This window comes from Phlebotomus papatasi, chromosome 1 (assembly GCF_024763615.1).
Source record: "Phlebotomus papatasi isolate M1 chromosome 1, Ppap_2.1, whole genome shotgun sequence".
NCBI classification, from domain to species: Eukaryota; Metazoa; Arthropoda; class Insecta; order Diptera; family Psychodidae; genus Phlebotomus; species Phlebotomus papatasi.
This window is the reverse complement of record NC_077222.1, coordinates 7,962,777-8,215,912: the sequence shown is the minus strand read 5'-3', so window position 1 is coordinate 8,215,912 and position 253,136 is coordinate 7,962,777. Positions and strand designations below refer to the sequence as shown.

Here is a 253,136-nt window from a genome sequence, read left to right as displayed (position 1 = left end):
ATACAATATAAGTTGAAAATACAGAAGCACATGAGAACAGTCATTTTTTCCTTTTTCAAGATTTTCTCTTTTCATTTTTCATTTATTCCCCCTTTGGCTCTTCCAATGAAAACTGAAGGGGAAATCTTTCTCCTAAACATTTTTTAGTACATGACTGTTCTCATGCATTTCTGCGTTATTGACTTTTCTTTGAATTGGTTCCTGTCATAAATGTTTTCTCCATTCCTTGTTGTGTGCTAAAACTATCAAATAGTCGTAACAAGAACCAATACAAAGATAAGTGCTAAAAAAATATGTTTAAGGAAAACTGAAAAGGGGAAATCTTTCTCCTAATCATTTTTTAGTACATGCAGTGGCCCTTCAAGCCTCATAAAAAGTGAAGATATTTTTCACTTTTCCTTCTAAAAATTTTGCAGATATTGCACCGCGACTTAAACAAATTTGCTTATTGTTCTTGTATTATTTTGGCAAACATTGTGAAATATGTGTATTTAGATAGCTTTTAATGTAAGAATTCGAAATATATCAGACTGATAAGTCAGTTCTCTTTAGGAAAAAACTTGCCAATACTCTTCAGTGCCTCTATTCAAAAACGTATGGAAAAATGAAATGTCGAGAGGTCCCGGAGTACATGATTGTTCTCATGTGCTTCTGCGTTATCGACTTTTCTTGTATTGGTTCCTATAATGACTGTTTCCCCAGTCCTGGACGTGTTCTAAAACCACCAAATAGTCGTGACGGGAACCAACCTAAGACCGTCTTCAAACTAGAGGTTTAGCCCAGTTCCCGAGGGTCTCAAAACCTTAAACAGCAACCGATTTTATTGATTTTTCAAAATCTAAATAGTAATTTGAGTTTAATAATCCAATTCTAAGTTAAATTTTCCAAAAAATCTTGACTGATAAGATATTAGAGAAGTTAAGCCATATGGCTAAGCCTTAGTAAACTATGAAAACTAAATTACGCAGAAGCGTTTGAGAACAGTCATGTACTAAAAAAAATGTTCATGAGAAAGATTTTCCCTTTTCAGTTTTCATTAGAATAACATCATTATCTAACTGCTCCACTCTTATGGTGCTATTCCAATGAAAAAGTGATCATGTTCTTTTAGCACATTACTGTTCTCAAGTACTAAAAAAGACCATGTCTGTTCCCATACGTCATTACAAGGAAAATAATGAGTAGAGAATATTAATGCTGCTCGCCGACTTTTCACCACTGAGCATTCACGGGAAAACTCATGAAAAAATCTGGGAAAACCCGCGGTTGAGGCTAAAGTTGCCAACTCTCGACCATCCAACTGTATCACGCCACCAAACTGACATGACAGGTTACTCCCACACTGACTGAATGTCAGATGGCATTGTGATCGGGTGAAAGCTTGCTTGGAGGGAATATTCGAATTCGGATTTCGGTTGAACTTTTCCTTTGTGTCGGTTCTTTTCATGACTATTTGGTGATTTTGAAACACAACGAGGACTGGGGAAAATATGAAGTTTTTGAGTAGAGAGAAGAACGTTACATCCTGTCTGTCTGTCGATTTCCCAACCGAAATTCGAATTCGAAAATTCCCGCCGAGTAAGCTTTCACCCGATCACAATGCCATCTGACAGTAATTGAAATAACATGTGGGAACAGTCATGGTCTTTTTAGTACTTGAGAACAGTAATGTACTAAAAACAATATGCTCATTTTTTCATTGGAATAGCACCATTAATCCAATTTATACTTATATTGAAGACGTCTACTGAAAAATTATTAACCTGACCACTCCCCTGGAATAAGGAAGGTGCGGTTTGTAATTTCCCAACAATATCCATAATGCATTTGAAGATTTTCCATAGAAGAAAAATGAAAATATGAAAATGTAAACATGACAATATGCATTATGCATAATTTTTGTGCATCTAAATGAAAAAAAAAATTGAGGAATTGTAGTCTAAAAATACATAAAATGACAATCAATTTATGTGTTCTTAACATGCAATTTTAGAGGAAACATTGCTAAAGAATGCAGGTAGAAGACACAAACCTCAGTTTTATATTTATGATGGACTATAAAAATTTTAAATTAATGCCCTGTCTTGGTAGAGGACAACATTATGTTTTCCACTTCATTATCCTTTAATTTACAATCCATTCCAAGAAATGGTTAAGATTTCATCATAAGTTCATCACAAGTAAAACTTTGAAGATTTACTATCTAAATTGTTATTTGCTTTTTCTTTAAATTTATTTATTTATTTAAATGGCATGAAGTAGTTTGAATTTACTTGAATTATCTTATTATTCTATCACACTGCACATCTATTTAGCAAAGGGGAAATAAGATGGAAAAAAAGGTTGAAAGAGAGTTAATTTCCGTTTTCCTTAGGTCCTTTTCCTCATCTTGTCACCAGAAGAAGAAGTGTCTGTTGAATTTTCTCACTACAACAGTTGAAATTAGACTGACGAAAAGAAATGCCACAGAACGAAAGAAGAGACTAACAATAAAGGCAGTGGAAGGCTTTTGCGCTGGCTTGGCTTTGTGGGGTCATTGGGCGAAATTGTGGGTGGTATTTCTTAAGCTCCCATACCTCAAAAATATTCTTATTGCGAAACTTCCTGAACTCGTGCAGCATGAGTAATTTATTTAAGTCATACAGAAGGAGTTTTCTTCCTGGGACACTTGGTTGTGGAAGGATGGTAAGACCATCCTAAATAAAATTAGTAACTCATAAAAAATAAAAAAAAAACTCCATTGGCAGTTAAAATCGTTTTTCTCAATTCCCTAATTATAAAGTTATACCAATTTGTAACATTTAGTATGTTGCTGTATCATGATTCTGAAAATCTCGCATTATCCTTGTTCTATTCAACTTTAAATGTAATGTTATATATAGTATTTGAAATTCAAACAAAAGGCAAAGGAACTTTGTAGTATGGTGTGTGGAAAATAATCTTAGGGGTTGAGTATGACATTTTCCATATTAATTTACCTCCCCAAAATGTGAGATTATATAAGTTCACAATGTGACATGACTTTGGAGCTTTTTGTTATAAAAGAATACACCACCGTCAAACTTATTATAATAACTCCCTACCTCAACTATGATGCATTGTAGTCCCACTATAAAACACGAATACCCCTCTATATATCCTTTCAGCAGGAAATAACCAAGGAATGTTCACTAGTGGATGAGAGAAAAGCCGAGACAGTGGGAAGTTAAAGGCGCATGTAAACGAGCTTCCGTTAATTTTTCCTGCTTCATCATTACATACATAATTTGTTGGAAGCGCGTGTTACACAATTTTATTGCTATATAGAACATCTCTCTACAGGTTCCTGTGACAGTACTGTAAGCCACTATAATTAATGTAATTTGTGCATTTTGCTGCGGTCTAGTTATGCGAAGGAAATGTTCCTCACATAAAACTAAACCTTATGTTGGGGATATTTTCATTACATTGCAAAGTTAATAATTAGAAAATGGGTAGTGATCTCTGATCTTTATCTGGAAATCGGCATAAAGATGTTAGAAGTGAATTACTACCGGTGTTCGCTGAGCTTTCGATTTAGTGAATTTGTGGCTCTGGTATACCTTTTAGATCAGGTTTTGCATACCGGAGATACAAGTGCATTTACATCCCTGCTTTTCCCTCGGTGGCAGCCAAAATCCCGAAAGCTAAAATCCCGAATGTTCAAAATCGTGAAAAGGATGAAATTATATGGAGGAAAATGTTTAAAATAATTTCCCAAGACATGGAAGATTTCCCTTTGCCTCCAGCAAGCGCAGGTGCAATCGTGAGAGTAGCTATGACATTTTTAAGAATTCGGGATTTTGGCTTTCGGGATTTTGGCCCATTCGGGATTTTGGCTTTCGGGATTTTGACCGGGACCCGTTTATATCACTCTTTCTCACTATTTTTCTTCTATTGTACATGATACTAAATTCAATTTAGATCGATTTAATTTTGATTGCTGTAAAACAAAGTAGCCAAACGTAAAAACGCCAAAGTATGTCAAACGGTTAAGAACTAGCCCCCGGCAAAGTGTTTCTTTTTTAAATGGAGCTGTTTGAAGCCAGTTCACAAATTGTTCAGAAACTCAGCTTACATTTCTCAGAACAAGACCGCATTTACACATATATTTAGTACATTTTTTATCTCTCTTAACAAGGCCCAGAGTATTATACACAAGACCCACATAAATTTTGACATATATCGTGTAACGGTCACGAGTGCAGAAAAATTCCCATACGCATTTGTATGTGAAAGTAAGAAATAGGCTTCAACTTTCAAGGCCACTCGCCGGGGACTAGTTTAAGAAGGCTTTCTTTAGCTTTCTTACTGGTTATAAATGTTGGTTATATAAAATTTTATTGACTTAAGAGGACTTTTAAGCATAACCGCACTTAAAAGTATCGCTAATATTTAATAGATTAATTTTGCGAAGTTTCGCTTTAGTTTAGTATTTATTTCTATTTTAAATTCTTTCGGATTTTATGTTGGAGTTAGACTAAAACTAGTTTAAAATTAATTAAGAAAGCGTGTGTCTTTTTGGAATAAATCTAAATCTAGCCAATAATATATTAAATTTTATTACAATTTAATTTTTGTGTTTTAAATAAAGAGGATTTTGGGTGCCATATGTTCTAACAGACGCTCTAATAAAATTTGCATTCAAATCTAAATTGAATTTGTCTCAAAAATGGAATGAAAATATGCAAAGACAGAATCGAAATTTCTATGAGAAATTAGATTGTAGCCATTTTGATTTAAGAAGAACTGTTAAAACCTTCATATGGCAACCCAAACGCTGAACTCATGTTTGAAAAATAATTAATTTTAGATCGATGTTAAAAATCTATTATATTATAAAAAGCTTCAAATAATTATTTAATTTAAATTTATTTAAATAAATAATTAAAATTTTTGATAATTTGCTTCATCAACATTGAATTAATAGTTCATATTGGATATCTGTGATTTGCTTTTAGACCGCCGTCTTGGCGCTAGTGCCCAATCTCCAGAGCAAAACGGTCTAAAAGCTCCTTCGCAAGTGTATCTATCTACAGGGGAATATAGGCTTGGTTCGTACACAGTGAACCTTTAAACTTTAAACGATGCAAATTTCCTTTTTGGTTGCAAAGAGCTAGTTTGTCATTTCTTAGCTATAAGGTAATCAGCTCTTTGAAAACAAAAAGTAAATTCGCATCGTTTGAAGGTTCACTGTGTACGAACCATGCCTACATCCCCTATGCCGCAGGAAATATAAATCACAGCATCACATGTATGAAAAGTAAAACGTTTAATAAATATCTCTTCACATAAAATCGTACACTGAGAAAAAAAGAGGCTACGATTAACTTTTCTCGTCATAACTTTAATACTTTTCGGGTGTAAAAATATATCAACATTTTTTAATGTTAATTTTACACCTTTTGAGCGTAAAATCAACATGAAAAAGGGTAATTTTAACCCATAATATACCTAAAAAGGGTAATATTTACACCGATTTCGGATCAATACTGCAAGGTAAAATTAACATTTCCGGAATATTATTTTGACTTTTTCGGATTTTTCTCAGTGTATGACAAAGAAATATAAAAAACCATTGAGTAAGTAAATAACAGCGAGTGAACCGTGAGTGGAAGATCGGCAAATTGCGCTAATCGCATCAATCAGCTTCTATGATCGCGTTGATCGGCACCTAAAGTGAAACGTGAGTGGCAGACCTGGTTACCTCTGCGAAAAATACCGATCTGTTCACTTTGTACGGTTTTAAGCATTATGAGTGTAAAAGCAATTAACTAGCTCTAACTAAACTGCAAGCCATTCGAGCATACGCCTAATAATTTTTGCATTTCTGGGAAATATTTTTTGAAAAAATAATGAGACTGTTAGTGAAATAAAAAAGTTTTAAAGTTTTTCGAATTTAGTTTATTACAGCCATGTTCTAAATATATATTAGCTGAGATTCTTTACAATCTCAGCTTTTGTGGTCACAGGTGAAATCCGATTTTGGAAAGCTCACGTTGAGTACTACAACCCCTATGACACCCCAATTTCATCCGATTTATTCGAAGGTCTGATTGATCGAAAAATCGATTTTTAGAATTTCGATTTAGAATATTTTGAAAACTAGATGATGCTTTATCTTTAAATTTTAGTATGTTGTAGCTGAGGTCGAGACCTTTTTAACAGTGAGTCGCACTCCTCCTTCGATATTCCCTGACCAGAGCTATAATCGAAAATATTATATCATTAAAATATTATTATTGTTATTATAAAATATTATTTAAGAAGCGAATTCGATGAAATTTTAGTATATATTGTATCTGAGATCGAGACCTTTCTGACGATGGGTGGTACGACATAAGTCGCCACCTATCGTAAATTCTCATTTTTATAGAAACATTATAGATGTCAACAGACAACACCACCGGAAGTCAGTTTATGTCAAAAAGGAAAAAAAACATTGTCAGTCATAATTCAGCCAGCGCAGGTTAATTCAGAAAATATCTTATCAATCAGTGCATTTATTTTGAATAAGTTGTTAAATAAATCTAGTTGAATTTATTTATAGTGTGTTTTGCCATCGAGAATCGGCAAGGTGCGAGAAGGCGGTCCTTTTTCGCCAGGATTGAGATATTATCTCCCTTTTCAAGTACTATAGAAGAATCATGGAAATCTCTATTTGACATTTATCTGGAAACTCATGCGCAATGTACTATACTTTTAGGTATATCAGGAACCTCCGGATATTATCTACAGGAATGGTTTTAGGATTTCATGCGTGATATTCTATACTTTTAGGTAAGAGATTCTCTTGACCAATGGGTCCCATCCGTCTCTACACCAACCCACTGTACCCTGACCCTTACTATATCCAAATAGACCGGACTCTATCTCTAATGTTTATTAAGCGATTTCAATAGACTTTTTTTCTTTTGTTGGCCTTCCGCACTCAGATTATTAAAAAAAAATGACTAGGACTCAAGGACTTTCAAGGACTGAAACGTCGGCCAATAAAAACATGAAGAAGAGCAAAAAAGTTTTAGAGCGATATTCCAACTTTGACTTGCATCATATTCTAACGGTCGACTCTAAACAATGAATTTAGGGAAAGGTTTCTGGATTCTAACGCACTCTGGTTTCGAACACTTCATATTATTCTCAAATTCCTTTAACAAATCTGAACTATCTATCGCTGTATATTGTAATAGCTAATCTTAAGTCATATATCCTGAGGAAAATAGGTAAGATTAATTGAAGGAATGTGGGAAAATATTAATCGTTCGAAGCTAGAGTGTGTGCGAAGCTTGAAACCCTTCCCCTAATTGTTTTGGATTTTATGTTTGGTTTGGTTTGGAAATTTTAAAATTTAAATGAGAAGTACTCTATACGGTAAAGTGCCCTCGAGTCGACCGGATCCTCGACTCGACCAGTGGTCAATATTTGAATATTTTAATGGTGAATTTCTATTAAATTGTCACTGATTCGTATTTATTTATGGAATAATTGACCTATTAATGTTAGATCATAATGCTAAATATTAGTGCAAATATAAATAAATTGAATAAATAACTCTACCGGTCGAATTGAGGAACCGGTCGACTTGAGGGTACTTTATCTTATTCTACTTAAAGTGAATCTCTTGATATCCTTCTCAGTAACAAGATTTTTTTTCTATTCGAGTATTGAAGAACCTCATTCCGGAAAATTGACCTCTCTTGATTGTTTTGTCCAAGTGCACTGCAGTAGCAAATCTTCCCGTCTGGTACGTGATTTTTCCTCCAAATTCGAAACCTGATGAAGAGGACATCCATCCTCAAAACGTCGTGAAGAATTAAAGAGGAAAAATCAAGAGAAGTCTATTTTTTTCCGATCACTATCTGCTACATTCCATCAGACCGAAAATTCATTTGAAGTTCATTCCTGTCACAAGCATCCTGCAAAGTGCCATACATTTCCCACATCTACTACCCCCCTCAATAAAAAGCACATGAATAAAGGGTTGTATGGCGCAATGAAATCGAAAAAGGGTGTGAGATGCGTATAAGGAGTACCTTTTGAATGTGAAAATGGGTGACCCACTTTACACCTCATGAAGATACATAGCCTTTTATTGAACACGGAAAATCGAAGGGGGGCTGCTGTGGCAGAGGAAATAACCTCAAGCGGCCTCTAATTCGATTTTATGGGGTTTTCTTTATCAGTCCGCAACATTTATTGCTCCAATTAAAGAAACTTAACCGCGGTAAGTTTGAAACCAAAATTCCTGTATCTGATTGCAAATGCACGCCAGATAATTTTGTGCAACCGCGGTATATTTTACCCATTTTACCAAATCAATCATTTCCGTTGTTGATTCAGTATTATTCGATATAGTATTCGTTTGATCCAGTTTGCACGATAATTAGGGGTGATTGGGATGGATTAAGTTTGGGAGGGAAATTAAGAGAAAATTGAGCACAACCGTTCGGAATTTGTAGTATTTTCCCAATTTAAGTTTATCCTATATGCCTTTAATTTTCTCACAAATAGGCATCCCAGCGGTTTGATTAATTCACCCTTGTCACCCCCTATCAATCCCTTTCCCCCATGTGCAAGGCATTAATTTCAAACAATGTTTAATCCTATTTTTAACACAAAATTAGATAAGTTTGTGGGGTGGTCAAAAGCCTCGGTTTTTGTTTTTTTTTAAGGGGAGAATTTCCCCAGAAAAGCCATCAAGCGCGGAAAATTTAATATCCTCTTTTTCTCTGTGCTTCCCAAATGCAAAACTTTTAATGCGAATCCCAGAGTTAACATTCAGCATATTTTTGCTTAATAAAAAAAAACCGCAGTGAAAATGTCATTTCATGTTTATGGAAACTCCCTAATTTATTTATTGATTAAATTTTCTTTTCACGTATTAACCCTAAGAAAGTCAAAATGATAACACGACAAAACATTCTCTCTAATCAACATTCAAATGAGCAATTTGATTTAATTCTTATTATGAAGTTGATGGAGAATGTTATGTTGCGGTTCCTTTTTATGCCTTTTCTGCACGCTATATTTGCTCATATCCTCCTGACAACTTTTTTTTCCCAGTAGAAGAATGCCAATGAAGAATCTCAACCCTCTCTCATTCCATGATTTTTCTCTTTTTGCAAACTTCAAGCTTTGTGTACATGACATTAAAGCATATTTTCAAACGACATGGAAAGGATAGAGAAAGAGAGAAAAAAGTTCAAAATTTTCCTGAGGATGGCTAGACATCAGAGATTGTCAGAATTTTTTTTTCCTAAGCATATATTTGCTTACGTTGCTGCACAACATGACTTTTATATGATAGCCTTATTTATTTTCGATCACATTCTGTATTTCAGAAAGTGTTGCTGTTAAATTGAAATGTGTCGCGTCACCAAGGGGAACATATCTAGAAATTCCTCTTCAGCAATTTTAGAATCACTTCTATCAAAGCTTTTTGAAGTCTCTGAGGAAGATTGAAAAGATTAAAGGGGATGTTGAATTATTAAAGATGGTTCAAAATTTAATAAGATTAAATCATTGCGGGTAATTAGAGACAATTATAGCTTGTTTAGAGACTATTAAATTAGTCTAGCCACAAATAATTAACTTATCACCTAAAGTCCATCACATGTTAACTATTACAGTTACATCAAGATGGGGAATGGTTTATTTAGCATCAGTGACAATAATAGGAACATCAAATATACTGCGGCCATTTGTCCAATGGAACTTGGCCGGATTTCCCGGTTTCTTGTGGCCAGGTTGCCTATAATTAGAATTTTTCTTGTAGGAGGGCGGCTGATTTGAGGTGACGTGGAAGTAATCTCACGAATAGTGAAACCAATATTTCAATAATTGCCTACACACTGAACAAATTGATTTCAATATTAAAACTTCAGTATTAAAAACATCAGTCTAGTCAGGGATTCACAGATCTTCTGAGATTTTCTTCCGTATTTTGTCAAGAACACACAAAAATAACCAAGTTGGTCAGAAGATTTCTCCAGCTTCCTCCAGGAAATCCCAGATCTTCTGGGATTTTGTTTTTCATTATGCCCAAAGCACTTCAGATACATTCTGTGGTCAGAGGATTCCTGGAGCTTCCTCCAGGAAATCCCAGATCTTCTGGGATTTTCTTTTTCATTATGCCCAAATCACTTCAGACACATTTTGTTGGTCAGAGGATCCCTGGAGCTTTCTCCAGGAAATTCAAGATCTTCTGGGATTTTCTTGTATATTATGTCAAAAACACTTCAGATTGGAAACAAAAGCCAAATTGAATTAATAACTTGAATTCTCACAGACTTTCAGGATCATGCTTTGTATCATACCGTGTGGCTACAACCACAAGCCTTCGATCACTCTGTAGGATTCCAATTCGTATCATAAAATTATACTTATATGTAGTGAGATTTCCTGAAAGAAGCTCCAGGAATCCTCTGACCATAGAATGTATCTGAAGTGCTTTGGGCATAATGAGCAAGAAAATCCCAGAAGATATGGGATTCCTGGAGGAAGCTCCAGAAATCCTCTGACCACAAAAGGTATCTGAAGTGTTTTGGGCATAATATTCAAGAAAATCCCAGAAGTTCTGAGATGTTCTGGAGGAAGCAGGTGATTAGTGCTGACCAAGTTGGGTTCTTGAGGAGATTGAACAAAATATATAACCAAATTCCAAGAATCTGGGATTTTCTGGAGAAAGCAGGAGAGATGTGTCTTGACTTGGATTTTGATCTTGGATGTGTTTTCATTCATGAACAAGGAAAGTCCAGCAGTTCTGTGATGTTCTGAAGGACGAAGATTCCTGACGATTATAAAATATTGAAGGAAATATCAAATCAACTTGATATTTAGAATTTCTTTGAAATTTTATTTCAATGTAACTTTGAAATTTTTTATTGAAATGATTTTGCCTAGTTTGTAGCCATTCAAAATAATGAAATAAAATATTGAATAAAATGTTCTATATTGAAACAAATATTTCAATATTTGACTACACACTGGACAATTTTCTTCAATATTGAAACATTTATGTCAATAAATCTTTGCAATGTGGAGGCAATCCTTGTCAATATTTGACATTGAAAAGAAATATTTCAATAAATTATTTCTAATGTATAGCCAGCTTTAAGGACGATTGGGTCATATTCATATATGAACCATAGTTTTCCAGGACTCCTAGGGATGGGAAAATTTCGTTTTAACCGTAAATCTCTTATTTATTTATTTTCATTTTGCCAAAATTCTTTTAAAAATGTCACCACTTTTAAAGTTTGAACTTCCGTCATTTCTTTAATTATTTTTTTTTTCCTAAATTAAATACTATGGTAATTTATTCACAGTAGTAAGAAATTCCAAAACTTAGAAAAGGAGCTAAATATTTAGGACATGTCTGAACTAAATTATCCATTTTAATTGTGAGTTTGAAACTACAATTAATTGATGAGAAGCATTAATTTTTTGAGACAAGGAACATGCCCGATCGTAAATTTATTTCTATATATTGTTAATATTCTTATACCAACTAAATGCAAATAAATTAAATTTCAATATTTAATGGCCTTTTGCACATTGTAAGAAATTTGTATGTGTACAAGCAATTTCCTTCAAAATTTTCATTTTTAATAAAAAAATCTGACAATGTAAACAGAACTTCGCACTTTTGACCACTTTAAGCTTTCATAAACTTGAAAATGTTCTAAATTTTTCTCAGATTGAAAATGAGTTTTGTATAGGGATACTTTGAAGTAGTATCTCTCTTTATATCTTGGTGGGTTCTATAAAAAAGCTATTTTTGCAATTGTAATTTTAAAGAGAATTTTAATTATATTTAATTACTCGTTAGAATTGAAGCACCGGAAGCACACTAAATAATACTCATTTCGAAATTTTACGAACTCATAAATGTCTTGAAAAAGTGATTTTAATTTATGTGGCTAACAAGGATTACACCAGCACCCACTACCAGAAACATTTACATAATTTTGATCTTATTTTTGATGTTAGAATATAGAGATAAGCCTAAAAAATCAATCAGAAATTAGAAAATTTATTTCCCATCTTTTATTAGCAATATAAATTACATTTATTGTTCACTAACATTTTTATCTATTATTTTATTATTAGTAATGTTTGGTAATACCTAACAACCTAACATGTTTATTCACTTTATTATACAATACCTCTTAAGTTGTTTCAGAATGTAAGATCAACGACTTTAACTAGTTTTCTTCAGCTTATTCATCAAAATGTGAAATTGAGCAAATAATTTCAGACAGAACAACAATAAACATTCATTCACTCTTTTAGTATCTTTTTTTTGCTGTTGACTGAGGATAAGAAGAATTAACAAGAATAGACGCTAAATATTTGCCAATTTCATTAGAATATCGACATGAAACTGCACTAAAAGAGAGAATGAAATAAAATATTTGCTGTTCAGTGGAAGAGAAAAACAAAGGTCACATGGAAATGGACTATAAATCATACTTAAATATTTAAATTGTTTTACAATAAAGAGTAGTATGATTGCAAATGCGACGCAAAAATTAATAATAAAAAATAACAATGGTTGAGGAAAATTTGCGGAGTGCTCGAACTCAAGATTTTACTCTGTACTACACAGATTTTTCTGTTTAGGGGGAGGTGGGGCTACTAGGTCTCTACCATATTGTAAAACTTAAAATGCAAATTTGTAACATCAAATGTTTGAAAGATTACACAGCCAGTGAAAAAGTATTTCTACCGTTTGGCTTCAGAGGGTGGTTATCAACGCTAAGACGGCGGCAGACACATGGGAAGGGTGGAAAATGTAGAGTTTGAATAAATTATTATTATCATTATAAGAGTTAAGCTTTTGATCTATTGGATTGAAGGGACTGAAAGCTCCACAGATTGTGTTGTCAGGTCTATACGGAGATTTTTTCTAGCAATTCCATATGCAATATCTTTAGCCATCCGCACAATTTATATCAAAATATAAAAATAAAATAAAATAAACTGTGATTAAATTGGTTTTCGAAATTCTCGTCATAATTAAATTACCTGCAGATAAATCAAAATATAATATGTTAATGAGTTCAATTATATCCTATTAAGAACAGAGATCCGATTAAGATGAGAGTGACTTTGCAATCCGGGATTGACTTGTACCCTTGCTTTTTATAAGTATCCTATCTACTACGTCCGATGGTTGAATACTATCTTTAAGTTCCAGAACTAAAGAAAAGCTTACAAAAAGCTAAGGTACAGATACTCGCATCTACGTTAATTCACTTTTCTTTTTTGAAAATATTTAACAATCTTAAGTCGTGTTGTACTTTTTAAAAACTTACCTTTTTCTCTCGTGTTCAGAGTTAATTTTATTTTTTTTGTGATTTTCTTTTGTTTGGACTACTACAAACAAGCCTTTCTATTTAAAAAATATTATTAAACTTCAACATTACAGGAACGTGGTTTTAGAAAATAATGAGAAGCATAGGGGTAAAAAAAAGTTGAGACTGTAAAGAATCTCAGCTATAAATAAAATGGGGGGGTCATCGAAGACTAATAGTTAAAATGTCTTACCTTTTTGCCTCAATGTCAGCAACAAACAGATGGCAAAACCGAAAGACAGGTGCAGAACATTAAATTATTATTATTTTCAATTCCTAAGTTAAAGCTCCCAGTGAAGTTTAAATACTTCTCCGATGAAAGAAAATTTGTTGAAAATTTTTCAACATACTAGGTTCTCAACTAATTTACGAATTTTTGCAAATATATGGCAGTGGCAACATACGTTTGTGACCGGTGGCAGCCAAAATCCCGAACGCCAAAATCCCGAATTTTTAAAATTCTGAAAGGGATGAAATTATATGGAGGAAAATGTTTAGAATAATTTTCCAAGACACTGAAAATTTCCCTTTGCCTCCAGCAAGTGCGGGTGCAATCGTTGACACTTTTAAGAATTCGGGATTTTGGCGTTTAGGATTTTGACCGGGACCCATTTGTGACATATGAGTAAAGTTATGTTTATTTTGGAAGATGATCATCTGTCAACAATATTCAGCTACAATACCGACAGATATCGCAAATCAAAAAATTTTTTACTAACAACAAAGATGTTAAGTTGTGTGCCAAAAAAGTATCATTTGCGGGGAGTGCTACTTTAGGGCTTTAAAGTGAGAAAAAAATAAAGTAAAGCACGTCATTGGGCTAAAGAGACCTACAGGGAATATGCAGTATCGAAAACCACTTGTGAAAATCGATTTAAATGTTTCAGAACTACTGATTTCGATACAGAGAACAAAAAGACCGAAGCATAACTGGATGAAGATGATCAGATTGGTTTTCGGGGGCTTTAAACATGACTCGAAAAGGTATTTTCAAGCATTTTTATAGGCATAAGAAAAAATCAAAATATAGGAAAATTGGTGCTGCATGACTTGACCAAAATTCAAAAATCTACTTTCGAAATTTTGCATTTTTGATATGAAAGAAATTTGGCATTTTTGGCTTTCAGCATCGAATTAGTACAAGCAGTTAGCAATGGTTGTGCTCTGAATATAGGGGAAAGTACTCTGCCTTCGAATGTTCATGCCTTCGAATAATGTGAATTTTCTTTAAGTTTTCCTAAGATACTTACACATTTCTATTAAATATTAGTTAGTTTATTTTTATCAAAGGGCACTCAATGGGTTAAGTGGTAGAGCACTCGATCTATGATGCAAGTGGTCCGGGTTCGAATCCCGAGAAATCTAGAAAAGAATGTCTAGAAATCCCCTTGCGGTATGGCCTTGTTCCTTCATGGAATGTTGTGCCAGCATTATTATTACTATATTATTTTTATCAATTATTGATAATTATGTGATAATCATGTATAAATCTCTTAAGAAAAGTGGAAAAGGTTCACATCATTCGAAGGCATAAACATTCGAAGGGAGAGTACTTTCCCCTACCAAATATAAAGTATCGTAGCTTTTACCTGATGAAGCATTACAATTGGCAAGAGAGCCAACACTGAGAGAAATCCGAAAAAGTTAAAATAATATTCCGGAAATGTTAATATTACCCAGCAGTATTGATCCAAAATCGGTGTAAATATTACCCTTTTTAGGTGTATTAGGGGTTAAAGTTACCCTTCATCATGTTAATTTTACCCTTAATAAGGTGTAAAATTAACATTAAAAAATGTTGATATATTTTTACACCTAAAAAGTGTTAAAGTTATGAGGAAAAAATGTTAATCGCACCCTCTTTTTTTTCTCAGTGAACTATATTGAGCAAGACGAAAATTCTCTGCATTTGTTATAGGAGAAAAATGTATCATACAATATAAACTGCTGAAATTGTCAATGTATATTTTTTGACGATAACGACTAATAAATTTCAAGCATGAATTGCCTAGAAAAACGGTTGGTATGGGTCAAGAGAGATGAACGAGTAATGTTGCAGTCGTTGCAATATAAAAGCGCCTTGTAGCAATTATACTCCTACGGCTTCGATCACATTAAAACGCAGAATTGGGGTATGCTACCACTCCCGTTGTTTTCTCAAGACCTAGCTTCTTCTGATTATCACTTGTTCCGATCGATAGTGCATAGGACCCTTGAGCTTTTTTCAAGTTTTTTTTCTCACTTAGTTTTTCTTACTTAGCCAATTTCGAACAAGTGCGAAATTGATATGATAATCGGTTTCGGTCCAAAGGGTCCAAAGACACCTTCACTGAGAAAAAAATAGGCTGCGATTAACATTTTTTCGTCATTACTTTAACACTCTTTAGGTGTAAAAATATATCAACATTTTTAATGTTAATTTTACACCTTTTAAGGGTAAAATCAACATGAAAGAAGGGTAACTTTAACCCATAATACACCTAAAAAGGGTAATATTTACACCGATTTTGGATCAATACTGCAGGGTAAAATTAACATTTTCGGAATGTTATTTTAACTTTTTCGGATTTCTCTCACAGTGCTGTCATATCCAAGTATTGCCAGAGATATGACAAAAATGTGTGGCTAGCGAAGGCCGATGGTTTGAATTTAACCATTTTTTTGTATTTCTCTAGAAATTTTCCGCTTTTAACTGAGTAAAAATAAATCATAAATTAGTTGAAGGTCTAATAATTTGAATAGGGGAAGCGCGCTACCTTCAGACGACTCAAACTTCGAACAACTCAATCTTTTCTCTATTTTTCTGATGGATTTGATCCATTTGATCCATGGTTCTTTTCAGGAAATTTGAAGCATCAGATTAGTTATTAAAATATAATATTAAAATGGAACAAATTAATTAAAAAACATATTGAAAACAATGAGTTGTTCGAAGCTTGAGTCGTCCGAAGACAAGGCGCTTTCCCCATCAAGGAAAATATTTCTAATGTCTCTTTTCATTGCTCAAACTCAAAAAAGGAGAACAATATTTCTCTATATTCCACATTCGATATTTAGGGTAGTGTGCCAAATTTCGGCAAAGTTGCATGCAAGCGAAAAAGTTTTAAGTTTGAAATGTAATATTTTTAAAACAATTTGAATATTTTTTGTTACTTCTTTTATAAGGAGTGTTTCTTGGAACCTTGTAGACTGTTCATCGTCTTCATTTTCTCTAAAATCATTTTGAATACAATATAAAATGAATAAAAATGTAGACATAGCTTTGGTGGCCTATTTTGGCCACCTTCATTCTCATAGTTCCTTGCCCTTCTAGAATTCTTTCAGAGTCTTTTTCACATCATTTCCTTCGTCTAAGTGACATGTTTTTGTTATTTTTTGCATTGTATAATCAGTAGAATATGCAAAAATCAAAAATTCGTAGAAATTTGAAGAACAAAAAAAGTGGCCAGAATTGCAAGCTGGTCGGAATTTGGTACACTTACCCTACACAATTTTTAAATAAATATCTTTCATCTTTATATAGGTCCTGTACAGGAACTGTTTAATTTTTTCTTCTTTTTCCTTCATTCTGGAATTTAGAATCTGTTTTAGAGGTTAAAGTGCTTAAAGTTATGCTTCTGTAATGTTGACTAAGTGATATATTGTTCTCTTTTTGAGTTTGAGCAATAAAATGTATTACAATTCGCCCAATTGATGAAGTGAATTCCCTGAGGCAGCACAATTGCATTAAATCCTCTCTCGCATTCGTGTTTAATAACTTAACTTCAAGTACAATTATCAATACCAATGATATGCATAATGTCATTGCAATGTCACATTAAATGCCAATAGCATCAAAATAACAAATAGCCAGCGTGCATAAATGATGGGATTGGCATCAGACTTGGTCTGCTGATAAATGCTGCTGTCTCCGTGAGCTATCGCCTTCTGTAATGGAATAGCGTCCGGCCAAGGAGGTCTCCACAGTGGCCTTTCCTTTGGGATTATATCGTGGTCCATCGCCAATTGGTTCAATTTCCTCTCTTTTTATTCCGGTGAAGGGAGAGGGCAGGGAAGGGTAATAGAGGAAGATAAGACGTGATTGTCGATGTTAGTTAGATGAAGAAAAAAAGAATTTGTCAAAAGAAGAAGTCTTACTTAATAACTCGATATCCATTCTCATCAGCTTCATAGTGGACTGTTCTCTTGAAGAAGCCATCACTGTAGGAATAGAGTCCTTTGAGCTTTAATCCATCCCGTTCTTCAACTCTCTCAATAGCATGGTCATTTATAGTATCTTGGACAGATTCACTGAAGGCATAGTGGGCACTTTTAGCCTCTTCCAGTTTTTCATTCGCATTCAATTCTCTATAAATGGGTTCATCACCCTCAACACTGATCACAGGAACTGGTATAAATCCTGATTGTTGTCGCGATGAAAGAAATTCTTGGTATTTTTCTGCCTCATCCACAAGAGTGCTCGATTGCAAATCACGCAAAAAGACTTCATCCAATTCCTCCTGGATTCACAACAGAAATTTAATTAACTATCAATGCAACATTAATAATCCCTCCTAAATATCGAAACTATTTATCTTTCCTCTGACCTCCCCTAATTGGACTGACCCCGATACTCATTCTAACTACAATCCCATTGAGAAACTCCCCCCAATGCTCCCTATTGTGTTATCATAGGTGTTTGAAAGGAAATCATATGGAAATAAATAGGAAAACTCCAATCAATCATTTTGGAGGTATTTTGGGTCACATAATTTACATAAATAGAGCACTGCCATAATTTTCCCCAATATATCCTATTATTGAGTAGCTCTTCCATATCCTGAATCATTGAATTCATATTTATGATCTTTCTATTAGTTGGTATTAGTAATGACTTTATCATAAATAAATCTAATTTATGTAATTTCGATTATAATGCAATCTCTCTTCACTCTCCTTGGAGTGTTTTCGTCTAGATAATTTGGGCCGAGGTGTGAAATTATTCATGAGAAATTTTCTGAGACATGAAATCGACCGGAGTCGTTAAGATATTGAGTCCATAGAGGTCTTTTCACTGGATTGGTATTTTCCATGAAACGTACAAACTTGATAACTAAACGATATTTTAGTTGGATTGCGTCGTTTTAACTCAATAACTGAAATTGATTTATCAAGGGGATTTTAAAAAAATATACATAGATAATTTTTTTGTCAAATTTATAGTGTGCTCTTTTTGTCTTAGTTTGCTTCAGAAAGATTTTTTTTTCAATTGATGCAGATTACTTATACAACCTCAGAAAGAGCATTTCCACCGTTTGGATCTGGAGGTTGGACACCAATGGTAAGACGGCGATGGACGCAAGCATTGCTTTCTGACAATTTTTTATATCTTAATACATGTATCTTTTTTTGCTTTCAAGAGCGCCAGCTCAAAAGCATTGTTAATATTAATAATAAATAGTTTCTTTGTAGGCAATATTCTGCAAAATTTAACTCTAGTTTGGAAAATCAAAATCAAAAGAGAACATCTTTTTCCTGAACATTTTTTAGCACTTCATTGTTTTTAAGTGCTTCTACATTATCGACTTTTTTCTGTTGCTTCTTGTCACGATTGTTTGGTCGTTTTAGAAGACGGCAAGGACTGGAAAGAACAGGAACCAACACAAAGAAAAGTCGATAATTCAGAAGCACTTGAGAACAGTTAAGTGCTAAAAGAAATGTTCAAGAGAAAGACTTCCTCTTTTAATTTTTCATTGTAATATGTAGCACCATCATGCCCTTATCATACAATTCGCATGAAAATTTAACAACATGTTTTTTTTAGCACTTTTTAGCACTGTCTCGACTGTTTCCCGGTCCTTGCTATGTTCTAAAACCACTAAATAGTCGTGACAGAAACCAGAAAAGTAAATAAAGCAGAAAAAGATAAGAACAGTGAAGTCCTAAAAAATGCATGTTCATGAACATATTCATTAGCACTTCATTGTTTTTATGTTTTTCTGTTTTATTTACTTTTCTGGTCTGTGTCACGACTGTTCAGTTCAGTGATTTTAGAACACTGCGAGGACTGGGAAACAGTCGAGAGAGTACTAAAAAACATGTTCATTTTTCATTATGAATAGCATCATTATTCTGGAAACATATGCCAATTACTTGTAATTTTCAGCAGCATAATTTTACTTATTTACAAAAAAAAAATTAAAGTGAAAAAAAGTTTAATTTTTATTATAAAGCACTAATGAACTGGCAGGGTAAATTGGGGTAATTTCGAATACGGTCTAAATTTCAATTTCTTGCAAGACTAAATTTTAACAGAGAATTTAATTTTAATAACAGTCTTATCATTTAGGCTTTTTTGTGTTTAAGACAAAAAATGTATTCACATTGATTATAAAAAAAAATCCACAACAACTGAGAGTGTAACTTTTTTCAGTAGAATAATTTCATTAATCGCGATTATATTTTTCCATTGGAAAATACAAGTAGTTAGGGTATGTGCCAAATTTCGGCCGGCTTGCAATTTCGGCAACTTTTTTTGTTGATCAAAATTATAGAATTTTGAGAAACACGAAAAACTGGCTAAAATTTGTTACAGTCCTATTAAGAACTCTTCAAGCTACATTTTAAAAATATGCACAAAATGCTAAATTTTGGAAGTATCAATGAGAAAATTAATGTTGTGTTCTTGAGAGAAAAAAATTAATATTTTGAATCTTCCCATTATGCGTGATAAGATAAATATTTAAGCGTTATGGTTTCAACACAGTAGAGCAATTTAAGTCCATATTGTAGCGTAGGGAATTTTTCTTGAATATGAACATAAATCTCTAATGTGTAGAGGCCGTTAAAAGTATTTAAAACGGTTTTAAGGTTTCCTTCCTTTGTATTTTCTGATAAAAAATTTTAAGTAGAAAGTGACAAGTTTCTTGATTGTTTTAAGCTAACATGTATCATTCTTCACAGTAACATAGTTAAAATGGAAATGACAATCGTTTCAAAGTTTTCTTTAATTTTAAAGTCGATTGCGAAAACGTTTTGAATTCAAAAACCATAACAGAGCATTTGTGAAGCGTTATGCCCTAGACACACTTACGACTAAAGTCCAGAAGCGATTAAGCTAGTTCATAGCCAAGTCACTTCCTGACACACCATAAATAAGGCTTAGCATTCACTGGTATCCACAAAACATAACTTTCCTGGTTTTTTATGCAGATATTTCTACTAAAATGCACAAATACTGACTAAATGTGACTAAAATGACTAGATGTGACTAAAATATTATAGGGTAAATGTGTCAAATTTCGGCATAGTTGCATGCAAGCGCCAAAGTCTCAAGTTTGAATTGTAATGTCTTTAACTGTGTTATCACACTTGCACATTAAAATTTTAATGTGATTCACATTAATTGTCGCTGGTGAGAGTCCAAATGTGTAATTTGTGTATTTGTATAATTTTATATTCAAAATTTTATCTATTTGTTGATAAAAAGGTAGACTTGGCCCGCAAAATTTGATATAAATTGATTTATAGCATTAATGCGAAAAATTAATGCGATTTTTTCTTTAATTTTTTAATGTGAAAAATATTTATGCTTTGGGAAAATTTAAACTTATTTTTGCACGCCAAGTCCACTTCTTTATCAATAAATAGAAAAACCCCAAATATTAAGTGACTCAAAGACACAAATAACATATCGACCACTCAGAATATAAGTCGAACAACTCGATTTTTTACAAAAATCGCTTTATTCGCTTTTTGGATAATTCTTTATAATTTCTACCTTCCCTGTGAATATTATTTTTGAAAGATATTTATTTTCAAAGTTATAGAGATTTTAAATCTCAAAAATCCTATACTCTGCATGTAAAATCTCAGCTTCAAATCGCTTTCCTGTAAAATTTGCCTACTGCAAGTTGTTCGTTTCTTATTCTGAGTGGTCGATATTTGGACGCTCACAAGCGACAATTAATGTGAATCACATTAAAATTTTAATGTGCAAGTGTGATAACGCCATAATAGAAATTGATTTTTTTCATTTCTTCTACTTTAGGAGTGTTGCTTAGAACCTTGTAGACAGTTTATCGTCTTTATTTACTTTAAAATCGTTCTTAATATATTTTAAAATGAATAAAAATGTGGACATAGCTTTGGTGCCCTATTTCGGCCACCTTCATTCTCATAGTTCCTTGCCCTTCGGGAATTTTTCCAATGTCTTTTTCACGTCATCTCGTTTGTCAAAGCTACATTTTTTGTTATTCTTTTGCATTGTATAATCTCTAGAGTATGTAAAAACTAAAAAAATCATGGAAATTCGAGGAACAAAAAACGTGGCCGAAATTGCACGCTGGCCGGAATTTGGCACACTTACCCTATAGGATTAACAGTTTAATTAAATGTGGATTATGATTAAGTTGGAAAATTTAACAAGATGAAATGAAGAGTAAAATGCTTCTTTAGGCAATGTATAGTGAACTTATGTTGCTTAATCCCGACTTGATTTAGTATTCTGCAACAGTCTCTCCATCTCCATGATTTGTGATCTCAATGGCTGAGTCATTATGCAAAGTACAAGAGAGCATTTAACGACAATTAATGGCAAAAACTCGTTTGAATAACTATTTCACAAGTAGCTTTTTCAGTTGACCATCGCACGAGGTAACAATGTGTGAGAGATTGTGGCATTCATCCCATCCACATTCACAACTTTTTCTTCCTGACCCCATCCAAGCTTCAAGTTGTAAATTCAAAAAGACGCACTCCACTGCTCTCAGTTCCATTTCAGATTTCAGTGCAAGAGGAATTCCCAGCATTTGCCATTTTAGCACAATAATTGCTGGGCTATAACATAGAACATTTTTGGGTGAAAAGTTGACTTGTGCAATTTTCACGCCTTTCCTCCAACTCCCCCCCTCCATTCATCTCCTTTTTAACAAAGTACGACATCCGAGAAAGAGGTTCATTACAATAGGAGCAATAAGAGCTGAAAATTTTCGGGTAAGTTAATCACAAGCTGGTTACACTCTTACAACCGAATTGAGGGGGAGACAAGAGAGAGTACATTTGCTGGAGTGATTTTCACAAATGTAATCTACCCACAATTCTGCAGAAAATTGATGGGGAGGGAGGGAGCTATGTGGGGCGCATCTCCTGTGCAAAGTGGAACTTTATTTATGAAGATTATTTATCGTAGGCAAAATGGAAATTAAAATAATTTGCTTGTGTCTGGTGCTTCTGATGTTGGTGTCTGGCGGTTCAGCAGGAGGTAAGAGTGATAAATTTCATTGTTATAACCCCCCCCCCCATAGAGTTTCTTGTTCTAAACACTGCAGAATTTAATTAAGTCCTCCCCGTTAATTGACTTCTCAACTTTCATTCCTGCGGACTTGGTGAATAGTCAGCAACGATTGCCCACTCTCATCCCAAATGTCCTCATGCAGTCCCAAATGCAAGGATGATTCCGAATGTTCAACATTGGGTGGTAAATGTTGCCCAAATTTGTGCAATACTCGCTCATGTGTCCTACCAGGATCAGCTGGTTCACGTGGTTCCTCCAGCGGAGGATACAAGGGCGGCAGCAGTGGAGCCACCGGAACATATTGTGGCAATGTTAAGTGCAATTCCGGAGAGAAATGTAGCTTCGATAAATCTTCCAAGCGCGAAAAATGTGTCCGTGGATAAATTCACACAAAGCCACCAATGGCAAAGAGCAAATGAGCAGTAAAAATTAAATTTGGTCAGTGAAACGTTGAAATTTGATCAATAAATCGTTCTGGTAAATCTCTTTTCTTTCTCTCTCTCTCTTTCTCAAACATTTTGCGTATGTCTATCTCATTCCTTTACATGCTTCTTCTTCTTCTCTTGAACATCAAAACAAATTGAATTTAGTTCAGTCCAATTTCGAGTGCGATTTTGGTTTCAGTAAATTTTCTTGATCTTAAAGGTATGCCGAAACTACCGGAGTCATGAAATTCGAACGGTAATGACCTCGGTACACGATTCTGATCAGGAAAATTCCTTGAAATCAAAATTCACATATTTTTTATCATCCTTTCGAACACTTCTTCTTCTCCTTTTGAAGATCAAAACAAATTGAATTTCGTTCAGTCCAATTTCAGGCGCGAAAGAGTATGATAGACAAGTAAAAAGCGTTTTGGAAGAAAGAAGATGTGAATTTTGGTTTCAGGAAATTTTCTTGATTTTAAAGGCATGCCGGAACTACCGGAATCATGAATCGGTAATGACCTCGGTGCACCATTCTGACCAGGAAAATTCCTTGCAATTAACATTCACCTATTTTCTATCATTCATTCGAACACTTCTTCTTTTTCTCTTGAACATCAAAACAAATCGAATTTAGTTCAGAAGAATTTCGAGTGCGAAAGAGTATGATAGACAAGTAAAAAGCGTTTCGGAAGGAAGAAGATGTGAATTTTGGTTTCAGGATATTTTATTGATCTTAATGGCGATGGCACACCTTTTAGATCAGGAAATTTTCTAGTCGAAATTCACGTTCCTTTCTTTTTCAAGCATTTTGCATATGACTATCAGACTCTTTCGGACTCTTCTTCTTTTAAACATCGCACCAAATTCAAATTTAGTTCAATCGAATTTTGAGTACGAAAGAAGATAGACATACGCAAAACATTCGAGAGGGAAAAGTATGATAATTTTAATTTCATGAAATTTTCCCGATCTAAAAGGTGTGCCGGAGACTTAAAGGTATTCCAAAACTGCCGGAGTTATTGAAATTCGATCGGTAATGACCTCGGTACAGCATTCTGATCAGGAAAATTCCTTGAAATCAAAATTCAAATATTTTTTTTTATCATTCTTTCCAACACTTCTTCTTCTTCTCTTGAATATCAAAGCAAATTGAATTTAGTTCAGTCCAATTTCAGTTGCGATAGGCATATAGATAGTGTGATACACATATGAAAAACGTTTGGGAAACAAATGTGAATTTTGGCTTCAAGAAATTTTCTTGATCTTAAAAGTATGCCGAAACTGCCAGAGGAGTCATTGAAATTCGATCAGTAATATCCCTAGTACACCATTTATATCAGAAAAATGTTTTGAAAACAAAATCCACATCCTTTATTTCCAAAACCTTTTGTAAGTGTCTGTCCTGGTCTTCACTCTACTTTCTTTTCTAATTATCAAAACAAATTGAATTTAGTTCAGTCCAAATTTGAGTGCAGAAGAATGTGATAGACATATGCAAAACGTTTGAGAAAAAAGGGATTTCAATTTTGATTTCATGAAATTTCCCTGATCCAAATGACGTACCGGGTTGGTGAACTTCCTAACATCAAAATTTACATTCATTTTTTTCTCGAACGTTTTGCAAATGTCTGTCTTAGTCTTTCATATTTTGCTTCTTCTTCTTATAAATATCAAAACAAATTTAATTTAGTTTAATCAATATTTCAGTGCTGAAGACTATGACAGACAAGAGAAAAAGGTTTGAGAAGGAAGCAGATATAAATTTTAATTTCAGGAAATTTTTCTGATCTAAAAGGTATGCTTGAGCTGCCGGAACTGTTGGAATTTGGTCAGTAATGGCCTCGGTTCGTCATTTTGGTCAAGAAAATTTCCTGAATTGAAATGAATTGAACTGAAATTTAAATGTTTCGCAAATGTCCGTTCTACTCTTTCGTACTTCTTGTCTCCTTTTGATCAGCAAAACAAATTCAATTTAGTTCACTCAAAATTTAAGTGTCAAAGTATGTGATAGACATGTGAAAAACTTTGCAGAAGGAAATATATCTGAATTTTGATATCATGACATTTTCTTCATTCAAAAAGGTAGGTTGGAGTCATTAAAATTCGGCCAGTAAATATGTTTAATTTGGCTAGAAAGGGCTCCGGTATGCCATGTACGTCAGAAAATTTCTTTAAATCAAAATTCACATCCTTGTTTCTTTTATAGCTCTTGCACACCTTTTAGATCAGGAAAATTTCATGTAATCGAAATTGACAGTGCTTTTTTTCTCAAACGTTTTGCATCTCACTGTCTTACTCTTTTGGACTCTTCTTCTTCCTTTAAACATCACAACAAATTGAATTTAGCCCAGTCGAATTTCGAATGTGAAAGAATGAGATAGTCATACGCAAAACGTGAGAAAGTAAGGGATGTGAATTTTGATTTCACGAAATTTTCCTGATCTAAAAGGTGTGCCAAAGCCATTGGTATTTGCTTTTTTCTTTCGTACACTTCTTCTTCTTTTGGACATCGCAGCACAACAAATTCAATTTAATTCAATCCAAATTTGAGGTTGAAAGGGTGTGATAGACATGTGAAAAATATTTGAAGAGAAAGTAAATCTGAATTTTGATTTCGTAAAATTTTCCTGATCTCAAAAAGTGGGTTGGAGCCACTTAAATTTGGATGGTAAAAAGTTGAAAATTGACCGGTAGTGGACTCAGTGTATAATTTAGATCAAGAAAATTTCGTAACATCAAAATTTGTATTCTTTAGTTTCTAAAACGTTTTGCAAGTGTTTCTTTTGCTCTTTCGTACTGTTCCTCTTCTTTTCAATATTACAACAAATCCAATTTAGTTCAGTCGAATTTTAGTGTCAAAAAGTGGGATAGAGATATGCAAAACTTTGAGAAACAGATTTGAATTTTGATTTAATGAATTTTTTATGATCTAAACGATATGCCGGACCTTCCGGAGACAACTAAAATATAGCCAAAAATGAGTTTGGTATACCATTTAGATCAGAAAAATTTCGTGGAATCAAAATTCTAGTCCTTTTCTTTCTAAAACTTTTTACAAGTCTCTGTCTCACTCTTTCTTCTTCTTCTTCTTCTTCGTTTGAACATCACAACAAATTCAATTTAGTTCAATTTAGCGAAACATTTAAGAGAGCGGTTTACGAATTTTTAAAAATACATTGAAGAAATAAAATATTGAATTTTGATAAATAAAAATTTTAAATAAATTATTTTTCACAAATATAAAAACCTCTTACAAATGTGAAAATTTCCATGGTTTCTAAATTCTAATTTAAATTCTGCTTTAAATTTAATTTTTGCCGACCAAATTTGATTTTTTACTGTTCATTTGTACAGTGCCACCGAAGATATTCTATACTGATTGTGTGACTCTACCTTTGTATACAAGAACAATTTAAAATAATAATCCCATGAAATTATACCATTTAAAGCGTTTCCGGTGACTTTTTCTTTCCACTTTTTGTTTAATGAATTTTGTTTGACCAAAAAGCAGGTAATTGGAATTAAAAGAGTATCACGTACAATAGATGAGTCAATTTATCAACCAATAATCACAGATGAAACAGGAAACTTTTTTTTGGTAATGTACACCACATAATCATTATATTTATTATTGCTCAATATTTGTTACCGTCTACCTTGTAGCCCTTATCTCCTTAGAGATTTCTTGGAATTTTGATATAGTAATCCCTTTTGTCGTATAACTCTTTCCATTTAATGATTTAAAATAAGCTCATCGACAACTGAAATTACTCATTAGGGACAAATGGAACAAAAATATCTGGTTTAATGACAGCTAAATGGTTGAAAATTTTATATTAATTAATTATTTTTTTGATGGTTTATCATTTATATTTAATTATGGTGTAAATGCGAATATGATTCACCGGATTTACCAAATGACCATCCACAGAAAACGTGAATGGCTTTTAAAATAAACTAAATAATATATGTACACGTCAATGATCCCGTGAATATTATTACTGCGGCACAGTTGTAGGGTTCAGTAACTTCTAGGCTTTTATAAAAAAAAATTTAATCAGGCCAACGTAAAATATAGCAGGAAAATGCTTGGAAACAAAAGACTTTAAATATTTATGAGAATTACCTACCAAAATACTGCTCAATCTCTTGCAGCTTTTTATAGATTACCTATTATTGATCAAGTCTCTGAATATTTTGTTTTTTTTTTATTTTTCATTATTCTTCGACATTTTCTACACGACAGAAAGCACAATTGTTAATACTAAACAGAAAGGAATTTTTGTTATTTTGTGTTTTAGACTAACATAATATTTTAGAAGAAACTTACAATAAAATTATGACATTTAATTAGGGCAAAGTACTCTCTCTGCGAACGTTCATACCTTCGAATAACGTGAATTTTCTTTTAGTTTTCCTAAGAGACTTACACATTTCTATTAAATATTATTTGGCTTATCAACAAATTGTTGATAATTCCGTGATAATTTAGTGTAAATCTCTTACGAAAAACAAAAGAAATTCTCGAAGGCATGAACGTTCGAAGGGACAGCACTTTCCCATACACTTAACAAAATTTTAAATTGAAACGTAAAGAAGATATCTCATGCATAAGTAAAACAGCATTGTTATTTGAATTGTTCTTTGTTCCATCACGTCCAGCAAATTAAATGCATTTTTTTAATTAGAGAAAAAATAAGAGACATCTAATTGCTTTCATTAGTCTTTAGTTTAGAGAGAATGCTCCCGAGGGAGCAATAAATTATTAAATTGTTTTGTTCATTTGTTGCATTTTTATGTTGTTCATTTCTTGAATTACTAAACTGACGTGATTATGTTATTGCGTTAACGAGTCACACTTTCCAAGGGGTGATTCATTTAGAGAAACCTGTGGCATTTACCTGAGGAATATGTTTCGTGAAATCTCAGAATCAAACCATGGTACCGAAGAAGCATTTTTTCACATTATTGTCTTGTGTAGTTCTCCAAATGAGGCATTATATTATATAGGCATTATATAGAACCAAAATACTCATAGTCTGCTTATAGCCTTCTTAGTACTGTGACTTAGTACTGTGACTACTAAAAGTAAATTGACTCGCTCTTAAGTTGTTTAAGAGTTTCTACAGGAATATAAACACAAAATTTTCATTATAAGCTTTTTAAAAATGTATTAAGAGGCTTGCCAAAGTCTTGGTTCCGTTCCATAAGATTATATAAGATTATATAAGATTCTAAGATTAATTAGGTTTATTTCTGATTAATTAATGTTCTAGCTTCTAACGGGATGTTGGGTAATTTCTCTTTGACATACCTTCGAATCGGTACAGTATAAACCTCAACCGAAGAGGCCTTTTAAATCAGGAAAGTTATTACTGAACCTAAGGAATGGGTAACAGTTTTTAGTGTGATATTTCATTAACTTTTACAACTTTGCGCTAAAAAACGACAATTTGTGCAAATAGAAAGCGATTTACCTTTTGCTTTAAGACAGTTTTGGAGAATCAAACTCCGTTTGTGAGCACACAGGTTCGCGAATATTTTGTTTAATGTTTTGTTTTTGCGAACATTCGCTTGGTATTCATAAACGGTTTTTAGATTCGTCAGCGAGTCTGAAAGCGTAGAGCTCTTAAGGCAATCACGTAAATGAGCACCTTGGCCTCCAGAGGTTTCTCCTGAACATCCTGAACCTTCAGCGTTCTTTCTAACGATTTATTTCCCTATCGACGATTCAACATAAACTAATTCTCAATACTAATCTCGAAGGGATAACTCATAGGCCAACACTGGGAACGCTCTTAGGAGAAAAGAGCACCACTCTGAGAGACATCTATGATGTAAAATACCTACGGGGGCTTAACCGTTAGGGAAAAGCTAATGCTAACACAGTCATCAGACCTAAGGTTTATCCAAACGGCTTAACTTTTATGATTTGTTATCATTCAAGATTTTTGGGATAATTGTGTCTTAGGATTGAGCATTAAGGGCAAATGATCCAGGACCCAGGATATTCTAAAGAAACAAAAAAATCTGGCTAAACCTTTAATCTTCAGACCTCTTTAACCCATTCCTTACCATGGTATTATACATCATACACAAATTAAGTGACTTTAGATGATTTATTCCTGGGCAAATTTTATCATAATTGCTGTCGGGAATGGATTTTTAGTAACTTTAGTCCTTCAATTACTTGAGAAAAGTAGTCCGACAGAGATGAAAATAGAGTTTGTTATTGTTTTCTTGCTTCGCGGAAGGTCATGCAAAATTTTGACTCAAAATGGCAAACGGAAAATACGATATCCCGTCGAATTTGTTGAAATTTACCTCCATCCTCTTTCCTGATTTGAATTCTAGTTGCCAATTTGTTTTCTTGGATAGTTACACTATCTAAATCAATAGAGTTTGTAATGAATTAATGTACAGAATTTAAATTTATTGACCGTTAGAAGTGTGTTTGACAGGGGCTTATACCGTCCCCAAAATAGATAAAAATTCTTTTTTTTTTTTAAATCATCTATTAATCTGTATGAATCTAATTCTAAAATATGAACATTCTATCTCAAGTAGGGTGGAATCACCAGTTCTCGCCAGTGCCCCACTTCTCGCCACTTACATTGAAATCGCTATTTTTCGCAATTTATGAAATAAATGAGTCGCAATTTTTTTGTATTGTTTCTGCTTCTACGCATAGAATCGAAAAATAATAATTATTCGTTTTGGATTCACGATTTTGATCACTTTTTAGAGCAATATTTTAAGCAAGTGCATCGAATCCAACATCTCTTACCAAATGTACTAAGTGTCGTCAAATTTTCATCAGGCCAAAAATACCTATTTGGGTAAATAATTTGTCTATTGAATATTTAATTGCACTTGTGGAATACATAAAATTTGTATTTAGTCAATTAATATTTCATTTTATATTATTTTTGAATAAAAATGAGGCATGGCGAGAAGTGGTAATATTCTGGAATTGATTTTACCACCTGTCGCCATATCTTTTCAATAGGCGACGCTAACTTCACTTCGTACATTCTCAGTTGTCAAATCTGCATTGTTTACTTTCTGCATAAGCCCCATAATTTGATTTCTCAAATAAAAGTGAAGAAAAATCATTTAAAGAGAGTAATAATAAAGTGATCACAAGGAAAGAGAAATGGTGAATGTATTCTTTTCATAGCATTGCCTAAAATAACCGAGTGTGGTTCTTTTCAAGTGGGTGGCGAGAAGTGGTTACAAATTTTACAAAACTGGCGAAAAGTGGTAAAAAGTGGCGACGAAATGGTTATTTTTGCATTATTAATAAAAATCAGTTTTTTAAGTAGTCCAAAGTTATGTTCTAGGATTATTGTTTTCACGTATCTAGAGCCAATACATCTAAGTAACTTTGTGTCAAATTTGACTTATTTTGTAACAAGGATTCAAAAGTTATGATTAAATTAATTTAATGTTTTCCTAAACATGGCGATAGCCGATTATTCCACCCTATTTCTAGTACATTGACTGAATGGGTTAAACGGGCTTCAGACTTAAGGCTTTGCCCTAATTTCTTATCAATCACGATTTTTTTGGAAAAAAATTAACTTAGGATTGGATTATTAAAGATAAATTACGTATATTAGGTTCTCGAAAAGCAGTCAAATTACTCGCTATTTAATTTAAGGTTTAGAGATCTTCGGGAAATGGACTAGTCTGAATACCGCCTTAGGATTGGATGTTAAAAGCAAATAATTCATCGAATATTGAAAAATCACTAAATTGCCTTTGCTTAGAATTTCAAGATAGGAACAGGGCTAAACTTTTGGTCTGAAGCCGGTGTTACATGAGCTTCAGACTCAACGTCTATATATACGGCTTACCTTCTCCGACTTCTGATCAAGTAAGATTTTTGGAAAATTTTTGATTTAGGATTGTATATCCATTCGATTTTGAAAAAGCCAGTTTAGGATTTCACGATAATCAAGAAATATCCTATCCCTTTAGTCCGTATCACGAATAGCTTTATGAAGTAATTTTAAAGTTTGTGAATCTTTTTTTTTGTAGGTATTCTCGGGAGTACTTTTCAACTATTCTAAAGTGGTTTTCGGACTAGAGGATTAGCGCAGTTCCCGAAGTTATCGAAGGTCTCGCGATCCTAAATAGTGAGCAATTTTATTGCTTTTTGAGAACCTAGCAGGTCAATCATCTTTAATAATCCAATTCTAAGTTAAATTTATCCAAAAAAAAATCGTGATTGATAAAAAATTAGAGCAGTTGAGCCATATGACTAAGCTTTAGGTTCGAAGCTCGTATAAGGTCCCTAAATGATTTATCGAACAATTGCCAAGACATTTTCCATATGAGTCACCCCTTACACTGAGAAAAAAAAGAGGATGCAATTAACTTTTTTTCGTCATAACTTTTTGGGTGTAAAAATATATTAACATTTTTTAATGTTAATTTTACACCCTTTAAGGATAAAATCAACATGAAAGAAGGGTAACTTTAACCCATAATACACATAAAAGGGTAATATTTACACATTTTTTGGATCAATACTGCAGGGTAAAATTAACATTTCCGGAATGTTATTTTAACTTTTTCGGATTTCTCTCACTCTGAATGTAGCGAAATGTAAGAAACCTTTATAGGGTTTCGCGTAATCCTTGTCAATGAGGGATATGAATGAGCTACCCCTTCGACACTTTCAATAAAACATCAAGCCCCATTTATGCTTTTTTTCTTCTCAAAGCTTCATTTTGTGTTTGGAAGTAAAAAAAAGAAACACAAAATCCGCTTCAACGAGCAATCAATTACACGCTTTGACATTGTTATTGAAGTATGAATGACAAAAATAATAGCACAAAAAAATATATAAAATGATGTTATCACTCACCGGATAATTCTCCCGGATTGTCTGGCCAAATCCCCGATGGACACGCAGAAGGATTGATATGGCAAAAAGATAGAAAATGTGCATTTTTTTCACAACTTTGTACACTTTTTCCTCTGAAATATCCAAAATAAACAGGGTTATAGTTTTCTTAAAACACTTTTTTCCCGCATTTATGTCTCTTCACACGCTTTGCCCTTATTTATATTCATACGGATGAAGTGGAGAGAGAGTAAATGGGTGGGAGGTGATAAGAGAAAATTGAACTTGAGGGAATAATGGGGGGTTGAAGGGGGTTTTATTGTGAAATGTAAAATGCAAAATCATCACTTTCTCACCGGATATTCAAATTGCCAAACATTTACTCAATTTTCCATTTGATTTCCCAACTCCAAGACCCTTTTCTTAGCTCTCACTTGAACATTTCTGCATCTCTTGTAAACATTTTGGAGCACCCGAAAAAAGTAACAATTTCGCTTTCATTTTAACAATTTTATATTGTAAAAAAATATTATACATGTGTTAATTAAAAATTAATTTTTGGCCGAATTGTCGTTGCAACAAATAAATGTCAAGTATCGTAAAATTAAATGAGTAGTTTTTTGTCTATTTTTTTTTTAATCTTTTTCTTTTAAAAAACTACTGAAAAATTCATGATTAATACGAATAGAAAAAACTCATAGAAAAAATTATTTACACATTCACTCGAGTAAAATATGCCTATATAATTTCATTATTTTTCTTTTTTACTATTTTAGTCTTTCATTTCTTTTGTTTTGACTTGAAAGAATTCTCTCTACGAAACGCTTCAGCACTATTGTTATTCATCTCTTTTTCTGCCTAAATTACATTCTTTGGGCATTTGGAAATGTTTACACTTATTACTTATTTACTGGTTTTATTTACTGAGAAAATATTCAATTATTCGACATCTTGTTCTCGAACTTTCTTCTAAATTAATTTAATTAATAGTATACACAGAAAGAAAACGTTGGAGGTATTTTCTACAAAATAGTTCTTTTTTTTCTATCTGATAAATCATAAAAATCTCATTTTTTAAAGCAGAGTTGTTTGTTAAAAGTTTGTCAAAAGATTGTTCTTCCGAAAATATGACATAAGTTTTGTCAAATCAGCAAAAATCTATTCTTTTGACAATCTATTTATTACATAGCGTTGTGAACCTATTTTTCAGAGTTAATACCCTGAAGGGAAAAGTTTGTAATAATGTTTGTTAAAAGTTTGATAATTGAAGTTCCTTTAATATACAAATTAATTAAGTTTTGTCAAAGGAGAATGATCAAAAGTATATGGGCGCTGGTCCCGGAATCGCCACAAACGAGAGTAGGCGCATTTTGTAGGTACTGATATAAGATTGAAAAATTGCCGGGACCCAGGACCATAAACGCCGGGAGTCCTTGTAAAAATGCCTTTATCCTTTCGATAAATCGCTGTTTTGACAACGAATTACGCAAGAACGGCTAAAGTGATCTTGATGAAATTCGGTATAGGGTCACTGTATGACTTAAAGTTTTTGTCCATGCATATCACCCCCTCCCCCCACCCTCCATTCTGATAGCCCCCATACAAAATGGGGGCGCTTTACCTTATAACTCCTTTCTAAGAGGAGGTAGAAAGCTGAAATTCGACAAGGGAACAAAGCTTAGGGAAGACTTTTCAACCATGTATAATATCTCCCTCCTCTGTCACCCTATCTGGTAGAAATCATATAAAATGAGAGCATTTCACTTTATAACTCCTTTCCGACAAAAGATAGGAAGTTGAAATACAGCATGGGAACAAGGCTTAAAGAAGACTTTTTAACCATACTGACCAAACTCTTTCTCCATCACCCCTTCTGGTAGCCCCCATACAAAATAAGATTATTTTACCTTATAACTCCTTTCTAAGAGGAGGCAGAAAGCTGTAATTCGACTAGATGTCTATAAATGCATATAAAATCTAGAAAATTATTGTTAACTTTATTAGGTATTCATTTTTTTTCATTCTTTTACAAACCAACTACTTCTTCTCAGAAAGGAGGTCAAAATGCTCTCATTTTGTATAGGATTACTAGAAGGGGTGGTGGAGGAGCGGGTTAATATGCATGGTTGAAAAGTCTTCCATAAGTTTTGTTCCCTTGTTGAATATCAGCTTTCTACATCGTCTTAGAAAGGAGTTATAAGGTAAAGTGCCCCCATTTTGTATAAGGGCTACCAGAACGGAGGGTGGAGGGAGGGGGTGGTATGCATAAATATAAAGTTTAAAACATACAGTGACCCTATACCGAATTTCATCAAGATCACTTTAGCAGTTCTTGTATAATTCGTAGTCAGAACAACGATTTTTCGGAAGGATAAAGGTATTTTTTACAAGGACTCCCAGCGTTTATCGTCCTGCGTCCCGGCATTTTTTTAACCTTATATTAGTATTTTCAAAATGCGCCTACTCTAATGTTTGTATGAGGATGGACCAGCGCCCATATACTTTTGATCATTCTTCATCATTGTAAAAATAGTTTTTATGCTCTAGAACTGTTCCTCCATGGTTTAGAACATTGATCCCAGAACAAAAGTTGTTACCTATACTAATGTCTATCCAATGACATAGGTCCCGTTCGTGGCGATTCCGGGACCGGATTTGACCATTCTCCTTTGTGACCAATAAAACTTTTCGGCTTTAGATTAGATAAAACTTATTCTAAATTGTTATTTGTAAAGCTCCTAAAATTCTATTAGATAAATTTGTAACAAATATGCTCAAAACCTGAAAACAAAGTGTGTAATTTCAAATTTTGAACTAGAGGTTGATTAAATAAATCTATCATTGTATTGTTTCTTGTAACCTTACCATTTACTCTTGAAATGTAGATCAAATAATAAGAAAGATAATTTCTATTACTTTTTTTTAAGTAAAATGTACTAAATCGAGCACTTTAAACTTTTGAATTTAACCTGAAACGGTCTGGTAATCCGAATATGCCAGCCATTGAGGATCTAGCATGCAAGGGAATGGAGTTGAATAGGATAACCTCGTCGACAAAAATAGTTCGCGATAGCTGCATAGACTAAGCTCTCGGCACCTACACAGTAAAAAATAATTACTACGATTATCGCGTGTAATGGGAGAGCATCGATAATTGTAGTAAATTTGCAACGATTATCGTAGTTAGCAAAGTTGAAAAGCAAACAAGTTGAATTTTCGAAGTTGAAAAGCAAACTACACTGGTAAAAATAAAAGGGTCAAATTGACCCTTTTCAAAAGAATGGATCGTATTTGACCCTTTGAAAGGTTCACTTTTGTATCTCTTGAAATTTCGTATGCACATTTATCACGAATAATCATGTTTTATTGTAAACTTATTACTGATATCATATTTCTTTCATCTGAGCGAACACCAAAGATCACTTTTTCATTGTTTTTTTATTCGTTTATTCCGGAATTAAATAGATGTCAAAACCGTGACCCTTTCGAAGGGTACCTGGTGACCCTTTCAAAGAGTCAAATATGATCCATCCTTTGGAAAAGGGTCAATTTGACCCTTTTATTTTTACCAGTGTAAGTTGAATTGTCCTTCAACAATTGTACTGAAATTACACAAAATATAAAAAGAAGAAGAATGAGTTCAAACGAAATTAGTTGAAAGTTGAACTTTTTGCTGCGATAATCGATTGAAAAATTACTACGAAAATCGAATTGATTCCATTACACGCGATAATCGTAGCAATATTCAATCAGACGTTGAATGAAGTTTATGCCATTTTGTTGCTTCATTTTATTACTATTATAGTAATTATTACTACTATTTATTGCATTTGGGCCATTATCGAGGGTTGAATTTTACTAGTTCTGCAATTTAATTGATTCCTTTTCAATTGAAAGTTGATTTTTTCAATGGTTGTTATTCGAAATTTCAACCAGTTCAATTCAACTAATAGAATTCAACTAGCCAATTTCATCTCTTTTTTACTGTGTAGATTACCCTCACCTTAGCCGATATCCTGGGAATCAGAAGTGAGGCTAAGTAACGCTCCCCCCTTACACGAAAAAGAAATGGAACCGTTCCCTGACGGAGGACTTATGGGAGATTATAACTCACCAGGAATAGAATGTTTCGGTGCCCAGAGATATGGTCCAAGGGCGCAGCTTGTAAACATACCTAACACAATTGTTGAAGGTCATCGTCAAGCGCGTTAGTGTTCCACAGTGGCTCTGTTCAGAAACAACCTTTCGAAGAGAAAATACCTCTCCCAAGCCAAGCCAAACCTATTCGAAAATCTATCGGAAGCCCAAAGTGCAAGTTCACGTATTCGCCGTTTTAGCGTTGATTATTCTGCTATTTCAAATTTCGGTAATCATGACACTTCAATTGTCAATAATGTCAACAACTCTAGAGGGGCAATTCACGAAATACAGTGCCCGCTTTGTAATCCGGATGGATTTTTTTGAATTTTTTCAACGTCTCGAAAATATAATACAAGATCTTTTTTGTAGAATTAGAATAAAACTTTTAAAAAAGATTAAAAAGACATAATTGGAGAAGTCTATTCTATTATACTTCATTTATTAAACAAAAACATCACAGAATAGTTCATTTTCATTGCTGAACACGCATGAATACATAACCTCAGAAGTATTTTAAATGTAACCGTCGAGAACTTGTTCGGATTAAGGCGATCCGGATTAGAAAGCGGGCACTGTGTCCAGGAAAAATTGACGGGACGGCGAATATGGCGGAGACATATTTGTTGCGGAGAAAAGCGAAATAACCCTCAATCAGGGGTATGACGTTTCCTATGTTTTCCATATGTTTCTAGTGTGCCGAAAAAGTTTTGAGTTTAGTAGTTGTTTTCTATCATTGTAGAATAAATTAGCAAATAATATTATACAAAATAAAAGTCAATTTAATATTGAATAGGCAACCAAAAACCCCAAATTTGCAAGCTACGTAGTTTTGAAGATATATCGTGAAATGTGTTCGAAAACAGGGAAAATTTACACTTAAAACCGGTCGCATTTTTCAGAGCTAATATCACCAACCTGTCCTAAATAATGCATTTTTCAGTCCGTTTTTATTCGCCGAAAAGCAGGCAAAACGCATTTGACAGGTTATTTATTAAGAAGCGTATTTAAAATTGGCAAATATGAACTGCCTCAACTTACCCAAAACATATTTTTTCAGAACGCAGGGACTATTTAAACTTTAAAAAAAATTTAAAACCCACTAATTTCTTACAATTTTTATGCCTGGGCATCTTTATTTAAATTAAATAATGAAAATAAATAATATTTTTATAAGATTTTGGTAAAGAAATCGTACCCTCCGGTCTCGAGTTGGAGGGTGAAATTATCTGGATACATTCCGAAATTCCAGCAGGTACAAGACCTGAAACCTTGTATACCCTCCATTTTTAGCAAGGAGATTCACCTTTAAAGGGATGCTGAAATTCGCTTCACAGAAAACAGACAGTAACCAGTCAAAATTTTGTCTGGATACTTTCGTGAATTGCCCCTCAGAAGTCTAAGGTGCGAGTTCACATATTCGCCGCTTTCTTAGATTTCGAATTTTTGCTATTCTCGACATTTCAATCATCAACAACGGTGCGTACACCTTTGTCGCAAAAAGTGAATTTTTACATAGTTTTTGTGAAATTTCAGGATGGCAGAACGTTTTAATTGCAATATCCATCAAATAAATGTCCTTTTTATAATCTTGCTCAATTTTGTGAAATTTAGCAGTTTAATAATTCGAACTTCGAACGGTTTTTTAGGTAAGTTCTGTCTGATATATAATTGAATCGGCACAGAAAAAACCTCAACCGGAGAGTGCTCTCAAATCGGGAAGGTTATTACTGAACGAGAGGAATTAGGACCAAGCGTGTATTCAACGGCATGATCTCGCGAAAAGCGCTGGAACATACGGAGAGTATGTTCTCTCTGTGATTTCTATAAGAACCATGAACCCTGATCGGAGAAGGTGAACGATAAATTAGGGTTGCTTTATTTCCTGATATATTTTTTGGAGAAAATTCATTGCGCATTTCTCCGATAAATATAACCCATTACTGAACAAATTTCGACATCGAATTTTCGAAGTCAAAGCCAAATCGCTCCAGAGGCTCCAGAGTGCTTATTTCTTTATCAATTTGATTGAATTTAGAGTTTTTGGAAAGGTTTTAAAATTTCTAACCGGACTATACCGGACTCAATAGATAGTGAATCGATAAAACATCTGCAAATGATTTTTTTTTCAATTTTTTGGTTTATTTTGAAAATTATTCCAACGATTTTTTGTTATTTTCGAATACGATTTACCCGGTCAAATTGACTAGTTTAAAATTAACACATATTTAAACGGTACAATGTCACTATCAAACTTTATCAAACTTTAACGCGGTTTGTCATTTGACCGAAAAACGATCAAAAAACCGTTGATAGGTTTAGTGTTAAAGTGTCACAGGGAAGATTTGGTTTCTATACGCCAATGGCCTCAGTGGAATCCGTCTATCTTCATCTTTCTCCTTCAATGTCAATTAAACAAGGGCTCTCCGAAATTTGGGTGATTGGAACGTAAAAAATGAAATATAATGCCTCCAACACACCTTTTGGATCAGGAAAATTTCATAAAGTCAAAATTCACATATCTTTCTTCCTCTAAATATTTGCATATGTATATCTTACTCTTTCGTACTCTACTTCTTCTTTTGAACATCAGACTAAATTAAATTTGGTTCTGTCCAATTTTGAGACCAAAAGAGTGGGATAGGCTTATGCAAATCTTCTGAGAGAGAAAGAGTTACGAATTTAATTTCATGAAATTTTACCGATCTAAAAAGTGTGCCGAATGCAGAAAAAACTATGCAAGGGTGATTTTGTGGTTTTCTCGTGTGTTTGACAGTTGTCACCCGGATATCAGATAATCATATTAAGGTTACTTAGATGTAATAGGTCCGGCACACATTTTAGATCAGGAAAATTTCATGAAGTCGAAATTCGAATCCCTTTCTTTCTTACATGCTTTGCATATGTCTACTTCGTTCTCTTGCACTCTTCTTCTTCTTTTAATTATCACACCAACTTCAATTTAGCTCAATCGAATTTGGTATGCGAAAGAATGAGACAGTCATATGCAAAACATGTGAAAAAGAAAGGGATGTGAATTTCGACTTCATGAAATTTTCCTGATCTAAAAGGTGTGTCAGAGCCATAAAGAATGCTATTCTTAGCCAATTTTCGATTCGAATTTATATGATTAATTTCAGATAGTAAAATAAAAAAATGCCATTTTGTTGAAAATACTATCAACGCATTTTTTCTGTGTTTTACCGAAAATAACAAGCCTATAACGCAGAAATCACAATAAACGATTTTGTGTCTTAAATTCTTTTGTGTTTAATAATAATAATAAGAAACGGCCTCATTTTCTTTCAGTATTTTTAAATATTTTATAATTAGTTATTCCCCCGCCCTTAATATTTCATTTATTCTTCGTATGTTTTTTTCTGGTAATCGAAGTTTTAATGTTTGATTTGCCTTTGCTTATGATGACACGACTAGTATTTTTGTTCAATAAAGACGTGATGTCAATGTCAAAGTTTGTTTATTTTCTAATATTTTTAATAAATATCAAAAAATAAATAAATTTTGCTAATTTTTTTTGCAAGTTTTCAACTGGAGAGTGTAAAGTTTATACCGGCAGTATTCACAATTAAAGGTTATGTTATTTTGAGGTTTTTGTTTGACATAACCTAACATTTCAAAGCATCCTAACCTCTTTTTTTATTTGTAAATCCTGCAGAAATAACAAAATTCCGCGTGGTTATTGAACAAAATATTAGTCCTCAGTTGTCATCAATTTTACTTTTTATTAATCCATTCACATAGATTTACTTTAGTGATATGTTGATCATTTTACTTAATTTGCTTTCTTGTTTCAATTGTGATAATTTTTCTATTACTTCATAGAATAGTTTCTTATTCATGTTTTTTTCTCACCGTTGCCACCTTTTAAAGATTATATCGTTATATACTTAGTTACTGGGTTTAGAATTACAATAAAATTCGCTCAAAATCGGTATTTAATTTTTCACATGAAATACACAAAAAATTTCCCCTTTTTTTTACTGTGTAGCAGAATATTTTTTTATTAGGTATGCAGATTTGTTATTCTATTACTATTTCATTCAATTATTTACTATGTTCTGTTGGAATTTGAGTCAATCCTTTCCATCTCCTCTATATTGCTCATTTTACGTGTTAGTCCACTTCAATCCTTTTCCCTCCTTTTTTTTCATTAGTTATATTGAGAAAGTATAAATCATAAAATCAATCTCAATACACACATACATCTATAGATTTATTGAAGTTTAGTTAGCTGAGATTTTTTTTTTCATTTAATATTTATGTCCATTATTCACATTCAGATTAATCTCTCAAAATTTTAGTCTTCACTTTTCTGTCACATATAAATTATTCTACAAAATTATAATATTCTACTTCTGCTCTGAATTATCTACTTTTCAAAGTTTGATTACTTCCAACTTCATTTTTTTTATCCCAATAAAAACCTACTCCGCAATTCTACTTAAAAAAGAATTTTTGTTTTTTTAAATTTTTTTTGCTAAAAAATACATGAATACAAAATTGTTTGCTTCCACAATATTAATTTTTTTTACGAAATATCAATAATTTTATACAATTGTAAAAAATCTCACTAATTGATAATTTACTTCTTCCACTAATTGTATCAATTTACAGTGATATTTTTTTCATCCAAAAAAATTGACTGGTTTATTATTGTTTTGTTGTTTACAGATTATCTCTTTCCAAACATTTTTATAACAATATTTTGTGTAAAAAAATGATTTAAATACGAATAATTGTAAATTAATTCTTTGGATTACATTTGACTACTGTTGATAATATTAGGATAGTAGCACCATTTAATGCTATGCTCTATGCAAACATTGGGGGCAACTTTCAATTGGGCAGCTTTGAAATTAAGCTTCTCCTATTTTTAAATGAAGCTGGACCATATGCTCAGCGCACATTAATTTTTGTTTGTAAACATGTTTTAAAAATTTTCTATGAGAGTGAGAGAGATGACTAGATTTAGTTCTCTTTCACTCTCACTGAAATATCAAAAACATATTTACGAAACAAAAGGCATTGTGCGTTGGGCATTATCCTGATACAGTTTATATCCACAAATCAATCAATTTAAAAAGTAGGAGAAAAAAATTTAAATCTGCCCCAATTCAAACGTGCCCCACTTCCCTTTTTTAAGTAGTGGTACTATCCTAGATTTTCACATATTTTTTTCAATTTCATATTTAATGGGAAAGTTTCACTAAAATTTTTGAATAAGTTTTTCCAGAAACGCATTCTTGTTTTGAGAATAACTTGGCATAGGGTGGCGACATTACTTGTGGCCCCTGTCTTTACTTATGACCTCCACGCAAAAAACTTTATGTGTTTAAATAGTATATTGCATGTTTTTTGGTTTTTGGAATCGTTTTCTGACAAAAAATGCGACGTGGCCATAAGTAGAGACAGGCCACAAGTAATGCCGTCACCCTAACTCAAGAACGCTCATTAATGACCAGCGCACAATAACTTTTGTTTGTAAATATGTTTTCAAACATGTGAGCGAGATGACTAGATATAGATCTCACTCACTCTCATTGAAATGTCAAAAATATGTTTACAAAACAAAAGTTATTGTGCGCCGGGCATAATTATTGAAATAATTACTAACAATGTCTTAAAGAATTTATTAACAAAATAGGTTATATTGTTAAGAATAGCACTATAATAGACCACGCTGCTTTTGTAGTTTCTTAAAAAAAAATAGAAAGATGTAGGGGAAAGTACTCTACCTTCGAACGTTCATGCCTTAGGGTAAGTGTGCCAAATTTCGGCATAGTTGCATATAAGCACCGAAATGCAATATTTTTAATTCATATTGATATTTTTTGTTACTTCCTTTTCGGGACAGTTGGGTGGAACCTTGAAAACTAGTTTGTCATCTTTGTTTTTTTTAAATCACTTCATAAAATATTGAAAAATTAATAGTAATATAAACATTGCTTTGGGTAGTATTCCGGCCACTTTGAGTGAAATTCCGGCCACCTTGTTTGTGACCATCTTTTGTGGCGCAACAGATAGAAAATTTCAAAACGTCATGAAACGATTTCAATATTTAGTTTAATACGTTTATATGACCCACAAGCCCTGAGATCATTCATATAATTTGTCCTGAAGAGTAGCATCTCAAATTTACGCGCAGATTCACGTAGAATTTTGCCTTTCCTGAACTCTTCCAAGGCCTTTTCCACATCATCTCTTTCATAGAACCGACGGTTTTTTTCTCTGGACATTGTAAAACTCAGAAATTGAAAAAAAAAAACACAAAATGAATAAGAAATTGAGGAAAGCAAAAGATGTTGCCGGAATAAGCAACACTACATCACCAAAGAAACGCTCACGAAGTACATACTTTTTTACGCGAAATACAGACTCCAGCTGAGAAATTCTACCCGAAATTTTAAGATTGATTCATTATTAACATAACCAGAAACAATCTTTAATGAAAACTAATCAATTTTCATGAAAGACACCGAAGACCTTTGACCTTTGACCTTTTGCACTTCACCACAAATTGTATGCTAGAAACACAATCGATCTGTCACATTTTTTGTAGACTCTTTCCACACTGAGTTTTTACACAACGCAATTTAAATTCAAATTATATCTAAAATTTAACGGTCTTTGTGTTAATACATCCTAAAATGAATAAATATTTGAAAGCAAAATGAATTCATTGACCATTCGAAGATTACATATATAATTTTAATTAATTTATTTCCATGGCCCAAATTACACTCAAAGTGGCCGAAATTACAAGCTGGCCGAAATTTGGCACACTTCCGCTATATTTCTTTTACTTACACATTTCTAATAAATATTAGTTAGCTTATCATCATTTATTGACAATTACGTGATAATTATTTGTAAATCTCTTAGGAAAGCTAAAAGAAATTTACATTATTCTAAGGCATGAACGTTCAAAGGACGAGTACTTTCCCTACTCCTTTTAGTTGCATCAGGGATCTTTAGTCTTTTTTGGACGGGAAAACGAGAATATTTTTGCCAAAGCTTTCGACGCTATAATTCGCCTTCCTCAGTGGTGAAACCGTGATACTGTCCTGAATTTTGTCTCTTTTAACTTTTCTGCTCTTGATGAGGACGCACCGGGGAAACTTTTGATTTTTTTTTTGTAAAACACCTCTTTGGACATCAATTAAAGTCCAACAAAATTCCTAGTATCCCTGGTACATCCTAATTAAAAGTGTAGTTAGAAGAGACAAAATTCAAAAACAGAATCTTGGTTTTCACTATTGAGGAAGGTGTGTTGTAGTGTCGAAAACTTTGGAAGAAATCGTGTTTTCCTGTCCTGAAAGAATAGAGAGATCATCTTATTTCTTGTGATATTTTTCACGTTATGCCTTCTTCAGTTTTATATTTCATAATAACACTATGCAACACGGTTTTGCTAACGGAGATCTCACATGATACGTTTGATAGAGTCAAGTCCCCTGATTAAGAATAGCATTGAATAAACGAGCAGTAAAAAGTCAAATTTGGTCAGCAAAAAATTCGAAATGATCAGTAAAAAATAAAAAAAATGGTCAGTAAAAAATAAACAAATGGCAGCAAAAAGTTTAAAAAGATCAGTAAAAAATTAAAAAAGAGCAGTACTTTATTAAAAGCGGTCAGTAAAAAATGAAAAGTGGTAAGCAAAAAATTAAACATGATCAGTAAAAAGTAAAAAGTGATCAGTGAAAAATAAAACATGATCAGTAAAAAGTAAAAGATGATCAGTAAAAAACAATTTTATTTTTTACTGACCACTTTTAATTTTTTACTGACCCCTTTTAATTTTTTGCTGACCACTTTTTATTTTTTACTGCTCCTTTTTAATTTTTTGCTGACCACTTTTTATTTTTTACTGCTCATTTTTAATTTTTTACTGCTTTTTTTAAATTTTTTTTGCTGCACATTTTTAATTTTTTTGCTGATGCAGTCGAATATTTTTACTGCTCATTTTTAATTTTTTACTGACCATATTTTCTTTATGCAGACCATTTTTAATTTTTTGCTAATTAATTTTTAATTTTTTACTGATCAACTCGAATATATCTACTGATCAATTCGAAGTTTTTACTGACCAAATTTAACTTTTTACTGACAAAATTTTACTTTTTACTGACAAAATTGAAAATTTTTGCTGATTATTTCGAATTATTTGCTGATCAAATTTGATTTTCTGCTGACCACTTTTGACTTTTTACTGACCATTTGTTTTTTTGCCATTAAGAATCCGACCTTGGTTTTGTTCCATCACGTCACAATGATTTTTTATTAATACTTTTATATTTTTCCTATTTTGCCTTACATTATCCCATATATCTCAGGTTCTAGTTAACAGAACATAAAAAATGTGGGGGTCGTTAGAAAGCTCATTAGCTGTGCTTTAATTTTAATGATTACAAAAAACTTTGTAAAACCACTCCTTCAGGGTGTAAAATTGGAGTTTCTCTAATAATTACCAAAAAATGCTCTTAAAGTGAGGTTTTAAAAATTTGTATAAAATAAACTAAACAAAATATTAAAAATTAATTGATACCAGGCGATAGGCACCACTTAGGACTACAATTTTGCTCATCCAAGACATCGCGCTCCGATCACTCTAAATGCCTCATTTGTTGGTTTTTGCCATTTTCCAAAAATATGACGTACCTATTTTAGAGCAAATTTCCTAAAGATTTCTGAAAAAATATCTTTTAAAACTTATGTGAAACATATATAAATGTTGAGATTCTTCTTTAAATCGATCGGGGGACCATCAACATGATTTTCATTAACATCACTAATCATCATTCAGCTGCGAGAAGAAACCCCTAAACATTTCGTAAATACATTTCAATGACTTTAGATCATAGTTTCATTTAAAATTAACCTCTACTAAAAATAGTATTAGATGGATGGATGGAAATAAATAGAAACAAAAATTGAATACTTAAAGGAAAATTGGGAGCTTTTAACGAGGGTTGATTTAAATCGGAACTTTAAATCGGAATTTGGAAAATTCGCTAATTGGCTCTAAGAAATGGGCGTGGCCTAATTTATTTATGGGCGGGGTCTAAAGACAATTATTATAAGAATATCTTTTCCCTGCGAAACATGAAATTGAAAAAATATTGCAAAGTGTAACATTATCTTCGGTTTTTACTATTTTCTCGGTAGAATAAAAGATATTATGCGTATTTAATTTTTTTTTCGTATTTTGTGTATGAGTGTAAAGTCATCAGTGTAAATTTGTTTTAAAATCGACTGCGATATATTTATTTTCTTTTTATTCGGGTTGCAATGTATTTGAATGGTTTGATATTTTTTCCTGTAAATATTTGTTTCAGTTCCCTTTCTAGCTATTATCTTTATATCCCTTTTACAATAATGTACATCTTTTTCTTTACGTCATTACTTCTCTACTCCGAGTAATCATCCCATATAAAATATGTGTCATAAGTTTCCATTAGATTTTGGTAGACATTCTCCTGTGCAAAAGTCAAAATAGAAGTTATTCCGTTTTTTTATAAAAATAAAAAATAAAAAAAATCAAAATCTCTTTTTTCATTAAAAGCTCATAAAAATTTTATGTGGAACAGTTTCTTTTTTCTTTACTTTTCTATTTATAGAATTCGTCAAATAATCTCTATATACTGACTTTTTCTTTCACCTCTTCCCCCTACAATCATAGCTATTTACACTAAATACGTATAAAATTATGTAATACACTGTTGTCAGACACGATAACGAAAAAAATAAAAACATCTCTACAATTGTTTATCAACTAGCTTATGGCATTTTTCACATTTGAATTTTGGTTAGTAACAAGTCAGAGAATTTATCGCAATATTCTAAGCGAAAATTCTACTATTCACAGTTGTTACGATCCTTATTCAATTTTATAATTATTTTTGCTCAATAATTTTCTCAAGCACGTCACAAAATGAACTATATTTTCTCATAGCAGCACTCATTTATCATCCTATTTTCACTTTTTAAAATTGTAAATGTATCGCTAGCTACCAACTAATTCTATTTGATGATATTTTTTCCTCAAATTTGATACAGGATCACGATATAAAACAGGATCGAGCCGTAAATTGGATCGCAAAAGTGGCATATATCTGCAAAAATTTATTATAAAGAACATCTCATGCAAAATTATGAACATATTTCTAAAGTGGATTAACAATTATTCACCAGTGATTCATTTCCATTATTGTAATTTAAATTAATATTGTGATATTTGTGCGTCGCCACAAGAAAACCATTTTTTCGCCTTTAGGCTATAATTCTTGTGAGCAACGCATATGCAATTGCAACTAGGGTTAATTAAGCAGCTTGAAATAGAGAGAATTTATGCTCTGATTTTGGCATTTTGAGAATCTGCTCTGGTTCGTCTGAGGGTCATTTTGTGACGGAAACCTCCCTTTCAACGATTTCTAAATAGCCCCATCTATCTGGCCCTCAGACAGACCAGAAGTCCAGCGTTTAAAGTGTTCTATTTGTAGCCCAGAAAGGAAGAACTAAACCACGACAAGGATGCGAAGAAGCAGTTGAAAGCCCTTAAGGAGTACTGGAGACGCAGAGTAGCAAGAAACATTAGCAGTTTATTAAAGCCCACGGGCGCTTTAATGAACTCCTCCCTCCCTTTCTGGAGAATTTTAAAGAACAAAATAAAAGTCTACAAAAAGATTTACGGTGTTTTCCTGGGCCTATTCGTTCATGTGATCTTCCCTTCCATTGCAAGTCAATGGAGGGTGCTTAGGCTTACAATGCATCAGAAGGTTCTGCTGTCTCATCAGAATCGTAACAATATCTACTCAAAAGTCGAAGACATTACCCTCAGAATTTTTCATATATTTTGTCCTTAATAGTATTGTTTTAAAAACCTATTGATTTGTTTTTTTATAAAGAGAAATAAGCAATGGCCAAAAGAGGTAATTGCTCAGAAGCATTTCCCCACATATGGCCACTTAAGCAAAATTCCTGAAATTAATGTAGTTGGATAAAAAATTCAACTATCAGAATTTCAATATATTCGCTTTAAAACTGAACAATTTATCCTCTAACATTTGTTTTATATTCTTTAAAATTTTAGTTTCGAAAGTCAATTAGTTTACATTTTCAAATGAAATTTACCAATGGCAAAAAAGGCATTTTTTAGAAGAAGTTCTCTACTTGTGGACACTTTTTTGCAACACGAAGAACTTTTTTTCGTTTTGTGGAGTTTTTCGAAAAGATGTTGACTAAACAAAATTAATTGTACGCACCCCATAACGTTTGACAAGTACCTCCCATGATTAACTTTAATTGTCACTCAATTTGCGCACTGTTGAAGAAATGGAAATAATTCTAGTTTAAAACAGATTTTACTACTGTTTCATTACGTGCCAAAGTGCTATTTCTCATGTTTTTCTACGCCCATTGCAAATGGCCATAAATTTACCGTGAAAATGAATTTTGAATGGGTTTTAACTAGCAGAAAGCAGATATTTATCCTGTATTTTTTGCCAATTAAATTCAATTTTACAACACAATAGTAATAGTTCTATAACAAATTGGAATGGCCTGTAGCAATAAAGAGTGTAGTATTCTTAAAGAAATGATTTATAAACTTATTTATTACAAATTTGTCAAAAGATGTTCCTTCACATCAAATGAGGAAACTCAGGTATGAAAGAGCATCCTTTTGACAATTCTTCATTGAAAAGGTTACAAAGCTCTTGGCGAAAAAACTTTAATTGAAACTACGAATTATCAAAATTAGTTTCTGCAAGTAAAATCTAGTAGGGGACAGTGGGGTACCTTTGATGATTCAAGCTTTGAACAACTCAATTTTTCCTACACTTCCTTATATTTGGACTATTAATAAATAATTTTATTTTAGAAGCTTTGTAGTTATTTTACACTGAAGGTACCCTAAATAAATACTAAGATGGCAGTGGACATTGAATCAAAAATTTTCACCAATCAGCGAACAGAAAAAGATAATAAAATGTTTTTTTTAGCTTATTTTTGCTTAATGTTCAATAATAATAACATCAGAAATTATTAGCATTCAGAATAAGGTACATTTTAAACTAAATATAAGCACTTTTTTGTGCTCTTATTTGTACACTTCCTACTCTTCAATGGTTATAACTTTTTAAAAAATAGTGAAGAATATTTGTTTTTATGTTTCAAAATTTAATTTAAATAAAATTTCGATAAACCTAGAATAGTTCGTAAGCTGAAAGCTTGCTAAAACTCACAAAAAAAGACTTTTCTATGAAGAAAATCCTGGGAAAATGATGAGAAATTGTATGAAAAAGCTCTTAAGAGTCTCAAAAGGTTTACTTTCCGCAGTTTTTTTTTCTCAAAATTTACCAAAACTTTATCATTAAACCGATTTTGATTATTTTAGGCAGATGCAAAGAGAAAGTTTGATTATAAGACAACATTGTTTTTTTAAAAATAGTTTTTGTAAAGTTTCTTTGAAAAACTCCTCACTATAATGGTGCTATCCCAATGAAAAATTAAAATGTTATTTTTAACATTTTATTTTTCTCAAGTGCCTCTGCATTATCGACTTTTTTTTATATTAGTTCCTGTCTCGACTATTTCGCTAGTCCTTGCTGTGTTCTAAAACCACAAAACCGTCGTGACAGGAACGAACCACTACAAATAAAAGTCGATTAGGTTAGAAGTACTTGAGAACAGTAAAGTTCTTTAAAAAAAAAACATGTAGAGGAAAGCGCGTTACATTCGGACATCCAAAGCTTCGAACATACTCATTTTTTCAATATGTTTTTAATGAATTTATTGTTCATTATGATATTATATTACCTGAGATTCTTTACAATCTCAGTTGTGTTTAATACCTAGTCCAATGCCTCAAATTTCCTGAGTAGAACCATGTGTCAAATCCATTAGCGACATAGAAAAAATTTGAGGTGTTTGAAGATTGAGTCCGTACGTAGGCCTTCAGGCTACGCATATATTCTAGTTTCGAACACTTCATGTTTTTCCCATATTCCTTTAATATAAGATTGACATTTTTCCGGGAAATGTGTGACTTAAGGGGTTACATGGGTCTCTCAGGTAAAAAAATCTTTATTTTTTATTTTTTTACCTTATAGTTTAGCACTCGAAAAATATTTTCTGAAAATTTCAAGTCAATCGGAGCAAAACTCTCGGAGGTAGAGCAGTTTTAGTTATGCATTCCGCTCGCGCGCGCATATTGTTGTAAAACTTTAAACGCGTTTTTCTCAAAACACCGTTTTACAATGCCGTAGTCAAGATTACTTAAGAGTCTACTGAACCGATCTTTCTGAAATTTTGCATCCTTGTTTTGAGAAGTATTATCTACTGTTTGAACGAAGGATTTGCACTTTCTTTAATCAGAACCATTTCTACAATACAAAATGTGTTGAAAAATAGGGTAAAATTGATGCTTTTTTACAAAAACTTTTGCCAAAAATCTAAATTTTGTTTTTTTGAAAAAATCCTTCGTTCATCCAGGGGTCCAACTAATCCTTTAACAGAGTATATTTGGTTTTTCTTTTTATTTCAGATGAACCTACTGGGAGAAATCCTGTCTACCCCAAGGTCTGTTTTTTGAGGAATGGTTCCGAAAATCAGCTATCAACGGTCGAATTTTCAATTTTTTTTTTTTAATTTTGTTCTAAAGTTACTCTTTCATATCCCAAAAGTTGGAATTTCTGAATTACTTTCGACACAATAAATTATTATCAGAAAAAAATTTCTATTTTTTGACCTGAGAGACCCATGTAACCCCTTAAAAAGACTAGCTATTGATTAAAATATATTACCGTCAGATTAATTAAAGGAATATGGGAAAAATATAAAGTGTTCGAAGCTAGAGTATGTCTGAGGTCTGAAAGCCCTCCTCTACATTTTTCATTGGATTTGAATTAAAAATAGAATAAATCCATTTTAAATTCAAATTAAATGATTTTAAAGGCCCTTTTTTGTGAATATGGCCTTAGGGAGAGATAAATCTTAAAGTTTATTTTTACTAATAATAATAATAATAATAATATATTTCTGATTCTTGTCCTTGTACATAGATTAGTCCAATAATGGGGCTGTACATAAAGTAATATTGTGATAATTGTATGTATTTGAACTTAAGATTATGAGTTTTAATGTAATTTATTGTATGTTATTTATTTATAGTAATGTTTTGTAATTTATAGAAAATCGTGTACGAAGCGAGTAACGGTCTCTCCCGTACTACGCCCTTGTACCATATGAATTTTGTCAAACGAAAATCATTTCAAGTGAAGTATATTCTTAAATATAACAACATTTAAGCATATAATTCAGTCGAGATGAAATTTTACATTAAAAATTGTAATTCTTACGTTGATAATCAGTCGAGTTACTTAATATCGACCGTGTAGTTCTGCAAAATCATTGAACGAAATTACAGGGAGAGGAGATACATAATCTGCAGAAACCTTTAGGAAAATTAATTTACTTCCCCAATTTTTTTTTCGTTAGAAGTGCTACACAAAGTTAAAGCCCCGAAGACAATGGAAATTGGAAAATGTCGCATTGCATTGGCGGTATTTCTGTTTTATCGAGAAGACAGCAAAGGGAGCAAGAGATAAGTCTCTTTCTTTTTTTCCATTGTTCATTGTTATGAATATTAAGAAAGATTTTATTTGAGGAAAAGTCATAAAGATTTTTCAAGGTACATTTCATGAAAAATAATTGAATGACTTTTACTGTAAACTTCTTAATTTCAGCTTTTAAAACTTGTCAAAAACAATACTGGAACAGAAAAGTCATTGAAAAATTTATTTTTGCTTGCGAAGAATTGTTAATCCACCTTTTAAAATAATTTAAATAAAAAAGAACTTACCCAAAAACCGCAGCAAATGTATTTAAGCAGCTTTGTCGTTGAATAAAATGATCAGGATCATTCCATGGTGATCTGAAAACAATTTTCAAATTGAATATCTCATTTTTACAATAATAGATAAATTGATTAAATTGGCAAAATAATTTAATTAAAAAAAATATTTTGTGAAATCTCAAATTCCATTTAATTTGGAGATTTTGGTGAGATTGCAATTAAAATGTGATTATCAGTTAAATCGCTTGAATATGGATAAATGTTTATTAAAGTTAAGTACACAGCAATTTTATCGTATAATCGATTTCATTAAAACACTAATGAATACATTTTATGCCTCACACGAGTAGCGTACATAATATATTCGTTATATATATTGTGTATCCTCATCTGTTTGAAATGTCGAAATTAGAAATGGAAATATACAAAGATAACAGACACTATTCTCCACTGGGACATAAATCATGTTGCTGAATATTATTATTTCATACAGCACCCAGGTAGTTACCCTATATGTGCCTCTATGGATAATGCAGACGAAATTAATTAACACAACATATTGACAAGTGCTTAATATTTTTTTCCAATGCAGGCAAAAAGCTAAGAGCTTTTTTTTCATTAAAACAAAATTTAATATGAAATTTTCCCATGAGGAAAATCTCAGAGAATATAGTCACTTAATACATAACAGTGCTTCAGCACATCATAATTTTGATTATTAATCCGCAAAAACTTATCGTAAAAGTTTATTGTTGAAATAATTTCGCTATTGCTGTGTTTTTTTTTTTGCTAGAATTTAGAACATTTTAAGCACACAATAAAATGGCACAGCTCTCTGTTTTATGATATTTTTCATTTTATAATTATTTTGTGCAATGCTCCTTCATACTCTTTATTCTAAAATGGCATTGAATATAACAAAGTCATTAAATTTATTTTATTTATGAAATTTTTAAAATCTGTTGACTTATTGTCAATATTAATAAGCTGAATATTGTTATTCATATCAACTTATTTTCACTGAAAAAAACTAAATTTCTTTTTTACGGGAGAAAAATATTGTATTGCAGAATTTTAGCGATTTTAACAACCAAACAATGACATTTATTTTATTTAAGGATTTAAAGATAAAAAAAGAGGTCTGTATTGGGGCGAGATTCTTAACAATATCACCTACAGGGAGTTCCGGCTTAAGTGACAACGGATTGAAAGAAATTGATATAAATTTTCCTACTAGGGTAAATTAAGCTAATTCAAAACCTGCTCCAAATGGAAATTGTTCGCTACTCCAAATGAAAACTGTTTTCACGATAAATACAGTACTAAATTACTTTATTTATATATTTTCTATACCACAGTTTCAATATTTAGTTAATTTTGCTCTAAATAAAGCGAAAATCTATTCATATTCACAAATTTTAAGTTATTAATTTCTCAGAAAAATTAAAAGTGTACCTTTTCACCATCGAATTTTTTATCGATCGACACAATAACATTTATGTCATATTTCTGGCTAAATTTAGTTAAATTAAGTGCTAATCTTTATTGTTAACGGTACGTGAAGTTTTCAAATGAAATAATTACCTATTTCGTGAACAAAAAGGGTTTTTCTGAAGTGTCTGCAAATGCTTCAATAGGAAACCCCAGAAATATAATTTTTTTTGAAGAGATTTTCCTATTGTTTTAGATGGGAAAGGAAAAAAGACCAAGAATAAGAACAAATCCTGCACTCAAGAGCAACTCAACAAGGTTTTGGAAGCCTTTCGTCGCGCTTTCACTTACACTGTTTGTCTCCAATTAGAAACTTTCCCTTGTCTCCATTTGGATTAATTTGTTTCCAATAGAAGCATTTTACATTCGCGTATTTTCTTGTATTTAAAAAGTTTTCAAATTATATTTAAAGAATTTGCACTAAACAGTAACATTCTGGAAGAGTCAAGGAGCAAATTTATGTAATTCTCTTCAGAAAAAATATGAACTTAATGTGTTGAATCTTCTGTCAAAGTTAAAGCGTCTGGAAATGGTTTTGAATTAGGACATTTACCCTATTGGGAGTTTATTTATAAAATAATTTTTGAAATGCCCCTAAATGTATGCAAATATTTTTACGCGGCAAATCTGAAATACATTTCTTATGTCTTCAGCATACCTTTTAGACCGGTAGAATTTCATGAAAGCCAAATTTATGTCCCTTTTTTCTAAAAAGATTTGCATGAGCCCACTCTTTTGGACTCAAAATTGGGCTGAACCAAATTTAATTTGTTGTGATGTTCAAAAGAAGAAGAAGAAGAGTACGAAAAAGGAGGGTAGACATAAGCAAAACTTTCAAGTGAATTTCGATTTTATGATTTTTTTTTGATCTACAAGATGTGCAGAAGCCATTTTGAACCGTTGACGCTGAAAATAGGCTAAAAAATAGGCGCTAAAAAATGTTTTGCATACATCGCGGCGTTTCCGTAACTTATTCCAAAGATCTCTCCTGTAAGTATGCAATTTTTTTGTCACTGAAGTGAATTCGCGGGCTTTTTTACGGTCCTGAAATCGCAACTCGCTGTACTACAATCCTAAAAAAAATTCATATCCTCCGATCGGCTCTAAATTTTGCCAAAGTGTGCTTCGTCCTCTTTTGATTACGAATGCACGGAGTTCAGGGATGATTATGCACACAAAATTATGCATGTTTGCCTACCATTGGGAGCAAATTTGTGAAATAATTTTTGAAAGATCTCTAAATGTATGCAATATTTTACAGTAGACTCTCGCTCAATCGGCTCTTTTTCAATCGGGTGCTAAATTTTGTTGACGATTTTGTTCAAATTTGTTCAAATTCGCTGTATTTCCCTATTTCCCCTTGTTTTATCGTGATTCTTAAAATTTGAGCGCTTTTTGTGGAATTTATAATGATTTTGATGTCCAAATCTCTTGATAATTTGGATGACATTTTGCCCCATATGCCCGATTAAGACAGTCTACTGTACATGGTAAATTTGGAATGCACTTAATATGAACCGCTGGCGCTAAAAATAGCCCGAGAAATTGGCGCCAACAATATACATACATCGAGGCGTTCCTGTAACTTATTCGAGAGGAATCTCCTGAGCTTATGCAAATTTTCTAGGTACGTAAAGCCATTTCGCGCGGTTTTCTACGGTCCCGAAAATGTGCATAATCCCTGGACCTCGTTTATAGGGAGTTCCGGCTTAAGAAAAAACGGATTAAAAAAATCTGATATGAATTGCCAACTATTAGGAGCTAATTATAAAATTATTTTTATAATTCCCCTAAATGTATGCAATTTTTTATACGGTTTTTTAATGCGGAACCGTTGGAGCTGATAAATAGGCTGAAAACTTGGGGCCAAAAATGTTTTGCATACATCGAGGCGTTTCTGTAACTTATTCCATAGATATCTCCTGCGAATATGCAATTTTTCTGTGTCACTGGAGTTAACTCACGGGCTCTTTTCGGTCCCGAAAAATTCTTTTGAAACGGAACTCCCCATACATATACACTGAGAAAAAAATGGAAGTGCGATTAATTTTTCTTCCTTATAATTTTAAAACACTTTTTAGGTAAAAAAATTATCAACATTTTTTAATGTTAATTTTATACTTTTTTAAGGTTAACATTAACATGAAAAAGGGTAACTTTAACCCCCAATACAACTAATAAGGGTATTATTCACACCGATTTTGGATCAATATTGCAGAGTAAAATTAACATTTCCGAAATGTTATTTTAAGTTTTTCGGATTTCTTTCAGTGTAGAGGCCAAACGGTTAAGGATAGAGGCTTGGTACCTTCAGGGGACTCCTTCTTTCCCATAAGTCGATCCTGGGACCATTAACATGCCCCACATTTTCCCCTATTTTTTTTCAATTTTTGGATATGTTTGAGAGATTTCCAAGGCGGACATTTCGTCTTTACACGAAAATCCCATTGGCTCCGTTCAGTAAAATCCTTTCGAAGAGACAAAGCCACTCCAAAACCAAGCCAAACCCATTTGAAAATCTACCGGAAGCCAAAATGCAAGTTCACGTACTCGCCGCTTTAGCGCTATTATTCTACCATGTCGAATTTCGATATTCTTGACGCTTCAATCGTCAACAATGTCAACAAGAGTGTGCAAACATTTGCTGCAAAAAGTGATTTTTTGAGTAGTTTTGTGAAATTTCAGGATGACAGAAAGTTTGAATCTCAATTTTTTTAAGATAAATGTCCTTTTCATGAACTTGTTTAGTTTTGTGTAACTCGTCGGTTTAAACGTTCCAACTTCCAACGGGTTTTTAGGTAAGTTCTCTCTAATTTACCTTCGAATCGGTAAAGAAAAAACCTCAACCGGAGAGAGTACTCAAATCGGGAAGGTTATTACTGAACGAGAGGATTGAATCCTTTTGTTCAGTAATAACCTTCCCGATTTGAGAACTCTCTCCAGTTTTTCCTTTACCGATTCGAAGAAGGTATATCAGAGAGAAGTTACCTAAAACCCGTTGGAAGTTCGATCGTTTAAACCGACGAGTTACACAAAAATGAGCAACCCCGAGCAAAGATCCTAAAATGGACATCTCATTGAGTGAAAGTGCAATTAAGACGTTCTGCCATCCTGAATTTCCACAAAACTACACAAAAATTCACTTTTTGCAGCAAACTTTGCACACTGTTGTTAATATTGTTGACGATTGAAGAGTCAAGAATATCGAAATTCGAAATGGCAGAACTCAGCACTCAAGCGGCGAGTACGTGAACTTGCACTTTAGGCTTCCGGTAAATTTTCGAATAGGCTTGGCTTGGCTTTGGAGTGGCTTTGCCTCTTCGAAAGGTTATTACTTGTAAACCTTCAGAGGGACACTCTCGGGATGCACCTCTGGTCCTCTTGAAAACCTTTTACAGACTACTCTCTCAAGCGCCTCACCGAGCCTACCCAACCTGTTCTCTTCTCTCCTGATAGCGCCATCTATCGCATTCACCGAGTCAAAATAACGATAATTCCGTATTACGTTTACATACTGAACGGAGCCAATCATTCCAAATAATGGTTTTTCAAGGTCAAAGCTTAAAAAGGCTCTGGAGAGCGTATTTCTCAATCGAATGGTATCATATTTACCCTCGTTGGAAAGGTCTTGGAATTCTTGACAAGACTAAACCGATTCGAATCGGTTTTGAACCGGTAATTAACCGATTCACAACCGATAAGTAATTTTTATCAGAAAGTCAATTACATTACACCTAAACTATTTTGGGGCGATATTTTTACAAGTTCGAGCACTACGGAAATCAAGAAACATTTTGCCTGCTCTTTTTCTTTCCCTTTACAAATTTTGTCTATCAATTTGCATGAAGCGTCGCTGGAATAAAAAACCTTCAATTTTAACAATAAATATTTAATTTAATTTTTCATGCATTCTTTGTGCCACAAGTGAGAAGAATATTTGAAAGAATTTCTCTCAAAAGTTATTCATTAATTATAAAGTTATGTGTAGGGAAATTGGAGCACTGCAAGAATCCTGGGGTTTTTTTTTTAATAGATAAAGTTACTTCACTGAAATATTTCAATATTACATGTAATTGAATATTTTGCAACTGTACAAATTCCATGTTAAATTTCTAATAGTATAGTATTTGCTGTGTGATGTCAGAAGTTGCTGCAAAGTTTCGTATAAACACCTTAGAAATATTATCTTGTGGTTTTTTGAAATTTAGAATCCTGTGAAATTACTTAAGCCAAAGTATTTTGTTAAATTAACTAAACTCACCTGCCACTCTCTCTATCTTTGTATCCTTTTCTCTGTGTCACCTTAATTGGTGGTTTCCTCGTCACGTGCGATATCAAGAAATTCATCAAGATATCCTCACAATTGGACGATTGCTGAACAGTTTTCAGCAGTAACAGCGAAAGCCAATTAGTATAGAGATAATTGTAGTATCGATGATAAAATGCAGCTCCAGTCAGGACAATGGAATAGTAATTGGTCCATTTTGATGTGTAGCCCCATGCATTCTGTTATACGAAAGAAATAAGATATTTAAGCTCTTTTTTTCTGTCCCTGTTGTTGGCATTTTTTATCTGTTTTTTTTTTTTTGCTGAATTTTCCCTTGTGTATATATCTACCTTTCCATCATCCCAGTAATGCGCACGAGCTGGATAGCCAACAATTCGATCGGGAAAATCCCTCCAAACCCGATATGCAAAATCCAATTCTTCTGTATTGAGTATAGCATCTTCATCGAGGGACAATATTGCATCAGTTCGAATCAACTGATGAGGATAAAATCTTTGGGATATACTCGTACGATCTTCATTAGTATTGCTTTGTATTACATTGAGGGGAATATGACCAGTTGGTGGCCATCTCTTGCGTGATGGAATAGGACGATCAGACGCCCACAGAATTATTATCTACAAGAGAAATACAATGCCCAAATTTTAGCAAAAAAACTAGGCACTTTGCCACCTTTTAAATTCTCTCACCCTATCCACAAATTGACTTCGTGTTATACTTTTGACTAGTCGATAGAGTGCTGTATTTGGTGTCAGTGATGTTCCAATTTGTACAAATATAATAGCAGTGTAGTTATGACCAGGTTGATAATCCTGTATGTCCATATGAAATGGCATATGCCACAGGCTATCAGAATATGTTGGTAATGTAAGCAGAGCTCCCGGAGCTGAATTCCATGCCAGTCCGTTACGTTGGGGATAGTCGGGAATACGCTCACGAATAATCTGCAATATTATTTGAGGCTGGGCTATTAAAATTGCACCCCCATCGCTTGTTTCGAAAAAAAAACTGTGCCTCAATAAAAAAAACTACCCTTATTACGCTAATTATTCACTAAAAAAAAAACAAAAAAATGTTGTAGAGTTGCAGGGCATAATTTAAATTCAATTCCATTTATCTCTTGCACATTTACAAGCGAGTATCTTATTCTAAAGCTGATGTATTGCAAAATATTCCGTAACGTATATGGCTTAAATTCTCAATAATCTCACCAATTTATCAATTTTCGCTGATGAAAGTTCAGTATCAAACTATTTTTCGTAGAAATATTTAGCTTGAATTTGGAAACCAGTGAGTTGTTTTGCCTTTCTCCACTTGAATTCTAATCCTAGCAGAGAAATACGAGCATAACCACACAGAATTGACAACATTGCTATTTGGAATGTGTCTCGGATGGTGTAGAGTCCGTGCTAAAATTGCGTCTACACTATTGCTTGAAAGTCAAGTTGATCAGAAAATCGACAAATTCGTCAGTAAAGACACCAAATTGCCCATATTAGTCAGCAAAAAACTAAAAAGTGATCATAAATCCGTTCTGATCGGACCGATAATGTCAAGAAGATTCACAACTTCTTTTAAAAAAAGGGACAATAAAGCGTCCGAGGCTTTGCGGATATCTCGAACTCCCGAGAAACACTTCCGTGTAAATATATAGAGTGCATATTAAGGTAAATTAAGCTAATTCAAAACCTGCTCCAAATGGAAATTTTTCGCTACTCCAAATGGAAACATAATTGTTTTCACGATAAATACAGTAATAAATTATTATATTTATATATTTTCTATACCACACACAGTAAAAATTTTTTGGCTGCTTTACCATGATTTTCATTGTAAATTTTACATTAAACATGTGATCGTGTGTACTAATACACATTTGTGTAATTTGTACACATTTTGTCTGAAAACTGTGTAATTTGTACACCTTTTATTTGAAAAATGTGTAATTTTACACTAAATATGTAAGAAAATATACAAAACTGTGTAATCATTCCCAGTTGATAACACGGTTTACAATGACATGAAATTTAAATTATACATTTTCAGATTACACGTTTTGTTGAAATACTTAATTTGTGTCACTTTACAAGAATAATCGTGGTAAAAAAGCAACGATTATCCTTGTAAATTTTTTTTACTGTGCAGTTTCATTATTTAGTTAATTTTGCTCCAAATAAAGTGAAAATCCATTCATATTCACAAATTTTAATTTGTTAATATCACAGAAAAATTAAAAGTGTACCTTTTCACCATCGTTTTCTTCATCGATCGACCATATTTTCCAATGAAAAACACAATAAGGTGACTGTTATTTATTCGTTTTGTTTAACATTTATGTGTCATATTTTTGGATAATTTTAGTTAAGTGCTAATCTTTACTGTTAATGGTACGTGAAGTTTTCAAATTAAATAATTACCTATTTCGTGTACAAAAAGGGTTTTTCTAAAGTGTCTGCAAATGCTTCAATAGGAAACCCCGGAAATGTGATTTTTTTAGAGAGATTTTCTTATTGTTTTAGATGGGAAAGGAGAAAAGACCAAGAATAAGAACAAATCCTGCACTCAAGAGCAACTCAACAAGGTTTTAGAAGCCTTTCGTCGCGATTTCACTTTCGTTCACGCTCTTTGTCTCCAATTAGAAACTTTCCCTTGTCTCCATTTGGATTAATTTGTTTCCAATAGAAGCATTTTGCACTCGCATATTTGTCTTGTATTTAAGAAGTTTTCAAATTATATCTAAAGAATTTTCACTAAACAGTAACATTCTAGAAAAGTCAAGGAGCAAATCTATGTAATTCTCTTCAGAAAAAATATGAACTTAATGTGTTGAATTTTCTGTCGAGTCAGAGATGTCACCAATATCAATTGTAAATGTCCATAAATACTTAAATGTTCTTGGATAATCGAAAATTAAGAAGTTGTGAATCATATTGTTATTATCGGTTTGATTTTGATTAAATAGCTTCTTGATCACCTTTTTATTGACAAGAATGACTCCGGCACACATTTTAGATTAGGAAAATTTCATGAAATCAAAACTCACATCCATTTCTTTTTCAAAAGTTTAGCATATGTCTATCCTACTCTTTCGTACTCTTCTTCTTCTTTTGGACATCACATTTAATTAAATTTACAGTAGAGTTCCTCAAATTTGAACGTTTGGGGTGTATAGATAACATTTCCAACTCCTCAAATTTGAACAATATTTTCAAAAACGTAACGAAATTGATGTGAAATGCACTTTCCCTAAATTAAGAAAAATGACTTTAGAAAATATATCAATGTAATTTGTTGTAAAATAAATGAAGTTTGTTACAGAAGTTAATGTAATACGATAATATTGAGGAAACAGGAGAGAAAAAGGGTTCTACTTCAGACTCTACACAAAACTTTCTTTACATAAAGTTCAAATTTGAGGAACTATACTGTAGTTCAGTTCAATTTTGAACTCGAAAGAGTAGGACAGACTTATGCAAATCTTTTGAGAAAGAAAGGGACGCGAATTTTGTTTTCATGAAATTTTATTGATGTCAAAGTTGTACCAGAGGCATAAAAAAGGAATTTCAACTGATCAAAATTGATTTTTACTGACCATTTTGAATAATTTATGCCTTCAGCACACTTTGATCAGGAAAATTTCGTGAAATCAAAATTTCTATTCGTGTCTTTCACAAATTAACTGTGAATGTCTATCTTGCTTTTCGCACCTGAATTTAAATTGAATTTGTTTTGATGTTTACGAAAAGAAAAAGAAAGAATAGTTTGGGATAGAAACATCAAACGTGTCTGAAAAAGGTATGAACTTTTATTGATTTAAAAGTCCTGAAAGCATTTCTAATGCCTCTGGCACACATTTTAGATTACGAAAATTTAATAAAATCAAAATTCACATCTTGTTCTTTCTCAAACATTTTGAATATATTTGTCCCAGTCTTCTGCACTTAAAATTCGAATAAACTGATTTGTAATTTCAGTGACGTTTAAAAGAAGAAGAAGAAAAGTGCGAAACAGTGAGATAGGTACATGAACAGCGTTAGAGAAAGGAGATTTGGGTTTTGACTTCACGAAATTTTCCTGGCCTAAAAGGTGTGCCAGAGCCATAACTCATTTGATTGATTTCTTATCAATTCAGTCATGAACCACGAATCGTCATTTTTTCTCGTATTTTCTGGATAAAAATATGGTAGAAGATTGATAGTTTTATCCCAGAGGAACCCTGAAATTTTAGTCCACGATATTGATAAATAAGTTTTATTATGTAAAATTCGATACAAAATATAAGAAAGCCGACTGAAAGCAGAAGGTAAAGGTAACAACCAGAACCTGAAGACTATATTAAGTTCTTGACCGATTTTAATGCTCAAGAATTTAATAAATTACCCGGAACTTTGGTCCTTAGAAAAATTCCGTTTAAACTAGATTAAAATCAGGAATTTGGAAGTAGTTTATAAATTATGTTCTTAATGTCGGTATACTGGAACAGAATTGAGACACTTGATCTTTTAAATCCTTTGTAAATTTAGAAACATAGAAGTAATATAATAACAATGTTATGAATTAACTGAAGGAGCTGGAAAATTTGCAGGAAAATCTTGACAAAGTCAAAGAGTTTCTACTCAAAACACTTAATTTAACTTTACAAGAGCAGATGTTTGGAGAATCTCTTACGCCTTAATAGTGCATAGAGAAGGTACTTCAGCTTTATAGAAAAGGATGAATTTAAAATATAATAATGCTGTCATAAGTTCCCATAGAGGAACTATGCTTTTTCACAAGTGAGATTTTCGTGCCATTTATTTTTTTTCGACAGGGATGGGATCGACAGTCCCATGTCCAGTGGAATTAAGTGTAGTGATGCTTACTGGATGCAATTCGAACACCTTTAATGCCAGAAAAATTCCTGGTGACCTAAAGAGGATTCGAACTCGAGTACAGTAGAGTCTCTCAAATCTGAATCTCTCAAATTCGAACGCCGTTTGGATTCAAAATGTCAATTGTGAGGTTATGTTAGAAAGTTCGTATTCTTGGTGAATGAAAATTATATTATGTGCTTCTTCCTGAATGTTTACATATATTATGGTCGTGTAAAATGAAAAGGAAGTATGTTACCACTAAGACTTGCGAGAAAGTACGGGAATTTGATTCAAAGTACAATTTAATCTTACATAAATTTCGTTAGTTTTGAAAAAATCGTTCGAATTTGGGAGGTGAGAAATGTCAAAAATACCCCCCGAGCGTTCGAATTTAGGAGACTCTACTGTACTTGCATCATAGAGAGAGTACTCTACCACTTGATTTACTTCATGACGTATAAGTGTTGCTAGCATGAAGTATACGAATAAATGTAAAATTCTTCAAGACATAGTTTTCACACCGTACTGAACGCTGTGCAATACCCCCTAGGTCCAGAATATTCCTAAAAACAGGTCCGCAATAATATCATTAAACAATAATACTGCAGGCTCAACATTCCATGTATCTCCTCACAGATAACGATAACACTTTAAGATATAGCATAAGGTATTCCAAGAGAACAATTCAGTATAATGGTATTATCCTTATTGGGAATATTCAAATGAATTGTAGAAAGATCGCCAATATTGGTTTCAGTATTTCTTTGATAAGTGAATTAATTGAGGTCAGATGAAGTAAAGAAAATATCTTTGCAAATTACATTGTTTATTTTAACAGTGAAAATATGGAAATAAGCTAATCTATATAGCTACAATTTCTTGAAAATCGTCTCTCCAATAGTCCTTTATATAGTGAAGGAGAAGAAGCAACAAAAGCACCCCTACAATGAATTGGGAAGTTTATTTTCCATGGCAAACAGAACATTGGTGAGGAAAATAGAATATTCCCATCATCTGGTACACATCCTTTTTTCTCTGTAAACTCCAAATCGCTTAAAGTGCAACCCCTGAGGAGCAATAGGTGGTCGATAGTGGTGAAAATAGCTAGAATTGAGCACGCTACAGTACTATTCAAATATTTCCCATTGTTTTTTTTACCCTATTCCAACACATCCTCTATTTGAAAATGGAATACTAATTAAACTGAATGATTTACGTTTCATCCATATATAACTATGGATTTTCATGTCTGCACCTCATTTCACACTATAATCTTTCTTCTAAACAAAACTTTTTGTTGCTTTACTCAGAGAACTATTCAAACATTAGAATTAAGCACCATTTTTCAAGTTACCCAGCATATCCTTTTCTATTCTATGGATTGAAGTAGTTGTACAAAGTTTGTTTACACTCTTAGAAAAATTTAGTCCCAACTACCTCATATACAGTTATGGAAACTATAAAATATAGTAATCATAGTCCCATCCATATATTTAGCTAGGGTAACTAATGAAATACTTGACCAATATTAGTTACAGTATCTTTTTCATTTAGTTATCATAACTAAATTAGATTAGTAACGGGTACTATAACATATTAGTTCCAATAACTATATAAATGGAGTTGATACCCATCTTATTGGCTGTAATAACTATATCATATTAGTTGTGGTTACTATATAGCTCGAGAAAGCTTCAACACATAAGTATAAAACCACTCTTTACTATTGAAAAAGTTGTCAGAACTTTATGAAAATATAGGCGCATTAATTTGCATTAGTTGTGAGAACTAAAAGCAATTAGTGACCAATATTAGTTGGGATATCGATTTCATTTAATTAACAAAAGCAAATATAATTGTATGAAACCATTATGAAATAATTGCCGCAACTTATCCACGTAAATATTGCCCTATGTTCTCACTACTAATAAAATTATTATGAGAAAAATGTTTTAAGATTATGAGAACTATTTTAAATAGATTTGATAATAATCAGCCGACCAACTAATTTTCAATAGTAATGATGTCGAAACTTTTCTAAGAGTGTAGTTTCAGCAATTTTTATAGGGTACGCACAATTACCTTTGTTCACGAAACAGTCAAGATGTTTATAAAGGAAATTGTAACTTTTGTTTTGTAAACATGTCTTCGGAGGTGCGGACGAGAATGAGCAAGACAATTTGACATAGATTTCGCTCATATAGCTCGATCTGTGAATGACGTTTATAGGTTTACTTAACCCTCTAACGGGTAAGACCGCCTCCAGGCGGTCATTCTATAAATCGTATTTACTGCGGTAATATTACTTATTTGAAGTTAAAACATCTACAGTGTCCTCAGTCATAGTCTTGCTAACATATTTTCTGAAGATATGAACTCATTTTGACCTTTCGTTTGATTAGCATCTTCACTTTTGTGTGACAGGTCAGAGAAAAAACAACAAAATGTCGTTCGCGACATTTTTCGTTTTCAAGTGCAAAAAAGATTGTTTTAAAGTAATCTAACTGTAATAAGAATATTATTTTCTGAAAGATATGCTGTTCTAGTTTGTATATTTCGATTGATAAATGTGAAAAAACTTGAAGTTTGAGTGTAAGAATACAAAAAGGAAGACCGCCTGTGGGCGGTCTTATCGGTTCAAGGGTAAAATTTTCAAAAATTACCGATATTTTTATTTAATTGTTTTAGTTGTTCTAGTAAAATATATTATTATTATGCAATATATTATCATAAAAAACAATTGAGATTACACGAAGACTGTCCAGAATGAGTAAAATGGTCGATTTCTGCGAATTAACCGAAATTGATAAAGAAGCAGACTTCAACAGTGATAATGAATTCCCTAATTCGTCCTTAAATTCCCCAGATCGTGAAATAAAACCCGAAAATGAGCAATGTATTTCAAAGGACCTTCAAATTATACAAGAAGATGACGTTTTCTTACTTAGCCTGTGACTTATTCATTTAAAATCGGTCTTATTGCCATACCTTGAGCTTCATTAACGTCTAATTATACAAATTATAAACGTTTTTTTCCTAAAAATTATCATTTCTTAGATAATAATACAACATTCATCCATAAAAAACGTTTAAAATTCATTTATTTCACTATTTGTTCACTATTTTTCAATAAAAAATATTTCAGTCTTTTTATGCCTTAAACCGATATGACCGCCTCCAGGCGGTCTTTACCTTTTCTCACCTGGCGCCCGAACGAAATGAGATAATGAAGAACGGATGGTTTTTTTGAGTTCAGTGGACCATTAATTACCCTAGACAAAATTATTTAACTACTATTTTTGCATATTATAGAAAACACTGTTAGAGGGTTAACAATAAAGAAAGTCTTGTTGTGGTCTTGCTTTTAGCCATAGATTTCCTGGCGAATGCTATCCATAGCTCAGTACTCAGTACAGGGTAAAGGCTGCGCTCCAAGCCATTTTACATTTAAGCATATACTTCATGTGAGCAACACATAAGTGCCATGAAGTTAGCAAATTGAGTTCCTGGGGGTGGATTAACCATGACAAAAATGCACCATGACAAAAATGCAGGTTTTACTCTTTTTCCTGTGTTTAACACAAATTATTTTTAACTTTTAAAAGATCAGCAAAGACAGATACAGTGCTTCTAGCACGTCATTTTAAAATGTACAACGAAGGTTCCACAAAGGGTACCTAGTACTCATAAATTAAACCATGTTAGCTTTTAAGGTAGAATTATAACCAATAGGAGAAAATATAGACTTTTGAAATCGAAATCGGGGGTGGATTATGTAAAAATCGTGAACGTTCACTGGTGAAGCGTTCACAAGTGAACGATTCACCGCTCGCGTTCACAACTGCTAAAAAAGTGATTATGAATGAGTGAGTGAATCAGTTGTGGTGAAAGACTGCTAGAGTGAATTCGAAGACGTCAAAATTCATTATTTTTGTTCAGTGGTCATGTAATTTTTCACAAATTTTCTAAGTTTTCCGCGATATTTTAACAAAAATGGAGTGAAATTGGTGTTAAAATAATACAAAATGTGTGTGTTATCATTCACCGGGTTCACTTACTTACGTAATCCACCCCCAGGTAAGTTCGTTTAATCAGTGGACGAATTCGAGACTGATACGGTTGTAATGTGCAAGTAGAGTAGAGGCGTGCATGAACCGTTGAAAAATCGAATAAACGTCAAATAAAGCATGTACGTCAATGGTCAAAACGCTACCAAAACAAACTTATTTTGACGTTTATTCGGTTTCAACGTTTCTTGCACACCTCTAAAGTAGAGGGTTAATATTATAATTGCTGACTGCTAACGCTCTAGATTCAGGCTGGACAATGTCCAAAGTCCGAGCCGTACCCTCAATTGTAAAATATTCTTTTAGTCTATGCAATTGGTGTAAAACTGTCATTATTATATTGGAAGCCGACCTGTGAAGAAATAAACCAAGTTACTTAGAGAAAGTTGAGGTGTTTTCTTAAGGCGCATCAGAACATCTCACGGCAGTTCTCGAGTATTGAACCCAAGACCTCACAGTCATAGAAATAGTATTTTCTATCAACTGATCCACTGAGGCTCGCAAGACAGGCTAGTCTTTGAAGCCGCTTTGAAGTGACCACACCGAATTTTTAAATTCGACTTTCGTGCATCAAAGCACAGCTGCCTAAGGAATTAGCGGTCTTACGACGGTTTTCTAAATCCACAACACAAGTTTAGTCTCCTTTCGTCTTAAGCCGAAGGTCTGCCGAAAACTTCTTCGGCTTATTCAAAACATTTTCGGGTGGCAAAATTTTGTTAAAGTGTACAAATTAGGTCATGAAAACGTTATTCAAACGTCACTGAAATGACTTGAGGTATTCCAGCACTTTATCCACTCTTTTACCTCAATATTACGTTATTTTTACCTGAAAAAAAAACTACATCCGAAGTTCGGATTTTGAAAAACCCAAAAGATAGTGTCGACTAACATAATTTCTAATTGGATTTACAAAATAAAGAAATATTTTCGTTTCTGTAAAAAAATATTGATTGGACTAATTTTAGGTCAAAAATGAGCACTTACCTCAAAAGTTGTGAATACAATCTTCTCGATGGAACTGAAATACCTATCCCAGAGTACCTGGGTTTGTTGCCGCAGTGCCAGGATGCGACTGGCTGAGATGGATCTTATAACATCCGGCACCTGCAGCAGAAGACGTTCATCAGCCCAAATAGCTGCCTGTGTCCAGTCAATTTTGGACTGAAATGGAAGCACCCAGGAATTTGATAGCAGCACTGGAATGCATCCAGCCTGAAGAGCTTCAAGAAATCGAAATGACCCCAAACGACGTCCCCGTGGAACAAGGCAAAACGTTGAATTCTGCAGTAGCATTTCATAGTCATATCTGTGAAAGTCAGGAAGCAATACTAATTAATTTCTAGTCCGTGAGTGTTGTTCCCAAGAATACCCGAGAATAATTAATGTCGAAAGTTTTTCTACCCAAGAATAATAGCAACATCCCCATTCTCGAAACTCATTCGAGATGCGAGACCAAGTAACAATGATAGACGCATTTATGAGGCATTTGAAAGTTTTGTATGTGTGGAAATAGCGTAATCAAATATAACAAGAACTTTCCATCATATTTCATGTTCCTCCCTCACAGTTCTACGCGATATTCCTCCTTAAGAATATCTCCTGTGAGGCAAACACCGTTTTTCCCTCTTTGAATATATATATAAACATAGCATATGCACCTGCATTGTTGCATATGGAAGAACGATGTCTGATGTAGCGCAAAGAAAAATGGGAGACATTGCTTTTCACAGAGATTCAACCATAAAAGTGCTTCTCGTATGTTTCTTTTCCTTTGCATCAGACACTTCAACCCCCAACTGGAACGTTTTGTTACATTGCAGCGCAAAGAGATTATCAAAAATTTATTTATGAGACTGATCTTATGGCAGCTGAACTGAAAAAGAAAAATACTTCTTGCAATCTACAACCGGAAATTTCGCTAATAAATTTGTGACTAAATAAAGTGGAATCTTTATCGTGCCGAAACCTCGCTTTGCAATGCATTGAGCATTTTCCAAAAAGTCTATCGTTGTTTTTTTTGCATATTCATTCATTCATTCATTTTCAACCGCTTATCCCTATTGGGGTCGCGGGCCCATGACATCCAATCTAGCAGCCCACGCCTGTCGGTCCTCCGCCACTTCAGGAAGATGTTCGAGTTCGATCCCGAGGCGTTCCAAGGCAAGATTCTGAATTTGATTCAGCCACCTTGTCCTAGGTCTGCCTCGAGGCCGAGGTCTCCTCACAATGGCTTGCATAGCTTTTCTGGGGAATCTTTCTTCATTCATGCGTTGAACATGTCCATACCATCGAAGTTGTGATCTCTCAACCCGAAGAAGCAGCTCCTCGACTCTTAGTTCCTCACGAACGGCCACATTCCTCACTCGATCTCTACGAGTGATTCCCTTTACCGCTCGAAGGTACCTCATCTCGGCAGCTTGTACTCGCGATCTTACCCTTTCGGTCATTACCCAAATCTCATGACCATAGGTGAGAATAGGAATGAACACAGCTTTGAAAACCGATAATTTAGCCGATCGACTAAGCTCGACCTTCCTCAACACGCTTCTGCCAAGCTCCCTCATTACTGCAGAAGCCTGACCGATTCGCGACGAGAGTTCTGCCTCCATCCTACCATCACTCGTGAATAACACCCCGAGATACTTGAACTTCTTCACCTGTGTCAATGAGGCTCCACTAACATGTAGAGTGCATCCCACAGATTCTCGGGAAATCACCATTACCTCCGACTTTTTGTCGTTCTGAAGTGCCGTTGTCGTCGTGGTAGGCTTGTCAAACCTGATGTCACTCCAGAGCCTCTTCCGTTACTCTGGTGCCCTCCGACCCCGGGACCAGCGGTTGAAGCAACAGCTTGTCCATTGTCTCGCGTAGGTCGTTTCCGGTGCAATCCGTCCGACATCCGAGGCTCTTTGTTGTGTTTTTTTGCTGACAGGTTACTGTGACAACAGGGTGCAAACCTGATGCACAGGCCTCCTTACCCAGGAGACACGGGTTTTGGGGTGGTCCGCGGTTTAGTATTCACTAAGGACTTCTCGTAGACGCAAAGATGCCGATACGTGCCTATAGCTATTTCCAAACAAACTATAGCCAGTTCTAAAACCAACTACAGCCATTCCCTATCCGCCACCTGGGACGCGCCCGATGGGTACCCCAACCACACGGGTTTTTTTGCATATTTATACATTTTATTAATAGCGAAGACATGTAACAGTTTAGCAAAGACACAAACTTCTTTAACTGTTCAACACACTTTTACCAGTAAATATTGTGAATTCGTATGGAAATCGTTGTAAGAATTCATAAATTTTAGGAAAATAGATTAGTTTTGATGGTTATGTTGATACTGTCTTGTAATTCGTATTTACTTTTAGAAATTGAAAGTTTGAGTGACATGCTCGAAAGTTTATATACAGCACAGACACATCTTTCCATAAGCAAATTATGCATCAATGGCAAGGATTCTTTTTAGAATTTCCTAGCGGTTGGATTGAAAACTCTTTGGACAAGGTTTTTTTTACCCTTGCGCCATCTATACGACAATCAAAAATCTTTGGTGTCAAGGAAAATCAAGTTTTTCGATAATTAACTGGTTTGTGTCTTGGCTTCATCGCTTTGTACTTCGAGTCTAAACAATCATCAAAAATAGCGAAAGATTCTTATCATCCACAAGTAGATCTTGAAAAATTCAATTCGAAAATCTGTTTGAAGATCCAAAAAGAGACTCTTACTTCTTTATACTTTCGCAAGGTGGCTTAAGGTACATCATGTTCGAATTTCGAAGTGCTCAAGTGTCAAAATGTGTCGGTCTTCACATTGTTGTGAGGAAAAATACAGAACAACGACGTTTACTGTCCCAGTATTTAATCACTCCATAATCACTGAGCAATTCTAGTGTGATATTTGATAAATTTTCCCCACCTTGTTCGAAAATTTAGTATGAAAATTCCAAATTGAATTTGAATTCTTCGAACTTCAACGATTTTTTGTGCAAATAGAGTTCCATTTACCTTTTATCCAAGACACTATTGGTTATTAGATTATTCAAAATCTACTTCTGTTTGGGCTCATTAAATCTTAAATTTGTGTATCACAAGAATAGTGTCTTTACAGGAGTCTCTCAAATCTGCATCTCTAAAATTCGGACGACCGACGGTAGAATTCGAAATGTCAATTTTGGGGTTATGTTAAAAAATCATGTTGTGGATGATAGAAAATAATTTGTCTGTGCTGCTTCTTGAATATTTAATTATGAGTGAATAAAATGAAGAGAAAGTTCGCCACTACGAAGATTTCTGAGGAAGTACGGGCATTTGATTCAAAGTACAATTTAACCTCACATAAATTCCGTTAGTTTTGAAAATATCGTTCGAATTTGGGAGGTGAGAAATGTCAAAAATACCCCGCGAGCGTTCGAATTTGCATGACTTATTTGCACAAAAAGTCGTTGATGTTCGAAAAATTCAAACTCCCTTTCGAATTTCCAAATTCTTTTCGCACAAGGTGGGGAAATTTATGAAAAAAACACACTTAAGAAGCTGTTAAACAATTACTCAGTGATTCTGAGTGAAATTATAATAAGTGGCTTTAATTTTCAATAAAGATTTTCCTTCGAAACACTTCGAAATTCGAACAAGAAGTACTTGGGCTACTATATAGAAGAAACGAAAAGTAAAAATCTCTTTTCTTTTGTCTTTCAAAGTCGATCTTCGATTTTTTTTAACATCGACTGTTAATGAAGCAAGCCACTCCAAAGTGAAGCCAAAGTTCACATAATCGCCACTTTAGCGCTGGGTGTTCTTTGATTTCGAACTTTCGGTATTCTTGACACTTTCAATCGTCAACAACAGTGCGATTGGTTGAGAGAATTGGTGTAATATCTCATTAAGAAGCTCTTGAAAGATTACTCAATGACTTAAGAAACATTAGGAATATTATGAACATCATTACTTTGTTTTTCCGCACAATAAAGTGAAGAGTGACACTCGAGACACTTCGAAATTCGAACAGGAAGTATTTCAGTTACAACGCGGACGAAATGAGCAGGTTTTCGAAACCGATCATCGGTTTTTCTAAACTCCATTTGCAAATGAAGCAATTGCATGCGCTTACAGGTGGAATTTGATTCTCCAAAAGTGTCTCTGCTAATAGGTATAGGTAACTGTATTTGGTACGAAAAATTCAAACTCAATTTTGAATTAATGGACAAAATTTTCGCACAAGGTTGTAATTATGAGGGCAATTATAATTATCCAGGAATACTGGGAGGCATTGCTTTGTTTTATTCTTAGCAAATCGAAGGCTGACACATCTGAGACACTTAGAAATTCGAACGGAAATACTTTAGCCCCCACGCGGTTAAAATGTGAAGTAAAACTGCTTTTTTTTGGCTTTCGAAACCGATCTTCGAATGCTTTTGCTCTTGGGGAAACCCTGTCTCTTTAACGCTCTGATTTAAATTTATACAGATCTATGAAGTGATCTCAACTATTTAAGATTTTTTTTATGGATAATTGGTTTGAGTATTGGGTTTATCACTTTTTAGTTCTTATATAATCAATAGTTGATAAGTGTTCTTAACGAATTGATAACTAAAATTGAAAACTATTATTAGAAATAAGAAATAAAATATAGATATGTCATATCACAAATAAAGGCTATTGAAAGCTTTTTACAACACTCTGGTATGTGTCTCGACTCGACTAATTTTCTGATTCGAACAATTTCCTCAAAAATACTGTAAATATTTTTTTTTGTATTTTGAAAAATTCTATTAGATTTGCATTGAAAAAATTGTTTCAACAAAGTTTTCACTGTGAACCAATAAAAGTGATAAAAGTGAAACTTATTGAAAAGAAAGTTGAGAGATTTTCATTTAAAAATAATTGGGTTTTTCCTCTAAATCTCCCACACTGGAAAAAAAGTTCTTTTAGTTCAGAGAATTACGAGAAAACGTTTTTTTTATCTCTAATTTCGTTTTATATTTAACAATCTGAGTTGAGCTATGATAGCATCAAAAAAGAAAACATTACTGTTACATTTTCTATTTGGATTTGTGCTAGCTGGGTTTTTTTTCTATTATGCAAACTATTTTTTCCTATTTCCACAGATGATACATGGTTATAATTCTGTGAAATATGCCAAGTCAGTTCATGGAAAGTGACATAAAATTGAAGAGTGTGGAATGACACCACAATCCTAGCATTATTTCTTGAGTGAATCAGTCGTGGAATGTCACATCCCTAATTCTATCTTTCACTCCATATGCGTGAATGGCATACCATGAAAAAAAAGGTCGCTACATCATTCATATGGTATCCATTTATTACACTTCCGTGCAAATCCTTCCATTGCGAACACCTCAATATAACAATTTCTAACCACAGGTGGCAAATGGAATATTCCTCTACAGTCTTTTACAATTTTTCCCACTGTATACCACGATAAAATTGTTGAAAATTTCAATTTGATTCTCCCACTGCAAGGACATAAATTCATTCACTTATATATTTGACATGTATCATTGTGTGCAATTGGAAATAGGAAACCTCTCATTCTCCACCTCAAACCACATAACATTTAGAAACACACAGAAAGTAAAGAAAAATTCTATTGCGCCCGAGGCTATATCGTAATTTCCGGTAATGCTCTTCCTGTATATAATCTATATATATAAAGGCAATATATGACTTAGCAGAAGCAATATTGAATGTATTTTTATATATATTTCTAAAAAAGAAAAATGTTGACATCGTTCCATTTTGCGCGATGTGAAGTTTCCCATCTTTTCCCTATAGTTGCTTTAATAGCAGAAAAGGTCAATATTTGCTTTAAAAGGAAATGATTTGAAAGAAATTCTGAATATATAAGCAAAACAGTTTTGCATTTACTGGATGGATTGTCAGGAACTCCGCTTGAGGTGCATTAGGCAAACCCATATTTACATTCATGTTTATCTTGCATTTATTACTGATAGTTTATGTATAATGTGAAAATGATTCAGGATTAAATACATTTTTTGATAAAATTTGAAAGAAAATAATGTTTAGCCAAGACACACACCATCTAGCTGTTAAAATCAGATTGGAAGACCATAGTTAACAAAATTGCCTATAGTTCAGAATCAAGTGAACTAGTAAATACAACAACTAACAACTTAGTTAGAAAACTTCAGAAATATAAGAATCAGAAGCATTGAAATTATTTAAATCATACTGTATTCTTATTAAATAAAAGTAGCGTAAAATAGAAGAAATGTGAGAAAACGGTGGAAAAAGACGGACAATAGTTGTATAGTTTAGCCAAGACACAAAATTTACTCATCCTTTATTCCAATTTCATTTGATTATTTTTATCTAGTATGAGAAAACTCATTTAACCCATTCAGTCAATGTACCAGAACGGTCACTGAATTTAAATTCTGTACATTAATTAATTACAAACTCTTTTGATTTAGATAGAGTATGGGAGACTGGAGCAAACAGTCACAAATCGAAAATTTTAAAATTCAATATCTTCCATTATAAATAAGATAGCGGCTTAAAATTTTTGCCATAGATAACCTCCATAGGTCTTCTTCAATGTCGTAAGTTTGTTAGAATTTGAACAAGGAATTTAGAAAATAAAAAATACGAAATTTTTAGCCCTATTTTTGAAATATTTTCAGTGCAGAAGATATCAATTGTTAGTTACTTATTTTAAATTTGATGCACTGGTGAATATTTCCCAAATTATCTGGATAATCTTTGAATACGAATCCGCTATCTATTTTAGAATTTTACAAAGATTTCGTTCTCCAGAAATCCTTTTATTAAAAACGACCACTTGGGGTAAAAAGTAACAAAAGCTATGGAGCAAAAAGTAACAAAAACCGAAACAATTTCTGATGTTCCACGGTGAAAACGATTTGCAGTCTTTTGTGTGTTTTTTGTAAAATAGCTTAAAATGCGTTTTTCTCGCTCAGATAGAGAAAACGGTGTTTTACAAAGGTGTAGAAGAATAAATTTGCTATAAAAATATGTAATCTAGATATTTTACTTAAATTTACGGAATCCCGTAATAAAGCGAATCAAAATGTGATAGTATCTTATGCCTGATACTATTTGCCCCAGCATTTTTGAGAATGATCACAAAATTACCTTTTAGAAAACAGCTCGATAAATATATTTCCTTACAAAATAGAAGAAAATGACTTTCACAGAGTTGTAGAGCGGTAAATTTCCTATAAAACTGTGCTAATTAGAAATTTTGGAAGTGTACGGGTAGGGTAAATGTCCTAATTCAAAATCATTTCCAGACGATTTAACTTTGACAGAAGATTCAACACATTAGTTCATATTTTTTCTGAAGAGAATTACATAAATTTGCTCCTTGACTCTTCTAGAATGTTATTGTTTAGTGAAAATTCTTTAAATATAATTTGAAAACTTCTTAAATACAAGAAAAATACACGACTGCAAAATGCTTCTATTGGAAACAAGTTAATCCAAATGGAGACAAGGGAAAGTTTCTAATTGGAGACAAACAGTGTAACTGAAACCACGACGAAAGGCTTCCAAAACCTTGTTGAGTTGTTCTTGAGTGCAGGATTTGTTCTTTTTCCTGGTCTTTTCTCCTTTCCTATTTGAGACAATAAGAAAATATCTCTGAAAAAAATCACATTTCCGCTGTTTCCTATTGAAGCATTTTGCAGACATTTCAGAGAAGCCATTTTTGTTCATGAAATAGAAAATTTATTTCATTTGAAAACTTCACGTATCGTTAACAATAAAGATTAACACTTAATTTCACATAATTTTGTCAGAAATATTACATAAATGTAAGAAAAACGAATAAAGAATAATCACCCTATTGTGTTTTTCATTAGAAAACTTTGTTGATCGATGAAAAATTCGATGGTGAAAAGGTACACTTTTAATTTTTCTGAGAAATTAACTAATTAAAATTTGTGAATATGAATGGATTTTCGCTTTATTTGGAGCAAAATTAACTAAATAATGAAACTGAAGTGTAGAAAATATATAAATAAAAATTTAATACTGCATTTATCATGGATAAAATTGTTGTTTCCATTTGGAGTAGCGAAAAGTTTTCATTTGGAACAGGTTTTGAATTAGCTTAATTTACCCTAGCTTGTAAAAAATAAAATATCCGTTTTGTGACTTTTTGCCCCAGTCTCCCCTAACCTTTTCTTTCCAGTAAGAAAATATGTTGAGTTTTATCCGTTCTATCTCTTTCAAAATGTTTTTTCTTGTATATTCATACATACATTCATACATTTCCTTAATTATTAATAAAAATATTTTAGATTCAGATAATGAATAAAAATGAAAATGGTAGGTACTGAAATTCAAGTAGTCAGTGTAACAAAAGCATTTCTTGCGTCCAATGACGTATAAATTTTGATGAACTGTAGCAAGAGATACTAGATAAAAGCAACATAAAAATTTAGACTTAAGTAGCGTTAATAGGATACGATAAATAAATTATAAAATGGATAATGTAATAATGCGTTTAGCGAAGACACGAACCATAATAGTCACTATCACAATCATAACTGCTTTTTCTTTCAATAATTTGCACAAACCCAAAAATGTTTTTTGTTGTTCTTTTTGTTTTATTGTAAGGAGATTCGTATAGAAATTTGTTTGACTATTTTTACTGACGATGTGCTTTTATCTTTACATAAAATATTTTCAAATATCATTTCTGTTTTATAGAACTTTGCTGATTTATCAAATTTGGCTATCTAATAACAATTGTAAAGTTTTTAAAGGTTTTTAATATCCTACTCTTAAAGAGTGTCAGCTTAAAGATACACAAGATAATAAAATTGAAAATTATTAAATTATTTTACTTATTCATCCATTAATTAAAACCTTACAATCGAATATTTTCCTACAACTTAAATTCAATTTGAATTGTCTTTTAGTTATCTCTATATTATCATGGGGTTTTGTTTTTCTCCTTGAGTTCGAAAGAGAAATGCAATGGTTAACACAGGACTATATAGGACTTTTGTATTGCTCTAGAATCATGTGGTTTGTGGTTTTCTCTGTGGTTAAATTGCAAGAGAATATAGCTTTTTATTTAAAGTTGGTAAACAAAGATTGTTGTTTTCACTTCTATAGCAAAATCTAATTTGTGCCAAACTGAATTATTCAGTCATAAAAGAAATGTCTTGTGACAAAACCATTTTTCATCGGACAAAAGATTTAACAACATTTAAAATTCCATAAAATGTTGCGAGAAAAAACATGGTTTTCAATGCTCTTATGAAAATTAAATTTTAAAGATACTTGTGTGCTTTTTTTTCTTTTAAGTGTAAAAAAGGGTACTGTAGGGCTAATTGTAAACCGAATCTAATCCTGAACTTGGTGATTTCTTCATTGTCTTACATAGTCAGAAGAAAAAGACCACGAGGAAGTACTCTAGAACGTAGACTGGTTCACAATTAACCTATTGTATTCGTTGTCAAGACTTTTTCATGTTAATTTTACAACTTTTTAAGAGTAATTTCATCTTTAAGAGTAATTTCTTACCGATTTCGGATCATCACCGTGGGTAAAATTGCCATTACCGAGATGTTATATTAACATTATTGGGTTTTTCGTTTATTGGTTTCATCGTTTTGATCCGGTAAACACAAAAAGATATGACAAAGTGGAGAAGTAATCGTATAATTCGTTTCGGGTATCTCGCGAAAAGCAGTTCACTTTATCATAGCTGTAGTAACTATATAACCATGATGTTTCTTATTGCATTTCTTTCCCAAATAAAATGTGATTCAACAATGAGTTACTCCCTCAACTATCATTAACCCTTTAAGGACGACTGGGTCACCCGTGACCTATAGAGAAAATAATTTTTCCTGACTACCTGAAGTTATTTCTTTCTAATGTTTGTACCTAATCACAAAGTAGAAAGATGTAGGAATCTAGGATATTTTTTGAAAATCTCCAGCTATTTGCTATATACGAAATATTTGAGCTCAAAAATTACGAATTTTCAAATTTTCACGTTGGTGCTTGAATTTTAATATTATTAATAATATTTAATATTATTTTTTTATTATTACAAATATATTCATGTTACTTATCTTTCAAAAATAACAGAGCAAACGAGTAAACTAGTCGTCTGGAAAATTTTGTGTTTTTTTATCTTTAAGGACGATTGGGTCATATATGACCCATAGTTTTCCAGGACTCCTAGAGATGGGAAAATTTCTTTTTAACCATAAATCTCTTATTTAGGCTAAAATATCGAGGGAAACATGATTTTGTTGAATTTCGCTCAGCGGAAAGCTTCTCGTCCTTAAAGGCTTAACTCTTTCGCGTCCCACTTTTATTCAGCAGATGAATTCATGCAAAATTGAGTTTTTCCTAATGCTTTATGATCAAATATAATAGTTCAGAGAGGAAAAAAAATTTCCATTGTGTGAAAACTCGGAAAAACCCCGGGTCAAATATGACCCTGTTGTCCTCAAGGGAAGTGTATTTACCATTTTCAAAATCTATATCACGGGCTTTTTAAGAGTTTTTTTGCTTGAAGTTATTAATTTGGCCAAAACCATGGCAAACTGGATTGTCTCGATGAACACTGTACTCCTGGTGTTCAAGGAATCTTCCTGGTAATCCCTTGAACAGTCACTGTTACAATATTTTGAGTGGTATTTGGCAAAAATAAACTTATCCACATATTTATTCACACACAATACAATTGCACAACATGAGACGCTTGCACAATACTCTAAAATATTGCAAAATATGTTATAATTCATCAGATATAAGATGAAATGTCCAGGAGCAAGATGTCCCACCTGCATTTCACAAAGAAAAACAATGTCCCAACTACATTTCGCTATAGCTTTGGGACGAAAACACTGTTACTCTTGGGGACCACAGGGTCATATATGACCCGGTAAAATCTACACGCTTTTCTGGAAAATTGAGAGTAGTTTATTATATCAAAATATACAATATACAATCTTTGGATATTCTATCTTGTGTTTCTAAAGAACTTTTTGCTGAAAAAAATAAATTAATATAAAAAAATTTGAAAAAGAAAAGTCATTTCACAAAGTTTGAAATTCGTGATTTTTGATCTCAAATATTTTCTTTTCTTGAATACCTGGAGTCTTGAGAAAATTAGCCAAGAATCTTACAACCTTCTATTATGATGTCGTGCACAAACCGATAGATTTCAATTAATGTAAATAGTCAAAAGAAATTGTTTTTTCCCCGGGTCATATATGACCCTAATGACGCGAAAGAGTTAAAACCATTCTTTCCAAAAATTTAAAGTTTCAAATAGACAGAAATTCCCCAGATGAACTCTTGTTATCTCTCGACTACTGCATTATTAATTTTCCTGACTCAATAGACTCTAACAAATACCAATGAATTTGTGTTTATTAATGCAAAACATCCAGTAAATAAATGTATTCCAAATATTTGAAACGCTAAATTGATTTTATTACTCTCGACTTCTAACAAATTTGAAACAATCAATTACAGCATGAGTTTTAGAATTCTCTCTTGGATGGGGATTTCACAGGAAATAGAAAAAAGCCTGCGGCAGTAAAAGCCATTGAACATAGAGGATTTCATTTAGCTGAAGATATAGCATTTGGAGGATATTGTGCGATGGAGCTTTTCTTAAAGAAAAATGAGAAAGGCGTGGCACTTTTGTGACATCAACCTTAAAGTCGTTGCTTCCTCTTAAATCTGATTATGCAAATTACTTTCATTTCACATTTAAGTTAAATATTATTAGCTGGTACTTTAGCTATATATACATGTATATTGCACAGAAGCTTTCATAAGAACTATGAACTCAAGCATGTTTTCCTAATTAAATAACTTTGTAAAGAATTTTTGTTACATTATTATCCACACACTGTAAAGTTACAAACTCTGTTTGTATAGGGAAAATTCTTTCGCTGGAAAATCAATGGTATATCGCATAAAGATTACTCTTGTCGTTCAGGATATCAATATACCTAACTCTTTCCCATGTATGGTTTAACTTTTGATTTATTAACATTTAATAGAACATGACAAGCAATATAATACTTGTATAACGTGGTCTAACATATAAATTTTTCATATAAGTTATAACGATAAAAATATTATGTATACGTATTTATATTGAAAGTTGATACTTAAAGAAAAATTAAGGGTTTTGTGAGTTGAAGTTTCCTTCGAGTTGACTTTGCAGTTTTTCTCACGTAGTTGATTCCTATTTTATTGGTACACGAATTTAGGATCAAAACAAATCGATCTTTAAATACTTGCTACTACTGTAAAATTGTGAAATCATTGCTCTTTTTTTCAAGATATTAGGGTTTTAAATATTGATTTATTAAGTAAAATGTCAATGTATTTGTAGGCTCACAAAGTAAAAATGTATACAAACACATAAAGTTTATTGTACATTGTACATAGATGAAATAAGTTTAGGTTATCCTAAAAAACAAAATAGAAAATGAAGTAAAGGAGCATTATATCGGACAGCTTGCAATATCGGTCACTTTGTATAATCAGTTAAGTAAATTTTATAAGTTATTTTCTCTTTAATGAAAAATTGTTTTTCCTAATTTCTTTTTTTTATTGTACAGAAAGAATTATCAAACTATTGCTCTATAACAAGAAACACTACTTCTGTTATTCTTTTATTTAAATATGTTACACGCTCGAAATAGCAGAATGGAGCAGTATTTTGGACAGATTGAAATATCGGACAATTTGAGTGAAACATTCTAGCGAACACCAAATGCTAACCGATTTCAATTCATCAGCATTCATCAGTATTTTCAGCAAAATTATGCTAACCTTAAAACTACAGCTTTGATTAGTACCTTTTGTTCGAGAACTGTTAACCGGTCCGTATATTTTTGCTGATCGACTCAGAAAAAATACGCTGAATACGCTGCCATTTTCAGCAAACTGTGATCACTGGGATAAGTTAATAATTTCAATTGAAAACATTTCATTGCAACTTAAGCATCAAAATAGTTTTATGAAAAATATTATGCCCTAGACACACTTACGACTTAAGCCGAGAGATGACTTAGTGGAAAATGATGGAAATGCAGTTTAACCATTATTTCGAATATAATTACGCTAAGCCGCCTCTCGGCTAATTCTCAGGTCTGTCAAGGCCCTTACAGACTGCCTTGTGATGTTTGCAAGCTTGATTAGCTGAGACACTGCATCAATAACATTCAACGTATTTAAATAATATTGTTAAATATACAATAAACATTGCCTTATTTGTGATAACAGTGATTGATGCTTTAGATCTTGAATGAAATTTCCCAGGTGGATTAGGGTAGAATAGCCTAATTTAGGACTTTCAACAAATGGATTTTTAAAAAATTAAAATTTACCACTAGGGTAAGATAGGTTAATTTGGAATCATGTTTAATTTGGAACCTTGAAATTTCCTAACAGTTTTAGATGGCAGAAGGAAAAAAAACAACTGTTGAAGGACAAGTCCAGGGACAGTCTTGATTTGCAGCCAACTTCATTCTTTTGCTTTTTGTCAAATCAGAAGAAATCGAGTCACCTTTGCTCATCCTAAAATCTCTCTAAAAATCCTTTAAATTTCGCATTGTTAGTCATTGTATCCTTACTATTTTTTGAAGTTAAATATATTTTGTTTGAGTTGAGATCATGAGTTTTACGCTGCAGTGGAATAGGACGCAGGTGGAAAGATCGAAAATTGACCTTCGGAGCCGAATGATTAGATCTTTACGTCTTTCAGGTAAAAGTCAGGGAAGATTGTCCAGCCAGGATGTAGATCAGCAGCTCATTACGTTTTGTATAATTCTACAGGTAAATTCACAACAACAACTAAGAACTCTCGACTCTAAAGTGATGTACATACTTCTTCATGGTTTTCTTTTTCTTTTTGACAATCTGAGACAGTGAGAAAATGTCAAAATTCCAAATTAGACATGATTCCAAATTACCCCATCTTACCCTATGCATGAATCTTTGTTTTTTTTTTATCTTGTAAAAAATAGTCATTTTGTCAGCGATTCTCTTGAAAACCTATGTTTCTAATACCGTCCACTTCTTTTGCTTATCAAAATTCTGTAAATTTTTAGTTTTTTTAAAGTCATTTTCTGGAGGTGGACAATGCCAAAGGAACGTCATCTCTAGGAATGAGATCCTGCGGAAAAAGCTTTAGAAGACTCCTGGAAGGGCAAGGGACTTTGAGAAACTTACTGTCCGATATTGCACACAAGTGATTTTTTCTATGACAAGATGTACGCATACAGTATACAAATGATTTCTTTTATTTTTTAATAATTTCAGAGAAAACAGAGTTGACAAAATGCTTTTCAGGGTTGGAAATAACACACTAAAAACTAATTAAAAAATCAATTTGTTTTAAATATATGACGCATCAAATTCATAATAATAATAATGGTGCTTATTATGTAACCTGTCGGAAATAAGCCCCCGTTGACCTTCACTTAAAAGTAATATCAATATCAACTAATTATCGGCTCTTCACAGCTTTGTAATTTCATTGCCCATGGCGATTTTATTTCCCCAAATGAATCATTAAATGAATCAAGGGTTGTCCGTTTGGAAAAATTAATGATACACGATGAAAGTATGATTCTTCAAGACTTCATTGATACCAAAAGTACAAACAAGGAACTTATAATTTATTCAAAATAAATATTTAATTGATTAAAAAAAAGCGAAAATTTGCTTTAAAATTACTAAACACTATTCGGAGATATTGCGAAAAAAATGTGTCTTCAAGTTTTATGAAAATAGAAGCTTACACAGAAAAAAGATGTCCTAGAATTGTTCGTAAATTATACGTAAATGACCTAAAAACTTCGTAAAAGTTTGTATTTTTTCCAAACATTGCTCGTAACACGATTACCTGAGAAGCATATTTTCTTCTTTTACAATACATTTCGTAAATTTTTGTTTGCCTGGAAAAAAATTTACGAACGTTTTTCTGTGTGTTTACAAACATTAACCAACAAATCTTTATAAAAGTTACAAACAATGTTCGTTAATTAATCATATTATGAACAAGGTTTAAAAAAAATACAAATTTTTATGAACTTTTTAGTGGGTTATACTATTTAAGAGTATTTTCAGAAGTCCCGGATAAGAATTTACAAACATTTACGAACAATTTTACGAAATTTTTTTCTATAGCGTTCTGTTACGATCTTATCATTTAAATTTTTCTTCTAGCCAAGACACAAAAAAAAAACGATTACATAATTCCCCTCTCTTTGATTTCTAGCAGTGAAATTCATGTTTTTAATTAATTTAAATAATCTGCCTTCTTGCATTAATAAACAATTTTTTGAGTGCAATATCTTAATGAAAATTAAATGAAAAATTAACACAAAACCCGAGAAGTATCAAATAAAAAAAAATTAAACAAAAAAATGTAATGGCTTTTAGCCGAGACACAAACCATAACAGTTAAATATTAGCTTGGACTTTGATTTGGGGTTCTTTATGAAAGATTATACGCAAAGCTGTATAACAAATCAAAAAATTGGAAGCTTTTGATAACTGAGCTAGGTTTTTCAGGACAATCTGTCTTTCTGGTGAGCGTCGGAATTTGTTGATAAAATCCTATGAATCAAACACACAATTTCACCAGAGCTTTCGACACTTATCGTGCCTTCTTCAGTGGTTCGTGGTTGGTCTTTTCTTTAAGATTTTTGTCACTAATTCCTCTACTTTCTTATGCATCAATTTTGAATTTGGTTACGAGCTAATTTTCTTCGTTCTTTTTTACACAGCGAACGGACTGGTTCGCTTTAAGTAATTCTGTAAGTATTCTGTAAGAAAGTAGAGTAACTAATGACAAAAATCCTAAATAAAAGACCAAAAAAGAACCACTGAGGAAGACACGACAAGTGTCGAAAGCTCTGGTGAAATTGTGTGTTTGATTCATAGGATTTGATTAACAAATTCCGACGCTCCCCGGAAGGACAGATTGTCCTGAAAAACCTAGCTCAGTTACACCACCGTCGGCTCTCCCTTTATACAACTTTTGATAACTGTTAACAATTTATCAAGGGCTATCACGTATCCGATCACTAACAGCCGGAGTTTTCCCAAAAGAAATTACATTCGAAGATCGATTTCGTAGGCCAAAAAAAACTGAATTATTTTCTTTTCGAATTTTGAAGTGTCTCGAGCATTAACACGTGTTAATGTTCAATTTATTGGACGGAAAATCAAGGTAATGAGGCTCATAACATTCCTGTCTCATTATTAAATCCTTTCTGAATCACCGAGCAACTCATTTAACTGCTTCTTAGTGTAGTTTTTCTAATGTCTCAACAATTTTTATAACTTTGCCCAAGTTTTCAGTGTGACAATTCGAAATTCTGTTCGAATTTTTCGAAAATCAACGACATTTTGTGCAAATAGAAAGCTTTTTACATTTTGGCCCCTAAACACTAAATAATTTTATGCTTATATTGATGCAAATTGCCTACGATTGCCTATGAAAAACTGTCAAATATGAACATTTCTAGTGTGTAGAGGCCATTTTAGTCGAGACACTTTTAGTGAATCAAACTCTATGAATGCACCGAATGTGTCTTGACTTAACTTTCTCTAGTTTTCACAGTCAATGAATTTTAATCTTTACAGAACAAGGATTATTCATATTAATTAAAAATGTGTTTGATCATATAAAATATTTGTGAAAAAGTTTGGAAAATTTTAAACATCTGACGAAATTCGATAAATCTCTTGAAGAGTGCATTTCAAAGTTTAATACCAAGTTGTACACTTTCGTCTTTTGCCACTGCGCGAATATTCAACTTAAACTTGTAATTCCTCAAGTGTGCTGTTTACAAACACATTGTCTACATCGAAGAGCACAGAACTGCGATGCAATATATGAAATATATATGTACATATAATGTGAAACGTGGAAAACTTTTGTGGAAACTCCTCTTTAAAACTTTCCAAATTGGGCTAATATGGACGCCACTCTGTCACGCCTCTAAACTTTAGGTAAATCCAATATTTTTCTAACTTCCTCTATTCTCACCATCTTTAGTAAAACCAAATTGCATTTTCTGTATCCCTCTTCAATAACACGTTAAACGTGTCGACCATGACATCAATAAACTAATTTCTTGGGAACTCTTCCACTTTAGAGAAAATCTTTTATTATTTGGCAGATAATACTTTCAATCAAAATTTCACAGACAGTATAGCATAAAAGTATTCTTGAATCACTGATATTGTTCTGTTATTTATCTTGTTCCCTTTTCCTTACAATTTTCCTTCATGCCTCATTTTATTCCAATTCTCATCCCTTTTCCTCGTACTTTAACTCCCAAATGAATAAGTGAGAAAAGGCAGTTTCACATCGTCAGCATAATTTTCTGAGAATGTGAACTCAAATGTTTCCCCATGTTCAGTCTTCGCGCCAATTTCTTATCCTATGCTATATATACATGGAGCTGCCATATATAGCAGATCCCGCCTCTCAATCTGACTTCACCCTCTTGAAATTTCCCTATTTCTCTCCATATAACTAACGCATAATATACCATTGGCAGTGTCTAAAAATGTTTCTGTTTTGCCTGTTCTGTTCTTCTATTTTTTTTTGCTCTACTTATAAATCTGTCAAGTACAGCGGTCAAATGAGGAAGAATTGTAACTCGAGATAAAATGATAACTTATATTGTCTTTTCAGCCTTGCCAGACTCAGACTATACATCCACAGTGTTTATGGTATGTATACAGTAAATCCTATAGAATCTGAGAAAATTAATCAAGTGAACTTTTTCTGTTGCAGGCATATTTGGCAGAATTACAATAAAATTGAAGACTTGCCAAAATTTGAAAAACAGAATGGCAATGCCAGAACTGGAGTATACCATACACTGGCGACGCTGGTGACCATATTTTGGCATAAATTTTCAAATAAAAATATTAGTATACACCGTAGTGATAGGGGTAGTATAACATTGTAATACCCTCACGGTTTTCTTTTGGAATATGAAGCATTTTTGTCCCAGTGCTCATTCAAAACATATAGGAAGGAATATAAGGAATATAGCAAAATTGTAGTAATAAACAGTGGAATAGGTTTGTGTCTTGGATGTTAGAATAAAGAATCTCAGCTAATTATGTGTAAGGGACAACTTTGACCGTTGTGTCACATATAAGATTAATACTAAGAGTAAGAAAAAACGGAAAGAGAGGTGTGAGGTGGAGCTATGGGGGCTCCGGAAGTGAGCACCCATAGCTCCATTCCAAGAGAGCCACGAAACCGGCGTCTTCCTTGCTTCACTGGAGATGATCGACTGAAGAGCCGATTCGATTGTGGCTTCGGAATAACTTGTCGAGCACTCACAACCCCATCTAGCGTAATTATAGCGATATTGGAACATGAAATGAGCCGCCGTTATAGCACCCCTCAAAGTTACCACCTCAGCTGAACGGACTTCAGACCTAAGGCTTAGCCATAAGGCTTAACTTCTCTAATTCCTTATCAGTCGAACATTTTTAGAAAATTTTGACTTAGAAATGGACGATTAAAGGGAATTAATCTATTTGATTCAGAAGAATAAATGAAACACGGATATGACCTTTGGTTTCTTCTCCTTTACTTTCTCAAAAACCGACGTTTCGGAGGGGTTTTCCCCCTTCCTCAGGTATGGAAATGATTGGGAAAGAACTTGACACAAAGGATTTTGTTACACTTTTAGTGCTTTTTGGACTTTTCTCAGCGGACACTTTTCTCATTGGATTCTCACCAAAGACTCAAAAAGATATTAAAATGAAAAACAAAGACGGAGCCAGCCAGGGATCGAACCCGCGGCACTCCCGTTGAATGTCCTGCGCTGTACCGCTGAGCCACCGCTGCATGCAGTCTCATTCGAATTTTCTTTATTATGTGCTGCATATTTTCAAATTTGGGGAATTTAAAAAAAAAATAACCAATTTCGCACTTTTTGAATATACCACGTTTAATTTGATGCCTTTCTGCGTAGTTGAGCAAAGCCCCAGATTTATATGAATTTGATGACTCGAGTACTTCCCTTGTTAGATAAAAACCAAGATTGTAAGATTTTGCACGCTTAACAAAACGCCACTTCTGAAAAACATCTTTATTTTCCTTCATATTTTTGGTTAATTTACGTTACAAAAATGAATGGCAAAGGGTCCAGGTTTTGTGAAGTACTCAAAAGAGTAGTCTTCTTGAGTTCAAGGATTTCGCGAACTTTTTCCAGCTAGTCAATTTCTACTAAGCTTACCGGTTCACAACCGATTTGAACCAATTTATAAATTAAACAAAAAATCATCCAAAAAAACTTAGGAGTAAAGTAATTGAATTTCCGGTAAAAATTAGTTTTCGGTTATGAACCTTTTCATTATTGGTTCTTAACCGATTGGAATCGGTTCAGGCTTGTCAGGAATTTTTGTCTCTTTAGAGTTCGAGCAGTAAAATTGGAAAAATTAATATTACACCATTTTAAGTGCGAATGAGAGGTCATAATCATCAATACAGAAAGCAAAAAGGAAAATGTTTGACCCATGAAAAGCCTGAAAATGTTTATACGATAGGCATAATTCTTTCGCAGGTACCCTCACGTTGTTTTACCTCGATACGCACATCTAAAAAGGGACAGATAATCCTAACCGGCTTATGTAGGTGAGATTCTTAACGTGAGCTAACTCGGAGTGCATGCAAATTCGACTTAGAGCTGAAGTTGAGAGACGCCATTCAGTTATCTTGAATCAAATTCGTGAAATTATGCAAATTTTGTATTTAAACCAAAATATCAAGGATTTGGATGAACTGATAGAAAAGTGATATATGGGTGAAATGTAGACCAGAATGTTCTCTATAATTTTGCCGTAGAACTTGAACTCATCGATTACTCAGAAGCCAAGATAAGCGAGGTTTTTTGTTTCTTAACTCGTTTTTTCATCCAGAGTGCCCCAAGTAGTCATTTGTTGAGCTTCAACTATTTCAAAGAATTGTTGTATTTTGTGGGACTTTCCATTTAAAACCCTAGTTTAAGTGTCTTTGTGGAGTAGAGGCAGTCAAAATGGCATCTGAGTGATTTCAAAGCGTTATTATGGGAAAAATCAATTTTTTCACACTTAAACGGCAAAATCGGAGTGATAGCGTAGTCTGAGTGGAAAATGATGTATGGACGAAATGTAGAGACAAATGTGCTCTACAATTATGTTGAAGTAATCATCAAAATCGGTTCAGCGACAGTCGAGATAATTGAGGTTATGTGATATTGAAATTGGTTTTTCGACTGTGGCGCCCCTGGTGTTGGTCCCACGAAGTTCAAATATTCTAGAAAGTTGTAGCATTTGGTGAGATCTTTCGTTTAAGCCCTCATTCATCAAAATCGGTCACATAGAACCGGAGATATGATTTTTTAAATTTTGTGAAATTTGACCCCTCATATCTCCGGTTCTATTGAAACCACAGCGCGCATACGCACCATTTTGGAAACGTCCTAGACTGGACTACAACATACTAAAATTTCATTAACTTGCACAATGCCGTTTTTGAGAAAAGTGACTTTGAATTTCGATGAATTTTGACGCTATCACAGCGCCACCTGTGGTGACTTTTTGAACTTCCATCTGAAAATGCTCATCGAGACGAAACCAAAAAGGTAAAATTTAGGTCGCTATGTTAATTAGAACCGGAAATAGAGGCCGGTCAATGTTCGAACTTTGACCCCTTATAGCTCGGGTCAGGGTTTTTAGATCGACTTAAGGTTTTTTTTTGTTTGATAGGTATAATCAACGGCTACAACATACTAAAATTTCAGCCCGATGCACAATGGAATTTTTGAGTTATTTAACTTTTAAGATTTAAAAATTTTCTTTTTAAAAAAAGCGCCCCTAGCGGTGGTTTTATGAACTTGCGATGTTAGAAGGGGAAGTGGCATTTCACGAAAGCTTTCCAAAAAGCCCTCACTTTTTAAAGTCTGATAATTAGAACCGGAGTTATGGCCATTTTAAGAAATTTTTTTTGGACCCTTATAGCTCGGGTCAGGGGGGTCGGGGGACCTTAAGTTTGGTATTGATGGAAAGCTCTAAGGCCCAGTTATAACATACTAAAATTTGAGTCCGCTGAATGCCATAGGGGCGGAGCTATTGAGAAAACAAAAAAAGGGGGGTCTTCAAAATGGCGGAAGGAGGGGTGGGGGGTGGGGGGTCTATGCACCAAGTTGCAATTTTCACCCGATATATAACCTTTGCCGAAAACCGCAAGTCGATATCTTTTTTAGTTTAGGAGCTATTAAGCTCCAAAGAGCGGCCGGCCGGCCGGCCGGCCGGCCGGGAACGTAACTTAGCCACATATATATTCGGAATCAGGAAGTGGCGAAACACATTTTGGCCAAATTTGAGGTCGATCGGACGACATGAAATTTTGTTAGGATTATAGTAGGTGAGATTGTTAAGAATTTCACCTAATATACACCATTTTGACTAAGTTAGAAAATCAAATGTTGTATTTTTAAACTTGTAACCTTTTTTTTAAGCCTGATTTCCAAAAATATTCCTCATTTAGAGTAGTTTTATTTAGAAAAACTCTTCAAAGTGATAGTATCTTAATAATTCCAAGCCCCTCCAAAAGCTCTTTGATATTATTTCAAGAAAACCAGAAATTTGACGTCTTGAAATCTTAAATATTGGATCCAGTAATCCACTATTGTAAATCTTGAAATCCACACGGTTTGTGTCTTGAATTTCAAGATTCCAAAATCTTGAAATCTTCTTGATTTTGGTTTAAGAATTGAAGCCATTATTGATATATTTATCGATAAATACTTCAGGAGTACAGCATTCCATATAAGAACTTTTTGCTTATTGCGTCCACCGCCGTCTTAGCATTTGTAGTCAACCTCTAGGCTCTAAAGCAATACAATCAAGACAAAAGCAATCTATAAGATATCCACAATTTTTGTTTGTTTGTTTTTTCTTATAATTTAATTATTTTATTATTAAAAGAAAAAAAGGTATTATTAAAATTAAAGTAAGTGGATAAAGTCAAAGGCAATAATGTTAATGATCAGGACAATCTTACCAAAAATCGAACATTAGGTAATGTGCTGCACAGACTTACGACTTAAGCCGAGAGACGACTTAACGTAATTATAATCAACACAATGATCAGATTATATTTCCAACAGTTTTTGACTAATTCGTCTCGGATTAAGTCGAGAAATTGCTTAGTTAGTGAGAAACTCATGGGAATTTATTCAAATCATTATTTTATTTATAATTAAGTTAAACCGTCTCTCGGTTTTGGGCACTCAATGTGTCAAGTGGTAGAGCACTCATTCTATGATGCAAATGTCCCGGGTTCGAATCCCCTTTAGGTCACCAGAAATTTTTCTGCCGTTAAAGGAGTTCGGATTGCATCCAGTGAGCTTATCACTGCATTTGATTCCACGGGGCATGGGACTGATAACCCCATCTCGTATAAGAAAAAATAATAATAGATGTCCTGAACTCCCCTTGTGGGAAGGCCTAGTTCCTCTATGGAACGTTGTGCCACCATTATTATCATTTATTATTACAAAACACAGCCCATTATATTTATTATTAATGTTTATTTTTTATTGAGAAAATATGGAAAGTTCCGGAAGCAAAAGAAAATAAACACCTTGTTTAAATGTGTTTGCAAATAAGTTTCGTGGAAGGTGACTTAATACTCATAAAAAATCTATATTGTCTCTTTGATAAGTGTCTCGGCTAAATGTGTGTCATAGATTTGAATTCTTTAATCAGTTCAAATTGATTATAAATTAGTATATACCCTTAGTAAAGAATATGATATCACGTACCACTTGGAGCAATTTACGAATTTTCTTTCATTCAATTCAGCACACAATATAGAATTGTACTAGCGTTCACATAATATTCGGAGAGTGAACTGGACTAATTTTTAATTACTTATTCGTGCTGATGATAATTTATTCATGAGTCTCTGCTTTACATCGCGCACAGGGACACAACTGAAAAGATGGGACGCGAATGAGATAAAAAGTTTTCCACTTTTGAACATTACATTTAAACTTGTTGCACTGATAATGAGAAAGAAGGTTGGCAAGAGCGTATTTGTCATAATTTAAAACTACTCTTTCCTTATGATTTTAATCACACGGTATTCCCTCTTTCTGCCTTCATGAGCATTTTTTTTTATGATATCGCTATAACTTGGAAAGTTAATTTATTTCTCTGCGCTCGTTGCAGGATTTTGAAGAAAGGTTATTCTTTTTTTTTTAGTATGAATTTTAAATGCAGTTTTTGACTTGCCACCCCCGCCCCCAAAAAAAGAACACTCGTACTCATATTCTGATAGAACCCTTACATATTTTATGTCAGTCGTAAAATGACTAACAGAGTACATAGGCATATATTTTTATGCTGGCAAGTATATAGTGTGTATTCTTGAAATAAGAATCCAGAATCCAGATAATGAATATACCAGCAGATTCTCACAATTCACAATGACTACCCTGCTTTATTTTATTGTACTTTTCTTTCTCTCTGCATCCCAGAAAATATATATATCTAACCATTCCTGTCCGAAAAACTCACATGTCTTCTTCACCAAACCTCACATAAATATTTTGACAAGCGTCACAGAGAGAAGGACGTGATTTGATGATAAGCATAATCATATTACAAAATCTCGGTAACAAAAAAGCTGCCACTGGAGCTTTTTCTTCCCCATTCGTCATGAAAATAACCAAGTCAATATTACTATGAATATTTTCGTTGAGGACGTGTTATTATTTTTTTGTATAATATCTTGGTGTAATCCCAAGTGGTAAGAGCTACACTATATCCCGATCACGTTCTACCATTGTGACCTATCATCCCAATAAGAACGACGAAATATGCTTTAGAAATATTATGCATTCCACTGAAATACTTCTATCAACAAATAAATATTTGACTTCTTCAGCTATTTCTTTACCAGGATTTAGTGCCTTGAAAAATTGCATTTAATCCCTTCTAAAGACAATTTAGAAAATTTGTGGAAGATTTATTTTAATTTTATTAACTTCATAAACTAATCTTTTTAGGGAATGATAAAATTCAAAGATTTTATGGGATAATTCAGAGAACCTGCCAGGGGTTAGATACTAATCTTGTAATGCCCTAGACACACTTACGACTAAAGTCCAGAGACGACTAAGCTCGTTCATAGCCAAGTCAATTCCTAAATCCTAAAATAAATATTTCTCGTAAGCAATTGCTAACACTGAATTTTCAGTAAAGCAATTTTAACTTAAAACTTATTCAAAATATAACGTTTTTAGTATTAAAATCTTCTAAATGAACAAATAATTTAGATATAATTCATTGTTTATCAAATATTGGAATAAAAATCCATAATTTTTATCAATTTATTTTTAGTGTCCAATTGTACCCTCAAAGTGTCCAAATTTAGAAACTGTCCAAAATTATGAGCCTTTCCCCTATTAGTTTTTTTCTTTAAATTCTCTGTTTAACTTGTACTTTCTGAATTTGGTTGTCTCAGACGGCTTATACAACCTGCGAAAGAGCTTTTCTACCGTTTTTCTCTGGAGGTTGGTCACCAACGCTAAGACGGCGGTGGACGCTAACTATGTCTTCAATTGCTTAAACCGTTTCTGTGCTTTCAAGGGATTTAATCTCAATAAATAAAATAAATAAATAAAATGAAATAAAAAAAAAACAGGAGGGCGGCAGGCATTGACGGCCAGTACACTGAACATATAAAGAACTTTGAACCCGTCACTGTTGCCTGGTTCCTCAAATTCTTTAACCATGGCTTGTATCATCGCAAAGTACCGAAGGAATGGCAAAAAGATCATGTGGTGGCTATTCCAAAGCTCAGAGAAGATGTCAACGATCCAAGGAGCTATCGCCCGGTTTCTCTTTTATGCCATCTCTTCAAAATGTTTGATTACATCTGCCGTACAGGACAAGCTCATCGTAAAGCAAGCTGGGTACCGTTCGGGGAAATGCAGGTCTGATCAAGTTTTGAACCTCATTCAATTTATTGAGGATGGTTCCGAGGAAGGCACTATTACGGAGTTATCACACTAGAAAATTTTACATTAAAGTCAAAGTGAAAAGTTGCTCATTAAAACTTCTAGAACCACTCGAAATCGCTGATTTAGTCAGGACATATTGCTAGAATTGCTCAATGTCACGATAGCACACGGGTTGTTAGATGAGTGTTTTTGTTTTTGAAGCATTTCAGTCGTTTGAGCGAAAATGTCCGATTTTAGTGAAGAAGAGGAAGTTCTCCTGTACACTACTTTTATGTCGTGCAAAAGGACCCGCTAAGCGAGAAGAAGGAGGTTGTGGGCGAGAGATTAGCTCCTAACGCCACCTTCATATGGTGTAGTTAAAATTTTCTGCGCGATTTTTTTGAACAATAATTTTCTCCGCATAACTTCGAAGGAATTTAAAGAACTGCTTCAAATCGTAGGGTTTTATTTTCAAAAGAAGACTACGAAAATGAGGGAGCCAATATATCACCCAAATCCCAACTTATGTGTGAGTTCCGGCGATTGGTGACTCAATTTATCGCAAACGGCCTGAAAACCATTAGATCGGCTGCCTCTATTTTTGTATTCTCGGCTGTTGTGGTCCCAAATGACGGATTCCTGATGCACAGCCTCAATTAATTCGGTCACCATCTCATTTGACCACGAAATCCTAGAAGTTTATGAAGGAATATAAAATGTAGATCGAACACATTTTTGTTTAGCTTTTTTCTTACTTATCCTCAACACCGATCTTTTTCAAGGTCTTTTGTCCTTTCTCCATCTCGTGCGCGATAAACAGCAAGTATTAGCACTACTTTTTATCACAATTTAATCACGAATAAATTGGTGAGAAAATTGTGGCGCAGACACTATCCGAATGACTGCAATAAAGTAGTACCTGATGAAAATTTAATGAGCAAATTTTGCTCATAAATTTGCTCAATTCTCATTAATTTGCTCATTAATTATCAATCGTATTTATGCTATTTTAATCAATTTAAACCAATTTTTGTGACTCAAGTCCACTTTTTTATCACTAAATGAATCGATTTCTAAAAGCTCTTGACGAAAATTGCACATTAGAACACATATCAGCAACAATTAATGTTAATCACATTAAAATTTTAATGTGAAATTCTCTAGTGTGATACCACAGTTACAGGTGTTGCCTTCGTTGACTTCTGTGAAATTTTAGTATGTTGTAGCTGACCAAGGATAGATCGCACTTAACTCACGATCTTCTCTAAGCTAAATTATAAGCGATAATAATTTCATAATCGAATTTTATTAACCGCAAACCAGAAAAAAAACCCAACGCAGCTCAGATTCTCCTCGGAGTGTTCAAAAGTTTGATTTTGAAGATTTTTTAAGTATCTCTAACTGCATTTTATTAGCAATAAAAATAATTATTAAAACTTTTAAATTAAAGCAAATTTTTTATCAAATTAATTATCCCGGTATCCAAAGTTTTCTGAAGTATTTCAACGTACAAAGTTGAAACTCTGCAAGGGAGCCGTTGAATGTGTGTCAACTAAAGTAAATATTGTGGCTTTTAAACCATTTTAAAGTACAGCATTTAGTTGAATGTCCTTTTCGCAACATTCAGGTTTCTCTCCTTTTGAGCTATTTGTAAAAACACATCTTTTTAGCTCTTTAAGCATATCTCACATAAGTTTAAATGCACAGTAAAAAATCGTGTAAAAAAAAATAACGTGTAATTTCCAAATTACCACTAAAAAAATTGTAAATTTTGATTTTTACCACTATTAAAATGGTAAATTTTGTGTAAAAAAAAATTCGTGTAAAACTTTTCCGCGTGTAATTTAAAAATGTAATTTTTACCATTATTTAAGTGTAATAGTGTCACTAAAAAAGTGGAAAATATTACACAGCGTGTAATAATTTGAAACATGTAATGAAAATGTGTAAAAATGGCAGCCATTTTCTTTTTTGGATGCAGAGAGCAGGGAGCGTACAGAAATAGGTGAGTACAATTTTTGATTTTTCTTCCCTTTTTCGATGATAATGTTATCAATATTTGGCAAATATCTCTAGATACCATTAATATGTCTTCAAGAAATGCTGAATTTCAAGAAACATATGATGTGGAAACCGATAAAAACCAAAAATAAGAATTGCCATAACCTAATTTTGCTTCTTGTTTCTTTTGGCAATTTTCTTCAGTTCCTTTGTCTTTAGGGCATTTCCTGTACTCTGAGGGCCTCTATGCCAATCCCTGTAGCCATCTCTAAAAGATTTTATAAGATCCCAAAATAATTTTGACAAAAAAATCCCGTTCAAAAAGTCAGTCTGCTAACTCGCGTCTATTTGATTGTCATGATCATATTACTTGATTTACTTGTACATGGGGTGCTCCTCGGTCTTCAGAGGCCCTAATATGCAACCCTCAACGTGATCCTCAGAAAATTTAGGAAGATTTCGAAGTAACCTTGTGTAAAATTTTCATATTTGTTTCGCAAGTGCAAATCTTTAGACGCGTGGATGTTTCACTCCCGGAATGTGCGAATACTCTTCAGTGTCTGGCCCATGGGGCGCTTCTCGGTCTTCAGAGGCCCTAATATTCAACCCTCAACGTGATCCTCAGAAAATTTAGGAAGATTTCGAAGTAACCTTGTGTAAAATTTTCATATTTGTTTCGCAAGTGCAAATCTTTAGACGCGTGGATGTTTCACTCCCGGAATGTGCGAATACTCTTCAGTGTCTGGCCCATGGGGCGCTTCTCGGTCTTCAGAGGCCCTAATATTCAACCCTCAACGTGATCATCTAAAGATTCAGGAAGATTTCAAAGTAACCTTGTGTAAAATTTTCATATTTGTTTCGCAAGTGCAAATCTTTAGACGTGTGAATGTTTCACTCCCGGAATGTGCGAATACTCTTCAGTGTCTGGCCCATGGGGCGCTCCTTGGTGTTCAGTGGTTCTAATAAGCAACCCTCAACGTGATCCTCTAAAGATTCAGGAAGATTTCAAAGTAACCTTGTGTAAAATTTTCATATTTGTTTCGCAAGTGCAAATCTTTAGACGTGTGAATGTTTCACTCCCGGAATGTGCGAATACTCTTCAGTGTCTGGCCCATGGGGCGCTCCTCGGTCTTCAGAGGCCCTAATATGCAACCCTCAACGTGATCCTCAGAAAATTTAGGAAGATTTCGAAGTAACCTTGTGTAAAATTTTCATATTTGTTTCGCAAGTGCAAATCTTTAGACGCGTGGATGTTTCACTCCCGGAATGTGCGAATACTCTTCAGTGTCTGGCCCATGGGGCGCTTCTCGGTCTTCAGAGGCCCTAATATTCAACCCTCAACGTGATCATCTAAAGATTCAGGAAGATTTCAAAGTAACCTTGTGTAAAATTTTCATATTTGTTTCGCAAGTGCAAATCTTTAGACGTGTGAATGTTTCACTCCCGGAATGTGCGAATACTCTTCAGTGTCTGGCCCATGGGGCGCTCCTTGGTGTTCAGTGGTTCTAATAAGCAACCCTCAACGTGATCCTCTAAAGATTCAGGAAGATTTCAAAGTAACCTTGTGTAAAATTTTCATATTTGTTTCGCAAGTGCAAATCTTTAGACGTGTGAATGTTTCACTCCCGGAATGTGCGAATACTCTTCAGTGTCTGGCCCATGGGGCGCTCCTCGGTCTTCAGAGGCCCTAATATGCAACCCTCAACGTGATCCTCAGAAAATTTAGGAAGATTTCGAAGTAACCTTGTGTAAAATTTTCATATTTGTTTCGCAAGTGCAAATCTTTAGACGCGTGGATGTTTCACTCCCGGAATGTGCGAATACTCTTCAGTGTCTGGCCCATGGGGCGCTTCTCGGTCTTCAGAGGCCCTAATATTCAACCCTCAACGTGATCATCTAAAGATTCAGGAAGATTTCAAAGTAACCTTGTGTAAAATTTTCATATTTGTTTCGCAAGTGCAAATCTTTAGACGTGTGAATGTTTCACTCCCGGAATGTGCGAATACTCTTCAGTGTCTGGCCCATGGGGCGCTCCTTGGTGTTCAGTGGTTCTAATAAGCAACCCTCAACGTGATCCTCAGAAGAATTCTCTTTAGTGTCTGGCCCATGGGGCGTTTCTCGGTATTCAGAGTCTCTAATAAACAACCCTCAACGTGATCCTCTGAAGATTCAGGAAGATTTCGAAGTAACCTTGTGTAAAATTTTCATATTTGTTTCGCAAGTGCAAATCTTTAGACGCGCGGGTTTTTCACTCAAGGAATGTGTGAACTTCCTGTAGTGTCTTGCCCATGAGGCGCTCCTCGGCCTTTAACAGCGTTCCACCCCGTGATTGTCAAGAGATCAAGTAAAACTTTGAAGAGATTCTTTTTTCAAAATTTCCTTTTTTTTGCGAAGTGTATCAGAATACACGAATATTTTATTCCCGGAATAGGTGAATTTTCTGAATTATCTTCCATGGAGCACTTCTACATCTTCATCGATTGCTATTTTTGAATATGATACCAATATATTTTCTATAAAATCTATCTTTCTATAACATCTAATTCTTAAAAATTCTATTTAAGTTTTTTTAAAATTTCTATTTAACAGGTGAAATGTCTGATGAATATGTATGTAATATTCAATCTTGCTTAAAAGTCTTCACAACACGGCGTAGGCTCGCAAACCACCAATACAGAATTCACCCAAACAAAGACTTATTTGTCAGAAATTTACATGAATCATTTCAATGTGAAATTTGTAACAAGAAATTTTCAAGACGTAAAATAATATTACACGTGACATTCCATTTAAAAAGAAAACAAGGACTAAAATGTCCTTTTTATAATGAGTGTGGCAGATATACTTGTTTTAAAAGTATTAATGTTTTCAGAGTCCATATTGTAAGAAATCATAAAACGTTGACAAAAACTCAAACCGAAAATCTCACAACATCTTGTCTGTTATCAGAGTCTTATGAAGTCGTTCCCAATTCCGACTTTACAGAAAATACCGCAACTACATCTCAGGAGGATGATAACTCAAACATAAGAGAGTTTTTTGATTCTTTCGTTTCGCTACAAATGCAGTTACACATACCATCAACTTCATTCAATGCAATAATTAATTCCTTCTCCACAGTATATGAGTTAGACGAACATCAAAAAATTGAGAAACTTGAGAAGACATTGATAGAACACGGTTTGAATACACACCAAATTGAACAGATATGTAAAAGCTTCAAATCTGAAAAGACTTTGTTTAAAAAATTATTCCATTCGGATTCAGGGTTATTACGAAGTGCATATTCTCGAAACAAGGAACTTTCAAAGAGTGACTTTCTCGTACAACCACAAGAAGTGTTTTTAGGCGCACGTGAGGATGGAAGTACTGCTACCTATATTTACATACCAATTCTAGAATTATTGTCCACTTTGTTTAAAAACACTTCCTTTCGAAGTGAATATTTTTCATCTAAAAACACGAAAGATTCCTATTATCTTGACTTAAACGATGGTGAAATATGCAGATCAAACGCTTTTTGGGATCCTGCTTTAAAAAATATTCAACTTTTAGTGTATCAGGATGCTTTCGAAGTATGTGCTCCTTTGAAAAGTGCAAAAACAAAACACAAGTTGGTAGGCGTCTATATGTCTGTGGGAAATGTCCACAGATCGCACCGGGCAAAAATTAATAATTTACACTTGGTAGCTCTTTGCAAAGAGTCTGATTTTAAATATTTTAAATCGAACAAAATTTTTGAAAAACTCGTACACGATATCAGAGTTTTAGAAATCGATGGAATAAATGTTGAACATGAGGAGCAAAGCAATAATATGAAGGGTTCTATATTCGCAATCTTAGGAGACAACTTGGGTAGCCATCAAGTTGGTGGATATGTAGAAAATTTTTCTACATCAATCTATTTTTGCAGATACTGCTATGTGACAAGATCTCAATTCACCTCAAATCCGCATGTAATAGCTCCATTAAGAACAAAGAACTCACATATAAAGGACTTAAATGAATTAACAACGAATAAATTAAATAATGTTAGAGGAGTTAAATTTGAAACAATTTTTAATGAACTAAAGTATTATAATATTAATTCACCTGGCATGCCCCCGTGTATTGCCCACGATTTATTCGAAGGAATTATTGGTTACGACATCTTGCTCATTTTTAAATATGCCGTTGCAGAAAACTGGGTAACATTCAAAAACATTTCTTACAGCATCAAATATTATTTTAAAATCTTAAACATGAATGCTTCAATTTCCATAACGCCTAACTTTTCAAAGATTTCCGGTCGAGCATATGATATTTGGTCCTTAATCCAAATATTGCCGTTCATATTCTCACCACTTCATTCTAAAGTAGATTTTTCCTCTGACCCATACATTAAAATGATAATGACTTTGAAATATTTGGTTGATATTCTTGTTGCTCCACAAATATCTGAAGCTCAAAGAGGAGAATTAAAATTCTATGTTGCGGAGTACATAGAGTACAGGCATAATTTGTTTTCGGAGCCTCTTAAACCAAAACACCACTATTTGAATCATTATACATATCTGATCAGACAGTTTGGTCCTTTAACTTCATTTTGGACTCTGAGGTTTGAGAGCAAACACAAATATTTTAAGGATTGTGTAACTTCGGCTCGCAATTATATAAACGTTGCCAAATTGTGCGCTGAGAAACACCAAAGGCATCAGTCTATATGGCTTAGTGATAACATGTGGAATAATACAGTGCAAGTTCTTACAAGGAAAAACGTTATTAACCTCTTAGATTGTGAAGAAATTTTATTGCGAAATGCGAAAATTAACTCTGACAACGTATTTTTTACAAAATCGCTCACATTTCAAGGTATCACATTAAAAACCGAACAATATATTTTTCATAGCAGAGATTCATTTGGAGAAGCATATGTTATGAGAATTGATTTATTAGTTGTTTTGAAAACATTTGATGATTTCTTACTTATTGGAACGAAATTCAAAATATTTGAAAACCACGAAAATGGGTTAATATATTTAGAAGACGATCTTGGAAAAGTAATAAGAAAAATGACAGAGATTATTGATTTATCTCCCTTAAAACCTATCACAATTCATGGAATTAAATCACAAATTCTTTTTTCTAAGCATCGTTTGCCAAAATAATAAAGTCAAATAAGTTTTTGTTAAAGATTTTAAGCTTGGTGGATATTTTTTGAGAGGAGCCAGAGAATCGTAGAATGTAAATGTAAACCAATATGAAGTGGTTCAAAGTTTTCAATTACAACCATACCATTAAGAAAATATTGAAGTCAAAACCGACTATAACAGATCTTCTCAATGCTGCAAGCAACAAGTTTGGAAAAAGCTTCATTTCCCTTGTGCTTGGAGCCTGTGGAACACTGATCGAAGATGATGATTTCCTGGAACAAGTACAAACAAACGAGATTTTGATTGCATTACAAGAAGGAGAAAACTGGATCTCGCCCGAAATCTTTGAGCCTTCATCTTCATCTCAAGTAATATTCTTTTAAATATATATATTCGCATTTTATTTTTGCCGGTCAAGAAACACAATTTGTTACAGAGCAATTTTCAGAGTACGCAAATAAACTTTTGTTTCTCCATTATAAATTATTTTACACTAAAATATATCAAAATCTTTAGAAAACGAATAATTCATGTTTGGTCACATTAAAATTTCCTTCCATAGTTGTTAACTCTGAACTTTGCCTTTAAGATAAATTGTTATTACTGTATTTTTATTTTCAACTTAAATGAATTCCTTTTATTAAAAAAAAATTGCGAAGGAAAGGTTTCTTGATGAGAAAGCATTTTTTATTTTTTGTCATTGATTTAAATTTACAGACTCAAGTTACACCTAGTATCACAAATGTAAACGGAAATGAAGGGAATAATTCAGTCGTTATTCCAACGCTTGAGAATTTTCTGGAACTGTCAGGAATTCATCCATTTGCCGACGCGCAACCACCTGGAACTGTCCCTACTTTGAGGAATCCAGAAGTACCACCAAATGATACAGAAAGTGCAGAGGAACTACTGGTAAATGTAAGTTTAATTTCAAATTAGTTTCACTTATTACATTACGGATTTTTCTTAATTATAGACTCCATCATCTCTAACTTCTGCACAAACAAAGAAAGCCATTCGTGAATCATTCAAGAATTTTGAAAATATCAAAATTCCGTATGATCAGATGGAAAAAAATATAAGAGATGCACTTAAAGGGAAACAAAAGCTGCCTCCAAATCAGATGGCGACAGTTGTGAAGAAAGTGGTTCTGGAGATACGGAAATCCGGAGTTTATATACCAATAAAAGTATTTGATTTTGCCGCCGCCCAAATGTGCAGGGAATACCCTGACACATTTGAGGAGCGTGATGACGATGGAGCTTTGATTGGTGGAGGATTCTTCGGACTCTCTGAAAAAATGAGGAACCACAACATCTATCTTAACCGTCCTCATGTTAATAAATTCCAAGACCAAAATCTACACAAAGAAGTCAAGAAATTAAGAAAAAATGTGAATCTATGCTCAGGAAATATCAACAATGCCCCTGAACTAAACGAAGAATTCGGCCTGGAGCGTGATGACATCAACAAGGGAGAATTATCAATTCCAGAGATTGTGAAAAAATGGCCTAATTTACAAACCTTCGATGGAATTTGTCGTCACTTTGCGGCAACGACAGGCTGCGATATATCACAATTGGGAAACATAATGCAGGAAAAACGAAACATTATTGCTAAAGCGTGCCTTCCAAATCGGTCAGCAAATATTCTAAGGGAGCACAACAGCACAAATCAGGAAAATCCTGACCAGGAAAATTCTCTACCTGCACCAGAACCACCAGAAACATCCCGTGAACTTCAAAATGACGCAAAAATAATTTTGAAGATTATTGCTGATTACTTCAAAGAAAAGATTGAAGCAATATTCGGAAATCAAACAACCAATACCGATGATTTCCTTATTCGAGAAAATGGTAAAATAGATTGAAAGCTAAAATAATATTTAAGTGTAATTAATTTTGTTTTGTTTTTATTTTCAGATGCACCACCGAAGTTCTCTATAATATACAGAAACATTGTTCTACATGAAACAAATTCGTGGTGGGAGGCTTTCACAATGTATTTTGCAGATATTTACATATTCTGCAAACTTTATCCCGTGGAAGCTTCCCAGACACTGGAATTTGTACAGCGGTACATTTTAAAAATAAATCCAGAAGGCACAAAATCAAAAAAAAGATGTATTAAAACGTGCAATTTAAAAGTATTAAGTCTTATCAGAAAAATTAAGAATATTTCATCTTAGTTGATTTCACATCAGTGAATGCCACATTCCCAAGGTTTATTCAAAATATATTTTTTGAATTCCTGATTTTTTTGGTTGAACCAAGAAACTATGCCTCTATCATTGCATGTAAATTAAATGAAGTAAATAAAAAATTACTATATTGAAATTACATGTTTTTTAAAATTACAATCCCAATTTTACATTCCTGAAAAATTACACGTTTCTGATTACATTCCCAAAAATACACATTTGAAAAATTACACGTTCATAATTACACATTTGAAAAATTACATGCACAAAATTACGTGATAGAAAATATTACACGTCGAAGATTACACGTTTTAAAAATTACACTTTTCCCAGAATTACCACTATAATAGAGATGTCAAAAATTACCTACTATTATAGTGGTACTTATTTTTTACTGTGTGTGTTTTTTTTTCTAAAGAGTTTCCTTTTCTTTTCCGTGCTTTCATAGGAAAATGTCAAAAGAAAAACATCTTCCAAACACGTTTCATCCAAGTGAGTGTCATTACAACTTTTCAAGTAACTTCTTATAGTGTTGCACGTCATTTCGCATTTCTAATATTCTCCCTCAATTTCTTCAGCTGCATTTCCTTTAGAGAGCAAAGTATATGTAAAAGTACTTTGCACATTATGTAAAGTGTTAAGGCTAATCTTTAATGGTTTACGTGAGTCATATGTTAAGCAAGGAAAGTACAAATTCCAGCTGAATTACATTAATGTGTGTTAGAGTCGTTCATTGAATATTTAAAAAGTCTCCCGACAAAATGATGCGCAATATTCGTACCAAGAAATGATACCACCAAAAACCTATTTGTCTCATTGATGTATTATTTTATAGGTGTTTTTTTTATGTTGATATTAAAAATAAAATGAATGAGAATTTAAAAATAAAATGAATTACCTGTCGTATTCTCGATTATCCTCATCACAGCGAGCGTCTTGCAATTCGCGCCAACTTTTGCCATGACGACATGTCGTGACCAACACCAAATCCCTGGCATTATGCAAGTGAAATAGTGAATTTCTCGTTTCGGAACCAATTCCATGGACGTATCTAAAAAAAAAATATTGAGAAAAATCATGAATTTTAATTAGTTTGTGGAAGAAATTAAGTCTTAGATTAGTTCTTTTTTTTACTCGAATTCAAGAAAGCAATCAATTGAAAAATTCTGAATTTAAATAGTGATAAGAAAAATTAAAAAATAAGTTTCGCTGCTTAACCGCCTGGCAGTAAGTTTAGACCCTAAAGGATAAGAGATAATGACTAATACGGGCTTTAGACTTAAGGTTTAGCCATATATGGCTTATTTACTCTAATTTCTTATCATACAGAGTTTCTTGAAATATTCAGAATTGAATTATTAAAGATCTTAGATAAATCACCTATTAGGTTTTCAAAAAGCAATAAATCGCTCGCTATTTAAGATTTTGAGATCTTCGGGAACTTGATTAAACCTTTAGTCTGAAGACCGCTTTAGCGTATTCGAAGAATTAATCTTATGGTCTAGACACACTTATGACTTAAGCCGAGAGACGGCTTAGTGGAAAATGATGGAAATGCACTTTAACCATTATTCCAAGTCCATTATTATAACCAAGTCTGTCAAGGCCCTTAAAGTCGATCTTGATAACCCCTACAGAATAATTATGCATTTTATTTATCTTTTACAAATATTTATAAACCGTAGAAAACAAATATCAGGAGATATGGGAATTCAAAATTCCTTTTTATTGCATCGAAAATTTTCATTCACAAAAAACGAATAAAACTAACTCAAATGGATGTAAAATCAACCCTATATCGTTCTGACATTAAATGCGAGATATTTCTGATGAAACATTTTTAAGTGAACGGCGTTATCACACTTGCACATTAAAATTTTAATGTGATTCACATTAATTGTCGCTTGTGAGCGTCCAAATATGTTATTTGTGTCTTTGAGTCACTTAATATTTGGGGTTTTTCTATTTATTGATAAAGAAGTGGCCTTGGCCTGCAAAAATAAGTTTAAATTTACCTAAAGCATAAATATTTTTCACATTCAAAAATTAAAGAGAAAATCGCATTAATTTTTCGCATTAATGCTATAAATCAATTTATATCAAATTTTGCTGGCCAAGTCTACCTTTTTATCAACAAATAGATCAAATTTTGAATATAAAATTATTCAAACACACAAATAACACATTTGGACTCTCACCAGCGACAATTAATGTGAATCATATTAAAATTTTAATGTGCAAGTGTTATAACACAGTTACACTTCCATTTGATGTTTCATATGAATTTTACCAAACGAAAAATATCTTAACTGAAGTATATTCTTAACATTTAAGCATATACTTCAGTCGAGATGAAATTTTGCATCAAAAAAGAATAATAATATTCCTTGGAAATTACAAGGGGCCAACTCACTTTTTGGCGATTTTGAGGATTTAATGCACTCTGACAGAGAATTTAATAAAATTTCAGATGATATGAGTCAATAAATTTCGTTATTAGAAAAGTTTTTCAAAATTTTACTCTTTATGATTGCTTGCGCGGTTTTGTTTGAAGTCAATGGGCACAAAATAGATTTATCGTTCAAATTTTTGTGAAACAAGGGACTAACTCAAGCAAGTTGATCCCTTGTCATTCTAATTTCATGAAAATTTGCGCATCATTTAGAATGACAAAGAGCTAACTCATAAAAAAACATATTTTGAAAGGTAAAAATATGTATGTTTCGATGTTTATAACAATGCTCATACAAATAGAAAAGAATTAAATTATTTTTATTAACATACTTAATGGAGATAATTATTTATACAAAGTTGAATCTTTCATGCTGTCTCTTGAAAAATGGCTCAGATTGAGTTGGCCCCTTGTAATTTCCAAGGAGCGATATACTGTTATATGCTTAAGAACTCGAATTAAATTTTTATTTATTATGTTGAAAAAACATGAATGCGCGACCTAGGTAACCCCTTAAGTTCCCAGCACACCTTTTTGATCAGGAATATTTCTTTAAATCGAAATTCACATCTCTTTCTTTCTAAAACGTTATATACATGTCTGTCCCACTCTTTCATACTCTTCTTCTTCTTTTAAACATCACAACGTACCAAATTTGGGTGCCAAAGAATGGGACAGCCATATGCAAAATATTTAAGGAGGAAAAGGATGTCAATTTTGATTTCACGAAATTTTTTGATCTAAAAGTAGCCCAAAACTTATTAAAGTGACATTTCAAAATTAATTTTAATAGAAAAGTCGAACTTTTGAATTTTATCATGATGTGAAATAATTAACTACGGTAAAAATTCTCATTAAATTTTCCGTATTCAATATCGGTAAGTGGAATTGCATTTGTGAATTTGATGGTACATACATATATTGTGAATTTTATAAATCAGAAAATATTTGTGGAATGTCAGATTGCGGATGTCGAATGCACATATTTATTTGGCAGATAAAATTATATTCATATTTGAAATAATTAAACAGTAATTAAACCAAAAATGTGATATTCTAATTTAACAAAATAATTAAGCATGGAAAATTTGCACACATTTCACAGTTGGGGTGGTTTTACAATCAAAACATACTAATGCATGCATATTAGATAAGTTTATTTACATATAGGTTTATTTTATCAATATCCCATGAGTTTACAACTATTTGATATTGTTAATGGATTCAACAGTACCAACAGTTATCCATTACTTATTCATGGAATCTATGTATAATGTCTAAATTCAGTGTTATCTGACATAGACATAAATACTTCATCTTATACGCGGTAATTCTCTGCAAATATTACGGGATTTCGCTTTTTCTCCTATCCCAAAATAAAGTCCACCAATTCTGCAATGGAGCATTAGTCTATCAAATGTCCAATAACTTCCTTCCTTATTTTATATACTAAAATTAGACGAGCTCCGTGGGAGAATATTAAATTACAATTAAAGTGTATACCACCGTTGGGAGACTAATTGAGAAACAAAATTGATTTGCAAAAGCTTTAAATATAAATTACATAGACATCAAACGATTTTCTATAAAGTATTTATGTAAATTCATCGCAAAATACTCTGCTTTTAAATAATGTATACACACCCCATAGACCATCCATTATGCACATAACGAAATTCCAAACATTACGGTCGGTTAGAACATTGTAACATGTACAGCATATAGAATATGTCTAGTAATTGAGAAAAGTAATATGCCAGAATATACGCATAACCACCGCCGAACCTAATTAATATTAAAATGATGCATTCACTTGATGAAAATGTAATTTAAATGTGATAGATATTTCGAAAAATATGCCAAAAAAGAAAATTGTTTTACGAGAATAATTAAATATTCTCTTTTTTTGTTGTTGTAAACAAAGCATTGCGCAAAAATTAATAAGCGGAAGAATATTTGAACAAAATCAAATTTTATGTTAATTAATTCCATTTGAATTAATTAAGAAGATGTAATAGCATGCAAAAAAGCCTTTTAATACTTTATATTACATTATCTAGGGGAAAAGTATCAAATGAAAATTATAGATATAAACTTTATAAGATGAAAGACGTTATTATAAAATGTGAGGTTATGTTTAATCAAACACCAATGACAAAAGTTCTTAAAGCCAAGAAATTAAGAAACCAAGAAATAAAAAAAAGACGATATAATTACTTAATTTCTAGACTGTAACTTTTCTATGATCTTTTTGTCCAATTAGCTCAATGAAATCTATTTTAATTGTATTTAGCGTTTTTAGAGTGCTTCCCACTCGAAATATTCTGCACGTGCACGCTACAAAAGATCTTCCTGATGAAATTAGAGAATGAATTCCATTAAATAACGTCAAGAATAAATTTATTCTGTTGGGAAAATCAGAAAATTCTTGAATTATTTATGCCAAATTATTCAGTTCCATTGAATAATTTGTCAAGTGGTTAGCTTGGAAATGTGAGGTTAAGTTACACCTAACCTTATTTAATCAATGCAAGATTTAGGTGGTAGTAACTCAAAACAATCTGGAAATCTTACTGAATCTAGAAATGTCATTTGGTCAATGTATACTAAATATCATTCTATAGATTTTAGAATCTTTTAGTCAACTCTAACCTAGAAAACTTTTATAAGTTGTAATGAAAACTGTTCCAAATTTTTGGTCTCTTTTTGCTGAAACATTGACGTGTATATTAATGTAAATTAAAAGACAAGAACATGTACTGGGATACAAAAAGATCTACGAGTAATATTATGAATAAAAGGATATCTTATAGATCGTAATGACTCTCAAGGTTGGATATACCAATAATCTAGGGTAAATGTCCTAATTCAAAACCATTTCCAGACTCTTTAACTTCGACAGAAGATTCAACACATTAAGTTCATATTTTTCTGAAGAGAATTACATAAGTTTGCTCCTTGACTCTTCTAGAATGTTACTGTTTAGTGAAAATTCTTTAAATATAATTTGAAAACTTCTTAAATACAAGAAAAATACGCGAGTGTAAAATGCTTTCTGAAATGTAATATTTTTAATACGAATTGATTTTTTTGCTACTTTTTTATAAGTAGTGTTGCTTGGAAGCTTGTAGACACTCTATCGTCTTTATTTTCTCTAAATTATTTCTTAATACATTTTAAAATTAATAAAAATGTAGACATAGCATTTGCTGCCTATTCCGGCCACCTCCAATCTCATAGTTCCTTGCCCTTCCGGAATTCTCTAAAGTCTTTTTCAGATCATCTTGTTAGTGGAATCGACATTTTTTGTTATTTTTTGAATTGTATAATCTCTAGTGTGTGCAAAAACTAAAAATTCATGGAAATTCGAGTAACAAAAACTGTGGCCGAAATTGCAAGCTGGACGGAATTTTGCACACTTACCCTAAGCCTTCACAAAATTACAGAATTATTTTGAAAATAGTCATTGATGAAAAAGTTGGACTTTTGAGTAGTATACAGCTCGTGGAACATGCTAAGTTCTTCACACGATCGTTAGCGGTGCCATAATCGCCTTTTCGCGAAAGTTATAGCATTAAGTATTTTAATAATTCTTGAAAAAGGACCGCTAATGATGAAAACGTTGCGTGTTCTATAAGTATACAACTTGTAGAACATGCAAAGTTCTTCAAATGATCACTAATGGCGCTGTAGTCGCATTTTACAAAGTTATCTAGTCTTAAGAACCTACAAAATTCTTCACAAAATATTCAATAATGGAGAAGTCGTACTTTTTTCATTACTTTTGAGACCTTTGAAGAATATACAACTCTTACTGTGTTATCACACTTGAACATTAAAATTTTAATATTATTCACATTAATTGTCGCTGGTGAGAGTCCAAATATGTAATTTGTGTGTTTGAATCATTTTATATTCAAAATTTGATCTATTTGTTGATAAAAAGGTAGACTTGGCCCGCAAAATTTGATATAAAGTGATTTATAGCATTAATGCGAAAAATTAATGCGATTTTCTCTTTAATTTAATGTGAAAAATATTTATGCTTTAGGTAAATTTAAACTTATTTTTGCAGGCCAAGTCCACTTCTTTATCAATAAATAGAAAAACCCCAAATATTAAGTGACTCAAAGACACAAATAACATATTTGAACGCTCACAAGCGACAATTAATGTGAATCACATTAAAATTTTAATGTGCAAGTGTGATAACGCCGTTAGATCCTTGACACACTTACGACTTAAGCTGAGAGACGGATTAGTGGAAAATTATGGAAAAGTAGTATGTTCATTGTTTCGTATATAATTACGCTAAGCCGTCTCTCGGCTAATCCTCATGTCCGTCAAGGTCCTTACCGTGCTATCACACTAGGATTTTTTTCAATTTGTAAATTCAATTTAATTTTCAGATTAATTGTTCCTATGCATTATTTTGCAATAAAAATCATTTGAAATGACAGATTTTCGCTTATTTATTGATATAAACTAATACTTGGCCCACTAAAACATGTTTAAACATGCTAAAATAGCATAAATGTGGTTGCTCAATTAAATTTGAATTCAGCAAATTAAAATGTTAAAATTGCTCATAAATTTCAATTTTATTGCAGTTGAACAAGTAGTCTTTTGAAGAAAATTGTTCTTATTAAAGTTATTTACTCGTAATTAATAATTATTTGTGACCAAAAAAAAATAAGTACAGTGAGAATTTTCAAGTAAATTCTAGAAATCTTATAATACTCAATTGGCTCAATTAAATTTAAAATTAAATCGTGAAAATCCTAGTGTGATAGCACCGTTAAAACTTTAACCCTATAACGACGAGACACTTTTTCCGGACCGAAAATCAACAATAAAAATTTAACCAATAAACAAAATCAATGAAACGTCTTATATCTGACTTTGGAAAATCCAACAGAGTCTGATTCGGTGCATTATTTTACCTCTACGAGCGATATGGACAAAAAATAGCCTAAAAATTTAAGTAATTTTTCTGACTGTACCAATAAAAAATAATTTTTAGTCTAATGAAAAATATTATGTATGAGTATTGTAGTTTCTTTTTCTAAAACGGGTTTGCTTAAAAAAAATTGGAAGTATAAAAAATATTTAAAATAATTTTTCAATATGAGAATTAAAAAATTAGTAATTTTTGAGCTTAAATATTTACTATATAGCAAATAGCTGGAGACTTGTAAAAAATATCCTAGATTCATTCAACCTTCTACTTTGCAATTGCATATAAACATAAGAAAAAAATAACTTTAAGTATTTGGGAAAAATTATTTTCTTTATGGGACACCGGTGACCGGTGTTCCAATCGTCCTTAATGAATTAAAAGGTCTTCGGATTACCGTTAGTGGCGCCATTATCGTATTTTGGGGATATACGAGGCCTTTAGGATATGTTTAAATTCTAGAAATCTAATAATGCTCAATTGAATTTAAGATGAAATAAAAAAAAAATGCTAGTGTGATAGCACCGTTAGAACGCTAAAAGGTCTTCGGATTACCGCTAGTGGCCCATAATCGCATTTTGGCGATATACGACGGTTTTAGGATATAGAACGTGCAAAGTTGTTATGGTAAAAACCAGAGGCGCTGTAGTACCATTTTTATACAAAATCTGGGAACAAGACTAAAAACGAACGAAGAAAAAACCCATTGTAAAGAAAAGAAGAAACTTTTTTGTATAACTCTTAATTTTTTATTGGTTTTACAATGATAATGTACTATTTACACGAGCGCGTTTTCCCTATATGTACAACATGGCAGTTTTTGGGTGATGATGAGTGTCCTCGGACGCCTTGTGCCAGCAATTTAGTGCTGGTAGTGGACTCCGGCAGCATGGACGCTCACGTGGCTGTTGTAGTGATGGGGCTGATGGTGGTAGGTGGGGACATGGTGGACAGGGGCGACCAGTTTGGCAACGGGAGCAGCCACGACATGATGATGGACAGGAGCGGAATAGTGCTGCTGATGATGGACAGGGGCAGCATAGTGTTGCTGGTGGTGGACAACTGGAGCGGCGTGCTGGTAGTGATGGACTGGAGCAGCGACGACCTTGTGAACGGGAGCAACGACCTTGTGGCCAGATGGCTCACGATGAACCACAGCGTTGAAGCCATTGTGGTGGTCAGCAGTGTACTCAACCACACGGTGGTGACCGTCAGCATCGAGAAGGCTGTAGGATCCGTGAACAACATCGCCATCACGGCTCTCGTGCTGCTGCTTGACGTCTCCAGTGTGTTCATCGTGAACGGAATAGGAGAATTCATACTTGGCAGGAGCTTCGTATTCCACGTGCTTCACAAGGGCGGGCTGAAGGTGCTTGACCACAGCTGGCTGATGATGGTACACAGGCTGATGATGATGGTAATCACCATGATGGTACTCAACAGCACTGACAGCGGCCACAAAGGCAAGAGCCACGATGAACTAAAGGAACAACAACAAAAAATCCAAGAAACAATTTTGTGAATAAATCCTCTTCACTCTTGCAGTAAATCCATTTTAAGTTATCCTTACTTTGAATGCCATTGTTGTAATATTTAATATATAGAGAACTTTCTTTAAGCTCGGTGAATTAGCTTGGTTGTAAAGCTTTGGAAGGCTGATGCTTGACTATGCTCTCTGCACCATCCATCTGGCTCTTTTATACCATGCGAAATTGTATCTCAATCCATTAACTTCACCACTATTTTTTGGCAACTCCACTTACACTTCTCAACTCCCTCCCTTCTCTTTAGTCACACCAATATCTTTTGACTTGGGAAATTTTTCCCTCCAACCTACACACATGATGAACTAAAAAGCACATTTTCACCTGTCACACATATCAAATACAATTAATATTGGTGCAATTTCATATTGCTTTTTTGCACTCGAAAAAATATTGAATATTTTCCAGTTTTTGCACCTCTCATGAGACTTATACATTTCTAAGAAGCCACACTCTCATGCGGTGAAAAAAAACACTCTTCCCTTAGGCTACAGAGACATATATTTTCTTTTTGCCCACCTTACACCATTCAAAATTCCTATGCAAATTCGATGACAAATATTAAACATATTCTTGAAGGGATTTTGGGCTTGAAGGGAAAAAGGTCATGTAATAGCCCTGAAGAGAGTATTCCATTCAAATTTTCTAAAATCAAACTTTAAAGTGAGTTATAAAACTACTATGCAAGTTTTAGTAAATAAATTAAGTAATAAAATCTAGTAAAATAAATTCTAGCTTACACATTTACTATTTTCGAATTTACACATTTTTATTACGATTCTCAAACAAAATCAATTTTCAAGAGATCCACAGAAAAAAATATTTTGTAAAATTGTTCGTAAATGTTTCTGAAATCCTATGGGAAAACTTACGAAATGCTCTTGAATCGTATAACCCACAAACAAGTTCGTAAAATTTTGTACTTTTTCACAAACATTGTTCGTAAAATGATCATTTGACGAACATTTTTTGTACTTTTACAAACATTTGTTCGTAAATGTTCGTAAACACACAGAAAAATATTCGTAAAATTTTGTCATTTGTTCATTTGTCATTTGTCATTTTGTTTGTCTGGCAAAAATTTACGAACATATACGAACAAACGACAAAATTTTACGAACATTTTTCTGTGTGTTTACGAACATTTACGAACAAATGTTTGTAAAAGTACAAAAAATGTTCGTTAAATGATCATTTTACGAACAATATTTGTGAAGAAAGTACAAAATTTTACGAACTTGTTTGTGGATTATATGATTCACGAGCATTTTGAAAGTCCTCCATAGGATTTCACAAACATTTACGAACAATTTTACAAAATATTTTTTCTGTGTAGTAGCAAGAATATGATTACATTATAATAAATGGCGCGAGAGATTTGTGTCTCGGTAGTATAGTTTTCCGCAAAATCATTCTTGCATGTTCGACTTATTTTTTTATCTTTTGATAGTATTTTTTCATATTTTACAGGATTATCGTAGCAAGAAGCTCTTTTCTCAAGCAAAAAATTAACTTTACAACGATTATTGTTTAAAATTTCTTGATATTTTAAACGATAGTCGTAGTAATATCTACAAAAATGGAAAATTAGTACAATGATCGTTCTGGAATCCAACTAAGAATCTATTACAATTCAAATACGTAAATTTAGAAACAATAATTCAGTGATTCTGACGTAGATCTTAATATAAAAAGTTGATCATTAATAATGTATAATATGAGTATAGGGGAAAGTACTCTCCCTTCGAACGTTCATGCCTTCGAATAATATGATTTTCTTTTATTTTCCTAAGAAACTTACACATTTTTATTAAATATTAGTTAGCTTATTACTAATTATTGATAATAATTATGTGAGAAGTATCTGTAAGTCTCTTGCGAACTATAAAAGAAATTTTCATTATTTGAAAGCATGAACGTTCAAAGGGAGAGTACTTTCCCTTAACATAACTTAAGATGTTACTAACGGAAAGTTCACTGGTAAAAATAAAATAATCAAATTGATCCTAGGGTGATTAACAACGGATGGAGCATTTTAATTTAGAAATGGTATCTTATTCTTAAATTCTTTATAATTTTTAAGCTTCAGATCCCACAAAAATAAATATAACACGAAATGGCAGCCACATATACAGAGAATATATTTTTATTGAATTTAAAATTTTACAGGTGTTGCAGATAGAAAATTTTATAGAAAAATTCAAAAATTGCGAATTTCACGTTTTTTTTCATAAAGGTTTTAGAAACTATTATCCTTGTGCAATCATTATAAATTTTGTGCTAATAAAATAACATTAGATACTCTTTCATTTGGTAGAAGTTTTAAAATGATTGCATTTGGTTTTATAAAAAAAAAAAACTAAAAAACCACTTAAGTAAAAATATACCACATTTTTGTACGGAAAATGTATGAGAATGCTCTGCCCTGAATTGATCCAAATTTAATCCTTTCGCAAAGAATGGATCAAATTTCGAACTCTGAATGCACATTTATCATGATAGAACATGTTAATTTGATTTATCCTTTGCCAAAGGATCAATTTCATCGTTTTAACTCTGGTAAAAACCAGAGTTGTAATTAAAGGCATAGTGTATGCTCTTAAAACAATACATTTCTTAAAATTCATAAATGAAGTCCTTAATATGTACGTATTCACAGTGAACAGACTAGGCTTTTTGTCTTTTTCATTGCTTTTCGAACAAGCAATAGAAATGTCAATATGACGCCTTCACTGCTTTCGAATCTGGAACTCCGTGAACGCAGCGCCTCTAGTCGAGAAAAAATGTCGAAGTTGTGAAATAATTTCAGGTCTTCAGAAGCAATATACTTCACAATATTCACATATATTTTGTACTAAACTTTAATTTCACTAATGCTTAGACTCATTTTAAATTAATTTGAAAAGTTTTCACAAGGGTTTTATTAGTAAAAACTCCTTCGTTTTGATTTTTCCTGTCATCAGTTGAATACGATGATGGTCGATGAAATTTAGAACTTGGTTCGAACACTGAATTTAAATAGAGAATGTTAACGGACAATGTGATATGGAACTGTGAAGAAAAGAACAATTGACCGATCAATCGCTTTTTGCTCTTGGCCCACGGTATTCACTATTGGCAAAGTTTACTAATCGCTTTCTTTTTAAAGAATATTGTCTCATAATGTAAAAAACATCAGAAAAGTGTAAAAAATGGTTTTGTGCTGTGATTTTTTAAAATATTTTTACCGCATGTAAAAAAGCAATAAAGGCGTAGAAAAGCAATGACCATGTATAAAAGCCCAGTCTGTTTTCCTGTGATTAAGTCCTTCATTAAGATATATTTAAACTAAAGTAGTGACATCTGGCGGTAAAGAGGCGGAAATGACATGGGCACATGTTAACCCTATAAGGACGAGTCAGGCACCGATGTTCTAAATGTAAAAACAATTTTTATGATTCAAGGAAGTTATTTTGTCCTCTAAATAGTCAGGGTTAACCATTACGCGGCTAACATAAGTTAAGCTGTTACTTGCACAATGAGATAATATTAAAGGCATTAACCATGCTCCTAAAAAAGTGCTTTGCCCAAGTGCATAAAATAAGTCCTTAATAAGTACTTATTAAGCCCTTAATAAGGGCTTTTTAAGGTTAAAACAGTGACATTTGGTGGCAAAGAAGGGGAATTGTAATAGAAAATGACATGGGCGCATGTTAACCATTGGATAGAAAGAGATGAGTTAATCCGATTTCCAAGAAAATACAACCTCAAAATGTTATTAAATGTGTGTAGTCATTCACAAAATTTTCCAAATATTTAATGATAAATGTATAAAAAATTATGATCAGGACTATCAACGACGACTAAATATCATTCTTTTTGTAATTTGAGAATGTTCTTTTACTAACAAATATCTCCAAATTCTGTTAAATATTTCTATTTATTCCTTGAACTTGCGATTCTAGAATGTAAATTTCCAACAAGTTACTCATAAAATTCCTAAAGATCGATTAATCCTCTATAAGTGTCACTAGCGCATAATCAGGGCGTCTACATTTTACTTTGCAATATTTTCAATATTATAATTTTAATCGATCATTCTATTGATTTCTTCTCGTACTGATCCATCTGGAATACATCTTTAAAGCTTCAGCTACAGTATTCAAAGCTTGAAAAAAATGTGTCTGCATCCTAATAACAAACTAGAAGCGACATGTTAATTTTTTTAAGGTTTCCAAAGTGTTTTTAGTATTTTTATGAGAAATAAAGAAGGTCTGAGAAACTGAAAGAAATGTTTTATACCTTTTAGGGAGACTGCTTAGTAAGTGCTTAGTCATAAGTCTTTAATTAAGCACTTAATAAAAATACTTTTCATATCCTTAACAAAAACTACTTGATTAAGGACTTTTACAAATGTCTTAATTACGTACTTTGTGTTAAGGCTTAATCATGTCATATTAGTTTCGCTATTCGCCACAAAGCGGTAACATTTGCCTAATTTTCGTATATTTTTTTAAGTAGTTAGATCTTCTCAAAAATAAATAATTGCGTTGAGTTTTAGAGGTGTTAGCTGAATCATTACAACTATACGTTGTAACGTATAGTCCTTTTAAGAATATTATTAAAAACCAAAATGTATTAGATTTTATTTTCTGTTTGATAAATAGAATATTTTTCAGGCAGTAAAAAATGACAAAACAGGAAGTTGACACTCTGTATTATACAAAAGCGTATAACTCGATTCGTTGTCATATAACAGATTTCTTCAATGCAAAAAAGGTAAATATTAAAAACCATAAAAATTTATGCTAAGATACAAACCATGTAGCTATAAAAATGGCTAGATGGTTTAAAGCTTCAATTTTACAATTTAAATATAAAATTTTATTGTATTCTTTTAATAAATTGAATAGAATTCTCTTTATATAAGACACTTCTTCAATTGATTGCGATTGAGAGTGACTAACTGGACTTATTAAGGATGAAATAATTATGAATTTCAGGGTTAATTTTATGTAAATTGGGTTTAACTGAGATTCTTTACAATTCTATTTTGAATGTAATTCTTATGCTTTTTTTGCAAGAACCTAATGCTCTTCAGAAAAATAATATTAGACTAACTGAAAAAACTTCAGATAGAAAAAGTTATGCACTCTGTGTATATCCAACTACAACTATACCATAAACTTAAAAAAAAAAAAATTTGTGATTTTTATTTTAAATCGTAATTTCTGAATATATTTATATATTGGCGTTTTAATAAAAAGATTAGTCAGTTTTATTCTTTCAATACTAGCTGAAAATTTTAGTAAATTATTAATCACCAAAACGGTTATATATTAAAATTTTGATAGTCATCCGAGACACATACCTTTTAACTAATCTTATGTAATCTTATGTAGGTTTGTGTCCTTACTTCAATTTTTTATAGTTTTGCAGTTTCCACGCTCAATTTGTTCCAGATTTTGTTGTATGAAGAAAAACTTTGAAAATTACCTATATTTAAGATGTGTCAAGCCAAACCTTTCTCTCACTTAAAGCCCTTAAAAATAAAGCATCGCCATAGAACGAAAGATAGTTCTGCTGTTCAGGAAAGTGGTCGGTTTGTTTACTCTCTTGAAAAATGCATAAAATCGTGTCGCATTATCTCTTACTCATCCGAGAAAGAAACGACTTAATGCTAATGCAGAAAGCCACACTGTAGCCACAGTTGCAGAAAATTCATAACAAGGTCATTTGGAGTCATAATCTCATAGAGACAGCAAGACCAGTCACGTAATACATAATAATTATTATCTCTCTTACAATTTACATGGAAGGAAAGTCTGAAGGCGAGATGCCAGAGAAGGTATACACAACTAAGGAGTGAAAGAGTATAAGTGAAAAGTGAAATAATAACTTGATCGAGTTTATTTTTATTTTTATTTTACTCTTTTTTATATGCTTATTACTTCAATGAGAAAACCAGAATCACACCCGCGGCCACTGGGCAAAGTGATAGTGAAATTCTTTTACATCTCGCGCGTGAATTGTATTTTAGGAGTCACAGAGAGTTGCTCTGGTTGAATAATCGAATTGAAATGTAGATCATGAATATTATTACTTTCAGCACATTAAATTGCCTCCACATATTTGGCTTGATATTGGCGTACAATGTCTGCAAAATTTTAACTTTTAAAAATTTTTCAGCACGCGTACTTAGTAGCTCCCGAATCAAATTTTATTAACAATGGACGTATGGAGTTAGGACATGAATGGGAGTTTTTTTTTTCGCTTCCAGCATCCATATACATCCAATGCACAAAATGTACTTGAAATTGAACAACTTCACAATTTACCACAAAGCACTATGCAAACATAGAGTCATTCAAACTTTTAATTATCAATAAATATAATTAGGCTTCAATCGCAAAACTCGGTGAGCCCCCTTGAAAACCATACCAACCTTGATTTTGCATTGTGTGAAATATTAGATTTCATTCCCCATTAGCTTTATGTGATAAATCACAACAAAAAGCCAATTATGCATGAAAAATATGATTTGATGATTGATAAACAATCAAAAAGATATTTTTTTTTCTCTTCTCTCACCCAAAAATCAGGTCATTGCTGGGCAGTCACTAAAATATATTGAACATTTTTTTTCTACATCTCTCTCTCTTTTTGCATTCCTTCGAAATAATATTTGTAACAAAAATATAAAACCTCTTTCATGTCACTCCGTCAACAGCATAATGTGAATTATTTATTTTCCCTTGAATATCGCTGTTATTTCTTTTCAAATCGACATCTCCGCAAGGTGTGTGCAAATAAAAACGCCATGCCCAATGTATTTGCCCCAAGAGTAAGCTACAGAAATTTTTGGTATACAGACTGTCTCGTTTGGAAAGCCAGGGAAAATAAGACTACGCACAGTTTCTTTCATTTTGTGAAGTTGCTCAAAGTACGAAGAATATTTAGACCCTTGCTTCATTCACTAGTGAGAAAAAGGCTCACCAAGAATTCTTTCAAAATCTGGTCCTTTCAGAGAAATTAACATTTAAGCGTATACTTCGGGAGAAAAAGCCAAGAAAGATTAATTAACCTTCACTGAGAGAAATCCGAAAAAGTTAAAATAACATTCCGGAAATGTTAATTTTGCCCTACAGTATTGATCCAAAATCGGTGTAAATATTACCCCTATATAACTACTGTCCATCTGTTATCTCACAATCTTCCCAAACTTGACAATTTATAAGTCTAACGGTCTCGTTTCCATAATCCGGTTTCGATCTGGAGGTTTAGTCCAGTTCCCGAACGCCTCAAAAATCTAAATAACGAACAATTTTCGTTCGCTCTTGATATCCAATACTAAGCAACAATTTCTTAAAAAATCTTGCCTGATAAGGAATTAGAGGATTTAAGACATATGGCTAAGCCTCAGATCTACAACCCGTATAAGATAAAGAGTAACCTGTCGCACTGCTTCAACTGCCAACAATTTAGGCACACCTCGTCAAGATGTGGTGCGGACACAAACTCAGATGTGTTAATTGCCTTGCAGAACACCCAGGTGGTAAGTGCCCTAAAACGACCTTCCAACGACTAAATATAAATGCTCTAAATATAATGAGTACAAGGACGTCAGAAGATGAACCAGAGTACTAAACAGAGCCATAGTGATACCAAATGATTGGTTTAGAAATAACCAAGCCTCAAAAGGACCACTTCCAAATACTTCGATGAACAACATGTTTCAAGACCAGAAAGTACCTTTCTATTTTTCCAAAAAAAAAACCCTAAACTCTTTGAGAACTGTCAAGTCAGCATTTGAAAGGGGTATCTGATGATCATCTGAATCGTCCACTTCCAGAATTTTGGAGACCAAAACAACTTCGGCCGCGGTGGGGTTAACAAAATAAGGGGTCCTAAGGCTCAATTTGAGAGAAGCCTTCTTTGTCTGTGATATTAGGTTATGTTAGGTTAAGGAAAAGGAAATCAAAAGAAAAAAACCCTAAGAGTGTAACAGAACGAACAGAACTGTCAAACTCCTTCAGGGTTTGTTTAATTTTGTCTCGAGAACCTTTAAAACTTGCTTTGATACCTGTAAAACTAGAAAATTTCGAGAAAAGCCTGGAATATGAAGTGTTATTAGCCTACAACTGCTTTAATTTTGATACTAAATATTTAAATTGCTTTAAGATTTCTTGTTGTCTGAAGAAAACACGACTAGATCTAGACATGATCTAGACTCCTGTTAGAAGTCTAGATCCTTTGAAAACTGAATAACTAACTTGCGAAGCACATTAGGACTGTTTGGCACATACTGGATATAACCGTTGATCCAGCATTGATGAATTTATGGAAACTCTTACAGATATCAACATCTTGCTTGTATTCCTTCTAAAAAACTTTCTAAACCTTCTACATTTTCTGTATCCTTATCCTAAGCCTCGTGTATTCATAGCTGAAAACTGGTCTGAAATGTGTGTATACGAAACTAATTACTTTCTGTGCAATTCTTCTTTAAATGTCAATTTTTACAGCAACATTTCCGGATTTTCCAAAAAAAAAATCGTTGAAAATACTTCGTGACTGACCTGCCTGTCTTATCGATAAATTAAATACCTTCAAATGTCAAAAGCTTTATTTGATAGGAACACTTAAAATGAGCCATTTTCATTGAGAAAAATTTGTTAGAAAATTTTCAACCCCATATGAAAAAAAGGATACTTTTATGGGCCATTTCCACTGAGAAAATTCTCAACAAATTCGTATGTATCTCCATATGAAAAAGAAGGTTGCTTTTATGAGAAAAAGTTCAATCTGGTTGAACTTTTTCGTATAAAACAGAGGTGTGCAAGGACCGTTTAAAACCGAAAAAACGTCAATATAAATCTTGTACGTCAATGGTCAAAACGCTACCTGAGCAAACTTATTTTGACGTTTATTCGGTTTCAACGGTTCTCGCACACCTCTGGTATAAAAGCTTAAAAATAAAATTTGGGAACAGTTTTCCAGATTGTTCCTATGGGGAGCAGCGCCATCCATTGAGTTTTCTTCTGATACTTGCATGCCAATGAGTTGTCAGCTGAGCGAATTTCCATTAAAAAAAAACTTGTTTTCATTTCACACTGAAGGTGTTTTTACATGAAATTAAAGTAAATTTGGGTTCTTTGAAGGTAAAAATAGTGCGAGCAATGAGAAAGTTCCTGTGTGTGGGATACGGTACGTCCAGAACACTGATTTATTGTGCGTCAAAACAAAGTACCCTAAGATATCCTTTAGCCCCTTTAGCAGTAATTTCATGACCGTTTCGGTTGTTTCCATTCATTTTTACTAAGAAGCTTCAAAACCACCAAATGTCAGAGAGATGTTAGGATTTGAAACTGCACAGTAAAAAAATTACAAGGATAATCGTTGGTTTGAATAATCGTGGTAAAAACCACGATTATTCTTGTAAAGTTACTTAAATTATGTATTTGAGCACAACGAGTAATCTGAAAATATGTAATTTAAATTTCATGTAATCGTAAACTGTGTTATCAATTAAATGATGAAATATTGTACTTTTTAAGTGATATTCTGTTGCTAATGCGAAAATAGAGAGAATACTGTAATGGAAATGGTTTTTTTACGTCTCACGGTATCAAATTTCACTTTCTTGTTTAATATTACAGTAGACTCTCGCTCAATCGGCTCTTTATCAATCGGGCGACAAATTTTGTTGACAATTTTCACGTTTAATTATGAAGCTAATTCGATCAAATTCGCTGTAGTTCTTCCTATTTTATCGTGATTCTTTATAATTGAGCGCTTTTTGTGGAATTTACAAAGGCTTTGACGTTCAATTCTATCGCTAAACCGGATGACATTTTGCCCCATATTCCCGATTGAGAGAGAGTCTACTGTACGTCTTTTTCACCGTATGGCGAAATTAGCGAATAATTAGACAGCTATGTACATTTTGTTACAGATTTCGTGTAACATCACACAGTTTTCAGACTAAATGTGTAGAAATTACATAAAGGTGTACCAGTACACACAATTACACGTTTAATGTAAAATTTACAGTGAAAATCATGGTAAAGCAGCCAAATTTTTTTTTACTGTGTGAGCTTTATTTCAAAAATCTGAAACTGTTCTCAATGGAAATGGCCCATAAGTCTTATAACTTGAGAACAGTAACCAAGGAGATGACATTAGCTCTGCAAAATGCCACCGGTTTTAGTGTAATTAAAGTTTTTTCGACACGATAGAAACATAGGAAACGTCATGCTTCTGACAGTAACTATTCTCAAGTTACTAGCAACTGTTGCCAGCGCCTCTTACGAGGGAACACAGCGCCCCCATGCGGAATGAAACATCTTCAATGGTAGTAAATGCCCAACAATTCGTTTGCTTTATCAAATATATTTTTTTTTAAGTTGCGATATGAACGAAACACACTGTATAACAAAACGTAAAATTTAAGAGATTCCAATATTACATGAAGGTTCTGCGCGTTAATCGATATTAATCACTGTTGAACACAAGTATTTTGTAATTTTTATCTTTTAAAAATCTCTGTCTCGATAGTGATACCTGATTGGATGAAATAAATAACAACACCTCCCCATATAATCTTCACAAATCCACTAAAAATCCATGGAGAAATATTTATAGCTATGTAATATCCCGGTATTCTCGGTATTCAGGCTTTATTGTCGTGTGAAATTGCACAGTTCATAGTCAGAGATTAGAGAGTTCATTCATCATGCGACAACATGTATTTACTCTATTTGCAAATACTTTTTTTTTATATTTATTTTGTAATAAATTCAAAACTCAGATGAAACACATTGTTTCATAATTATTTTTAATTATATGCCTTTTTTCGGGCGTGGAAATATATTTTAAATATTAAAACATATTAATGCATGTCATTTAAGTATCTTTAACATTTTAAATTTAACGCCAATTATAATTATACACAAGCCAGGTGTTAATGATATATTTTAAAATATATTGTCGAGACATGTGAGTTTAAGTTGCAATCTGTTAATTGCTAAGTGTATCAATTGATTGCAAAATAATTCAAGTATATCAATGAAATGTTATGTAAAACAGCTGAATCATAGAAAAAAATTTGATATCCCCTGATAAAATAGTTTATAGTGTGTAACTTAGAAAGAAAAGTACATGACTTGCAATTGACGAATGGAAAGTTTAATATATTTTAAATAGCATTTTAATGATTTCCCCAATATCGTTATGGATAAGACGGAGTAGTACGTTTCTAGGACATTATTCTGAAGGCAATTTAAAAGCTACTTGTAGGGATATTTCTTCGATTAACTTCCCACTCGGGTATCAATTTTATGCGACAATTTTTCTTTCCCCATGTTAAAAAACCACAATCTGCAACAATAAACCTACATAATACTTTCACATCATTCACTCTCTCAAGATTAAAAAAAAAATAATTTAAATTAGGACAAGACCGCATATGGTTGAATTTTGAACGTGAGACATTACCCAAATTACAAACAAAATAAAAATATTACAACTTTACCAAAATATGTAGGTCGATTATTGATATTATTATTACATAATTTGATCACCAAAAGTTTGTTTTTCTTTCATCTCTCACATAAACTGCTCGTGGTAGACCACAGTCTGGAATAGCAATAACAAGCAACATATCCGAATGTTCACATAAGTGAAGAGGAAATTAATAATAAAACTCTTATGTGTTCTTCTTCGTGATTTCTCAGCAAAGTCATTGAATGTGGCAGAAATCTTCATCTGAAAATTATTACACAACGCGCTCACTCAGTATTCATTCATGATTATTGAAAGAAGATCACTTTTAAATTAAATGATGGTCAATGTCATTGTGAATATCAATGAACCCAGGCAATTTACTTTCTTCTTCCCGAACCAGACTACATTCCTTTTGCATCAAATGCCACAAGGTCTCTCTTCACTTCATCTCCATTCCTCAGTGATTTACCATTTGCAACATCGTGAAAAGTGGATGTCAGAAAAGAAACAACACCGAAATGCTACTCATAACTTTTATAAATCTCTTTTTTATCTTTTAAAACACGAACTTAACTTTTTTTTCATTGATTCTTCTGAGAGCATGGAGAGCATATCGTGCACTTGTTTTTTAAATGAAATTCCAACGAAAAGTATCTTATTCAGTTTTCAAGAGGATTAAAAAAAAACAAATAGGAAATAGCAATAGTATACAGAGAAATACAATAAATATTATATGAAGATAAATTCTATTCGATCAATTGAGGAAGAATAATTAGTTTCTACTCCAATAAGTCTTTCAATACAGATTTCTAAACTTAAATTAAATAATTTATTACCCATATAACTCTATCATCACACTTGCGACTCACAAATTTTAATGCGATTCACTTTAATTATCGCTAATGTGTGTTTAAATGTGTGATTTGTGTCTTTAAATCACAAATTACGATTTAAAATGTAATCTATTATTGATAAAGTGATGCCAAAGTATAGTTTTGTATCATTTATGTATGTTCATTATCTTCTTCAGGTTTCCTAGTTCATAAACCGATTTGAACCAGTACAGACTTATCAGAAATTCCAAGACCTTTCCAACAAGTCAAAACATAACCTTATTCACTTTAGAAATACGCGCTGTAAAGCCGTTATAACTTTTGACCTTGAAAAACCGTCATTAATGGCTCTGGCATACAATTATCAGATCAGGAAAATTTCATATGGCGCTGGCACACCTTTTCAATAGAATTAATTTCAACCGATTGAAATTTTACCTCTTACTCTTTCAAAATGAAATAAGATATATGCCTCTGTCAATTAAAAATTGAAATTGAAATTTCAATTTTAAATTTCATTTGACAGAAAGAGTCACCTATGCCTGGGGTGACATGATGACTTGTTTTCGATAATATATCGACTGTCGATTCTGAAAAATTTAAAAGATAGTTGCACTTCCTCTAGCTAATAGAGATGTTTATCAACAGCCACATTCGTTTAAGAATGTCAAAATGAATGGCCCAACAATGTGCAGAGTCGACATTCAGTGCATCCAACAGATATAAATTTATCGATACTATCGTTTCGATAGTATCGAAAAGTTATCATCCCGCCCCTGATTTCACTTTGAAAGAGTAAGAAAATTTCAATCGGTTTAAATTCACTGAATTGAAAAGGTGTACTAGCGCCATTAGTCTTTCAAACTAAAATAAAATCTATTTGTCTCTTTGCTGACACAGAAACAGCCAGTCGAATGGTGAACATCACGGCTCAATTTGTGATCAAAGTTCAAGTGCAGTGTAACAATTCTTACCTGTACGTGATTTTCCCTGCCATATTCGATACCTGATGAAGAGGACATCCATCCTCGAAACGTCGTAGAGAATAAAATTGTGAAAATCAAGAAAGGTTCAGTGTCTCCGTCTATTTACTGCTACCTTCGAATCGGTACAGAAAAAACCTCAACCGGAGAGAGCTCTCAAATCGGGATTGTTATTACTGAACGACAGGAATGGATCGAAATCCTTAATCCTTAATCGTTTAAACCGGCGAGTTTCACAAAAATAAGCAAATTCATGAAAAGATAATTTATTTTAATGAAAGTGCTATTCAAACGTTCTGCTATTTTGAAATTCTACAAAACTACAAGAAAATTCACTTCTCGCAGCAAACATTCACACTGTTATTGAGGTTATTGATATTGTTGACGATTAAAGTGTCAAGAATAGCGAAATTCGAAATGGCAGAACAATCAGCGCTAAAGCGGCGAATACGTGAACTTGCACTTTAGACTTCCGGTAGATTTTCGAATAGGAAATACTGCAATATGGGTCAAAATCTCAAATGGTCAAAATCTTGAAATGTACTAAATTATACGGAAGGTGTGGAATAATTTCCCAACACAGAGAAAATGTCCTTCTGCAAGCGTGGGGAAAATTTTTATTTATTATATAATAGAGGGAGCTTGTGCAGTTTCGTACGGAAAATTAGATAGATAGATATTTCATCATCAATGACTTAAAAGCACAATACAAATATTTGTATAAGATTTGTAATTATGCGTCCACCGCCGTCTTAGCGTTGACAGGGGCCTCTCAACATTTCATTTTTCCATACGTTTTTGTATTGAGGCATTGAAGACTATTGACAAGTTTTTTCGTAAAGAGAATTGACTTGTCGGTCTGATATATGTATTTCGAAATCCCGCATTAAAAGCTATCTAAAAATACATATTTCATCATGTTCGTCGAAATAATACAAGAACTAGGAGCAAATTTGTTTAGGTCGCAGTGCAATATCTGCAAAATTTTTGCAAAAAAAATTGAAAAATAGCTTCACTTTTTATTAGGCTTGATGAGCCCCTGGCGTTGATAACCAACCTACTCCGGAGTAAAACGGTGGAAAAACTCCATTTCAGGTTGTATATGCCAGAGAAGTCTCAAATGGTTACAAATCAAAAGTTATACAAAACTGACTTCCATCATTAGCAATTATGTTCAAGATTTAAGATGTTTTACTAAATTCGACATAAATCGAATCGATTATACCACTATCAAATAAATCACTTACTTATTAGGTTCGTAATTCACATCACAAAATCCCTGGAAATCCTTAGATTTTCTTCTAGTAGAAACTTAAAATTTAGTGACGATTTTTAAAGACTTGACTTCGTTTGCACAGCTTCGTAATTTTTTTTTCCACTTATGTACGCCATATTTTCACTGGAAAAAATACAATGGGTACAAAAATTTGCACATAAATGTTTAGGTGGAACTTTTGTGTACTTGCTTTCACCGTTTGTAGGAAGTATCATGCGTTTTAACATCACTTTTACGCAATTTTTCTTAGAGGTGTTTTTATGACACTTTGTAAACCATTTTTTCACTACATTCTGAGAATTTCTGACAGTCAGTTAGATGTTACGGCGTTATCGCACTTGCACATTAAAATTTTAATGTGATTCACATTAATTGTCGCTTGTGAGCGTCCAAATATGTTATTTGTGTCTTTGAGTCACTTAATATTTGGGATTTTTCTATTTATTGATAAAGAAGTGGACTTGGCCTGCAAAAATAAGTTTAAATTTACCTAAAGCATAAATATTTTTCACATTAAAAAATTAAAGAGAAAAACGCAATAATTTTCGCATTAATGCTATAAATAAATTTATATCAAATTTTGCGGGCCAAGTCTACCTTTTTATCAACAAATAGATCAAATTTTGAATATAAAATGATTTAAACACACAAATTACACATTTGGACTCTCACCAGCGACAATTAATGTGAATCATATTAAAATTTTAATGTGCAAGTGTGATAACACAGTTAGACTATTTGAAATATTGAAGAAAACGTAGCTTATACGGTTTGTGTCTCGACTTATTCAAAACTCTGACAAATTGTGATAGTTTGAGTATCACATACTCCAATTTCGTAGCTTTTTGTTTAATATTATTCATTAATTATTTCTTTTCTGGGTGTGAACTATTCGCTTCGTATTTCCAATTTATTAAAATTACCACGGGGTAGGATTGAGGAGAGATGCAACAGTCGAAAATCTAGGGATTAAATTCATGGAATTTTTAAGCAATTTATGTGTATCCAATTACACAGCTTATAAAAGAATTTTTGTTTATTAAAATGACATTTTTCTCTGGGCAGGGACATTTTGAGATTATAATTGACAAATTAAATTACTCCTTCAAATCTTTTATTTACATCGATAGATCGATAGGTGCAATAATAAAATGAATGATTTTAAAGTAAGCACAGAGTTACACACATTTAACAAATGTATTTTGAAAAATAATAGAGAAGAAGGAAATGAAAACAAAGTGTAGGAAAAAAATTGAAAAGAAAAACACAATGTGAGAATGTTGAGAGAGAAAAATTGAGAGGATACCTCATATGTTGCACTCCATTCACGTACATACGAGAGTACATAAAAGGTATGTGCTGAGTAATAAGATGTTATGAAAATATTCCGGACTATGATAATACAGTGGTCGAAAGACATCGCATAAATGGAGTAACTCTATTCAGAGGGGGTTTTGGAACTTAATGCTCGCAGAAAGTTCGAAATTGCATAATTCCCCTGTCTATATGGCACTTCCATTTGGATCCCATCCGTAGCTTTTACCTTTATATCTTTTAGTGCATCCCTGGGACAGAGAGAGTGGGTCAAGGGGTGAGCAATGCGATGTCTAGGAGAGTAGAATTCCATATGAATAGGGGGTAAGGGTGATAGTGAAAAAAAAAGTATGCACGACAGTCAATGAGGATGAAAGGACCATTTGTTATTTTCGACTGTGAACATTATAAATCACCAGCTTCGAGTTTCTCTTCCCTGGTTTTCCCTGTCGTACAAAATAGAGAGAATACGTCTCGTATATGCCTCTATATGAGAATATGAATGGGTACAAGGTGAAACAATGTTAGATATTGGGAAAAATGCCGATGGTGTGTGTAGGTGGTGAAAACAAGGAAAAACCAGGGGTTAAATCTATGTTATGCAAAAATCGAAAAGTATACGTGTTCCATCCCAATCAAAATGGTAAATATGTTTTTAATCTATCTCACATACAAAACATTGCATAGAACAATATTGGAGCAAGGGCAAATTCGCACGAATCTTTAGAAGTCAAATTGGATGTGTTTCACTTCTTCATTATTCAAATGACTTCAATGGGATAATGATTGCTTAGAACTGTGCAATTGTATGTTGCTATTGAGGCACTAAAGAGCAATAGGAGGATATTTTGTCATTGTTATGAAATTGCACATTAACCCTCAATTCACTTGAGGGTTGTTTGTAACACAGCACATATTCTATTGATGGTAATGGATACGCATAACTGCTATAAAATGGGTATAACTTAACCTACATTGTTCTGATTTTTTGATCAATAGCGTAAAATGTTGAATTTCGGACAAAACAATTTTGAGTTCGGACAACTCTCTTAAAATTTGATTTATTATGAATATTCTTATCGAGATAATTATCTCTACGGTTATGAGCTTGTATCTGGCGAAGAGCACGGTAGTCACAAAGCTTGGAGACTAATCAGGCAACTCAACAACGATCCCACTTCTGAAATGTCTCTTTCCTACATTTCTTGAAGACAAATTGCTCATCAATTATATACGGGCTTCAGGTTCAGACCTGTATCTATTTTGGACACAGGGATCGGCTTAGGGATCAGCCCGAAAAAAGAGGATTGGTGTCGATACACTCACGGATCAGTCCATAATTTGGAGGATCAGGCTGATCTTCTAAAGTCACCGTGGTGTCACATATAAGATTAATATTAATATTAAGAAAAGCCGAAGAGAGAGGTACATAGTATTCAAAATTCAAATGGAATATCACGTGTGTTAGAAAGAGTACACTCTAGTGGAGTAATACGATGAGTAAGATATTACTGTTCGTATTAATTGCTTTCTGAATCGTATTACAGGAAACTCGAGCAATTTTCCATGCGTGCCAACTGTGATTCGGTCAGTTTTCGAGCGAAGCACGAGAGAGAGGCATGATAAAACACTCCCTATCCTTTTTTGGCATTCTCGCAGTTCAGAAAGTATTAGTCTTAATATTAATTTTATATGTGACATGGTCATCATGAGGTGTAGTGAAATTACGGGGATTATGCGACATCAGCGCCAGTGCTGAAAATAAATAAGCTTCACTTTGGGGGTTTTTGGGTGCTTTTTGAAATGTCAATTGGGTGAAAAAACATGGAGAGTAATGGTACGCAATGACGCAAAATCTTAAAATGCATTAAGATTGGAGTAATGGGAAGGTCAGAGTGCTCCTTCCTGTACGAAAAATCCATTGATATTGCACTTAAGAAGTCTTTCAGCAATCAAAGTGTGCATATTTAATAGAAATTTACGCAAGAAACGATAATCCTTGATCCTACATCCTCAGTGTATGATAGTTTGGGCTGATCCTTTAGCGCCAAATAGCAATATGGCTTAACTGCTATAATTTCTTATCAATCCAGATTTTTTGAAAAGATGGTTGCTGTATTGAATTTTGAGACCTTCGGGTACTGGGCTAAACCTCTATACTGAAAACCACTTCGCTCCTTAATGGTCAAGTCAATGACCGAAAAGTAAAACCTAAGATAGAGAAAAGTAGGAAGAGTACCACAATTTAATGAAATCTTCATTTGTTTCCAAATGATTTTGCAAAAAACAAATTGATTTGGGTCTTCGACTTTTCTAATCTTTTATAAAATTTCAATAAAAACTATAAATAATATTTACAACGATTCTCAGATAGCTGATTGTAAGTAAATATAGTTTTTTTTTTATTCTTCTACTAGCAAATTAATAATTCGATAAATTATGCGATGCACTTTCATCGCTTTTAAAAATTTGTTGAGGATTTTCATAAAGAATAGATTTTTTTATTGAAAAACAAAAGGTTTTAAAAGGGGAAAAAAACAGATGGAGCCAGGGTTCGAACCCGCGGCACTCCCATTGAATGTCCTGCGCTGTACTACTGAGCCACCGCTGCATGCAGTCTCATTCGAATTTTCTTTATTATGTGCTGCATATTTTCAACTTTGGGGAATTTAAAAAAAAAATTAACCAAATTTCGCACTTATTAAATATATCACGTTTAATTTGATGCCTTTCAGCGTAGTTGAGCAAAGCCCCAGATTTATATGAATTTGATGACTCGAGTACTTCCTTGTGAGAAACTATTTTGGTCAGGATTTATCTGCTGCCTCCCCCCGAAAATTATAGATCTCTTTGGATATCTTCTTAATCATCAAGAACAGGTTACTCGAAGTATCTTTCTCTTGATGGTCGAGAGAATTCCAAAAGATCTGTGATTTTCAGGAGGAGACAGGAAAGAGGTCCTGACCAGGATGATTTTCTAGGGTACCCCAGTAACTCCGAAGTAATATTCAAGGTAATACCGATCTGTAAATGAGCTATTAAAAATTGTTCAGAATGATTCGTGCCTCTTTAATTTCAAACAGCAATATGTAAAAATTTGAATAAGTCGAGACACAAACCCTATAAACCGCAAGTCACCTTATCATCAGTTAATTACCGCCAGTTATCTTACTTTTACCTAAGTCAAAGTTTTTTCTTGTATTAAAGGGAATTATTTTTGCATTTATAGTAACTTTATAGCAACTTTTTACTACGGTCTGGTATGTGTCCTGGCTAACCTTTTTTTTTATTTATCCGGTTAACTTGTTGGCTGTGTTTTTTTTTCATAATCGCGGACAAATAACAAGAAGTATAAGAAAAACTCTCCTACTGATAAAAAAGAGGGTGCGATTAACATTTTTTCCTCAGAACTTTAACACTTTTTAGGTGTAAAAATATATCAACATTTTTTAATGTTAATTTTACACCTTATTAACTCTTTCGTCTCTTTTGGGACTCTAGTACTCAAAGAAGCATATGAATATTCTATGAAAAACAATGTTTTTTTAATTATTCAGAACTGATATAAATCCAATTCTTGTGGATGATTACAAACTATAAGGATGTCCAAATGTGAGATATTTTTTGTAGGACCTCAATTAATTCCTGAGCTTAGATATTTTTGATTAAAAATTGTGAAATTGGCTTGCAGCATATGCTGCGGTCCGGAAAGAGTTAAGGGTAAAATTAGCATGAAAAAGGGTACCTTTAACCCCTAATACACCTAAAAAGGGTAATATTTACACCGATTTCGGATCAATACTGCAGGGTAAAATTAACATTTCCGGAATGTTATTTTAACTTTTTCGGATTTCTCTCAGTGTAGGAAATAAAAATATTTCTCAATGGCTTACTTTTTATAAAAATCCAAGAGGCAAAGCAACTTTTTAAAATAAATTTTTTCAAGGACGTTTTTCATAGACAAACTCAGTGAACCTAAAGAAAAACCACGTTGATAAGAAAATGCAAATTCGCTTACCAAACGCGTATCACGATCAATATATCATGTCTCACGTGTATAGTAAATTTCTCTGAAAAATTTCCATTCGTATTGAGATCATTTTGAAGAAAAATGTATTTAAAAAAATGAGCTTTACAACAATTCAATAACAACCCTGTTAAGTACTTAGAAACACCAATCAAAGGCAATAGAATCTTTCTGAAAAATCAGTAAACTTTAATTGATAAATATCCTTCTTCTTCGTTTCTAAAAGACGAAGGGAAAATCTTGAATTGATTACAAATGTCTCAGGAGTGAATGGGTGTCTCTTACCCAAAGTCTCAATTTCCCTGATGCGAGAAGATGGTTGTCATTGGAAGGGCAAAAACGCGAGTATTTTCTTTTTTTTTTCTGGGAATGGGGCGCGTTGGAGGAAAAGGCTGGAGGCATATTCGACCGCTTTTTTTTCTCTCTATTTTATTTTCGTGCCCAATTCACCATTCTAACTGAAATGAATCTTTTTCGTTATTCACTGTTATTTCCTATATATATTGATATTTATTTGTGTGTTAGGTATGATATGGCAATGTGAATAGGATATATAGAAATTCAATTAAAAAATTACACCCTCTCTATACCCCAATACTTGATTGAAGGTCCCCTGTGCCATCGTTCTAGATTTGTTTCGCTTTTATAGAGTAATAGCGAAAAATGTAATTTATTTCCCCATCGTTGGACAGGACAAAAGAAAGGGATCTGCTGATGGCCCAAGAAAAAGATATGTTACTAGAAAATGTGTATATGAGAAATTATGGTGAAGCAGAACAAATAATTCACTGCACTGAAGAACTGAGACGCAAGTTTATTTCCCTCGGTAACTCTAAACCATTTTTTTTCATACTTCAGTGTTGAGGAAATGCACTAAATTCATCAATTTCTTCTTGGAATTTTCACAAGAAAAACAGGCCGTAAAATAGGCAGGGTCCTCCTTAAAACTTTTTTTTCCTAAAGCCGACTCTAGACGTGAATTAATTATGAACATATTGGAAGTGATTCCAATACGATCTACATATTTAAGGCGATAAAAGTGATTGGTAGTACCGTAAGTACTGGTAACTTTGAGACCCTCCCGTTCGTAAGCTTTTCTACACTTCTAGAACTTAAGAATGGTCTTTACCGATCCGATTTACCATGTCTGATCGGTGAGAACCATTCTTAAACATTAGAATTAAAGAAAACCTGACGAGTATATAATATTCAATCCTAAACAGCAATTTCCTAAAAAATCATCCTTGATGAGGAATTAGAGGAGTTAAGCCAGATAGCTAAGCCTTAGGTCTGAACCCGGATTACGGTACATAAATTACAAGATACAAGACACATAAAGAAGAAAAAAAAAGGAAGAAGGTCTTTTGTGCGTATAGAGCTTATACTTGTTCTTGGTTCACTTTTATTCTTTGTTAATCTGAAACACTGACAAAAACGCAAAATTCCTAGTTAGAAATTATTCCAAATTGCCCCATTGTATCCTAGAATAGAATTAGAAACTTTTTATCGTTTTCTTCTGGAGGTCAAGGAAACGCTAAGACGGCGATGGACACATTAGAAGCAGGGATCATTCCAAATACAAAAATGAAATGTTCTTAGATTGTACGGAATTTTTATAGGTTTGATAAGAAATTCTTCATTATATTTAGAAATAAAAACGTTTTAGAAACATAAAGAGAGTTTAGACTTTAAACAATTATAACAATCCTGATTAAAAAAATGACTTCTTTAGAGTACAATAAGAAATTCTGTATAGTAAGGTGGGGTAACTGGATCGTTTTCCGTAGTGCTACTTAAACGCTTGTTTTTGGACTGATGAAATTCTTTTTTACTTCTTCTAAATCCATAGAATTATTCACTGTTTCATTCAGAAACATAATATAAAAACAAATTATCAAAAATATTAAAGAAAATTTATAAACAATGATAATAGTGAAATAAGTTAGAATGCACTAACTGGGTCGTCTTTTCGCTAATTCAATTTTAATTAAACCTTTGAATTTAAAATACTTTTTTTTTCACAAGTAAAAAACAATAAATGTTTTCAATCAACCAGACCCCCCAAATAAATCGATCTTGGGACTACTAAAATGCCCCTCATTACACCATCAAAACCATGTTTTTTGGAATTGCTCAAAAACGCAGTGATTTTTGTTCAGTTTTGGACGTGCAGTAGACTCTTTCTCATTTGGTTCTTTTTCAATTAAGCGACTATCTCATTCCGGTAGCTGCTTAATGTGAGATTTTCACTGATTTATGTGCATTATTAGTATAAATTTTTTATAGGTTATGTCGTTTTACGCTCTAAGTTCTCGATAAGTCGTCGGATGATCTTTGGCTCAATATGCCCAATTAAGGGATAACCTACTGTGTTTTAGAGGTTTCCTAGGCTGGCATTTGATCCACATACGGAAATATCGTTGAATCATTCTTAATAAGAATTTTTCAAAGTCATAGGTTATAAAAGTTCTAGAGAACATATTTCCCAACCGAACGGGTAATGTTTGGGTTTTTTGGAAAGGTCTTGGAATTTCTGAAAAGGCTTAACCAATTCCAAACGGTTATGAACGGATAACTAATTTTTATTCGAAATTCATTTGCATTACTCCCAAGCTTTTTTTGGCGATATTTTGAGTCATCTATAAATATGAATGTACATACTTTTGAAGTAATACATCTAGGTTACGTGTTCAATCGGTTCAATCATTTTGCAAAGCATGGAACGCTTTTTCATCCCTTTTTATTGGTACTCAGCGATTTTACCACTTAATAAAGATTTGTTAAATTCGTTCTAGTCTAAATTCTAACCCCACAAATTTAACCTACAAATGACTGAAAATTGAAGCAATTAAAATAGCAAAAACATTTTTGTAAATTATCGTAAACTGCTTAATTTTTCTTTTTTATCCTTCAAGTAAGCAAATATTTTCATTAAAATGGCTTTTGAATAATACATTTATAAACGTTTTACATTCAAAGATACGAATTTTCAGGTTATGTTAAAAAAATCTCATATTTTGATTAAAATAAGGTATTTCAACTTATTCATCCTAAATTTTCTATTTCAGAAGGATTTATGCTATTGATAAATAAAAGGGGTATTTTATTGGGATTAATTGGACAAGACCTAACCTCAAAATTCTATTTGAAACTAACATAGTAAACTGCGCCAGTGAGAAGGTATCAATTTCAAGTGAATCTTCTCAGTTCTCCATGGAGAAGTTCCACTCTGAATCATTTCCTTCTCACTGACGTTTCTGGAAGGGACATTGACATCCTGCTTTGATCTAACCTCAAAAAGCAGGCCATATTTTAGGAAATAGTCTTCTGGTGCATTTTTTATTACAAAATAAGATTAATCTAGAAAACAAAGAACTCACTTGGCTCTGTCAAAATTCCTTAAATTCTTTATTGAAAAAATCAATTCTTAAGAAAAAGTTTTTGAGGTTAAACTACGTTCACGTTCACTGATTTGTGCATATTTTTCCCGATTTTTTTGGAAATGCAAAGTAGGGGAAAGTACTCTTCCTTCGAACGTTCATGCCTTCGAATAATGTGAATTTTCTTTTAATTTACCTAAGAGACTGACACATTTCTATTATATATTAGTTGATTTATAATCAATTGTTGATAATTCCGTGATAATTTAATGTACATCTCTTACGAAAAGCGAAAGAAATTAACATTGTTCGAAGGCATGAACGTTCGAAGGGAGAGCACTTTCCCCCAATGTAGTTTTAACCTTACAATTTTCATTTCAGAGGTTAGAATAGACTTGGAATTTTAGGTTAGGTGTATTCTAACCTCAAAAAACCACTCATATCATAATAGTAAATTTTCAGTTTTTCCTCCTTTAAAAACCAAGAAACTGTTTTTTATTACCGAAGTAAATAAATTCTCCAGGAATAATTTAAATGACAAAAATTTGTTATGTTTTTAAGGTTAGAATTCAATTTGTTGATAATTTAAAGGTCTTTTAATTAACTGTTCATTTATCGAGGATATTTATCAAAAATTCAGAAAAGTACATTATGAATTTTTCAAGTCATGCCTAACATAACCTTAAATTTGAAATGAGGTTAAGTAATCGAAAAAATATTACAGATTAATTTGAAACAATTAAAAGGATTTCAATCGGTTTCTGAAGTTCCTGAACATGAATAAATATAGCAGTAATTTTTGTAATGTCGTGATTTTTTGTTAGGTTAGGTCTAGTCTAACATAACCTCACTTTTAAAAAACACTTCTTTTTTTTAATATCCTGCAGAATTATACAATTTTCTCTGTTCTACCGCTAGAAGTGTTTAACTTTCCTATTGTTCTCTTATCAATAAAACCTTTCAGTTCAATTAATAACAGCTACAATATCACAGAAAAAATGCAAATAATGTACATACCTTTTTCCCTTGAAGGCAAGCAAGTACTTTTTGTTGGCCGGAAAATTGTTGCTGACCACGAATCCCGAATTGCCAGCACGGAGGGGAAATTGCTTGTGAAACAGTGGTATACTGATATCGAAACCGGGACGTATTTGCTGAATACTCATGCTGGCCTTGGCCAGAATTGCCTCTCCCGGATCGAAGCCCAAACTGTACTCAGCATAGTCTGGCCATGTTCCTGAGTACAGATTGAAAATTATGTGATTGCGCCCATTGTTCCAATATGGCAGTCTCTGGAGCCTCGACGGAACATTCCTCACGTAATCCTCACTCAAGGAATCCCTGTCCAGTGTATCAATGCCCAGGACAAAGAGACAGGCTTTCTCGGGATCTGTCGTATAATACCTGCTCTCCGTGATGGCAGAGATGATTTTCTGGTAATTGGGACTGATGGGAGGGGCAGCTCCTAGAGAATTGAGGGGTTCCGGGGGATAGACATAAACGAGGAAGTCGCTGTAGCAGCGTGAGAAATCGAAGCATGTCTCCATCCGACAGGCCTTCTTAGACTCTCCGGCCTGTCTATCGGGACGCGGAGAAGGTGCCCCAGATTGGACAGCAGGCGCCTGGTCATCCAGGTCCAACTGTGCGAAGGAGGGCAAGCTACTGGGTTCCGTCGCCCCGCGATGGGCTTTGAGGCGATACCCACCGAAGTAGCAATAGGCCAGGAAAGCACATGACACGAACACCAGGATATACCGTTTCTTCGCCTGCATCTCACTATTTTGCCTCCCACTCCCCACACATAAACACTATATGGATTACTTTTTGCTTCTTTTATCTTAACCTAAAATCCACCAAACACCGCCACTGTTGCGAAATTTTCACGAAATTTTTAAATTATGAAATTTTCAAATATTTCCAGAAATATTTCATGGAATAATACTTTTATTAATTATTATTGAAATTCTTGTGTTAATGTTTATTGTAATAAAATATCAAAGATTGGCCAAAAATTTTAAAAGCTTTCAAGGTGTAGCTCGTAAGAGAAAGTGATATGTTTTTTAAATAGGTTAAATTAGGAATAAATAATGAGATAAATTTAATTTTAAAACAAAATTATAGATCTTTTAGTCAGGTAATAGATTATTTATAAAGAAGGTTATGTTAGTACTAACCTCAAAATATAGTAAGAATATTTTGAGTGAAGTAAGCACGTCAGTAAATCAGTTTAAACGCTACAAAAGATTTCAACGCACAGGATCAAAAGACCAAAAAACATTTAACGCGCCGATCTGAAAGCATTACTCGATGAAGACCATAAGATTTCCCTTAATAAAGCATCAAAACAGAAAGTTTTGATGCTGAGCGTTTAGTGGGACTGACGGGGAATCATGCAATACGAGTTGCTTAAACCAAGCGATACTATCAATAGCCATTACTATCGATCAATTTTGATCAGATATTGGTCGAATTCGGCCTAAATCGGTCAAAGAATATCAGCGACGTGAGAACTCTCCGTAGGATTGCACTTCTATGGCACACGACAAAATCAAAAGCTAAAATAAAATATTCTACTATCCCCGCTGTATCATTGGACATAGGTTCTTCTGATTACCAATTGTTTTGGTTCATTCTCAAGGCGTGCCTGAGCGGCACTTTCTAAATTATGAATAAATCGTCAGTTAAATCAGCATTTATCGTAACTTCATTTTTGCGATTTTGAGATATATACATATTTAGAATCAGCATAATTTTGTTTAATGAACGCATTTTTGAAAAAGAAACTTTTATAAGCCCAATAAAAAATATTTTAAACAAAAATTATCGTATGTGCCCTTAATTAAGAAAAATTTATCAGAATTTGTCGTAACTTCCATTTTTGGGGAAGTTACGACAAATTTCCATACAAAATTTTCAATAATCAGCATTTGCCGTAACTTCTTTTGCTCACTTGCGTGGCTTGTAATTTGCAGCAAAATTGCAATATTTCTCAATAAAACGTTTACAAACTCTTCCAAATATCGAAAAACAGTGCGAATAGTGTAACATGAAATCATTTTAATTCAATATTTGGGAGAAAAAAGTGAGAAAAAATCCCTGCCCATCTGTCATTAATTCAAAACAAAACAAGCGACGTGGCACTCAAAATTTATTCAATAAAATTTATTAAATAAAAGCTTTTAGGGATAGGGATAACAGTATTATTGACTAATTTAGTCAAATAAAGGCGCTTATTGTCACTATAATAATTCAAATTGCTATAATGCATTTTAGAAAATTGTCGTAACTTCCAGAATCTCCATACATTGGAAGTTAGGTCTTTACAAACGATGGAAGTTACGATAAAATATTATTGTGTTTCTTCTAACATATTTCTCAATATTGCAGCTTTTAAATAATTTTATAAAGATTTTCTCGAGTTAACTTACAGTTTATTAGTGCCACTTTTATTATTTTGACTCAAAAGTATCGCATTCGGGGCTCATTTTTGAGAAAAATAATATTGAACCGAAAATTTCCTCTCCTGAAAAGTTGTCAAAAGGAAGTTATGACAAATGCTGATTTAACTGACGAAATGAAAAATTGAGATGTCTTATTTTATCGTCGACGTATCCATGTGTTGCCTAAGAAATGGAAAAAATAGAGTAGAGGTTTCCAAATTCGAACGCACGGGGGTATTTTTGACAATTCGCACCTCCCAAATTCGAACGATATTTTCAAAACTAACGGAATTTATGTGAGATTAAATTGTACTTTGAATCAAATGCTCGTACATTCTCACAAATCTTCGTAGTTGCGAACTTCCTTTTCATTTTATTCGCTCATAATGTATGAAAATGTTTAGGAAGCACGACGGCTAAGGACGGCCGTTGAATTTTTCAAACAGCTGTAGAGAAATACCCATGTGAAATTCTGGGAAAACTGTGGAATTTTTCTACAGTACAGTAGGTAATCATCAAGCACAAATTGCTATACTCTTTAAAATGAAAATGTTTTAACCAACAAATATTTTGTCGGCATGTTAATTAGTAAAAATCGGCAGATCAATACGATTTTAGTGAGCAATTATAGTAGATTCAATGTCAGTTCGCTCCTATGAAGCATAGCGTTCATTTAAACTCGTGCAAACTCGTGTCGCGGAATTTTTCCAGAATTTCTGTTAAATTGGCAGATCAGCACGAGATCAACAAATTTGTTGCGAAATTAGCAAATTGGCAAAGTTTTTACAAAAGATCGGTAGATCGACACTCGAGTGAACCGTGAGCGGCACAGATTATCTACCCATTGGTCTAAATCAAAAATTCACAGAACTGAATGAATTGGAGAGGCTAAACACAATTTAAATTGAAGTAGATTTTTAGTGGGATGACTTTTTGTAAAGTTAGTAATTCTAGGATTACTCTAGTGTAAAATCTCAGCCAAATTATAACTTTAAGGGCAGAATCACATTGACAGTAAAATGCTCACCGTCACCGTCAAAGCCGTCACCGTGTTTCGTTAATTTACGCATTTTCATTGCAATTCTTACGCAAATTCTCAATTACCGTGTTACATTATCTCATACTCGGTGGCACTAGGTGAAAATAGTATAAGAAAATTGAATAAATAAAGCGAAAATTCGATAAACGGTGAGCAAAAAAACTGTACGAAAAACTGTAGCAAAAAATCCTACAGTTTTTTTTTGCTTACCGTTTATCGCATTTTCGCTTTATTTATTCAATTTTCTTATATAATTTTCACCTAGTGCCACCGAGTATGAGACAAGGTAATATCGTAATGGAAAATTTGCGTAAGAATTGCAATGAAAATGCGTAAATCAGCGAAATACGGTGACGGCTTTGACGGTGACGGTGAGCATTTGACTGTCAATGTGATTCTGCCCTAACCCTTTAACGACGAGACACTTTTTACGGAACGAAAATTAACAACAAAAATCAAACTGGTGAACATGATAAATGATAAGTCTTACATCTCATCTTGGAAAATCCAACAGAGTCTGATTTGATGCATTTTATACCTCTACGAGCGGTAGAAACAAAATTAGCCCAAAATTTTTAGTAATTTTTCTGGCAATACCAAGGGATAATAATTTTTAGTCTAATGAAAAATATTACGTTTGAATAATGTAGTTTTTATTCCCAAAAGTTTTGTTTAAAAAAAATGGAAGTATTAAAAATAATTAAAATCATTTTTCGATATGAGAATTTAAAAATTCGCTATTTTTAAGCTTAAAAATTTACTATATAGCAAATAGCTGGGGACTGGCAAAAAACCCTAGATTCGTTCAACCCTGTACTTTGCAATTACGTACAAACATAAGAAAAAATTAACTTTAGGTAGTCTGTAAAAATTATTTTCTTTATGGGACACCGGTGTTCCAATCGTCCTTAAAGGGTTAATAATCTGTCATTTAAATTATGGTTCCACTGTTTTGTAATATTTGAAAAAGAGTTTAGGTTTTATTCTTGTTCATTCCTTTTTAGGATTTTTTGGCTCTTATTTCTTTGAAGGAAGCAGATAAAAACACAAAAATATTTGTTTCTGTCGCTTTGCCACCAAAAACCGTAAAATGAGGTTGGATTGACCATCAAATGTTTTTTTTTTTTTTTTTAGGAAAAATGGGTTAAGGGAAGAGCACCACGGATCGGTATGTTAAGAGACATGCTCTATGTTTACTTGAAAATATAACCCCAAAATATTATTTTGTATTTTTGTTTATGCTAAATGGTCTATTAGTTATCCATTTAAATATATCTGTGCATTTGAATTTTTTTATTTTTACAATAAATTAATAAAAAATAGGTGTAACTGCAACATTTCACTCTGTACCTCGGATCGTCACGAATTTTATCAAATGTCTTACGGAAAATTGGTTTTACAAATTAAATCTGAGCTAATGTAGTGCATTCTTGTGAGAGTTAAATAGTAAAAAATAGATATTTTTTTTTAAATTATTTTATTTGGAGCAACAATACGGTATTAATCTGACGATCCGAGGAACACTGCCGATCGCTGGTACTCTTCCCTTAGTTGGAATCCAATCCAATTGGATACAAGAGGTCATATTGGATTCGCCGTTTACTTCAACAAAATTTAAATAAATCTCATTCTAATGCAATGACAAATAATCAAAAAATATTTTTAGTGATTAACTAACCTAAATTGAATGAATATTTTTTTAGGTTATATGTAACATAACCTCTCCAGAACATAACCTCTTCAAAAAAAAAAAAATGAATTCAATGGCAATAAATTATTTAAAGTTGTAATCATGAAAATTTCTGAACAATTTAATAAAACAAAGTGATATTTAAATAAAATTAATTAAATAAAATTTCGTGTTAAATATTCCATGAAATATTGGTTTGAATTGAATTTTTGAAAATTTCATATGCTTACAGCACTTTAGTCCCCACTCTTTCACTCGAGGACACTGCATTACAAATTGGGCAAAGAGTAGCCCCAGCATTCACGATAAATCCACACCATTGATGCAGAAAGTGCGAATCAATCCAGTCGCACTTGTGCAGAGTCTCTGGACTTTAGGCATTTCCGGGAGTTTCTTCATGGAAATTTCTCCGCCCAAAATTCCATCACATTCCGGGAAGGACAAAATGCCACTGCACAGAACAAATCACTAGCACACGGACTTCTAGGAAGCCCTCAGTAGACACTATCCCTCCGCGGAGTGAAAGTAGAGTCGCGCGGGGGCGAAAAAAGAGAAAAAAAGTGTTCACGGAAGTGTCAGAAACAGAAGCGAATTCATCACTTGAGCCTGAGATTTATCATCAATTCCAATTGCAATTGCTGAGATTGCATCACAAAGTCGTCACATGGCACAATAACAATCAACTTAGCACACAATCAATGCACTATTATTCAATTAGCAAATCCCAGTTGGAAAAACTCATCTCCAGCCGTCGCACTTTTCTTTTACAGAATTTTCTCACTGTCACTGGAATGTGACACTTTTAGATAAGCCGCGGTCTACTGGAAGGGCCACACTGGAAGGCTCTATCCTGGGATAAAACCTTTCAATTGTTTTGTTTTTGTTGGCACTGCGATGCCAATGGGAAGATGGCGGGTTTCGGGAAAGAAATTTTAATTCCAGGCACCACGAGGCGCTGCATGCAAGACGTCAGAACATGGCGTTTTTGTGGAAAAGAAAGTTGACGGAATTGTGAGTGAATTGCCTCAAGTTTTAGTGGTTTTTGTGGGGAAAATGAGTGAATTCTTCAAGTCAGCGATAGGATATTTTAACACAGGAACAAATGGGGGGCATGAGAATGAATTTGTGGGGCAGGTGGTTGAAGTTGGAGCCCTAAAACTGCGAATAAAACGAGTGATTGCTGAAGGTTAGTCTCTGGTCAATTTCACTTTTTTGTCTTTTCTCACCTTTCAAACACGCCTCCCTCATCAATTTCTCCGTCTATTTTGTTTACTTCCCGTGCCACAACAATTTGTCATGTGCCTCCTATGCTTCCCCTTGCATTTGCCCTCGAGAAATCCCTCTGACCAAGATATTTACATAATTTTTCACGGAAGAAATTGGTCGTCTCAGGGCGCATATTCTTATGGCCAACCTCGCATCTTGTTTAATTTTGATGTGAGTGATGTTTATTAAATTGAGACGAGCACTAACAAGGCAAATTGCCACGAGAAATGGAGCTAACAGTTCAACAAAGCCCAAGCATGTGTGTCAGTTGTTTATTTCCTGGTATTAAGGCCTCCCCATTCCATTCCATGCCAAAAAACAAAAACTGCCTTCCGGATTTAAAGTATTTTCCTCAAAAGTGCATTGCAGGGTGATTTCCCTGCCCAGAAATAGCTGAAGAGACAGAAGAGTGTTAGGTTTACGCGGCGATGACATTTGATCCTTCCGCCTACGCAAGACATAAATCAATTTCCCCAAGAGATGAGATTTTTCCTCCTAATCTTAAAGCTCTTTGAGCACTTCTTTGTTTTAAGAAATCACAGCTATTGTATTCTAATAAGAACCCCAATAAGATGCGAATAAGACCAGATATTCCAATTAACTAGAAATAAGAGGGTCCCTGGGATATTTGGGGAATCCTAAGAAGCCTTACATCAAGGTAAAAAACTAGACAGAATTATTTAGAATCTATGTGGAACTCTATGGAATTCGAAGACCTTTCCAATGAATTTAAATTTGGGCTAATCAATTGAGAAATATGCTTTTCTCAGCTTTTTTATCGTTTGACATTGAAAAACGTTACAAGACGTTAAAGGTCATTGACTGACAATGAGATATCCGCCTGGATAATTTCTAAGACCTCCTAATCTTCCTAATCTTTTGTGGTCCTAGGTGAAATCCGACATCAGGGGCGTAACAACGGGGAGGGGCAGGGGTACATTGCCCCCCCTAACCGGCCTCTGCCCCCCCCCACCTGAGAAGGCCAATCTCTGTTTCAAAATTTGCTAAAATTGTCCATTGTTCTTCTGCAAAATCAAAACTCGGTAAAATATTGCCACATTTTTGTGACAAATTAAGAAAAACGTACTAGTTATTTGATATTCATGTATTGATCTTTAAAAATATGTATACTATTTTTCAAGTTTCAAAGCAATATATCAATAAAAATTATAAGTTTATGAATTTGAGAGCGCCTTTGTAAAATATATCCAAAGCAAAACTTTTCAAATTTGCCTATGTGGTTAGACTTTCTTTTAAATGTAAAGGCCTCTACACATTAGTAAGAGTAATTTTCGTCAAAAATCGCATTTTTGACAGAATTTTTACGTTTCTATCTACAGCACTGCAGGCACTTTCCTTCAAAAACCGCATTTTTTTAAGGAAAGAAATGTTTAAAGTTCATAAGAAGCAATTTTTCGTCGAAAGCTGTTCTCTTAATAGATTTTTTGTACATTTCTTCATGGAGGAAATGCCGTCAATTTCTTAAAATAATACAATTTTTGACATAAATTACTGTCAGTGTATATACCTTAAGAAACAGTTTCTTGGCTGATCGATTTTCTTTCAAATCCATTCAAAGAATTATTAAACGGTAATGTAAAAAAGCATATTGTTTTACTATTTCACTACAAAATTTTTGAATGGAAATTGATTTTTTTTAATTAAATAAAAAGTTATACAAATGGTAATTAATTTTTATTTAATATTTTAATTCATATCTAGTAAAAATTTTGATAATATTTAATTTTTCGGAGCAACTCGATCTGTCAGGTATTTTTCTTCATCATCGCAACAATCAAATATCATAATTTCTGAATCTATTTACTCTTTAAAAAATTTAAATATAATTATTTTTTTTAAATGTAAATCAAAACTCTATACAAGATTCATCAATAGATTTTAACTTTGAGTAGTACAATAAAAAATCAAGAAAAACACATTTTTGCAATTTGAAACCAGGATCAGCCCCTAAACATTTATGAAGCCTCTTGGTTTCGTTGTTTTTATTAAAAAGATTTTTGAAAATTGATGTCTAATAAAAATGATTGTATTTTCGAAAATACAGAGACGAAAGCCAAAGACTGTCAAGTAAATTTGCATGACCTTGAGCAAACATAAAAAATTTTGAAGCACGTGATTTCAAGATTTTTTCTAGTTTTTCTTGGTTTAAATATGAAACAAACTTATGAAAATCGAAAATTATTATAATTTTTCTTCATATAAGAATTATCAGATACACATTTCACGTTAATTAGGGAGTGCTGTGACAAAACGCTCTACTGAAGTACTTTAGACAGCCATTTTGTAATATTTTGATCGTGTCTTTCTCATATAAAAAATCGCGTAAAACCAGAAAAAGACCAGTGATAAGCCCAGATAAGCTTATGGTAGCTGAGATTCTTTACAGGTGACCTCGGAATACGTGAAAATTCGATTGTAAGTTGAATTTTGGAGGTAAAGAATCGCGTCGAGCAAACGGTTCTCGGACACCGAAATGGATAAAATTGGCTCGATGCGATTCTTTACCCCCAAAATTCAACTCACAATCGAATTTTCACGCATTCCGAGTTGCAAGCACCCTGATTTGCACGCATTTCGAATTTGCCTGTAAAGAATCTCAGCTACCATAAGCTTTTCTGGTCTTATCACTGGTCATTTTCTATTTTAAATAGTCTGATTGGGGAAGACCAACAAAAGAAAAAAAAGTTCATTGAAATCGGTTAATAAACAGAAGTGATAGAGTCCGGTCCATATGGGTATAGTAAGGGTCGGGGTACAGTGGGTTGGGGTAGAGACGGATGAGACCCATCTTTAGAAAGATCTTGCTCTCAGATACAACATATACTAAAATTTAATCAAAATCGCCTCATAAACACCAAAAATATGGTCCGGTCAAGACATTTTTGGTTATAGCTCGGGTCACGGAACATCGAGGGAGGAGCACGACCCACCGTTGGAAAGGTCTCGACCTCAGCTACAACATACTAAAATTTAAAGAAAAAGCATCGTCTAGTTTTCGAAATATTCGAGATCGATTAATCGAAAATCGATTTTTCAATTAATCGGACATTCGATTAAATCGGATAAAATTGGGGTGTCCACGAGAGCTTTCCAAAACACCGATTTTTTTCCAAATCAGATAATTAGAAGCGGAGATATGACCATTTGAAAATTGATTTTTTTTACCCCCTCTAGTTCATGGCGCGGGGGTCGGAGCGGGTGAAGTTTGGTATCGATCGAAAGGTTTTAGGCCCAGCTATAACATACTAAAATTTGAGATCGATCGATGCCATAGGGGCTAAGTTATTGAGAAAACAAAATATGGTGGTGTTTCAAAATGGCGGGGGGAGGGTGTGGGGGTGGATCTGACATCACATACTTCTAGCCGCCCATCGACATTTAACCTCTGCCGAAAACCGCTTGTCGATATCTCTTTCCGTTCTCTCTCCAGAAGTGGTTATACGACGGACGGGACGGACGTCCACGAAAATCGATTTTTAGTACACATGATATTCGTGATCTATGAGTGTGAAACGTGTACATCCAAAATTTGGCCCCGATCTGACGAGGTCGGATTTCAGCTAGGACCACAAAAGCTGAGATTGTAAAGAATCTCAGCTAAAAAATCACAGCATCAAACCAATTTTTTTATTTATCTGATGTTCTTTACATTCTATGAGACAATATTCTTTAGAAAGAATGCGATACTATATTAGATAAGCACATATATTCTGTCAGTAGAAGAGGCCGAGAGTGGTACAGTAGAGTCCCGCTATAGGCCATCGTTCTATAGTCCACAATTTATCGAGCGTTGATTTCAATACACTGATTTTAAGTTAGGTATTATTAATAGTTATTAAGTTATTAATATTAGGTTTAAGTTAGTTATTTAAAAAAAAATTTAAAATAAAAAAATATATATTTATTAATCAATTTAAAATTAATTTTTCAATTTTAATATTTACAAAAATTTTAAAATTTTCAAAAAAATATCTTATATTTTACAAGAGTATTCTACTTTGTGATAATGAGTAATTCTATAAATTCTTGAAATTTAAGTTTTTATTATAAGATTATTAGTTCTTATCACTAAAGCGTCTTTTTTACTAAAACTTACTTATTATTATTATTATTATTATGTCTATTCAAAATAAAAAAAAATCATTATTTAAAATGAAAATGTCAACATAAGAATCTCATTCTCCATAAGCTTTAAAGCATTTCTCAATTAAATAAACTTCCCTCGCAAAGTAAATGCCCTTTTAAAATCCTCCACGTAGGCGGATTCGCATTTGTGTACGTAGCCCAGGACGTTCAATCTGGCGCAGAATATGCCCTGAAGAAGTTGATTGGCGCCGACAAGGAGGCGTGCAACACAATCATCAAAGAGATTAATATCCACAAACAGCTGTCCGGACATCCGAATATCGTGACTTTCGTCTCGGCCTCCTTCATCGATCGCACTCAGAGTGCCCAGGGCAATGCCGAGTACCTACTGGTCACTGAATTGTGCAAAGGTGAGAGGAGTGGAAGTTGATATATCACTGTAATTTTTTTTCCGGCATTCTTATCAGTTTGGCTTTCTGGCTATGTATTTGTTGAGTTGCATTGGATAAGATTTTAATTATTTTTCGGTGGAAATATTTCAGGCGGTTCGCTGGTCGATTGTTTGGGCAGTGCTCTAGAACCGCCCACAGTTCTTCGGGTGTTCTACCAGGCGGCCAGAGCTGTTAGTCATCTCCATTCGCAGCATCCACCAATAACACACAGAGACATTAAGGTAAGTTTGCAAAGTGTTTTCTTCTCCTCTATCTAAAGGTGTTTTCCGCCAAGAACAAATTTTGTGTAAAATAATGTCAAGGTCTTTGTCCGTCCTTTAATTGTGATCTTGAGTCCAAACGGTTAGAGATGGCGGTATGGTGTTTTCAGGAACCCTACCATAAATCGATGCTAAAATCGTCCCAGTGAATCTTTTTTCATTTAAGATTTGTTTTGTGGGCTATCCATGCGGACATTTCGTGCGTAACCATAAATGACCTTGAATTATCCATATTAATCATTTTTCAAGGTCAATGGTTAGAAAAGCTGCTGGAAGCATATTTATTAACCGATTGTGACAAATTTGTATTCTTTTGAAAGGTCTTTGAATTCTGAACAAATTTGAATCGGTTCTAGGTGAATTAGTCGCAGTAATGTATCGGTAAATTGATTATTTGACTTTTACGTTGCTTGGGTAAAGTTTTATGAAGTTTTATGAGTCGATTTCAAACGTTTACAGTCCCATAAACCTCTGGTAGTGAAACTAATCAACATAGTTCATGGATTATGTATAATTTACAGCTTAGGCTATAATTCTTGCGAGCAACACTTATCTGAGGTAGACTTGATGCAAACCGAGTTCATTCATCATTTTTAGCTTTGTTAGCTTAGGCGATTGTTCCTAATGATCAATTGAGGTAGCCTCTGCTGCAAGAGTCCCTTTACGTTTACTTTCCCTTTGAAGGATTCCGTTTTGAGGGAAATAACAGTATTTTCCAGTCTGTGGAAATCGTGTCTATGTCTGTCTGTTTCGAGTTTACTTCGCTGAATCAGAGAACCAACCTTGTAGTTTAAGCAAACTTCTGATCACATTTTTCTATTGGTTGGAATTTCTCAATGCAGATTGAGAACTTCCTGCTGGGTACAGATGGATTGCTCAAGCTGTGTGACTTCGGATCGTCCACGACGGACATTTACAGTCCGGATATGTCGTGGTCGGCACAGCAGAGAAATAATCTAGAGGATCAGCTGGCAACAGTCACAACACCCATGTACCGTTCCCCTGAGCAACTCGATACTTGGGCCAATTATCAAATTGGCCCGAAGTCCGATGTCTGGGCTCTTGGGTGCATTCTCTACTGCTTGTGCTTCCAGAAGCACCCATTTGAAGATTCCGCAAAACTAAGGATCATCAATGCCAACTACACCCTTCCAGGTGATTCACGATACTCCTGTTTCCACGATGTCATCAAGGGATGTCTACAGGTAATTTCTATGTCTACCAAATCGGTTTGCTGACCTTGAACGTTCCCTTCTAACATTTCTCAAGGTCCTTTAGTTCAGGAAATAGACGGAAACACTGAATCTGTGTCAGTCAGTCGAATGGTGAACATTGCGGATCAAGTTGTGATACAAGTCCAAGTGCAGTGTAACAACTCCGACCTGTACGTGATTTTCCCTGCTAGAAGAGGACATCCATCCTCGAAATCAAGAAAAGTTCAGTGTTTCCGTATATTTCCTGCTACATTCCGTCGAAATTCGAGTGTCCTTTAATTCGAAAGAAATTTTTGATCGGTTATGAACGGAAAATTAAGCCGTTGCAATTTTGTTTGCTAAAGGTGGATCCCAACAAGAGATTTGACATCTCGACTGTTCTTGAGAGATTAGCAGCAATTTCTGAGACTAGAGAATGGTCCCTTAAGGGTCCAATAGGACTTCAAGGGAAACCCCTCAATACGCCCCCTAGCGAAACTCCCAATCCAAGTCCAGTTCATGCCCCTAGTCGTCCAGCTCAACCTCCCCGTCCAGTTCCTCCAAATGCCTCTCCCTTGCCTACTCATAGACCTGCTCCTCCGCGTCCTAGTGAAGCTCCCCGACAACCACCTCAGATGGCAGGTGGTCCAGGTAATGCTGTCCCAATGGATCAGTACCAACATCACGGTGGTGGGTTGTTTTCGTCCCTACGAGGGGGCGCTGGGAGTTTCTTGAAGAATTTGAAGGATACGTCGTCTAAGGTGATGCAGACGATGCAACAGACAATTGCACGCACAGATCTGGATATTAGCTATGTCACTTCGAGAATTGTAGTGATGCCATGTCCTTCTGAGGGCTTGGAATCGGCCTACAAGACTAACAACATTGACGATGTGAAGTTATACTTGGAAAGTCGACATTCACTCGCCAAAATGAGCATCTACAATTTGGGTCCGAGATCGTGTCCAAGGCTTCCGCCTCCTGTTAGAACGGTTGAATGTAGTTTTATGTATGTCCCTGGTCCACCTAAAGCACCCCTTCTGCATGCCATGTATTCAATAGCTGAGGATATGTATGGATTCCTAAGTGCTGATCCCAAGAGTATTGTAATAGTTCAGAGTGCAGATAGTGGAAAGGCAACGGCTGCAACAATGGTAGGGGGCTTGTTGATCTATGCGAGTTTGGTTAAGGAACCAGAAGATGCTATGCAGATATTTGCCGTTAAGAGAACTCCTCCCAATATGAGAGCTTCTGAATTGAGGTATTTGTACTACTTGGGGGATATCTTACGATCAACTCCGCACTTTCCACACTTCAAACCCGTAACGTTGGTGTCGTTGACGGTTTCGCCTGTTCCGAGGATGACAAAAGCTAGAGATGGGTGTAGGATGTATTTGGAAGTCACCTGTCATGATCGCATTGTCTTCTCGACGATTCAGGAGTATGAAAAGATGCGACTGTATCATGCAACGGAGGGCAAAGTATCCATTCCTTTGAATGTAACAGTTTGCGGAGACATCACAGTTTCGGTTCTCCATGCTAGGAACGCCCTTAAGGGTATAGGACGTCCACAGGGCCTCAAAGTTTGTCAGTTTCAGTTGCATACGGGATTCATTCCGGAAGAAGAAACACTCATTCACTTCGACAAGTCCGAATTGGATGATGTACCAGACGCAGAGCACGTTCCAATGAAGTTTCATGTGTCTCTGAGTATCTTTGTGGGAGATGTCGAGAGAATGCCACAAATAACCCTACCATGGATGACGACGAAACCGCCGAGAGATCCACTGAATCTCTTCAGTACACCTCTGGAATATGAAGAGACTGTGGATAATTTTATCTCTAAACCTAGTAGTCATGCACCTCCACGTCCGGCTCCGCCTTCAGCTCATGTACCTCCACCTAGGCCCCCTCCTCTGTCGTCTGATCGCCCCGATCGTCCTCCTGAACGTCCCGAACGACCCCAAACTACTCCACCCGAAAGTGAAACCAAGGACGACCAAAAGGATTCCGATGCACTAAAAAATGTCGACCTCCTCAATCTAGCCAGGAATGAACGAAGGGAAAGTGTCGAAGAGCCTAGGAAACTTCCTCAAGAGCCGAGTTTTGATCTTCTGGGAAGTTTTGAGGCTCACGATCAGGACGAAAGTGATCTCCTAGGACAGACAAATGGTATGAAAAATCCCATTCCGGACCTACTAGGCAACACTCCAAATGCCAATCCCAATGGATTGGACGATTTATTCGGATCAATTAAGGCAACATCACAGAGTTCTAGTCAAATGCCAGGAGATTTGAATGGATTGAACTTGAGTTTCAATGCAAATTTCCCACAAGGACCACCACCGCAGCCGGCAAATGGCGGTGGAACCTTTGATCCCTTTGCTGGGAACTTTACAGCCCCAACTGCACCACTTCAGCCCAATAATTCTGCCCCGGCAAAGGAGACCCAGCCAGCACCGCCACAGAAACCAGATCCATTCTCGGATCTGGGCAATTTGGCCAGTGGATTGAATGTCAATTGGGGCGGTGGAAAAACTAGTGCAACTCCCAGTCCAAGGTCTACACAATTCTCCAGTCCGACGCATCAATTTGCAGCAACTCCCTCACCAAGAGCTCCATCGACTCCTAGTCATCAGGCAGCCAAGAGTCCGGGAGAGTCAAAGCCAGACTACAGCCGGTCGCACTTTGCAGAACCCAATGCCAATGCAGCTGGACAGAAGGGGGGCAAAAACAATGCAGGCAGCGGGGATATATTTGCAGATATTCTAGGAAGTCAGGGGTATACATTTGGCAGCAAAAACTCCCAAGGGCCACGATCTATCAACGAAATGCGCAAAGAGGAAATTGCCAGAGATATGGATCCGGACAAATTAAAGATTATGGAATGGGTGAGTGTTTTCTCAAATGTTTTTTTTTGTTTCATCGCATTTTTGTACAATGTTTTGCGTAAATCAATGAGGGAGAGACTTGTTCTGATAAAGAAATCTGTAATGTGGGCATTTCCATACAAATTGTTTCCTCTTCTAAATGTTTCTTCTCGCAAAAATAGCCCCGACAGAAGTATTAAAAGAATTTGATATGACTGCGAGGGAAATTACTTTAAGAAGTCTGATTTTACGTAAAAATACAATGCATTGAGAATAGACAGAGTTTTTACACTTTGTAAGACATTGTCAAAATATCAATCGATGCAGCTTTAACTCGTCGCATTTTATTGTTTGAAGGTTTAAAAGACATAAATTCGGCTCGAAGGAAGAAAAATGTATTTCACTTAACACCAAGAAAAAGACACTCATCAAGAGAATCTTTTGACAGCAATGTCGGATTTAGGGTTGCCAGTGAAGAATTCTCATTGTCTTCAGAGTCACCCTTTAGCGACTGCAGCGCCTCTCGCGGGAAAAATAATGTGATACAGAAAATGATATTTTGCAAAATGAAGCTAATTGTTTTATTTAAAAAAAAAAATAAATACATCCACAAATTTTATTTTTAACGCATTTAAGGATTGCATTATTTTTTTAAAATATAAACGAAGTTTCTTCTGTAGAAACTTCCTTTAAACTGAAAATCCCTCTGCAAACTAACAATTTCATAATCTGATAAAAATAGACCACCTTACGTAATTATTTTTGATTGCTGACTAAATGATTTACATCGCTGAATTTGCGTTTTTACCATTTTTATCACATTTTTCCGAGTTGAGAGCTGTCATAACAAAGCTCAGAAGAAGAGTCGATCAACTATTGAGTGTTTTTTTCCCACGCTGTCAAAAGTCCCGGCTGGTCATGCATTACTTGTCAAAATCGTTTAGATTTTACCCTATACGCATCACTGTTTGTGTATATCAATAGTATAATAAGCTATTTTTAAAGGGATCGGGAATCTTTGTCTTCGGTAATTTTTGTTTTTTGGCAACTTTGTCTTTGGAAATCTTGTTTTTCATACATTTTGTGCAAGTATCGGAAATTTTGTCTGTCATACAGAAAATTTCCCTTTCCTCCAAAGGACGAAACAAAAAAATTCCCAAGACACAGAAAAATTTCCCTTTGCCCTAAAGGACGAAAATAAAACTTCCCAAAAACACAGAAAATTTCTCTTTGCGCCAAATGACGAAAATAAAAACTTCCCAAAAACACAGAAAATTTCTCTTTGCTCCGAGTGACGAATCTAAAAACTTCCCAAAACACAGAAAATTTCCCTTTGCCCCAAATGACGAAACTCAAAGCTTCCCAAAAGAGAATTTCCCTTTGCCCTAAAGAACGAAACTGAAAACTTCCTGAAACATAGAATTTCCCTTTGTGCCAAATGACGGAACTAAAAACTTTCCATAACAGAGAAAATTTCCCTTTACGCCAAATGACGAAACCCAGAACTTCCCAAGACACAGAAAAATTTCCCTTTGCCCTAAAGGACGAAAATAAAACTTCCCAAAAACACAGAAAATTTCTCTTTGCTCCGAATGACGAAACTAAAAACTTCCCAAAACACAGAAAATTTCTCTTTGCGCCAAATGACGAAAATGAAAACTTCCCAAAAACACAGAAAATTTCTCTTTGCTCCGAGTGACGAATCTAAAAACTTCCCAAAACACAGAAAATTTCCCTTTGCCCCAAATGACGAAACTCAAAGCTTCCCAAAAGAGAATTTCCCTTTGCCCTAAAGAACGAAACTGAAAACTTCCTGAAACATAGAATTTCCCTTTGTGCCAAATGACGGAACTAAAAACTTTCCATAACAGAGAAAATTTCCCTTTCCCCCAAAGGACGAAACAAAAAAATTCCCAAGACACAGAAAAATTTCCCTTTGCCCTAAAGGACGAAAATAAAACTTCCCAAAAACACAGAAAATTTCTCTTTGCTCCGAATGACGAAACTAAAAACTTCCCAAAACACAGAAAATTTCTCTTTGCGCCAAATGACGAAAATAAAAACTTCCCAAAAGAGAATTTCCCTTTGCCCTAAAGAACGAAACTGAAAACTTCCTGAAACATAGAATTTCCCTTTGTGCCAAATGACGGAACTAAAAACTTCCCAAAACACAGAAAATTTCTCTTTGCGCCAAATGACGAAAATGAAAACTTCCCAAAAACACAGAAAATTTCTCTTTGCTCCGAGTGACGAATCTAAAAACTTCCCAAAACACAGAAAATTTCCCTTTGCCCCAAATGACGAAACTCAAAGCTTCCCAAAAGAGAATTTCCCTTTGCCCTAAAGAACGAAACTGAAAACTTCCTGAAACATAGAATTTCCCTTTGTGCCAAATGACGGAACTAAAAACTTTCCATAACAGAGAAAATTTCCCTTTCCCCCAAAGGACGAAACAAAAAAATTCCCAAGACACAGAAAAATTTCCCTTTGCCCTAAAGGACGAAAATAAAACTTCCCAAAAACACAGAAAATTTCTCTTTGCTCCGAGTGACGAATCTAAAAACTTCCCAAAACACAGAAAATTTCCCTTTGCCCCAAATGACGAAACTCAAAGCTTCCCAAAAGAGAATTTCCCTTTGCCCTAAAGAACGAAACTGAAAACTTCCTGAAACATAGAATTTCCCTTTGTGCCAAATGACGGAACTAAAAACTTTCCATAACAGAGAAAATTTCCCTTTCCCCCAAAGGACGAAACAAAAAAATTCCCAAGACACAGAAAAATTTCCCTTTGCCCTAAAGGACGAAAATAAAACTTCCCAAAAACACAGAAAATTTCTCTTTGCTCCGAATGACGAAACTAAAAACTTCCCAAAACACAGAAAATTTCTCTTTGCGCCAAATGACGAAAATAAAAACTTCCCAAAAACACAGAAAATTTCTCTTTGCTCCGAGTGACGAATCTAAAAACTTCCCAAAACACAGAAAATTTCCCTTTGCCCCAAATGACGAAACTCAAAGCTTCCCAAAAGAGAATTTCCCTTTGCCCTAAAGAACGAAACTAAAAACTTCCCGAAACACAGAAAATTTTCCTTTGTTCCAAAAGACGAAACCAAAAACTTTCTAAAACAGAAAATTTCCCTTTGTGCCAAATAACGAAACTAAAAACTTCCCAAAACACTGTTGTAATTTCATTATTTTATTTAATAAAATATACTTGTTTAAAATATACGAAAGACAAAGATTCCAAAGACAAACTGGGAAAAACAAAAGTGTAAAAAACAAAATGAAAAAAAAACAAAAATTCCGCAAACCATTTTTGAATAATATTTAAATAGCAAGGTTTTGCAAAAATAAGCAGTAAGCAAATAAAAAAGAACAGAGTAAAACACTAAAAATATCATGAAAATCAGTAGGGGAAAGTGCTCTCCTTTCGAACGTTCATGCCTTCGAATAATGTGAATTTCATTTACTTTTCCTAAGAGACTTGCACATAATTATCAATAATTGATAATAAGCTAACTAATATTTATTAGAAATGTGTTATGGCGTCTACACACAAGAAAAATTTAAGTTCATATTGAAGGAATTTCACTAAACTTGTGTAGGAACAACTCTTCAATATGGACATAAATGTCTCTAGTGTGTAGAGGCCATAAGTTTCTGAGGAAAATTTAAGAAAATTCACATTGTTCGAAGGCATGAAACGTTCGAAGGGAGTGTACTTTCCCCTAAGTGAAAAATTAAAAAGTAATTGTGACGGTGTAATTTTTTTCCTACTTTATATGGACAAATTTCAGCAATTGATTCGTAATGTTTTACTTCATTAATCAATTTTTTAGATGCTTTTGTTTTTCGCGTAAAAAATGCAAGTTCAGCGTTAGGGTTGCCATATGACACCTGCAAATTTAGGCAATTTTTTCAAGTTCAAAATGGCTATCACTTTTTCATAGCAATTTCGGTTCTGATATGATTCGCAAATGAGACAAAAATTGCCTTAATTTTAATCAAATTAAATTATTTCAAATTTTTTTATGGCACACTGATTCTAAAAAGAAAACTTTAAATCGGGGTTTTTAATAAGATTTAAAAGCCTTCGAAGTCGCTAACGTGTTAAATAGAGCAGAAAAGTAAAAAAAAAAATACCTGACACATGAAAGCATTTACCATTTTCGATTTCTTGGTACATTTTGTCTTATACTATGTGATCTGCTCTACCGATTTTTAAGATCTTGGGCGCAAATGAAAGGTCTTGGAACGCTCTACAGCTTTTTAGAACATTTTAAGTGGATTAGATTGACGCTTAGAGCGCTTTAATCACCAAAAGGGAATAGCATAATACATAACCTCAAATATTTTGACTCATTATTCGCGGACTTTTTTTTTTTGAATATTAATTGATGTTTTGTTCAGACGGAAGGAAAGAAGAGCAACATCCGGGCTCTCTTGTGCTCGATGCACGTAGTCCTCTGGCCAGATGCAAAGTGGAACAAGTGTGAGATGCACCAACTCGTAAGTGCGGCAGATGTTAAGAAGGCTTACAGGAAAGCATGTTTAGCCGTTCATCCTGACAAGGTATTGAATAAAAATTGTGAAAATGTTGCATTTCTTTTGCCTCACAATTTCTCTCTTTTTTTTTGTTCGACTAAAAGCAAATGGGAACAGACAATGAGAAGATAGCAAAGATGATCTTCATGGAGTTGAATAATGCATGGAGCGACTTTGAGAATGACGCATCTCAGCAAAATATGTTCCCAAATTGAGATGAATAGAGAAAAAAAAATTAAATTGGGATAGAAGTAATTAACAGAGAAGAGAAAGAATTGGCTTGAAACCCTTTTGCCACGAATAGTTTATTATTTTTCAAGTCAGTCATTTTAGAACAATAATTTCTCTGCGCGCCTTTATTTTTTATTTTCAAAATAATTGGAAATGTATATTTTCTGAGATTAGGCAATTTTTTTTTAATTTAATCAATCACACAAGTAGTTTAATCCTGTATGAAAAAAAGTATAATTTATAAACGATAGGATTGACTGTGATGAAATGTTAATTATATAGACATGCAAGGAAAAAAAGCCGTAAAACGAGGAAGAAGTGAAAGGAAATGCATTTAGGAGTGAAATGCAAGTTGTACTCTTATTTAGGAATATTACTATGTTTCTTCCCCTCTTCTATTAAATATAAATGCTAAAAGTATGTGAAGAACAAGGAAATGAGAAGGAAAGACGAAAAAATCAAACAATAAATTCACAATATGCATTCCAAATTGTATTTTTCAATTCAATTGGATTATTTAATTCTCGGCACTTTTAATTGACACATCAAAAAGAAGTACTTAAAGTATTTGACTGACTATTACAATGAGGATTTTAGGATTATATAAAATATTATATATAAAATTATTTTACTGCAATTGGAGAGTATTTTATCAGAGAGTTCTTTCAATGCAAAAAAATTCCACAAAATTTCAATTCGCGAAGAATTTTCGCAAAACAGCAAATGTTATGCTTCATCCATGAAAATTGTTGAAAATTGATATACAAAAAAAAATATTGAATTAAAGCAAGAAAAAAATAATTGGGTTAATGACAAAATAATATATTGAGAATAATAAAATGTGTTATATCGATTCTATGAATTTTCTAGACTTTTATTTTTCCTCGAAATATTGGTCTGAAGAATCTCAATTAATGCTCAAAATGATCAAAATTATTTTGATACATTCTCTGCGTATGGAGGCTCCTTTAGCATTAACGGGCCTTAGATGTTCAAATACGATCTTTTGAGTGGCGCCATCCCAGCAAAATTTACTTTACTACCCGGTTGTAATTTCATACACATTACACTACACACATTACCTACGAATCACTTACGAATGCTTTATATGCAAAGCAATTCATCATCAACCTTGCATACAGACGGAATTCCCATGCTGAGAGAAAAAACAAATCTCAAAATTATATTTTTTGACGACTTAGTTTTATTCTGCAAAAATAGAATAAATTTTAATATTTTCCTTCATATCTTCGATTAGTTTTTAGTCGTTTTAGTCAAATTCAAATCTTTTGCGAAGACTTGATTTTATTCTTCACTCTCTCTGAGAGAATGAAATGAATATAGTGCGCAACAATGTGTCTGTGCTATGTGAGAGAGTGAGACACAGAATTGTGCTTCTTAACCTTTTAACGGTGTTTTCTTTAATATGCGAAAAAAAGTTCTAAAAGAATGTTTTCTAGGATAATTATGATCACATAAAGTCGAAAAAACCATCCATTCTTAATTACCTCTTTTAGTTTAGGCGCTAGGTGAGAAAATATAAAAATTGTTTGAAACTATTTTTGCTCCTAAAATTCACATTTTTAGTTTTTTTTCAATTTTTTTAAATAAGATATACAAAGTAGAATGACATATCTTTCAGTAAACAATAAATTTATTTTAGTCAGATAACTTTAAATCAGTATTTTATAGGAAATTGGAAATGAGTTTTTTTTCGCACAAATATTTTTTGTTGCTTTTTCTCTGACCTGTCACACAAAACTGGGAATAGCAACAAAACGAAGAGTCAAAAATTAGTTCAAACTTTCAAGAGATGTTTATAAGACTATTACCGATCGCACTATAGCACTTTTAAATAAATAAAACCTTTATTGTTGCTGTAAATGTGATTTTTGTGAAGACCGCCTGAAGGCGGTCTTACCCGTTAGAGGGTTAATTGACAACAGACTATTTTTATCAATTAAACTAATAATGTATCAGGTATGAGTTATTTTTTAGAAAATTTTATTTGACTGTCAAGAGGAATTCAGAAAAGAAACTTAAGGCAACATTTGAATTCTCAACTTATGGTCCTTTCAATACTATTTTATGCATTTTAAGACTATTTTGGACCTTATATTACTTAATTTTTATCATTTATTTTCACATTTACAATTATTTTGTGTTTTTTTAAACCAATTTTCATGCCATGAAACCTATTAAATGTCATTACCTGATGAAGTTTTGCCAACGAGGAGAATTCGTCCAGACAAAATTGGCATTTTCCCGTCCTTGACAAGTTTTTTTTTAATATTGCAATACTTGAGAGATAAATTCCAACACCGTCCAATTTTATTTGTCTTGGAGTTCATGAGCAGTTTCAGGGTGTCAAGGGGTAACTCATATTGAGAAACCCTCGTCAATTGTCCGAGAAACGCTTCGCGAAACCCGAGAAACCCACTTTTTGCATCGCGAGACCCAAGAAACCCAAAAATTGCATCGCGAAACCCGAGAAACCCAAAAATGGCATCGCGAAACTCGAGAAACCTAATTTCTGCATCGCGAAACCCGAGAAACCCAGTGTCTGCATCGCGAAACCCGAGAAACCCAGTATCTGCATCGCGAAACCCGAGAAACCCAATTTCTGCATCGCGAAACCCGAGAAACCAGAAACCCTTGTCAGAAAAAATGGAAATGAGTTACCCCTTGCAGGGTGTTCTAGTCTTCTCGCATTTACCAACTCCGGCCAATTCATCGGATTCGGGAGCCCATAAGCAATCTCAGGATGTTCTAGTCTTCTCGGCTTTACCAACTCCGGTCAATTCATTAGATTTGGGAGTTCATGAGCGATCTCACAATGATCCGATTTTCTCGTATTCACCAGCTCAACGAGCTCAGTCCACACCACACCGTTAACCGAATTTCTTGAATGGCCGAAGAAAATAATTGTTGAGAGAAAAAATTATAAGAGGGCAGAAGGACAACTATCCCTAGCCAATGGAGTTTGAGAATAAAAAGGAAAAAGAAGAGAAAGGGAAGAAAAATAGAGAAAAAGAGGTGAAGAAAATGCAGCGGCTTCGTAAAAGAGCTATAAAAGAAGAAAAACAAAAATGCCCAAAACGACTGAAAAAACTAAAGGGTTCAAAATAAAAAAAGTATTTTTTCTCATACAATTTTTTGTTTTCTTAAAATTACTGTTCTTAGAAGGTTTTTCCTTCTTTCTCATTATTGTTTTCTAGCCCGTGAACACGTTACGAGCTTTTGAAATTTGAAAAATGAGTGGCCGAATTGAGGAACACTCCACATTTTTAAAACATTTTAATTTTCTAGTAATATAAAATTATTTTTTCTCCAAATTAAGTGTACAATTAGATGGACTAAAAATCTCTACTACAATTTAGGGTCAAAATACGATCGAATTAGATATCCTTTTTTACAGATTTTTCATGAAACCCATCCTTAAATGGGCGACATAGAGCCCTTATATTATTTTTTTAATAATTGTTTTTACAGAAAAATCATGCTACCCATAGATTTTATTTGTTCATTTCGTTCACTTTTCCAAAAAAAATTTTTCTGAGAAATACCGGATTTTTCAGACTTCTTAGCGCATCATCTTACGTAATGCATATCAATGGTAATACTTGCATGGTCTGCTGGGTACCACTCTGGCAGATGTCAAAAGTGTCAAAACTTATTTACACCGTGGCAAAAATATTCACGTTCTCCTGCAAATTTCGCGTGGATTTTTGTCCTTTTTATGCCCCCTGCAATGGTTATTCTCTGAAGATTTGATCTAGCACATTGTTATCTCAGTTGGGCAATTGATAGTTGGTGCAAGTGATAAGAGTTTGAGCGGTAAAATGGGAGCCAGTGTGAGTCGGCAGGATGATTTCTCGAAAAATGATTTCCTCACAAAATTCGTGGGGAAGGATCATGTTCCTGTGGAGGATTCAATGTTCTGGGAGAGTTTCCTCAAGTTTCACATTGCATTCCCCACAAACAGGTGAGAATGGGACTTCTGAGGGTGTTTCCGGAACATGTCTCCAAGCAGCTTAATCTTGAATCCTTTCAGTCAGGAACAGCTGAGCCTGGACTCTCGTCTAGAGTCCACGTGTCAGAGTTTTATCAGTCACAATTTGCACACGGGAAATCTGGGATCATTGATTTCAGTCTTCCTGAGTAAAGTCACGGAGTTACTGGCTCTGTCGGATCAGGAGAGTACTCTTCATGTCTGGCAGTCCTTCAATGCTCTGTTCATCATTCGATGCCTGGTGAAGTATATCGTAGAGACGGGATCTGAGTACCAGCTTCTGCAGCACTTTGAGGCAGTGCCAATGAGCAAGAAGGAATCTCTGGCAAAGGCGGAGGAGGCTGTGGCAATTGAAGGCAGTTCAGCGGAAGAAACTGTTACTGTGGATGGATCCAAGTTTGAATCCTTCCTCGAGGCAATTGTTAATATTATCGTTGTTATTCCCGTGAAGGATTTCACTTATCATTTGCATCTTGAGGCCGTCAACAATTTGATCACGCTTCTCTCCGTTCATCTCTATTCTTCCCAGTCCACGGAAAAATCCACAATTTACAGGTAAGGAGAAAATTTACAGGATGGCCCAATTGAAAGACCGGGGAAAATTGTTTAAGCAATGAAAAAAAAAATAACGGAAAGGCCTATTCATTAGCCAAGACATCCATCATTTTTCGGGCCATTCGCCTTTTGAGCTAGCCAAAGCACAAACCTTTTTTCGGGTTTTGGTTTATAATTCCACATTTGCAATTAGGGTAAAATGAGGTAATTTTGAACCATTTACAATTTGGGACACTTGAGATTTTCTCACTGTATCAGATGAGCAAAGAGAAAACAAAGACCGCAAAATAGAAGACAAGAACGATTAAGAAGAACAGGAACTGCTTTTCTTGCTTTTGAATCTCTAAAATAGTGAGAAAATCTCAAATGTCCCAAATTGTAAATTGTTCCAAATTACCCCATTTTACTCTAATTGCAAACGTGGAATTATAAACCAAAACCCGAAAAAAGGTTTGTGCCTTGGCTAGCTCAAAACGCGAATGGCCCGAAAAATGGTAGATGTCCTGGCTAATGAATAGGCCTTTCCGTTATTTTTTTCATGCAAAAGAAACCCAATCGTAAAGAAACTAAATTTAACGATAAATGTATTTTTTCTTTCTTAATTTTCTTTTGATTCTTTTTCATTTTATTTGTTTAGAAATCACATTATCTGTGATCGCAGCGACGCCTCAAAAATTTCGGTCGTTGATCTCAGTGACTGACCCAAAAAAAAATAGTTCAACTGAAAGAATACTCTTATATTAAAATTTGTTCTTTTGATTAAAAATATAATTTCTCCATTTAATTCAAGCGCGTTCTCATGATTATTGGTTGAAATTATTACTTTATCGCTGATACCGACACCCGAAAAATTCCGTCGTTGATCACAGCGACTAAGCCGAAACAAGGTTGCTGTCTTGGCTATATGTCGCTGATCACAGCGACGTGCCCGGATGTGTATCGCTAAGATTAACGGAAAAATGATTTTTCACGAAATTAAAATCCAAATGCACTTGAACTGTAAAGAAATTAATTGAAAAATGTGATATTTTTAATCAAAAGAATTAATTCAAATGTAATTCCGTGTAGAAAAATGAATTGGAATTTTTTTTTCTTTCGGGTGTCGTTGAGATTAACGGAAAAGTGAATTTTCATGAAATAAAAATGCAAATGCACTCGAATTAGAAAGAAATTAATTAAGTAGTGATATTTTTAGTCAAAGGAATTAATTAAAATATAATTTTGTATAGAAGATCGCATTAAAATAATTTTTTCGGGCGCGTCGCTGTGATCAGCGACAGATAGCCAAGACAGCAACCTTTTTCGGCTCAGTCGCTGTGATCAGCGACAGAATTTTTCGAGTGTCGCTGTCGTCACAGATTAAGTGATTTCTAAACAGTTAAAATGAAAAAGATATTGAATCAAAAGAAAATTAACAAGGAAAAATAAAAAAAAGTACTTATCGTTAAATTTTTGCGATTGAGTTCAAACAGAAGTAGATTTAGATTCTCCAATAGTGTCTTGGATAAAAGGTGAATGGAACCCTGTTTGCAAAAAAAGTCGTTCATGTTCGAAGAATTCAAATTCAATTTCGAATTTTTATTCTAAATTTTCGAACAAGGTGGGGAAAATTTATCAAATATCACACTAAAAAGCTGGCAAAAGAGTTACTCAGTGATAATGGAGTGATTAAATGGGGCAAGAACAGTAAACGTCGTTGTTCTGCTTTTTTACTCATAACAATATGAAGACCATCACATTTTGACATTTGAGCACCTCGAAATTCGAACAGGATGTACCTCAGCCACCTTGCGGAATTATCAAGAAGTGAGAAAGTCTCTTTTTTGGATCTTCAAATAGATTTTCGAATTTTTCAAGATTACTTCTGTACAGAAATGCCTATTCGTTAGACAAGACACTCACCATTTCTCGGGTAATGCGCCTTTTGGGCTAGCCAAGACAAACCATTTGTCGGCTTACAGCCTTTCGGGTGAGACAAAACACAAACCTTTTTGGGGTACATTTCTGCTAACTTCAAGTACGTACTTCATGATTTAATCGAGGATCTGATTAATCGAAAAATCGATTTTCAAAATTTCGATGTCGAATATCTCGGAACTTCCATTTTCAATTTTGATAAAATTTTCTTATATTGTAGCTGAGGTCAAGAGCTTTCCAACGGTGGGTCGTACTTTGCCCTCGCTCTACCATGACCCGATCTATAATCGAAAATGTCTCGACCGGATCATATCTTCGGTGTTTATGACGCGATTTCGCTAAAATTTTAATATTTTGTAACTGAGATCTAGATCTTCTGACATTAATAAATCTTCTGACAATTTTGCAAAGATTTTTTGACATAAAAGTTTCAATATTGAAGAAAATCGTCCAGTGTGTAGGCAATTATTGCAATATCTGTTTCAATATGGTTTCTTTTTTTTCAATATTTTATTTCATTATTTTGAATGGCTACACACTAGGCCAAATAATGTCAATAAAAATTTTAAAAGTCACATTGAAATGGACTTTCAAAGAAATTGTAAACATCATTGATTTGATATTTTCTTCAATATTTTTTAATGGTCAGGAATCTTCTTTGCTCAGAACTTCATAAAACTGTCACAAAACACATCCAAGATCAAAATCCAAGTCAGGACACATATTTTCCTGCTTCCTCCAGAAAATGCCAGATTCTTGGAATTTCGCTGTACATTTTGTCAAATCTTCCCAAGAATCTGGGCTTGTTTAGCACTTCCCAACTGCTTCCTCCAGGAAATCACAGTTCCTCTGGAATTTTGTTGTACACTCAGAATACCCAAGTTGGTCAGAATATTTCTGTTGATTTCTCCAGCAAATCATAGATCTTCTGGGATTTTCTTGCGTATTTTATCAAATATGCCCAGAATAATAAAGTTGGTTAGAAGATTCCTCCAGCTTCTTCCAGGAAATCGCAGATCTCCTGGAATTTTCTTCTGTATTTTAGCAAGAACACCCGACATACCCAAGTTGGTCAGAGGATTTCTCCTGGTTTCTCCAAGAAATCACACGTCTTCTGGGATTTTCTTTTGTATTTTGTCAAGCACACCCAAGATACCCAAGTTGGTCAGTGGATTTCTCCTGGTTCCTCCAGGAAATCACAGATCTTCCGGAATTTCCAGGATTTTCTTCTGTATTTTGTCAAAAAACACCCAAAATACCCAAGTTGGTCCTGGAGGTACCAGGAGAAATCTTCTGACCAACTTGAGCATTCTGGGCGTACTTGACAAAATACAAAACAATGGGTATTTTGGGTGTTCTTGACAAAATACAGAAGAAAATCCCGGAAGATCTGTGATTTCCTGGAGGAATCAGGAGAAATCTTCTGGCCAACTTAAGTACTTTGGGTGTTTTTGGTAAAATACACAAGAAAATCCCGGAAGATCTGTGATTTCCTGGAGGAATCAGGAGTAATCTTCTGACCAACATGAGTATTCCGGGCGTATTTGATAAAAGATACAACAAAATCCTAGAAGATCTGAGATTTGCTGGAGGAAGTAGGGGAGAAATATTGAAAAAGATGGGTTTCTGGGAAGAATTCAGCAGAATATACAGCAGAATCTCTGATTCTGTATACGATGATATTCTGAGATGTCTTCCTGGTCATAAACATCTTAGTTCCAAGAGTTTTTTGATGTTTGAAAGGAACTGAATCTCTGACTAGAATTGTATTTTAATAAGTTGTAATATTGAAGTCGATTTCTTCAGTGATTAGGCAAATATTGAAATATTGGTTTCAATATTTGCTTCAATATAGAAGTTTTATTTCAATGTCACTTTGAAATGCTATTATTGCAATAATTTGCCTAGTCTGTAGACAGCTTTACTGTCGAAATTGACCGGACTCTATCTCTAATGTTCATTAACCGATTTCTATGAACTTGTTTTTCTTTTGTTGGCCTTCGAACTTCAAAATCGAATTCGAAAACTCAAAATCGAATTTGAAAATTCGATGTTGACTTGATTTTTCAAACCCATCTTTTTCGTCTCTTTGAAGGGCAATTTACAAGTGTCAGCATGGAAATACTTTGATGAGCGCTCTTTTGCATTTCGTGAGTCGAAAAACGCAGATTCCTCAGTCAATGTTTGGCTTCAGTTCCGGGGGATCTTTTGTATTTGGCATTGCTGAATCTCTGTGGTCCATGTTGACTTTTCGGAAGTCCCAGGATGTCCTGGCCACTACGGACTTGGCCAATACATTCAGGGAACAATTTCCACTGGCAAATCAGAGTCTTCTGCTGATCCTCATCCTCACAAATCACCACACATCCAAGGAGAACCTATACCGATACAGTCTCTTCAACTGCGCCAATGCTTCAGGTGAGAAAATTAATTAACTAATCGCATTGTTCTTCATTTTTAACCCTCCTCATATCTCACTTTCGCTCTCCTTTCGCGTAACACCTTCATACTCTTTTTTTTTTTTTACAAGCTCATTGTCCAATTAGAGGCAAATTGAATTTTTACCGAGATATTGAGTAACAATGAGTGCAAAATGTCCAATTTTGAGGCAGAGGTAATTCTTGTTAAATCCACGGCTGATCTACCAAGGCTAAGAGGTTCATTGGCGGAGCAATTTGTCTTTCACAAAAGAGGATTACTTTTTTTTCGGGCTTACACAAATATTTTTTCTATTTTCTTAGTGAATTTACAAATAAAAGATTAAGAGTTATTTTTCTCATTTTTAATTAAATAAATTGCAGCATTTTTAAATAACTTCAATTGAAAACAACTAATAAAAAATATTGCATTAATTTTAATCGAATATATTTCCTGCTTGAAAAATTTTATAATTTATTTGATGAGTCTTTTTAATTTATAGCGCATTCGTGAAGAATTTAAACTGCTAATAAAATCACTTGTGACTTTGTAAGCTTCAATCTAAACTCTAAATCATTTTATTATTTAAGAGAGAAACAATTTTTAACATTTTTCGTGTTTCATTATTCCTTCAAATATGATTTTAATGCAATTGTAGCCGTAATATAGGCAAAACCAATTTTTCTGGTTTTTAGTACTTGGGTGATCATAGCTTCGATTCTACTGAAACGATTTAACTCTTTATTAGGAAAAGATAAAGGCCTTTGACCGGCAATTCTTTAGAATCCTAGCACTATTTTCTCCCGGACGGCTAGTCTTCCCGTTGGCACTTGAAGAACGTTGCTAGAGCTAACCTGTGAGTTACCCCTTCGGGGAGGGTATCGTTAGGGTTCTGGAGAAACCTCTAGCGGCCAAGGCGTTCATCTACGCGATTGCCTTTATGGCTTCGCATTTGCAGATTCCCTGACGGATCTAATAAGAACTTGTAAAGTTTGTTGATCTACCACCAGGGGCGCTGTATCCTCAAATCTCTAGATTAATTTACAATAAATTAATTTTGTTGGTAAATTGATCATTACAAAAATCGTAGTTTTTGCCTGATTTTAGACCAGAAAGTATATTTTTCAATGTGAAAGCGTTTTTCTTCCAATAAATGGCTCGGTAGTTTTAAAAATTCGTCTCTTTTATTTTCAAAGTTTCACAACTAATTGGAAAATTTTCAAATTTGTCAGGAATTCCAAGGCCGTTCCATCGAACCCAAACTTACCCCAATCAAATAAAAAATAAGCCTCCTAAAATAAATTCTTATTTTTAAACTTGAAAAACTGTTCTTATGCCTCCGGGAATACCTTTTAAGGCGTCTACACATTGGGAGCAATTTTCGTCAAAAATTGAGTTTTTGACAGAAATTTGACGTTTCCCCCTACAACGCTGCAGGGAATTTCCTTCAAAAAAGCAATTTTTGACAAAAATTGCTCCCAATGTGTAGAGGCTATTAGATCGGTAAAATTTCATGAAATAAAAATTCGCGACCTTATCTTTCTAAAAAGATTTGCATAAGTTTATCTTTTTCTTTCGGACTCAAAATTGGACTGAACTAAATTTAATTTGGTATGATGTTCAAAAGAAGAAGAAGAGTGCTAATTTCCTCTCTTTCCTACTCTATAAGCCTCCTTTTCTTTCATTTCTCCTCTTCTTATATGAAATGTGTAAGCGAGAGTAAAAAAGAGAATACGTCTCACAGTAGGATAGACAGAGATAGCAGTATTTTTCCGCAAATAGATTTTAATGGACTTTATTTTCAATAAATTATTGTAAATAAACGAATTAAGACAGAAAATTTAAACTAAAAGGAAATGAAAGAATATTAAATTCTCTAATTTTTAGGCATAGTAATTGGTGCATTAAATGTTCTATTTAAGTTAGAGAATTATTAAAAGATTGAAAAAACACAGAAATATGCACAATTTTGGGCGGACTTTTTCAAAAAATCTTCAAAAAATATACTTTACTTTCATCGTAAGTTGTTGATATCTTTACAAGAGTTATAGAGGATGAAATTATGCGTCATTATAGCTTTATACGACTACCACCGGATAATTAGGACCGGGGATATAAATTTTTGAATTTTAGAAAACAGCGAAAAACTAGAAATGCATATTTAAAAAAATCTAGACATGACCCGGACACACTGATTTCAGATTTGAGACCCTTAAATGATCCTCTAACAAGTTTTGGCACTCTCGTCAAGGCACCCACAACGTGTCGCACAGTGTATACAAGTTGTTGTTTTTCCTAGATTTTAAGATAGAAAATAAATTTTCAATGTTAAAGGGTGTTCTTTTATAAATAAATATCTCACCTTTCTTGAAAGTACATTCTTTTTTTTACAGAAGTAGTGGGTATGACTATTGCACTTAACAGGTTCTTTACCGGTTTACAACCAATTTAGGACTTTTCAGACTTCACATAAATTCCAAGACCGTTTCAATGAAGCCAAACTTTGCCCAATCGGTTGAGAAATAAGCCTCCTAAAGTCATTTGCATTTTTGAACTTGAAAAAATTGTATGAGGAATTATAGGGGAATGTCAGCAATGCAGGTGTAGTTAGTACGCAGTAAATCTTCAAACAATGCGAGTTTTCACTTTGTTTTCAATGAGCTAGTTTCTTACGAGATTTATCTAGACGTCACATGCAATGATTCCTGCCAATTTCCGCCATTTGCTTTTTGGTACCAACCTTGTAACAAAATTTCAAGTGGGAGCGACTTTGTTGACACATGGCAACGCAGGAGAATGCTTTCAGTAAACTTTTTACTGTTTTTCCTGACGAACTAGGGTAATTGTCCTAATTCAAAACCATTTCCAGACGCTTTAACTTTGACAGAAGATTCAACACATTAAGTTCATAATTTTTTCTGAAGAGAATTACTTAAATTTGCTCCTTGACTCTTCTAGAATGTTACTGTTAAGTGAAAATTCTTCAAATATAATTTCAAAACTTCTTAAATACAAGAAAAATACGCGAGTGTAAAATGCTTCTATTGGGAACAAATTAATCCAAATGGAGACAAGGGAAAGTTTCTAATTGGAGACAAACAGTGTATAAGTGAAAGCGCGACGAAAAGCTTCCAAAATTTTGTCAAGTTGCTCTCGTTGATGCTCTTGAGTGTAGGATTTGTTCTTATTCTTGGTATTTTCTCCTTTTCCCTCTAAAACAATAAGAAAATCTCTCCAAAAAAAATTATATTTTCGGGGTTTCCTATTGAAGCATTTGCAGACACTTCAGAAAAACCCTTTTTGTTCACGAAATAGGTAATTATTTCATTTGAAAACTTCCTTGAAAAATTAGCCAGAAATATGACATAAATGTTAAACAAACCGAATAAACAACAGTCACTCTATTGTGTTTTTCATTGGAAAATATGGTCGATCGATGAAAAATTTAATTGTGAAAAGGTACACTTTTAATTTTTCTGAGAAATTAAAAAAATAAAATTTGCGAAAATGAATGGATTTTCGCTTTATTTGGAGTAAAATTAACTAAGTAATGAAACTGTGGTATAGAAAATATATGAATATAGTAATTTAATACTGTATTTATCGTGAAAATAGTGACGTTTCCATTTGGAATAGCGAAAAATTTCCATTTGGAGCAGGTTTTGAATTAGCTTTATTTACCCTAGCTCTGCGAAAACAGAGAGAAAGTTCGCATCGTTCATTGCATGTGAACCATGCATATATTGCTTTATAATCCCTAAGAACAATTTTTCAAGTTTGAAAATTAAAAAGAATTCAGGAGGCTTATTTCTCAATCGATTTGGGTAAGTTTGGCTTCGTTGGAACGGTCTTGGAATTCCTGACCAGTCTAAACCGGTTTTAATTGGTTTTAACCGGTTTTGAACCGGTAATAATCCGATACCCATTTCGATTGAATTTTAATATCATTTAAGTCACAGTTTAAAGTTTTATTCAAGCTGGAAGGCTTTGCCACCCCTTTTCTTTACTGTTTTTACTTCTTCTGGCCAATTCCTTAAAAATGAATTAATTGTCTCCAAAATCAATCTTTTACACTTTCTTCTTATGTAATTTTTTTTTAATGTAAATTTTACAGACCTTTATTAGGGCTTTGAAGTTGCAAATGTGTGAAAATGTTGCGATAAATCAATTAGAAAGGGTTTTTCTCTGCTGCATTTTGTTGCATTTGTGGAAAAAGCATGAGCAAGATAGTGAGAGTATGATAAATAGCAGTGAATAATTGGAAAATAAATTAATTGAATAATGTGGTTGGCGTTTGAAATTATTTTATGTGATGTATTAATTAACATGAAACCATTTTGTTGATATACTTTAATAAAATAATCAATATTTGATACCACAATTTTAAATATTGGAGTAAGGGCAGGGTTTTTTCCCAATTTTCCTCTGGTTTTTTTTATAAATTTGTAATTGGGAACTTTGGGGCTTTTTTTGGGATTTTTTGTTGCAGAAGCTGATCAGTCCAAGGAACCAATAAGTTTCAAAATTGACTTTTCCATCTTGTACAACACCCTCTGCCAAATAATCACGATAGATCAGGCTACATTGTTGCTGTACTTGCTGCTGCACCGTAATCAGCGATTCTACAAGTTTGTAATGGCTCAACCGGATTTACAAAATCTCGTAAGTCGATTAATGCTCTTCTTTTTTTCTGTTTTGTTTTTTTTGGCTGTTTCCTTTGCAATATTTTCCTTCTTCCCCTTTTTTTGTTGGGGAAATATTTGGTGTGTTCTGTCGGAAATGTTACAGTTGAAGGAGTATTTTTTTTTCCAAGTGGATACAATTGCATAATCCAAAAGATATTCAATGAAATTAAATCATTAGTTAAAATCCTCTTATGTTTATTGACTTTGGTTACACGGAATGCACAAGAATCAATTAAATTGTTTTTCACATGATTGAATTTGGAGAAGAGAAGATTTTAGTGAGGAATGGGAAGTAGTTTTTTTGTTAGAAGCGAATGAATTAGGTTTGAGTTGAAGTGAAGGTCGAAGTTCCAGGAAGAAGATGAAGGGAGAGAAATGGACATGCTATTCATTTCCTAAGAAATATGGCCTAGTATCCTCCTTCGTGGTGATGATGATGACCATAGGGATGATCGGCATGTCCGACTCTCTTCACGACAGCGTTGAAACCGTTGATTTTGTCAGCGGTGTATTCCACAATACGCTTCGTACCATCGGCTTCCTGGAAGGAGTAGGCTCCCTTCACCACGTGCCCATCAGAGTGTTCCCACGCATCTTTGTTGTCCCCAGTGTGGAAGTCCTTAACTCCGTATTCGTACTTGTAGGGGGATGGGGCCTTTTGCGAGAAAAAAAGAAAATAAGAGGGAAAGCGTTAAAGAGGGATAAATTGGATCCTAATTAATTCTCCGTTTACATGATAGTGCTCCTCTTCGTGATGGTAGTCTCCACCATGGTGATGACTGTTGTGATTAGCGTAGCTCTCGGCATGACCGGGGTAAGCGGCAACGGCAGCAACGATGACAATCAGACAGAAAGCACTCTGAATTTATTCCAGAATAGAGAGAAAAAATCCAATTTTATTGGTCGAAAACGAAGAAAAAAGTGATTGATATGTAATCCCTTGATTTTGAGATACATATTGGCCAACCCCTCCCCAATTATTTTTGCTTATGTTTTCCATATGTTTCTAGCGAGCCGAAAAAACTTTTAAGTTTATTAGCTGTTTTCTGTCATTGTAGAATGAATTAGCAAAAAATACAAATACAAAATAAAATCCAATTTAATAACGAAGACGCAACCGAAAACCCTAAATTGTCAACCTACGTAGTTTTGGAGATATCTCGTGAAATGTGTACGAAAACAGGGAAAAAATACACTTAAACCGGTCTCATTTTTCCGAGATAATGTCATTCCCTTTGAAGCAATTCTTAAGACGGAAAACATTTTTTTTTATTTGAAACGCAATTGAAATGTAGAAAAAACAAAAATAATAAAAACAATAAATAAAATAATAAACTTTTAAAGAACTTCAAGGCTTAACAAAAGTTCAAAATCGGAAGTAAAAGAGTTTAAATTGAAGGACGAAATATAGACTGAAATACCTCTACAATTATGCAAAATGCGTGAGACCATTCCTTCAAGAAGTTGATCATCAAATTCGGTTTGAAAGAACTTGAAATATGCGAAATTGTTCAAGAACGATTTAGACTGTTTGGACTGGACTATCAAAATCGATTTCATCGTACATTGAAAAATTTCAAACTGAAACGTTTTTGAAACGTTCTTGAAAATTGGAAAGGTGTGCAAGACCTTTCATTTCCGCTTTGTAACATCAAATACGGTCTGAGAGGATTTCCGGAACTTCAAATGGGAAGAACGGTTTTGAAGCTTTATAATCGGTCTAATACGATTTTGAAAAATTTGAAATGTTCTTGAAAATCGGAGGAGCGTGCAAGACCTTTCCTTTCCGCTTTATAACATCAAAATCGGTCTAATAGAACTTCTCAAAACTTGGATTGAGAAGAAAAGATTAAGAAGCTTTACAAGATCGTTCAATTACGCTTTCGATCTTTAAAATCGGTTTGATCTTACATTGAAAACTTTGAAATATTCTTAAACATTTGTGAGGTGTACGAGACCTTTTATTTGCCATTTGTAGGATGTAAATAGGTCTGATTCTTCAATTACTCTTTAAATCAGTAAAATCAGTCTGATAGAACTTTGAAAAATTTCAAATGGTTTTGAAAATTGAAGGGATGTACAAGATCTTTCACTACCGCTTTCTAACATCAAAATCGGTCTGATAGGATTTCCGGGAATTTGAAATGAGAAGACAAGTTTTGAAGCTTCACGCGATTTTTCAATTACGCTTTAGATCATCAAAAGCTGTCTGATCGTACATTGAAAAATTTGAAACGTTCTTGAAACTTTTAGAAGGAATATGAGAAATTTTGTTTGCGCTTTGTAGCATCAAAATCGGTCTGATGGGATTTCCAAAAGCTTGAAATGAGAAGAAAAGTTTTAAAGCTTTATTAGATTCTTCAATTACGCTTCAGATCACCAAAATTGGCGATCGTGCATTGGAAAATATCAAATGTTCTTGAAAATTGGGAAGTTCTACAAGACCTTTCCTTTCCGCTTCTAACATCAAAATCGGTCTGATAGGATTTCCGGGTCTTTGAAATAAAAAGAAAACTTTTAAAACTATGAGATTCTCCTCTAGCGGTCTTGATTATCAAATTCGGTCTGATAGACATAGAAATGAGAAAAAATGTGAAGTTGTCCAAAATCGTTCAATCAGCCTTGGATCATCAAAATCGGTCTCATCGTGCATTGCGAAAATGGAAATATTTTTCAAAATTAAAGAGGTGTACAGGACGGTTAATCTACACTTTTTAACATCAAAATCGGTGTGATAGGATTTCCGGGTATTTGAAATATAAAGAAAAGTTTTAAAACTATGAGATTCTTCACTCGCGGTCTTGATTATTAAATTCGGTCTGATAGAACTTGAAATGAGAAAAAATGTGAAGTTGTCTAAAATGTTTCAATTAGCCTTGGATCATTGAAATCGGTCTCATCGTGCATTGCGAGAATGAAAATGTTTTGAAAATTAGAGAGATGTACAGGACCGTTAATATACGCTTTTTATCATCAAAATCGGTCGGATAGGATGTTCGGGTGCTTCAAATGAAAAGGAAAGTTTTAAAGCTTTATGAGATGTTTCATTTACGCTTTTGATTTATCAAGTTCAGTTTGATAGAACGTTGAAAACTTGAACACAAAAAAATTGTAAAACTGCATGATAGCGTTTACATGCATTTTTTATAATTAAAATCGGTCTCTTTGAACGTTAAGAAACTTGAGACAAGAAGAAAAGTTCAGAAAATCATCAAATTCGGTTAGAGAGAAAGCAAAGGTCTTAGGTTTTGTATTTCGTAAACTTTTCCCCTTACAATTCGGATTCAAAGCTAGGTACGTTTTTCAAATAAACAACCTTGAAATTTTATCAATTGTCTTTTCGACTTTAGCGCCTCTCGATCGTTATTAAAGTGCTGAAGACTGCGGAGAACTTAAGGAAGAAATTGGAAAGAGTTTTGTCAGTTTTTATCGCGAAATTGTTCAAGAAACTCAAGGAGGAGTGGAAGGGTTTGAGGCTTCAGACTTCAGATGGCGGAAGCTTTGTACCACTCGATTCTATCCTATATTTCTTAATTAATCTCACCCAGAGCCTTCTTCAGAAAATTTTAGGACTAGATATTAAAATTCGGCATGGGTCAGATTGATTAAGGACGATAGGAATAAATCAAGTGGTACGAAACTTCAGTCATCCGAAGCTTCAAAACCTTTTTTCAAGGGTTATCAATGTTCAAGAATTTTGTTTTCTTTCTTGCCGATTTTGGCAAGATTGGTTTCACTTGAAAGGTCTTAAGTTTCCCGAAAAGCTTAAACCGGTCCGACCAAGTATTGAATCGGTAATGGACCGGTAATGTTTTTTTTTCTCAAATCGGTTATTAATTTTAATCGGTTATAAACTAATGCACTTTTAAAGAGCAAATGATTTTGCAGAGAATTTGAATTCTTCCGAATTAATTCCCATAACACAATTTGTTATTTCACTCAACCTTGAAGAATTGCATGGTGATGGATGATTTTTTTTTAAACTGTCGGTCTGATATGAAATATCACTACTCGAATGAGTCTGGTAAAACACTCCAATGGATGGATTGAAGGCACGAGGTGAACTGATTTCTTAGCGCCCACGATTGGGCTTTTATACTTTAGAAGAAGGCCCACAAAAGAGAGTCGGGCGGTCATCCATTGAAAGCGCAATTTGAAGCATTTTTAAAAAGAAAAAAACACCTTTCCTCTCTTTCTCTACCATAAGCAGACAAATTAGACAGCATTGTTACATATTACTTAATATTATTAGGGAAATTAATTTGATTATTAATTAGGAGTGACGGTGCGGGGGAAAGTAAAACAATTTTGGAATAGCTTTTTCTGGGCCAAACATTCCAACTAGGGATTTTTCTAACATTTAATTGGGGCATATTGGCAGAAATTATGAACGCTTAGGAAGATCAGTAATTAACTATATGCAATGTTGTTAGAAATTTCAAATTTTATTGAGCTATAAAAGAAATTAAATTTTGTGATTTTGTTTTGCTTCAGATCTTTTACTTCTTAATCTCAGTCTTTGGTGTTTTTATAAATTTTATTACTGATCAAGATTTAAAATAATCCAGTTTTTTCTTTCATTAACATGTGCTTTTTTTAATAAATTAACAGAAATGCTTTATTTAGCCAGATGAGCTAGACCGAATAATCTTGGCAATTAATGTGAAACTTTTAATCAACTCTGGCGAATAAATAATAAAAACAGACTATTTAAAATTACTCATATTTTGCGTAGCGAAAATCATAAACATCGTTTTGTCATAAACATTGAAATAATTTGTAGAATTTTATTAATATTATTAATAAAATATTAATTCACAATGTATTATTCTTTTAAAGAAAGCAAAGTTTGTGAAGTAAAAAATGGCAATTATTTCTTAAAGAAACTGAGGTTGAAAAATTAGATAAAAAAACTTCTCTAAATTGCATATTTCTTAACCATTTTGCTTTAAATTGGTTTCAATTGAAAGGTCTTTGAATCCTAAAACAGTATTAATAGGTTTCAATCGTTATTAAATCGATAAATTAGTTTTTTAAGTAATTAAACCATTTGGTGAAGAAAAAAAGCGAAGGTGCATCCCAGAAAAACGGAGATGATTATTGAAACCCAAAAATACGTTCAAGAAACACGGAAACGTTACTTGAAGACCAGAAACGTCTTTAGAAATGCAAAAACTTATTTAAAAAAGTGAGAACGGTTTTAGAAAGTATCAAATTTCTTACACGGAAACGTTTTTAGAATTTTGGAAGAGCATCCAAGAAACAGAAATGTTGCTTGAAAACTAGAAAGACTAGAAACGTTTTCAGAAACACAGAAACGCGTCAAAGAAAAAACGCTAAAACGGTTTTATAAATATTCAAATTGTTCTAAGAAACCCGGAAACGTTTTTAGAATTTCGAAAGTGCATAAAAAAAAAAAATAAATTTTGCTTCAAAACCAGAAACATTTTTAGAAATGCAGAAACGCATCAAAGAACGCTAAAACGATTATACATTCAAATTTATCTAAACCCGAAAACGTTTTTGGAATTTCGGAAGTGCATCCAATGTAAACAGAAATGTTGTTTGGAAATCAGAAACGCATCGAAGAAAGAACGCTAAAACGGTTTTATAAATATTCAATTGCATCGAAGTCACACGGAAACATTTTAAAGAGTACGAAAACGTTTTGAGGAACGTTCAAATGCATCTGACTCCAAAACACATGAAAATTCATTTATTTTATTTATTTGTTTGTTTATTTGGCTTTTGAGATATAAATCTCTTGAAGAGATAGTGTAGTAGCAGAGAAAAGTGAAGAGAAGTCACAAACGTCCACCGCCGTCTTAGCATTGGAAGGAAAACTGATCCTGCAAATGCTTGCAATATGGAAAATATTGCAAGACTTCAAAAGATTGCAAGAAAACGTTTCCAGAATACGGAATCGTCTTATGAAGTACGAAAACGTTTCTGAATTCTCGAAAACGTGTTCAAGAAACACTGAAAGACTATTAAATACGCGGGAATGTATTTAAAGAATGTGAAAACGTTGTTAGAGATGTGGAAGTGAATTCAATGAATATGGAAAGATTTTCAGAAGCTCAGAAACGTCTTCAAAGAACATGAAGAGTTTGTAGAAACGGAGAAGCGCATTGAAGAAATGCGGAAATATGCCTGAGGAACGGAAATGTTTTTACAAACACAGAAATAGATCCAATAAATTAGGAATCTTCTCAATAAACTTGTTCAAGAACCACGAAAACGGTTTTATACACGCATAGAGACATCCAAAGAATGCAAGAACGTTTTTAGAAATGTGGAAATGAATTAAATAAATACGGATAAATTATTTAAACTCAGAAACGTGTCCAATAGAACACGAAAAGTTTTTAGAAACGCAGAAACGCATTCAAGAAGACGTTTTTAAACACAGAAACAGATCCAAGAAATATGGAATCATCTCAAAAAATAAGAAAATGTATTTAAGAAACACGAAAACTGTTTTAGATACCCAAAAGGACATTCTAAGAACGCGGAAACGTTTTTTTTTTAAATTCTGAAACGCGGAAACATTTTTAAAAATATAGTAACTCATCCAAAAAACGGTCTAAGAAACGTGTGTTTTTGGTTTATCGGATTTCGTGATGCGAAAAGTGGGTTTCTCGGTTTTCACGATGCAATTTTTGGGTTTCTAGGGTTTTGCGATGCAGAAATTGGGTTTCGGGTTTCGCGATGCAGAAATTGGGTTTTTCCGGTTTCGTGATGCAGAAATTGGATTTGTCGGACAATTAACGAGGGTTTCTCAATATGAGTTACCTCTTGAGAAAATTACAAGAAATGTAAAACCGTGTTTAGAAAAACAGAAATGCGTCCAAAGATTAAACATTATTAAAATCGCAGAATTGTAATTTTTCACCTTTCAGAAACAGAAAAATCAGAAACACCATGCAAGGGAACCTCATTTTTTTTACTAATCGCTACAACTTGTAGTTCAATAAGAGATTTCTTAGGTTTTGTTTTTCATTCCTAGAATTTAATGCATATCAGGAAGGTGATTGTTTTTTATATACATAACTTGAATGCTTTTCTTCCAGTGCATAAAACTACAAAAATATTTTAAAATATTTGAAGTGAAAATATTTGAGGCTTTGCCAATCAAAATGTGCCACTTTTCTTTGGTCAGGCTTAACATAACCTCCAATTTTAAAGCAACATCTTAGGTCCGATTTTCTGATGTAAAAATAGGTTATCTTCATAAGATAACATTTTAGTGTATGTTCTGCCGAAGAAATCATGGTTATGTTGAACCTAACCTAAAATATTTCAACGAAATGATGTAAATTCTAAAGAAATTGAAATTCTATTTGTTCAATTTTAAGATTTTAAAGGCAAATAAAACCATCTGATTTACTGTAATAATAATTGCAGACGTTATTTAAACCTAAGTGAAATGTCCCTTTAAAAAATTTTTAACAATAAGTACACGATAAGTAAATTTACGAGAATCACTTTTCAAAAAATTGGTCGATTTTTGAGGTTAGATTGAACATTCTTAATGTACCATTAAGAAAATGTGATTCAGTATTATTATTGCTTGACCTTAAAAAGAGAGCTGTTAAAGTGAGTTCCGCTCAGAATTTTTCGGGGCCGAAAAAAAGTCTGCGAATTAACTCCAGTGGCACAGTAAAATTGCATTATCTGCAGGAGATATCTTTGGGATAAGTTATGGAAACGCCGTGATGTATACAAGACATTTTCGGCACTGATTTTTCAGCCTATTTTCAGCGCCAACAATTCATCAGAAATGTATGTCAAAGTTACCGCGTGAAAAAAAATTGCATGCATTTAGGGGCATATCAAAAATTATTTTATAAATGAGCTCCCAATAGTAGGCAAATCATATCAAATTCTTTCAGTCCGTTTTCACTTAAGCCGGAACTCCCTGTTTATAGTCGACTTATATTATATCTTGTCACCGCTCTGGAGCTTAAACGGTAAAAGATATCGACTTCCGGTCTTCGATGACCCCCATTAAAAAACATTATCTCCAGACGGTTTTTCTTTACAATTTCATGAATACTTTAAAAATTACTTCCCAGATTTCATAGGTTTTTTTAGGGTAATTTTCAAGATCGTGCTAAGTATAAAGATCTTGAATTTTTTAGGTTAGATCTAACATTACCTAAAATTTTTCGATTTAATTTATTGATACGTTTATTGATGAAATCAGAAAATGACACCTTAAAATGTAAGGAATATTTTGCAGGACTCCAAAGCTGTAATTTTAATTTCCTTCTTCGTGGTGTCAGTCTTTCATTTTTATGATGTTTTAGGTGATACCTATCCTGCAAACCCTTTACCATGCTCCGGACAGCACTTCGCATCATATCTACATGTCACTGATAATTCTGCTAATTCTGAGCGAAGATGACGGATTCAACAAGAGTGTCCATCAAATTGTAAGTCCTATTACTATCTACAAATCCATCTAAATTGAAACTAATTGTGCGAGCTTATTTGCAGATGCTCAAAACTATCAGTTGGTACACGGAGCGTTCAATTTCGGAAATTTCGCTGGGAGGGCTGCTCGTGCTCGTGGTAATTCGCACCATTCAGTACAACATGCTGAAGATGCGTGATAAATATTTGCACACAAACTGCTTGGCTGCTCTTGCAAATATGTCAGGTGATTTGGCGGGAAAATCCTTTGTGTACATTTAGCTCGGGGGGCGGGGTTTGTTTGGGATTAATGGGTTGCTCATTTTGTGTGAATTTCCTTTTGTCCAGGACAATTTCGGTATTTGCATCCATATGTGGCCCAGCGAATGGTGAGTTTGTTCGAGACGCTGGCTAAGAAGCATTCACGCCTCGATAATTTGCTCAAGCAGCCGGCAAATGGTGTGAGTCTCGATGTACAGACGTCAAAGGAGGAAATGCTACAGGATCTTGGGGTTCTTGAGGAGGTACTGAGGATGGTGCTGGAGATTCTCAATTCGTGCCTGTCCCATCAACTTCTCTATTGTCCCAATTTGGTCTACACGCTCTTGTACAAGAAGCACGTGTTTGAAAACTTCCGGTCACATCATGCCTTTCAGGATATCATCCAGAACATCGACATGGTAGTGGGATTCTTCTCGTCGCGCCTGCAGAGAGTCCAGGAACAGCGTGGAGAATTGGGCGTCAATGAGGTTCTCGAAGTCATTTCCAAGGGTGCTAGTCAGTGGTCCAGTGATAGACTGAGGGTAAGTTTGCTTTTTTTTGTTAATTTTTTTCAGGATCTTTACTTCGAAATTGCAGGAAAATATTTCAGGTATTCTTGTACTAAAAAAATGGTCTCTTGATCTTCCCGTGTCTTCTGCAAAAATTATTCTATTGACTTAAAGCGAGGAATATTTATTCTCTTCGAGTTATTGCATTGAAAAAAATATCAATATGAGGTGTACTAAAAAATGCCTTAGGAATTTTTAGAACATTACTGATTTTATAAGTTTCCTACGTTTGGCAAATCTTGAATGTGGAAAATAATATTTCTACTTGAAAATATTTCAGAATTGCATTTCAGTGTTTTTAGTACAAGAGTGTGCTAAATCTTCTGAGCAAGTATTGTACTAAAATAATCTTGTAAGACTAATATTATTTGTATTATTTTGTACAAAGGGGATCTAAAAATGTACTAGCTAATATAAGATTGCAAACAAGATAATGTGTACTAAAATTTTAGTACTTATAATTCTTGTTCAAGAAGTTTAAAAAAAAAATAAAGAAAATCTTTAGGTAGAATTCCAGGTTTGATCTAGCTGCTTTCTTTTTAGGTCCTTGGTATTATTTTAGTACATGTACTAAAATTTATAAAAGGGCTGAAATATTGCAACTGATTAATTTAGCAAAACAAATCTTAATTAATGATATTTGATGTCCGGTAAAATCTGGGAAATAGTCGCGCTATTATGTAATTGCAGTAGGGGCAAGCTCGCTACCTTTGGGCAACTCAAGATTCAGACGACTAATTTTTTCAATGTTTCTAGTGGATTTGACTCATGGAAATTTGAGAAATTGGACCAGTTATTACAATATGATATTACAATGGGTCAAATTCATTATAAACATATTTTAAAAAAAGAAGTTGTTCGAAGCTTGAGTCGTCCGAAGGTACCATATCTTTCCCTACCGCTATAAATGATCGGGGACGCAATTCAGAAGTGCTTCTAGGCATGACTGATAGCCCTAGTCTCACTCCTGGCTATACATTTTTTCTTTTAAGAAAAATAGCAAAATTTCAGTGATTTTAGTACTTCAAAAACGACTTTATTGAAGAAAGTAACTCTGAAGAAATGTAACTGATCTACTTAAAATACTGGAATATTAATATTTCTCGTAAAAATGTACTCGTAGTGAGACTGTAGCTACTAGTCATGACTAGAAGCACTTTCGAAATAAACCCCAGGAAACCTTCAACCGTTCGAAAAGAAGTTGTGGAGTTTTAGGTATCGTTAAAATATTTATTTATTACCTGTTAAAAGCCATTTTTCATAAAATTATATGTATTTTGAAAAAATCAAATCTTTACTGAAAAAATTAAATACCATTTTTCACATTGAATTCTGTTTCGTAGCGAAATAATAGAATTGTCCATGATTTTTTATTTATGTTCCATTCGGGTGAAAATCAAGATGGCGGCATAACAATAAATTTTTCTTTAGAAATAAATTTTAAATTTTCTACTAAACAACTTAAAGGATAGTAAAGAATCTGGTATCGATGAAAAGGTCTTGAAATTTCCTATGATTCCATGTTTTTCAGATTTTCTACTCTGAAAGAAAAGTTTTGTGGTGATGTTAGAATACGAAATTGGTTAACTGGTTGTTTTTTTTAGGTTTTTGCTTTGTTATTTCGTCATTTGTTAAATTGGTAGCCAACTAAATCTTCTTAAAAATTGACCAGAAGAACGATTTTGGGCAAAAATTTTGAAAGGTTTTGTCACATCTTTAAGAAAACATCCCTTCTCAAACTTTTCAATTTGGAAAAAAAATTGGGTAAATTTTAAGAAAAACCAAAAAACATGGTTTTGGAGGGGAAGGAGGGGGGTTAGGTGAAAAAATTTCTAAGACACTTTTTATCTGACATGATCTCTTTACAAACATTTCTCTGTTCTTTTACAAACATTCGTTTGTAAGTGTTTGTAGCCAAGTAACAAATTTTTTCGTGATATTTTGCCAGCCGCTTCGTAATGTTTTGCCAGATACACAAAAAATTACGAACAAATAGCAAAATATTACAAATAAATTTGAAATTTGTGAAGGGACATTTAAAGAACAAATGCTTGTGGAAAAATAAAAAAACAAAAATGCTACGAACAATGTTTACGAGAAAAAGTCACTTACAAACTTTTATAAACAATTTTTAGATTTTTTCGACACAGAAAAAAAATGTCGTAAAATTGTTTGTCGATGTTTGTGAGTGAATTCTTACTGGGGACTTATAAAATGTTGGTAAATTGTATAATCCACTAAAATGTTCGTAAATATTTGTACGATTTTCACAAACATTGTTCGTAACTTGATAACTTGACGAACATTTTTTGTTCTTTTACAGACATTTGTTCGTAAACACACAAAAAATGTTTGTAAAATTTTGTCGTTTGTAAAGTTTTGTCAGATGAACAAAAATGTACGAACAAATGTTTGTAAAATAACAAGAAATGTTCATCTAGTGATCATCTTACGAAAAATGTTTGTGACAAAAGTACAAACATTTACGAACTTTTTAGTGGATTGTACGATTTCCGAGCAATTTGTAAGTTCTCAAGGAATTTACAAACATTGACAAACAATTTCTCGAAATATATTTTCATTTGTAAATCGTTTGTAAATGTTTGTAAAGATTAGAGGAGATTTATAAGACCCTTATGAAGCGTTTGACTCACTAACAAGTTCGTAAAAGTTTATAAGACACTTTTTCTCGCAAATATTGTTAGTAACATTTTTGTCTTTCCAACGAACATTTGTTTGCTAAATGATCCTATAAAATATTAAAATTATTCGTAAAATTTTGTCATTTGTTCGTAAATTTTTGACAGGCAAACAAAAAGGTACGAACAAGTAAAAGAACAAGAAATGTTCGTCAAGTGATCATCTTACGAACAATGTTTGTAAGAAAAGTACAAACTTTTACGAACTTTTTTGTTGGTTATGAGAATTGCGAGCAATTCTTAAGTTCCGTATTGACAAACATTTACGAACTATTTTACGAAATATTTTTTTTCTGTGCAGGAGGAATATTTAACGATTAAATGTAAAAGAAAAAGTAAGAGAAAAAGTATCTGACAAACTTTTACAAACTATGAATCAAATGTGTACTTATTTTTTGTTGGCAATCATCAGTATTTTAGCATTAACCAGAACTAAGGCATAAATTAATTTACATAATTAAAAGATTTTTTATAAAGCATTTGAGAGATTAAAAACCTGTGACGGTTTGTTCTAAAACTCAGTGAATTTTTGGGTCAATAATCTAAGATCAGTAAAAGTTATATTCCATCTAATTTTAATAATTTTTTATGTAATGTTTGGAATGCAATTGTTTACATACCATTAAAGTCATGTTTAGTTGCAATAAATTCGATAATTTTTGCATTATTATCACAAATAGACTATAAAATGGATTATTTTTTGTGAATAATTGCACTTTATTACGATTTTTCGATGCAATAGCTTAAAGCAGAAATTGATGGAAAATATTAAAGTTGAGTGAATCTCAGTCAAAACCAATTGAATTCAGATGTTACTGAAATTTGCAACATGTTACTCAATTAATTATCATTACTTCATTATTAATTAGACACCAATGGTATCAATAGCCGCAATTAATTGATATCATAATCTCATATGATGTTACAGAGGTAATTCCGTTTATTTTGCTTAAAAAAAATAATTAAATAAATAGACTTGTACAATGTTGCATTGGATTGATATGCGAAGAAAACACGGGAATTCCAAGAAAGTGTTTTTAATTCAATGGAAATGGTTTTTCTGCGATTTTGAGCATAAAAGTTCCTGGATAAGAAACCAAATATTTCATCGAAAATCTTGTTGTCAATATAGAAATTCCCTGACTTGAAGTTCAAGTATGTGGAAGAAAATGAGCCACAGGAATTCTTCATTCCGTACGTTTGGACACTGGTCAGTAAATGTGGCTGTATTCATTTTAGCTCCGAGTCCATGAAAGGCATTATCACAGAAACAATTGTTAATTGTTAACACGAGAAAGTACATCTCAATATTATTTTTTTGTTTGTAAATTTTCGCATTAGAAAATGGATAACATTTAAATAAAAAAAATTGTGAAAATGATACTAAAGAATTTGCAAAATTCGAGCCAAGAATTTTATTAAAAAAAAAAGAGAATAACTTTTCAATGGAGGAATCTTTTTCTAAATAAAAAAACAATGTCTGCTATTTAAAATGCCAGACAGAGGATAATTCCTGCGCTGAGAAAATTATAAAATGATTTTATTGGCTTAAAAAAAATCGCTATCACGCAAATAAAATTGCAAGTCTAAACACCATCTAAAAAAAAGCAGGATAGAATTTTGAATATGATAATAATAGAAATAAAAGCCGATATATTTAGTGGAGATACTTCAATAAATTATTTTTACTAAAAAATAAATATAGCAGCATTTTTGTGGATTTTATAAATTGATTCTCAATGGCGTGAAATTGCTCTCAATTCACTTTTGCAATCATCCAATTGGTAAGTGTACTTTTCTCAATGTTGCGGTGCTTACTCAATTTTCTTCCGAAAGGTATTAAATTAGTCTGAAAGGCGTGGAAAAAAAGTGAATCTGCTCTGGAATTCAATAAAACGTGGAGCTATTGCTCGAACTCTTAACCAAGAGCACAACAGATAAAATTAATCCATTTTAAATTTACTTCGTTTGGGGAAATTGTGGAAAATCTCCCAATGTTAAAGGAAAAAGAATTTAATCTTGAAAATATTTCATATTTCTTTCATCGACGATTACATTAGAAAATACAGAATTTTGGAACGATAAATTATTCGGAACTAAATTATTGAATGAATTATGCCCAACGCACAATAACTTTTGTTTTGTAAACATGTTTGTGAGATTTCAATGAGAGTGAGAAAATTTCGAAAACATATTTACAAACAAAAGTTATTGTGCACTGGGCATTAAAATTGAGCGATAAAATATAAATAATTCAGTGGAAAAATTTGAAAATGATCGGTAAAAAATAAAAAACCAGCAGTGAAAATAACAAATTAGAAGTAGAACATTAAAAATGGGTAATAAAAATATTAAAAATGGACAAAAGAACATTAAAAAAGAGCGGTAAAAAATTAAGTGAGCAGCAATAATTAAAAATAAATTGTTAAAATTAAAAGTGAGCGGCAAGAAAAAACCGCAGTAGGGGAAAGTACTGTCCCTTCGAAGGTTCATGCCTTCGAATAATGTGAATTCTCTTTAATTAGCCAGCTTATTATCAATTGTTGATAATTATGTGACAAACATGTGGAAATCTCTCAGGAAAAGTAAAAGAAATTCACATTATACGAAGGCATGGACATTGTAAAGGAGAGCAGTTTCCCCTAATAAGTAAAAAAGAGTAGTAAAAAATTAAACGTCTAGGTAAAAATATTAAAAATGAGAAGTAAAAAAAAAATTAAAATGAGCAGGTAAAATTGAAAATGAGGAGTTAAAAATTTTAAACAAAGTGGAAAAAATATAAAATGAGCGATAAAAAATTAAAAGTCAACGAAAGAATATTCAAAATGAGCAGTAAAAAAATAAGTCAGCATCAAATATTTAAAATGAGCAAAAAAAATTAAAAATCAGTGCCAGAGTTGAAAATGAGAAGTGAGAAACTAAGAGGTAGCGGTAAAAAAATTGAAAATAGAGAGTAGAAAATATGAGCAGTAAAAAAATTAAAAGTAAGCCGTAAAAAATATAAAATGAGCAGTAAGAAAATTAATTAGGCAGAAAAAAAAAATTAAAATCAGCAACACAAAATTAAAAGTCAGCAGCGAAAATTTAAAATGAGCAGAAAGATTAAAACTGATCGTCAAATAATCGAGAATGAGCAGTAAAAAACGTTGGCAAAAACGAGAAAAAATGAGCAGAAAAAATTAAAATTGAGTGTCAAATAATTCAAAATGAGCAGTAAAAAATGAGTCGGCAGAAAAAACATAAAAATAAGAGCGGTATAAAAATAAAAGTGAGAGGCAAAAAACTGAAAATGAGCAGAAAAAATTTAAAACTTAGCGACAAATAATTAAAAATGAACAGTGAAGCTCTAAAGCGAGCGGTAAGAATTTGAAAATGAGAAGTTAAAACTTAAAAGTGAGCGACAAAAATTCAACGGTAAAAAAACTGAGTTATTGGTAAAGATAAGTTAAACAAGGAGTAAAAAATACGAGCAGTAAAAAATTAAAAAGTGAGCGGCAAAATAATATAAAAGAGAGCGCCAAATAGTTGAAAATCAGCAGTCAAAAATTAAAATAAGTAAAACATTAAGTCTGCAGAAAAATAAAAGAAAATTATTAAAATAAAAGTGAGCGACAAAAATTAAAAAAATGAGTGGTAAAGGTAAAAAAAAACTGAAAGTCAGCGACAAAAAAAGTTAAAATGAGCGGTAAGTAATATGAGTATGAAAAAAACTAGAAGTCACCGGCAAATACAAAGTCAGTGATAAAATATAGTTCAGTTTATAAAGGTGTGATTCCTCCTTCAATGCAACGGACTTTTTTCAGATTTTCGCGACACATGAAAATCCGCAAAAAATCAGATAGAGCGAAATTCCGCGAAAAATTTCGTGGCCTTTGAATATTTCCAAAAATTTCTCACCCTACGAAAGTTCACAAAAATTTCAGACTGGGAAAGTCCGTAAGATTTCACGACTCACGAAAATCCGCGGGAAAAAATTTACAGACAGCGAAAATCCAAGAAAAATTTCGTATTCAACGAAAATCCGTGAAAATTTCGCAGACCGCGATAATCAGCGAAGAATTTTGTGGCCTGCGAAAATTTAGCAAGTTACGAAAATCCACAAAAAACTTCAGACTGTGAAAATCCTAGAAAAATTTTATAGACCGCAAAAATCTGTGTAAATTTTGTAACCTATGAAAATCCGCAACAACTTTCACAGACCGCGAAAATCCGGTAAAATTTCTCAACTCACGAAAATCCGCGAAAACCTTCACAGACAGCGAAAATCCACGAAAAAATTCGTAGTCAACGAAAATCCGTGAAAATTTCGCAGACCGCGATAATCAGCGAAGAATTTTGTGGCCTGCGAAAACTTCGCAAGTTACGAAAATCCGCAAAAAACTTCACAGACCGCAAAAATCCATTAAAAATTTCGTAGTCCACGAAAATCCGGTAAAATTTCGCAACCCACGAAAATCCGCGAAAACTTTCACAGACCGTGAAAATCCGTGTAAATTTTTCAACCTACGAAAATCCGCGAAGAAAATTTTACGGATAGCGAAAATCCACGAAAAATTTCCTAGTCAACGAAAATCCGTGAAAATTTCGCAACCGACGAAAATCCGCGCAAAATATCAGACTGCGAAAATCCGCGAAAAATTTTACAGACTGCGAAAATCCGTGTAAATTTTGCAATCTATGAAAATCAGCAGAAGCTTTCACAGACCGCAAAAATCCGGTAAAATTTCGCAACCTACGAAAATCCGCGATAACATTCACAAACAGCGAAAATCCACGAAAGATTTCATAGTCAACGAAAATCCGCAAAATTATTGCAGAATTTCACAGATCGCGATAAAATCAGTGAATAATTTCGTGGCCCGCGAAAATTTCGCAAGCTAGGAAAATCTGCAAAAATTTCACAGACCGTGCTAATCCATGAAAAATTTTACAGACCGCGAAAATCCACGAAAAATTTCGTGTGCTGCAAAAAATTCTGAAAATTTCACAGACTGTGAAAATCAGCGAAGAATTTCACAGACCGCGAAAGTCCGTGAGAAATTTGCTCCCTACGAAAATTCGCGAAAAAAAACTTCACAGACCGCTAAAATCCGGTAAAATTTTGTAGACTGGGATAGATAATTGGCGAAGAATTTCGTGAATTGGCGAAAATTCGTGAAAATTTCGCAACCTACGAAAATCCGCAAAAAGATTCACAGACCACGAAAATCCATGAAAAATTTTACAGACCGCGAAAATTCACGAAAGATTTCGTAGGCCGCGAAAAGTCTGAAAATTTCGCTGGACGTGAAAATTAGCGAAGAATTTCACAGACCGCGAAAGTCCGTGAAGAATTTGCAACCTACTAAAATCCGCGAAAAATTTCGCAGCCCACGAATAACCGTAAAAATTTCGCGACTCATGAAATTCTGCAAAGGATTTTTCGAAAATCCGTGAAAATTTTGCTACTCATAAAAATTCGAAAATAATTTCACAGATCGTGAAAATCCGTGAAATCCTAAGCAATCCGCAAAAAACGACTATGAAGATCCGCAAAAAATTCCGCAGACTGTAAAAATTTCGCGCCTCACGAAAATCCGCAAAAAATTTCGCAGATGACGAAAATCCGCGAAAAAAATCACGTCTCGCGACAATCCGCGAAAGATTTTGTAACCTATGAAAATCCGCAAAAATTTTGCCACCGAAGAGAATCTACGAAAATTTTATGGCTCTCGAGAATCCGCGAAAAGGTTCGTGTATCGCGAAAATCCACAGTAATTTTTACAACCCTCAAAAGCTTGCAAAAGTTTTCATGACTCGCGAATAATTTCGTGGCCCGCAAGAATCCGCGAAAAAATTCGTTTCTCGCGAAAATTCGTGAAAAATTACGCAGCTTTCAAAAAATTTCGTGATCCTTAAAAATCCGGAAAAAGCTCAATTTTTTGCTGACCAAGAATTTGTTTTTTTATTTCTGTTCGTACAGTGTATTGTACATTATGGCTTTTGTACAGTGTCCTAATCAATCTTAAAGAAACAGATAAGGATGTAAATTAACAATCTCATTTATCTTCGTAGGTGTTAAATGAAAAACAATGTAGAGTAACTTTACGCTTTTGCCCGCTTTTTAGTTAATTTGTGTAATTTTTAGAGAGTGTGATTGATCTAATGAGCCCAAACAGAAGCAGATTTTAATTCTCCAATAGTGTCTTGGATAAAAGGTAAATGGAACTCTATTTGCACAAAAAGTCGTTGAAGTTCGAAGAATTCAAATTCAATTTCGAATTTTCATACTAAATTTTCGAACAAGGTGGGGAAAATTTATCAAATATCACACTAAAAAGCTGGAAAAAGAGTTATCAGTGATTATGGAGTGATTAAATACTGGGGAAAGAATAGTAAACGTCGTTGTTCTTTTTTTTCCTCACAACAAATGTGAAGACCATCACATTTTGACATTTGAGCACTTCGAAATTCGAACAAGATGTAACTTCCGCCACCTTGTGAAAGTATTAAGAAGTAAGAAAGTCACTTTTTTGGATCTTCAAATAGATTTTCGAATTTTTCAAGATCTACTTCTGTACGGAAAGAATAAGTTCAATCATTCAGCAAAGTCTTTTCGACGTCGTCTTCCTTTTTGTGTTGAAGGATAAGTCATTTATGGAAATGAAAATTGCATAAGTCAAAAGTGAAATGAAACCTTCTGGTTGGAATGTCTGCAAAAAATGCTCTATTTTTTGCACTTCATGATCTTTTAAAATTCACGGCAATTGTTACTCAATTGAATTGAAGTGTGTTACACGATAATTTTGACTTTAAAATTGGATGCGTTGAATTTTTCTTACAAGTGACACGAAATTCTTAGACTCAGTTACTTCCCAAAGTAACTTCCGCTGCACCTTATGTAGGTTTCTGTTTCACTGCCAATTTTCTTCTTCCCCGTTAAAGTGTTAACATTATTTTTTCCTTACTTCCTAATCAGGAAATTCGAATGTTTTGCAAATAAATCATTCAACCTACACTCTCCGGTTAAGCTCAATAAATTTACGATGCTTGTGATTCTGATATTTCCCAAAAATTCCAAACATTGCCAAAATATAACTCCTATGTCCATCTCCATGGCCTTCAATTTAATTGGAAAATGAATTATTTAGTGCTTTCATGGAGAAGTATTTCTTGTTAATAGTTTTTTTCTGTTTGGGAAATATTCATAGCAAAAGAGAATACTTTCATATCCCATTCAATTCTCTGGCGAATTAGGAAAGACATGCAATGGAAGATGGGAAAATTTATCGTTTTCTATCTCTTCATTCTCATTTTTAGGGGTGAAAAACTATAATGTGATTTTGATACCATTGAGGCACATAATCCCTCCTTTTCCCAAACAACAAGAACAGTTGCCCCCTTGATCCTTTTGCAACATTTTAGCGACGTTAAACCCCAACATCCAACCGGACCCCCATAAGGACGAACTTTTCACGAGAAATAGATTACCAGTGGGAATCCCTAAATTCTTTGCTGAGTTTTAACACGTTTTCCATTAAGATGCCCCAACTGGACGGGGTTGGATGTTAAGTTATTAAATGACAATTCCCATCCTCCCCTAAGCTTGTCTTACAATTTTACTCCGGGAAACATGAGACACTTTCCGCGGAATCAACCAAGTGTAGCAATCAACATTTCAATGAGCATTTCTTTTGACTTTGGAGCACAAACTTTGTTGTTAACTCGCAAACAATATGGGGAAATTGATTGTATTTTATGATATTAGTTAAATTAAACTCACTGTTTCATGCACACAAGTCACACCAAGGGGGAGATATCTCAGGGAAATTGGAAATCCAGGGGCCCTCGACATTCATTTTTCCATACGTTTTTGCATAGAGGTACTGAAGACTAATGGCAAGTTTTTTCCTAAAGAGAATTGACTTATCAGTCTGATATATTTCGAAATCATGCAATAACAGTTATCTAAAAATACGTATTTCATAATGTTTACCGGAACAATACAAAAAATACAAGCAAATTTGTTTCAGGCGTGGTGTAATATCTGCAAAATTTTTACAAGAAAAAATGAAAAATAGCTTCACTTCTTATTAGGCTGGATGGGTTCCTGTGGTAATCATTATTTTGATCTTAATTACGTGAGCCTATTCACGAAGCGCTGGATTCATTTCATTGACACTTTACTTTCTTAGGTGGCTGCAGCGTCCCTTTAACCCTTTAACGACGAGGCACTTTTTACGGACTGAAAAATCAACAATAAAAATTAAACTGAGAAACATAATTAATGATAAGTCTTACAGCTAACCTTGTAGAGTCAACAGAGTCTGATTCGGTGTATTTTATGCTTTTATGAATGATAGGGACAAAAATAGCCCAAAAATTCAAGTAATTTTTCTGACAATGCCAATGAATAATATTTTTCGTTTTAATGAAAAATATTACGTATGAGTATTGTAATTTTTATTACCAAAAGGGGGTTTTGCTTTAAAAAATTGGAAGTATAAAAAATAAATAAAATCAATTATGAATTTGAATGAATCACACTCGCTAAAGCAAAAATTTATAAGTTTCCAGCAACGTATATAAAAACACGATTCCTTAGCACATTTTTCTTTAGTCTAAATTGATTTAAATTCTCCTTTTTAAATAAAATAATCAGGTATTTTATTTGTTTCATTTTCCGTTAGTTTGGTGAGTTTTTCAATTTTTTTTTCTTAAGACATCCCTAAATTTACTTAAATTTAGTTTGATCATCACTGCTCTATTGGAAAAAAAATCGACCGTAAAGTTTCTCAAATATATAGAGTAAAATAGTTTTAAATTCTGATTGTGTTAGGTAATGTACCCTATGTCGACCACTTAAGGATAGATTTTGTGAAAAACATATGAAAAAACAGTTATAATTTGTATTTTTTGAAAGGGTTTTTACCTAAATCTATAGAATAGATCTTTATCAATCTAATTGTAAACTTAATTTAGCCATAATATAATGTAAAATTATAAAGAGATGAAAATGTTTCAAAAATACGAAGTGTTCCTCTACTCGACCACTTTGATGTCAGAGTGCCTCTACTCGAACCGCCTGGGGCTCCTCTACTTGACTACCCATTTTTGCTTAAAATTAAATGAATCACAAGGCTATAAAGTGATTAATTTAACTTAGGCTTTTTGTACACTTCACGGATAACACTTAAAATTAAGAATTCATTAAAATAAAATAGGAAAACACCCTTTTAGGAATGGTTGCAAAATAGAACAATATTTCAGTGAAAAAAACTTTAAGTACTTACTATGATTCGTCGACCGGTCGAATTGTGGAACATCATATTTTAAATACACCTTCAATTTTAAGACTCAAAATTAATATTTAACTTAATCATAGAACTAAAATTGATTCACAGTAACATAGATAAAGTCCTTGACTTGCAATTAGACTAAAAATTTAAATTTTCTAGTAACCTTTAAGGGTAATAATTGAAATAATTCCTTAAGGAAAAAGTTAAGGATATCAAAAGCATACCATAATTTACTGAAAAATTGCGAATTTTTATTTTAGAAATTTCTTTCACGCTTCGCAGTTTTATTATTTTTTCAGTCTTTAATGGTCAATTTTTACAAATTTCCAACTGATTCATATTATTTATGAAATAATCGACTCAATTATGTTAAACCACTCGCTAAATATTATTGCAAAAATAAATAAATAAATTGAATAAATATTTTCACCGGTCGACTTAAGGTACCCAGGGTAGTCGAGTCAAGAGGCGGTCGACTCGAGGATACTTTACCTTACATTCAAAACCACGTTCCTTAAATGTTTTAACTCATAAGTTTTCTTGTGAACGAAAAGTGTTGTGACTGGTGGCTAGAGGCTTCTAAATTTGATGTAAAATTCAGTTTAATTATTAAAAAAAAAGACGGCTCTAGAACCGGTTCCATGGCTAGGAACCGGTTCCTAAACCCGTGAAAAACCTGGCGGTTACCCGGGTATTCATGAACCGGGTACCCGGTGCTACGAACACTATTTATACACGGATGTCAGGAGCAGGAGACATCTTTTTGCTATAAAGGATCCATTTGTGAAAGGATACCACGAAGTTCAAGGCAAGTTGAGGAGAGATTTTTTTCTATTTTTTGTTCTTCCTTTTATTTTTATCAGTCAACGTTTTGATCCTCGATGGGATCTTCTTCAGGGCAACAAAAATCTGGGAGAACATATGAACTTCACCCCTTGTAACGATACGTACGTGGAGTAGTGAAATATCTACGAGACCCCTCCCTCTTTTCAATGTGCTCTCATTGACCTTAATACCTGTTTTAGGACTAAAATTTCAGTATATTAGCTTGATTATGATTTTTACTATTGAGCCCTATACTTCGGGAGGGCAACGTGTATGTGTTGTAACGACTGCTTATGAAAAAAGATAGAGAAACAGTTCATGATGAATTGTCTGCTATGTGAAAGGGAAAGCCCCTGGGTTTGTAATAGCCATGTCAACCCTTATCACACACGCGCATCCCTCTTATTTCTATGACTAGGGTCTCGTCTACCACGATTCAAGTTAAACCCGCCTGCCGTGAGATTATTTGGCCGGGCAACTTACCTTGGGAGTTTATTGGTAATACCAAAGCAGAACCTCTTCTGGTTTATTAAAATTATATTGCTACTGACCAATATTCGAAATCAAAAACAAAACATTCTATTTTTGACCATAAATATACCACAATCATTCGGAAATCTTTATAAATAATGCTTTATATGCATAGATATTTTTTGACATAAATATCAATGAACTGAAAGCGAATTTAATTTACTTAGCGTTTACAAGTATTTTTTTTATTGTGAAGATCTCAGATATTTCCCCCTTAACACTTTCCAAATCCCATTCCCTGGAGAGACTCAAAATATATTTCCCGTGATATGAGGAAGAGACCTCATCCCCAGAAGCCAGTATTCATCTCCTAGCTTCGCACTAGCAGCCAAACATTGTTCCCATTTTGATTGATTTGTTTGTTCAAGGAGGAAGCTCCTGCACTGTATTTGTAGCCCCAACTCGACAACCACGGAGTGACAACTTTTCCGTCAGGACTCATGTGGAAAATGGTGATATGATGTTAATTCAATTTCTGTATGTCTTTTGTTCCACACAATCTACAACACCACTTCTAACATACTCTTTCTTCAACTACTTGTGAGACTTTTGCGCTCATCCTTTTGCCACTGAACATACAACTCGAAACTTTCTATTGTGAACTCTCTACATCTCTTCCGAGGCACTCCTTAAATTGCGGAAATTTAATTGCTCCTCCAGTGAATGGGAAAAATCACAGAGTCGCTAAACTACAAGTGTATTAACAATACTTTGTGAAGTTTTCCTTGATATCATCTGTATATCGACAAGCATAATGTTAATTTTTCTTGCCAAGAACATTGAAATTTCCCAAGGCAAAGAGCTTCACTAATGAAAATTTTATTATCAAGTTTTTAATTTAAAAAAGTGACACTTATTAGATTTGTTTATTTTTTATTTTTAATATAAAAGCTTGGAAAGAGAAAATTACAATTATTTGAAAAGTGTTAAAAAAAAGAGGTGGCAAAACGTTCCAGACTTAGCGAAGTGATCGAACTCGTAACTTAGATGCTATACCTCAAAAATGCTGTCGCATCAATTATCGTTTACCGGTTCTCAATCGATTTGAACCGATTCATAAATCATTGATATCATCCAAAAAAGTTTTAAAAGTAATAAAATTGATTATCGGCTAAAAATAAGTTGTCGGCTCATAACCGGTTCATTCTCGGTTAAGGAACGATTTAGACCGATTTATAAATCACTCGAAACATTGCCCAAAATACACCTTAGGAGTAATACAATTGAATTTCGGATAAAAATTTGTTATAATTTATTGGATTGGAATCGGTTCAGGCTTGTTAAGGAATCCAAGACCTTTCCAACGATCTCAAACATGATACCATTCGGTTGAAAAATGCGTCTCTAGAGCCTTTTTAACTCGTGGCCTTGAAAAACTGTTGTTAGGAATTATTCGACGGTATTAGGTGAGATTCTTAACAATCTCACCTACTATAATCCTAACAAAATTTCATGTCGTCCGATCGACCTCAAACTTGGCCAAAATGTGTTTCGCCACTTCCTGATCACGAATATATATGTGGCTAATTTACGTTCCCGGCCGGCCGGCCGCTCTTTGGAGCTTAATAGCTCCTAAAGTAAAAAAGATATCGACTTGCGGTTTTCGGCAAAGGTTATATATCGGGTGAAAATTGCAACTTGGTGCATAGACCCCCACCCCCCACCCCTCCTTCCGCCATTTTGAAGACCCCCCTTTTTTTGTTTTCTCAATAGCTCCGCCCCTATGGCATCGATCGGGCTCAAATTTTAGTATGTTATAGCTGGGCCTTAGAGCTTTCCATCAATACCAAACTTAAGGTCCCCCAACCCCCCTGACCCGAGCTATAAGGGTCCAAAAAAAATTTCTTAAAATGACCATAACTCCGGTTCTAATTGTCAGAATTTAAAAAATGAGGGCTTTTTGGAAATCTCTCGTGAAATGCCACTTCCCCTTCTAACATCGCAAGTTCATAAAACCACCGCTAGGGGCGCTATTATTAAAAAGAAAATTTTTAAATCTTATAAGTTAAATAACTCAAAAATTCCATTGTGCATCGGGCTGAAATTTTAGTATGTTGTAGCCGCTGATTATACCTATCAAACAAAAAAAACCTTAAGTCGATCCATAACCCCTGACCCGAGCTATAAGGGGTCAAAGTTCGAACATTGACCGGCCTCTATCTCCGGTTCTAATTAACATAGCGACCTAAATTTTACCTTTTTGGTTTCGTCTCGATGAGCACTTTCAGATGGAAGTTCAAAAAGTCACCACAGGTGGCGCTGTGATAGCGTCAAAATTCATCGAAATTCAAAGTCACTTTTCTCAAAAACGGCATTGTGCAAGTTAATGAAATTTTAGTATGTTGTAGTCCAGTCTAGGACGTTTCCAAAATGGTGCGTATGTGCGCTGTGGTTTCAATAGAACCGGAGATATGAGGGGTCAAAGTTCACGAAATTCAAAAAATCATATCTCCGGTTCTATGTGACCGATTTTGATGAATGAGGGCTTAAACGAAAGATCTCACCAAATGCTACAACTTTCTAGAATATTTGAACTTCGTGGGACCAACACCAGGGGCGCCACAGTCGAAAAACCAATTTCAATATCACATAACCTCAATTATCTCGACTGTCGCTGAACCGATTTTGATGATTACTTCAACATAATTGTAGAGCACATTTGTCTCTACATTTCGTCCATACATCATTTTCCACTCAGACTACGCTATCACTCCGATTTTGCCGTTTAAGTGTGAAAAAATTGATTTTTCCAATAATAACGCTTTGAAATCACTCAGATGCCAATTTGACTGCCTCTACTCCACAAAGACACTTAAAATATGGTTTTAAATGGAAAGTCCCACAAAATACAACAATTCTTTGATATAGTTGAAGTTCAACAAATGACTACTTTGGGGCACTCTGGATGAAAAAACGAATTAAGAAACAAAAAACCTCGCTTATCTTGGCTTCTGAGTAATCGATGAGATCATGTTCTATGGGAAAATTATAGAGAACATTCTGGTCTACATTTCACCCATATAACACTTTTCTGTCAGTTCATCCAAATCCTTGATATTTTGGTTTAAATACAAAATTTGTATAATTTCACGAATTTGATTCAAGATAACTGAATGGCGTCTCCCAACTTCAGCTCCAAATCGAATTTGCATGCACTCCGAGTTAGCTCACGTTAAGAATCTCACCTACATAAGCCGGTTAGGATTATCTGTCCCTTTTTGTATATGGACAAAATATCCGCCTGGGTAATCTATAAGGGCAGAATCACATTGACAGTAAAATTCCCACCGTCACCGTCAAAGCTTCACCGTATTTCGTTAATTTACGCATTTTCATTGCAATTCTTGCGCAAATTTTCAATTAGCGTATTACGTTATCTAATACTTGGTGGCACTAGGTGAAAATAATATAAGAAAATTGAAAAAATAAAACAGAAATACGATAAACGGTGAGCAAAAAACTGTACGAAAAATTGTAGCAAAAAAATCTACAGTTTTTTTGCTCATCGTTTATCGTATTTCTGTTTTATTTTTTCAATATTATTTTTACCTATAGTGCCACCGAGTAGTAAGGTAATACGCCAATATAGAATTTGCGCAAAAATGATCGAACTTCCATTACTTCTTACTAAAATTGTTGTTTGTCCACGACTCCAACACTCCTTTCAGGACAATTTCCAGAAACACATTTTCATTCGTTTTGACGGTATAGCCTAAAACCCGAGTGGAAAGCGATAATTTGTCTTCAAGGAAGTCCAGACCTTCAAATAAGCTGGTCTTTGACTTCCGGTGGTCATTCAAACATCTAAATTATCGTATGATCTTTCCTTTAGATATACACAATCATATTGTTTGCACATCAATTGCTCAATTGAAAATTTTTCTTATCAGAAAAAATGACATTCTGGAACTGACCACGGACGTTCAAGCGAATTTATTCCTTCGTCGATCGAGCTAACTTTTTTTTGAGGATCGATGAAATCTTGTAATTTTCAGGATTGTTAAGGCTATATATAGAGGTCCTTTAGCAATATTTATTTCATAGTTATTTGCGATCTATGCGTCTCAGGGATCGTTTGTTTGCAAATGTGACGCAGATTTCGTTGAATTTGCTCCTTGACTTTAAAAACGATGACTAGCGAGGGAGCATTTTTTTTGACCTCCACCAAAGCATTTTAAAATACTACTAGTATCCCTGTACCATGTTATGTTTCGAAAAACGGAAAGTTTAATTACATTCAGGGGTTTGAAGAGCCCTAACGACAGCTGCTTCCGCATTTCCTGCAAAATATAGCGACAACAAATTGTCACGTTAGAGTTTCATTACGGTTTAAAAAACTTTTATAAAATATTATCGAAAATGCTTTTGTAGGCTTTTAACCAATAAAATGAACTAACACTATGCAAAATATAAAACCGCTGTCACCAGCGGTTTGACAGTTATGCGCTCTGAAAGTTGTTGCATTTTTTTTTCAGCTACCCTGTAGAATCGCTAGAATTAAAGAAAAGCTCATGAAAAATAGGGGCTAGAGGCACCCGCATCTAAGGTATTGACCGCGTAGTGACCTTCCGCGATGAATGGTTTTTAATGCCTTGATGGTTTGCTCCAAAGCAGAGATGAGCATGAACCGTTTCAAACTGAACTAACGTCAAATGAAAATTGTACGTCAATTGGTCAAAACGCTACCTGGACAAACTTATTTTGACGTTTATTCGGTTTCAAACGTTTCTTACTCACCACTGCATAGCACCTTGTTTAAAACTTTGCTCATATCAAGTAGGAGGTAATTCTAAAATTCCATTTTAGATCAGATTCCAAATTACCGTGTTGTATCATACGAAGTTAATTCGTGTAGCCCTTAATAAGGTAGCCAGGGTTTCAAAATTTTAGCAAGTAAATTTATGTGAATGTATGTATGAAATAAATTTTCGCAAAAACAGGCTAAAAAGGAGTCTTCTTCCTTCCGGCAAAATGAAAGTATATGCATAATGCCTTCGACACTAAGTCATTCTGTGTGACGGGAATATTTTCCACACCTCAGTTGTGGTGTCATTTAGATGGCATTTAAGGATATTCCCACGCCACTTTTCAGCCACTCAAAGTCATATTTTGGGGGCGTGTGTTTGCAGAAAAAGGGGGCCACATTACAACAAGTCCCATTAACAAACAATTCTTCCTTCCTCTAACCCAATGCCACCCATTGATCTAATATATACACAGCACATTTAAATCTTGGCACAGCACTCACAAGAGCCACCCCACCGTCACTTTTCTGAGGGGGCTGTATTTGCTTGCTTCCATCCTTGCGCCTCTTGTCGGAGAAAGGAAGGGTTTGGGGTACTTGGGCTTGTTGCCTGAAATGTCCTCCAACCCTTCCACTCTGTACATTAGCTGGCGTATTGCTTATTTGTACACCGCACATACGAACTTTGCACACAAACTAACGCGACGGGGGGGTTGGTGATGAGAAAAACACTCCCAAGAATTCACCCATATTTACCCCACAGGAATGTCATACATTAAGTTTTCCCTCACATTATATGCATTTAGCGAACGTTAGAATTTTAAATATGTGGGAGCCTAAGTGTAAAATTCCGGACAACGCGGAATTCCGGACAAACCAAATTAGAGTTCGGACAATTCTTTTAAAACTTGCATTTATTAAATTATTACCAAAAGTCCGAACTTCCAAAATGGCTTGTCCGGAATTACACACTGACTGTCCGAAATTTTAAAACTTACCCTAAACCGTCCGTTTTGATTTGTTTTCTCAGATATTTTATTCTTTCCAGCCCTTCGGATTTGACCCAATTTTCACCCTTCTTAGGCCTCTACCATTCACTTAATTACATAATTGAATTTTGCGAAATATTTCCAGTTTTTTTTCAACTGTGAAAGTTATTCCCCAAAAAACAAACCTATTAAGATCTTATAGCGAAAGAAGAGCCAATAAATTTATTAGTGAAAAAAAAAAGAGTTTTATGGCTGGTGTAATAAGGGAAAGATGCTGATTTAATTATCTATTGTGAAACACATTTACTCTGTCGCTGCACATAGTGTTTCCATGTGGCTGGAACATTTTAGTTAATGCTGTTTAAATTTACTCTGTGGCTTTGCCTTTTCGTGTTTTGAAACTAATTGCATTACTATTAGTGGCGTTTGCATGCTTTATGTTCCACTTTATTTGAGGGTAATTGAGAATTTGTGTGCGAATTTTGGTCAAACTTGGAGGTGTATGATATTTAATTTAATTTTACCGCAATTTCCGGAGAGTTTATTTTATGAAGGTATAATAAGTAAAGTTTATTGAAAAGCATCTTCAATTGGGGTCTAGAGAGAGGGCATCGTTGCGTCGTTATACTTTTAAAAATATAATTCCCCTCTAAGTCATGACCATCGACACTCTATAGAAATTTCTGTGACATGTCGTTCGTTTTCTGTTGCGAGCAAAAAAGTTAAAATAATTTAGATTACTCTATCGATAAAGGCGCGGAACGATCCTTGTTAAGGTATATCTGCTTTAATCATTTGGCGCTACTGATCGACATCCTTCAAGAAAGATGAACGATATGTCGTCAGGCCAAAATCTAAAGATATAGTGCGACAAACGAAAAATTATCATGAGTCATTGAAAATTTATTTACTTAGGGGAAAGTGGGGCACATTTGAAAGTGCGACACCTTTGAAATTGGGATTTTTCACCTATTTTTAAGCCTTATCGTGATATAATTTAGCTGATGAAATGGCACAGATCCACTTAAGCATAAGAGAAAAATCCCAGTTTCAAAGGTGCTCGACTTTCAAAAGTGCCCCACTTCCCCCTAAATTCCCTAAAAAATTGCTTAAGTTACATGTGTTCCTTGAAAAATTCTACACAGAGAAATATATTTTGTAAAAATGTTCGTAAATGTTTGTGAATTCCTAAGGGGGAGTTACGAAATGCTCGTGAATCGTATAACCCACAAACATGTTCGTAAAAGTTTGTACTTTTTTCACAAACATTGTCCGTAACATGATCACTTGACGAGTATTTTTTGTACTTTTACAAACATTTGTAAATGTTCGTAAACACACAAAAAAATGTTCGTAATTTTTTTTCATTTGTTCGTAAATGTTTGTTTTCCTGTCGAACATTTTACGAACAAGTTACAAAATTTCACGAACATTTTTTATGTGTTTACGAATATTTACGAACAAATGTTTGTAAAAGTACAAAAAATGTTCGTCAAATGATCATGTTACGAACAATGTTTGTGAAAAATTACAAACTTTTATGAACATGTTTGTGGGTTATACGATTCACGAGCATTCTGTAACTCCCCCATAGCAATTCACAAACATTTACGAACATTTTTACAAAATATTTTTTTCTGTGCAGTAAAAAGTTAAAATTGAATAGTAACACTAGATTTTCGGTTCGACGGAATGTAGCAGGAGATAGGCGGAAACACTGACCCTTTCTTGATTTTCACAATTTTATTCTCTACGACGGTTTCGAGGATGAAGAGGACATCCATCCTCGAAACGTCGTAGAGAATAAAATTGTGAAAATCAAGAAAGGTTGAGTGTTTCCGTGTATTTCCTGCTTGAGCAGTAACAAAAAAAATTGAAAAAGTGATATTATCGTCCAAATTTTGGCAAAGGGAAAATAAAGGGCTTTTCATTCTATCTGCAACAATTTTAAATGTTAAATAGACCCATTTTTGTAATTTAAGTTTTTTACTCACCATAATTAGATTTTTTAGTACTCATTTCTAATTTTTTACTGACCATTTTGAATTTTTTACTGCTCCTTTGTTTTTTGCCATTAAAATACTGTAAATATATTTTAATTACATAATGAATAGTGAATTCCTTCTAAATATTCATTCTATTTAGAATAATTTATATTTCCTGTTTACTAAAACACAAATTAAGAAATTTTCTTGGAGGATTAAAAGATATTTTGTCAAAGATTTACCAGCACGGTTACGTTTTTAACATCAACCATTTGTGTTACTTTTTTTTTTTTTTAAATTCTGTATATTTTTATTGTGGACATTTTTCTTGAAAGTTTTTTAAAATAATTTTACAAGAGAATAATCAAAAATTAAGTTGTATAGAACTAATTATCTTATTTTCCCAATTTGCTAAGCTTCACATCTTAATTTCCTTAAGCACTTTTCGTACTTCTTATACACATGCTTTAAAATAAATAAACCTTTGAACTTTATTCTTTTGCTTTCCATTGAAATATTTTTTTGGGGGAAAATTCTTTCAACACTTCTTCCAAAATATTTCCTAATTACAGAGAATTCCGTAAAGAATATTTCTGAGCTATGTCAAATTCTAGAACACTCAGCAAAGTTTATTTAGAACAGTCCCATAAAAAGTTTTAACTGCTTTTGAAGCAGTATTGGAATAGTTACTTTATCACTTTAAGTAATAAAATTATACGCTTGGATTAAATATTAGTTTTAGTAATAAGATTTTAAGACGAGAATTTGTTGGTTTTGCATATCTTATTGACGCTTATAAAATGATTAATGAATAATTTGCAATTCATACCTTAACCCTTTATTATGATCATTAGTATTTTCCCATACAATGAAATGTCTGGAAATTCAAACGATAGGACACCCTGCTTCTCAAGATGGCTTTAAATTCGAAAGTTAATTGCCAATAGAAAGCGAATTTTAATTAAATTTGAGGAATTTTCCTTTAAAAGCTTCAGGAACTATAAATTTATTAATTTATTAATTGAGTTGTAGGTCCGGTGTTTCATTTAAAGTGGAGGATATTTCAAGCTGTCCAAAATAATGTTCTGTTCCACTATTTCAAGTGCTTAACATAGTTAAGTAAAAGAAGTACAAAAGTAGCATCTCCAGAAAGTGATAGCGCTACTGAATGATTTGATTTTTTTTTTCAAAGTGAGAAAGAATTAAATGTAATTAGAACAAGATCAGCAAAAGCTAGCCTTTTATTATCAGAATGCTTATTTGTGTTCCTTTGGCATATAAAACCTGTTAAGATGTTTTCGACTGCTTTTACTTGAGAGCAGGGGTAAGCAAGAGTCATTTGAAACCGAACAAACGTTTAATGAAAATTGTAGGGGAAAGTGGCCTGCCTTTGAATGCGACAGCCTTTGAATGCTTCAATGTTTCTCTTATTTCCCAAAGCTAAAATTCCCTTTTGTTAATCGAAGTTAATAGAATATAGTTAATACTATTAACTATATTTCACAAAATAGACTTTTTAATTTGAGAAATAAGAGAAAAATTGAAATATTCAAAGGCTGCCGTATTCAAAGGCAGACCACTTTCCCCTACATCAATGGTCTAAACCTAAACCAGGGGCATAACATTTTCTATGTTTCCCATATGTTTATAACGAGCCAAAAAAAATTGAGTTTATTAGCTGTTTTCTGTTATTGTAGAATAAATTAGTAAAAAATACTAATACAAGGTAAAAGCCAATTTAATAACGAAGAGGCAACCGAAAACCCTAAATTGTCAACCTACGTAGTTTTGGAGATATATCGTGAAATGTGTACGAAAACAGGGAAGAAATTACACTAAAACTGGTCTCATTTTTCAGAGTTAATGTCACCCCCTGACCTAAACGCTACCTAGCCAAACTTATTTTGTCGTTTATTCGGTTTCAAACGGTTTTTGCTTACCCGTGCTATACACAGGCCTTTAATTACAAAATCTTCGAACTTTTTTTTAAATAAATACTAAAAAGTGGTCAACCCAAAAATAGTTGTAATTATTTATATTCCTTTGCTAATTTTTTTTAAACAAACAACCAGGCAGGTAGTAAAATCCCGCATAAGCCAAAAAAGGAATTCTGAAAAACGTAAATCCTGTTCTTAGTCCTTATTTTGTATTACCTTGCTAGAGTTTACATTAAATTCATGATACCCCAGGGATGAATAAAATGAATTAAAAATGTAGAAATGCTCCCATAAAGCTCCCCCAAAAACTAAAATATTAATTTCTGTGACATTTATCTTATTATAAATTCTAAAACTCCCCCACATGAAATTCTCAAGAGTCTGTCTACAACTTCCCAACCCAATGTCGATACTATGTCGAGAAAATGTACTAAAATAGTAATGAACTCGTCGCTGATTGACGATGGATGGTTTCTTTGTAATTTTGCAATGGGAAAATGTGTGAAAATCTATTAGAGTGATAAATTTTCAAGTGCATTTTTCAAAAGACCTCATCCATTAACAAATGCTCTGCTGCTGGTTATTAAAATGTTTCCATAAAAATTGTAATTACAGCACTTTATAATCTCTTAGTCAGTTTGTGGTGTTGTCCAGAAAGTGCACGGAAAAAAAAGAAGTGGAAGGAATGAGGAGGAAAATGTGTTTTGCGTAAGTGCCAAGTGTTTAAGTAATATACCAACCCTTGTCTTTTTCCATAACCCTCTCTATCTCACACCCTGGTAAAACAATTTGTTGCTTGGTGCATGGAAAAGAAGAAAAGTTGAAGAGACTCCAATAGATATAAATCACAGGAAATTATCATTATTTGGTAGAGTTAATATATCATTAAGGGGACTCCCACAAAAACAATTAGTACCATCATAGTATCTTTTAAGTATCTCCATCCAAAAACTGGCAAATAGGTTAAAAAGTGTGCCGTTATTATTTATGAATAATGCCCATTTATGTCTCTAAAATGAAAGCTAAATTCCTTCGCTTAATACAACAATATTTCACTTGCTTGAGAGTTGATTCTGTTTGTGCCACCTGCTCTTGCACAAGTACCCAACCAGCGGAGAGTCCCTTGTCTCATTTTCAATCTACCCACAGTGCTCCACAACTTTTGTCCACCCACCCCAAACCCTCCCACGAAAAAGCCCTCCTATCTGGAGGTGTATATGAATGAACCTCTTTGCATTTATGGGTCGCTCTCTGGGTTCAATTTGGCAAACGTTTGCCGCTACTTTGTGAAGCATACGAGCCACTCATATTCCCCATACACACAATTCAGGATTCGATGGAATGGGGAAGATCCAGGACCACCACACTTGCCAACTCTAGAACTCTCTATGAAGACGAAAATGGGAATATTATGTATTTAAAGTTACGGAACGGAAGAAATTACTACACCTTATTTCTTGACACATATCAGAGTTGATACGACATTGAGTCATTTTCAATTTAAAGAACTTCAATGTTATGAATGTTATGAATACATAGAGAGTAGGACATATTCGACAATCGTTAACCCAGTCAGCGGGTGACACCAATTCTTTATCCTTCCAAGTTGTTCCTTACAATTATCGCTTAACCCTTTAAGGACGATTGGAACACCGGTGTCCCATAAAGAAAATAATTTTTCCTGGCTACACAAAATTAGTTTTTTTCTTATGTCTGTACATAATTGTAAAGTAGAAGGTTGAAGGAATGTACAGTATTTTTTGCAAGTCTCTAGCTATTTGCTATGTAGTAAATATTTAAGCTCAAAAATGGCGAATTTTTAAATTCCCAAATTCATAATTGATTTTATTTATTTTTTATTACTTCCAATTTTTTAAAGCAAAACCCTTTTGGTAATAACAACTACAATACTCATACGTAATATTTTTCATTAAAGCGAAAAATATTATTCATTGGTATTGTCAGAAAAATTACTTAAATTTATGGGCTATTATTGTCCCTATCGTTCACAGAAGCACAAAATGCACCGAATCAGTCTCTGTTGGACTTTCCAAGAATAGGACTTATCATTGATTATGTTTCTCAGTTTAATTTTTATTGTTAATTTCAGTCCGTAAAAAGTGTCTCGTCGTTAAAGGGTTAATAGATACTGTGTTAGATAACATATACTAAATTAAACTTATTTATATATTGGTTTGCTTGAATAATAAATATATCTATGAAACTTCAAACGCTTATAGGGTCGAATGAACACCTCTTCGACAGAGAACCCCTATAGACACCAATTGACACTTTTCTCAAAATGTTGAAATTTATTTAATGTATCTAATAAAATGTAAGTAATATGGCGTTTTTTCATTAATATACTTTCTTCGATAAGGATAAGTGTTCAAATTTCGTATTCCAAATGGTACAAAGTAGGGTGTCAATAGGTCATGACACGTGATCTTAAAATGTCAATAGGTGTTCCCTTCACCCTACTTATTTAACATTTAATGAGTGTCATTACCTTTTAATTATTGGCGTTCTCTACGTTGGTTGAACAAAGACCGACCACCATAGAGAACGCCAATAATTGAAAGGTTTTTAGTAATATATTTAAATATCACTTAATCTTATCGTTTACTCGGTAACCGAGATAATTCAATTTATTTGATTTGGAACGCATTTTATAATCGTATCAGGCATTTTATCCATGTGACGGACTACAGTAATGTCAAAAAATGATTTAATTTTGTAAAAATTTTCTTTTAAACCTTTATTTTAATAACGTAGTCGAGTAAAAGCGGTCATATCAGCAGCTGTGTACTTTCGCAGCGGTGGGAAAAATCTTTTTTTTTTTTTAAATTACGTTTGGACGAAATATAGATACAAATGTCTTCTATAATTATGCCGAAGTAATCATCAAAATCGGTTGAGCAAGAGTCCAGAGATTTCATGTAATATGAAAATTGAGTTTTCGACTGTGGCGCCCCTAGCTTTTGGTACTAGAAAGGTCAAATATTCTAGAAAGTTGTAGAACTTTGCGTGACCTTTAATTTGCGCCCCCAATCCTCAAAATCGGTCAAATACAGTAGACTCTCTCTCAATCGGGAATATGGGGCGAAATGTCATTCGGTTTATCGATAGATTTGGGCGTCAAAGCCTTTGTAAATTCCACAAAAAGCGCTCAATTATAAAGAATCACGATAAAATATGAAGAATTAAAGCGAATTTGAGCGAATTGGCTTCATAATTAAGCGTGAAAATTGTCAACAAAATTTGACACCCGATTGAAAAAGAGCCGATTGAGTGAGAGTCTACTGTAGAAGCGGAAATATTAGGTTTTGAATTTCGTGAAATATGACCCCTCATATCTCCAGTTATATTGTAACCACAACGAACCCACGCTACTTTTTGTAAACTTCATAGACTAGGCTACAACACTATAAAATTTGATCAAAATGCGCAATGGCGTTTTTGAGAAAAATGAGTTTGAATTTTGATGAATTTTGATGCTATCGCAGCAACATCTGCGGTGACCTTTTGAACTTTCATCTGAAAGTGCTCATCGAGACGAAACCAAAAAGGTAAAATTTAGGTCGCTATGTTAGTTAGAACCGGAGATAGAGGCCGGTCAATATTCGAACTTTGACCCCTTATAGCTCGGGTCAGGGGTTATCGATGGACTTAAGTATTTTTTTTTTGTTTGATAGGTATAATCTGCGACTACAAGATACTAAAATTTGAGCAGATGCACAATGGAGTTCTTGAGTTATTTAACTTAGGAAATTGAAAAGTCTTGTTTTTAAAAATAGCGCCCGTAGCGGTGGTTTTACGAACTTCCGATGTTAATAGGGAAGTGACATTTCCCGAGAGCTTTCCAAAACGCCCTCACTTTTTAAATTCTGACATTTAGAGCCGGAGTTATGGCCATTTTAAGAATTTTTTTTGGACCCTTATAGCTCGGGTCCGGGGTGTTGCGGGATCTTAAGTTTAGTATTGATCGAAAGCTCTAAGGCCCGGCTAGGGGAAACTGGGGCACCACGAAACACGGGGTACCACCAAACACTAATTTTTATTTCCAAACTACTTGGACTATCTCGACCATTCCTTCAGTGGACAAGCATCCCTATAGTGCCTATAAATTCCTATCGGTCTTATCCTCTGATATCCAATATCCGATTAAAAAATCACAGTGTTTGGTGGTACCCCGTGTTTGGTGGTGCCCCAGTTTCCCCTATAACATACTAAAATTTGAGCCCGATCGATGCCATAGGAGCGGAGCTATTGAGGAAACAAAAAAGGGGGTATTTAAAATAGCGGAATGGGGGGGTGGGGGAGTCAATGCACCAAGTTGCAATTTTCACCCGATAACCTTTGCCGAAAACCTCTCTCAGTTCAGAAGGTATTAAGCTCCAAAGAGCGGACGGACGGACGGGTGAACGAACGGACGAACGGACGAACAGACGGACGGACACATGAACCTTCCGAAGTTATGTTTCCCTCTAATAAGTCAGAAAAGCGATTTTTCTGACCCACTACTTTTGACCCTCTCGTCCATAAAGGTTTAAAATTGTAAAACGTGCCCCCATACCCTTTTCATGCCCTGCGAATATCCTGACCTAATTAATGAACGAATCCCAGAGATCATTTAAAGACTTGACATCCATTGACGAAAGCTTCGAGACTGGCTGGAAAGCTTTGGATAAAATAACGAGATTTTCCCTGAGTGTATTGTGTTGTCCGAAAATTTCCGGAATCGCCATTTAGTGTTTAATTTAACATTTTTTCCCATTTTTTTCTCTTTTCTATTTCATTTGACAAAAGTATTTCAAAAAATTGAGATGTCGGACCTGCCTGACCTTACCCTACTTCAATGTTCTTGCTCATTATCTTTACTAACCATTCAAAATATCTTGAAAAAATAAATTTCTCTGTAAAAAATCTCGAGCCCAATAAAACACAAAGCCATATTCTCTAAAGTGAAAAAAATTAATTAATCAGCAACGACTGGCAACGACCTTATCTACGTAATAATCAACTTTCGGAAAGCTTTCAATTTTATGACGATAAAAAATCAGCTTTGAGTAAAGTAGCGACAAGTCACAATTAATTCTTTCCACCCATGAGCTGAACGATTTTAGTCATTTTCCCATCCATCTCATCTCATTGCAGAGGAGTCTCTTTCCGGGCATCTTTAGAGGCAACTTTCCCTGTAAAGACAATGAAGATGAGATACGGTTGGAAAATGTTGGGCGAAAATTGAAATCTTCCCATCCACTTTTCTCGACACATTATCTCATTGCAGAGTATTATAGTAATTTTCCGGGGGTATGCAGTGTGTGTGTGAAAAAGGGAGGGAAAACTGAATTGCATTTCTATCGTGACTGGAGAAGAGGAAAGTGTTGCACTTCTGCAGAATGTTGGGTGAGTTGCATGTTTTAGTAGCCAAAATGCATGCACCATCAGTGAAACATGCAAAAAGGAACAAAATTCTCAAAGCTATGGTTGAGGGTGGAAAATTGCATCTACCCCTCTTCTCAAGCCAAAGTCAAAATGCCCATTCATTTTGGCATAAACTTTGCGTCTTAATTGTGGCTGTCGTCTCGACGTGGAAAACATTTCCGTTCGTTGGATTTGTGACTCTTCTCACACTTCAGCCCAGAATTTTCCCAAAATGGGCTATATGAGCAGAGGAGAATTGAGCATCAAACTCCTTTGTTGGGAGCCTGTCGAAAAGGGAAAGGGTGCAAAGGATGGGCTAGGAGGAAAGGATCTTTTTGGGGGTATATTGGGGAAATTTTGTAAATATATACACAAATAAATTGTCACCCCCATATCCACATGACATGGGGAAATCATTATAAACTGAAATCCAATTTCTATTTATCCATAATTTAGCTCATGGGGAGAAAATGGTATATTTATTAATATTGAGCAGCACTGGGAAAACTTAAATCGGTGTTACATACAATATGATTCCTTCAACACTCTGCGCAATTTGTTATTTTAGGCATATGAAAATTTTCCCAACAACACCCCAAATTTCAGGAATTGTTGCTTGAATGATCTAGAAGTTTATAATTGTAAGATAGCATTTGGATATGAATAATTTTCATCCTCAAAAACTCAAATATGTATTGTATAGTCAATTAAGGAAATTTGATAAGTTGTCTTTTGCTTTGTGAAAAGAGATTTTTTTTGCTTGATGACCAATGTAATCTGAATATCAATAACAGATTGGGCATTAGCTGTATGAATGTTGTTTTATTAACTTATTAATTATTATTTTCTATGAGATAATGCTAGTTCGTTTTTTAATTATAGATAATTTTAAATAAATAGGGTGGAATCACCACTTCTCGCCAGTGCCCCACTTTTCGCCACTTATATTGAAGTCGCTATTTTTCGCAATTTGTGAAAAAAATGAGCCGCAAATTTCTTTGTATTTTTACTGCTGCTACGTATAGAGTCGAAAAATAATAATTATTCGTTTTCGATTTACGATTTTGAGCATTTTTAGAGTAATATTTTAAGCAAGTGCATCGAATCCAATATTTCTTACCAGATTACTAAGTGTCATCAAATTTTCATCAAGCAAAAAATACCTTTTTGGATAAATAATTTATCTATTGAATATTTATTTACACCTGTGTCAATGAGGCTCCACTCTACATGTTAGTGGAGCCTCATTGACACAGGTGAAGAAGTTCAAGTATCTCGGGGTGTTATTCACGAGTGATCTTACAATTTTCACCATTATATTTTCTGATATTTCCCAACAAGTCACAGAAAGTGAATATGGAGTGTCTCTAGACATTTTATCCCCTCACCCTCATAAATATTTTTACTTGTCTCCCTCGGAAAATCTCTTTCTCCGGGTCTGGGGTAACTGAAAGGGATTCTCTGGGAAAAGCCTTGAGTCTATTGTTGGCAAATGAAGTTGGAGCTGGTGAGAAATGCCTGTGAGGTATGGGATAACAATAAATGGTTTAGGATACGGATATACACACTGTTGGATATTTTTTTTTTAAAAAAAAACTTTCCATTTATTGTTCCACGCAGCATTTTACACAATCCCACCTAAAATCCCGAATTTATAAATGTCTACTTCAACTTTTTCCCGATTCTATCCAGTTGCTCTGGTTTTGTCCCCGATTTGCGTGGTGTGCGAAGGAAGTGAATTTTATCTTACTACATATTTATTATTTACCCAGCTAGAGCACCATCATCATCTTGGTTGTTATTGTTGTTGGGTGAGCAAGTCGGGCACGATGGGAGATTACTCTATGTAGAGGAAGAGAGTGTATGACAAAAGAGACAAAGCTCCAGGAGGAGGAAATGGTTTGCGGTGGGAAAACCCGCGAAGAAAAGCCAACGGAAAAAAGATGTTCTTAAGCCAAAGAAGTTAGTTTGGCTTCCATGCTTGAAGTATTTCAAGCGCGCCGCAGCATCCAAAATGGAATGGGACAAGAAGAACATACTCTCTAGATGAGAGGAGAGCAGATGGTTGGAAAAATATTAATTTAGAATTTAGATACCCGTTATCCATTTCAGGATATAAATATGTAAATAGGTAGGATTTCGAAATATGTATCAGTGGCTTAGGATATTCCTGGTACAAAAGCGCCACTTCAAGCGCCAGATTTTTTGTGGAATGAGTCAATTGGAGGAGTCTCCATTTGGGGATGGTAGCATGGGGTGATGTGGGTGAATATTGTATTCTGTGGCAGAAAAACCACGCGTTACCCACTGAACATTGGGTCGCGTGGTAGTCAGTGAATCGAAACCATTTCATTGGTCGCTTACACTCCTTCCGTTACAATTTTAAATGGAATGCGGTCTGCTGGGTGGCTCATTACATTTCATCGTCAATCAATTTGATTCAATTGTTATGATTTAATTACATAACATTTTTCACCGATTTGGTGCCTATTTAATTATACATCATAATTTGCATGATGCATCGGAAAATACTAACACTTTCACGGGCTCACTTTCAATCAAAATTAACTCAATTTTAACTGGCCATTTCATTCTCCCAAATTCGAATAGTAATTCGTATAAAGTGCCTAATTATTCGAATTTCAAATCCAATCGGTTGAATAATTCAACATTATTCAGAAATTAGTTTCAGTTTTAAATCGCAATTTCAAATCGAACATATCGCTCCTTGGAAATTACAAGGGACCAACACACTTCTTTTTTACGATTTTGAGATTTTATTTTGTTTAGAAAGAGAATATAATAAAATTTCAAACGATATAGGGTGAAAGGAACACCTATTGACACTTTATGAAGTCGTGTCAGGACTTATGGATACCCTACTCTGTGCCATTTGGAATATGAAATTTGAACACCTAGGGGAATGTAATGTAGGCATGGTTCGCATAGAGTGAACCTTCAAACGATGCGAATTTTCTCTTTTTTTTCCAAAGAGCTGATCTACCATTTCTTATCTCGTTTCATGAGCTTAATCAGCTTAATTAATATTATTAATCGTATCGAGATATATTCATTACAAAGGTAACCATTTTTACAATGTCCACATCCCGTGGTATAGGAAGAATCTGCTAGTCCGTTTGTAGACTCGCCCAGGAGCGCCTTCCCCGCATTGTAGATGCTTCTTTAATGCTCCCGGAGTTGTTGGGCGTAGGCGGTGCATTATATTGTGTTATTAACATTTGAAAATTGCCTAAATTAGTCATTCAGATCTTTGCACCGGGCGGGACTCGAACTCACAACAGTAAGTCGAGCCGAGGAATCGATCCGCCCAAAAGCCAACGGTATTGCCTATTGCGCCACTGATTCCCCATGAGCTTAATAATGATCTATCTTATGGCTAAGAAATGACGAACTAACTCTTTGCAAACAAAGAGAAAATTTGCGTTGTTTGAAGGTTCACTCTGTGCGAACCATACCAACATTCCCCTATCCCTATCAGAAAACGCAGACTAAGGAAAAACGTTATATTATTTACATTTTATTAGATACCTTAAATAAATTTAAAGATTTTGACAAAAGTGTCAATAGGGGTTCCCTGTCGAAGAGGTGTTCCTTTGACCCTAAGTTATTAAATTTACACACAATTACAGAAATCCAAATTAGTTACAGTTCAATTGACTCACCCTGTACTTGTGACAAGACATGTAGTAGGGGATAGTGCGAAACCTGAAACGACGCAAGCTTCGAACAAGACAATTATTTTCATTTCAAAAATTTTAATACTCAGAAAAAATATCATAAAAATTTTTCGTAAATGTTTGTGGATCGACACGGGGGGACTTACCAAATGCTGGTAAATTGGATAACCTACTAAGGAGCATTTGTCGACATAAACGAGTAGAGATGTCTAATATATATACGAAAATTATGGCGATATTTCTTCTATACAACCGCATAAAACAGGTTCATATTTGAATTAATGGGAAATTTTTACATTCTTTATTCATTTTAGATATAATCACGTCATCTTGTACGGTAAAATGTATCAATTATAACTAAATAAAATATAATCACAATACAATATCAATTTTATAACTCTAGTGATTGTAGAATTATCATTTCTTTTGTATTTTTATTTAAGACTTGCTTAAATATTTTCCTCAAATGAATAGAGGAAAGCGCGCTACCTTCGGACGACTCAAGCTTCGGACAATTCAATTTTTTTTCACTATGTTCCTTATGGATTTCACACATAGCTCTTTCATGAAAAATTTAAGGCATTGGACTAGCTATTAAAATATAATATCATAATGGGCCAAATCATTTATAACACTTTGAAAAAAAAAAAGGTAGCGAAGGTACCGAAGGTAATGCGCTTTCCCCTTATTTATCCTCGACGATTCAGTCAGATTTCCTGTGTCTCGTGCACTTTTATTGCGTATTAAGATTTAATGCAACGACTATTTTGCGTTAGAGGACATCATATTAGGATTTCTCTCAGTGTACTTTTGCGACGGTTATACGAGCTTTTCTATTTTCTTACAAACAATTGTTCGTAAACACACAGAAAAATATTTGTAAAATTTTATCATTTCTCTGTAAAGTTTTGTCAGACAAAAAATGTGCGAACAAATGTTTGTAAAATCATAAAAAATGTTCGTTAAATGATCGTGCTACGAACAATGTTTCTGAATAATAGACAAACGTTTACCAAATTGTTTGTGGGTTATACGATTTACGAGCATTTCGTAAGTTCCCAGAGGAAATTCACAAACATTTACGAACAATTTTACAAAAGTTTTTTCTTCTATATCTTTGTAGGCATTTCATGTGACTTTCTTTTGAAAATATTTAAATTTTTTTTATTAAAAATTGTAGTAATTAAGGTAAAGTACCCTCACTCAACCGGGTTCCTCGACTCGACCGGTGGGTCAATTTTTGAATATTTCATGATCAATTTCGATAATTTTTTTTTGAATTTATCGCTGGTTCGTATTAATCATGGAATGATTGATTTATTAATGTTAGATCATACGAAAAATATTATAGCAAATATATGAAAATTGAATAAATAAATCTACCGGTCGAGACGAGGAACCGGTCGATCGAGGGCACTTTACCTTACATTTGCAATTCTTTGTTTAATTATTTCTCTGTATTTTGTGTTCCTTTTTTTAAATTTAGTTTAATGAACTTGTACATATCTTTCTTATTTCTTTATCTTGTGTTCTGTTCAGTTATGTTAGTCATTATAGGGTGAAAGGAATAACTATTGACACTTGAAGAACTCGTATAATTTTTAATACAAAATTTTAACATTTATCTTTATTGGAAAACGTAGATGAATGAGAAAACGTCATATTACTTTCATTTTATTAGATACATTAAATAAATTTTCATATTTTGACAAAAGTGGCAATAGGGGTTCACTGTCGAACAGGTGTTCCTTTGACCCTATTATATTGCAGTAAAGGTTGGAGATCTTTTCCTTTAAAATGATTTTAACTGCTCGAACTCCAAGAGAGAGCAGTTTTCACAATCTTTGTTATTATTTTAAACTGTTTTGGAGTTGAGTTGGACGGGTAGACTAGGGCTCAAAAGAGCCTAGGTATCTGGTCAGTCTCTACTCACATAACTCCGTTTGCAATCTATTTGTCTATTATAAATTTTATTGCTCGAACTCAAAGAGAGAGAGCAGTACAATCTTCTCTTTTTAACTTGCCACCAGTTTATAGCTCAATCGGTATGGGATATTAACTCCTGGTCTTCGGTGACCCCCCTCATGTCTCGATGTTATCTCCTTCCCTCCAAAACCATGTTTTTTCGATACATTTCGTTTCATTTTTGTGTCTGACCGCACTCCTCTCTTCTTTTCATTCGGTTCATCTCTTCGTCATTTGTGTTGCAGGTTCTTTCTCATTGTCCTGGCAATGTTCTGTGGGTGCATTTCATTTTGTGAAAAATACAAGAGAAAGTTTGCAAATCTGTTGTCATCTGTTTGAGGCGCGCGGTTTAAATCACAAGAGGGACAGGACGCAAGGGTGGAATTGTGGGTGGCCTTATTCAGTGGGTGGTCGCGAAGAGCTTAATGTAGATTACACGATTTTGTGGGATATCTTCAGAGAGCCCTGGCACTGTGTTTTCTCTTTAAATGTTTTGTGTACGACTGAGAAGTCTTTTGCTCATTCACTAGTGATGCCAGAGGGTGGAAAATGATACCCAGAGGGTGGTTTATTTCACTCCGTCTCTCTGTCTTTCTTTCACCAGGAAAATTATCTGTGTATTTAGGGAGCATTGGGTGGGAGTGAGATGGGAAATCTTCTTTCTTTTTTTTTGTAGTCGCAAGGGGAGATGGAGAATTTAATAGTCGAGAGCAGAAAAAAAGATGCTGGGATGCCCTTTTTTCTGTGTTTAATCACTCAAAAATGTCAGCGATCTGTCTTACTTATGTTTTACTGCTCAATGGAGATTCTTTCGCGCAGATTTTCTTTTCCCTTTGAACCATTTTGTATGACGATATACCTCATACATTTATGGATCCATGTCGGGCTTTTCCATCAGAATGGATGGAGGAACTTGGCGCATTTCTCACTCTTCATGCACGAAAGTCGAATACTCAATCGACCTGAGGGTTAGAAATAATTCCAGGGGAAAAACACTCAAGAGTTGGAGAAATTTATATTGCTTTTGGATTCGTGTTTACTTATGATGATGCTCCCTTGATTTATCACATTGCGTATACCATCTCGCTAGTCGAGATATATATTTTCAGTGGGTACATCTTTCTATTTCTCCATAATTATTGATTGACATTTTACTGTGATTGAAAATAATATATTCCCCTTCTAATCTATCATCATCAGCAGAACAAACAATTGCTAATAGTTCGTGGCTTCATGTTATGATGATAGCCAAAAGGTTCCAACAAGGACCTTTCCAACAGAAAGAAATTAATTTTCATAGAGGGTAGAACATTTCAGTAATCATGGATATGGAACACAATGGCCTTTCGTGATTAGCTGCAGGATAAACACCGACTGTATAGGGGAAGGCTTTCAGGCTTCGCACATATTCCGCTTTCGAAGGCTTCATATTTTTCCCATATTTCTTTATAAATCTGACTTAATCTATCTGTACATCGGATGCGCCCCAGGTGGCGCATAAGGAATGGATATAGTCGGGGTTCTAGAACCGAATATAGTTTGTTTGGAAATAGCTTCAGATATCTGCATATTTGCGTCTACGTAAAGTCATTAGTGCAGAGATGTGCAAGAAGAATCGTTTGAAACCGAAGAAACGTCAAATGAAACTTTTTATTATTATTTATTTATTATCATCTCTCTATTTCATTTTTGACCCACCCCCCGTGCGGCCACCGCCGTCTTAGCGTCGGTTCCAACCTACTTCGGGATGAAAACGATGGAAAATCCCTTCTCAGGTTGTATATTTTGTGATCATACATATGAACGTATGTCACTAAATGTGGAGGAGGGTATGCTCACAGAGACAGAGACAGAGAGATTAAAAAAAAACCTAGCCATAGAGGCTGTTTGGCTTTCTATTTGACAGACAACGAGCTACAAATTCTACATAAAAGTTCTCTTGGTGTAGATTGGTACAGTTCGGAAACACTTTTAAACACGAGGTCACATCACACATACGTTGATTTCAGCATCCTTTCGACTTCTTCAGAGTTCGCAGCGTAGAGCCAGAACCTGACGATATCCATTGTCAGCACAGGAAAACGCGATGCCAAGTTGTTAACGATCAGCAAAGCCGAGAAGTTCACACTTGTACGGCAATGGTCAATGGTAAATCCGGAAGAACTAATCATAATAATAAAATAATAATAATAAAACATTTATTAATGCCCCAAGCAAACAATTTTACATTTAAGGGACTATATACAACAATTTACAAAAAAAAGAAAATAATCAGAATCAGAACAGACAAGAAAACTTGAATGCGGAGGAAATCGATACAAAATAATAAAGAAATCTTTTAAGTACGGGTTTTTACAAAATCTGTACTTTTAAGTATATTTTTGTGTGTTGTATCAGGGTGTTTATGTGAGAAATAATTAAAGAGCTTTATTGATATGTATCTTAGGCTTTTTAAGCCAAATTTAGTAGTCTGTGGTTTAATATTTTGAATTGAATTAATAAGTCTTGTGTTTCTGGGTCTTTATGTTTTAAAGAGTTTAAGAGTGGATTAAATTATTTGTGATTTTAAATATGTGGTAAACCTTAAGGGTGGTCACTTGATCTCGAAACGGCGTAATACAATCATCCTTGTAAATTGTGGCTGTACTGCAACGGTTATCCAAATTGTAGATCAGTCGGAGAAATCTGTTCTGTGCCACGGACACTTTGTCGATAAGCTCCTTTTCGCTGATCCCCAAATCAGTGCTCCGTAGGTCATCACAGGTTCGAAAAGTCCCCTGTAAATCGCCAACTTCACACCAGAAGCTGGTCCCCCACTAGTGCTGCGTCGCACTGCACCAGTAAGGGCTGAGAGTCTTCCAAGGAGGCAGTCGACATGACGGTCATAAATCCGACTTATATCAGTTACTAAAAGTTTCGTAGAGCTCCTTGCAATGGCAATTCGATACTCTTACTCACTGGTCTGTTGTGTTGGCCTACACCCAAATTTTCTTAAAAAAATTGTCATGATATTGTCATAATGTTACAGAATTCCCCTACAGGCCTCTTGCACTAACCTCCTCCAGTCCTGGTGACTATCGGAAGCTCCTTGCGAGTTTTTGTAACAATCTTTTAGCAATATTGCTACAGGTCTCACACCAGAACATGCTGGAGTACCCTTCATCGCTTGTCTCCGGGAGAGAGAGCCCCTATTGCCCATTCCAAGAGAGCCATGAATCTGGCGTCCTCCTCCTTTCACTGGTGAAAAGCGGCTGAGGAATCGATTAGATTGTGTCTTCGGAATATCGCGTTGAGCACTCATAAACTCATCTAGCAGAACTATAGCTACATCGTAATATGAGGTTAACCTGCGTTATAGCACCCCTCAGAGTTACCACCCCAGCTGAACAGTGATTGGTTCCGTTGGCTTAGAAGAGTCTCCGTTAGGATACGTTTTCTCCCTCCAACTCCTCTAGCCACAACAGTCCTACTACAATCTTGTTTTTAGGGTATGGGTTGTTAGGTTCTCGCCCAACTCTTTCTAGAAGGATTAGATCCCTTGTTCGTTTGCCTCAGGCTCGTGACTTCCCACTGATGATGGTTACCCAATCTTTTATCACTCACCTGAGTGTATCGGGGCCTACCAGGCATCTAGCCTCTCGTCGCGGATCGGTCAGGGTTCTGCAGTAAAGAGAGAGCTTGATAGAGCGTGGTGAAATAGGCCGAGTTAAGTCGTTCTTCTAAATTGTTATCGGTTGCTGTTAATGGGCTGTTCAGTAGTAAAGTAAATCGTGTACGAAGGAGGAAACTGGACTCCGCTTTCGCACAAATCACCATTAAGTTTTGAAATAATTAAAAGCTGTGAAAACTATTGTTAGGATGCTCGACCTCGATGCAGACCTAGGACAAGGTGACTAAAACAGATTCAGAATCTTACATGGGAGCGCCTTGGGATTGATCGTGCACATTTACCTGAAGTGTCGGAAGATCGTCAGGCGTCGGCTGTAGCCTAGACGTCCTAGGCCCACGAACCCAATTGGGATAAGCGGTTGAAAATTATGATTATGATGATGTTTCCCTGAGAGGTTTTATCTGAGTATTTCCTGGGATTTTGAGAGGTGGGATTATAAATCTAGTAGTGAAAACTGGGACACCACCGAACATGGGGTAGCACCGAACACTGATACTTATTTCTAAACTACTTAGACTATGACGATCACTTTAGTGTACAAGCATCTCTATAGTATCTTTTGATTCGTACAGGTCTCATCTCTTTGGTGCTACTCCGTGTTTGGTGGTGCCTCAGTCTCTCCCAAGTAAGAGTTATTTTTTGCCATAGTTGAAGGATTGATACTGTTTGTATAGCAGTCAAAAATAATAGCATAACTTGGACATAACTTTTGTGAACGCAGCCTGAAAGCCTTCCCCTACTTCTGGCTGTATACCTTATAATTGTTTCCTGGGTACATTCATACATTTTGTTTTATTTGAGAAAAAGGTTTATAGCATTCATAAAAGCAACCCAGAAAAATTTAAACTTATTATTTAACATTTACAATTTCGCTCCCAAACCATTTCACAATCCCAAAAATCCTTCTTGAATTTCCCTTTTTCCATATTTGCTATAAGTAAATTAAACACTCTGCAAATTTAATCACTTAACACCATGCCCTACATTGGACTGTGTTGTACAAAAATCTACCTTTACTCTCTCAGATTTGTTTACTTAAGCATTTTCACCAGACAATTACAATTTTACACCTACTTTCGCCTGAACATAAACCCCTTGTGTTTGCATACATTGCATACAGTGTGTACATAAAATGGAACTCTGTGTGTATAAAAATTGCACAATTTCTTTTTTTTTTAGCCCATTTCTCTGCGTCAGATCTCCACCTGGGGCCAATGATTACCAGAGCTCTTCTATTTTTAATTTTCCGGTGTCTAGTGCATTTTGTTGTATGTGCAAAAGTGTATGAGGTTGTTATGACTTTCCCGCCTCATTCTATCAGCGACCTCCATGTAGCACCTTCCAGGTATACATATGCAGAGCGGAAAGCTTTTTCCCATGCAACAAACATCCTACTTGCAGAATATGTACCTAGGTGACAGTTTAGTATACCCGGCCAATGTTTTAATTAAACAGATTCACATAGATAAGTTGTGTATTTACCATCATGTTGCACCAAATTTACTTTTTGCTTATCGCTGTTAGAGAATTGTTTAAAATCAAATTGAATTTGAAAAAAAAAAACAAATATGAACATTGATTTAGAAATTCCATGTGTTTTGATAAATTTGCTGAGTAAAGCAGATAATTAAAACGGAAGTTATAAATTTTTAACGCATAGAAATAGTAAAATATTAATGGAAAGGGGAAAATTTTGAATTTATCCTTCTCATTCTTTCCTATTTAAATTTAGATTGAATTAAATTGAGTTTTGAAGTCTAAAAGAAGAAGAAGAGTGCGAAAGAGTGAGATAGACATATTCAAAAGATTTGAGAAAGAAAGAGATGTGAATTTTGATTTTATGAAATTTTCCTGACAGGAGTATACCTTACTTAGTCACAACATTTTTTATAATATATTTTGAAGGGTTATGAAGCAAAAAGATACTAATATTATTTTAAAGCCTATCTGGTAAATTTCATAGATTTAATATTTTCATCCCTTTCTTTCGTAAACGTATTGAATATATCTGTCTCACTCTTTGATACTCTTCTTCTTCTGTTGACCATCATTACAAATTCAATATAGATTTGATTGCGAAAGACTGAGACAAACATAGGTATTTCGGGTATTTCATAAAGGGATGAAAATTTTGATTCCATAAAATGTTCTTGATCGAAATGTGTTCTGGATGCATTAGCATTTAAATTGGCTGCAGAAGAAAAAATGGAAAGCATTTAATATTTTTCATTTTGTAAAAATTATATAAAGATCATATTTAATTTAAATTTCAGAGTTGAATAGTGTAAAATTTAAAATTCTAGACGATGCAGAATTCCAGACAACACGTCTCGAATTTGACTAAAAACTATAAATATTTATAGTTCTCTATAAATATAAGAAAATATTATTAATAATTGCTGTACGAACGGTTTGACTTCAAGGAGATAGCAGTCTATATTATAATCAATTTTGTTTTTCAACTTATTACCATTTTGGGGCTTAAATGTTACGTGATATTGTAGTAGGATTGTTGAACTTGGAGGAGTTGGAGGGAGAAGCCCGTCCTGACGAAAACTCTTCTAAGGCAATGGTACCAATTACTGTTCAGCTGCGGTGATAACTTTGAGGGGTGCTATAACAACTGTTAACTTCAAGTTACGATATCGCTATAGTTCCGCTAGGTGGGAGAGTGCTAGACGAATTATTCTCAGGGCACAATCGAATCGGCTCCTCACTCGGTCTTCAACAGTGAAGCGAGGAGGACGCCAAATTCGTGGCTGCCTTGAAATGGGCAATAGGGGCTCAAATGCAGGAGGCTAGCGATGAAGGGTGTTCCAGCATGTTATGGTGTGGGACCTGTAGCATTTGTACTACAATATCAACTTCTAGTTGCTTCTAGTCTTCGGTGACCCTCTTAAAAAACTTTACCTAGAGACGTTTTTCCGTTTTTTCTTCCATTGCTCTCTCTCTTTCCCCACCAAAAATATATTTTTCGGTTTTTCTCGGAAACACCTCCAGCAAATTCTCTTATATTCGGATATGTTTTGGACTAGGTTTTGGAGGTAGTTCATGCAAACATTTTGCTCATTGATACCCATGAACAAATTTTCATAGGTCTAAGCTCAACCACTTTGGAGAACCGAAAGAACCTTTTTGTCAATTCAAATGTTTAAATAAAATTCATATTTTATAAATAAAGTAAGGTCATATTTGCATAATAAGAATCAGGTTTTGCCGATTGTTTTTTATATTTTACTTTTTAAGAAATTTTTAACAAGTCAGAGAGTAATTCGACTTTTTATTTAATTGATTAATGTGTTAGAATAATATTTGTTAATAGAATATTTCACTATTTATGAGATAAGCATTTACAAATACTAATTACGGATTGTCAATTGATTTTTTGTTATTTAGTATTATTGTTTTTTTAATTAATTCTGGATTTGATGTTGAATTCTTGGACGATTCTCATAAAATTATTAAAAGTTTGTAAAGAGCATGAAAAATAGTTTTACGAGAGCTTATTAAACTCTTTCATGTGTCGAAGACTGATACGTTTAAATTTTTAAATAAATTGGTATGCTATTTATAGGTGAGCAAAATGTTTTCTAAAATCGAAAAGTTACAAAACGTTTTAGGAGACTTTATTTTTTCAAAAAAAAAAACAACATTTCCTGTGATAAAATATTGTTAAAGAACTTAAAAATATTTCTAAACCTGATGTTTTGATTTTTTTTAGAATATTTTAGATTTTCATTAATTTTAAATTTTATTTTTTGTTTTACTGAAAATCTGGCTTTAAACTAATGAATGATTTTTTACTAATTAAATAATTTATTTTATTTATTTATTTATTTAAATCGAACTGCTTTTAAAACTGTTCGTCTCTTAAAGACATAATAACAGGCAAGAGATTTATGCGTCCACCGTTGTCTTAGCGTTGATACCCAACCTACTCTGAAGCCAAACGGTGGGAATACTCCTTCTCAGGTTATAATGTGTCCCATAAATTACGCAAGATTTAAATTAAATAAAAAACACATTTTTTCTCAATTACGTTTTTTTCTAAATTGGAAAACAAAGTACATAAGATAGGGTTTATGTATTAAATGTCGCATCCAGTAATTAACCTTCATGGCTTTGCTGGCATACGAATTCTTTCATCTAAGGTTTTCATGACCTTTTTGGACAAATGTGGCTAAATTTCGATAATTCAGGGTTAAAAGTCCTCTTTTAATGCACACAGGTGGATGTAGCTATGTTTACTTATGCTTGTGACTTCTAATAACCGAATAAAAAAATGTAATGGTCTAAAATTACATGATCTAATGGACCAATTCGGATCACCAATAGAGAAAATCATAATCATGAAATGTCTTATGCAGGAATTGCATTATTTCTTAGGCTATATGACATGTCACACTATCATCTTAAATTCACATGTCCTCAGTATTAATGAATTCATAATTAATTAATTATTAATGAACAAATCCTTCGGTTTAGGTTTCATGTCTTCGGTGATTGCCAGTGAAAATGTTAGTCGCCCTAAAATAACACTTTTTTGGTTTTGTCCAGAGCTTTCGATCCTGATGGAGATCTTCTTCAGTGACTGGAAGGGCATTAAAATTATTTATTTGCAACGAATTTCTTCTCAACTAAATTTTGTTTCCAGAAAACGACCTTTATAAAATGTTAAAAAAAATTCGTAGAAAATAAATAATTTTAATGCCCTTCCAGCCACTGAAGAAGATCTCCATCAGGATCGAAGGCTCTGGGCAAAACGAAAAAAAAGTGTTTACATCTTAGGGTGCCTAACATTTTCACTGGAAATCACCGGAGACATGCCTCTGAAATCAAATTACGCCAGTTCATCGTTGAGAGAGTTTTGTAACAAAATCCTAAAGTGGTCCTGCTGTTGAAAATTAGGCCATGCCTCTTTTTTGCTTCACGCTTAGATATCGTACTAACTACTGCGACTAACTACTTTAGGTTTTATGATACTTCCCTGTTGCTTTTAAAGTGTCTGAATTCGATGAAAATCAAGGCAATTTGGAAAACATTCTGCCAATGTTCAATTTATATTTAAAAAAATGGTAAGATTTTGAAAAATCTAGCATCCAGCACTATGTAATTCAAGCGACAAAATCTTTTCCATTCCATTACACAAACTGAAAACACGTTCAAGAAAATATTGCTGGGCGAGTGATAAATTGAATGTGTGAAATTTAGCCATATTTGCAGAAATTATAACATTATAAACTCTTTAATTCTCTCCATAAATAATCAGCTTTGAGTTTCAGTGCCAGCCAAAGAAAAGCCGGGAGAAATTGTAGTAAAGGGCGAGAGAGAGCTTGTGTAAGCTTCAAAATTAAATTCATTTCAAATAAATCTCCCACCACTTTTACTTGCACTCTCTTGTGAATACTTCAAAGTCCTTCTTCCCTAGCCCCTATGTACAATAATAGTGTAACAGAAAGTGGACGAACTGTTCCCAGAAACATTACTTGCATGCACTTCCACATCCTTACAGTTGACTCCTTCTCACTTTCCATCTGAACTCCTGCTGTGCAGATGGGGGATGAAGCAATAAAAATGTACATGTTTATGACTTCTCCATGCAGCATGCATTTTGCAATGTTTACCGATACATGAGCAGCATCCACCAGCAATATAGACGCTCTAAGCATTGCTATGTTGGAAATTCTGTGGCCAGGATTTCCAGTAAGTTCGAGAGGTGCTTTCAGTGGTGGATTTGCCAGGAGAAATGCAACTGACTCAAACTGGAGACGTGAGCGTTTTCCCTTGCATGCGACATAATTTGTGCCACTCACAGGAGTAGAAAAATTAAACTTTCAACTCTCCGCACTACCAAAACGACGAATGTTGTTGAGCCAAAGTGGTTTTATTTGCCCAAAAGCGATATAAACATTTTTGCCCGACGCTTTTTTTTACATCTCATCCCCTAATGTATTGAAGGTAAACCCATAAAAAAGACTTCTGTACTTGTTTTTCCAATTTTTTCCCCAAAGGGCTTTGGTGAAGAATTATGTTGTCCTACCAATCGTATGTTCTTGCCTTATGGTATCTCGTTGATACGAGATAAATATACCCTTTTTATTCTTTTTATTAAATTTTTTAAATTTGTAATTCTCCGTGAAATTCAAAAAATAAGTAAATAATTTATTAAATTAGAAAAAGATTCGGGGAAAAGGGGATTTCGATAACCAAGAATATTAAACGAATAACTCGCGAATGGCCAACATGCTGATTATATGATTTTTAATATTTGAAACCTCTATAACTTTTAACTAGAATAATTAACTTTTTTGTGTAATATTCACAGGGAATATTGAGGATTATAGTCGAGCAAAATGTTTTCTAAAATCGAGAAATTACAAAACGTTTTAGGATACTTATGCTGTTCGAAAAAAAGCAACATTTCCTGTAAAAACAATATTGTTAAAGAAATTTAAAATATTGCAAAACCTAAAGTTTTGATTTTTTAAAAATATTCTTGAGTATCACTAATTTTAAATTTTATTTTTTGTTTTACTAGAAATCTGGATTTAAACTAATGAATGATTTTTTAGTAATTAAATAATTTATTTTATTTATTTAAAATCGAACTGTCTTTGAAACTGTGTGTCTCTTAGAGGCATAATAATTGACTTTTCGGTGTAATATTCATAGGGAAGGTAGAGGGTGTCAAGGAGTACCCAAAAAGCGAAAATAACGAATTTTGCAAATAAAAAATCGACTTATTCGGACAAATCGATTTAGTGTTATATTTCTAACATCCTAGTCACATACTCTACTTTACCATACAGCATTTTATGCTTAATAAGTTACTCTACATTACGGCAGTTAGTGTTAATATCTCTTTCCGATTTTTTGGATCTTGGGTTTAATGCCTCTGACTTTGACTAATTCCAAATTTTGGGTTTCTGAGATCGTAAAATTCAAGTATTTTTGAGTACCGGGATTTCGAGATTTCGAGGTGTTCACGATTACAGAATTTTTTAAGTTCAAAGATTTTCTGGCAAAATTTTTGGAATCCCAAGATTTCTAAGGTCTCGCAATCTTCGTGATGTTGTTTTCTTAGGATTTCGAAATTTTTGAATTCCGGAATCCTGCATTATAAATAATAATCATAATGGTGGTACAACATGCCATAGCGGAACTTAGGCCTTCCCGCAAGAGGAGTTCGGAACATGCATTATTATTTTTTGTTATAAGTTAAGGTTTTGAAGGTTCGTATTAAAAAAGGAGTCCAAAATTTAAGATTTTTACTGGATGCCGCACACACCGAATCAATTATATCACTATGTCAAAAAATCTCTTACTTATTGGGTTCATAATTCTGCCTCATAAAAATACTGGAAGTCCTTGGATTTTCCTCTACAGGAAAATGAAAATGTAGTGGCATTTTTTACGAAGGTGCCCTGGTTAACTCAGCTTCGTACCACTTTTTCCCACCTATGTATGCCTCATTTCCCCCGAAAACATTACACCGGACACAAAAATTTGGGCATCACTACTTAGATGGAATTTTCATCTACTTGTTTTCACCATTTGTAGGAGGTATCACGCATTAAAAATCAATTTTAAGCTATTTTTCTAACACATGTTTTTTGACACTCGGAAAACTATTTTTTCCCTGCATTCTGATAGTCAGTTAAGAGCTTGGTTAGGTATGATTCAATGGGTCTTACAGAACATATTTCGGACGTAACTGATTTCAAAAATGACGAGCTACCAATTTAAAGTGTAATGTGGGAAGTTCCACTTTAAAACAAGGAAAATTGAATGAGAAATACTCGAAATACATTGAGGTGGCAATTAAAGAATTACATCTACCATAAGCAGTCTAATTTCATCACTGCACAAATCAGAAAGTAGTGATCACGCCTATTGTAATCATTGTTTTTTCTCTAACTTCTCGAATCTGTCTTACAGAACATTTTTCCAAAAACATCACTGATTCTTAGAATTAACGGTGCTGGAAAACTTCCGCTTCAAAACAAAGCAAATTGGATGAAAAATTCTCAAAACGCACCGCATGGACAATGAAAGAATCACACCTACCATGAGCAGATTCAGGCTTAATGTTCAATTTGACAGAAGCGAAATAAAAACATCTGATGAAGTCTAATTTTTATGGGGAAGTGCGTGTTTTCCTTCGAGATTTTAGTGAAAATTGTTTAATATGCCAATTTTCTTGTGAATCTATTAATTTCTTCAGTGGAATCTCTGATGAGTCAAATATCCCGAGCGGCGCGGCGTGCACAGTGTGACCCAAAACAGTGAAGATTTCTCAAATTCGGGGGTTAGTAATTTTGACAGATGTTTTTACGAATCTGCAAAATTCAATTTTCCTGAGCTGCAAGGGTGGTAATTTTTATGAGTTTTCCTCCACCCACAAAAGCGACCCCCTTCAGGCAAAAGATTTTCATGGTAAATATTAACCCTAATAAACCCTCTATAACTTGGAATAGTTGCTTTTTCGAAAAGTCACTTGCAGTATGCAAAAATGCATTAAATATTACACCTCAGATACGATTTTAGGCTCATTTTTTATTTTTGCCTTTTGGACCCAGGACATGTACAGCCCTACTATTATGTACAGCCCCACTATTGTACTAATATATGTACAGGGACATGAATCAGAAATATATTATTATTATTATTATTAGATGTCGATCGCTAACTAACTCACGGGCAAGTCGATAGAATCAGAGACGGGAAATTACAGCGCGAATCGAATAGCGCATGCAGATCCCAAGATCGTTCTACATTATTTATTATAAGAAATGAATTTAGTTTTATTTGAAATCAAAAAAATATTTGGATGGAGAAATATGCCCTTTACAAGAAGATTTAATCTTTTCAGGTTTACCCTTTAAATCGGTTTATCGCATGATTTTCAAATAATCTTGAAAGTTTCGAATAATATGAAGATAATGAAGATATCCTTGGTTATCATCATCATTATGAGTTTCTCTGACGCGCGGCGACTGGGGCCATATGCACCATTCTTGATATCAATACTCAAATAACATTATCGAGATGTGATTTGAATCCTTGAACTGATTTTCTGTCCTTAATATTCTCATTAGTTTGAGCCGTATTTTCTTGAAAGTTTAAGATACATTTGTGGAATAAAAATTAACCATTAACATTAGATGTTATATTAGAAAAATGGTTTATTATTTTAGTACAAATGAATTTAGATACAAATAGATAGAGAGTAAAATTTAGCTACTCAGATTTTTGTATAGTTTTTGTTTATTAAACATATAATGTTTACAGTGATCAGTCTAATCCTAGAAAATTTTGTCTCCTGCGGATAAATTTGACACCCCCCCTGTTCATAAGCTTTTCTTTAATTCTAGTACTTACGAATAGTCTTTACCGATCCGATCTACGATATCTGATCGATAAAGACCATCTTCAAGTTCTAAAAATAAAAAAAAAGCTTACGAACAGACAGGTGTCAAAGTCACCCGTAAGGGACAAAGTCACCCCCGCTTACGGTATATAAATTAACACACCTGTACTAAAACCGTAGATCGTGTACTAAACCTCAAAAAGTTCAGTGAAAGTTAAATAAGTGAAGTTCTTTAAAGGATTTAAAGACTGTTTTTTCTTTAAGTTAAAATGGGGTTTCCTTCACAACCCTTTCATATCGCAATGCGAGATAGAATGTCGGGATAATATCAGAATCGCTCCACTTACCATTTTTATAAGAAACCCTTTCCCAAAATGCGACATTGATGTAAAAACATTTATAACAAAAATAAAAAGAAGTATACAATGATCATGGCAGGTGATGTCCAGTTCGTACTAAAGACCCTTCCCTTGCAATTTGATGCATATTTCAGAAATCAGTAAAGAGTTTAACGTATCAACATTACAGTGCTCGAAATAAAAAGCTAATGGTTTGAATGGGCGACAGGCGCAGTGTCTGCTGTAAAAATTTTATACTTATATCCCTACTCGAAGTGTTATAAATATTTGGCGGGATGCACTTTGAAAAATTGTCGGAATAAAAATTTTAAGCATTGTAAAGGAAAAGCCCCCACAAAACGAGATACTGAGAAAACCCCAGGCAAATGGTGCAAGAAGCTAAAGCGACACCGTGAGAAATTTGACCATAAAAGTGTTTTCCTATTATGTTCTGTCTTGTGTACACTTTTCTTCTACATCCTGAGCTCCAAAGGAGGGTGGAAATGGTAAGAGAAACACAACATTTTAGATTCAGCCAAAATGGTTTCGCCTTCTGAAACATTCATGGGGGTGTCTGTGAAATTTCTATTATTTGCCAAAGCCAAAGACATCCCTAAATGTTCTTCTCTAATACAATTTTTTTTCTCTGACTAAGCATAGTTGTGCTTGAAATAAAACCAGGACTATAATGGTAATGAAAATTAAATTTAGCGACTAATATGATTCAGCTTTGGCATTACGGTCGAAGGTGGTCTAATAAAGGATGTACTTTAATGTTATTTGAAGAAAGGAAATTGCGTGCTTCTTATCAATTTACCTCCATTGTATTCTTCAAATGTTAACACATTGTGCGAGGGACAAGGAAATGTTCAATTCAATGTGTTATGACAATCATAAAATCGCTTGTTTCGACAATAAATATCAAAAATTCTAATAAAAATAATAAATTGCATATTCTAAAATTACAAGAATGTTCGTTTTTATTGCATGAGAGTCTGTCATGAGTAAGGGTCATCTTACTTCTATTCTTTTCATCAGTTTATTATTGAGTTTGAATCATAATTTCTTCCTGTGTCTTTTTACATTCTAATAAAAATGGTTTAATAGTTTCTCATAATGGATTTTTTTTAAATTGCTTTTGAGGATTATAGTCGATTTGTGCAAAATATACAGAATAGCTAAGTATTTTTATATTTTAGAACATGTTGGTTGTAAAATTCGATAAATTAATTATTCTTCAATTTCCTAATCGTTTAATATGTTTTGAAAATATTTTATTGTTAAGCTAATTTTAAGTATTCTGTGAAAATTTTAGCGTACTAGATAATTACGTGATAAAATACCTAAATAATCTAAAGAATTGTAATCAGAATACTAAATCATTCCTTAATAATTTATATTTTTAGCTAAGATTATTTACAATCGTTTTGTCTTGGAGTACGGTTTCGATGCTAAGACGGGAATGGCCACACATTAAAAAAAGAGATGAAATAAAATTATATTCTGTTCTCAGTTTAACATTATAATCCCAAACCATAAGAAAAAAGTTAAAATTAATACAACATACTGAAAAAGAGTTTCAGAAACTGATTCTAATTCTTATTATTTTTAATTAAATTAAATAAAAAATAGAGTTTTAAGTGTCTTAAGTGTATAAAAAATGAGTAAAATATATTCAAATTGATGATTTTTTTCTTGATTTTGTTATGAAATTTTATAATTTTTTTTGAAGAGTTAGTTTTACTTCTATCGATAGAGGCTTTCCGGTGATGGCCAGTGGATTTGAAGTCACTTCACAAAGAAAAACACTTCTTCAATTTTGCCCAAAGCTTTCGGTCGTAGATATGGACCTTCTTCAGTGGTCGACTAAACTATGGTTTTTTGTACTTTATTAAGATCGTTATTTTGTGTAGGATTGGGAATTATCATCACTTTCAAGTTATCAATTGGGAAGGTTTTTTGGAAATTGTCCTAATATTTACATAAAAAAGTAAGTTTAAAATTAAATTTTTTTTTTCATTTTTTAAGGTTTTTTATTTATTATATCTTATTTTCCTTTAATTCAAAATCCCTAAATGCGAGGCATTTGTATGTTATGCGTCTCCATGAAACACTCTCACAAATTTTGAAAAATGAAAATCATCTCGGCTGAAGTATATTCTTAGCTTGGATATACATTTAAGCGTATACTTCAGTCGAGATGAAATTTTACATCGAAAAAGAGTTACTGTTACATCTATATAAGTTTGGTTAATTTATTCCGATTACAGAGGCGTTTTAACTCTTCATTTGTTTTTCTTGGGGAAGTAGTAACTAAGAATTATAGTTAAGAATGTGATTTACAATTTCCCTTTTCGTAATTAAGAACAAGTGAAGTTTCTGCTTCATAAAATTAATGATCCGAAAGACTTGAGCAGAAATTTATCTTTTTTAAATGTTTTTTTTTAAATATAAAAATTTTGGGGAATCTCAATTTGTACACTAAGAAAAAAATTATAGAGTTGAAACAACTCTATCGCCGAGTCGAATCAACTTGAAGAATATCGATGTAAATGTTACTCTTTTTTGTTGCAAATTTTAGTAAATAAAGTTGAAACAACTCTTCGTGTGTGTTAAATTAATTCTCCGGGTATCGATGTAATTATTACTATTTTTCGATGTAAAATTTCATCTCGACTGAAGTATATGCTTAAGTGTTTTCATTTTAAGAATATACTTCAGTCGAGAAGATTTTCGTGTGACAAAGTTCATATGGAACATCAACTAGAAATATGCAAAACGATGTTTCATGAAGACGTGTGCGTGCATCAGACGTGATATTTCGCTCGGAACATAGGGAACTTGAGGTCAGTAAATATTATTAATGAAAATGATAAAATAAAAAAAAGAAACAAAATTGCAAAATCTATTTATTTTTGGGATTTAAAAGAGTTATTTTAACTCTTAAAAAGAGTTATTTTCAGTGTTAAAAAAAGTTATTTACACTCTTTTGACATGTAAATTTTAGGAAAAAAGTTAAAACAACTCTTCCGAATATTACACCTAAATAGAAGTAAAATCAACTCTAAAATTAATCGAAAATCACAACGAAAAAGAGTTAATTCATCATCGATTCGAGTAAGTTTTACTCGTTTATTTTTCTGAGTGTAATTACTTTTCTTAATTGGCTTTCATTGGCTTGTATTAAAAATTTAATTGTAGTACACGATTCTGTAATGAATTACTATTTGAATTTTTCGGTACTTCTTTAACACTTTTGGCCTTAGCTAAGAGGTAACTCATATTGAGAAACTCTTGTTAATTGTCCGAGGAAAGCTTTGCAGAACCTAAGAAACCCAAGAATTTCATATCGGAATCTGGGGAAACTAAAATCTGCAACGCTAAGCATGAAAAACCAGAAAATTAATAAAAATGGGAATAAGTTGCTCTTAGCTTTAGTACATGTTTAGCACATTGATTAAAAATAAACAATTTAAGCATTAACTAGAATTAGCTTAATAAATTTTATTTGTTTCAGCTTATTAGTTATCTTATCTTACTTAATTTTTTTTTTGAAATATACATTGGGGTTTCTGAATCCTATAATTTAGTACAAACCTAAGAGCACATATTTTTTTTTAAGTTGTACATACTTCCTAACATAAAGTCTGCCCCTCGATGCATATGGCAATATTTTCTTTACTCTATACTTTAATTGTCTTGTTTTTATTTTAAATTATCCTAAACCTGAAATTATTAATTAGTACATTCATGTACTAAATTTTTATTTTGACCAATTCTGTTCTTAAGAGATAATGGTGCTATTGCAATGAAAAATGAAAAGGGGAAATAGTGTTTTGGAACAGGATGGTGACTAGGAACAACAGTCGTGATAGGAACCATCTTAAAAAAAGTTGATTAAGCAGAAACACAATAGAGTAGCCATGTACTAAAAAAAAAAGGTTTTCCTCTCTCCGGTTTTCTGGAATGACATTCAAATGAAATAACTTTCTCATACTGCTCCTGTAGCATATTTTTCTCGATTTGATATTTAAAAACCGTTCCATTATCAATATCTATGCCTAGGGGAAAATTAATATAGTACATGCAACTTTATCAGCTTCATTAACCAAATTTATTCGTTGCAAAAAGAGTCTATTCACTTTTTTTTAAGCATCTCATTGTCATTTGAGTGGAAAATATGTTCAATTGGTGAGATGAAACATTACTCCGCAAAGAGATGTACAAAAATATAATAAGCAAAATGTAAGAAATATGAGATATTAAATGCGCAGAAAATATTGAAACGGGCGAGAAAGAAGTTGAAGTCGTAAATTTCAATTTTTATATTCGAAATTTTTATGAAAAATATTACTCATACTGAATTTATTTCGACAAGGAGTAAATATTGTGTGCATGAGGATATTCTCAAAAGAAAATGTAAAAGCATCAAACTTTGTATCCCACATGGGGTTAAAAAGTCACATTCGACGGTGGTGTGATGGTTACTCCAACTTCCTCATTGTCGGAACGAGAAACGTGAGAAAGAAACTTCATATATAGCAAAATGTCCTATTATCTTGTGTTTTTATGTGATAGTTTTTTTTTCGGTGGGGTTGGGATGGAATTTAACATTGCAGTTGTCTTTCGATTTGTGACATTTCTTCTGCATCTTTTTGGCGTACCATGAATATCATGTAATTTTATAGTCCCCATGCGAAGTATACCATCACTCCTGAACCCATCCCTCCTTTGGGGGGTGCATTGAGGGTGGCGAAATGAGATAAGGTGATGCCGCAAGGGAGAAGGTAACACTGAAAATCGACCAATATCGAAAGTGCTGGGATCATTCAATGAAACTTATGTTTCCAATTTTGGTTATGTATTCCCATAAATATCGTGCGATACGTGCCTGGACACCCAAGAGAGGAAAGTGAGCACCCATAAAAAATTAATATACAAATGTATGGAATATGCGATACACATTGAACATCATGTAAATATTTCCATCCACTCTTCTTTCACTGTGCAGCATTATAAGAATTTTCTGCACGCAAATTATTTTACTGGTGTAGCTATCGAACATTTCAGGAAATTTAATGTGTGCCCATCAAGGTGGTCCCAAAGGAAAAAAAAATAAATAGCGAGAAGGCATGATAGGGTTGTGGTAACTGGGATTCGTCACAAGGAACCTTGCGGTGTTTGCAAATAGATAGTTCGTGTTTGGGAACGGATAGCGCGATAATATCTTGAGTAGGGTGAAAGGAACGTCTATTGACACTTTAAGAACTCGTGTCAGCACCTATTGACACCCTACTCTGTACCATTTGGGATATGAAATTTGAACATCTCTGTTTATAGTAAAAGGTATATTACAGAAAAAACGTTATATTACTTATATTTTACTAGATACATTAAATAATTTTCAACATTTTGACAAAAGTGTCAATAGGGGTTCCCTGTCGAACAGATTTTCCTTCGACCCTAAATACTGACCAGAATAATTTTCTGAGCTGTCTGTTTCAGGATGATCAAGAAAATCGCATAAGTTGTGTGATATTCAGAAAAGATCACAAAAAAGATGGAGATTTCGATATTTTTTGGATGTAGGGGAAACTTGGGCACCACGGAACATAGAGTAGTACTAAACTTGATTTTTATTTTATAGTATCTATGAATTCATACAGGTCTCGTCTTCTGAAGTCTAATATCTATTTAAAAACCCGCAGTGTATAGTGCTACCCCGTGTTCTGGCAATATCTTAAACAGATATATATCCCTTAAGTGTCTTCCTATATTCACAAACTACAAGTTTCTAATTACTCGATAATTCCTCGATAATTCCTAATAAGAGTGATCTTTTGGTAGATCGTTTTGTGGCCTAACCACCTGATCCTAAAGGATCCCTAATTCTTTCTAATTACTGGAACACTGGAAGAGAAAAGTCCTGACTAAGTTGGTGTTTTTGGTGTCATTAGGGATCTACGCATAGTATGTAAAATTCAAGATTTAAAGTTATTAAATACGAAATATATAGAAAAATAAATCAGTATTTCCTAACTAGGTGCATTCAAAGGGTCAAGTAATGAAGTACTCGCTCTACGATTAGAAATGTTCTAGGTTTGAATCTCCTTTAGATCACGGGAATCAGTGAGTTTCTTGGCACTCGAATCTAAGGGACATGAGACTGGTAACCTTTACAATCCCATCCCTATATTAGAAGACAGAGATTTGTTTCGTTTCGTAGACAATACTTACTTCTTAACTTAATCGGACCTACAACCATTGCTGCTCTTAGTTTGACTCAGATCCGTCGCTATTCGAGCCTGTTACTCGCCATGTCCTCCATTTCCGAATCCCCAATGAGCTGACCTACTGGTTCACACTGTCGAACCCATCGGAAACTAGGTTGGTCTCGTCACCTCGCATCATAGGCTTTGCCCCTAAAGACTTCCCAAGCTAGGTTGTATTCATACTCGCGAAATAGATGACCAGCCTACAGGAGACTATTTTGTACCCAATAACTACTATTGACAGTCCCAGGTTCTGAAGATTTAATGTAATGCTAGTTTGATTTTTTCCATAATTTAATTATAAATATCAAGCAGTGGAAGCCAAAATCCCGAAATCCAAAATTCCGATTGGTCGAAATCCTGAAAGGGTCTAAATCACATGGAGGATAATGTGTGAAATATTTTCCCAATACCTACGACCGAGGTAGGGAGTACCTACGACACTCTTACAAATTTGGAATATTGGTTTTCGGGATTTTGACTGTGATTCAGATTCACACAAGGATCAAGATAGTCATGAGTGATCTAGGTTGCTAAATAGTGAAGCCTAAGACTTGGCATAGTTCACAATTGCTATGCCATTAAGCTGCAATGGTTCAATCAGCAATGAATGGACTTATATTCCTGAATGAACCAGAAGTATTTCGGGCTTTCTGAATTCCGTTTCAAAGCAGACGTATCAGACCATTCGAATCAGGCTCTCATAGAGATAGGTTATGGCGGGTTAAAAAGAAAGTTGAATATCGATATAATAATTTACCTATTATAACCAAGTTCTAAAGAGGTATCATAGATTGCTTGAGTAAGATTATGACCCTAACACCTCTGGATTATTTTGAAAGTCAATTTAAAAGGGTCTTCATGATTTGAGTATCATTTTTGTTAGTCTAACACTTGATGCCATGACCACAAGTAGTAAGTATGTAAAGCACGATATAAGTATTTTTGAAGATATTGCCTCTAGATTTGGTCTCACTAACGAACCTTTTGGTTTGACCCCCGTTTTATTCCGGTTTAGATTCCTTAGTGAGTTGGTGTTCTGCTCTATGACATAGGTTCATCATGGGCTGAGTCGTCTATATATAAATACGTACCAGCTGACTAATCACTTCTCCTGATGGCGTCTATTGTCTTGGTGACATTATCCCTTGACAGCGCTAATTGGTTTTATGATAAGGCAGGTTTCAGAATTCGGAATCGTTTTTCAATCCATTCCCAAAGGTCCGCTGCAATTTCACATAATTCGGCTTCGCAAGATCCTAAATAAAAGAAAGGTATTCAGCCTCTATCCGGACTTTTGCAACAAATGCTGTTACAATGGCTATCACTGAAGGACGTGCCTACCGAACTATACTTTCTTTCATTCCGGGTTTATACGCCAATATTTTTTGTACGAGACTAAAATACAGAATTTGAACTCACTTCTCCTATTTCATTTCCTGGCAACATTTTGGAGTTTTATGGCCCCTGGGGATTTCCATTTACTTTGTTCAGTTTTGACACGCTTTCCGCTATTTTATTTCTAGGTCTAGGAGCTATCAGGTTCCGAAACCTAACTAAGATATAAGCAAGGCGAAGTGTAGGGACGAAAATCATGCTCTCTATATTCCTAGTGCATTATCCCTAACTTCTTGTAGAAGTAATAAATTTTCCCACTTCGTATAGGACCGTTTCTCATACTAGCTTATTCCGGTTTTTCGTTCAAACGTTTCATAGGTGGTATACGGTCAACATACGGATGTAGCTTCGCTTTAGGTTCCTGAAGGAGGCGAGAATGTATGAAACTGGATTAGGAACTTCCTGATTACTCCCTTAATTATTATTATAACTCTAAAATAGTAGTAGGAGCTACAGTTTCAATACACTTTTGGCAAATACCGTAATACGGGCTTCAGACCTAAGGCTTAGCCATATATGGCTTAACTTCTCTAATATCTTATCGGTCAAGATTTTTTGGAAAATTTTGACATAGGATTGGTTTATTAAGGGCAAATGACCTATTACATTTTGAAAAATCAATAAAATCGGTTGCTATTTAAGGTTTTGAGACCCTCAGGAACTGGGCTAAACCTCTAGTCTGAAGACGGTCTAAGTCGATATCTTTAATCGTTCCGTCTTTAGAAACGGTCTCAGAGAAGATTCAGGCTGTTAAGTTGTAAAACGTATTGATGGACCCTTGGACCTGGTCTTCTGTGAATATTATTAAAATTATTTTGCTTCAGAGTTTGAGGCTAATCAATTTGGATCGGTTTCATATTGATTGAAGAAGCCGGGATTGTAAAGAATCCCAGCTAACTCTTCTTTGAATTACATTCTCATATGGCCGCTGAGAAAATTGCTACAGCAAGACATTTTTGGTGTCTTGAAGTCGTATATTTTCTCTCACTGTGCTACATAAAATAAATGTTCTAAATAAATAAATACCATGTGAAATATTGAACATGACTTTATATGACCAGGCGTCTCCATATAAACCTGACGACGTCCACGATGCATTGTACCTGCAGAATCCTAAAACTTTCTTTATTTCACCTCTTCACATGTAATACAAAATTCGGTTACACTGTTGTGGGCACATTCCAGCTGCAATTGTTCCATGTCTTTTCTCAATGTCCTTCGGTATGTCCCTCCAAGTGCACAAAGGTAGCAAAATAAGATTTTACTCTCGTGGTATATTCATCGCAAAATGAATCATTGATGGTGGGGTAAGAGAATAAGGAAAACTCTCGAGGAAAATTCATATTCATTCCTCGGTGGAATATCTCATTTAACACCCCAGGAAAGAAGGAAAACTTTTCAGTGTATAGTCTTTTATTCTCCCGTTTTCCCGCCCAACACTGTCTGATCCTGGGCTGGAAAAAATATCTTCTCCTTGACTTTTATACCTCCCCGAAACAGAGTCATGAATGTACAACACATAAACTATAAAGCGTTTTCGGATGGAGTCATTCTCATATCTAACAATTTACTCAAATGACTTTGTGATATAGTCCAACCACCAAATAGCCACCCCGAACATTCCTCTCTTTTGGCATTTAGTGACTAGGGTTGTAAAAAAAAATGCCAGCAAGAGAGGATCAAACGACTTCATTTGGTGTCCGTTTTTATTATTTTGCAAGCCATCACACAAAACAGAGCCCATCTCTTCTTAGCACATCTCAAGCTCCAACGAGTTGTAATGAAAATGAAAGTTTTTCCTGTGTCCGTGGAAATTGCTGGATGAATTTGTTATAATGCAGAAGGACAAATTCACCTGGTAATCACCAAAATCCACGCACAATTCCTTAACCAATGACAGACCAATCCCTGGAGTGACTTTAGAACGAAGATCCTCTTCCAGTGCAGTGCCCTTCGTGTTTTATCCTCCAAGGAGTGCCATATTTTTGCGATTACTGCGGAATGATTTGTGGTAAACAAGATCTATACGTCTCCTGGGGTTAAGGATGCGGGCGACGCGCCTCTAGGAGTATTAGCAATAAGAATTTATGATTTTCATGCACAACTCCCAAGTATTTCATTCACTCTTGGGAAACTGTCTCTCCCCTTTTCACTTTGTGGAAAATGTGATTTAAATTTTACTGTCTGGCAACATATTCCTGCACCAACATAATTAAATATCTCGCCTAATTGAAACCTTTTTTTTTTTACAACGTGTTTATTGATATGAGTTTATCTATTTAGGGTGTAATGTTCATTTTCTGGCTGCATCCTGTATCTTACTTTCTGCCTTGGTGAGAAAAAATGCTAATAATTTTATATCAATAATGAACACTATAAATGAGAGTTGACAAAGCGTCCCATCTTTGCGGAATGGTCGAACTCAGGAGATAGCCTAAGAAGCAAAAATACATATTTTTTATTTTTTTAATTTTTCTCGTGAAAAATGATCTAATGGACGAAAAGTTTAACTGGACTATTTCCAAAACATATAAAAAAATACTGTATATCATAATGTTCATTTGTGGGAGGGGGTCATCGAAGATCGGAAGACGATATCCCTTACCGTGTGACTTCTAGTTCAGAAACAGGCGTATTTAAGATCACATTGAAATAAAAATTAATCATTATCGATTAAAATCGATGCACCAGGTTTGTAAATTCCAAGACCTTTCCAAAATATCTAAATTCAAGCAAATCGATTGAAAAATGGGTCCTTTAGAGAGATTTAAATTTATTCTTAAGAAGTTTAAAATGGCATTAATTTTAATTGGTTTTAAGCATAATGGGCAAAAGTGGTCTGTGGTGCGTCCACCAATGAGACCTATATCATTGGATAGGCATTTGTAAAGGTAAATAAGTTTTGTTCTGGAGCAAATTTCTAAACCTAAACCATGGGGGAAAAGTTCTAGAGTATAAAAACTGTTTTTGTAGAATAAAAATAATCTTTAATATGAAATATGTGTATATAGTGTCCTTTTAACTGCTCGAACTCCAAGAGAGAGTAGTTTTAACAATCGTGTTTTTTTTCAACTTCTCTCCATCCTGGCTGCCAAACGGTAAGAGATATTGACTTCCGGTCTTCGGTGACCCCCCACGAGTCAACATTCTCTATCGAACTAACTTACCCAAATTACCCCGCCCCTTCTATTCCCTCCAAAAACATGTTTTTTTGATTTTGTGAAAGATTGGCCCTGACGATTTCGTTCATTTTTGGATATGTTTCGGAGGTAGTCTACATGAAAATTTCGTCCTTGTACACCTATCACCGGAAAATTGGCCATCTTGAATTATTCAAGATCAAAGGTCCACCAACCTGGATGGTCTAATTTTTAACGGATTTGGGAAAATTTTTACTTTTTTGAAAGATCTTTTAATTCTGAACCCGATTGAATCGGTCATAATCGGTGATGGATCGGAAAAGTAACGGTAATAGATTTTTTTTGAAAATACTGTTTTTCGCACTTTTTCAGTCTTTTGACCCATATAAATTTCAAACGGTAAGAGATATCAACTTCCGATCTTCGCTGACCCCTCCTCAAATGACGTTATATTGAATCCAACATCTTTAGTTTTTCCCCCTCCCCATTCATGCGTTCCCTATCCCCCAAAAATAGGTAAAAAAATGAGGTTTTTCGAACTTTGCAAAAAATTGGTCCTGGTGATTTCGTTCATTTTTGGATATGTTTTCGAGGTAGTCTAGCTGAACATTTCGTCCTTAGACACCTATCACCGGAAAAATCTCCATCTTGAATTTTATTGAAGGTCAAAGCTGAATTTTCGCCCGATTTGTTCAATTAATTAATTAAAAGGTTAATGATTTTTTGAAACCCTCTTCTTGAACAATTTTCTACTTCAAGATAGTTTTGTCGTGATTTATAGACAAATTTAATTCGACAATAATTTTTTATACATCAGAAAACTTGCGAAAAGGTCTTAAGGCAGAGCTCTTCCCTCAACCAATCTTGATCAATGTAGGCTTCATTGAAAGGTATATAGTTGGACTATGCAGTACCGATATAAAAATTTGAAGATCCACTACAAGAGACGTTTTAATCGATCTCGTTGGGCTGAATAAAATTGTTTTGTAACTCTATAAAGAAATAATATACATTTTCTGGATATTTTTAATGTGTTAAAGAGAGTTCCTGAGTTCTCAGAGGAGAGTTATAGTAGAAAAAGTCCTTATTTTGCATGGGGACTACTGTAAAGAGTCGTGAGGAGAAAAGTAAAAATACACTGTTAAAGAGCCTTCCATTACCCTTGATCATGTGCCAAGTTTCTGATTTCTACTTCTTCGCAGAGAAAAGTTATAATTGAAAATAGTACACATTTTGTATGGGAGCTACTGGAAGGAGGCGTGGGGGAAGGAGGTAGTATCCATGAATAAATAGCTTAAGTTATAAATTGGCTCCATACCAAATTTCATCATAATCAGTTCAGTCGATCTTGAGTAATTCGATCTCAAAATTGTATTTTTCGAAAGGATAAAGGCGTTTTTACAAGGACTCCCAGAGAATATCGTCCTGAGCCTCGGCAGTTTTTCATTCTTTATCATTGCCTATAAAATGCACTTAGTCCCATTTGTGGACGCCACACAGACCAACTCCCATACATTTTTGCCCATTGTCTTTTGTTCACTTCATTTACTTTCTATCAATTGTACACATACGTACGAAATTCAATTGAAAACTGTTGCAATCTTTTATTTTTAATTAATTTAACTACTTGATCTAAAAATTATATTAGCTATAATTTTTTTTTGCTGCTTTTGATTTTATCTATTTCACACACAAAAGTTTTGCAAAACAAATAATTAACTTTACGATAATCGTCCTAGAAACCATGAAATTATGCCATTAATTGCTTGTTATATGATCCCTTACATAAAATCGTCTCAAAGCATTCGGTCATGAAATAGCCACAAATGGATGAGAGAAAAGTCATTCGCATTTTTTTTCCTAAATTTAACGGTGAGTTTCCGTGGATATCAATAAAATCTGGATTAATTTGGTATCACCATTTCATCGGCAGAATCCTTCCCCATTTTGGGGAGTGATTGAATGGGTGAATGTTTCGAAATGCTTGTGTGGTAAATTGTTCTCATGCTTGAATGGAGATTACAGAGGGTGTAAGAGAGCAATTTTTGGGGCAAAAGAATGAAAAGCCCTGTCGAATTTTCAGCATTTAGCCCCCCCATCCATTTCCAACAATACAACTGCAAATTCAATAATTCCGTATCGCTTCACGTTTCTCGCTATTATTAAGCTTTGGAAAATTGACGTTAACAACTTTACTGGGAGTTTTGTATATATGCAGGAGGTGTGGAAAAACTCTCACATCATCCCTATTCATACTATTCATCACATACATTTAGCAAGGAGACGAGGGATTCAATAACGTTGGAGAATTTTATGTATATATAGAAATCAAATATTTCGTTTTCATCATCCTTCGTGGCACCCACATGGTATACAATTGATAAGATGGGGACTTTGAAAACCACACCTATTGCTATTGTCTCATATATATTAGGAAAAACGGTGGAAAACTTTAGGATGATTTGAATGAGATGATCTTCACAAAGTAACCCAGGTCCGGATAGTCTTATGCCCTAGACACACTCACGACTTAAGCCGAGAGACGACTTAGTGGAAAATGATGGAAATGAACTTTAACCAGTATTTCGAATATAATTACGCTAAGCCGTCTCTCGACTAATCTTCAGGTCTGTCGAGGCCCTTAAGGCATTGACTGACTCCCAACTTAAGTCGAGAGACGGCTTAATGAAAAATTACCGTAGATGCGGGTGACTTTGACCACCCCTGTTCGGAAGCTTTTCTTTAATTCTAACACTTTATGATGGCCTTTACCGATCCGATCTACCATGTATGATCGGTGAAGATCAATTTTACACATTAGAATTATAGAAGAGTTTACGAACAGTAGGGGTCAAAGGTCAAAGTCACCCGCACTTACGATAATGAAAGTGTAGTTTAATCTTTATTTCGTTTGAATTTATTTGGACTCTTCGTTTAGTTGCTATCCACAGTTTTGTGTGACAGGTCAAAGAAAAAGTAGGAAAAAAAATTATGCAAAAAATCTCATTTCCAAATGGCTAAAACATTTTTAGTAAGAATTTTGGTAAAAACGGTAACTAAAAAATTCACTTGGTAAGTAAAACACCAAAATTGGTAAGAAAATCAAAAATGTTAAGTAAAAAATTAAAATTGGTAAGTAAAAAAATCAAATTGGCAAGTAAAAAGATCAAAAATGGTAAGTAAGAAATACCAAAAATAGTAAGACAAATAAAATCAGAAATTGTAAGTATAAAAGCAAAAGTGATACAAATGGTACAAGTATTGGATGAGTGCATAAGTTCGTGCCAGATTCCGCTATGTGCCGTTCGAACCGTTTGGGAGTGGCGCTCGTGAAAGAAATGTATACATATTATATGTCATTGGAAAGGTGACAGTCTGAACTGTCAATCAAGCATAAAATCATTTCATTTTGTTTTGAGTTGCTTAGTAAAAAGACGCATGGAAGATGGACAACGAAAAACAGCATATTCATCATATTATGTTATACGAATTTCGCAAAGGAAAAACTGTGGGCGCTGCAACGAAAGATATTCGCAAAGTTTATTTGGACCGTGCGCCAGGACTCCGCACAGTAACGAAATGGTTTGCGAAATTTCGTTCTGGAGATTTTAACCTCGAAGATCAACCTCGCAGTGGACGGCCTTCTGAGCTTGATGACGATGTTGTACGCACTTTAGTTGTGAATAACTCGCGTATTTCAACGGAAGAGGTTGCCAGTGAATTGAACGTCCACAAATCAACTGCATTTCGTCGTTTGAAAAAGATTGGGTACACTTTAAAGCTCGATACATGGGTGCCGCATCAGTTGAGTGAAAAAAACAAAGTGGACCGTATGACAACAGCAATTTCTTTGCTTGAACGGATTAAAAACGAACCTTTTTTGGATCGGCTCGTGACTGGCGATGAAAAATGGATCCTGTACAACAATGTTCAACGCAAAAGAACATGGAAACAGGCACACGAAGGGGCGGAACCGGTGGCGAAAGGTGGATTGCATCCGATGAAGATACTGCTGTGCATTTGGTAGGATATCCGAGGCGTGATCTATTTTGAGCTCTTGTCAGCAGGCGAAACGATCACTGCCGACAAGTATTGTCAACAATTGGTCGAATTGAAGAAAGTAATCGAGGAAAAACGTCCGATTTTGTCCAATCGCAAAGGAGTTCTTTTCCATCATGACAACGCCAGACCACATGTTGCAAAACCGACCCTGGCCAAACTGAAGGAGATGAATTGGGAAATCATGCCGCATCCCCCATATTCACCGGACATTGCACTTTCAGATTATCATTTGTTTCGATCGCTGCAGAACAATTTGAATGGAAAAAAAATTAAAAATGTGGAAGACGTCAAAAACCACCTTGACACCTTTTTCAACGAGAAACCGCGCAATTTCTATGAATCTGGCATCCGTAAATTGGTTGAGCGTTGGGAGTGGATTGCCGAACATGATGGCAAATACATAATTGATTAATAAAAGCACTTTCTTCAAAAAAATTCAATTTTAGTTTGCACTTGAAATCTGGCACGAACTTATGCACTCATCCAATATATTTTGTAACTTCCCAAAAATTTCCCTTTGCCTAGGAAATTTGGCTTTGTGCCACTGGCACTGGGAGAAACTAATAATTTCTCAAAACACAGAAAATTTCCCGAATAACTTCCGAAAACATAGAATATTTTCCTTTGCTTCAACATGTGATACTGATAACTTCCCAAAACATAGAAAATTTTCCTTTGCTCTAAAGGGCGAAACTCATAAATTCCCAAAACGCGGAAGATTTTCCTTTGCCCTAAAGGTCAGAGCTAATAACTTCCCAAAAGACAAAAAAATTCCCTTAGCCGCAACAGGCGACACCGAAAATTTTCCCTTGTCCTAGCAGTGAAATATTTGATTATTATTGATTTTTTTGCCTACCAGTTTTGTTTTTTTACTTATCATTTTAGATTTTCTTACTTACCATTTTAGATATTTTTATTTACCAGTTTTGATTTTGTTTCTCACCATTTTTGATTATTTTACTTACCAAATTTGATTTATTTACTTACCAAATTTGATTCTTTTACTTACCAATTTTTAATGTTTACTTACCAATTTTGATGTTTTACTTATCAATTTGGAGTTTCTACTTACCAAATTTGAATCTTTTACTTACCATTTTTTGTTTGTTTTACTTACCAATATTTAATTTTTACTTACAAATTTTGTTGTTTTACTTACAATTTTTGATTGTTTTACCTATCAATTTTTAATTTTTACATACAAATTTAGATGTTTTACTTATCAATTTTGATTTTTTACTTACCAAATTTGCATTTTTCACTTAACATTTTTAATATTTTTACTTACCAATTTACCAAAATACTACCATTCTGCTGCAGCCTTTCCAAATTCAAGAAAAATATCGATTTAAAGTACTTTGACTAAAATAAATTTATTCTTACTAAAAAGGTATGTCGTTCTACTTTGTAAATTTTAATTTAAAAAAAATAAAAACAATAAAATGTGAATTTTAGAAGGGAAAGAGTTTCGTAAAATTTTAATATTTTCGCATTTTGCGAATGGTATTTTTGAATTTATTGGGCCATATTAATTTAGAAATAATCATTTTACTACTTTCTTTTGCGTATTTAAAAGTTGAACTTTAGAGGTCAAGGAGGTCAATTCTCGTCAAAAATATTTTTTTAAGATGTCTGTAGTGTTGTAGGTAGAAACGTCAAAATTCTGTCAAAAATGCAATTTTTGACAAAAAATACTCCCAATGTGTAGGGGACTTTAGATCAAAATGCATTGAAGTCATTTTTGATCGCTTTCTTGAAGGAAATCAAGACCATTCAATATTCTTTTTTCATAAAAATTTGTCATTTCGCACTTTCAGGAAAAGTAAACAAAAAAAAGTATTTGCAAAAGCCCCTTAAGATAGGATTCGGTGGATTGTCATGAAAAATTTTCCAAAAATGATAGGACGGAAATTTTTTGGATATGTTGCATTATAGGATTTCTAATTTTCTAATGACTTCTTGTAGTTTTTTGCCAGACGCCATAGAGATTCTTTCGTAATATTTGAATTGGTATCGATACAGATGGGATCATTTCTGGAAATTTGCAGGGGACTAGGGTAGATACCCCGAATGATGACACTACCTGATTTAATACCATCTTGAATAAAATAGTTTTTTTTATATTAAGATATTAAGAAATATCAAATATACGTAGAAGTGACTATTGCATACATTTCATAATTTCTTAATATCGTAATATTGAAAAAATACTATTTTATTCAAGGTGGCATTAAATGGAATAGTGGAACCATTTGGGGTATCCAGCTTACCTCAGGATATCTGAAGGAAGAAGGAAGTGTCCCGGGTTCGAGTTTATTTCTTTATTTTACTTGTATTTTATTTTTAAATTGGGTGTTTATATAATCGAAATGATAGTTTAATATTTTATCATGAATTTACCAATATTTACTTGCTATTATAGTATAGAATGAATGTTTGAAGTGCCCTTTTAGCATAATATATTTCGGTGGTTAGTAATTAATTGTGGATGTTACATGATTTTCAACGCTACAATAAATAAAATTAAGGCCAATTTAATTAGATCAAATATGCACCAATTTGATCGATTAATTTTTCTCTAATACTGAACGTAATTTTATTATGGTCTTGCAGTAAAAACTGGGATAAGTTGCTTTTACATTCCTTTCTTGTATTCTAGATTAATAAATTAGCATCACCAAAGGAGTTTTGTAGAACCGAGATGTCATGGTAATCTAAGGAATTTTGGGACTATAAAGTCTTAAATAATCTATGGCTGATTATGGATAATATTGACCCGATTGACCCTATTAAATTTATTAGTAAAGGATTAGCCCAGAATATCATCACGGAGGGGTGATCCTGATACTTTACTGACAATGTTATACGGGTTTCAGACTGGAGGTTTAGTCCAGTTCTCGAATGTTTCGAAATCCTTAATAAAAAGCAATTTTAAGTGACTCTTCGAAATTTAGTCGATCATTTATTTGTACTGAACCTAAGTGGGAAATGTCTTGAAAATATTGCTTGATAACTAATTAGAGCACTTAAGCCTTAGACGGGCTTCAGAACTAAGGTTTAGCCATATAGCTTAACTTCTCTAATTTCTTATCAATCCATTTTTTGGAAAAATTATCACTTAAGATTGGACAACATGGGTAAGTGATCCATTAAATTTTGAAAAAGCAATAAAATTGGTTGCTATTTTGAATTTCGAGATCATCGGGAACTGGGCTAAACCTTAGGTCTGAAGCCGGTCTTACGGTTAAGCCTTAGGTGTGAAGCCAGTATTATAGACTGAATATTCTTGAGGATCAGCCTGAGTTTATTTGGGATTTAATGCTCCGACGAAGCGCTGAAAATGTATGTAGTCTATTGTTATCTTAATAGAACACAAGTCTTTTTCTATTGGACAATTCTGATCTCTTTAGTGGTCAACGGTTTCCCTTAAGGGGATTAGTTGTTTGATATCCCTCTGATAATTTAAGTCTTTATTATTTAAACCCAAGTCCCTTTTAAATGCTAAAATTATCCGAATATTTTAAATATGTTTTTTACAAGTTTTTGAATTTTAAAATTATATTTTGAAATCAAGAATTCTTGAAATACCAATACCAAAATCATTAAATATATTTTTTGATATTATAATATTATTTTTTAATATAAAGTTCTAGGCTTATTCTACTCAAAAAGGTATGAAGAAAAATTTAAAAGATATACCACGCCTTCCTGAAACTGCGCCAGTCTCCTGTAGTATCTTCTCTTTATGAATTTTACTCAAATTTCCAAAGGGTAAACGTAAAAATCACAATCAGAAGGAGCTTATCTGACTGTGAGAAGTTCTGGAATGTGTGAGAGAGAGCCATGAATGACATGGGGTGGTTAGGGGTGTGAATATAGTATATGGAGTCGTCATAAAGTGGCGAAAACCATACGCTTTATCGCGTTCTCAACTTCCTATTTCCGTTCTCTTCCGGTTTTCAAGAGTTGTTCCACACACACAAAACGCAGCTCCTGTTGTGTTCTGCTGGAAGCCCTCTCTGAAAGCTCTATCGTCTCCAGAAGGTGACGGGGCTGTTTCCCCATGTATATGGGGGAATGACTACGTGCAACTTCCCTCCAAATGGGCCACACACGAATGGGTTTGGGAAGGAGAAAGGATTGGCAAAGAAGGGACGAGTGGAAAACTCAGGCACGAGTTGATGGCTCCTGTCTGGGATAATGTAGTCAAAAATTTACACAAAACGACACTCCCTAGGAAGAGTGAGGGGTAGCGTGGGTGGGAAAAGTGTATGGTATTTATGCTGTTCTTCCAACTTTAAATATTTAACTAGACCTCATCGAGCAACTACCACTTTTTTTTATCACTAACTCACTTGCCACTGCTGATAACATTTTCCACCTAAAGTGTTGCAGAAAGCTCTCAGGAGCTTTTACTGGAAAATATTCACTTCACACTGTCCTTTCTTACGTTATACATAGATGAATAGAGCAGGAAGTAATTCAGTTGGTATCGAATTAAAATTTTTCATGCAAAAATAATAGAGTGTCTCAATTAAATTACCGAGCTATTGCATTAAAAATGGCCATAAACATTTAGTACATGCTTGTACTAAATTTTGTCCTGATTGATTTTTTTTTTAAATTGCATGAATTAAAAAAACAATCAAGGAATAGTTTTTATCTGATTTCTAAAATTAAAATTTTAATTGACGAAGGGCATAGGGGAGATCGGGGCAAAATTTGTCAAAACGAAAATTTCAATATTCACTATTTTCTAAAATAAAAGAGACTGAGGCTTGAAATTTTTATTATAAATAGCCTTCATGAACCTTCTTACACTCACAAAGTTTCAAGGGATTCGAGGAAGGATTATGTAAAATAAAAAATAATGAAATAATGAAATTTTGAGACCTATTTTTGGAATATTTGGCTTACAGAAAATATCAGTACCAATTAGCTCAATTTAAGCACATTTCTCGTTAAGATAGAGAAAAATTATCTTCGACAAAGTTGTAGAGGAATAAATTCCCTATAAAAATATGTCTATTTAATATTTTTAACGATTACGAGAGTAAAACGTCACAAATTATCCGACTGACAAAATTTGTCCCAGCAATTTTGAGAATTTCTACAAAATCGACTTTTAGAAAATGATTCGAAAATCACATTTCTTTCGAGATAGAGGAAAATAGTCTTCTGCAATAATGTTACAGCAGTAAATTTCCTATAAGAATATGCTCATTATAAAACGTTTAAGTTTTCTCAGAGCTCGTGAAAGAATTAAAAATGCGTTTTGACAAGTTTTGCCCCAGTCTCCCCTAATTGTAAAAATTCATATGAAAACAGAGATTAAGTTTTCATAACGTATTTACACAAAACAATAATTCAGAAAATTAATTAATATCAAAAATACTTACAAAAATTATTTTAAAATGTTTCATTATTAAATTTTACTCTAAAATACAATTAAATAAATATCTTACTGTTAAAACTATTGAAAAGGGGCTTGGTCTATTTTTTTATGGGTGGAGCTTTCTGACAAAACAAGATATAAATTAGAAGCGAGTGATTTGATTGAAAGGAAATAATAATATCCCAAAGATCCCAAAACAGAATTATCGAAAATTAAAAAAAATATAATTTTTTGTACATTGTTCTTCAAGGGGCGTGGCTTAAAATTATTTTTGGGTTAAATTAAAATTTCGAACACTAATATTAAGCGCTATAGAGGAAGATTTTCATGTTTCGCACACTTCGGACACTTCATATTTTTCCCATATTCCTTTAATGGAGCTGACCGAGGTGATCTATTTTTTCAGAAAATGTGAGGTATGTGAAAAACATGAAGTGTTCGCAGCCAGAGAATGTGGGAAGCTTAAAAGCTCTTGCCTGTACAGAAAAAAATATTTTGTAAAAATGTTCGTAAATGTTTATGAATTGCTATGGGGGAATTACGAAATGCTCGTAAATAGTATTACCCACAAACAATTACATAAAAGTTTGTACTTTTTTCACAAACATTTTATGTAACATGATCACTTGACGACCCTTTTTTTTTTTGTACTTTTACAAACATTTGCTCGTAACGTTCGTAAGCCCACAAAAAATGTCTGTATATTTTTGTTTGCTTAACGAACATTTTACGAACATTTATGAACAGAAAACAAAATGTTACGAACCTTTTTATGTGTTTACGAACATTTACGAAGAAATGTTTGTAAAAGTACAAAAAAGCTCGTCAAGTTATCATGTTATAAAAAATTTTTGTGAAAAAAGTACAAATTTTTACGAACCTGTTTATGGGTTATACGATTCACGAGCATTTCGTAACTCCCCCATAGGAATTCACAAACATTTACGAACATTTTTACAAAATATTTTTTTTTCTGTGTGCGGAAAATTTACATAATTTTTTTTGTAATTGTTTTAATAAAAGGAACTTTTTAAGATAGATATAAGATAAATTTATTCATCAACAATGCTTTCGAAATACAGTTCCGTTTTCATGATATACCGTGTAGTTTTCAACATCCACCGCCGTCTTAGCATTGGTGTCCAATCTCTAGCTATTGAAAACCGGTGGAAAAGCTCTTTCTCAGTTTGTATAATGCCAGTCATGTAAGAACATAACTTTTTTTTAACCCAGTAAGGGAGGCTGGGGCAGTTTAACGACGGGGCAGTTTCAATTTTTGCATATTCTTCTTACCCCTTTGAAAGGAATGGGAGAAAACATTTATGTTGTTGAAAAGATAACTTAGACCCATGTTAATAAGAATAATTAATTTCGTGACGTTTCTCGTTTGAATTCTGTAATTGATTTTATAAAACTGCATCAAAATGAAACTTTTTTGTAATGTTTTATTTTCAACAATTTCTGAACTATTGCACTTATCTATCGAAGTAACATAATTGTATTAAATTACCAGTGGTTTTATGATTATTATAAGGCATTTAGCGTTGAATGAATTTTAAGACGGATCTGACAATTTTGATTTGAGTTCCGAAAGTGCGTGAGGGGCAGTTTCATGCAAGCACACGGAGAAGTTACCTTTGTCTAACAATTTACTTTTTTAACCAAGATTAACTTAAAGCGATCACTGAAAACGTTTTGTAGCTGTTTTTGTCGATAAAGTTCGAAATTTTGGGAAGCAGATTTCCTAAACATTCATTAACAAAAAAATAAAAAAAAAACAATCTTTCAGTGATTTTTAAGTGCTTAAAAATTATGATTTTAAATGGTAAATGTTTAAAAGTTAAATGTTTTCAGCAAGATATTGTAATTTTTTTACTAATTTAAAAATTCAAGACTTTAAAATACTATTATAAAACTGTTATACTAAAAAGGACATGTTCTTAGGCGATATAATGTACCAACAATGTACAGAATTAGCTTATCACCACAAAAGACATGTCTTTTGTATAAAAATTCAAAGAAAATTGCTCAAAAAATAGGCTTGGAAATCGTTGGCAATATTTTATTTTCTCTGTATGATCAATTAGTGTTCAAATTCTGTTATAAAGTTCTTGTTCGATAATATTTTTAGGTTTTAGAGTCTTAGAAGACTTCAAAATAGAAATTTTAATCAATTCTGGTATCGTAAGTTTCCTATAAACACGTTTTATCTTTCTCAAAAATTGTCTCATATTTATGTTGAAATTGCCCCGCAATGGGGGACTTTCACATATTCTGCCTTTTAAGTGAAATGAATTGCTCCACAACAGACTAATGAAATTAAAGGATTATTGTTATTATTTTTATTAACCCTAAACCCAACTGTAATTCACAGAATATACAAAGTTTTACTTCTGTTTATCATCTTTTTGCAAAATGATCCCAAAATCTATTTTGCAATTTTGGGGTGAAACTGCCCCACCCTCCCCTATATTTGTTCTATCAATCCAGGAAGTGTACAAATTCGTTTTACTGTGGTACTATTTGTCCAAAGATCCCACAATGGGAAATTTTGGAAAATTTAGCTGATCATAAAAGAAAATTGGATTTCATTGAAAACATATTGACCCTCATTTTGGTGCACTTCAAATTAATTTAATGGAAGGACAAAGATACAGTTTTACCCCTGGAAATTCTTATCATGTATCAATGACTATCAATATGTTTTTTTTTCTCTCTTCAAACCCTTCTCACCCTTTCAATGCCATGTTATCCCATTTTCAAGCTGTAGGTTAAAAATTACATTTGCAGAAAAGCTGAAGAAAAAAAAACACCATTGAGGATGGGTGGAATCCAATATATAAATTTAAAGTGGTAGTACAAATGTACTCCACTGTTGCCATCTATTTCGTTTTTCCACTCTCCAGGTACACTTTTCTCGCATCTTTTTCCCTTTTTTTTTGGCACTGTGAGTTAGGCAAAGGAACGCAACATTATTTTCACACAATTTACTAAAGGATAAAAACACTCATTTTTTCGTCCTTGTTTCTCTCTCTCCTGCCAAAGTGCCAAATGCCAAGTGAATTCGCCACAAAATGCGTAGCACACGCACATCTCTTATGAGAATTTGCTAAGCCAGCATCTCACCGACAACCGTGGCAAAAGCCCATGAGCTCTTCCTGCATCATCCCCCTAAAGGCACTACATGTGAGATATCGATATTGAGTTGTGTATATTCGCCACCCTTGTGTCTTTCTCTCTAGGACTCTTGGCTCCGTTGCAAAGGTAACATATGATATCATTATATGAATTATTTAACCTGCAAATTGTGTGCTGCTATTTTCCCTTTTCGTGCTCAACACTGTCTGTTTTTATCTTGGGATTGCGTGTAGTTTTCCTCTCTTGGTCCACCCCCCCATTCCATCTTGTCCTCCCTTCATCTTCGCCTCAACCAAAAATTGAGCCCTGGATCTTGAAATTCCCAATGGGGAGGGTTTGTTCTATGCCCACACCACGCACTCTCATCGAGATTACAGGTGAAAAATGTGACTCCTCCTGGCACTAAGGAAATTTAAGCCTTTTCTAGTCCTGTCAAGGAAAAAAGCCAAGACTTCTGAACATACTATTTTTAGGGTGTAAGAGATATTGTCTGTATTTAGAATTATTTCGCTGGCAAAAAGGCGAAAATATGGTCAAGGTGTCATAATTGTCAAGATGGTTCATAGTTTCTTAATACTTCCTTAAGGAGTTACATGGGTCTTTCAGGTCAAAAAAATCATTTTTTTTAATTTTTTATTTTATTGTATAACATTTGAAAAATATTTTCTCAAAATTTTAAGTCATATTGTTGTAAAACTTTAAACACGTTTTTCTCAAAACATCGTTTTACAATGCGGTAATCAAGATTACTCAAAGTCTACTGAACCGATCTTTCTGAAATTTTGCACACTTGTTTTAAGAAGTTTTGTCTACTGTTTGAACGAAGGATTTTCACTTCCCTTAATCAGAACCATTTTTACAATACAAAATGTGTTGAAAAATAGGGTAAAATTGATACTTATTTACAAAAACTTTTGTCAAAAATACAAATTTTGTTTTTTTTTTCAAAAATCCTTCATTCATCCAGGGGTCCAACTAATCCTCTAACAGAGTATATTTGGTTTTTTGATTTCAGTTGAACCTACTGGGGGAAATCCTGCATACCGCAAGGTCTGTTTTTTGAGGAATGGTTCTGAAAATCAGCTACCAATTTTATTTTTTAATTTTGTTCTAAAGTTACTCTTTTATATCCCAAAAGTTGGAATTTCTAAAATATTTTCTACACAATAAATTATTATCAGAAAAGGCCAATTTTTTGACCTGAGAGACCCATGCAACCCCTTAATCAAATAATTAAGGGAGTATTAAGTAAGTTACTTAATGAGTATATTATTGATTGAAAAAAAAATTATTTCTCGAAATACCCAGTCTCAAGAATTCTGATATTCCTACTGGTTATCAGTAACATTGAGTACTACCTTCACTCAAAAAAGAGCCTCTACTTTTGAGTTTATTTACTTAAAATTTTTTTTTCATTTTCCAAAAAATACTTTTGAGTAGTTAAACTCAAAAATGGAAAGTCTTCTTTTCGAGAAATACCTTAGTAGTACTAACCAAAAATAAAAATGTCAAAATTTTTGGATTTGGCATTTCCGAAAAAAAAAATTGGTCAGAAAAAAACTATAACACACTTTTGTTGCTGGCTTCATTAGCAATTTCGCTATTCCTTTTGGTATGATAAAGGGCCTATCGATATTAAATTTTCCATACATTTTTACTTAGGGACACTGAAACCTAATGGCAAGAGTTTTCTTAAAAATGATTGACTTATTATTCCAGTATATTTCAAAAATAGATATGTATTACCTGTATTACAGACAATCAAAAAATTAATAATTCATAATCGTCGCAAAAAACGATTTCGACAAGGATATTAGCAAATTTCTTTGAGTCGCGGTGCAATATTTGCAATTTTTTAACAAAGGTAAATCAAGAAATATTTTATTTTATTTATTTATTTAGATATACCGGACTTTTTGTATTTTCGTACATTTTTCAGTTTGCACATTTTTATTCAGATTATAGTAAGATGGGGTAACCGGATCGTTTTCCGTAGAGTGCTACTTAAACGCTTGTGTTTGGACTTATGAAGTTCTTTTTTACTTCTTCTAAATCCATAGAATTATTCATTGTTTCATTCAAAAAAAATTATCAAAAATATTAAACAAAATTAATAATGAAAATAAAACTGAATCAAGGAAATTTAAATAATGATAATACTGAAATAAGTTAACATTCACTAAGTGGATCACCTCTTCGCTAATTGGATCAAATGGTCTTTTAATTGGATCACTCAATTTACAAGCATATTAAAACGAGAAAATAATTTTTGTTATATTTTTAAATTTTTTTTGGATTATTTCATTTAACATTTAATGTGAACAGCAATCTTTGGTGTAATATCAGTTTTATGAACAACCATTGGAGAAAAAAGTTGGCCAGTAACAGACACCATGAAGAGTGTTGTGGCACATTCCTTCGGTCCAGAATTTTTAAGAGCTGGCACAACACGTGAACCTTTCCTGGCCAATATATTTCCATATTCTGGTGTCAAGAAATAGGCACTTTCGTCGAAATTAAGAGCCTGGTCTGGTGAAATGGTCAGCTGATCGTGTTCTATGGAATATTCTCGACAATTCTGAAACTATTTTGTGAGATCTTCAGTAGTAACCATAGCCCTTTTCAATGAGAAGGACTTTAGCTTGCGCATGTTGAGCTCTGGATGACGCTTGAGAAAATTCCTGAACCAAGCATCTTCAGGCCTTCCATCCGTAAAATGGTTTGGAATCTTGAAGGTCTCGCAAATGATTTTGATGCTGTTCAGAATTTGTTCCTTGCCGATGGGATGGCAACCATCCGCAAATCCCAGGATCCACATGATAAGTTCTTCTTCTTGATCTTTTGTAAGCGTCGTTGGCTTGCCATTGGGGCGCTCTTCCGGGTATCTGCCAGACAATTTGTTGTATAGTATCGCCTTTGGTACCTCAAATGTTTTAGATGCATAGGTTATGGTGGACCCATAACACACTTCAAAGCATTCTTTAGATCTTCCTTAGAATAAGGTTTATTCTTAGGAATCTTTTCATTTGTTCCCTTCGGCATCTCAAATAGTAAAACAGTGCTGAACAATGCGATTCCCGGAAAGAAATATTGATTTGCGAAGCGACCATTTTAGAGCAAGATGTAAACAGTCACAAGTTCACTAATTTCTTTATAAAATATTATCATTTTCTGAATATCTATTTGCTCATCTTGTAAGGGAATGATTGCATTTCACTTTTAATTAAACCTTGAGATTTAAAATATTTTTTCACAAGGAAAAAAGCAATAAATGTTTTCAATCAACCAGCTGTCATTACCGAAAATGTCTCTGAAAGAAAGTTATTAGTACAGAATCCAGCTGGCACAAGTTGGAAATGAGTTGATTACACTCACATATTTAACGGATTAAAATATTATTTTAAGTGGATTTTATCTAGTTAGCGTAGTAATAACGATCCATATAGCGAAGCGCCCGGATTAGCGCACTTGACAATATTTCTCAATCCAGGGGCATGACGTTTCCTAAGTTTCCCTTATGTTTCTAGGGTGCTGAAAAAACTTTTGAGTTTATTAGCAGTTTTCTGTCTTTGTTTGCGTATTGCAAATAATACAAATACAAAATAAAAGCCAATTTAATATAGACCAAGCAACCGAAAACCCCAAATTGGCAACTTAAATAGCTTCGGAGATATCTCGTTAAATTTGTACGAAAACGGGGAAAAAATTACACTAAAACTGGTCGCATTGTCAATCAATTTGAGCAAGTTTAGGTTCGTTGGAAAGGTCTTGGAAAAAGAAAAGTTCGTAACGCTTAATGTTAGCAATCAGCGTTAGACGATCTTCAGACCTAAGATCTAATGATATGGCTCATATGCTCTAATTCTTAACAGGCAAAATATTGGGGAACATTTTAACTTAGATATTAAGGATTGATCAATTTAAGAAATTCTAAAATATCAACTGTAATTGCTTCTCGATCATAATTCTCAACATTTTGCTAATTGGGTTGAACCTATTTTGAAGTCCGTCTCCTAAACTTTTCTTTAAAGGCTTGTTAAGATGATGTTTTTTTTTACCAATTTCAAAAAATACTTTTTTGGCAAACTTTTATCAAACAGCTTTAGAAATCTTCCCTTTTAAAAAGATTATCATCCCTACTTCAATTGCATTGACTCCCATTTCAGATGATAAATTGCAATGCAATGCAACAGAAAATTTTCGTACAATTGAATTAAACGAAGGGGAAATGATAATCTAGGTAATTCTGCTTATGAAAGGTCATTGAAAGAGGGTGATTGCTTCTTCGGACCTCAAGGGATTTTTGAAAGATGCATTGCAATTAATCAAAGTTGGTACCCATTGCCCAATCATCCCTTGCAATAGTTAACTTTGCAATTCACTTATCATGTTAATTTTCATTCTATTCATACGGATTTTTGTGTGTGATTTTCCGAATATTTTTTTTTGCCAGGCCCATTTCCATTGATAGCATTCAACAAGTTAAAAAATGCATATGCAAGGACTTTACCTCTACAATGTACCCATCAATGTGTTATTGCAAAAAAAAATCTATAGTCCGATAAGCGTCAAACTTCTCCCCGGAATTGAATTAATGATATTTTTATCGGACCTGTATCACTTTGAATTCAAATGTTTGACTATTTGGATGTGGTTCACACTGTGAGATGGAAAATGTTATAACATTTTGAGCAGGAGTGTATAAATGAAATGGTTTGTATTCACCATGTATCCTCTGCCAGTTGGCATTATTACCACTTGTACCTTTGTAGAAGTATCCGGACTCTGACATTTCCGCTTATGCTGTTCAACAGACATCCACATCTCTCTGAATTCTATCATGAATATATAGAGAAATGTTCATTTGCGGGAAGAAAAGCTCTTTAGAATATCACTAACAAAAATTTAAACAATACCTGCCAGACCATTGCATATTTGCATAATTTTAAACGTAACACCAACGGCTAGATTTTAGTCAAAATCTTTGTAATCAAAATTCAACAATTGAATTGTGAATGTTCAATCCTTTGCAACGGTGATGACTGAATGTAGATTACATATTTTTCTCACCAATGTGACATGGAAG

At 33.7% G+C, this 253,136-nt stretch overlaps 8 protein-coding genes across 9 annotated transcripts; 4 read left to right on the top strand and 4 right to left on the bottom strand.

Annotated features, from left to right (window-relative positions):
- Window positions 1–17,110: 17,110 nt before the first annotated feature.
- On the bottom strand, window positions 17,111–43,222 carry LOC129798676 (uncharacterized). The gene is made up of 3 exons (XM_055841947.1): window positions 31,954–43,222; window positions 17,514–17,875; window positions 17,111–17,398 (listed from the first exon to the last, which is right to left on the bottom strand). The coding sequence occupies exons 1-3, from the start codon at window positions 32,035–32,037 to the stop codon at window positions 17,254–17,256; spliced, it is 591 nt and encodes a 196-aa protein (XP_055697922.1). The 5' UTR covers window positions 32,038–43,222; the 3' UTR covers window positions 17,111–17,253.
- A 2,130-nt stretch (window positions 43,223–45,352) lies between these two features.
- LOC129798673 (exostosin-1) lies at window positions 45,353–140,247 on the bottom strand. 2 transcript variants are annotated; one of them, XM_055841944.1, is made up of 9 exons: window positions 139,661–140,247; window positions 134,279–135,127; window positions 101,910–102,062; window positions 66,628–66,949; window positions 57,413–57,667; window positions 57,053–57,340; window positions 56,697–56,941; window positions 50,951–51,022; window positions 45,353–46,202 (listed from the first exon to the last, which is right to left on the bottom strand). In XM_055841944.1, the coding sequence occupies exons 2-9, from the start codon at window positions 135,031–135,033 to the stop codon at window positions 46,094–46,096; spliced, it is 2,199 nt and encodes a 732-aa protein (XP_055697919.1). In that variant the 5' UTR covers window positions 135,034–135,127; window positions 139,661–140,247; the 3' UTR covers window positions 45,353–46,093. The 2 variants fall into 2 exon arrangements, with proteins under 2 accessions (XP_055697919.1, XP_055697918.1); XM_055841943.1 differs by having other exon boundaries at window positions 134,279–135,104; window positions 139,661–140,240.
- On the top strand, window positions 93,654–101,147 carry LOC129798674 (uncharacterized). Its single transcript, XM_055841945.1, has 6 exons — window positions 93,654–93,683; window positions 96,269–98,902; window positions 98,992–99,179; window positions 99,529–99,729; window positions 99,788–100,667; window positions 100,734–101,147. The coding sequence occupies exons 5-6, from the start codon at window positions 99,878–99,880 to the stop codon at window positions 100,997–100,999; spliced, it is 1,056 nt and encodes a 351-aa protein (XP_055697920.1). The 5' UTR covers window positions 93,654–93,683; window positions 96,269–98,902; window positions 98,992–99,179; window positions 99,529–99,729; window positions 99,788–99,877; the 3' UTR covers window positions 101,000–101,147.
- On the bottom strand, window positions 109,147–110,176 carry LOC129798675 (cuticle protein 7-like). Its single transcript, XM_055841946.1, has 2 exons — window positions 109,991–110,176; window positions 109,147–109,900 (listed from the first exon to the last, which is right to left on the bottom strand). The coding sequence occupies exons 1-2, from the start codon at window positions 110,000–110,002 to the stop codon at window positions 109,283–109,285; spliced, it is 630 nt and encodes a 209-aa protein (XP_055697921.1). The 5' UTR covers window positions 110,003–110,176; the 3' UTR covers window positions 109,147–109,282.
- A 134-nt stretch (window positions 140,248–140,381) lies between the features above and the next one.
- LOC129798672 (cyclin-G-associated kinase) lies at window positions 140,382–155,216 on the top strand. Its single transcript, XM_055841942.1, has 7 exons — window positions 140,382–140,616; window positions 144,977–145,213; window positions 145,346–145,476; window positions 146,358–146,720; window positions 147,074–149,599; window positions 153,989–154,150; window positions 154,228–155,216. The coding sequence occupies exons 1-7, from the start codon at window positions 140,484–140,486 to the stop codon at window positions 154,336–154,338; spliced, it is 3,663 nt and encodes a 1,220-aa protein (XP_055697917.1). The 5' UTR covers window positions 140,382–140,483; the 3' UTR covers window positions 154,339–155,216.
- Window positions 155,217–157,991: 2,775 nt separating this feature from the next.
- On the top strand, window positions 157,992–181,588 carry LOC129798670 (dymeclin). Its single transcript, XM_055841939.1, has 8 exons — window positions 157,992–158,339; window positions 158,409–158,921; window positions 162,934–163,256; window positions 167,746–167,918; window positions 176,254–176,379; window positions 176,444–176,606; window positions 176,708–177,162; window positions 181,021–181,588. The coding sequence occupies exons 1-8, from the start codon at window positions 158,197–158,199 to the stop codon at window positions 181,174–181,176; spliced, it is 2,052 nt and encodes a 683-aa protein (XP_055697914.1). The 5' UTR covers window positions 157,992–158,196; the 3' UTR covers window positions 181,177–181,588.
- On the bottom strand, window positions 168,119–172,007 carry LOC129798671 (adult-specific cuticular protein ACP-20-like). Its single transcript, XM_055841941.1, has 3 exons — window positions 171,886–172,007; window positions 168,675–168,800; window positions 168,119–168,596 (listed from the first exon to the last, which is right to left on the bottom strand). The coding sequence occupies exons 1-3, from the start codon at window positions 171,898–171,900 to the stop codon at window positions 168,351–168,353; spliced, it is 387 nt and encodes a 128-aa protein (XP_055697916.1). The 5' UTR covers window positions 171,901–172,007; the 3' UTR covers window positions 168,119–168,350.
- Window positions 181,589–238,900: 57,312 nt separating the features above from the next.
- On the top strand, window positions 238,901–239,929 carry LOC129799046 (histone-lysine N-methyltransferase SETMAR-like). The gene is made up of 2 exons (XM_055842642.1): window positions 238,901–239,441; window positions 239,523–239,929. The coding sequence occupies exons 1-2, from the start codon at window positions 238,901–238,903 to the stop codon at window positions 239,927–239,929; spliced, it is 948 nt and encodes a 315-aa protein (XP_055698617.1).
- Window positions 239,930–253,136: the final 13,207 nt, after the last annotated feature.

Excerpts from the sequence above, each read along its gene's own strand:
- LOC129798674 (XM_055841945.1), top strand. The coding sequence starts at position 99,878 with ATGGAAAAAAATATAAGAGATGCACTTAAAGGGAAACAAAAGCTGCCT. Across the intron at positions 100,668-100,733 it reads TTTCCTTATTCGAGAAAATG|ATGCACCACCGAAGTTCTCT; the intron begins GTAAAATAGATT and ends TTTTATTTTCAG.
- LOC129798673 (XM_055841944.1), bottom strand. The coding sequence starts at position 135,033 with ATGCAGGCGAAGAAACGGTATATCCTGGTGTTCGTGTCATGTGCTTTC. Across the intron at positions 57,341-57,412 it reads GAAGTCAATTTGTGGATAGG|ATAATAATTCTGTGGGCGTC; the intron begins GTGAGAGAATTT and ends TTTCTCTTGTAG. Across the intron at positions 56,942-57,052 it reads ATTACTGGGATGATGGAAAG|AATGCATGGGGCTACACATC; the intron begins GTAGATATATAC and ends TTCGTATAACAG.
- LOC129798670 (XM_055841939.1), top strand. The coding sequence starts at position 158,197 with ATGGGAGCCAGTGTGAGTCGGCAGGATGATTTCTCGAAAAATGATTTC. Across the intron at positions 158,922-162,933 it reads GAAAAATCCACAATTTACAG|GGCAATTTACAAGTGTCAGC; the intron begins GTAAGGAGAAAA and ends GTCTCTTTGAAG. Across the intron at positions 176,607-176,707 it reads TGCTCTTGCAAATATGTCAG|GACAATTTCGGTATTTGCAT; the intron begins GTGATTTGGCGG and ends CCTTTTGTCCAG.
- LOC129799046 (XM_055842642.1), top strand. The coding sequence starts at position 238,901 with ATGGACAACGAAAAACAGCATATTCATCATATTATGTTATACGAATTT. Across the intron at positions 239,442-239,522 it reads GGCGGAACCGGTGGCGAAAG|GCGAAACGATCACTGCCGAC; the intron begins GTGGATTGCATC and ends TCTTGTCAGCAG.
- LOC129798676 (XM_055841947.1), bottom strand. The coding sequence starts at position 32,037 with ATGCACATTTTCTATCTTTTTGCCATATCAATCCTTCTGCGTGTCCAT. Across the intron at positions 17,876-31,953 it reads CAATCCGGGAGAATTATCCG|GAGGAATTGGATGAAGTCTT; the intron begins GTGAGTGATAAC and ends TTGTGAATCCAG. Across the intron at positions 17,399-17,513 it reads AATGGATATCGAGTTATTAA|AGAGGAAATTGAACCAATTG; the intron begins GTAAGACTTCTT and ends CGGAATAAAAAG.
- LOC129798672 (XM_055841942.1), top strand. The coding sequence starts at position 140,484 with ATGAGTGAATTCTTCAAGTCAGCGATAGGATATTTTAACACAGGAACA. Across the intron at positions 146,721-147,073 it reads TCATCAAGGGATGTCTACAG|GTGGATCCCAACAAGAGATT; the intron begins GTAATTTCTATG and ends TGTTTGCTAAAG. Across the intron at positions 154,151-154,227 it reads TAGCCGTTCATCCTGACAAG|CAAATGGGAACAGACAATGA; the intron begins GTATTGAATAAA and ends TTCGACTAAAAG.
- LOC129798671 (XM_055841941.1), bottom strand. Across the intron at positions 168,597-168,674 it reads ACGAAGAGGAGCACTATCAT|GCCCCATCCCCCTACAAGTA; the intron begins GTAAACGGAGAA and ends TTCTCGCAAAAG.